Source organism: Borostomias antarcticus (assembly GCF_949987555.1).
Source record: "Borostomias antarcticus genome assembly, chromosome: 13".
Lineage (NCBI taxonomy): Eukaryota > Metazoa > Chordata > Actinopteri > Stomiiformes > Stomiidae > Borostomias > Borostomias antarcticus.
In genome coordinates this window covers 8293662-8548999 of record NC_140246.1, presented here as the reverse complement: position 1 = coordinate 8548999, position 255338 = coordinate 8293662, and the positions used below count along the sequence as shown (strand labels likewise).

General features: G+C 47.7%; 13 protein-coding genes across 20 annotated transcripts in view; 4 read left to right on the top strand and 9 right to left on the bottom strand.

Moving 5' to 3' along the window:
• Positions 1–16175: 16175 nt before the first annotated feature.
• Positions 16176–18124, bottom strand: usp18 (ubiquitin specific peptidase 18; the record flags this gene model as incomplete). Its single annotated transcript, XM_084447735.1, has 9 exons — positions 16176–16257; positions 16380–16423; positions 16541–16672; positions 16781–16945; positions 17043–17138; positions 17243–17380; positions 17513–17592; positions 17710–17855; positions 18030–18124. The coding sequence occupies 9 exons, from the start codon at positions 18122–18124 to the stop codon at positions 16176–16178; spliced, it is 978 nt and encodes a 325-aa protein (XP_084303861.1).
• Positions 18125–19141: 1017 nt separating this feature from the next.
• Positions 19142–22036, bottom strand: pex26 (peroxisomal biogenesis factor 26). Of its 2 annotated transcripts, XM_084448110.1 has the most exons (6): positions 21809–22036; positions 21642–21722; positions 21382–21522; positions 20173–20498; positions 19802–19942; positions 19142–19657 (listed from the first exon to the last, which is right to left on the bottom strand). In XM_084448110.1, the coding sequence occupies exons 1-6, from the start codon at positions 21814–21816 to the stop codon at positions 19545–19547; spliced, it is 810 nt and encodes a 269-aa protein (XP_084304236.1). In that variant the 5' UTR covers positions 21817–22036; the 3' UTR covers positions 19142–19544. The 2 variants fall into 2 exon arrangements, with proteins under 2 accessions (XP_084304236.1, XP_084304235.1); XM_084448109.1 differs by having other exon boundaries at positions 21642–22036.
• Positions 22037–22133: 97 nt separating this feature from the next.
• llph (LLP homolog, long-term synaptic facilitation factor) lies at positions 22134–23986 on the top strand. The gene is made up of 3 exons (XM_084447603.1): positions 22134–22211; positions 22591–22815; positions 22963–23986. Exons 2-3 carry the CDS (start codon positions 22599–22601, stop codon positions 23139–23141), a joined length of 396 nt encoding a protein of 131 aa, XP_084303729.1. The 5' UTR covers positions 22134–22211; positions 22591–22598; the 3' UTR covers positions 23142–23986.
• Positions 23987–24225: 239 nt separating this feature from the next.
• hcls1 (hematopoietic cell-specific Lyn substrate 1) lies at positions 24226–29612 on the bottom strand. The gene is made up of 15 exons (XM_084448138.1): positions 29522–29612; positions 28382–28465; positions 28149–28222; positions 27608–27737; positions 27370–27480; positions 27190–27244; positions 26978–27088; positions 26411–26521; positions 26277–26332; positions 26100–26169; positions 25720–25868; positions 25473–25631; positions 24957–25128; positions 24798–24866; positions 24226–24659 (listed from the first exon to the last, which is right to left on the bottom strand). Exons 2-15 carry the CDS (start codon positions 28463–28465, stop codon positions 24523–24525), a joined length of 1488 nt encoding a protein of 495 aa, XP_084304264.1. The 5' UTR covers positions 29522–29612; the 3' UTR covers positions 24226–24522.
• A 189-nt stretch (positions 29613–29801) lies between these two features.
• On the bottom strand, positions 29802–45888 carry golgb1 (golgin B1). Its single transcript, XM_084447940.1, has 19 exons — positions 45582–45888; positions 44591–44678; positions 44274–44444; positions 44008–44121; positions 43650–43811; positions 43414–43536; positions 43141–43254; positions 42450–42981; positions 42232–42308; positions 41642–41711; positions 35551–40525; positions 34981–35404; positions 34502–34735; positions 32863–33723; positions 32592–32764; positions 32254–32413; positions 32032–32132; positions 31614–31776; positions 29802–31412 (listed from the first exon to the last, which is right to left on the bottom strand). Exons 2-19 carry the CDS (start codon positions 44669–44671, stop codon positions 31275–31277), a joined length of 8673 nt encoding a protein of 2890 aa, XP_084304066.1. The 5' UTR covers positions 44672–44678; positions 45582–45888; the 3' UTR covers positions 29802–31274.
• Positions 45889–53247: 7359 nt separating this feature from the next.
• On the top strand, positions 53248–58330 carry guca1aa (guanylate cyclase activator 1Aa; the record flags this gene model as incomplete). Its single annotated transcript, XM_084447941.1, has 4 exons — positions 53248–53445; positions 55920–56069; positions 57956–58049; positions 58203–58330. 4 exons carry the CDS (start codon positions 53248–53250, stop codon positions 58328–58330), a joined length of 570 nt encoding a protein of 189 aa, XP_084304067.1.
• Positions 58331–60362: 2032 nt separating this feature from the next.
• orc5 (origin recognition complex, subunit 5) lies at positions 60363–71064 on the bottom strand. Of its 3 annotated transcripts, none has more exons than XM_084447828.1 (15): positions 70996–71064; positions 70474–70671; positions 70219–70311; positions 69936–70121; positions 67780–67854; positions 67110–67221; positions 66461–66591; positions 66214–66262; positions 65697–65787; positions 65427–65482; positions 63479–63591; positions 63309–63356; positions 62443–62553; positions 62214–62326; positions 60363–60888 (listed from the first exon to the last, which is right to left on the bottom strand). In XM_084447828.1, exons 2-15 carry the CDS (start codon positions 70582–70584, stop codon positions 60843–60845), a joined length of 1335 nt encoding a protein of 444 aa, XP_084303954.1. In that variant the 5' UTR covers positions 70585–70671; positions 70996–71064; the 3' UTR covers positions 60363–60842. The 3 variants fall into 3 exon arrangements, with proteins under 3 accessions (XP_084303954.1, XP_084303955.1, XP_084303953.1); XM_084447829.1 differs by having other exon boundaries at positions 62204–62326; positions 70922–71051; XM_084447827.1 differs by having other exon boundaries at positions 70922–71051.
• A 10248-nt stretch (positions 71065–81312) lies between these two features.
• lhfpl3 (LHFPL tetraspan subfamily member 3) lies at positions 81313–102211 on the top strand (the record flags this gene model as incomplete). Its single annotated transcript, XM_084447734.1, has 2 exons — positions 81313–81742; positions 101964–102211. The coding sequence occupies 2 exons, from the start codon at positions 81313–81315 to the stop codon at positions 102209–102211; spliced, it is 678 nt and encodes a 225-aa protein (XP_084303860.1).
• Positions 102212–109604: 7393 nt separating this feature from the next.
• Positions 109605–142717, bottom strand: kmt2e (lysine (K)-specific methyltransferase 2E). Of its 4 annotated transcripts, none has more exons than XM_084448124.1 (25): positions 141520–142717; positions 130981–131165; positions 125734–125845; positions 125131–125357; positions 124715–124854; positions 124135–124334; positions 123864–123902; positions 123477–123677; positions 123168–123298; positions 122856–122973; positions 122568–122677; positions 122154–122406; positions 119392–119490; positions 117389–117460; positions 116515–116697; positions 115986–116318; positions 114695–114994; positions 114379–114529; positions 114009–114235; positions 113861–113917; positions 113130–113741; positions 112355–112620; positions 112121–112209; positions 111939–112018; positions 109605–111811 (listed from the first exon to the last, which is right to left on the bottom strand). In XM_084448124.1, exons 2-25 carry the CDS (start codon positions 131049–131051, stop codon positions 110747–110749), a joined length of 5136 nt encoding a protein of 1711 aa, XP_084304250.1. In that variant the 5' UTR covers positions 131052–131165; positions 141520–142717; the 3' UTR covers positions 109605–110746. The 4 variants fall into 4 exon arrangements, with proteins under 4 accessions (XP_084304250.1, XP_084304251.1, XP_084304252.1 ...); XM_084448125.1 differs by having other exon boundaries at positions 114695–114991; XM_084448126.1 differs by having other exon boundaries at positions 124135–124316.
• Positions 142718–147216: 4499 nt separating this feature from the next.
• kdm7aa (lysine (K)-specific demethylase 7Aa) lies at positions 147217–168178 on the bottom strand (the record flags this gene model as incomplete). 2 transcript variants are annotated; one of them, XM_084448131.1, is made up of 18 exons in its annotated part: positions 147217–150092; positions 150218–150603; positions 150955–151136; positions 151261–151355; positions 151462–151646; positions 152161–152285; positions 152523–152777; positions 153061–153147; positions 153698–153789; positions 153894–154000; positions 154155–154242; positions 155508–155670; positions 156350–156536; positions 156781–156922; positions 158813–158973; positions 159288–159405; positions 160297–160382; positions 168066–168178. In XM_084448131.1, 18 exons carry the CDS (start codon positions 168161–168163, stop codon positions 150004–150006), a joined length of 2646 nt encoding a protein of 881 aa, XP_084304257.1. In that variant the 3' UTR covers positions 147217–150003. The 2 variants fall into 2 exon arrangements, with proteins under 2 accessions (XP_084304257.1, XP_084304256.1); XM_084448130.1 differs by having other exon boundaries at positions 150955–151133; positions 168066–168163.
• Positions 168179–169885: 1707 nt separating this feature from the next.
• On the top strand, positions 169886–177357 carry LOC311317117 (endoplasmic reticulum-Golgi intermediate compartment protein 2-like). Its single transcript, XM_084448132.1, has 13 exons — positions 169886–170006; positions 170141–170249; positions 170376–170422; positions 170662–170729; positions 170910–170950; positions 171630–171731; positions 171821–171916; positions 172020–172075; positions 172661–172759; positions 173306–173403; positions 176708–176870; positions 177074–177153; positions 177272–177357. The coding sequence occupies exons 1-13, from the start codon at positions 169901–169903 to the stop codon at positions 177338–177340; spliced, it is 1134 nt and encodes a 377-aa protein (XP_084304258.1). The 5' UTR covers positions 169886–169900; the 3' UTR covers positions 177341–177357.
• Positions 177358–180294: 2937 nt separating this feature from the next.
• Positions 180295–207620, bottom strand: LOC311316799 (fatty acyl-CoA reductase 1; the record flags this gene model as incomplete). The annotated part of the gene is made up of 11 exons (XM_084447733.1): positions 207429–207620; positions 191346–191521; positions 187454–187633; positions 186904–187081; positions 184716–184760; positions 184315–184433; positions 183888–183955; positions 182305–182476; positions 182050–182179; positions 180683–180810; positions 180295–180457 (listed from the first exon to the last, which is right to left on the bottom strand). Exons 1-11 carry the CDS (start codon positions 207615–207617, stop codon positions 180295–180297), a joined length of 1548 nt encoding a protein of 515 aa, XP_084303859.1. The 5' UTR covers positions 207618–207620.
• A 32100-nt stretch (positions 207621–239720) lies between these two features.
• Positions 239721–255338, bottom strand: part of magi2a (membrane associated guanylate kinase, WW and PDZ domain containing 2a) — a gene marked incomplete at both ends in the record, with an annotated part of 152149 nt that continues 136531 nt past the window's right edge. Inside the window, 10 exons of the mRNA XM_084448128.1 lie at positions 239721–240505; positions 243561–243699; positions 246229–246384; positions 246783–247014; positions 249865–250105; positions 250704–250889; positions 251454–251702; positions 253980–254172; positions 254650–254768; positions 255036–255080. Coding sequence (XP_084304254.1) covers positions 239721–240505; positions 243561–243699; positions 246229–246384; positions 246783–247014; positions 249865–250105; positions 250704–250889; positions 251454–251702; positions 253980–254172; positions 254650–254768; positions 255036–255080 — 2345 coding nt within the window. The remainder of the gene's footprint in view (positions 240506–243560; positions 243700–246228; positions 246385–246782; positions 247015–249864; positions 250106–250703; positions 250890–251453; positions 251703–253979; positions 254173–254649; positions 254769–255035; positions 255081–255338) is intronic.

Below are 255338 nucleotides of genomic sequence, written 5' to 3'. Positions count from 1 at the left end.
GGAGGGAGGGAGGGAGAGACTGAAACACAACTGGAAATACAGAGAGGGAGGAAGTGAAAGAGAGGGAAAGGGGGGAGGGATAAGGAGAGAGAGAGAGGGAATATAGAAAGAGAGGAGAGAAAGAGAGAGAGGTCATGGGCGAAGGGGACAAATGTTCAAGATCCTGGAGGTCAACGTTGTCTTGTCTATTTCCTGTGATGGATGCACCCACAAGTCGGGTCTTTCTAGGAAATAAACAGAGTGGAGACTTGTGGATGCCAGTTACAGTCTAAACTTGATTACAGAGGAGAAGAGTGCCCACCAAGAGCTGAGCCGTCTGTTTGGGTTTATTGACAGTAGAGATGAGGACGCTATGATTGGAATGCTGCTGTGTGAACAGTGGTGATCCGCCCACAGTCAGTACTGACTGATAGCTGGAGTGTCTCAGTCATACTGGGCCCTCTGTCACATGATAGTGTACGCTTTCAAATCACCTGATCACTCTAGAATAAACCCAACTTGAGAGTTATGGTCCTCCACCCACGGCCCTTACATTTACAGTATGCACGGACGCACATACACAGACACAATTGCATGGAGACAGTACATATACTACTGTATTTCTGTCATGTTATCAGCATTGCGGACTTTGCAGTACTGTTGCTGTAAAGTGAAATTGTGTTTTTATGCTGTCTGACAGAGATGTGAAAGTTATTACTACCCCACAACTGCTTTCACATGTTTTTTTTACTGAAACCCTGCTCAGGCCCTGAGAATTCAATAACAAATGACTGGGTCACTGACAGGAGACATGCATAACACGGCTCTATGTAGCATTATTATTATGCATGTGGACACTAGACATTTGGGACAAGAAACTCTGCAAATCATCCCTGTAGACAGTTTCATTTCAGTAGTCTGCTGAGTTGCAGCAATGGAAAATTAAAAAACACCAGCGCAGGAAAAAAGGGTGTTTCCCACACTGAGTATGTGGAATGTTTTGGCTAAAATCAAAGCCATCATTCACACCCAAATGCCAACATTTGATAGGACAATGACGGGACAGAAAGCACATCCGGGCCTAGTCTTTGGTCTTGGGTGGTGAACACAGGGGTTTCTTCTCTACTTCTTGGACCGAGGTCAGTGGCTCTGTGTCCCCCCCACCTCTCCCTCCTCCATATACAAGTCTGTCTCCCCACTGACACCCAGCAGCTTGGGTCTCTCAGTCCTAGCAGCGCCTCAGAGAGCATTCCCTATCCTGTTCCATACACTCAGGAGTGAGGAGGGAAGGAGAGAGGGAAGAAGAGATGGAAGGAGAGAGGAAAGAGAGGGAGGCGAGGAGGGGGGGGGGGGCACTAAGCACAAAGGGGAAGCCTGGATTAAGTCATGAGCAGCAAGCGACATAGGTTGGATTTTTAGCGGGTGAGATCACATCCTCCCCTCGGAACAGAGAACAAACTCATCTTCTGACATCCAGAGAGACGCCCTGCGATGAGCTCGGGATGACACTGTGTATGCCTATGTGTATGTGAGTGGGATGTCTGTGTACGTAGGGGTGTGATGTACTTCATGTGAGCGTCTAGCCTGCGAGGGTCTGCGCGTTACATAACGCGTGTTGAAGGGGGCCCCCCTGCGCTGGTCCGTCAGCGAGCTGTAAAGTTCCCTTTCCTCTCCCTTCAGATGGCTCTCCTCACACTCCAGACGTCTCAAGGAGGTGGAGAAGACAGCCGACTGGACAAAAGCCAAAATGGGTTGCCTGTCACGAGAGGATGAGGCTGTGAAGTCCAAGATTAAGGAAGGAAGGACACAAACAAAAATTCCGGTGGAGGAACTCCTGCTAGCAGCTGTGGCCTGAGGCTTTCTGAATGGGAAGGATGCCTGACAGCTGGGCCGATCGGATTGGACACGGACGGAGAGGGGTGGGGGGGGCGTGTCTTCTCGACACCAGCTTCCTCTTTGACGGCCTGAATGACAAGAGTGACAATTCATCATGGACAGGATGTCCAGGGGGGTGACAGACCCTGGGGACAGATAGAGAGTTGCAGCTGGCCACGCAGTGAACCTTTGTACAGTACTTAACAAAAAGGCAGTCCCTCATCTCTGATTGCTCTCTGTGTATGTAGAAAACACACCATTTGTCAGCAGTCATGGGTTGAGCTGCAGTTTCCAGTAAACCATTCCTTATGTTTATTTTAAGGTATCGGGCCTCACTGGTCTACAAATAACACTTCTTCCTTCATCTTCGACTTCCCTGCGACTTACTGCAGCGTTTCCTCCACGGCACACTTCCATTTCCCCCCAGAGAGAGGAAACGGGGGCCCTCATGCTGGCGAGGAGAGGTTTTTGAAAGAGGCTTTAGCAAAGGTAACCCTCCTCCTCCTATAACTCTCCAGCAGGCAGAGGTAGGGAGCTGAGCAGACCACTGGAGCTGGTCTGCGGCTGTAGCCCACCCGCCTCCTGTGCGATGCATGCATGCTACTGCTAACCCTGGGCCTCCCAACTTCTACCAGGCATAAAGAGGCCTCTGTGAGGCTGACTCACATCTTAATTCACCTTATTGGGTCTCATTGCTTGATTAGATTCCGAGGGAAGGTTCATAATGAGCGCTCTCCCCTGTTGCCAGCCTGTTCCGTTCAAAAAAAGAGGATGGAAATCATCATGCTGCCAAATGTGGGACCAGGATTCCAGCCCATTAAGGGCTCCGGTGTACCGCGATTACAGTTACAGACACTACCCTGCCCTCTAGTCTCCCCAAAAGCAGCGTTGCACGCGGCTGGGGTTCAGCAATCCAATAAATCTAGTCTAACTGGAGTTTAGACTGCCATTGTCGGTGAGATAAGCCATCACCGAAAAGGTTCTCTGCCTGATCATGAAACCATGTTTGGAATCTTAACTGGCTGTCAAGGTACAAGTCAGAACAGTCTAGACTGAGAGAAAGAGGGGGTCCACACACGAGATGGCAGCAACCACAGTAACCACAACAGTTGAACAACATTTGAACTACAAATCACAAACCAATCCAGATGGCCTCACAGACACGATAAACAAACAAACAAACAATCTTTGAGGTGTGGTAATCAAATACTTCCCTTTCACAGATTGCATAATCACATATTCCAAATACCTCAAGTAGAACCCAAGGCGGAGACAGGCATACTAGGCACTTATCTGCACGAAATGCCATGATAGGAATTAAAGTGGTGACGATGGTGTGGCCAGAGGTTGTCGGCGTGGCCATTCCCCTGGCGCCCAGCCTGACTTTCATCTTGGCACGACTTGGAAGAGGCAGAGCAGAGGGGCTGACCTGGGTGGGCTGACAGCCTGCTGGTCTCACTGGGACGTGGGACGGGTGCCATCAGGCTGGTAGAAGTCAGGGCTGTGGATACACCACGAGGGCATTCCTCACTCCGACCAAGCCAAGGGATTTCACATGGTGCCAGCCATTACTGAAAATTATCTAATCTCCAACTAAACCGATATGAGACTCATGTTATCGTATGGCCAGTGTAGACAGATTGACTGATCTCCAAATAAACCCAAGTTCCCCTTCCCTCATACTCCACCACCAAAGTATCCAGTTAAGACACAAAAAATATGTCTGTTTATGTTTTTATGTCCTCGTTTGTATGTTATTGTTTTTTTTGTTTTTTTTTACCATTGTTTTTCATTATTTTATGTTTTGTGAAGTACTTTGTGAGCTCTGTTTTGTGAAAGGTGCTATAGAAATAACATTTACTGATTTCCTAAAATATGTTCTTAATTGTTCTTCCTACAATTCCCTATCTAACCTTTAATTCATTAACAAATCATCTAACAAAGTATTTTCTTCTTAAACCCCACTTACACAGTTTTCACAAAGATTCTGGAATTCAATGTTTTCTGTTTTGGGATTTGTTCGTAGGCAAGAATAAAATCTATGGACACTCAAGAGCAGTCATACATACATTTGTGTGGAGACATGTTTGTGACATTGGTTATTGCATTTACTTCAATTCTACAGTTGTATAATATTATAGGATTGAAATACAATAGTATTTGTATCATTTTTACCAAGCTAGAGTGCTGTGTTTCCAATAATAGCCCCGAAGTGCTGGTCCAGCAACTCTTCTCCGGATACAGCGTTCAATGTACAGTAGTAATAGCAACGCATGCATCCTTTTAGTGTTATCTTATATCCAATACTGAAGCTATTAAACATGACAAGGGGAGATATTTGTGAATGAGCCCCATTGTTCACACTGTCTTTTTTCCCATGACACTTCACTTGGGTGCAACCTTTTTTGTGTTTGTTTTTAGCTCAGAGAACTTAAAATCCTGTTGAACAGGCTGAGCCTTCATTTAGACACAAAGAGCAATACGCACTTCCACCACCACCGTCAGAGCCAGTTGAAATCCAAACCTGGAGATTATCCCTCATCAAATAACAACCTGAAGGGACCAGACACTGGGGCATTTATCACTAAATAAGAGGGCCCTCCCCCAAAGCTACGGGAGCTAGATAAGAGCAATCCTGACAGTTTCTATATATGCACACACAGATACACACACACAAACATGTTACCCATGTTTACACCGAATCGTTCCATACTTTTGAGGATCTGGAATATAGGATCTGATTAAAACATTCCCACAGGCATGGTTTAATCGGCTCTGTTGGACCTATTAATACCAGATACCCCCCAGAAGAAACGGTCGCCTCCTCCCCAAGGTCATACAAGAGGAAGTCATCAATTCTTCCCACCGAAACTCTGGGAAGAATAGGACCACCCCTCCACCCCCCCAACCCCTTAACATTATTATTACAATGTCAGCCAGGGCCGGCCCACACCGGTCCACTTGTGTGAGAGGGAAGATAGCGCGGTTCACAGTGCTGCTTCGGGGCCCTGCTAAGATGCTCCGGCAGATCCCGGGCCACCGCTTCCCAGGACCAGGGTCACCTCCCCGGGGAACACTTGTCCAGTTCCGGTCGCTATCACTCTGGATCCTCCTCAGCCTCCAGACTGGGAAACGGTCCAATCAGACTGACCTAGGCTACATAGTGCACCACGTGGATAGGACTCATCTGACACACAGTATCCTGTACTTACAGTAGATTGTCTTTGCCGTGTAATAAAACCCTATTCAGAAAAGAACGATGAATCATGGGATGTTACTGCATATTTAGTTAGATACTGCATCAGCATGTCACACTATAAACAAATAACTAGCTAACCATCAAACTTCCCAGCCTACCATCATCGGTTTGATAACAGTGACACACATGCTTCCATTCCATCATCCGGAGGGTGGGGGTGGGGTGGGGGGTCGGATGCGAAGGTTATAAAATCAACTCCCTCTCAGATGCCATTCTCTTAGAAATACAGAAGGGCCTGCTTCTCTGAAGACCTTGGAAGTCTGTGTTTCCGATCCTTATGTAAGCATCCATAACAGGAAGTAGTGAGGCATATGTTATGGTTGGAGCGATTGGCCGGGGCTCAGGCCCTTGGTCAGCAGGATTCCCACTGTCACTGAGGAAATGAAAGCACACGGAGGCTCTCTTTATGGTTAGCCCATGCAGACATACTGTAAATACTCGCCAGGAGAGGGAAGACTTTTAATAGGAGGACAGAAAAGTGATGACTGGGGATTGCTCAAGACTGACTAGCTGGGGGAGAGAGAGAGAGAGAGAGAGAGAGAGAGAGGGAGAGAGAGAGCATGCGATCCAGACTGCGCAATGTATTTGCCACACAGAGCAAGAGGAGAGACTCGATTCATTCTTCAGATTCATCGCATTTAATGACTTGCAGAAACAGCAAGCACGTCTTGCATCTCTGCAATGTTGCAACGCGGCAGGGGGGTGACCTCACAGAGAGGCCCGTTTCGGTTAAAACAAGGTGCGGCGGCTCCTCACTCCGCCCGCCGCTGTCTAGGCTGTCACTCTGAAGGCTTGCCTGTGGAAGTGTGGAGTTCCAGAGTTCAGCCTGTGCCTCTGGGACATGCAGGCAACCAGGTGTGTGTGTGTGTGTGTGTGTGTGTGTGTGTGTGTGTGTGTGTGTGTGTGTGTGTGTGTGTGTGTGTGTGTGTGTGTGTGTGTGTGTGAAGGTGTGAAAGACACAATGGTGGAGTTCCCACAATCTCTCAGAGCCGTTTCCCCTGTGATATGTTGGTTTGTTATGGAGGTTTACTTCAGAGCCACATGGAACATTAGGATGTCAGGTGTCAACAACCAGTACCATAGATTGACAGAGAGAGGCAAGCAGGTAGGCAGGCAGGCAGGCAGACAGACAGACAGCAGACAGACAGACAGACAGACAGACAGACAGACAGACAGACAGACAGACAGACAGACAGACAGACAGACAGACAGACAAATACACAGTCAAACATACAGATATGCAAACAGACAGATAAACAAGAAAGATAAGCTGACAAACAGGCTGGTAGAGTCCTCCCTTCCTCCCAACCTCTACTGTGGTGAGAGCGAAAGGAACAACTAAGACTCAGCAACAGCTGTGGCCACTTCCTCTGCTGAGTGGTCTGGCTATGGGGAACACGATATAGGCCCTTGTACTGTGTGGTGATGACAACCAACCACAACAACCAACATGACATTTGGTAAACTAAATGTTCCTGATGCACACACATGACCAGAGACACTGACTGACATAACCCCCAGGAAACGCTACTGCAGTCATTTGGTCCGAGCTGTGAAATGTGTTCCCTCGCATCTGGGTCGATAAGGAGCTGAGTGTGTCACACAGAACGGAGGGGTTCTACTGGGGAGTAAAAGTGATAACACATTCCCTCGTGCTACCATCATTTCCTCACCACCGCGCTGCTGCTGCCTCGACGGCCAGCTCGCCAGCCCAGAGTGGGTGTGCAGGGAAAATACGCCTGCGCAAGTGATAAAATTGAATTCAAGATTTTATTGGGGCCCTGTTCTGCACGCATTAAGGTCAACGGGCCATGAAGCGGGAGATCTCACCTGCTTGAGTTGCACTTTCTGTCCCCAGATGAGTTCTCTGGGGAAGTAAGAGGGCCTGGTATTCACAGTTTACAGACTGAAACACACAATAAAAACTTCCTATCACGCAAACACATACACAGCATTCCCCTCCGAGGTTGTCAGCATTTAATGATTCACAATCTCCAATATGGTGCCTGAGGTGGGATTAAGCGACTGAAGTGAGATAATTGGTGGAAGCTAATCAATGGGAGATGAGCAAGTACAGACATGGCCAAATATTATTAAAATATAAAAATGGTGGAGAGCACAGACCTCTGCCCATGAATGCATTCTGTGGCTCTGTGCACGTGTGTGCGAGCAGGACAATATGCCAGTCCAAACCACGTTTCTCTGTGACCTTACCACGTCGAGATATGGCTGTTTTAATCATCCCAAATTGACGATGAATTTTTCACTCTTAAGTCCAAAAAGTGAATGGAGGTGAATGGCCAGCAGCGTTTGGGCGTCTCTGTGGCGCCCCCCTCAGGTGGCAGTCGGCGGGGGGTGGTTCAGTGCACTCCGGGCTTTCACCCGCATACCCCAGTCCAAACCCTGTCTCTAGCGCCCCCACATGGAGAGCTGGCTTCGCTCAAAGTTTTGTTTTAATTTGTGGATCCGCCCCATGATTTGGATCCACTCCAGAATTCAATGGGTTCTAAGTTGTCCCATGCTACACTCCTCCACCGAGTTTCATGAAAATCGGTCTGGTAGTTCAAACATTACCACTCGCCCTGCACTGGCGGAGGTAACAAACAAATCAAATACACAATGGATACATGACTAAGCCATATAGCTGTGAAAGTTATAGAAAGTGATACTGATAGCAGTGAGGAATCTCCCGAGTGCTGACAAGTCTGCCTTTTCTTCAGTATTCTGCAGTATCTGCAGACTCGGCTGTTCGCCCACAGAGCGCCGAGTTGCTTTGGTTCTGATGGGAAGGCTGATGCTCTCACCAGTGTACGGCTCCCTCTCCAGCTCCGACCTCTGTTCACCACCCAGAGAGCACCGCTCGATTCGGGGTGGCTCTCTCAGAAAAAAAAAAACAGGCGGGCGGGCTGTCATGTGCCAACATGCTCAGACCTCTGCCAGCGCCCGTCATACCACACGCGCTTTCCCACAAAGCAAACGTGTCCTCACAACTCCGCTTCAGATAATAAAATAAAAAAACTCGCTGGGGGGGGCGGCGGGCGGGAAGGGGGTGGGTGTTTACGTGACTTCTCCGGATAAGAAGCAAGAAGGTCAGAGAATCCTCACGGCGCCCCTGGGCGCTGCCTACTGTACATCCCCTACCGCATAACGGGAAGAGCGGAGGCATGACCCGGGAGGGAGGCGGCAGGGCTGTGAAAGACAGACAGTGTGCAGGCTTCACGAGGAGAGGTACATCTCCCTCCCTGTGCGGCTGGCCAGGGGGAAGGGGGCGTGCGCTTTCCTCCACAGATCCACTGTAGCCAATTAGGCTCAGCTCGCGTCGCCACATCAAATGGCTGGTTATAAAGCTAATAGGATTAGTTGCTTTTGCGTGTTATTGTCCCGCTGATGCAATTTAGGTCCCAAAGACATACATCTGTCTTTTTGTCCAATTTCATTTCCAGATGTTTAATCTTCCCACCCATTATAGACATGTGCTAGGAATTTCAGTATTTAAGTAAAAGCTTTGTGGAGCTGCTCTGCATCTGTCAAGATCACCAGTAGAAAATGTGCACCGCTCACGTCGCAAGCCACAAGAACCACTTCATAATTCGGAATATTATGGGTTGACCTTAATATCGCACATAATCATTGGCCAGAGTTCTACAGAGCCCCAGAGGTACAGAGGTTCAGCCTAGATCTAATGGAAAACTGTGTGGGAAGGGAACTCACTGACGTCTGATTTTCAAAAAGGTTTTTGTGCAATGTCATAACACCCAGAATAGGAAAAGTCTCTATCCCCTCAGTCTTCTGACTACAGCAGTGGATTGTGAATAGATCAAAAGGGCAGAGCCTGGGGTGCCTAATATCAGATTTCATTTTGGGTTTAGGCCCTTCATTCATTTCTGACATTTACAGTTGGATCAAACCCCCCCCCCCTCACCCAGGCCTTTACTGGCTTTGGATCTAGCTGAGGCCCCAACAGCCACTCTGGAAAAACCCACTGCATCTGACTTGCATTGCCTGGCTCCACTTGTGTGTTCCGTTTGGCCTGCGTCGCGGCAGGAGGAGAGTGGGCCAATTACCAGCCCCTCGCTCTCCGAGACGAGCATGATGTCATCCCCCCGGTCCACCCTAACAGGCTGCAGATGAGCGGGCGAGCTCGGAGAGGGCGGGGTCTCAACCCGATGTGCTTCGCACAGGGAGAGTGGGAACTGAAAAGGAACACTGTGATTGAGACATCTGAAGTAATACTGCTCACGCTCTGTCAATACAACGTGTTCGCTTCAAGACGCAGCCCGACGAGAACGCAAGTTCACACGCTGTTCGTCACTGCAGCAGCTACAACAATGCTGCAATACTGCTCCATTGTCTCAGACAAACACCCGGTTTATAAAGGCGACCCAGGAGAATGGGTGTGGCCCGTTGAATGTGTCGCTTTAATGGCAGTGATGTCATCCTGATGTGTGACAGCAGGATAGGCTCCGAGGAAAGGCACCGGACCTCCATATGTTGCTTCATCTCCCTGGTCAGCCACACCCATAAGGTCACGGCACCCCCCTGTCTAAAGCCAAGAAGCTGCCTGACCGATGTAAATAAGTGTGCCCCTCTGGCTTCTTCCAGGGCCTAGCATGGCACTCCCTCCCTGTGTCCTTCAATATCAAAGGGAAGTTGAACAATGCATCACAGAGAGGCATACACAAACAGAGGGACGCACAGACACGCACTCAATCACCCCCCCCACCTCCCCCTCCGCACACCCACACGCAGCTCTGGTGACTGTTTTTGCTATTATCCCAGGGGGCTTTGCACTCTCTAGGAAATGTGCATAGAAGCCACATCAGAGCCCGTCTCCTCCGGGACCCGGCCTGTGGGCTACAGCAGGGGCCTCCTGTCATTTCCCAATGTAATACATCCAAAACTCTGCCCGACCACACACAACCCACACACAGCATACTAAGAGGCATGGACTACTCACTCCTCTCCACTTAAAGAGCGAGTAGACTCTGTTATTATGTATAGCCTGTGCTGCACATTTTGCATCTAACAGTCGTACATAAATCTACCAATCACCCTGAAGTACAGAGAGGTGACACGACTCCCTATATAACACCTGCATGCCTGCAGGTGAGCCAAGATAAGAAACAAACAGAAAAGCTCACCGCAAAATATGTCAAACACTTGGAAAATTGCAGGGTAATTTATCAAGAAATGGATTGCAATCAGGATGTTTAGCAATGAACTTCCTGGCTCACATCAGGTCAAGTACATTATTATTCCTCAGCCTAGCAGAACTGTGCTTTGTGTGGTAGCTCAGCTAGGAGCATAGGAGCAGACATAGACAGAGAAAATTCTCCATGGGAGTTTTTATCTGCAGAAACATTCAACAGTATGGCTTATAGAGGAGAATATGACAATAAATATAAATAAATTTGACAACAACTGGCCATAGTCCAATTTATTTCACTTCCCCTGACTGAGAATAAATTACCAGGAGCATCTGTTGCTTTCTGCTGTGGGAGAGTGGAGAACTTTGATGGTACATTCCTCCCTTAATCTTCACAAACCCTGGTGCAGCTTTGGCCCGGAGGAGAGCCAAAATACTAGGTGAGGTCACCCACAGACTTTGAATCTCACGTCTTGTATTGTGTTTCTCTATTAATGAAAGAATGATTGACGGGAATAGTGAATGGTTTCACAGATGACACAGCTACAGTGTAGCTGCCATTCTCTCCAAAGACCTCTACCCTGTCACTCCGCAAGGCTGTGTCATAGTAACTGGGTGAGCTATGCCACGGTTCACATTCCTCTGCCATGCTCCTCCTGTCCTGCCTGGACTTTCCCACAGAACTTTAAACCCTGTGAATGAGAGTGGGTCTTTGTTTCAGGCATTTTTCACCAGATCCCAGCAACTTCCCTGTGGCGGAATGCAGCAGGAATGCCAGCACCAGCTACCTGGCCTTAGAGAGTCTTTGTCCGGAAACAAGAGAGGCTGAAGAAGAGAACAGGTCAAAGAGGTTTGACAATGGATACCTTGCTCTGAGGTGCCCAGTCCTACAATCCTGAGTAAATGAACAGCGTGACCCGAGTCAGTCTCGAAGCATGGCGAGATGCATGCACAGAGCAGCAGAACAAAAGTGTTTGCAAAGGCCAGTTTCAGTTTGAGAGCACTCGCTCTCAATGTCACAAGAATTTCCTCTCGTAGAAATCATTAACTTGTCTACTGAGGTTGAAACCGACTGGCATGCATACTCTGGTCTAATGCAATCAAAAATGTGTCTGCAGAAGCAGCAGTTGACAGGCTGCTGTGGCGGGAGCTTATCGCTTGCTCTGCGTTGGAATGACGAGGCAGTCGTTAGCTTCTGGGGGTAATTCCATATGTTCCTGAATGCTGAAATATCGGTGGAGGAGCAAGATCTACACCAAAGGACGCCATTTCTAGCAAACAGTTAAAGGGTTACATTTTCAGCATTCATTTCAGCTCGTTACCTCATACTGTACATGAAGGCAACTCCTCCTAAAAACAATATATCATTTCCTAGAAAAACATTAATTTGTGATGTGTTCCCCTGAACTTCGAGACATGAAGGCACAAGTTCTGTGCTTCTGATAGCAAATGAATACAATCAGATTCAAAAGGCTTCAAGAGGCATGAGTAATGCCTTGGACAACGAAGCAGGAATCTGAAAACATACAGAGGAAGAATCTAAAACATTCATTTGCACAAGAAGCCAACGTGGAGAGAGAGAGAAAAAATCCACTGTAAGCGTGGGAAACGGCAAATGCCACCCTGCATGTCAGAGCAGGAGCATACAGAGGCTTTGCAATGGCATGCACAGACAGAGGCCGTCATTAAAGCCATTTCTTGTGTAACCTGAGTAGGCCTGTCTCTGTGGGACTGGGCTGATGAGTCCTGGATGCTCACTCTGATAAGGCACCTGAGACGCGCTAACAGAGGAGTCAACGACAGCAATGGAAGAGAGGGCGGCAGCATCAGATCATGTCGTCGCCAAGGTGATGACTGTTATGGAGTCTGATCTCATTTCCTGGGAGAACCAACACACCGCCGATCCCGACACACAAACCGGACCAAATCAGAACCACACTTCTTCTCCTCTGTCTTTAGTTACGGTGGCCAGAGCGAAGCGTATGATATCCCCTTTCCTAGAAAACGCAGCAGATGTGCACTTTATTACCCTCAAGCAGCCAAGATTCCTAGGGAGTAGAACTGACTGAGAGGAGAGGTAAACTTCCTGAACATCCAGACCGCCCCTCTCTCCAGAGCAGATATTTTATGAACTCTGTGGACAGAGAGCTGAAGCATATCTCCCTGCAACATGACAGCCCATTCTAGCAGAGGGAATATATGGCCACTGAATCATCCGTCAGCAATCTTAGACAAAGGTCCTTATGAGGAATACTATTGATCCTGACCAAGCAACGCAGAAACAAAAGCAGGCATTCACAGCGAATGCTGGGATGAACACAAGCCATGGGTCACCATCTTGAAAGCTGAGGATGAAATGTCAAGAGGTCACCGATCAAAGTACATCACAAGGACGCGTTCATATTCCAGCATATGTCTATCACACCAGCCTGCACAATTGATGGAGGGGCAACTCTGAGAAATTAGGTGTGTAAGTTTCATGGTGTCTGTATAAGGCTGCAAACGCCACTAAACAAATATTCACCATTGGATCTCATGCAAATCAGACATCCAGAATCAAGCACCTTTCGTTTTAAAGAGCAAAGCAGCGGATCGCTTTCAACGCACTGTGTTCTATTTTATTCGATTTACCAATTGTTTGAATGAGGAAAAATCTATGTCATGCAGCAGACATTTGCCTTCACATCTTGTTTGCTATTTACAATCCGGCTTCACCATGGCCACCAGTATACAGACTCAACATGGAGGCTGAAACAGAATCACTTCCTTTTTAAAAAACCATTACGTAACCACAGAGCAGTCCTATGAGCTCGCCTGGCACCCCCAAAGGGTCCAGAGATTTCATGCTAGATAGGCTGACTAGGATTAAAGTAGATTAGGACCAGTCGTGACGGGGCTTGTGAGTGGATCACACAGGGCAAGGCGGTTTCCACACACAAAGGAACTTCCTCAATTCATCTCAGATCTCATAATTGCGTTGGCAAACATTCAGCTCAAAAATCAAACACAACAGACTACTCTAACCACCACTGACAATCCTGAGAGTGGAGAGAAGGGAACCTGCAAATACAGCACAGTGCCTTGTTCCTTGCTCCATTCCTACAAATTGATGTCTTTGTTTTGTAAAAACCGCAAGCTTTAAATCGATATTTCTTCTGACAAATCCCCTTTGCAGCTGTAAACAGTATACAACACTGGCCTGCAATAATTCAAGAAGACAAAAAAAGACTCCACAGACAATGCCAGTAACATCAAACCTCTCCTTTCCTGTGTTTTAGTGGATTTAAAAGGAGCCGTATTTCAGTAGACATGGAGTCTGCCATCATTGGAAGGGGAGGTGGAACACTGGCAGGGTGGGGGATCTGTCAGGCAGATTCAGAGAGCATTGATCTGAGCTCCTCTCAAATCCAACGCACCCAAGTGGGAAAATTGGAAAATTTAAGAGAGCAGATCTGAAATAGGCCAAATCCTATTTCATCCAAGAATCATCATCGTCATATGTACTCACCTAGTTACTGGTAAACACACATCAACAAAGCCCTAAAAGAATAAAATGAACTCCGATCCTTCTCCAAAGAAAACACAAAGGGCTATTTGAGTGCTGCCACACTGCAATGTCTGTGGAATATCATCTACTGTACCAGTCAATGTGAGCTATTACAGTAGCTCAGGCAGTGCCACCACACTGACACTTGGTAGGGTGCCTCTCACTATCCATACTCTTGGGGCGTTTATCACTGTCACTATAAAGTGACAGTGATGTGGGCAAAGTGATTTAGCACCACTCAACGCATGAAAGCTAACACTAACATTCTCATAACCTTCTGTGTAAAAAAACATACCGAATACACAAATGCTCCATGCTCAGTTCCCTTTTAACCAACACAATAAATCTACTTTCATCATCTCTCAGATGATGACCAGACAATCCCACATAAGCCACCGAGGTAATCACAGTACAGGGACCAGACAACAGGCTGAAGGCCTCAACAATAGGACTGCAGACACCAGGCGTGTGCGCCGTACGCATGAATAGAAACTAATATGTCCCCCTCAGTTGAGTTCTCCGTCTCGGTGTCATGCTGTGTTTCAAACATGGTCGAAAGCGAAGTGTGCCTTCGACAGGTGTTCCCCTGAGTTTTACCTGAGCTACTTGCCAGCCATCATCAGGCGACATTCATGCAACATCTGGTTGGTGTCAGTGTCATTGTAATGGAGTATGAATAATTAATTAAGAACTACAAAAGGAGTATCGTGTGACAGAAGGCTAGAGATTGTTTTTAACTCATTGTCAAATGTTCATTGTCAAAATAACAGTGTCAAAATAACAGTTTTGAATTTCAGATATCAATCCTCAGTGGACAATTACTGTGGGATACCATTGTCTGGGGGAACAAACTTTTCGTTATTTTTCATTCGCAATATGATTCAAAGTTTCAATCTGAATATAAAATATTCAAAACTAAAGATACGCACTTGGGGAACAAAACATTTTGAAATTCTCATCAAACAGAATATGAGAGGTGGCCTAATCATTACCGTATAATGTAAACATTGGTCCCTGATTGCTTAGAGGGCCTCAACCCTGTGCTGACACAACCATAGTCACATAACAGACTGCACGCACGCCCCTTACTGTGGGTGGGTGACGCCTCTGTAGTGAGTGCTGTGCTAGTGCTTAACGGTACAGAGATGACTAAGCATGGGGGCCCACTGCCTGTGGCATTGTGCAGACATGTTCCATTCTGTCAGAGCCAGGCCAGCACACAGGCACTGTTTCACATGCTCCTCCAGCCTCTTGGCTGAGGTAGTGGGAACAGTCTGCTCCAACTATGGGAGAGATTCCCCAGACAGCATCCATACTGTTAGCTGTGTACTGAATGCTTACTGCAGGATGGATGGTGGTGGAATACTCCTATCTTTCCCTCAAACTGACCTGAGTGAGGCGTGCATCCGCTCACTGCGTCGTCTACTGTTCTGATGAGAGAAAATAAAGGAAGCCCAGTAATCCGTACGAACACATCATCTAAAAATATGAGGAACAAATTCTAAGCACGGCATTCATTGTAAACCCATTCTGAGTGTTGTTGGGAGTATGTGAGGCTTTCATAGTCTGGAAAGTACAACGCAGCAGGACGGTGCTGGGAAAGTAGTTTTTTTTATTGCTTTCATTGACAGTAATGAAATCAAAACCGGACAGAACACATAATGCTAATCTGACTGGTCATACACAGACATTTCCCTTCAAGTTCAGGCATAATTATCTCCTGTGTGTCAATGACCTTCTGTAGGTTTTCCCCCTTCAACACTAAATATCTCAACATAGCAGTCTCCTACAACCCTCTCTAATTTAGTAGTTTCAGACTGTGTGTGTGTGTGTGTGTGTGTGTGTGTGTGTGTGTGTGTGTGTGTGTGTGTGTGTGTGTGTGTGTGTGTGTGGTCTCGAGCATCACAAAATGACTGTGTAAACTAACTAATCACTGTTGTGGGTCTTTATTTCCACCTAGTGGTAGACTTTGAGATTATTGTCTGGGGGTCTGCCATCCCGGATGTCTACAATAAAGTTCCTATGATAAGATAATAATAAAACAGCAATCAAAATATACAGCTTTCATATCTCTTATATATTTCCTATATTAATATCTTTATATGTATATATATATTTATATCTATATGAATGTAATACCTAATATTATGTAAAAACGTCTGGAATATTGATTTGTCAAAAATAAAATAATTTACACCTCTCTACTCATAAAAACAAAAAATCTAGTAAAACCACCTATTGCACTCTATGTAATAAACTCATAAATAATAATTCGTTTTATTTATAAAGCACTTTTGACTGTGAGACAATCTCGAAGTGTACAAGAGTAACTTCACTCGGTAGTGCACCTTAGGGTTGGTCCCTGAATATTATTCTGGTCTCGGGGTCTCCATGCCATCAGCCTGTTCCTGTGGGGTCCGCCTATACAGCAGCATGTAGGCAGTTCCCCCTCTGGCAACAACAGGATATCTGGGTTACTGGATATACAGTATTCATGCGGTTTGCATGTTTTATAGAACCTACTGAATGAACGCTAAGGAGTATTAACATTAGTATTAATGTTGATCCATTACCTGCAATCCCCTCCGTACGAGTTCTGCACATCTTCCCAGCTAACCTGTGCATGTGCATGAACCACAGTCAAATTACAACAGTGTTTAACTGTGGAAAGTTTTCCTTAAGTCTAAGTTAAGTCTTGTTGACTGGTAATATTTCTCTATTCATCTGGGATTACCTTTCGCACATTGCTATCATTTGCATAGTACCAGTTCTGGTCTTCCTTATGACGAACGTAGGCAGTGTAGTGTCCAAACATGGCGTCGCCAAAGTGCACGATGACAGCACACAAACTGTACTTGCTGCCATTCTTCAGGAACAAATAGGTAAGAAAGCCACATTGACAGGTTCAATTATGTCCCCTCATCAATTAAGGCTGATAATCAATGTAATATAAAACACTTAAGTGTCCTCTTACATTTACATAGCTTTCTGACAGAGTTTCTTTTTTCAAAATCTCCACAAAGTCGAAGGTTTCGGGGAAGGTGAGTCGGCAGTGCAGTTTCCTGGTGTGACCATGATAACTGCGGAATCTTTTCAGGTGTAGGCACAGAACAGGGGGCAGGGAGAGGAGCTTAAAGCCCTAGACGAGAACGAAGAAGATGGAGAACAAATATGAACTTCACCATTGACACTGTAATGGAAACAGCTCTGCCGCACCAACTTTGGTAAGAACTTGCCTGCTCAGAGGGTTTCTTGTCTGCACACCCTTCACAGTAGCACTTATTACTGCCGCTTAGCTCCTGAAGCTCAAAGAAGGACCTGATACTGGTTTCCTAGAAGAGGAAAGATGTCAGAAAAGATCATAATACTTTTTCTTTTTTTTTTACATATTATTGGCAATTTCACACTGAACCACAAAAAGTCGGGCACCCTTCACCAGAGAGTTGTAGTGGCCCTCCTTTATGTACAGAGGGAGACTGAGCAGGTAGCTGGTCCCAGACTGGATGAATGTGCACTCTGAACACCGAAGGTGCATCTCCACTGAAAGCTTGTACAGAGAGTGGATCTCCTGAGCCTGAAAGGTGAAGCAAACAGAATGACAAACACTCTAATTCTCACACAATGAGACGAAAAAAGGATATTGAATATGGCAGATTTCCATGTCATTTAAAACAGTACTGTATGGGTTTGATGGCGAAATGTCTACCATGGTCTCGTCGTTCATCTGTTGCTGGATTAAGTTCAGAATGGAGAGGAACACCTCAGCTGCATCATGCTGGACATACACTGCAAAACACATTCATAACAAGGTTTTGACTTTGGACAGGACTTTGCGCTGTGAACTGGGTGATATAGAGACATAGCATTACTAATTTTTCTGGTAATTATGGACAGTACACATACAGTGAATGCAATTCTTGTCCAGGCACTGAAGGAAGCCACGATGCAGGTCAGGATGCTGGGATTGGTCACTTTGCATGGCTTTGAGCACTCGCCTTAGCTGATAGGGGACATTACGGTTCTCCTTCTCAGCAACATCTGCCTTCCACCTTGGAAAGTGACATTCCTAGAACTTAGGGTACTCATCTCCTGATCAACACTAGTGAGACAATTTGCAACCATCTCAAAAGGCAGACCAGATGGGAAACATAAACACACAGTAACGATTTGGTTAGGTTGAACTTCGGTTTCAACTAGGTGAGGGACAAAACAATATGGCTCACTTCTCAAGCAGGTCTAGGAGTTCCCAGGTGGCAGAAAAGGACTGCAGCAGAGCATTCACACAGCAGGTCAAGCCCATGTTCCGAAGACCCCTCATGCCTAGTCATCAAATCAGACATTTATTTATCATGACCTAGTCTTCATCTTAATTAATCCAAACATGTTAGTTTTAAACGATTTTACATGATACATGATGCTGAATTTCTCGCCAAAATGTCACTTGATTTTTCAATTTCATCAGGCATTTGCATCCGTACCTTGAGTTCTACTATAGTACTGGTAATCGAACCTTGATATAGTACTTCCTGCCATTCTGCTCCTGTGCGAGATGCAAACGACGAGATTAGCCTATACTCTTAACAGTTTGTCTGTGAATTCTAGTTCAAGTATATTGCGCAAAAACAATTCACCGTGGGAGCAGCATACAATTAAGTATTCAGACTATTTTAACTCACCAACAGGTCTGTATAAATCCACGGCCATACATTGCCTAAATATGCAACTTCTAAAAGGTGCGTCTGTAGAATTACAATAGCCTGGCTATTCAGTATCACTTTCACTTTCCATTCCCCGATCCACTTCAGCTAAACGAAACCTTTGGGTGCATCGACCGTCAATCATATCTAATAAACAGGTTTTACTGTATTAGCCTAAATCATAAGCAGTGTCGAAACACCCTATTATATGTCTGCATATATCAATGAAGACGCACTGAGACCATCAACGTTTGACTCTTTTAGTGAAGGGAATTAATACATCCATGAGGGAAACTCACATTACAGCAACAACGAGCTGCATAACATTACCCACTCCCCCTTGTGGCCATGACCTGAACTACAACCACAGCATAACTACATACATAACACACCCCCTCACACACAACTCTGGAATGGTATATGATGTCGCTAACAGACGTAGGTCGAAATATAAATACTATTTGAAATCCATTCAATTAGCCTACTTTATCGTTTGTTGAGTCTGCCTCCAGCGAGTGTCTGGGTGGGCTGGTTATTGCAAAAGCCCATTGGTCCCATTGTGCCTGGTAAGAACAATCAAGCAAGTGCAATGATTTGAAATAAATGTTTAGTATTTCGACCCACGATGCGGTCAGCAAAACTGTTTGAACCATTTTAATAGGCATTTGACACGCACATGAGTAGTTTTACATTAGATGTAATTTGGTCAGCCATGATAATAAATTGACACAAAAGTATCAAACACATTCTCTGACATAATACATTATTATCTATATACCGCCACTACACGCTGTCCATCCACTCACTCACTCACTCACTCACTCACTCACTCACTCACTCACTCACTCACTCACTCGCACTCATATTGAACCATCATTATCAGGAAAACCTCTGCCTCTCATCTCCACATTCTATCTTGGCAACAACCAGGGCAGACAAAGCTCTCAGCTCGTAGTTACATATTCTAAATCATGGATTATTACACTCCATGAGGAGTTTTATTGCCTGACTGTCCATGAACCCCATTACAATGGGAGTGTTTCAAAGTCCTTTGCTCTGAGCGTTGGTCCGGTAGTATGGAGCAAACATGGCATTCCACATGTGCTTTAGTATTTGTAGCAGCCGTGAGATCCAAGGAAACGAAGGAGGAAGTGCTGTGAAGAGAGCATATTGAGAAAAGAGGTTGCACTTGCAGATACAGGCTGAGTGCATTCAACAATATAAGTATCCAGTGAATGATTTCATATACTTATAAATAATGGTTAGCCAGCCACAACGTTCAGGAATTATCCGTTTACCTGGATCCATCCTGACAAAAAGCATGTAGAGAAGGACCACAGCCAGAAAGACTCTCCGAACAGGGAACACCCCAGCGGTGGCCAGTGACAGCCCTCTACGTAGAAGCCTTAGCATGGCTGCCAGCTTCAGAATCCCAGCTCCTGTGTAACACAAACACAGCCACAGTCAGTTACACTAGCAGCGTTACAAAGCAGCATAAACGTCAGTGTAGCAAACAATTTTATTCAAGGGACCAATGGATTTTTTTTCTTTTTTTGTACAATTGCAAACCCCCACCCCGTGACACCAGACGGACTCAAGCAAGCGCTAAAGTAATTGAAAGGATTGCAAATAGTACTTCAACCCTGGTCTGATGAGAAGTGAGCTTCACCTTGAGGTGTTTCAAATCCAGTAGTCGCCTCTGGACTAGGGCTGTGGCGGGGGCTTGGGACTTGAGGTTGACTTTGACTCTCTTTGGCCTCCACAATATCCAGTGCTGTTCGTCTCTGGTCCTCAGTGAATGCAACACTACCCACCTCTCCGGTAATCATCTCCCTAGCCTCTTCTATGCGGCCTAGAGGCATGAGGACATGCAGCAGGTATAACTCGGCTACTGTCCCAAACCCGGTCTTTTGCCTGTTGGATGGGCAATGCAGCCAACCTCTACCTGCCTCCTGCACCATGACTTGCTCACCCACTTTGGTGTACAGGAGAATGCTTAAAAAGAAAAAGAGATCGTTAGTGACAAAACGAGTGGTGGTGAGTGTGGTGTGTTCTGTAGATTTGGTTTGTCGACAATGGTAGGCTAAACTAGCACAATTTGCAGTATTGTATCATGATGTGTAGATTTAGCCTCGCGAGACTATCCTGATCTCATGAGCTCACATTGTTTCACTCCACTCAACAGTCTGGAAAAGCTCTAGATATCCGTTTTTGCTAGATCAGAAAATGCTGTAGCCAATCAGCGTTCTATGAGGCAGCTACAGGCTTGGTTTAGGTGTGACGACAGCGAGAAGCGATATGTGGGGCCAGTCCCAATGTCCAACCTTATAGACTCACAGACTTTGAGGCGTGTTCCCGCTAAGTGCGTGAGGGCTTAGGGTTGTCCCATTGTCAAGTGCACACGGACTCTCTGACAGACATTTTGAGCCTTTAATGCCCCCTTACCATAAGTCCGTAATTCTGCAGACTTTGCTTAAGGGAATTACCCACAGTTCTTATCGTTGTGACGTGAAACACGGGGTCGGCCAATAAACAAGCACGGATGGATCAACCCTAATGTTGACGTTACAAATATGTTTTTATGTTTTCAGCTGGACTTGCTTATCTGCACATATAAGATAATGTAATTATCTTATGACCACAAAATGAAATGATTTCAGAGCAGAAAGCTGGTTTAATTTATCCTGCGATAAGACGGTGATAGACGGATGGTTCATCCAATCACCTGCCAAGTAGTTTTGAAAGCGCCTGCTCTTTTCCAAACAGTTTCCAACGAAGCCTTCCCAGATGGTTGAGTGGAACAAAACATCTGGTGCGTCAGGTTAGTGCAGCCTAACACTGAGGCTCATTAGTTATTTGTTAATAATCAATTACTTACCACATCTGCATTATCTTGGTAGGTATTTTGTCAGGGCTGTCATATTGCTGGAGGATCCACGGGAGTACTCCAGGCCACTGATTCAGTTCAGCCAAAGCTTGAATCCCCAAAATGCAAAGTGCAGCCTTGAACTCATCATACCTTAAACAAAAATGAAGGTCAATTTAGATTTAAGCAGATTATGACAGTCGTTTTAATCTAGGCTATATGTTAGCTATCGGAATATTGCCTCTTTGGCTGGTGGAGTCGCTGCAACTCACCTGCTGTCCTCTTGATCCATGCGGTTGCTAATGAGACTCCTCAGACCTCTCTCACACGTGTCGAAAGCAGCTCCGAAATCTCTATGGACCATTAATTGTTCAGCAGCTGAATCAAACAAACTGAGTGTAAGTGTTAAATTTGAACTAAGCGGGGGGCTGGGTCGTACCGAGCCATTGCTACGAGTCTGAGTCGGTGAGATCGGGGAGTTGCTCCTCATCTTGTCTTCGTTGCTTGCAAGTTGTTGTAACCGTCCAAACCTACACAGCATTCATGTCTTCTCAGACTTTGCTAGCTATAACCGATTTACGTACTCAACTACTGTCAGGTATTCCAGAATGCCATGGTGGTTAAAGCTCGAAAAGGCCGTTGTGTCTAGTTTATTTACAATCCTCAAGCTTCCTCCATCTTCTGCATTGGTAACCAATTACATGCGCTGATCCTCAGGAAACGACACAGCCAATCAGATCCCTTGTTATTCATATGCGGTCCACATTTTTTCTAAGGAAATAAACACGTGTAAATTGCCTGAACTTCCCGGCCAAGAAGATATACCTAGAGAGCCAGAGAACGTAAGTTGTCTGGATTTGTAAGGTTTACATGATGAAATATCCGTTGGTAATTAAACGAGTGTTTGCTTGAGCTCGTTGTGAGGGATAATTGAGGCAGTCTTGAGATTTATTATGAATCATGTTGAGGGCAAGTCGTTAGCCTGCTAGGTAGCTAACGTTAGCTAGCTTGCTGGCAGGGTAAGTTAGTCTGCACTAAATTATATTTTAAGTACAGCAAAGGGAATCAAAATGAGGATTCGATACAACTGTTATATTCCTCTATCCAATTAGGAATCACATATGCTAGCTAGCCCTGAATCAAAACTCCGTTGTATCAGTGATCAGATGTGTCGTCGTCAGACATGCGTTATGCAAAAAAGTGTTAAACCATGTATTTCAGGATTTAAAATGGCAAAAAGTCTGCGAAGCAAGTGGAAGAGGAAGATGCGTGCGGAGAAGAGGAAAAAGGTTGCCCCCAAGGAACTCGCCAGGCTGAAGCAAGCTTTGGCATTTGATGGAAAAGGAGAGATCTCCATGAATGACATACAAGAGATTGCCACAGTGGTGCCTGTTGAGAAGATAATGGAGAAGCAGATGGATGCAGTGTTGGACGGAGGTGGTGATGGTGAGTACATAGATTAATTCACCATAAACGTTCATTTGTGTAAAGCCTATATTTTGCCTGAGCTATGGATACACTGTTACGTCATAATCAGTAGATTCAGTAAAATGTTACATAAAATCTTTAGATTGACTCATTTTTGTCCTACAGATGGAAAGATGGACATGGACAGCAAGCGCAACAAGGCGACTTTGCTTAACGAGCATGGACAGTACCCTGTATGGATGAGCCAACGACAGGCCAAGAAACTGAAAGGCAAACGCATTGCAATGAAAACAGGAAAGGCCCAGAAGCAGAAAGGCCGGCATGGTAAAAAGCTGGCCTGGTAGAGTAGGCTGCCTGTGAAGCACAGGACCTAACCTGGAGTGATGCGTTTTTCTTGTGGACTCCTGATCAATTTGCCTTGAACCCCATTGCTGCTTGTGAAATGATCCATGATGGGCAGTGGGTGTATAGCTGTGCTGCTCTGTAAGTTGCTTTCTGTTCACCAGCTTATGGCATGTGGGTGTGTGATCAATGTTGTTGATTCTTTAGCTGTATCTTGATACTAAAGGTATATAGGTACCTTTCATATGCCCTCATTTTCAACCTAAAGGAAATATTGTACATGATTCCCTCAGATAATGTCAGTGGATTACAGGGGTTTGCGAAAGAAAATTAGCTAAACTCTTCAGCCAGGTAGGGGAACTAAACAGTGAAGTGCATGGGGGGAGTACATACATGTTTAGTATTTTTACTACCTGAAGCCAGGTTTTACAGTACACCTCTGCGCCTTTGTCCTTTGAATGCCTGGAATCTCCTCTATGGTATATACTCTAAGCCAAGTCAAAGTGTATAATTCACTAGCCATCACCTTTTTTTTTTTTATTAGGAAAATGCATTTATCTGAGCAATGCACAACAGAAACATAAGGTTACCAAATAAGAGAAGCATTTTATGTGTCACAATATTTAAACCAATACAAAGAAACAATGATTTGCATGAATGTAGTTGTCATTGTTCATTAGCCTACTTCCCCTTGGGTCTGAGGGTGCGCCAGATGAAGGCTTTGTGAACGTCATGTGGGGGAAGCATCTGGGATCCATTATAAACTGAGAGGAGAGGACGGTCATCTCTTCTGCATAGTTCCATGCTCTGGAAGAGCTTGGATGTGAAGAAGCTCTGGGACACTAGCCCTCACATTTGAGTGAATAATAAACATTTTCTCTTCAAGTTGTTGGGAAATATTTTATTGATAACATACAGCTGGTTCAAGGTGAAAATGCAGTGGTTCGCAGTGACAACAGTGGCCTCTGAGTAATATGACAGCTGAGTACTGCAACATTGAAATGTCCTCCATTCCATGCATAGTATTTCTGCACAGTTTGTAATGTGTAATATGGCTGGCTACTGAGCAACTCTGAATCCAAAAGACTTGCATTATTAATTGTGCATTCTCACTACACCACTGTGCATGCTGACCTCAAAAAGGAGGCCTAGCTTCCCTCACTGAGCAATACAGAATAGACAAAGTCAGGTTTATTAGTCACATGTCATAGAGGTATAATGTGCAGTGAAATGCAACTGGAAGCTGACAATGGTTCAGACACTATTTGGTCAAAAGCTGTAAAAATTGAAGCCTTTATTCCTCTCCCTGTGTGAGACGGGGTCATGGGACTCAAAAAAGGAACAAATGCAGTACGCATGTTTGCAGGAAAGCCCAACCGTGCCTCACTCCATCATCCGCACAAAGGTGGCAGGGAAGAGGCCAACGCGTCCATGACACTGTCCCTTCCACCAGCCCTCATCCACGATCTCAATGTTTGAGATGATGTCGTCCGGATTGAAGGAGATCTCATCATCGGCCTCTATATTTATAAACGTAAGAGAAAGCATTTATGTATGTTTCAGTTTAGATTTAAAGATGTAGATATGAATAAACAAGACATTAGGATAAATAATTATATCTTTGAGATTGTTAACATGGATTGGGGGGTTTTACGTACCTCCCTGGTAGTCGTATATGGCCATCGCGGTCAGGCCACACGGCAGTTCTTCATACTCATTATCCGAATCTGTAGAGAGGAATGCAGGAAACGGTCAGTGTGGGATTAGACATGCAGCAGGTCCCTCCCTCTGACCGTCTGTGTGTGCTGCGCACAAACCTGCTGGAGGCGCCACCACCCCGATGTCCTCGTAGTCTTGTTCATCCAGCGCATCCTGGGCTTCTGGGTCGGGCACCGTCTGGGCCTGGCAGGGCTCCTCCTCCTCCAGCAGGTCGTCTGAGCGCGGGGGCAGGGATGGGGGCTCCTCATAAGTAGGATCCTCATCTTCCACCTGAGACCGTGCAGGGAACAAACCACAGAGGTAAACAATGGTAAATGGACTGCACTTATATAGCGCTTTTCCACCAAAGCGCTTTACAATGGCCTCTCATTCACCCATTCACACACACATTCACACACCAATGGCAGTAGCTGCCATGCAAGGTGCTAACCCGCTCATTGGGAGCAATTTGGGATTAGGTGTCTTGCTCAAGGACACTTCGGCATGTGGACAGTCGGAGCTGGGATTCGAACTACTGACCCTTCGATCATTGAACCACCCACTCTACCAACTGAGCTACAGCCGCCTGAGCTACAGTAGGACACGTCTGGCACGGGCTCATCACTTGTTGGTACCGTTGGCTCAGGCTCGTCTCTTGGTAACTCAGGTAGTGCTCTTGGCAGCTGGGGTGGGGTGTCCCTGGTTTCTGGTACAGGTGGAGGACGCTGCTCCTCCTGCGCCTGCTCCTTCTCCGCCTGCTCCCGCTCCTCCGCTACCTCCCTGCTGTTCTGTTCCTAAGAGGTACATGGACCGTTGTGTTAACTGTGTGTGTGTGTGGAGGCGGAGGGGGGTTGGGGGGGGGAGTATGTGTGTGTGCTGTACCTGTTGCCTTCTTCGTGCTTCCTCCTGCTCTCTCTTCTCTCTGGTCTGTCTCCTGACTCTCTCATCCTCGGCTCGCTTTTTGTTCTCCTCATCCGACGCCCGGGCCATGTTCTCAAATCGTGCCTTTAGGTTCCCTGCACCCGCACTTGCTATACCACAAACAAACACATACACACACAAGAAGAAGTACTATTGTCTATTACCCGCTTTTAAAAGTTACAGATACACTTCATATAACAGCTGAGTATGAAGCTTTGAAAGCATGTCATTAACAATTTAACACTGACCTCCAGAATAATTAACAGGTCAGCTAAAAGTAGGGAAGTTATTATATTGTGCACACATTGCAAATGTTAAATTGCAACTTTATTGATACTGACAGGCCTCCAACGGTTGTGTCTTCTCATAGGCAGAGGTAGGGGATTCCATGTCTGTGAAGTCCACTGCACTCTGTGGTATGTATCATTGAATAAATGAATATTATGGAGAATAGTGAGAAATAATAATCAACGAATTAGGCCAGGAAATACTACCATCATGACTCTGTCAATACTTGCCTTATCCATGCGGTCTGTCTGGACTCCATAGCGCCCCCCAAAGCCTTTGGAATAGTCTGGACACAGAGGTTCAAAAGTCATCATTTTATACTGTGCATTGTTCACAAGAAAAAAAAAAACAGTGTGTATCTCACCTTTCTGTGACTCATGCATCTCTGTCTCTCCTTTGTAGTCATACCCCAGGGCAGCCTTGTCCACTTTCTCCTTCTCCACACCAAACTTCCCTCCAAATCCTTTTGAATAGTCTGGCGAGACAGGCAGTGAAAGGGAAGGATGAAATGTGAAATGAGACTTAAGTGTCAATGTGCAAAACCATTGGCCTGGTGTCGCCATCCTGATCACGTGAGCTCACATTCTGTTTCACTCCACAGATCTGTCTGGACATCCACCCGTTCAAACTGATTTCCACCCGACCAGATATTGGTCAGGCCAATCACAACCGTTTATCTAATATAGCGGGGGTTTGATACAACCATTGTACCCTCTTGATACGATGATACGATGACTAGCCCGCACTACATTGCTCTGATTGGTCGTAGGTCTATCGAATTGCGTTCAGAGGCATTTTGGTCTGCAACCGTTGTTAACGTCCCTTAGAAATAAACGCAGGAATTCCAGACCCTTCGCATTGTTGCGAACTACAAAACCACTACAGTATTTTCAAAATGGGAAAATACACAAGGAACAGATCCAGGTCTCACCTCGTTGAGACTGGTGCTTCTCTGTCTCCCCTTTGTAGTCGTACCCTAGGGCAGCCTTGTCCACTTTGTCCTTTTCCACCCCGTATTTTCCTCCAAATCCCTTGGAATAATCTAAAAGGTATGAAGCAGGTGACAGATGCTCAGGGTAGCAGAGGAGACTGCTAGTACGCTACCATGCTAGTGTAAGGTGCCTCGCCACAGCTGTACTGTACCTTTTTGAGATGTATGCTGCGCCACCTCTCCCTTGTATTCAAAGCCCATGGCGGACTGGAGGAAATATGGAAATATGGGTTATAACTATTGTTCACCATTGACTACTACTCAGTGTGCATCAACCACTCATTTAACATATTGGAGTTTCACTGAAGTAATAGAAGAGAGGTTTTTCTCACCTTATCCACGCGGTCTTTCTGCACTCCAAATTTCCCTCCAAAGCCCTTCGCTGCATCTTTCTGAGAGGAATGCTGCTCCACCTGTGCAACATAGCTGTGCCCCACTGCTCCCTGGGTAATCAAACACACAGATGTACTGTGTGTACATACACATACTGTACAGAACATGACCCAGGGCTTCTTTGGTTAAGGCCCCAGACGAAAAAAAAAAAGTCAGGGCTGGACTATAGATTCAAACCTTGTCCATGCGGTCTTTCTCCACTCCAAACCTGCCTCCGTAGCCATATGAGGCCTTGGGCGCCTGCGCCCGCTCCTTCTGCTTCACCTGCTCATGCTCATTGGACACCGTCTGCCTGAGCTCCGCAACACTGGAGGAGACACGTGCAAACACACGTGCACACACACACACACACACGCACACACACACACACAGTATACAGAAATCAAATACCTGATGGTACAAGCCTGCAGCGTGATTCTGTGGAATATTACATTATTCATATACCTACAGAACCATATCAAGGTCACATTATTACCAACAGAACTGTCAAAAATCTTATCAAGGCATGGGCACAGTGTATTGTATTAGCAGGATTGACCCAGCCTTTTAGTATACCGGTAGACAGTCACCATCCCATATTAGGCAAGACTCTCTACTTGTTGTCAGCCAACAGTATGCTCTGTTTTTACTTCCTTTTCCTGTTTCTACACAGCTTGAGCACCAGATCGAGCTCTTTCCCCCTCCCACACGCTATAAATATCTTTTGCTCATTCGTTACCTGATGTGTTCTTTACGGCCAGACCCCTCAACGGTCTTGGCTCCCCATCTCTGTTCCTGCTCTGACACATCGTTCTGAAACAGAGTCACATTCCTCACATTAGGCTACCTCACACTTACCCCACCTCGCACTATGATTGCCTTTGAGAGTGGATCAAGTCAACAGGAAAGTATTCCCCGGTGGACAGCTCCAGGAGCCCTGCCTAACACACCTCCTCAAACCCAGGATCTCACCTCAAAGTCAGGGTCCGTCTCCCAGTCGTCCCCCCCAGCAGCCACATTCATGCTAACATCGTGTCCCACTGCAGACCTCCACATCTGGGAGGAGGGGGAGAAAGAAACCCCAATGTATAAGCCCAGTAGGCTTCAGTACTGTATATTAGTAGTACAGTAGCTGTTTACATATTTACAGTTGGTTATCACCAGGAGTGTGGTACATACAGTGGTGGCAAATTAAATTATTTTTGAGGCTCGACTTGTTCACTTCCTGAATAACGAAAGATACATTTAAAAGTTTCTGCTTATTCTGCAAATAAATATTATTTTGCAGAAAGTAAACTTACCTCGCACTGTTGAGTGCAGAGTTTACCCACCTTGTTTCCCCTCTTCGATTAATACAGTTAATCAGAATACAGGTCAGTAAACTCTCAGCCTGTTTTTCAAGAGGTGGGTAAACTGAGTTTACTTGGGTTTACCCTCCTCTACACGACTACACCCCTGGTTATCACAAAGTGTTGTTGGGTGTCTTTTGTGCTTTCTTGATATATTTTGTTCAGCTCACATAAAATGTAAGCATGCAATGTATCATAACTGTAGGCTACCTGCAAAGACTTAGCTAAGTTAATATATTTATTTACTGTTGTTCAATCACAATGGAAACTGTGACCTAACATCACCACAAGTCTCCATCTTACTTGGCTGAGGTCATAAAAAGGAAGTCGAGCTATTTATTAACCACTGACTTGCAGTTTTGCTGCAATGTCTTGAACTTGGGGAAAAACACAAAATGATCATGAATTAAGTGTTGGATAAAACATGAAAGACTTCAAGAGGGTGATCATAGCTTGGAATTCCCATCTCTCCTCGTAGAGTAGGCTATCTTTTAAATAATCTATGCCACTTCATCAGCTGACCACCACAAGGTTTTGGATGACAAAGGGTCTGCCAGTTCGTCATTCAGGTATAAAATATCGCAAGGTTACAAAGGTGTATTGTACAAAGTATGTGAGTTGTTTCTGACAAATTAAATGATTTTCGAGGCTCGACTTGTTCTTGACTTAAGATTCACCCACTTCCTGAATAACGAAAGATAGCCTACATTTAAGTTTCTGCTTATTCTGCAAATAAACATTATTGCGCAGAAAGTAAACTTACCTTTCGGCTGTGGCACAGTTGTCAAAAAAGCCTCCTCAAGGTTACGAATGTAAAATTTTCAAGTGAGTCTTCAAGTGAGTGACAACACGAGGATGGACAGATGCGCAAAATGGGGATGTACAGTATTGCGCGTGCAGAAGCGCTATAGAAATGGGCTACAGTAGCAGTCAGTATCCTGCCGTGCGGTCTCTGTAGTCCGCTCTGTCAGTATAAAAAATACAACGATTCACAGAATGATTCAACAATATTTGAGTATTTAGACAAAGAAAACAGTCGTCTATTGTGTTCCTATAAAGAAACTTTATTTTAAAAATAGCCCAAGAGAACAAACTGCAGGTGTTATACATTGATGATCATACAGAGATTCAACGCTTGGGGCAGGTTTACTAGGCGTTTGCACTCTCAGAGGCGAACACACAATACATCTGAAAAGACGTCCAATTATATTGAGTAACATTACAGTAACATTCCCTCTCATCTCACGTGTTCAGTTCATATAATTCACACACAGCATCATTACCCTCTGAAGCTGGGAGCTGCAAATACTTGTTTAACTCAAAAGGGCTGTGCTTAAAAATGCCTATCACCATGAGCCATCTTCACCAATTCTTTCTTTCCAGCCCTTCTACAGGGTCAATTCATTTACAAGTTAAATTGTATAACAGTGAGGGAAAGATAACAGTTACAGGAAGTGAAGAGGTACAATAACATAAAACCAGGACGTTTAGAGTAGTCATCAGTTCACCAGCAGTTTAGTTATCATACAATGTGCAATGGGCAATGAAAATGGAGGCCATCATTTTAATAGACAGCGGGTGACTACAGGGGATGGCCATGAATTGTAGTGTTATATTAATAAGCAACCACCGGAATGGTCCTCAACTGTGACAGCATTGCACCTGAATGGCAAATTAGCCTGCCATAAAACCAATAGAATAAAATCTATATTTGTGCAACTATGGCAAGGACGGGGACCCTGAATTGGATACACACAAGGCAAACCCACACCCAGTACTCATACATAATAACAATAATTACACTCTATACAAGCACACGAGTCAACTCTGCCATCGCTGCTCGATTCTAAATTATAAGATATAGAGAGGACAAATTAAAGCAAAATCCCACGGTCAAACGGAATGTATCAGTCATGAAAAATTGCACGCGGTTCCGTTTGGTTGCATGTGGACACGGGAGAGTCAGAGACGGAGAGAGTACCCACAGATCCATAACGGCATCACGTGGTCCTTTCATTCCAAATCTAAAGGCACCTGAAACAATGCCATCTGCCTGATGAATGGCCTGGGTCATCTAATATATGGGTACCTCCAGGTATTATTATTTTTAAAGCTGCATATCCATCTCCCTAGAATTAAAACAAACAATGCCTTTGAGGTAGCACACTACACCAAAATGTGACCAACTGACTTGTGATTTTGGACAACATTCAATTCTACACCCTAGACATCCAACTACATGAACTTGAGTAAAATCTGTGATTGCTGTCTGAATCTAACAACGATTGAGTTTGGCTAGAAAGGCTGAGACACATTTTCTGTTTTGCTGTGTGTTGTATAAAAAGTGCATGGTTCTGTACTGTATGTGTGGGCTGAGTTGAGAGTCTACCCAATTACTAAGATATTGAATGTATCATATGAGCTATGTCTGTCAGCGTCGGCCAATCAGTCTGTGTGACATATCTAGTTATCTCTCCATCTCTCCTCTCTATTTCTCTCGGGTGGGGGCTGGTCTCTCAGAGGTAGCCCCCCAGGCACAGCAGCAGCAGGACGTGCACAGTGAGCAAGTAGAGGGTCACCAGGAGGGGGGTGCGCTGACGGGAGCAGAAGGCCACGCGCAGCATTCGCATCAGGCCTGGACCACTACTACGAGACTGGGGTGGGTGGAGAGAGAGAGAGGGGGGGGGAGAGGGAGAGAGAGAGAGAGAGAGAGAGAGAGAGAGAGAAGGAAGTAAGGGGAGGGAGGGAAAGTTAGGAGACATACAGGACACAACAAAAGACATCCATCATAAATTACACTACATACTATTGTCACAGTGTCATTTTCTGGTTAAAGAAGTTAATTAGGCGCTTACCCGAGAGACAGTCTCTCCTGGTGGCTCTATGAGAACGGCGGTATCAGAGAACTGGCCTTCATGACCGGATTGCCATTCACCCTGGGTGAACCGTTTGAGCTGATCCTGGGCAGCCATCAACTGCTCCTCCAAGGCCATCCTCTGCTCTTGCTCCTCGTCGAGCCTGACAGAGCAGGAAAAACCAGGAGAAACTCATTAAAAAAAAATCGGAAGCCGCTTCTATTTGATCTATTTAACTCTCTATTCATACAGGTTGGCCTCAGTAAATAGAAAATCTCTCTTGCAAAAGAGACCTGCCAAGCCTGCAAGAGAGACCTGCCGAGCCTGCAAGAGAGACCTGCCGAGCCTTTACGTGTTCTCAGAAGAGAAAACCTGGGAGTGCTCTTGAGTTTGGAGGTGCTCAGCACTGACGCCGTACCTGCGCTGGAGCTCCTTAAACTCCGCCTTGTGCTCCTTGTCCTCTGTTGAGCCACTGCGCTGCTGTGGTGCCCCGGGAGCACTGTCGACTTCCCCTGTACCCTGGAGGAACCCCCCCCCCCCCACACACACACACACACACACACAAACATACACACAGGAGACTCAGAACCCACACTTACAAATAGTTGATGTACAGTGCTTTTCAGGTGGATGCGCGCACCTCTCTCTGGTAGTGCTCCTCCAGGAGTTTGGGCTGAGGCGAGCGGGCCTCCTCCAGCAAGGCGCTGAGCTGGCGCAGCTGCTGGTCGCGTTCGGACAGCGCGGCGAGGGTCTGCTGCTTCAGGAGCTCCGCCTGATCCTGCCAGTCGACGCGCTCCAGTCTGGTGAGAAAATGACACACATACACACACACTCAGAGTAAGTCACAGACATACAGCTTTGTAACATGTACCTCAAGGGCTGGCCTTTTGTCCCGAAGCGGATTAAGACATTCAGAGGTTCATTTGTACGACCGGACAGAAAGTGACCATCAGCGTATGATGTTGCGCTGCGTCTCACCGGAGTGTTTCCAGTTCCCGGGTCTCCATCTCCAGCAGGTCGTCTTGCTGCCGCATGCGGGCTAGCATCTCCTCTGCCCGCCTCCTCTCGTCATCCAGATCCCGGGCAAGCTTCGCTACATCTCCCCCTCCTAGCCGAGCTAGCTCTGCGTGCTGCTTCTGCAGCTGTTCCAGCTACGGGATAGGCCAGGAAAAACAAAAAGATTTTTCTTTTGATGTACATACAGGTGAATGCGGTTGTGCTAGTGTTGTATATTAATCTGCTAAGTTACCAGTCTCTCCCGGTCGTTCTGCAGAGCCGACAGCGCGTTCTTCAGTCCCCACACCTCCCCACTGGAGGCTCCGGGGCCCGTGGCGGGGGGTTGTTGCTGCCCCCCTGCCTTACTCATCTCCTCCAGTCTGAGGGCCAGCTCCTGGGCCTGGCCGAGGGCCTGGTCTCTGCTATCCTGCAGGGACGCCATCGCGTGCCCGAAGGACTGGTTCTGGGCCTTGAGCTGGGCCGATGACTCCCTCTCCTCCAGCAGCCTCTGCTCCAGCGTCACCAGGTCCCTGGCCAGCTCTGCCACCCGCTCCTGGGCCGTCTCCGACTCCGTGCGCATCACACCTCCCTCCCAACGCAGCTCGTTCAGTTCTTTGGCCTTGGAGGCCTGCTCCTCTCTCTCCTGATGCAGGGTGTCCTCCAGGGCCTCCACGCGGCCCCTGGCTGCCTGCAGCTGCTCTCTCAGCTTCTCCACCTCCGCTCCGGGGGCGTCTTTCTTCTGGCCGCCCTGTCTCTGGCCATCGCCAGCCCGACTGGGGGTCTCTCTCTCCAGCCTGCTTACCCGTGCATCCCCCTCCTCCGCCGCCGTCTCCCGACTCTCCAGGGTCACCCTCAGCTTGGCCTCCAGCTCCTCCCGGTCCCTCTCCAGGGCAGCGATACGCTCCAGCTGGCTGGCAAGGAGCTGCTTGTGTTGGGAGTCCTTCATGCTGAGGACCTGGGTCAGGTCGTCCCTGTAGCCGTGGAGCTGAGATGACAGCTTTGCCCTCTCGGCATGGAGGTCGTCTCTCTGAACCAGCAGGGCTCGGAGCTCCTCCTTCAGACTGTTGTTCTCTCCGGCCGCCTCCTGGATCAGTCCATCCTTCTCCATCATGACCTGAGGAATGACACAGACACACACACACGGTTGAGTTACACAATTAGGGAATAATGATCTACTGTACACTTCTTTAACTTCAGCATTAATACCACATTTATCAATAAATAAGGGAATTTTTGAACTAGGGCCTCATTTTCAACTTACCCATAATGTTGCTGATTGATGGAGATCCTTTTCCATGCTGTCTCTTGTTCGGGCGTTCACGGCTCACTAATACTAGCACAATCCAACCAAAATGGCTAGCATTCAAAGAAAATTCACTTAAACACTCCACAGTGCACCCAAATCAAATATGAGGACAGTCTGTCGGGGGTTCATTTGAGTTTTTAAACCATAATTTTAAGTTCAACTATTGTTGAACCCATTAGTTTCTTTGGACCTATATGGCTGTAATCTGTAAATAGGAGGCGGAGCGATACTTCAAGTTGCCACGTAACTAGCCGGCGCTTGTCTTCACAACAACAACAACCCGACAACAACGAACAGAAGAGCGGACTATTCACAGACAAGTTGCAATGGCTACGTTCGAAAGAGTTATGTCTGGCTTTGATGAGGAGTTAGGTTTATCTGGTGATCCTTACTTGTTTGGAGTGTTTAAGTGAGTAATTTCTTTGAATGCTAGCCAGTTTGGTTCGATTGCGCTAGCATTAGTGAGCCGTGAACGCCCGAATGAGAGACAGCATGGAATCAGCTGAAAATGATCTCCATCAATCAGCAACATTATGGGTCGAAAAAAGTCAAAAATGAGGCCCTAATTCAAAAATTCAACTCTAACCTGCAGGTGTTTCTCCTCCAGTTGTTTGTACATGCCGAGGACCCTGTCTCTGTCGTTCTGCAGGGAGCCCATGGCCTTAGTGAAGGAGTCCAGCCGGGCTTTGCTGTGGCTGCTCTCCTCCTCCGCCTTCCTCAGTCTGTCCTCCAGACCCCGCGCCTCCTCTCTCCTGTCCTCCAGCTCCTTCTCAGCATCCCGTGCTCTGCCGTCAGCCTCCCTCCGGGCCTCGTCTGCCGCCTGGGTGGGGCAAGCATGTCAATGACGAGATGAAGGTAAGACAAAAGACTTAAAAATGCTTAAGATAACATTTTAGTGCACATGGCTGTAATGTTAGACAGTGACTGTGATTGAGTGTTTTTGACACCGTAATTTGATTACCAAAGCGTACTAACGCTAACTTTCACTGATACCCAAATGGCAGAAAAATTATTTAATTGAAAACAGCATAACAATCATGAACAGTACAGACGCAATGCAGATACCTGTGTCACGGCCTGCTCCTTCTCCCCTAGCAGCTCCACCTCTCTCTTCTCCTTCTCACCCAGCTCTGTCTGCAGCGTCTCTGTCAGGGCCTTGGAGGAGCGCAGGTCTGTCTCTAGCTGCTCCACGCTCAGGCCCAACCTCCTCTCCTCCGCCTCCCTCTCCCTCAGCTCTGCCCTGGCCTGGCCGGCCTCTCCCTGCAGCCTCCCCACAGCCTCCTCAAGGGCCTGAACCCTGTGGCGGAGCCCCTCCGCCTCAGTCTCCAGGGAGCCCAGCTGAGCACGCTCCTCCGCCAGGGAGCTCTCGGCCTGGGTCAGAGCCTGCAGCAGGGCCCCTCTCTCCTGCTCCAGAGCTGCTTGACTCTTCCGGAACTTCTTCTCCTCCTCTTCCCACCTCAGAGTCCACTGTTCATCTGCTTTCTGCAGTCTAGATAAAGACCAAACATACTAATGTCATAACAACACAACTGAAACAACTCCAAAACCAAATAAGACAGTCCAGTCCTACTATGACAGAAGGGTATTGTATCACGAGTCTATGCAAACCATGAGTCTAAGCAAATCCATTCTTACCTGTCCACTGCGAGCTGCAGGTCCTTTCTCTGGATGCTCTCCTTTTGCAGCTGTTCCGCCAGTTCCTTGGCCCTTGTCTCAGCCTCCCGCACCTCTGCTTCCTTCCCCTGGAGGGTGCTGTTGAAGCGGCTCTCCCACTGCTTGGCTTCGTCCAGCACGCGGTCCCTGTCGTCCTGCAGGGAGGACATGCAGCGCGAGAAGGCAGCCAGCCGGGCCAGAGACTCGTCCAGGCGGGCCTGCATCTCCTGGGCCTGTCTTTCGGCAGCATCCGCCGCCTGCCTGGCTTCGTGATTGGCCTCCTCCTCTCTCTCCCTCTCTCTGTAGGACTCCTCCAGCCTCAGCTCCGCCTGCTTCAGCTCCGCTCCCAGCCGGAACCGCACCGAGTCCAGAGTCTGTTCGGCCTCGCTTTTCACCTCAGCCTCTCTCCGCAGGGCTGCCTGCTCGCAGGCCACCTTCTCTGCCAGGGCTTGAGAGACCTGTTTCTGGGCCTCACTCAGCTGGGACCTGCAGCTCGACAGCTCAGCCTCGGTGTTGGTCATCTCCCCCAGGGCCCTGGAGGTCTCCAGATGGGCTCGCTCCAGCTCAGCTTGGAGCTCGTCCCGGCCCAGCAGCAGAGCCTTGGCCTCCTTGCCGAGCTCACTGATCCTCTCCTGGTACTGGATGCAGTCCTTCTGCATCTGACGCACCTCCAGCTGCTTCTCCCTCAGCAGCTCCTCGAGTTGGCGCGCACGGCTCTGGCTTCCCTCCCTCACCCTCTGGGCGGACTTCAGCTTCTGCTCCAGCTCCCTCTGCTTCCCTGACTCGGCCTCGGCCTCTGCCCTTTCTCTCTGGGCCTGCCTCTTGTCCTCCTCCAGTCTGGCTGCCCGGTCTCTCTCGTTCTCCACCTGGGCCTCCAGCTCGGCCCGCTCCTTCTCCAGCCTCTCCACCTCCCGCTGGAGGCCCGCCAGGCGCTCCCGGCTGTCTGCCGCCTCCTGCTGGTAGCCGGCGATGCTGCCGTTTAGCTGGGCCAGCTGGTTCATCAGGCGCTCCTCCAGGTCATCCTTCTCTGCCTCCAGGCTGCAGTGGAGCTCTTTGAGCTGGTCTTTCCTCCTGGAGCTCTCCTCCCTTAGGATCTGCTCCTGCTCTTTGCTCTCCTGAAGACGCTGTTCCAGAGAGGCCAGTTCAGCCATGAGTCCGGCCTCGCGATCTTGTCTTGTCTTGATCTGGTCTTTCTCGGCCTGTAGAGCTTCCTCCATCTCCCTAATTTTATCCTCAAACAGAGCCTTCACACTTTCCAACGCTTCCATCTTCATCTTCTCTTCCTCAACATGTGTTTCAGGTGCAGCAAGATCAGGCTCTGTTGCTTTAGTCTGCTGCTCCGCATCCTCAAGCTGACTTTCAGCAACAGGCTTTTGAATAACTTCAGACATGATTGCACTTGACTGCTGTGCAACAATAGCCTTCTCCACAACTGCATCTGGACTGGGGGTTGCATCCGAAGTGAGATTGTTATCTTTTTCTAGTTCTTGAGCTAGCTGTTCCGTCAACCCAGCCATCTGCTCTTCCAATGAGTCTCTCTCTACCGTGGTTGCATCCAAATCGGCTTTCAGAGCCTTGATCTCCTCTTTTAGGCTTTCTAGCTCTGTTTTGAGCCCCCTGTCCTCCCTTCTTGGTCCTTTCTTCTCTTCCAACTCTCTAAGCCTCTCATTCTCCTCCTCTAAATCCATGATCTTCTGCTGCTTGGTCTTAGCAAACTTTCTCATCTTGTCTTTGACCGAGTCAACCTCTTTTTGGGCTTCCTCCGCCTGCCTCTCTGCCTCCTGCCTCGCTGCCTCGTGGCTCCTGACCCTGGCTGCGATCTCCTGCCTCTCCTGCCTGGCGGCCTCCAGCACTCGTCTCACACGTTCGGCCTCATCGCTAACGTTCTCATATGACTTCAGCAGAGTCTCATACTCATCCTTCATTCCCTGCACTTTCTCCTCCAATTCCCGGCATGCTCTGGCAGCCTCCTCTTTGGAAAAGTCAGCCTCTCTTTTACAGGCATCTTTCTCTGTAAGCATACCCTCCATGGCCAGCTTGAGGCTCTCACAAGATGCACCCAGACTCTGGTTCTCTACTAGAGTGCGGTCAACCTCCTCTATCAGTTTATCTCTCTCCATTCTTAGCTTCTCCAGCTCAGCCTCCTTGGCATCCATCTTCTGCTGAAGCTCAGCTATGACTTTCTCTGTAGAAGCTAGCTCCTCTTTCTGGCTCTTGTTTTCTCTAAGCGCCTCTTTGCGGGAGATAAGGGCTGCTTGGAGCTTCCGTTGAAGCTGCTGGATCTTGGCCTCTCTGTTTTTCTCCTCCTGTTTCTGAGGAATCTCCGCTTCTAGTTTCTGGCTCTTCTCCTGCTCGGCCCTCAGGCCATCCTGCAAGGAGGCGATCAGCTGGTCCTTCTCGGACACCGTGCGCTGCATGGACAGCAGGAGGGAGTTCTGCTCACCCAGCTGCTGGCTCAGCTCTGCCATCTCTGCGTTCTTGTTGTCCAGGAATAGCTTGAAGTCCTCCACCTCAGCTTGCAAGAGGGCGATGGAGGACCCAGAGTCTGAAGCAGCCCCCTTGGCTGCCTCCAACTCTGCCTTCAGAGCCTCCGCCTGGGCACACTTGTCCTTCAGAGCTTCGATCTCTTCGGAGAGAGCATCAATCTGCTCCTCCTTCTGCCTCAGGGCTTCTAGCTCTTTGCCCAGCTTGAGGAGCTCACTCTCCTTCATAGACAGGCTGCTCTGGGCCTCCCGCAGCTGCTCCTTTAGCTGTGAACAGGCCATCTCTGAAGCCAGGGCCTGCTCTTTCAGAGCTTGCATAGATGCCTCCACCTCTACTGAGAGTAGTTGGGTGTTCTCCTCAGTGCTGGGAATAGGTTTATTAGATTGTTGTTGTTGTTGCTGTTGTGACTCAGTCTCAGGTGCAGCAAAGTCCACCCAGTCTTCCTGGACCCAGTCTCCTGCTGCTGGTTTCTCTAGCTTCTCTGTCTCAGCCTTTGTCTCTTGGTCTGCCTGCATTTCCTTCTCTGTGCTCACCTCTCTCTGAGCCTGCAGTTTCTCAAGCTCCCCCAGTCTGGCCAGCAGGCCACTTCGCTCTCCCGCCTGCTCGTCGAAACGCTCTAGTAACTCATTGTAGTCATCCTTCTGCTGTTTGAGCTGTTCGCGGTGGTGCCTGTCCTTCTCTTTGGCCTTGCGAATAGTGTCCTTCCGGGCCTCCTGAGCATCCTGAAGTTTCTTCTGCAGTGACTCACACTCCGTCCCCAGAGAGGCCACTTGGGATTGCAGCCCCGTTGTTTCAGCCGCAGCGTTGGTGCTGGCCTGCCGAGTCAGCTCGGCCTCCTCGCTAAGTGTACGGTTGAGAGCGAGCGTCTCGGCCAGAGCCTGATCCTGCTCGCTAATTCTCTGTTCCAGCGTCTCTACGGCCCCTTCTTTGGTTCTCAGGGCTTGCCTGGTCTCTTGTAGCATGGCCTCCATTCTAAGCATCTCCTGCTCGCTGTGTTTTTCTGAATATGATATATCGGCAAGGGCCTCCTCGTCCTGCTCTTTCCCTTGTCCTGCTTCCTTCTCAAACCGTTCAACTTTTTTCATCAGCTCTTTGCGCTGTACCATTGCAGCCTGGAACTTCTTCTTTAGGTTTGCTAGCTGAGTTGCCAGCTCCTCTTTGTCCTTCTGCAAACTAGCCAGCTTGTTATCCACCTCAGCAGTGTGCTCTTCTTTCACTTCCTTTATCTCTTCTCCAGCATTCTCCAACTCAACTATCTGCTCCTTCAGCTTCTGAATCTCACTGTTCATCTGGTACTTCTCCTCTTCTGCCTGGAGTAGTTTAAAAGACATTCCGTCGTTCAGCTCCATTATCTCTTGATCTTTATGAGTGAGACGCTGCTGCAGCTCACTTATCTCGGTGTCCTTCTCAGACAACGCCATGATCTTTGCGTGGGTGACCTCCAGCAGGCTTGCCTCCATCTCCTGGAGCTTCTGCTCCAACTCTGTGGAGGACAGTTCTTTATCCACCAGCTGGGCACCCAGCATCCTGGCCTGGCTATCCTGCTCAAACAGAGAGTGTTGGGCCTCATCCAGGTCTGCCTGCAAGTCTTGGATCCTCTCCTCCTTGGAGCAGGCCTCAGCCAGCAGGTTGGTTAGCTGCTCCTCCAGGAGGTGCACCTCCATACTGTGCTTCTCCATCTCAGAGCTACTGTGCTGGGCCACCTGCTCCATCTGTGATCTAGCCGACCTGAGCTGTTCCTCATAGTTTTGGACCAGAGACTCTGCCTCGTCCTTGGCAGCGGCCAATGACCTGATCTCTATCTCCAGGCCCTGGGCTCTCTCCTCTCCCTCTCTCAGCCTCTGGATCTCAGCCAGTAGCTCACTGTATCTCTTCTGGAGCTCCTCAGCTAGGGCTTGGGCAAACAGCTGGCCGGATGACGAGTCGTAGATGGACGCCCCCTGTTGGCTGAGGTGCACCTGCACCGTTTCACGGATGACGACCGACGAGGACTCCACCTGGACCGTGGAGGTGTCCGGTTCGGTGCTGGTCTCCTCCCAGGACTGCAGCTGCAGCTGCCCAAAGTCCTGCAGTACCGAGGGCCATTCCTGGCCTCCATCTTGGTTGACGGCCTCCAGGAGGGTCCAGCTGCTGTGGGCCACCTCAGAGTCACTACTGGTGACCATCTCATCTGATGAGGCCCCCTTAGATTCCACCGGGGAATCGGACGGCGGCCCGATCAGCTCTGGGCTGCTCTCGTTGTCAGCAGAAACGGACAGGATGGAGCTGTCCTCGGCTACCAGCGTGGTGTCGTCCTCGGTGGTGTCCTCCAGCAGGTCTGGGGCATTGGGGCTCTGGTCTAGAACCTGTTCAGCTCCTCCCTCCAATACATCCCTGGAGGTCTGCCGCTCCTCAGCGACAGCAAGGCGGTCCCGCAGGGCAGCCAACTCCTCTTCTCTCTCCAGCAACTGCTGCTCCAAAGCAGATATTTGAGCTGAGGAAATCAAGAGAGATTAGTTCTAAAAGCACATACTTAAATAATCATAGATCAGCTGTCCTAACAGTACATTTTGCCAGAGGCTGAAATGAAAGATGCCAAATCACCAGGTTTAGCCACAGCCTGTTTGAAAGTCCTGGTGTTTACCCACCGAGCTCTCCACGGACAGACCCCGGCCTACATCTCAGAACTTTTACACCCTCACTCTCTGAGTCGGTCTCTGAGGTCATCCGACCAGGGTCTCCTGGCGGTGCCCCGGACCAGACTAAAAACTCAGGGTGACAGAGCATTTGAGGCGGTGGCGCCAAGACTCTGGAACGCTCTTCCCCAGGCCCTGAGAGAGCCATCCACTGAACTCATGTTCAAAAAACTTCTTAAGACACACATGTTCAGGCAGGCCTTCGGCCATCTATAACGCCTTGCTGCTCGCAATGTTGTTGTTTTATCTGTTCTGTGTCGTTTTAATCTTGTCTCGTGTTGTATTGCCATTTTAATTTATTACTGTAAAGCACTCTGTGCATCCGTGCTGTGAAGAGCGCTATATAAATAAAGCTTACTTACTTACTTACTTACTTACTTTGAGAGATGGGTAGAGCATCAAACCCAAGGAATGCTACCTACTCTACAAAATAGCTTCAATGTGCCTGATCAAGCTCAAGTTGGGTCAGTTGGGCCTTCAACTGCACACAGAGCTGTTAAAGGGGTAGTGTGCTATTTGCCAAACATGTAAAAATATTCGGATTGTGATACATTTCACAGGAGAGCATACTAAGACTGGTAAGACTACTCCCTGTGCTTCCCATCTCGGAAAAGTACATTTATCATATTTTTAACGCATTTACGGGTGCCCCATTGACTTCCATTGTAGCCCAGTGAGAGTCTGCATTAAAACTGCAGCTAGCTCAATATTGGAACGATCAGTGAAATGATGGTCTCTATGTTTCAGGTTCATGGTATACAGACCACAATTTGGTCTAAATGTCCAAAATAGCACACTACCACTTTAAGGCCTGAGCAAACACATCAGGGTGTGTCCATGTGTGTTTGTGTGCTGACAGGATGCCTAACCGGTCAAAGTCCTAGTGGAACAAAAACCAGCACTGGCACTCTCACCTTTCTCATCATTAGATGGCTCCTGCACAGATGGGTCAATCACATGCTGGCCTGACGATCCAGCAGACATCTGGGAGGGGAAGGTATAATAATAACTTTCATTTATGTTGTTGTTGCATTGTATTGACACAGAGGGTTGGCCCCGTTGTTAACATCAGCCACAGTCATAACAGGGGATCAGTGAAGAAGGGATTAACGTGGTTACCCGAGCTGTAAGGCGATCGGACATTCTGTATCATCCAGCACTAACAGCAGCTACTATCTATGTCCCTCTCTGGGGCAGACAGAGGCTGTTGACCCCTGCTCGGCCTTTCAAGGTACAGGCCAGTAAGACTGCCCCACACTCTAAGAACGGCCGGCATTCACCGAGCTGACTCAGTCACAGCCAAGTGAAGTACAGTAGCAGCACACATGAAAAGGTCATATTGTACTCATACTGTGTGAACATGAAACACAAGGGCCTGATGAGTGTAGTTTCAGCTTTTCCGTTTGTCCCTCAGGTTTATACTTGACTCAAAGAAAGCCTCATAACATGCTGACGTCTCTAATAATCCTTAAAAATTTTTTGTGGTTAATTGCTCCCTACTGACCATTTCAATCTGTTGCTCCAGTTGTTGTATCCTGGCAGTGGCCTCCTCCCCTTCTGTCGTGCTTCTATCAAGTTGTTCTGAAGGAGGGGGAAAAACAGCTTATCAAATTTCCATAAAAAGGCTACAGGCAAAAGGTATCATGAATGGATAAATGATCCTGTGACCAGCAGCATGGTTTTATTTTTTATTTTTTTACGGTTTCAGTTTGGTTCCATTACCCTGTAGAGTTTCCATGTTGTGGGTAACCTGGATGCAGCGCTCCTCATTCTCTCTCTGCCCATCCTTCAGGCTCCTAAGCTGAGACTCCAGAAGCTGAAGCGTACCCAGGAAGAGGCCAGGATCAGTGGGGACGGGGCCCTCTTCCTCTGGGCCCTCCAAACCCCCTCCAGCCAGGGAACGTACACCTCTCCACAGCTCAGCCAGGGCTTCTCCAGTCCTTAGGCCCTCGGCCTGCTCCGCCCTCAGGGAAGCCAGCTCCCTCTCCAAACAGGCCACTTGTTCTCTGTCTCTCTCTAGGGCCTCCTGGTTGGCTTGGAGGGCCTCCAGCGCAGCCTCTCTTAGGGAAACCAGCTCCTTCAGCCTAGTCAGTTCTTCTCTCTCCCTCTCCGAGGCCTCTTGGCTGGCACGGAGTGCCGTTAGCTCTGCATCAGCTCTGCTCGCCTGCTGGGCCCACTGCAGCCTCTCCTCCTCCCTCAGCCTGGTCGCCTCCACAAGTTCCTGCTCCATCTGTCGGAACTGGGCTGTGAGGATCTGGAGAGGCAAAGAGAGGTGGGTGTCATGGGTGATGTGGTGAAGTCGTCTATAGCGTTGTGTGGCTGTGCCAATCAACGGACAGATTCATGTTCTGTTTCTAAACAACTGGTGGCGGTGTAGTGTGGAGTAATTTGTACTCTGAATACGTGGGCTTACCTGTTTTTGCTGGTCGGCGCTGTTGAGCTCGTGCTGCAACATCTCCAGGACCTGGGAGCGTGAACGCATGGCCTCCTCCAGCTCCTCACACCGACGCTGGGCAGCACGTAGGGTCTAGGGAGAGACACACACACATTATCATTATCTTGGCAAAAAGGGCAGTGTAAATAGGCTCATATATATATATATATATACACACACGCACACACACACACATATAACACATAGTCATGTACTCAGTGAGAGGTCTGGGGAGGATGTGCTTGCTTCTACCTGCTGCATCTCTGGGTCATTCTGAGTTTGCGCTGTGATCCTCAGAAGCTCCTCCTCATGTTTCTGAATCTGCTCCTGGAAGCGCGCATCCTTCTCGCGCACCACTGCCTGTAGCACTCGGAGCTAAGGGACAACACACACCACTCGGTAAGAACTCTGTAAGACACTCGTACGCGGACGTGTGTCGGCGACCTCCCTCAACAAGGAGGATATCGAATCAACAGAGAAGGGGCCACCTGTTCAGCGTGTGCCTCATCCTTCTTTCCGAGGAGCTGCTCGGCGGTCTCTAGGCGCTCCTGCATGGCCCTGGAAGAGGTCTTCTCCTCGTTCAAGCTCCGCCTCAGCTCCCTGAGCTCCTCCTCCAACACAGGAGCAGCACTGAAGGAGCTGTTGGGAGTCTGCGGGCCACAGAGAACAGGATCTCATATCAGATGCCATATTGCTGACAAAGGTAATGTATTATATTACACTGGTTTAGAGACAAGATAATCCGGCAAGTTTGACCGCTTGGTGCTGGACCGTCTTAATGAGGGCCTACACAGGGGAACAGTGGGAACTGTAGGCGTTGTGGCGTCTGTTGAGGTGTTGACTTACACTGGCTCCCTCTTGGCCCTTCAGCTCAGCGACCTGTTTGCTGAGGGAGGCCATCTTGGCTTTAGCCTGAAGTTTGAGTTTGGTGAACCGTGCCTCAGCTGTTTCCCTTTCATTCTGTTAACCAGACAACAAGAAATGCAGCGCTCAAAATGTTATTTCGAAATAAACACCCAAATGCATAACTCATCTCTCAAGTCCCAAGTATTTCATACTGTAACACACACAAACACGTGTTTACATACACAAGTATACACTTAAGCCTTTACATTGAGCAGAGCCTCCGCGTTGGCCAGCTGAGATTCCTTCTCTTGGTTCTGTTCCTTCAGCTGGACCACCAGCTGTTCCAGGTGAGCCAACCTTTCCAGGATCTCCTCTGCCGTGCCAGACTCTTCCGGGGCCTCAGGCCCAGCATCAGGGAGCTGAGGGACCAACCCATCCTGCCAGAGGGCCAGAGAGAGGTGGTTGAGTGAGATTTTGACTAAAAACTGAAAATAGAGCCTCCCACCACAGATCCAGAGGGCACAAATAACCTAACATCAATCAAAGCTATTATTTTACATTAATGTTGACTATCTGGTCTAACCTGTGGTTCTCCATCGGGGTTCTCCTCTCCAGAGAGCTCACGGAGAACCGTGCTAACCCCCTGGGCCAGCTGGCTGAACATATGGACACTGTTTGGATAAAAACAGAAGTTGGATACTAAAGCCTACACATGGGATTTTGATGAACTACATGGCTAGCTATAAGCTACGCAAAACAGTTTTTGAAATGTAGCTGATGTTTATTAGACATATCTACTTATAAGATGTCACATGATCATTTAAAACAATTAGTCATACTCAATCCAGAATGATCAAAATATCAATCATTTTAAACCACAATTGATCAGGCTAACATAGATCTGACACTAGAGTCCCCATCCATCCAATGTCCATAATCAAACTAAATCCGTAGCACAGCATGTTCACTTTGCATTTAGCTAATGGGAAATGTATCCAAATTCTAGACATACTGTACAAATAGGGAATGTGACCTACCACCCTCTTGATATAGGGCAGAAAGATTAAAACGTTTTGATTTGTCACCTATCAAAAGTAAACATGAACTGTGCCAACACAAGGCCTGCTCGAAAGCACGAAAAAGTAAACATTTATGAATTTGCTCGACTTCCACCGAAAACAACCGAATTGAACCGAACAATGCCTGATATTCGACTGCGGCTGCGTCCACTATATGTAGCTAGCTACAGCAACGATTACTGGAGAGGAAGATGGCTAACTTTCTAAGCAACTGTGTATCCTACTAGTAGATCTATTGCACGCTGAAAATATTGGTAAGAATCATGCATAAAACCTCAGAGATCGTTATCACAGACAGCTATCGAACAACAATTTAGCTATCTCGCTGGCTTTTCTGTTCACGACGTAACCTCGTAAACAAGCAGCTCGCTAACAAGGGTAACGCTAGCTTGGTAGGCTAAAACAATCGCCGTAAATTTTTTGCAGGGCCTGTCAGCTGTTTAAATGAAGCCACTGGAAAAGTTTGGTTTTTAATTGAACGCGCAAGGGACTAACCTGTATGAGTGATTCTCAGAGATACGTGTTTCTGCCTTTTATTTAATATATTTTTTCGGCTGGATCTCTGAACGTAGCCACATCACCAAACATCCCGGAAACAAAACTTGCCGTGCAGTGATTGGACAGTGCGATCTGCGCATCAGTGAGGGGAGTGTCGATAAATTCCTTGACTAGACTGTTGCAGGAGGGTAAGCTACAGTACGAAAGAAGTGCACATGAGCCAAGAAAACCCAATCATTTTTTACAGATAGTTTTTTCCTCACACTTTATTTCTTAACCCATTGTAATTTAGAGGACGATGGGTTAAGAAATGGTCCATTTGATCATCAACCAAGGGAGGCAACTGGGACGGAGCCTCCTGTTGCTGGCTCACTACACAACAGTGTTTGTGGTCTTTGTGGCTCGGTCTGTGGGCTGGCTAACCGAGGCGGTGAGGTGGACCACGATGTTTTCACGCTACACGGCTTCATTCTTTGACTCCATCTACAGACACCTCCAGTGGTGGAATAGAAGGGGTGGCGGTGCTGTGAAGGAGATCTGGCCGGGTCCTGAGAGGTAAATGGACTGCACAATGGCCTCTCATTCACCCATTCACACACACATGCAAGGTGCTAACCTGCTCATTGGGAGCAATTTGGGGTTCAGTGTCTTGCTCAAGGACACTTCGACAGTGGGATTCGAACCACTGACCCTTCGATCACTGAACGACCCGCTCTACCAACTGAGCTACAGCCGCCGAGATAAGTCACCGACTACCCAGGGTTGTTTTGGATCATTTAAACAAAACTAACTAGATTACCAGCCGAAGACCATGAAACCGGATCCACAGTGGATCCCATTTGGAGCTGAAAGTGAAGTTTTGTTGGAAGGATGAAGGATGCACGCTACGAACAGAAACTGAGGAGAGATGGGAGATATGCCTTACAAACTTGCCGTGCAGTGATTGGACGTTGTCTTCAATGTTTTATTTGCTTTTTTACATGTATTATATGTTATCTTACTATATTTTCATTTGTTTTCGTTTGTAGTCATGATTCGATATTTAGTCTTAATCTTACATGCGGTAGGCTATATTTTTATTTGTAGTCAAAAATGTGAAAAGCCAATAGGCCTACTGTATCATGCATATCATAGCCTTTAACTATAACCAGGAAAGCATGTCCAAAAAGCCAAAATGGAAAGAAAGGATGGGTTATTAGACAATGCAATGCTTTTGAGGTCATGACTCAAACAGGCCTAAGTACCACAGTTATCCATTAAGGCAGTGTTTCTCAATCAGGGGTCCATGGACCCACTGTGGTCCCTGACATAATTACAGGGGGTCCTTGGGAAGGTGTTTAAAGTATTTTTAACATGGCATTTTTGTTAAATGTATCAAAAATATGTTTAAATAATGTTATATAAGACCATCATATTTAACAAAAATGAATACTGTTTTAAAACAAACCAATAGGCTAGGCTTACTCGCACACATTCACAACTCTCACTTTAGCAGAGCTAACTCATTCATTCTTGAAACATAAGGATTCACAACTGATTCAAACAGATAGCAAATAAGGGGCCGGTTGCGCAGACATGGATTAAACCTAGTCCTGGACTAAATAGAATTTTCAATGGAGATTGTCCATTGAAAGTACAATTTAGTCCATGACTAGGCTTGGTCCATGTCTGTGCAACCAGCCCTAAGTGTCATATAAGCCATAAAATGTGTAAAAATTTTACTTTCTGTGGTGTGAAAAAAAAGAGGTGGGAAAAGCTTGAAACTGGCCTATGTTAAGATCATTAATGTTAAATATGAATACAATAGAAATGACTGTTATGGCTTCTTATATAGGCCTACTACTCAGGGGGGCATATGAACTGCATGAGGGTATAATTATTATGAAATATTTTTGATAATACAATATGCTATTGTTTTTGTGCAACACTGACATACTAATTATACTGAGCTCTCTTGTTCTCCCTCTGACTGATGGTATGTTGAATTTGTGTTGGTGCAACATATTATACTAATGCCCGGAGAAAACGTTTCTAAGCGTTGAAAAGGAGTTTTCAAACGTTATGGTAGATGTCCTCAAGTAAGGTGTGATGACAGTCAGCAGGCCTGGAGTGCACAGCTCAGCTCAACTTCCAACTCCCAACTGAAATCACACGTGTGGTAACCGCTACATTGGCCTAACTTCCTTTTTCAGTATGGCGGCCGTCAAACAAAAAACATGCCATTGTTTCATGTCTTCATTTATAAGGAATCTAAACTTAGTACATTTTATTTAACAGAAAAATACTATGATAAAAAAAAATAATAATAATAATTAGGGGGGGTATGAATGAAAATCTTACTTGGTTTAGTTTAGATTTCAAGAACATGCAGAGTGGTCGGTCAAGCTGGTTTCAAACAGAGACAATAGGTTTATTCTGATGTTACGTTTTGCAAAGCGGACTCTGAAAACCGGAAGTGTTTCCTTCGATCAGAGTGGTTGGACTGAAGGATCGCGGGACATTTTATAGCATGGTAGAGGAAGTCACATGCACTCAGGGACAAAGGGTAAAGGGAGGTGATGTCACAGAGCAAAGGGTGTTTCTAAACAGACTGATTTCAATGGAAACAGATTAGAAAGAGGTTTCACAGAGGTTGTAAAACAATGAAAAGAGAAGATCAATCAAATAGGAATTCAATCAACTAGGAAGATCAATCACAATAGGAAGATTCAATCACATAGGAACACAAAAAGGGGATAACACATTGATGAGACTGGAATTTCATTAACAGAGGGAGTAGCACTTTTGGAGTGGGCCAGGGACCCTAAGGCCCACCAAGAGCGACGGCCGTGGTGGTGTGGTGATATCAGACAGAATGTCAGCTCGTTACACAACGTTGAAATCTTCAAGAATCAGTCAACTTCGGTGGAGTGGACGTATTTGAAAGTCTGGACCCAGGCTAGGGGTGGGGGATCCTTCAGATTTTTCAAGGGTCCAGAGCTCAAAAAATGTTGAGAACCACTGCATTAAGGTGACTGAATTCCAGGGATACCATAAACCAGTATGATTGTATTTTTCTTTTAATCACTGCACTTATATAGTGCTTTTATACAAAGCACGTGTTGATGGCCTCTCATTAACCCATTCACACACCAATGGTGGCAGCTGCCATGCAAGGTGCAAGCCTGCTCATTGGGAGCAATTTGGGGTTCAGTGTCTTGCCCAAGGACACTTCGACGGGAAGAGCTGGGATTCGAACCGCTGACCCTATAATTATTGGATGACCCCGCTCTACATCCTGAGCCACAGCCGAACTACATTATGTAACAATCATTTTAAGCAGTATTGAGACAAATCTACTTGTATATTCATTTATTGTATGTAGTAGAAGATATATATTTTAAAGCATTTTATCTTTAGAAGTATGATTTTTGAATTTCATGTCATATGACGAAATGAATGAAGGCATTTGGGATCATATCATCACTTAAGTTTGAATACATTGATTTAACCTATCATATAACCCATCATCAAAGGCATTCAAGAACCACTAAATGAAACTGCTGTGATTCCATAACAGTTATAGAATGTAAGTGCTGTTGTCTGGATATGAAACTACATTTGTAGCTGTAATTAATATGATTTATTATTTCACTTGTCTTATGCTTAACCTGGTGCATGCCTGGCAGAACCTGAACTGTAGTCATACAACTGCTTACTACAGTACAGGCCTACTTGGTTTAAGACTATGGTGGCATGATCGCAATAAAGGCAACTACATACTTGTGTTAAATTAAATGTTTAACTGTCATTCATATTCTCCAGACTGGTCCACAACAAGTCTACAGCTAGAACATCCTGGAATTGTTTTCAATGGAGATTGTCCATTGAAAGTACAATTTAGTCCATAGGCTTGATCCATATCTGTGCAACCAGCCCTAAGTGTCATATAAGCCATAAAATGTGCACAAATTTTACTTTCTGGTGCCAAAAAAAAAAAGTAGTGGGAAAAGCTTGAAACTGGCCTGTGTCAAGATCATTAATGTTAAATATGAATACAATTGAAATGACTGTTATGGCTTCTTATATAAGCCTACTAAACAGACCAATCTCTAAGGCTCAGGAGGGAATATGAACTGCATGAGGGTATAATTATTATGAAATATTTTTGATAATACAATATGCTATTGTATTTGTGCAGCACTGACATACTAATTATACTGAGCTCTCTTGTTCTCGCTCTGACTGATAGTATGTTGAATTTGTGTTGGTGCAACAAATTATACTGATGCCCGGAGAAACGTTTCTAAGCGTTGAAAAGGAGTTTTCAAACGTTATGGTAGATGTCCTCAAAGTTACGGCAAGTGTAAGCCTATAAGTAAGGTGTGATGACAGTCAGCAGGCCTGGAGTGCACAGCTCAGCTCAACTTCCAACTCCCAACTGAAATCACACGTGTGGTAACCGCTACATTGGCCTAACTTCCTTTTTCAGTATGGCGGCCGTCAAACAAAAAACATGCCATTGTTTCATGTCTTCATTTATAAGGAATCCGAACTTAGTACTTTTTATTTAACAGAAAAATACTATGATTTCAAAAAAACAAAAAAAAAGTTAATAATAATTCAGCTGTGGGCGCCAGTGGGGGGGAGTAGCACTTTTGGGAGTGGGCCACGGACCCTAAGGCCCACCAATAGCGACGGCCATGCTACTAAATGTTGTGGGGAGGTGGTGTGGTGATATCAGACAGAATGTCAGCTCGTTACACAACGTTGAAATCTTCAAGAATCAGTCAACTTCGGTGGAGTGGATGTATTTGAAAGTCTGGACCCAGGCCTGGGTGGGGGGTCCTTCAGGATTTTTCAAAATATGCCAAGGGTCCAGAGCTCAAAAAATGGTGAGAACCACTGCATTAACGGAGTAGTAAAGGGAGTGAGCTTCTTGTCTTTGAAATCGAGAGTTTAACATGTATTTGAAAGATTTTTCAAGGTGCCCATCCACATCCATTGTAAGACCAAAACGGTGGTAGAGCAATTATCAGACTTTCTCAAAAGTGCTAGTTTTGTCAACGTTTTGATTTGAACCATTATATATGATCATAACCTTAAAACAGGGCTAAACATGCATTTTCCCTTTAAGGTGACTGAATTCCAGGGATACCATAAACCAGTATGATTGTATTTTTCTTTTAATCACTGCACTTATATAGTGCTTTTATACAAAGCACATTGATGGCCTCTCATTAACCCATTCACACACATGTACACACCAATGGTGGTAGCTGCCATGCAAGGTGCAATAGCCTGCTCATTGGGAGCAATTTGGGGTTCAGTGTCTTGCTCAAGGACACTTCGACATGTGGACAGGAGGAGCTGGGATTCGAACCGCTGACCCTATAATTATTGGATGACCCCGCTCTACATCCTGAGCCACAGCCGAACTACATTATGTAACAATAATTTTAAGCAGTATTGAGACAAATCTACTTGTATATTCATTTATTGTATGTAGTAGAACATATATATTTTAAAGCAGTTTATCTTTATAAGTATGATTTTTGAATTTCATGTCATATGACGAAATGAATGAAGGCATTTTTGCATCATATCATCAATTAAGTTTGAGATACATTGATTTAACCTATCATATAATCCATCATCAAAGGCATTCAAGAACTGCTTAATGAAACTGCTGTGATTCCATAACAGTTATAGAATGTAAGTGCTGTTGTCTGGATATGAAACTACATTTGTAGCTGTAATGATATGATATAATATGATTTATTATTTCACTTGTCTTATGCTTAACCTGGTGCATGCCTGGCAGAACCTGAACTGTAGTAGCCTAATGACACAGGCCTACTTGGTTTAAGACTATTGTCATGGTGGCATGATCGCAATAAAGACAACTACATACCTAGGCCTACTTGTGTTAAATTAAATGTTCAACTGTCATTCATATTCTCCAGACTGGTCCACAACAAGTCTACAGCTAGACCATCCCGGAAATGTTTAGAAAAAGATGCATTCACATGACCAATTCTGGGTCAGGTGCATTAAATCAGTTAAGTATGGCCAGGTTGCAGGCATCCCCAGACTGAGAGGATGTGCTATGCTGCTAGTTCTATTCCAGCTTGTGCAACCGGCCCCTGGTGTGAAAGCGAAAGTTATGGAATTAATCAATAAAAAATAACATGTGAAAGCGCCAAACGAGATTCTGGTTCGGACCTTAGTCTAGACCTTTAGGTGTGAAAGCGCCCTTCGTTTACGCTGTGCCAGCGCCTGAGACAGGTCTGGCTGGACATATTACCATTCTGCAATAGGGGGGGAAAACGCAGTATTTCTTTAAACCAATCACAGTCGTCTTGGGCGGAGCCAGTCCCGGACGACAAGACTGTGCTCTTGCAAAATAGTCTGGATCAAATCTGATTGGTGCCGAGAGAATCTCTCGGCCCGAATCAGATTAATTTGCGTCGCCAGACTCGCCACTGATTGGGCAGTGTGACAACGAATGACAAGGTTTATTGCCAAAACCTACATCCATTGAGCCAGACTAGTTGCTATCAGACTGGAGAGGGGATCGTGTGCAGTTCAACGTTCTTTCCTCGACAAAGTTTTGAGAACATATGCCTGTGAGTATTACCTAGCAAGATTTGTTTGGCACATTAGGGATAGATTGTTGACAAAATGTATAATTTCAAATTGTTTCTGTGAAGATTTGAGTATGTTTGACAGCCCTAATTGCCTGCGGCAGCGTTATCCTCCATGGTTGGGAGCTCTACTCAGATGATCTTCTGCACTGCCTTCACCACCCTCTGGATGGCATTCTTGTGGTGGTGAGGCCGTACCAGGCTGCGATGCCTTGAGTCAAGACACTTTCAATGATGCTGCAGTAAAAGTTCACAAGTGTTTGTGTGCTCTTGCCCTATCTCCGCAGGCACCTCAGGTCATCTCCAATGACCTGACCTCCAGATCTGTATTCCTAGGAATTTAAAGTGGCTGACTCTCTACCTCCTCTCCGTTGATGATGATGGGGTGGGGTCCTTCCCCCTTTCCTGAAGTCCACAACCATCTCCTTTGTCTTGCTAAAGTTCAGGGCCCGGTTGTTGTCTTGACACCGTGTTACTAGGTCTGACACCTCCTTGTGGAAGGCTGATTCAAATTAATCATTGGGGGACATCAGACCTATCACAGTGGTGTCGTCCGCAAACCTGATGATTCGATTGCTGCTATGATTGACTGTCATAGGTGTACAGTGAGTAAGTTCAGTAAACTAATATGAGATCCGTTTAAGAACAATTTCACTTTAAAGAACAATTTCACTATATGAAATTGGGTAGGCCAATGTCAGCAGAGTACAAAAAATAAAGTCAGATGAACGTATGTTTCTAAGTTAACAGGACATATTTTACAGTGCATGTGTTGCAGACAGTGTACCTCCAGCAGGGATTGATTAAGCCGTTTATCTGCTGCTGCACCTAGATTTCCACTGGTGATTAGACACGGAAAATACAGAGGCATGGCTTATCCCAGCCCCATACAAAAGCCCCTGCCAGCCACCCTGTCCCTTTCAGGTCCCATTGACACTCGGCTTCACAGTAGGCCGACACAAAGTGCAGAGCCCTCGAGATAGGGCTCCTCCATTCTCCTTCCAGTCATACACACAGATACAGGCAACTCTAAAGGCATGGGCAACGCTGCAGGATGCACGGTGGACGACCTGCAGGCTGTGGAGATGCACATCTGGTACAAGAAGTTCATGACGGAGTGCCCCTCGGGTCAGCTCACACTGCACGAGTTCAAGCAGTTCTTTGGGCTCCGAGGTTTGGACACCGAAGCCAGCTCCTACATCGAGCAGATGTTCCGCACATTTGACATGAACAAGGTAAACAGATGCTGCATTCAAAGTATTTAACAAGGCTTCAACTGGATTAATCCAAGGCTGAATTGTTGCGTTGAAACCATGCTGCTTATGGTAGGCTGTTTTATTAGTGACAGTGTTGAGTGGTAAATGTGGCAGATGTGACTCAGGCCTTCTTCTAAAAGTGGAAAGTCCCCACCTGGTTCACAGAGGTCTGTGAGTGAAAATATAAGTGCAACAAGTGAACAATGAACCTGTTGACTCCCACCTATGATGCATGTCATCAGCATGTACAGTTGGATGTGTGAGTGGGCTTTTCTAGTTTAGATTTATCTACAATACAGAGCCGGCATATAAGCCCATCATATTTTCGGTTAAGTCTAAAATGTAAGCATTTATTAGTAAGCAAATAGTGAATTAATATATCCGTGATTAAAATAGTTAAGATAAAAATAACCTCAAGCGATTTTAACTGTAGGAAAAAAAAAAACTTAATGAAAATGACAAGGCAAAGAAGGCCATCCAAAATGATGTTATGATAATCTACTGTTCATTGTAGTGATACGCTACTGGCCCTTGTGGAACGCAATAATGTTGCTATTAATCTGTGCATTTTAGTTTACAGTTCAATGTTAACACTTTGGACTTCTATTGTGATTTTAAGGTTGCATCTATTTGCCTATGAGGGTTACTATTAACATGTCAGACAATTCCTGCAAATGTGAAAGATACAACTCGTCACAATTTGCAGCTAATGAAAGGATTTTGTGTAGTATGATTATGTAACTTTTGACCATTGTTTTGCATTCACCCTTCTTCTCAGTCATCTGTTTGGAGGACCCGAGGGGGGGGTCTTTATTATGCCACACAGTGACACACATCACATATAGTGAGCAGTGATATGGCACACAGCACACATGCAACTTTCAGAGGCTGCCGGTGAAAATGTTCCCTGCATTTAACCCATCCTGAGCCGTCCTCCTCCAGGGGCAGCCAGGAGCAGTGGGCAGCCATCATTCATGTGCTCAGTCCAGGTCCTGGTCAGGGACAGGACTGCAGAGTATCTGTTCTTCTGCATGTTTTTCGTATTGGGTTATTTTGGGAGCACGGAGAGGCTCAGGAAGAGCTTCTTCACGAAAGCCATTTGGGACATGAAGAACTATCTAGAACATCTTGTGTATATATCTAGTGTACATAACCACATGCAAATGTCAATATACCTCTTTTGACGGTTGGAAAACAGAGCATAGCCATGCTCTATGTCTGAACTATCTAACATGATCAAACTACCTAAATAAGAGTAATCTGATCTATGTTGTGAATATAAGGGCTCTAACTAATGATAATTGTACCCACAATACACCTAACCTTGAAACATTTAGAACGAGCACCAGAGCTACTAAACACCTCAGGCTCTGAACGCTGTGGATTTAGAAAGCAGATGGACTCGTGAGTAGAATATACTATACTTTTACTGAGACACCAAACATAGTTTTTTATGTACAAAGCAAAATGCACCTGGCAACAGGAAAAATGAATTGTGGCGACCCCCCAGGTGGTGGGGTCTGGTATGACATGTGACAAATGAACGAAAGCACGTATGCTACGTACAGGAGTAAATATACTATTACCCCATCAACTTCATCTGGTGACTCCTGGTGAATCATGATTACAAAACTATGAGTTCACATTAACATTAAATAAACATTAGCTACAATGTTACCGAGAGTGGTCCCTGTTGCTCTATGTTTTCCCATGAGTTACATTGATTGGAAAATTATGTTATAAAATATCTTGAACCAGTCAAAAGTTGGTAATCTCTTTAAGAGCAGGAAGTTGTTATATCTGGTTCTCGGAATGCGATCACTGTTGAAGGAGCAATGCAATTCTATATTTAGTAACCCTGTCAGCTTCAATTCCAAAAGGCGTGACTGGATTAACGCATGTTTTAGCCTTGGGATTATCTCTCTGAGACAATACCTTGATGCTGAGGGGGGGGAGGGAGTAACCTGTTTTGTCCAGACCAGAGGACAGAGCTGAGGTCTCTAATGCTGCCATTGTGTTCCAACCTTGACACCGACCTTAAGGGATCATTCATCTCTCATATATTCATAATAATCCCTGTTGATCAGACAGGCTTGTGATTATATAATATGGGGGAGAATATCTCAATAAAATATACACAGTATACTGTATAGCCAACTCCTTATCAACAAGTGCATCCATACCTGCCTACTGAACACCAGGGGGTATTTCACAAAGCTCGCTAACTGAGTAAGCCTGACATAAGCATAAAGTAAAACCCAGAAAGCTATTTTTTACTTCAGTCCATGTTCCAGATTTGAAGAGTTCCCATGTTTTACTCATTGCAAAAGTCAGGCTTACTCAGTTAGCCAGCTTTGAGAAATACCCACAGTTGTCTTACCACTGTTCTGATTATGATAAACACATTTACCACAGGATTGATGCAATGAGCCACACTCTCCTGGCTTTTACAGGACGGCTACATAGACTTCATGGAGTATGTGGCTGCCCTGAGCCTGGTAATGCGCGGGAAGATGGAGCACAAGTTGCGCTGGTACTTCAAGCTGTATGACGTGGACGGCAACGGTTGCATCGACCGACATGAGCTCCTCAGCATCATAAAGGTCAGATCCTTCACTGATGTCATAATATGAGATATGATTTCAGAGATATAGAATACGCACATCAGGCAATGGGTACCGGGTTAAGAATAATTCAGTTTTTAGGTATAAACCCACACCAGCTGTATAATATGAGATATGACCAGTGCTTTTTGCCAGTGTTGTTAAATAGCCACATTGGCTGTGGCTCAGGAGGTAGAGCGGGTCGGCCAACCATCGTAGTATTGGCTTTTGGCGTTCTTCTTCTTCTGTTGCTCTGCGTTGTGTAATTTTTGTATAAGCCTTAATAAAAGTTGCAGCAAATCTAATATGGACCACGCTGTTAATAGCCTTCTTGTTGTGATAGTCATTGATGAAATCACCCAACACGGGATTGGAAGCGGCAAACAATGATTTATTGGACAGAACTTAAACTCACATGTTACAGTCCCTGTCTCTCCCTGTCTATCGGCTGGCTGGAGCTGTGGGCAGAAAACGAGGCCTTAATCTTCTTCCGTACTCCCCCGCTTGATCTAATCGGGGCTGGGTAACCACAGGCTACCGCATCCCAAATCAAGGTCTCAAGGTTGACTCAAGACACTAAATAGTATCCTCTTGCTCCACCCCCACGCCTCCCTTAAGGTCTAGTGTAGTCAGATTGGCTCCCCGGAGGGGCCCTACTGTCACAAGATGCGTATGTCAGGCACAAGTCATGTCAACCTGTCATCCACCATCTGAAGTCTCAATCCCACTGATTGTTTGGCCAGTGGTACTTTTATGACATTCTATGAAAAGCATTGGACACCCTGGGAAGGATGGGACACCCCCCCCCCCCCGTGACGTCCCAGCGTGGCCTCTCGACCCCCGGCCCCAGCACAGCTGTCTCCTTTCATCCCTACCCGACTTTTACCTATATTCTTCAGTAGGGTCGGCAGTTCGAATCCCGGCTCCTCCTGTCCAATGTCGAAGTGTCCTTGGGCAAGGCACTGAACCCCAAATGCCATTCCCAATGCACATTGCATGTCATCTGCCATCATTGGTGTGTTTGAATGGGTGAATGAGAGGCCATTGTAAAGCGCTTTATAAGTGCAGTCTAAATGGAGCACAGTTATTGACCATTTCATGGAATTTCATATTCAAAACACCACCAAAGTTTACTCATTGAAAGGGTCTATATAGTGCTTTACAATGGCCTCTCATTCAGCGATGGTGGCCAGCTGCCATGCAAAGTGCTAGCCAGTGCTATTGGGATACTGGCTGGCTACTGGGGTTCAGCATCTTGCTCAGGGAGACTTTGACACGCTGGCAGCGAAGGCTGGAATCAAACCGGCGACCTTCCTATTCCCAGACGGCTACTGTACCTCCTGAGCTAAGGCTACTGCTGCTGCAGTATCTTGTTGATGGACCTGGATTGAAGTACTGTTTGAAATCCTTTCAATTACTTTTGCCCTAGCTCGAGTCTGCCTAGTGTCAGGTGGGTGGGGTTTTCATTTTTGGAAATGGCTCATTAGTTCCATTGTGCCAGACAAGAACAATCAAGCACAGATAAGTAATTGAAATGATTTAAAATAGTATTTTGACCCAGGCTTGATAAAGAGTGCTGTTTCTCTGTGTTGCTGACCAAACACACCGGGCGGCTGTACTGTAGCTCAGTTGGTAGAGCGGGTCGTTCAGTGATCGAAGGGTCAGTGGTTCGAATCCCAGCTCCAACTGTCCAGATGTCGAAGTGTCCTTGAGCAAGACACTGAACCCCAAATTGCTCCCAATGAGCAAGCTAGCACCTTGCATGGCAGCTACCGTCATTGGTGTGTGAATGGGTGAATGAGGGTAAAGTGCTTTGAGTGCCGCTAAGGTGGAAAAGCACTATATACGTGCAGTCCATTTACCATTTACCATAATTCTCTCTTCAGGCTATCCGTGCAATCAATGGTAGTGAGAACCAGGAGTTAAGTGTAGAAGATTTCACCAACCGGGTGTTTGACAAGATTGATATAAACGGAGATGGTGAGTGCCTTTTACAACTGCCTCAACAATGTCCTCAATACATTAACTATGTAAACACTATCTCGAATCGAAGAGAGGACCGCAAAATGTCATCTGGCTTGTGTCAGAGTCACATTCACCAGCTAATCTAAATGTAATCCTTCCTCTCCACAGGGGAGCTGTCATTGGAAGAGTTTGTAGCAGGGGCTCGCACTGATGACGAGTTCATGGAGGTGATGATGAAGAGTCTGGACCTCAAACACATAGTGACCATGATCCACAACCGGAGAAACGGCATCTAGACGTCCACCCCATCTCCACCTGCATGAGTGTGGGGGGTGCGGGGTCACCTTTGAACTGAGCTATGGGCTCCCTCATGAGATTGAACTCATGATAATGGACATTTATGACTAGGAGCTGTGCTTTGAATTCCTCTTATGTCGTACGACCACACAATGAGTGTGTGCAACTCACAAATTACCCAGTCACCATTTTCCTGGCTGCCTACATGATGAAAATGATGATCTCTCAGTCAACTGAGTCTGAGACTAGAGACACTGGTAGATCATAACTTAAAGGGCAATGCTCGTTTTTGACAACCTGGACCTTATTTACGACATATTATAAGAAGTTTGACTCACCGAGATCACTTTTGTGTAGTTCGGAGGCCTGTAGAAGAAATTTAAAATCCAGCGCGAGCCAGTATATCCATGTAATGACGGTGATCGGGGCACCGAGAATGCAGTTTCTCAAAATCTATTTTCGGCCGCTAAACGGTTGTTTTCATCAATCAGATTGGATGAATCGACAGTTGAGATTCCTCAACGCGAGGCATTGTTGTGGTTTTCAAATACGGGGTCTTTAGCCTCTGTAATATGATCTTTACAAGCCTTTCCCCACTTGCTCCAGCACGCATGCGCACAGGCCAGTGCGCAGACTGGCTATTCTCCGGCTCACATTCTCTGCGCTACGATCGTTGTTGGTGCCGAGAATATTGTCGTCGTCATTCGTCAGCAACAATCCGATCGTAGCGCAGAGAATGTGAGCCGGAGAATAGCCAGTCTGCGCGCTGGCCTGTGCGCATGCGTGCTGGAGCAAGTGGGGAAAGGCGTGTAAAGATCATATTACAGAGGCTAAAGACCCCGTATTTGAAAACCACAACAATGCCTCGCGTTGAGGAATCTCAACTGTCGATTCATCCAATCTGATTGAGGAAAACAACCGTTTAGCGGCCGAAAATAGATTTTGAGAAACTGCATTCTTGGTGCCCCGATCACCGTCATTACATGGATATACTGGCTCGCGCTGGATTTTAAATTTCTTCTACAGGCCTCCGAACTACACAAAAGTGATCTCGGTGAGTCAAACTTCTTATAATATGTCGTAAATAAGGTCCAGGTTGTCAAAAACGAGCATTGCCCTTTAAGAAGGGTGAGTGATGAAGGGGAGTGGTGACTACCTGTACTAACTGTGCTTTCCAAATGAAATGAAAAGAAAAGCCTGTTTCTACGTCTCATGATTGGTTTCCATCCATGTTTTGGACAAAACCTCTGTTGAGCTGCTCCTGTCAAGAGTCATCTATGGGGTCTTTATGTGGAAGTTACCTTTCCTATAGCAAATCCAATATTAGTAAACTCAAATCTGAATCTTAACGTCCGATATATATAGCAGCAGTATCCATTTTAGAATTGGCCAACTTAAGACGAAAAGTATTTTGCCTGAAGCCTACCAAGGGTCAATAGAGCAAGATAATATTTTCAGACCTGTAGCCTCACTCAACCGGTGCCTTCTATAGGACTACAGAGTTTGTATATAAGAAAACTGTTCTTGCTTACAGTTGTAAAATAAAGATTAACGCCGCAATCTTTGATGTTTTTTCAATGCAAACTATTAAGCTTTGAATGTTTACAAACAGCTTGCTATTGATTTAGCAAAAATGTGTTACTAGACTCAATAACCTCTGGGCGAGAAAGAAAATGTTGAGTCACAACACCGGTTACGACAACCATGATGAATTGTAGCCATGGTAATGCACAAATCCGCTAAAAATGCACTGCTGCATACAGTATGATATAAATATATTTAGGGATTGACAGAGCCGCTGAAAGTCTTGTGTAAACATAATCAAATATTCTTAATACAATAGGTCTGACAGTGATCTAATAAAATCGCACAGTAAAACGGTAAATGTAAAGGTCACAGTGAAGGTTAAGACTCATGTTTACCAAATGGCCCCATGACTGCCATAGCCTCACAGGCTTCATTGTGCTGCCCTGCTGGATCCACTGCTGACGAGATGAAACAAAGCTGTATGAAGGCCTGACTTTAATCATCTCCAACATGCTGAAAATAAACACTCTTCACATTGGGAGGTATTGTCATCAGTTAGGGGATTCAATTAGAGATTGACAGGTAAATAGGAGTCAAGTTAATCCATGCAGCTACAGTAATCCATCATAAATCATAAATGATCCATCATTGGTCACCATACATACCACTAAAACGCAGGCCCAGCCACTCTGATAACATCACATCATCATCAAACACCACCATACCCATCTGGATGCAGATGTAGGAGTTGACACGGGTAAGGGCATTCTTCCTACGTGGTCTCAGAAAAAATATGGAGTACTCCAGATAGCCTCCAAAGACAGTGCCTCAAGTCAGACACCAGGTGGCAGTAAAACACAATGCCTCCAGTCCACCCATAATCCTCCATAGCTGCAGAAAGCTGAGAGTCCACATAGTCCAGGCCTCTCCCACCCAGTTGCTCATATTTTTCCACCAGTGTGTCTTCCTCTCGTAGCAGCAAGCTCATAGGAAGTCATAAAGGTACTTGACAATGTCAAAGTTCACTGTCCTGGACAAAGAGATGAGAAGAACACAAAAGTTGGCACAGAGAGGTTGGAACTGAACTAGTCTGACTTAAAGCAATACATAGCGTTTTCTCGGAACTGCGCCCCCACAGGCTCTGCGAGTAAGTGCACTGTCGTACTGTCGTAACATTATCAGATTGTTTTTTTCTTTTTCTGGCTTCCTCTGTGATGTTTCGCTTCGGTTTTCTCACCTCCGCCATGATATCATTGAGCTAAAAAACGCATGATATCCATAGACGCCGGAATAGTTAGCTACTACTGTGTTGTTTAAGCACAACGTTGCGCATGCGCACTTTGACTGAATGCTGCGTCCCGGGGGCACGAGTTTTAAAAGGTAATAAATGTCAATGTATTATCTTTCTGAGTAGACTGTTTGGACGATTCAGCTTACTTTTAGTAAATCTAACTGGATAATTAGCACCAGACATATTTGTAAAAGGTCCAAATATCGCGATGTATTGCTTTAAGGCTTGGCTCCACTGGGTCCATTAGCGTCAGCGTCAACTATCAGACGCGAAATGAATCCTTTCTAATTAATGACAGCGGCGCCACTGCTTACGTTAGAGAATTGCCGAGGTTCATTTCTTGATTTTCGACGCTGACGGTTGACACCAACGCCCGCAGTGGAGGCAAGGGGTCAGGATGGAGGTTTTTGGAATAAGACTATCATTGGCGCCGCTTAATTCCAACGGCGCCAATCAGATTAAATCCCCCAACACTATTTATATATACATACATATACTATAGCATGGTTTAAAGGTGCAGTATGTGGTTTGGCTCAAAGCACTATTTGTCCTATTTTTTGTCATTCTCATTACATCCTGACAACAATCAAGAAATAAAGTGCTCTGAAAACTAAAATTAAATAAATCCATAATCTGTGAAAGTTGCAGGATTGTAATAAGTACGTCCAATCATTTTGAGCTGCTTCAAATGATTGGATGGCTTACCTGCCTGTCATTCTGCCCTGCCTAGAGAGTCTCATTTGTTTTCCACCCGTTTGGTGGAATGGCTTTGGTGGGATCCTGAAGGGAGGGGTGGGGATTTTGTCAGTTGCTTTTTTCTAACTGTTTCTAAGTCTAACAGGAAATCACAAACTGCATACTGCACCTTTAAAGAAATACAGCGTTTTTTCCCCTATTCTAGAATGATAATGGGTTGAAGCCAAACCTTTCTCCAGCGCTGGTACAACGCTAAAACGAAGTGTGGAGGTCCGGCTATGCGAGACAAGAACTGAACCATCTATCAATGCCTTGGGATTATCCCAAAAGTCTATCATGAACAGGTATGTGTTCTCACATACACACACCTGGATATGGCCCGGATGAAGTCCAGAGAGATGGCACATTTATACTTGGGGGCGTCCAGCTGGTCGTCATGGCCGACCAGGGTCAACAGCTGCAAAGTCACCAGCGAGGAGATCTTGGGAGGAGGAAGAGGAGTGAGTACAAATACATAAATGACTGTTCAGATAAACCATTTATTATCATTTGCCTGTCCGGTCAGACAGGCCATGATTACGTTGTTGTGGAGCTGACCTGGGAGAAGATACTGGCGGAGGGAGCCACCCTGCTGTCCACCACGCTGTAGAAGATGGCCAGCAGCCGGTCTAGAGGGAAGGGCTTGGGTCCCAGCAGGTGGTTACTGGTCTGAATGAGAGACAGAGGGAAGGAGACAGAGAGATGTGGAGAGACAAAGAGAGAGGAAAGGAGAGAGAGGAGAGCGTGGCGAGAGAAAGAGAGAGAGAGAGAAGAGCGTGGCGTGGGTCAACTAAAGCCTAATTTATACTGCGTGAGACAACCCGTCAGACAGATTTTTCTCATTGAGGTAATTTAGAACGCCTCACAGGCTGTGAGCCATTTGGCTTGTATCCTCTGAAATTCCTAGCGGCTAACACTGCGTCATTATACTGTATGTTTCACAGCCTTGATTGGCTGACTGGCCTGAGGATACACAATGACAAAACAATTTGCGTACATTGCGAAATTGCCTACTTAAAATGCTGCTCCAGATCTGATCCATTTCTCTCATGTCGCTTACGAGGTTAAACTCCTTGTTCATCTCTTCTGCTGTTTAATAGTCAGACTGACATTCCACCATCTTTCCCGCCTTCCCCCTCCCATTAAACAAGACTGAGGATTACCTCTTTTTCCTCCAGCATTAGTAAATCTATATTAGGCATTGCCATAATTGCATAATTGTGAAAACTGAGGTAAACAAACCAGTATTCATTTGTGTGCACCTTAGTGCAACAGACACAGGAAGCTTTCAGTGTGCTGATCTATTGAGTATAAATGCCCAGAGCTATGTGCCATGAAGCGTCTTATGAAGTATAAACTAGGCTTAAAAATCACTGATGAACTGAACCACAAGAACCTTCTGCTGTATCTTGGCAAATAGTCACCTTTTCATGCTTCTTCAAGAAGTTGGTCTTCTTTATTTTACCATGGTGCTGTTGGGACAAGAGAGATTCACCCTCATGCTTCAACAAACTAGAAACTAAAAGTCCGAAGACGACAGTTGAGGTGGCATCACCGAGATGTATGAAACAGGGTCTGTAATGAAGAAGCCGACCTTGAGGAAGAAGCGTTTGTCGGTACGGGCAGGGTTGTATGATGCCAAATATGCAGCAATTAGCAGGAACTTAGAGTAGTAAGGTAGCTCCACATGACCATGAGCTGACAGCCCTGGGGAAAAGGATAGCAAACATCAATTGTCATAATGTTACTTGGATGTTCTTTCTTTTTAGAATTACTTTGAAATCAGCAAATGGAACACACAAACATGCACTGCAGCGCCATCTACAGGCCTAGTATTGATAGTAAGCGGATCATTAGGGGCCAGGCAGCGTCGCTGCCGGAACCCTATTGTATTTGCCAATATTATTATTATCATTATTATTATTATTATTATTATTATCCATCTTCCACTGAAGTCTGACTTCCCGTGGACAAAACATCACCAAACTTTGCACATAGCTCCAGTCCTATACTCAAAGTCCTCAACCTGCATTGTAGGTCAATAAACCTGAAGGTGGCGCTACAGCAACAGTCTAAAGTTTAAAACTTTAAAAAATCATAAATCAGCCATAGGTGTCATCACTGTAAAACCACCACGTGAATGTAGTCCCAAGTGAGACAAAACTTTCATACGCTCTGACCTTGCAGGAATTATGAAGTCCATCACTCTGATTTTTTCATAAACTGTAAAACCTATATCAAACCTATCTCCTCCCACATTTTTTGTTCAATTGACACCAAAATGTATATACTGTATCTTCAGACTGTCCTTACCAAACTATCCTCACAGATTTTTGAAATATCAAAAATTGAGCCCACAGCGCATGAAAAAGTTTTACTGTTAACAGTTCTGTATACAATTCCTACGAATTCTCGTCAAATCAATGTCTGATCATCCTCATAAAAAGTGACAACATTGGTAACATACAATATCCAAGATGTAGTGTGATTTTCTTTCCAAATTTTATGTCAAAAAATGTTTGTTTTTTTTACAGTATTCTGAATTATCCCCTCAAACGGTCAATAGAAAAGAACATATCTAAACCTAACTCCTCCCAGCTGCTGAAGTTAATGAGCAATCAGCTGCTGAAGTTAATGTTCAATTATGAAGAAAAGCAAACAAAACCTGTAAAAATGAATAAATATATCTCATCCCACATTTTCCAATCAATTTGCTACACTGGATCTTCAGACTGTCATTCACAAACTCATTGACCAGATTGTTGAATTATCAAAATTGATCTTACAATGCATCAAAATGTTTTACAAAACACAGTACTGTCAACAGCTTTCGCTTTCCTTTGTTGTATATTATGAGACTGATCACTTCAGCCACTCATCCACATTTTGAAGGGCATACCATCAATATATGATGCAACTTCTATTCTTATATCCTTTGTTTCAGTGTGTATACTTTAATCAACAAACATATTTTCACGTGGGCTTTTATATATACCACCCGTTCAGTGTTTTATGATGAAACAGATGACCTCTTATCCTGCACCCTGGTGACTGGCTTAGTCAATTTGTGAAGCCAAACGTGAGTTGTTGCTAATTAGCTCAGTGAGATAGAGGATGTTGCTTGGTGTCAGAGATTACAAGTTCAATCCTCAACTGATGCAAAATGAACATTGGAATGTCAACTTTGTTGTTGTCTTCCTATTCTCTCGCTTATTGCTCCTAAACTTGTCTGAAATTGCCTGGCCCCGCCTAATCGCTGCGTAGGAGCTTTAATTTTATTTCCTATTCCCTGTCCACTTATCTAATGAGCAAGCAATTAAATACTAAAAGACAAATCTCCTCTCCCTTAAAACCAGCTCAGGCTGGAGACAATCCTCAATGAATTAAACAGATGGCTGTGAACAGGCCCCAAAACCATGAGTTTGAGCCACGTCTTATTCCCTGTGTGTGTGTATATATATATATGTGTGTGTGTGTGTGTGTGTGTGTGTGTGTGTGTGTGCGTGCGTGTGTGTGCATGTGTGGGCGCGCTCTCTGGGTACCTTTCACGGCTCCAGCCTCCTTCTCCTCCATCTGCTGTTGCTGCTCCCATTGAACACTGAGGGGAGAAGAAACAGAACCCAGTCAGGGGAGAACAGTAACCCAGCTAGGAACACAGAGCTAACGCTACCAAGCCTGGCTAATGGGATCAAAGCCTATGAGAACAAGAATAGTCACGGAGACAAAATCAATGCAGCTTGATCATTCTGTGCAAAGTATTTGTGCCTGAAGCAAAGATGGACGGACAGACAAATGGACAAAGCCAGACAGACCTGGACACTTCCCGAAGGTACACAGTCTGCATGGCTTTTTTCAGATGCGGCTCGATGTTCCTCCACAGCTTGTGAGTTTCGCTCTCTTTCACTTGGGGCAGATGTAAACAGCAGTTAGAGAGGAGGTCCTATAAACCAGCATGTGACAGACAGCAGCAGAGGTCGTGGTTAGATGGGGTACAGCTATGGCCGGTGTAGAAGGAAGGTAAAGGCTAGTTCCCATAAATGCAGAGGTCATTTTGGGTTAAGCTTAGGGTTAAGTTAAGGTTAGGTTTAGGGTTAAGGTTAGGCTTAGGTATAGGGTTGGGTTACGGTTAGATTTAGGTTTAGAGTTTGACAGGTCTCTGCATTTATGGGAACTAGCCTTCTACACAGGCCGTAGCTGTACCCCATCTAGCCACAACCTAGCAGAGAGCTGAGGAAAGAGCTCCCTCTAGAATATCAATGGAGAGACAAAAGAAAGAACACAATAATTGAAATACTAGCAAATTAATATATAGATACATGTATAGCTTACCTCTGCCTTCCTCCAAAGGCTCACAGAACTTGGAGAAATTGAGGGCAGCCTGTTTGAAAGGAGGAATTCCAAGCATATTCATGTGATACCAGACATGTTTATCATTACATTAAAGCAAGCTAGTTTTCAGCAAGAAAAAACCTTACAAGTGCTCACGGTAGACTATACAATAGTTTGATAGACAAAATACATAGCTACTGAATCTCCTAAGTGTATGAGTTACACAAAGTGTGTGTGTGTGTCTGACCAGGTGTCGCAGCTCTCTCAGGTCCCTGCAGACGGAGTAGAAGACCCCCAGTAGGATGTTGATGAAGGCAGAGTAGAGCTCTGGGGAGTAGGAGGGATGGCTGTCCTGGGCCAGGATCGTCTGCAGCTCCACTGGAGGGGGAAGGACACACACGCATGAGCATGCACGCGCACGCACACACACACGCACGCGCACACACACACACACACACACACACACGCACACACGCACGCACACACACGCACACGCACACACACAAATCCTCTCAGAATGCGGTCACACACAGGGACAGAGATTGTAAACACATTGTTTGTTCAGTTACAACACAAAATCAGTCGTTGATCAAAATAAAAGCTTGTTCAAATTTCACTGGACACGGTTTGTTATTGACATCATAGTATTTTATTTAAATGAAAATCAATGATCCAGTCCAAATCACATTGGGTAGCCTGCTTAAGTGTCAGTTTTCTGGGATCTGATCCTTGTACACTCTGTTCTGCCACAGCCACTGTTCCGAGTGCCAAGGGAGAATTACAGGTGCAATGAGTTTTCACAAGAACACAAGTGGCTTTGATTATCATTCAGCGCCAAGGCAAGTATTAATGTGAGACTGAATGAGGTGGCATTTGCCTTGACAGTGTTACTGTACCTTTACTGTAATCAGGGAAGTGTATCAGGAGGGGATCAAAGCAGCCAGTGCTGGGTCGAAACTTGTCCCAAACGATCTCACTGAGCAAGATCACCGTCACGTTGTCTTCAACCTGCCCCCAAAATAGGTTATGGGTTATGGTCACAAAATACAGCTGTAGGACATGTTATAAGCCCAGGTCAAGTGGTCTGTTTCAATATTGTTCTCCTAGAGAATAAATACAATACCAATACAATCAGGGATATGTAGATTAATACATTGGGTAAACACAGAGACAGTTTTATCCAGTCTTGTAACACACACATACATTTTGGTTTAATCATCATTTCAAAAGCCCCGTCTCACAGCACTACTCAAAACTGCTTCCCTCATCCTACACAAGAGACAGCTATCAAGATATAATTAGCCTTCAGCTTAAAAATAAATAAAGATTGTCGGTCTCACACCACCTCTCTATTGATAATTAATATGCAGAGCATCATCTTCCTCATCTGTGGCTCTTTCAAAGCACAATACACAAGTGCCTCCTCCCCACATGCTCATCTTAAGGTAATTTATTACAAAGGCACCTCTTGTAAAAGTTGTTCCACATTATCTGTAACCCACTGCAAAATAAGGAAGCAGTGTACTCGATAGGTGACTATGACGTTAGGGCACAGCCTTGTCTTACCAATTCCTGGAGGCGCAGGAAAGCAGGGAGGAGGTTGATTTCCATGTCTCTGAGAAGCTCCGCCCACTCCAGCACCTGTCCGGACACATACGGCTTCAGCCATTAAACCCCTGGAACTTGTCCAGAAAGCTGCTGCTCGCCTGGTGTTCAACCACCCCAAGTTCTCCCACACAACTTCCCTTCTCCGTTCTCTACACTGGCTCCCTGTAGCAGCTCACATCCAGTTTAAAACTCTGGTACTAGCCTACAGGGCAATGAAAGGAACAACTCCCTCCTATCTCCAGGCCATGGTAGCCTGATAAGATAAGATACTTTATTGATCCCCCCAGCGGGAAATTTGGCATTTCAACAATTACAGCAAGGTTGGAAAGAAAAAGGACACTAGATACAGAGTAATGAAAAAAACACTAGATAAGGGGGAAATAGCATAAAAGAAGAATAACTGGGGCTATATACATCTATATGTACAGTAACTGTGCAGTATAAAATAGAATAAGATATACTCTATATAGTATCAAACCCTACACCCCCTCCCGACCACAACGCTTTGCTACCTCGGGGCGACTGGTTGCCCCATTACTCCCGAGGCCCCTAGCGGTCGATCGATGCGGTCACGGCTCTTCTCTTCTCTGTCCTGGCCCAGCAGTGGTGGAAAGAACTTCCCACTGACGTCAGAACAGCAGAGTCGCTGCCCATCTTTCACCACAAGGCTCAACTCACCTCTTCAAGAAGTACTACCACAATCCTCCCTCTTAAGCACCTATTGCAGGGCTTGCCTGCTGGCCCGGTGCTGTCTTGAACACCTCCGGGCCAGTAAATAACGCATTCTATGGCCTGCTTGGGCCAGTGCAAATATAACTTTGAGATCAAATATATATATTAGATATACAAGCTAACAATTGTCTTCCCATAATAAAACACAAACAAGGCAGAGAGCACAGAGACACAATGATCACAGGTGAGTTCAGCCCCGACAAAATGTTTATGTTTTGCTATGCTTTCCAGGTTGAACAATACATTATCTCTGTTACCCAATCAGCATACTGTTCCAACACACCACTGTTTAACATTTGCTACATTTTGTCGGGGCTGAAGTTCAACTCGCCCCAGCTGTAAGCTTCGCGTGACAAAAAACAAACCTCTGAGCCTTTACTCTGATTGGCCGTGGTAACATGCCAGCGCAAGAACTTGAATGTGAAGACAAGCCAGCCGAATACCTTGTATATAGCCGCTAATCAATAGCCGCTAATAAAATGTTTCTGAAGGCACCTGCTACCGGCCAAAAACCTGACAAAAAAACAACTGAAAGAAAGAAACCACCTTTCACCAGAAGCGCTGCGCGATAATGACAGGGAGTATGAAAAAAAAAAAAACGAAAGAGTTTTTCAGCCTCACTGGCCAGATCGCTGGTTTGTCTAGGATATGATGAGAAGGGAGAAGTATTTTGCAAGCTTTGCCGATCTATGCCAGCATATGCAGACAAGTGAGTGAAAACATTAGACAGCTCTTAAGTGAAATAGCTAGCTAGCTATCTAATATGTTTGAAGGTTTAGTACTTAGTAATTGCTGACTAGATCCCATCATCACAAACATTGACTTTACATGTACTTGTATCACATCATTGTTCTGAGGCATGATGATGATCAACCACTTGTAGAAGCACTCTTCATTCGGTGATAAATCACTGATATCTGATTCTATAAAATGCTTTGCGTTAGCTAAATTTAGCTATATCTTCCAAGCTAGCGATACAACATTGGGGCCAGTGATACAACATTGGGGCCAGTAAGTAAATCCACAGTGACAAATTCAACTGTATGTCAAGCCCAGTATTGTATTTTTAGTTTGCTATTCTTGCACTTTGCTTTTAGCAATAGATGCGCTTAGTCACTTAGTCACAGGAGATGCACTTGTGAGTTCTGGCAAGAAGTACAGTAGTACATTGGCTTTTCCTACATTAAAAGCAATTATTGTAAGTCGCTTTGGACAAAAACGTCAGCTAAATGACTGTATTATGATGTAATATACAACAGAATCCACTCTTTTTGCTCACAGTTCATCACAATGGTAAATGAGGTATTGTAAGGATATGGCAGTGGTTAACAGTGGGCTTAGGAATTAGGACAAGTCTTAGGTTGGAGAAGTGATATACTCACAATGTATCGTGTCTGCTTGCTTGGGGCCTGGACACACAGTTGCCTGTAGACGCGTACAAAGTCAGACAGAGAGGGGCTGCGAGGGAGAAGGGGAGACGAGTCTGCACCAAACAGGGAGAGCAGCACTTGCTCAAACAGCAGTGCCACTGAGACACACTCCACACAGCTCACTGACACATAAGGTAGCTGGAGAGACAAGAGGGACAGAAGACAAAATGGCAGGGTGTTAACACTTCTTAACAGTTACCACTATGTGTCCCTCTGAACGGAGCTCTTCTCTCACCTCGAGCTCCTTCATCAAGGTGTGCATCACATGGCTTTTCCCGGTGGCTCTGTGGCCATAGATGAAGAGAGAAGGGTAGCTGTACTGTTCAGGCTGTGGACAGAGAAGACATTTGTGAGTGAGAAAAATATGGATACAGGTGTGGAGAGGGGTGGAAGAATGATAACTGTGTGTGCCTCCTACTGTATATGTAGCTAGGTCACACACACACACACACACACACACACACACACACACACACACACACACACACACCTCTCCCATTAACGAAAGCAGCATGCGCGCTTGGGCTTCTCTGCAAGGCAGCTTCTCCGAAACACGCAACATTTTCTCATCCGAGTAGCCGGGGTGCTGAAGCGATGACATTTCTTCGCTTGATGCAGCTACTAGCTTGACAGCTAACGTTAGCTAGTTAGACTGTAAATAGTTGCAGGAATGCCATTGGTCTCGTGCCTGTAATATAACACAAATGGCGTTAATTACTAATACTTCTCAAAAGAATAACATTTCTGGTTTCTTAGTGTAGCCTACGTTAACTAACGGTTAACTCTAAGCAGCTATTAACTTAGCGTTAACTTAGTCAGCAATCTAGCTAGCCACCTTAACGTTACAATAATTATCGTGGCAAAATCAAGACTTTTAAAGTCAAGTGAACATTTAGAAAGTGTAGGCTACACGTGAAACCATAAATGCGCGTTTATACCATTGCTGGAGCTTGACGTTTAGACTTGAATATAATCCGGCTTCACGTGACCTTGTAATTTCCAACAATGTTACCTGATTTACTATGTATCTGAAGATCAAAATATCTGTAACAATTTCTCGTGTCCGTCACGTCCAAAGTTTTGCTAAAAAGTTGCACGTTTCGCGCCCTCGCGGAGTTACGTCACAGGTTTGCCTTCTCTCAGAAGCCAATCAAAGCTAGAGAAGGGCCTCTGGGAAATGTAGTCTTGACGTATCGAGGTCTGATCAGGGTTCTCCCATCCCTATCATAGTGGAAAGATTTCAATCACTACCCTTAACTCTGTTTCGAGGGTCGAGGGGCAAAACGAAAGGCACTCGAAAATGAAGGCCAAGGGGTAAAATGAAAAATTAGAAATAGGATTGGGACATTGGAGAGAGGAAGAGTAGAGTGAATGGGAGATGATTAATCAAGTGACTGCGTATTGGAGAATGGTGGTATAGGGTTTGGGAAAATGTAGTCCCAGACACGACCATCTTGTTTCTACACAGGTGTATCTATTTGTCTGCATCGGATCGCAGCACGTCAAGAACCACCTGGTGCCGTCATTTAATTTCATTTTTACATTTATTTATTCTCACCATAAAAAAGAAACAATAAAACAAAATCAAAACAGAACTAAAGCATGTGCCGGAGAGGCTTAACCCAAAGGGTTTATAAAAGTACCTCACCGTGAATAATACAATATATAGTAGGCCTATATGGCATATAGACTATAATACAATATGCAATGTTAAACACAATACAATGGAATCCTTCCCTTGCCTGCCCAGCATGCGCACTCCTACATCTATCTGAGAGATTTCATTGTTCACCCGCAGCCGATGGAGGACGCCACTTCTGAGAACAACTCGTCCCAGTTGGAGGGTGGCTTTGACGATGAGGAGAATGCCAGCGTTCCTGCCAAACAAAAGGCAACGCCAGCTACTGCCGCCTGAGGACGAGGGCTCCTCAGACGCCTTGGAAGCCAGCGGCTCTGTCGCCGGCGGAGGCACCTCAGACGATGCGCCCGGTCCCGGTCCGCTGCCTGTCTCCCCTGCTGGCCTTCGGAGCGACCGGTCCTGTGTAACTATCCCCGTCTTAATCTGCCCAAGTGGCCAGCCAGTTCAGAGTGCCCAGCCTAGTCCGGCACAGCCCGGCATTACTGCTGCCTACTGCCAGGCATGGGGTAAAAAGAAGCACACCTGTTACGGTGCGCCAAGATGCATGACTGTCAGTTTGATCCTTTGTCTGCTAGCTCCCCGCGCCCAGTTAGGGACGACGGTGTGAGCGTCTGTAGTAGGTACAAGCTTAGTAAAGGTTCTTCATTGCCATGTTATACCAGCTGGCACAAGCCCTTTTATGGTGCTTTACAGTCTACATCTCATGTTATGCCTAGTCTAGATAGTGAATGGCAGGGCCATATTGTAGCTAACTTGCATGTTTTGATGGGGGGGGGGGTTAAGTGTATGGTGGGATCCAGCAGTTCGGTGCTGTCCCAACCACAAACCTTAGAAGGTCCCATTAAGAGGTCTCACCCCATGGTACCTCCGACTAGAGCAGCGACTGCACGGCAGATGTGACAACCGCCAGGCTCGCCATTGAGAGAGGGAGGCTTGCCGGTCGCAACGTGCTGGTTTCGGCTGAGACCCGGGCTCCTGCACACGTAGCTACCGCTCTCGGCGATACTTGCGCAACGGTGGGGTCTGCATCTGTCTACACGGCAAGAGAGACGCCCAGCCGTTCCGCCACTAATTCTATGAATTACACCAGCCACTGTAACCGTAGCCCTGCCTGTCCCCCGCTGAGACTGAGGGCCAGGCAAGACTGTCAGAGCTCGAGCACCAACGGTTAGGAGTGTTGCTCTGGCTAGCACAACACAGCCTGCATTTCACGTATGTTTCAGTGTACGGCTAGGTGAGATTAGAGCAGGGCTGGCTTTGGTGAAGCCCGCTGCTCTTAGTTCCTCATCTGTTTCACTGTCACTGGCCTTAACGGCCGCCTTGCCGGTCTCCTCTACGTTTTGCTGGGTGAGGTCTGAGCTCGAACTCTGTCTGTTGACAGCACTGATCTGACTAGCACAGCAATTTTGCGGAGGACGCTGACTCGGCGGGCCCACTTCTTTCAAGTTTGAATAGAGCGGCTCCCAGCTTGAGTGTCGTTCTTGTGAGCGAACAGGCATGTCACAGGGAGTCCTCTGGTGTCCCTCCCCAGCCTTCTAGGGAATGCATCCGTGAAAAATCGTGATGTGTGCCGACGTCCTGCCTATTGGAACGCCGTTCGCAATGATGCGGCAATCTCTCCAATGGCTCAGGTCCGCTGCCAACATCTGCGGCATTATTACAAGGCGCTGTCTGTGTCTCACAGGATCTAAACGGAGCCAAGTGATCCATCTCTGGACACCCCTCAAGTGCAGCATGCCCTGTAGGACCACCACTTAGACCCAGTAGGCGCATCGTCGATAGGACGGAGACCACCACAGAGGGGCAGAAATTGCAGAGGGACTGCTCCAGCATCTCCCTCCTCGGCCACTGTGTCTAGGCTGAGACCTACGTAAATCACCTGACAGGCCGGCCATATGGCACATTTATCACAGTTGATAGCAAACCCCAAGTAAGTAGGAAGTACCGGGAGTAAAACCCCTCATTCTTCAGCCCTGGCGGGACCACAGTCACTGCCCCTTTCGACAGAAGCTCCGAGATCTCTGCTGTGGGAGACGTAGCTTAGTCTTGGGACGACATCACTGTCTGCACAATTCCCCGGAAGGGCGGTGGAGGACAGTGAAACTGAATCAAGTAGCCATCTCTCAGGATGCTCCCTAGCCACTTGGAAAGTGAGCATTTCTCCTGCCAAGCTGCATAGCGGTCAGAGAGCGGCTGTGCGGGTGACCGTGTCATGCAAGCCAGGAATTGCCCGTATTCCTGTTTGGCCCTGACCACCACTGGACATCACACATACTCCGGTGTCTCCCAAGGCGAGCCCTGCTCAAAAGGGACGCATGAAATCACCTGCGCCACGAGCGCATAGCTCTTCTCAGCCTACAGCAAGGTGGTCTTATCCTTGGAGTCTGGCATAGTCAGCTTGCGGGACGAAGCCCAAGGGGCCGCAACAGGCAAGAGGACAGCTGCGAGATAAGGCTCCAAGGGAGGAGAGCACACAAAAATGGCGTCACTCCAACCGATGACCCTGGTCGCTGGGACGAAGGAGCGCAGCGGAGCTTTTATGCCTACAGGATCCCCCCCATCCCATCTCAATGAACATCTCCAAGTTGGGCGTGGCAGGGAGGAGTTGAGGCGGCGGCTTGGAAGAGAAGCCGAAGTGGAAGAAGTTCCACAGTTGCTTGTATGTTTCCTCTTTTTTCAGTGGACGTAGCTAATATGATTGGTTAAGCCAATAAGGGGCGAGCCCTATGGGGCAGAGCTCCACGAAATAGAACTAGAAGGTAGCGTACTTTCACCAGAGACTAGGAACTTCAGGTGGTCTAGGATTAGGCCCTCTGAAACTCTGGACTAATATCGTTTGACAATAACCTTTACAGTCTGCCATGCTGAGGTCATTTAGGATGTCGCCCCAGCTCAATCTCCGATTCCTTCCTTCCCTTTAAGAGGAATTTGTAGGCAGTCAGAATAACAACAAAAATAGCCTAGGCCTATTTAATCCTCATCCTACCAACATAGATGGACATTACCATAGATGGACTACCGATGGGGGTCCATGGGTACCCCAAGAATAAACTAATGGAAGAAACAACTATCATAGCAAAATGTCAACTTTTTCTTCCCAAAACGTTATCTGAGAAAAAAAACATTGTTAAATAAAGTAAAATTTCTGTTAATTTGCAAAATTGTGTAAAATGAAAATATAGGCCTACACTTTTCTTTAAATCTATAGAAACTGCACTGAAACCAATAAACGGCTCATTCCACACACGTCTGTGCCCCTAACCCCCATGATGGTGTGGGACATTTTAAATTAGGACCCATGTCAAACATGAACTAAATTTTTTCCCATCTATTAAAACTACATAGGTGCTTTGCCTGGGGTCCCCAAGGAACCCAAATACATTGGTATTTTTTTAAAAGCACTAATTGAAACAGAAATAGAAAATAATGATATGAAGTCATTAGGAACAAATTGAAAAAGTTGAATGATAGAATGAAGCACATGTGATATATGACTGATAAAAAGTATAGCCTCTGACATAGGCGATTTTACCCTCTGAGAGTAGGGGGGGCAACATTTTGACGTGAGAAAAAAAAAAAACTGTTCTGCCGTCTCGTCCCATCTATTTACAAAGAATACCAGTTGTGAACAGTAGGCTATGCTAATGAGAAATCCGTATGACAATTCAATATGTACAACGCATCAAACTTCATCTAGACACCACGAGCATGTCAATATGACTTTATGACCGAGCACTAGGCCATACCCAACATCACAACATCAAACTGCAACTGCCTGCTGGTGCTAACTTCCTCGCCAATGGTGATGTTGCTAGTGCTAGTGCTAGCTTCAATAGCCTCTGGAGCACTTCTGCATTCGATTGCACCTGCTGCGCTGTCATTTCGAGTGGTAGCTTCTTCATTAGCATTGCCAGATTTTATTTTATGAAGAAGTGGTAAATTGTTTTTATAGCTCTTTTTGCCATTATGAGCAGGTTGGCTAGTTGTAGCTTGTTGAGCACTGAGCAGTACAGTCAGATCTCATTTTTTTTGACGGACGAGTTGTGCCATTAGTGGATTATGAATATATATATATTTTTAAAGGTAGCCTAGTTTAAGTAATAAATACACTTTTAAAATTAATGATGATCTAACACAAACTGGTACAAACCACAATTATGTATTTAATAATTAGGTGGGCTAGCTTGCAGAAGCTAGCCCAACTTGTGATATTCCCACTATTTCTTTCTTTCTTTATTATTATTCTCCCCACTTTTTTGAACCTTAACTAGTTCTTCATACTTTGTGCTAGAAACTTCATTACAACTTTAAAATGTTCATGACGTTCAGCTCTTGAACGGATCAATTCAGATTTTTGATATTTTTTATAGTTTTTTAGAAATTTAACTTTTAAAACTATTTTTTGTCCCATTGAAACTACTTGAAACTGCTTTTGGAATGTTCAGAAACTTTGTTTTTAGAGTGGTGGCAGCAGTTGCTTTGAAAATATTCACACATTTTGTAAACTGCTGACACTCCTACAGTTTTGAAAGCTCACACACATATTATACATCAAAATGTTCACACAACTGTGCTGATTCGTACAATGTAAGTATCTAAGCAGTGTGACTTATACTTTTCGCTGTATGATGATTTGTTCGGCAACTGCGCTCCTCATTGAAACGTATGGCAACGCACTCTAGCTATTGAGCTGCTAATTTTGCATTTTTACTCTTTTTCTAACTTGTCGCTATGCCTACAGTTTTAACAGCTAATACACATATTATATATCGAAACGTTCCCATAACTGTGCTGATTCGTACAATGTAAGTATCTAAGCCGTGTGACTTATAGTTTTCGCTGTATGACAATTTGTTCGGCAACTGCGCTCTCCATTGAATTGTATGGGCCCACACTACCTTGTGAGATGCTAATTTTGCATTTTTACCCTTTTTCTAACTCGTCGCCATGCCTACAGTTTTTAAGCTACACGGACATATCATAGCCTAAAATGTTCAGCATTTTCTCAGGATTGCTACGGTGTCAATATCTAGGCTGTTACCTTTATACTTTTTGAGAGAGAGCTGTCTGAAGCCAACATGCCTTTCCATTGAAGTGAATGAGAGGATGCTCACAGTGTCAGTTGGGATTTGAATTTGGGGACACGTGCAGGCTCTCTGTACAGGCACCCTTTTATGACTACTCTGGTAGCATTCATATTCATTCCTCCCTTCCATCTTTCCTTCCTTCCTTCCTTCCTTCCTTCCTTCCTTCCTTCCTTCCTTCCTTCCTTCCTTCCTTCCTTCCTTCCTTCCTTTCTTCCTTTCCTTCCTTCCTTCCTTCCTTCCTTCTTCCTTCCATCCATCCATCCTTATTTCCTTCCTTCCTTCATTCCTTCCTTTCCTTCCTTTCCTTCCTTCCTTCCATCCATCCATCCATCCATCCATCCATCCATCCATCCATCCATCCATCCATCCTTCCATCCTTCCTTCCATCCTTCCTTCCTTCCTTCCTTCCTTCCTTCCTTCCTTCCTTCCTTCCTTCCTTCCTTCTTTCCTTCCTTCCTTCCTTCCTTCCTTCCTTCCTTCCTCCTTCCTTACTTACTTACTTCCATCCTTCCTTCCTTCCTTCCATCCTTCCTTCCTTCTTTTCTTCCTTCCTTCCATCCTTCTTTCTTTCTTTCATCCATCCTTCTTTCCTTCTTTCTTTCATCCATCCATCCTTTCTTTCTTTCATCCATCCATCCATCCATCCATCTTTCTTTCTTTCATCCATCCATCCCTCTTCTTTCTTTCTTTCTTTCTTTCTTTCTTTCTTTCTTTCTTTCTTTCTTTCTTTCTTTCTTTCTTTCATCCATCCATCCATCCATCCTTCCATCCTTCCTTCCTTCCTTCCTTCCTTCCATCCATCCATCCATCCATCCATCCTTCCTTCCTTTCCTTCCTTCCCTCCCTTCCCTTCCTTCCTTTCATCCTGCTTTCCTTCCTTCCTTCCTTCCTTCCTTCCTTTCCTTTACTTCCTTCCTTCCATCCTCCCTTCCATCCTTCCTTCCTTCTTTCTTTCTTTCATCCATCCATCCATCCATCCCTCTTTCTTTCTTTCTTTCTTTCATCCATCCATCCATCCTTCCTTCCTTCCTTCCATCCTTCCTTTCCTTCCTTCCTTCCATCCTTCCTTCCTTCCTTCCTTCCTTCCTTCCATCCATCCTTCTTTCCTTCCTTCCTTCCTTCCATCCTTCCTTCCACCCTTCCTTCCTTCTTTCCTTCCTTCCTTCCATCATCCTTCCATCCTTCCTTCTTTCTTTCATCCATCCATCCATCCCTCTTTCTTTCTTTCTTTCTTTCTTTCTTTCTTTCTTTCTTTCTTTCATCCATCCTTCCTTCTATCCTTCATTCCTTCCTTCCTTCCTTCCATCCATCCATCCTGCCTTTCCTTCCTTCCTTCCTTCCTTCCTTCCATCCTTCTTTCCTTCCTTCCTTCCTTTCCTTCCTTCCTTCCATCCTTCCTTCCTTCCTTCCTTCCTTCCTTCCTTCCTTCCTTCCTTCCTTCCATCCTTCTTTCCTTCCTTCCTTCCTTCCTTCCTTCCTTTCCTTCCTTCCTTCCATCCATCCTTCCATCCTTCTTTCTTTCTTTCTTTCTTTCATCCATCCTTTCTTTCTTTCTTTCATCCATCCATCCTTCTTTCTTTCTTTCTTTCTTTCTTTCTTTCTTTCTTTCTTTCTTTCTTTCATCCATCCATCCATCCTTTCTTTCATCCATCCTTCTTTCTTTCTTTCTTTCATCCATCCATCCTTCTTTCTTTCATCCATCCATCCTTTCTTTCTTTCTTTCTTTCTTTCATCCATCCATCCATCCATCCATCCATCCATCCTTTCTTTCTTTCTTTCTTTCTTTCATCCATCCATCCTTTCTTTCTTTCTTTCTTTCTTTCTTTCTTTCTTCCATCTTTCTTTCTTTCTTTCTTTCTTTCTTTCTTTCTTTCTTTCTTTCTTCCATCCTTCTTTCTTTCATCCATCCATCCATCCATCCATCCATCCTTTTTTTCTTTTTCTTTCATCCATCCATCCATCCATCTTTCTTTCTTTCTTTCCTTCCTTATCTTAAAAGAAATATTCAGAATGACACTCTTTTTCAGGCTGCAAACTCATTAATATCTTTTCTCCTCTTTCAGCTATTGAACTCAATAAAACTATGAGTTATGATGAGTGGTCTAATCTATTTTTGAGTGTAGTACTAGCAGTACTTATAACAAACACCTACTGCTTTTCACTGCTACTGCTTCTAACCTCAACTTCCATACAACACCTCCACAGCTACTGCTCCGCCCGGAGTGGGCTATAGACACATGGTCTCCAATGAGGGGTGCATGGGGATGGCCTGGCAATCACTGATGTGCCCCCCACAACCTCTGACCTGAGTGGGCGGAGTCTCGCCACCATGCCACTATCCACACCACCGTCCCCACATCTCAGACCCTGAGTTGGCTAAAGACACAGTTTTCACGGTTGTGTGCATGTGGGTGGTCAGGGGAGCAGTACACTGTCCTAGACCGGCTCAGCCCCTGAGTTAGCTACAGACACACGGTCTTCACTGTTGGATGCATGGAGATTTCCCGGATGTCAGTGCACTGCCCCCGACCTGCTCTGACCGTAGACGGTGGAGTCTCGCCATCATGCCACTATCCACGCCACGGACCTCACAACACAGCCTCTGAGTTGGCTAGAGACACACAGTCTTCACTGGTGAAGGCAGGTGGGTAGCTCGGCATGGCCTACACTGTCCACGACCGGCTCTGACCCAAGGGGGCGGAGTCTCACCCTCATGCCACTATCCACGCCACGGCCCCACAACTCAGCCCATGAGTGGGCTAGAGACACATGGTCTTCACCGGTGCGGGCGGGTAGGTGGCCCGGAGAGGGGTACACTGTCCTCGACCAGCTCTGACCTGAGGGGGCGGAGTCTCACCACCATGCCACGCCACAGACCCCACAACTCAGCCCCTGCCTGGTCCGTAGTAGTTCTAGCAGTAGCTGTTACATACAGCTGCAGCAACTAGCCCACCTCACATTTTCTCCAGGAAATGTACTTTCTAGTTGTGTTAATTATTTAAAAAAAAGAAAAAAAAAAGTGTTGTTTTGTTTTGTTTTTTTCAAGAATCTGAGCAGAGTTGGGCTGTCCAATCAGGGGGGGCACTTGCCCCCCCTGCCCCCCCTATAAAATCGCCAATGGCCTCTGAGGTCTGCGAGGATCCCAGTCGATAGGATGAGGGATTAAAAATAGGATACATGGATTTTTCTTTTACATGGCATCCGTTTGTCGAGGGTGAAGGCTCGAGGCTAATCTCTGATTAAGAATAGCCTTCACTTTCTACAGTTAATTAATTAATTAATTAATTGTTGAATTCATCCACTCATTAATGAGACAGATTACCATGAGGAAAGAGGAGCCATTTCAAACCCATGGTCATTGAGCACAGTAGCCTCGCACTGTTAGTTCTTATTAGGCGATGAGATTTTAATATTGGCAAGTCACAGTTTGAGAAACCATTATTATATCTGAATTTAAAAGACAGCTAACATGAGTTTATCAGCAATTAGTTATCATCGCCAGAAACATGGAGGTATTTGCCTCCACGTGAATGCATAGCCTATTCCTGTATGTTGGGCACTAGGATGCGCTCTAGTCGCTGTTGGCTATCCTCTAGTTGTTGTTTCTCTCTCTCTCTCTCTCTCTCTCTCTTCATTCCACATGTGGAATGTTCCATAGGCTATACTGTATATATAATTTATTAATATTAAGTCACACAATGGAAAAGTCACAGCTATTAAACATGGCAACATTGTAGCATACATTGTCAGAGTTTCTATAGCCTATTTTTTGTAGGCTATTAAATAGCCTACTAGTTTTAAAATCCTCTAGCCTATATAAAATCAAATTTCCCGCAATGGACGCGCTGATACTCGACAGTGAGAATGAGATTAGAGGATGTTGGTTGGTTGATGGATGATTTCCTAAACAACATCGTGAGAAGGGCGTTGAAGCATTTGGTGGTGAGAGTCGGTCTGGTTTGAGAACAGTGTTTCTGTCAAACAGTCGCTTAGTCTATTGACCGAGAGCCTATAGGTTACCGATAACTAGGCTATAGCCGGGACGAGCGCGTTCTACCGCGTTGATTCAGCTGCCTCGAAATTGAGATTAGTCTTGTATCACGGCGGATGGTTTTGGTCAAATCAGGTGGGGACATTTTTCGTTTTGATTTGTAGCCCCACTAGGCCTACATGTTTTTTTTAGCGCTCAATATGGAGCTTAGGCTTATTGGTTGAGCATCTGCTCATTAGCCCACTGGCCATTGAGTAAGGAATGGGAATGCGGAATGAATATCCTACAATCGATTGCAGTGGTCATTCGTGAGATTCATTCACCGGTGCAATAGGCTATTCGGTCATAACTAGGCGACATAGAAACATTTGTTGTGGCACTAAGGACCGCGATAGAAGTTGGACAACACGTCCACTAGCCTACCTTAATCAGAGCAAGCTGGACTTTTATCAACAACGCAATTAAGGAGCTGTTCTAGTGTGTCGTGTCATAATGTGATGGGACGTTTGGACAATAGGGTACGCTGTTGACTGAAGGTTCAATGTGATATAGCCCATTGTCAGAACAATCGCGTCTCAAGATCTGGACAATATTCTGTAGAAAGTAGGCTAAATGATGGTGCCCGGTGCCCCTGCAACAATGCTCCCTGCATCGGAGGCTGCTAAGATCTACCAGACCAATTACGTTAGGAACTCCCGCGCCATCGGGGTTCTTTGGGCGATATTCACCATCCTCTTCGCTATTGTCAACGTGGTGTGTTTCATACAGCCCTACTGGATCGGAGACGGCGTGGACACGCCGCAGGCCGGCTACTTCGGTCTGTTCCACTACTGTATAGGGAACGGGCTGTCCCGGGACCTGACATGTCAAGGCAGCTTCACCGAGTTCAGCACCATCCCCTCGGGCGCGTTCAAAGCTGCGTCGTTCTTCATCGGGATGTCCATGATGCTGGTCCTCTCCTGCATCGGCTGCTTCGCGCTCTTTTTCTTCTGCAGCACTGCCACAGTATACAAGATCTGCGGCTGGATGCAGCTGGCCGCCGGTAAGTGCATTTTTGATGCTCTCGAGTTCGGACTTCAGAGGTCTGACTGTGACAGAGCAGAGGCATCTCTTTCATGACCATGTGCAGTCAGAACTAGGCGTTTACAGGGTCCAGGGTGTGTGCATGAGCCTCATGCCATGAGGCATTGAAATTACCACAATTGCTTATAGTGATGGATAAGGGTCTGCAATTAATTTCCTATCAAATAAGCCAAAATTCTCTGGATTTCACAAAGTTTATTTATTTCAGGTGTCATGACTCAAAAAGAAAAAAAAACCATCAAAGTCATTCTCTCACAGCACTGCTGTTTTATGAATGTTAAAGATATGCAGATGTTGTCCTCAACAGAGGCATATCAGTGAAAGCAATTTAGCTTCCCCACAGATTATAAGGATGGCTGGAGAATTTGCCTACTGTGGTTCTCTCTCAACAACAGTAAGCTGCTCAACAAAATATTTACATGAGAGCCAACAACACAATCTGCAATTACAAATTACAGAGGATGTACAGTAACACAATAGAATGAACAGCCAGTGATGAAGCTTGTCTGTAAACTGATGCTCCTTCAGCTTTCTATGCCTATCCCCTGAAAAAAGGGGGTGGTAACACCATTTGTCAGAAGTAGGTCTGCATATAATTACTGGCACCCCAGCGAAAACTCATGGCAATTTACACAAACAACAGGAGCTCTGAGTTTAAAATCCGGAGTAAAATCCACAGTAGCACTGCATCATCGTGGGCAGAATTAAAACATAAGCCTGTCTAATGAGCACAGCGATGGCGTTTGTTTCTCTTTGCACAGCAGATGAAAGCCTCTCTCTCTCTCTTTCTCTCCCTCTCTCTCCCCCCCCCCCCCCCCTCTCTCTCTCTCTGAGTCAGTGTCAGGTTTGTTTGTTTTCTTTCCTCTGGAGGAGAAATGGATTTAATAATATACCAACTGTGCTTGTGAAAAATATGATTTATAAATGCACCTGTTCATATTTCTATGCCCATGAATTAAGAGTATGCAGCCTATTGTGGTTGCTGAGAGGGAGAGAGAGAGGAGAGAGAGAGAGATCATGTTTAGTTCTGCGGTGTGAGAAGCAGTCTTACATGGGTGAGGACAGTCGGAGCTCTGGGCTTGTTAGCTGCTCGCTGTTCCTCGTCTCATATTGATCCAGCACCGCTCCTTCGCTCATGGGCGTGCATGCATGGCACACACCAGTCCGCCCAGCATTCACCACCATACAGTCTCGGTTTTATTCCACTCACTCACTGTTGTCTCTCCTCATCGCTCCCCCTCTGCCATTCTGTCAGAAATGTCGTCATGTGGCCACAGTGAAATTGTCTATTGTGAAGTTCCCAGTAATTGCCAATATTAGGATCTGTTTTCTTCTATGTGCGTCCAGAAATCCTGGTTTTATTGTCGAAAACCCCTGGATCTAGGTGATCAGATGTAATTTCATGAGGGATTGACCACAGTGATGCGTTTTTCTAAGACTGCACATGGCCCAGAGGCACGTGTCATCGAAAGAACACCGTGGCTTTGAATGTTTGATAGGTGTTCACCTGAACATTACAGAAGAGTCTGCTTCTGCAGGCCTAGATCCAAGGAAATACCGTATAAATAATATAATAATTATAGGACTCGAGATCTCCTGTTGTACTATTGTTGCCATTATTTTAGTTATGTCAGACTGCCTTGCCATAACAGTACCTAGTTCTTGCTCAGGTCCACTACTGTCCCTCACCTCCAGTGCCTGCTGCTCTGTCCTCTTATCTCTGACTGTCCCTGGCGCTACATTGCCTCCACTCACACATAGCTGCTCCTCTCAAAGTGGAGCTGCTGGACTCTCTCTCATCCTCCTAGACCACCCTGTTGCCGTATACCTAACCTATTAACTCCCAAATCTAGACTGACAGGCACCCTCCCCCCCACCCTCCCTGGCAAAGGGACTACAAGGTCAATGGCAAATACGCGTATCCTGTGACATTCATACAGGCAGCCTGGGGGTGTGCAGTGGTAGCAGGCGGTCCGCCAGGGCCAGAGAGGCGGCAGCAGATTGGTGCTTGACAAACCTGGCCAGCATTCACACCCAGGCTCAGACGGCCACTCCCCCGTATCTCAGACTGGAAATGGCTTCTGTAGCTAACAGAAGATGGAGCCTAAGGGTGGGCACTTGAGTGCTTTAGAAGCATTTGGATGATCTTTTTCCGGGTTCTGGCTGTCTGAGCACTAAGCTGTCTGTGTGGCAAATTATTTTGCAAAGATCCACACTCAGTACCCACTCAATGGGTCTCCTGAGGAGGAAGTTTTGCATTAGCAGATTACAATAAAAAGTCAATTTGGGTTGCTAGTGGCTTGTTGATCCAGGGGTTTTCTTTATCAGAAGAGCACAAAGCTGCGCTCAAGCAGCTGCGGCCACTGTCAGGCTCCTCTTCTAACAGGCTGCATTGTTTTATCGAGGTGTGTGTGTGTGTGTGTGTGTTTGTATTGAATGACTCTTGATGCACAAATGCAGTATTAGGGCAATCGGAGGTAATGTTGAGTTGACTATGGATATTTCCACTCTGCCTCTCTAAACTGATTATGAAGCTCGGTTAACCTCACTCTCCATACAGTAACTTAAGGAGCGCAGTGTACAAAGTTCAAGGTTATTCAGATAGATGCCTCACTAAAGCCAGCAACCAGCTAATGACATCAACCAGGTCTTATCCTTCCTGAGGCATCATGACAGACAGGCGGAGTCTGAAAGGATTACTGGGATGATGCAACATGACCAAACACACACACACACACACACACACACACACACACACACACACTGAGGCCCTAGCCGGAGCTTTAGAGGACATTGGGAGCCGGTCATCTTGGGGAGTTGTGAATGGGTTAGATGAAAGCCGGATCGCTGTCCATCACTGTGAGAACCCCATTTGAATTTCCAACTGTTCAGCAGCACATGCCAAAGCCTAGAAAGAGAAAACACCCCTGAGAACATCTAGAGAGAGAGAGAGAGAACCCTCCGGCTGTCCCTCTCTTTTTCGCATCTGACTCCCCATTCGGCGAAGCGCCCGCAGCTGGCAGCTAAATCCCATCGAATAGAACTCAGGGATCAGGGCTACATTACATGCCTGGGAAGGAGAAAGACTGAGGGACGATGGCTGTGTCTTTGGAGAGATTACAGCAGAGGCCAGTACCTTTTTTGGGGCTGACACTGTGGACATACTGCCGTCATGTCCAGGGGGTGTACTTGTACATCAAGCTGCCTCACGCTAAGGAGATAGGCTCCTGCCCTGTGGGCCACTAGGCTCGAGAGCCATCAGTTCTCAAGGCCACTTACTTACCCCACTGTGGAGCAGTATGAATCACAGGACTGAGAGATCAACTGCAGAGACATTCAGCGGGTGCAGTAGGGTGAGACTTGAAAGCAATTAGAGCCACATTCCAATTCTATTGAGCTTTGCTTGGATGACATTGTCTCTACATCGTAATGGCTGATAGGCATGTGTCATCATAGCCATGAAACCGAGAGGGAAACTACCCGGGACGCACAGATTAATGGACCCTCCAAACGTAAGAGAGATGTTAGCCTCAGAGATATCCTGCGATGCACATCATGTCATAACGCGTGCTCTCGAATCCCCGCTCCCAAAATATTCGGCATGTCGCTTAATAGAGCTGTCACCTTGTGAATCACGCAGAGCACACATGCGTGTCAGGAGGCGTAAACGTGTCTGGGCGGGGGGTGGTTTATATCCGTGTCCCTGTGGAGGTGGTCATGGGAGATCCAGCGCCAGGCTCCGCATGCAACGGTCACACCACACACAGAGGTGCTGCTGCCTGTGTACTACCTGCCAATCAATCAGATGTGCTGGAGACATGGCCGTGCATTTGCATAGGGTAAATGCCATTACAGGACAAATGTGTGCTTCGGTAAAAATAAAAAAAAAAGACGAGAAATCGTTATATCCTGGTTTACTTTCATTCTTGTTATTAGATTTGAATAAAGATGGTTTTAGAGGACATTGGTATTCTCAATCAAGTATTCGTGAAGCTGTTGAGAGAGGGTCAGAGGTGGCTTATTAGCCCTAAGCAGCTCTATGTTTGTCAGCTTTGCATTACGTTAAAGTGTGTGGCCTTTTTAACTTAAATTATGATTGGCAGGTAAAATGGGGGATCTGATTGGCAGATCTTACTAGACCTGTTTGAGCTAAAGTGAAAGTGGCATATCTGATTGAGGAATCGTATGGACTTAAGTGTGACTGACAGTTTTGATCAGAGAGCAGTTGGGAACGTAAATTAAGAGAGAGATGAAGAGATGTGCACTGAAGCAGAGAGGTAGGAGAGACTGTCAAAGTTCATCTGGCAGTGACAAAACGATCATCAATAGGTAGAGATACTTTAATGATCCCCCTAGGGGGGAATTTGGCAATTCAGCAGTGAAAAAAAAATTACAACAAGTTTGGAAAAATACACTAGATACAGAGTAGAAAACAAAAAAGAGGAAGAAAAGAGACTATACATACATATGTACAGCATGTGTACAGTATAGAATAAAAAAATATGTACATATATACATCAAGTCTGTATAAATAGATGTCTAGGAGTACACATACATACATACATACATACATACATATACATGCACCCCATCTGCCACAGCTTGTCATAGAGCTGGGTCATTAAAATGCTGTAAGAGTTCAAGTCAGTTCCTGATGCTCAGTGCATATCTGTTTAATTCATTAGAACTGCACCACTAATTAAACCATTGATTTGCAGGAGGAGGAGGTTTTTCTTACTGTTCCTCCAGTTTCCTAAAGAGCAGAAACGAGGTCTCTACGGGCCGTAGCAAGCTTTTTTCTGTAGTGATACCCTTGCAGTGTTTCATACATGTTTTATGAGACTGATGTGCCTGCTTTGCTCACGCGATGCGGATGGTGGTTGGTAGTATGGCTAGTTCCACGGGGCTCTGTTAGCGTTTTGCCTCAGCTCATGCCCTTTCAGTCAGAGGGGAAATGATGTAATTAGGCCTGGTGGCATGACTGGACGGCCGGAGCTGCTGACCGAGGAGATAATGAGGCCTTAGCTGGAGTCTCACTCTAGGATCCAGAGGTGTCAGCCTGGGCCGTACTTGATGCTGGCCACAGCGCACTATCACGATAAGCCAAGCTGATCACAGAGCAATGGGGGACCCAGCGACAGGGGCTCATGGATGCTGATAAGTGAGGGACATGGAGAACGAATAGGCCATCCTGTCTTTGCACTGTCCCGTCTTGTCCTTGCACCCTGTCTAATGATGTATACCCATCAGTTTTATGCACCAACTGACAAGAACAAATTCATAGTTTGTGTAAAAATTACTTATCAATAAAACTGATTCTGAGATTGGGGTCTCATAGTTAGGCATTCACGGTATGGTAGTCTGGAGGCCATAAAGCTGTTTATTTTGTGTCTGTGTGTTTGTGTGTGTAATTGTGAAAGCCTGAGTAGAGTGGATGTTATGAATGCGCACAGCCATTGATGGAACGCTCTCCTCTGCACTAGAAATCTGTCACAGTCTGCCGTCTAAGTTATCTGTTCCCTAGGGAGCGTCACTAAATAGTTTCACTGGTCCCCACAGCACAAGGGACCAGTGACAAATCGTCCAGCCGGGGAAAGTGATAATTTCAAAGAGCGTAAACTCGTCATCCCAGAAGGGAGCAGAATACACCCCGGCTTTCCTACTTTCAGTTCACTCCTGAGGGAAAGTCGACTCTCCGTGATCGTGGAACTCACTCACTCATTCACATCAGATGGGTTTATATGCTCCGTGAGGTCATGTGTAGGAGAGCATCTTCCACAAGCGGATAAAAATAATAATGGCGGCTTGTTTTCAGAGTAGATCCACTTGTATTGTAATGTGTATCCCATTGAGTGATACAAACAACATTTATTGTACTGCTGCTGTGCACAAACCTCCTTGTTAAAGGTTAAGAGGACTGTGGAGGCATGTCGGATCCAGCGACACTGCTGGTGGGTGGTGTGTGCACTGTGCATGCTAAGTGTCAGGTGAAGGTTTTCTACGCCTAGGACTTGATTGCCCTGGCTCTCTAGTAGTTAATATAATTAGTGGGAAGGAGGTGGAGGTGGGTGCGACTGCTCTGTCCCTGCACAGCTCATCCTCACAGCTTAAGAGACCTGCATATCAACAAGTTAATCCTCTGCAGGAGTGTCCCGATCGCTGCCAACAAACAACCTCAAACAGCCACAGCAGGAACCTCTCGCAAGAGTACACCAGTATATATAAAGAGCTGATCGCATGTGTGTCCAAGTTTGTTGATTAAAAGGCATTTTCAGACTTCGGTGCTTGAATGCAAGAATCATGATATCAAACAAAACATGATGTCCAACAACAAAATAGGAAAACTAGGAAAACCAGGCCAGGTCCAGCCTGGCTTATGTGCGTGGTTGGCTTGTTTCTGTTCAGGACTGGTAGGACGGAAGCTAGTCACGCCACTGAAATAGCTGTGAATTGAAATGACATGAAATAATGTCTGATAAATTAAGATAGGTCTTGTCGCCTGGACACATCAGTTCCAATGCTTCCAATGCTAATCCAGCACAATAAGAGTGAGATAGCCAGTTAGCTCATGAGCTCACAACCACTAGCAGCAGCTTCCATAACATTAATGGTAGCGGTCAGTGGCTAAAGCAGTTACACTGATGATTCCTGTAACGTTAGCAATTTTGCTGCAATTCTATTGTACAAAGGTAAGGATTAAACCCAGATAACACAAGGCTAGCGGACCTACAGCAGGTCCCCGATGGATGCTCCACCACCATTCCACCGGTAGTTTATTGTCAATATCCTAGGACCATTGGCCGTGGGGTCCATGGCATGGTGGCGAGACTCTGTCCCCTCGTGTCCTATTGGGTCGGGGGCTGTGGAGCCCTCTCCGGGCTACCCACCTGCCCCCACCGGTGAAGACCGTGTTTCTCTAGCCCTCTCAGGGGCTGATTTGTGGGGTCCGTGGCATGGACAGTGGCGTGGTGGCACGACTCCGCCCCCTCATGTCATATTGGGACGGGGGCTGTGGACCCCTCTCTGGGCTACCCACCTGCCCCCACCGGTGAAGACAAGTGTGTCTCTAGCCCTCTCAGGGGCTGAGTTGTGGGGTGCATGGCGTGGTGGCGAGACTCCACCCCCTTGGGTCAGAGCGGTTCGGGTGTAGTGCAGTTACTTCTGGGCAATCTCCATACACCCAATGGTGAAAACCGTGTGTCTCTAGCCCGCTCAGGGGCTGAGTTGTGGAGTTCATGGCATGGATAGTGGTGTGATGGTGAGACTCCGCCCCCTCGGGTCAGAGCTGGTCGTGGACAGTGTACCTCTCTCCGGGCCACCCACCTGCCCCCACCAGTGAAGACCCTGTGTCTCTAGCCCACTCAAGGACTGAGTTGTGGGGTCCGTGGCGTGGTGGCGAGACTCCGCCCCCTCACGTCATATTGGGTCGGGGGCAGTGGAGCCTTCTCCGGGCTACCCACCTGCCCCCACCAGTGAAGACAAGTGTGTCTCTAGCCCACTCAGGGGCTGAGTTGTGGGATCCGTGGCGTGGAGGCAAGACTCCGCCCCCTCGCGTCATATTGGGTCTATACCACGGGTCTGCAACCTGCGGCTCTTTAGCCCCTCTACAGTGGCTCACTGGCTTTGACAAACATTGTATGGAAATGAATAACTAAATAAATATATTACTATTAAATACTATATTATATACTAATATTTATTTATTACTAAATAGCAGCTAGCCTCGTGAGACCATCCTGATTTTGTGAGCTCACATTCTTGTTTCTTTCGCAAATCAGTCTGGATACTCTCCATAAAGATCCGTTTGTGCCAGATCACAAACGATCTCGCCAATCAGCGTTGTTTGTGAGGAATTTGAAATACAAACAGGCAGGGTGGGTTTAAGTGTGACGACAGTGATGAGCGGTTGAAGTTAGCGCATGATAGTGATACACAAATGGTTCATCCAATCACCTGCCAAGAAATCTTTAAAGTGTCTTTCATATTAATGTATGTGCATAACATTGGTTTGTGAGTTATTGCCCCATCAAGTGTGAATAAAGCCTTTGAAGCCATTTTGTATTTCAAGCCATTTCTCTGGGTGCACTTTGACATGAGATGCAATCATACACCTTTAAAGTAGTTATTTTGAGTGGAGTTAGCGGAGAGCAGTCTATAAATATCCGTATAACTAATATGACTCTGGATGTGTCCTCAAACCAGCCAGACAACTGATTTGATCACAGAGTAAAGCATGACTGCAAGCTTATTCCAGGAAACTGCAGCCAACTTACTCAACTGCAGGAAAGGTGGAGAGGGACTACAGACTTAAGTCTCTCTTTCTCAGTATCAAATAAGCACTTTAGTCCATCACTTCATAATTAAGAAGAAAAACAGTTAAACTCCAGTTAATTAGGACTAGAAATAGAAGGCAAAACCTTAGAAATCATCCACACAATCTCAGTTCAAGCCAATGAGATTGTGCCCTGCTTCACTCACCAATATCAAATACCAATAAATTCAATTTCTTCCTAAAAACGTTTCTAAAGAAAGCTCCCGTCTGATTCACGAAGTGTTCGTAACCGCTGGGTGATTTCGTACTTGCCTTCTCATAGTGATGAATCCCATGGTTTCGCAAATTGAAGCCGCGTGGCCGAATTAACATAGGTAAACTCCCTACAAGCCCCATATAAGGACATGCAACTACAAGGTCATGCACAGATGTCACTTCTCTGAATGAATACTGGTCATCCATGTCCTCGACTCGCCAACTTTTCAATAGCATAATGGTTAAGGTGGGGTTGTGTCAGGGGAGTTGGAAAGTCAGAGGACTGCAGGTCGAATCCATCCATCCGATTTTAATTCAGCCAAGTAGGCTTCCTACTACGAGGACCTTAGCGCATAATAGAGAGACAGTGCAAAATGGCAAAGTGATAGAATACAACAGGCCCATACAATAGCCTACAGTCTACAAAAATGTAGGCTATAAAATACAAAGCTGTCATTGCGGCATGCCCAACGAAAATCTAAAGACTGGACTCCACCTGTCATATTTAGCAGCTTCAATGCATTGGATGATATTAGCCTACTTGTTCAGTGAACGCTGTATCCGGAAGGGCACACAGTTGGACCAGGCGCACCCGGGATATTAAGCTATTGGAAAGACAGCACTCTCACTTTATAAAATAAATGCTTTATATTATAAATGATACAAATATTATAGTATTGCAATCATATAATGTTATACAACTGTAGATTTGAAGTAAACTCAATCACAAATCATTTTAAATGAACATGTACTGTATTTCGCACAAATAGTCAGTAGCCAACTTAAAGGAGTAGTAAAGGGAAAATGCATGTTTAGCCCTGTTTTAAGGTTACTTATGATCATATACAATGGTTCAGATCAAAACGTTAACAAAACTAGCACTTTTGAGAAAGTCTGATAATCCCTATGAACTGTTTGCCTGTTGGCTGTAATATTGCTGTTCTGTATTTTTTGATATGGTGAATTCTGTGGAGGCTTGTGAGGTGGATACACATTTGCATAGTATTGAGACATTCACCAGAGAGTTAGGAATTCAGAATGAGAACTAACAGATAGTTCAAATGTAGACAAATGTCATATGTGTTTAGCTCATGCGTTGGATACTTTCTGGGTTGCTAGGCTACGAGAGAGGAGACATTAGTGGTTACATTGTTTATACTTGCTACTTTGTTGTAGCACTGTAACTTTTGTTGTTTTTTATGTGAGAGTAAATAGCTAGACTCGACTCGCCTTACGTCTACCGTCTCCCCGTTATTGTACTCCCACAATGCCATCAATCTTAACCAGTGCCCCTGGACCTCTGGAATTAAAATAGCCCCAAATCATCACTGACCCACCACCGTATTTCACCGTGGGTATGAGGTGCCTCTCCTTGTATGCATCTCTGTTTCGACGCCAAACATGCTGTATCTGACCAAAACGCAGTCAGCGTTTGATCCATCAGAGTAGACTAGCCAAAGTTTTTTTTTTTTGTGTGTGTATGGCTGTGGCAGGCCATAGCTTCTGTTCCCCTCTGCTCCAGGCAGCCATGCCGTGTCTGAGAGTCGTGAGGAGGGGTTAGCTTTATAGATTTCCCATCTGGGTTCATCTTTTTGATCACCAGGCTGAAGCAATGCAGACAGCCAGCTGATTTATCGGTTCTCCTGAGGGGGGGGGGGGGGGGGGGGGAGGGGTGGCAAGGGCATGGTGACCCATTAAAAAACGCAACCAAGACTGCAGTTGATGCTAGTCAATGTGCGTGCGTGCGTCCGTGCTTGATATCAGTGTTGGTGATTGTGTGTGCGTGTGCTGGGTGAGTGAAGATGTGTGTGTGTGTGTGTGTGTGTGTGTTTCTCAGTTTGTGTGTGTGTTCAGAGACTGACGCACAGTGTCTCTTTTTGTCATCCATCATTCTCACTCCAGCAGCGGGCCAAGGCATGACACCTGGCTGTCGCTGTTAAGGAATGAATTATGCTTTTTTCAGTGATTTATGGTGATTGAACGCCAACGAAGGTTGCGATGCCTGCGCAATTTCCTCCAGTCTTGTGAAACAACCGGTCACTAGGCTTCGGCACCTGTAAAATGGAATGTACGCTATTCATCCTAGCGAACCATTGAGAGACGCTGTGTTTGAGACTCCATCCGACTGAGGAATCCATCCGCCGACCGCAGCGCTCCATTCTTCTGTCTCCCCCCCTAGGCATTAATTTCAGGTTTCCACAGAAATCAAAGGAACACATGGTGCCTTTCCTTTGATGTGCCTGTCGACCCCGGGAGCGATCCGTGTTCTGGAAACGAGACGTGTGTGCGAGAATTCAGCCTATGATCAAAAGTGTCTGTGGGATGTATTCGCTCATAGGTGGTCTCACTCTCTGTCCTGGAGAATAAGTCTGGGAAGATGTAAGCGTACTGTAAGTGGTTGACCCCCCAGAGTGCAGGGAAACATGGCCGTCATTGGCGGCATGTCAAACAGCCCCAGGACCCTAGTGGAGGAGGATAAGAAGGGTAAAACCCTAAAGGCGGTATACTACCTGTAACTGTTCAAAAGATGGCTAGTACCACACATCTCCTGTGTCCCTTTGGAGCGTTAGCTGTGCTGGTCCTCAGAAATGAACGCGCAAAATACACGTCCGCACCGTTAAATCATTCAGCTACACACAAAGTACGCAGGAAGAAGTATGTGAACAACGCCGCTCACAACGCAGCCGCTTGTCTACACGAACACGTTGTTAAACAGCAAGTATATCAAACACTTCACCCATATGTCTAATGATAGTGATGTTTTCCTCAAAGCCCTGTCATGCATAAAGTGGAAATAAACATAATTTGGCGTTCCTGCCCTCACTGAATTACCGCTAATTCTAGGCTACTTAGCCTGGAGTCGCCATCCTGATCACGTGAGCTCATTCTATTTCACTCCCTAGATCAGTCTGGTCATCCAACCGTTCAAACTGAGTCCCACTCGACCAAATATTGGTTGGGCCAATCACAACCGTTTATCTACTATAGGGCGGGTTTGATACAATGACTGTACCCACTTGTTGTTATGATGATACAATGACTAACCCACGGTTAGGTGCTCTGATTGGTTGTACATGTAGGTCTAACCAATTGTGTCGCGAGGCATTTGGTCTGCGACCATTGATAACTTCCCTTGGAAATTGAAAATAAATGCAGAATTTCCAGCCCCTTCGCATTTTAGGTTAGCTAGATTATACCTGAGTTACACCTGAACTGTATCTAGTGAATGTGGCATCAATTTGTAAGGCAGCACCCTCCAAAATCAAATAATTCAAATGAATTAATTGGCAGTCTATGATTCCAAAGTAACAGAGTTTGTATTGAGGTGCAAATAAGAGAGTGTGTGCCTGTCTGTGTGAAGAGAACACAACTAATGATGTTGACAGAGAATCTTAACAAGACGGCTGCCAAGACTGGGGCAGAAATAGAATACAAATGAGGTCTGAGCTGGAGGACATCAAACGTCTGCAGTCGTCATCTATCCGTCAGTGCTGCAGAGGTAGGTCTTTGATGAACTTGTGGAGTGTGTGTGTGTGTGGGTGGGTCGGTGGGGGATCCCATTGGATTAGATTGATACTCAGGGGAGTCTCGAAGAAGGACCTTGAAAAGTCCTCTGTGCGATCAGAAGCAGCTCCTTTGGGCTCAAATTTGTTGTCGACTGTGTTCGCTGTTGTTGGTTTGCTGTGGCCCAGGTTGTTTACAGTCAGAGGAGCGGACGATGCGAGCCGGTTCATCCCCGTGCTTGTGGGACAATGTTCTCCCTGAGCTCAGTCGCTCGCCGGCTGGGGTTGCCATGGAAACGGCACTGCCAGTGTCGTCCTGCTTCTCTCCTCTCCTCCGCTGGGCGATCGTCGGGGGCTCTGGTCGGACGTGGCGAGGACAGCGCCGCCGCTGTGGTCGGAGGGGCGCGATCTGAGAATAGAGTTCAAGGTGTCTCCATGGCAACCAGCTTGAAACAAGCACCTTTTCGCCTCTCCGTGGTGCCTGGCCTCGTCCCCCAGGGCATTCTGTTGGTCCGCATCACCTGTCAATCGAATACTGGGGCATCACCGATTTTAAACTTAACAAATCTCTTATACTTTGACTTAAAGGACTAGTTTGTTATTTAGCATCATAAGCCCTGTTATAAGGTTATTTACGATTATATACCATTTAACAGGGCTTAAGATGCTAAATACCAAACTAGTCCTAAAGGCGCTGCTTATGGTTCCTTTCTTTTTCAAAGAAAGCACTCCTGGTATAGTCTCAACACCAGACCCATGAGAGCTACTTACTCTGATACACTACGGTCCTGCAGGCTGCAGATCTCTATGGGTCTGGGACACTTCATGCTAAAAACTGGTTTTCAAATCCTGGCCATTGATTGGTACTGCCAAAATCCTGGCGGCACCAATCAGTACGACTTTTGCGATCAGGCGCCCCGCCCATCTAACCTGGGCTAGCGTCTCTCTCTGCTGCAAGACTCAATAAACATTAGGTTGAATCGCTGCACTCCGCATAATAACGTTACTACATGTAGGCCTGTATTGAAACTTTAACATTAACTTATGTTACATCATGCAAGTGGAAGATGATATGTTGGACTGCACTGCTAGAAGTTTTCAATTTGCATTCTGTTGACGAACTGAAAGATCTCCAGAATCTGTGTTTGAAATACTTGGTTCTCATTGCAGCTATGACCTGTCACTCTTTCAATATTGACCCCATGACCCGACATCAGAAAACCACCTGGGGTGGCACAGACGCAGAGCGCAGCGATTCAACATAACATTAGAGTCTGGAGAGACTACTCCTGGTATAATTCACTTTGGGGACTTCATTGAATATGCACATCCCTCTCTCCATAGAGTTATAGCCACCATACCGCTACATCTTACCTTCATCTCTCCCTCGTCACTGTGCCTCTGGTTCCTCGGCTGTTGTCCCTCTGGTACTTCCTTTTTCATGTCAGGTGGACGTCCTCTGTGGGATTGGTTTGCAGCTGTGACAGTTGGTACCCTGCTTCCTCTCTATCTCTTCTCTCAGTCCCTCATTCTCAGAACGAGAGGGGGGGGGGTATTGCATCAGCCCATATCAGAGTAATAATAGAACAATCCCATGACCCAACTTCAAACACAGTAGCATACAAAAACAAACAAAACATCTGTAAAACTTTCAGGGGAACTTCATATGTCATCTCCCACTTCAAAGAGCACTGTTGGGGGTAGTCAAAGTGGCAATTTGGCACAGAAATCTGTAAGTATGAGGGGTACAGATTTAAATCGGCAAGTGTATGATGAGAACAGACTTCTCCCGATCCGAGTCGGAGCATATCAAACATGTTTGATATTTTTGAGCAGATTCTGGACGCAATCGTGTAGTGTAAACTCGTCACCACCCAGTCCAGTTGTTAAATGTGCGATACCCAGTTTTTCAGTTGTCATACAAAAATCAGCAGAAGCCAGTCGTCTAGTGTATACTCCCAGTCATTTCATAATCTGTTAAGATTGTGAAAGTCTTCTAGTGTATCCGAGGCTTAAGGGGGTGCAGTGTAACGGAAGCTTTTCGTTTCCCCAGCAGAGAAGAGGAAATGGCTTCGTCTCGGCGCACCAGCCTGGTTGGGAGCCGTTCAAGTAGGCTCACTATGACAGTAGTGAGCTTATTAAGCACACGAAAGCCAGTCCAAAACATTAGGGTGGATTTTTACTCAGCTTCTATCGGTGAGTGAACACAAGGCTTAACACGCGTCCCTTTTCCTCCGTGCGGCTACTTTGCCTGTTGCCATGGGTCCTCCCTGGCAGCTGCTTGTTACTCTGCAGCAATTAATTGGAACACCTGTTCCCAATCACCTCTTCTGTTCCCTCCGCCCTAGAGGTTCATGGGAAACAGTGTTTTCTTCGGAGCACCACGGCTCCTGTGGGCATGGCAAAGGGCTCCGGTCACGTCCCAGAGTAGGGCCGAGCTCGAGGGAGAGATGAGACGTGGCGGACCTTGCACATACCATGTCATGAGAGAGAAAGGGGGAGAGAGAGAGAGAGAGAGGGACAGAGAGAGCATGAGAGATGGGAGAGACTCCGGTGACTCACGTCAGGGGTGCATGTTGAGTACATGCTCACACAGGGGGGTGGACGGCACTGGGATTCACAGTCATCCAACCGCTCCTCACTCACATCACATACATCACAGGAGTGACAGCAGGCAGCCAGTCGCAACATCTGTTTCAACCTAGCCTCCCCGATAGGAGGAGCAACAGAACAAGATGCCAGCTGTGCTGGGCCTGGTTGGTGGAACGGCCGGTCTCTTGTGATTCGTGGGACACGTTCAGATGATCCAAGCTGAGATTGCCTTCAATCACGGATCTAAAATCAGATTAGTTAACCCTCAACCCGCCTCTAACAAGGCTGAGCCAATAGTATGGTAGACGTACCACACGGTATGTTGGGAGGCAGCGGGAGTGATCAGGAGTACTAAAACTATCGGCTCACAAGTCGTTAGAGATTTTTTGTTATTTTTATGATTATTCTACATCGAAATGTTGACTATTTCACCTTTAAGGAGGCCATACATAAGGACAATCAAACACACACCTGACCCTGAATCAGATGTTAGATTCATGTTATCGCTATACTCCCTCTGAAACATTCTGTGACAGCATTACTCCCACTATAGTGGTCATTGTTCTTGATGATGAGAGGGATTTAAAGCAGGAAACGATACTTCCTTTCATGAAGATTAGCATTGTGATTTATGCAGATCGTGTGATTAACTATCTACAGTAACAATTGGTTGAACGGTACCTTTTTCAGCATCAACTTTCAGCTCAAGAACTTTCAGCTCAAGATAACCTATATTAAGCTGCCTTGACAGTTAATGTTGGCTAGCAGCTACTGTAGCTGACAGTGAAACCAAGTTGAATTTATTATCCTTGGATGCCATGGCTGTCACAAGCACACAGTGTGTGCACCATATATCCTACCTTAGGTGCCTATTCATGAATATAACCTAAACGTACAACCAAATATATATCCAAATATAATCCGAAAAACTATTTGGGAAGAAGAGAGAGAGAGAGAGGGAGGTTTGTTCTCCCTTGTTACACTTTTGGTTGGAGTGAAGCAGGAGTGACCTTGCTCTGCGGTCACCTGTTTGTTTCTGGCGCGGACATGATGAAGAGGTAATAACGCTGTAATAAGTCCAGTGATTCAGCGCACCGAATGCCTGATAGAGACCAAGGCTGCTTGTTCCTGGGAATTATTGGGTTGTAAAATTTGATTCTCAATCCAAATTTTTATAGCGTGCCCTCAAGGGAGTGTCCACAAACTACCCGACAGAATAAAACAAAATGACAGAAACAAGCTGTTTTTGTGGACTACTGAAACAATATATGTATAGGCCTATATTAGGCTATATATATATTTTTTTTTATTTTTTAAATTTAAACAACATATGTTTTTTTTACATCACAGTGTTAATGACAGTGTCGATTACAGTGCTACACCAGCCTCTCTTGTCTGTGGCTCTTTGTCTTTGGAAGTGCGTCTTCCCACAGTGCCGGTCTCTGATGGCCCAGCCCTGTCTAGCGCTGCATTTTTTTAACGCTCCCTTCCTGTCAGATGAGGTGCATTGGGATTCCAGCCTTGTAACACTTGTCCCTGCTTGTACTCAGTATGCCCTCCCTCTCCTCTCCCCTGCTCCACAAGAAAACGACCCTCATTCTCTCCTGGCTGGCTCTCGTCAGATGCTCTCATCAGTGTACACATTCCTGACGTTGCCGTCTTTCATAGCCGTTGTCAGAATGTTTGCGTCGATACGAACTGTTCATCCCTCTCTCCTCTTGGCCCCACCTGCGCAGTAAACAGGCGCCGTCCACAACAGACTGTAATGAGCGCCAGCCTTAGAGACGCACTACTCTGATCCTCGTCCATTTCCTTTCTCTTTTTTTCCTCTCCCTCTCTCGTTCTTTTATCTCTCCTCAAGTCCTTTCCGTTATCTCTGCGCCTCTCTTTCCCCGTCTGTAGAATCCTTATCAGCCCCAATGACAAGTGAGACAAGGTGTTGTGGAGGTAGGAAGAGAGAGGAGCATGCAAATGGATTTGTGCGTGTGTATGTGTGTGTATGTGTGTGCGTGTGTGTTGGCTTGCATACAGAGGATGTGGGTAAACCATTGAGCTGAATGCAGCGGCTCTCCAGTCGGGGTTTCAGCACCTCACATATGAACAGCCGCCCCCATGACGAACACGGTAGGGAGGGGGATCTGATCTCAGAGCTGAGATACGGGGGGCGGGTGCAAGTCTTGAAAAGGTATGTTCACATGCATGGTCTCTAATCACGTCCTCCCTGCCTTCCTCCATCAGTTATGTATTCATTTGTTGGCTCATTAATCCACGCCTCCGGTCGGCTGCAGGTGCAGATCTGGGTTCTGGGCCGAGCGGAGAGGAGCTAATCTGCCGGAGCGTATGCAGGGGAGGGCGGCGCGGAGTCACACATCCTGGCCTCGCTACGCTCATCCATAAACACACGCCTCCCCAGGCCAGAGGAACGGGGGGGGGGGGGGCAGAAGGGATACTTTTTTTGTACCTGGAATTTTCTTCCCCAATTAACTCGCTCGTTTATATAATTTGCCATGAGCCACACACACACACACACACGTCGTCTTCAAAGCCGCACACGCATATACACGGATGCACACACACACAAACCCGGGGAGACACGTACGCCCGTCTGCACGCGACATTTGAGCGGCCACGTAGCGACGGAGCAGAGGGCTCAGCCTTTGCGATGCTGCATGATTAAGGAGGCGCCTGTGTGTGTCGCTATGTGTGTGTGTGTGTTTAACTTAGAGGTCCAGGTTCTGCCTCCTCCACTGCTGATTCACCTAGACCTCTGCCAGCCAGCCCTGCCAACAGCTGTCATCTGGGAAGCCTCTGGGAGAGAGAGAGACAGGAGAGAGAGAGAGAGAGAGAGAGAGAGAGAGAGATGGAGGGAGAGATCAAGGATGCACAAAGGCAATGGAGGAAGAGGGGCTGAGAGATCTCGAAGCTGATGGATAAAAAATGTAGTGTGCCTCATATTATAAGTGTAGTACTCTCGTATCCTCGCTCTGATCTCTAATTAGCAGCAGTCTATGGAGATGCCCCCCCCCCTTCCCCCCCCGGTGAGCAGAAGCTGGGAGAGCTGGGATTTTTAGTCCTCCTTGATCCTCTCCTCAGCCCCCATTCCCCTAGACCTGTCATCTGACTGGCAAGACATGCGAGAAAGGCAAGGCTCAGTGTGAAACTCACATACAGGTGCACACACGCACGCACATGCATTCACACACAACCCACAACAGGCTGACATTTAGGGCGTCCTGTGCATGTAACCATTGTACCCTCACTATTGGACATAATCTTGACTAATGTATGGACGTGAAATGGATTATGTATTAGTGAGTGGACTTGAGAGCGGCGAAAACACTAATGTGCACGTTCTTGAGATTGCAAGGTCAGCTCATCTTTAAGAGTCAAGCGCATTTGTTATTTCTGACAAATGCGCTTGACTCTTAAAGATGAGCTGACCTTGCAATCTCAAACACACTGATGCACACACGCGCACACACCCACAAATCATTATCGTCTACTGCACATTCTGGTTCATTCATCTTATCTTCAAAGTCACCTCCTCTGTAATTGATTTCAACAGGAACAACCGGTGAATAGAATTGTGTTTTTCCTCTGCTGGCTTCAGTGGTGAAAATTGGCCCAAACTAGGAACTCAGTGGGAGCAAAGTCCACTCAAAACCCTCCATGACCACACGGCGCTTCGTTAATTGACCTTCTGGATGCCTGAAAAGGTCCGCTCTGGGAAGCCTGTTTCTCTCTCTCTGTTACTCTCTCCTCCCTCTGATACTCTCCTCTATCTGTTACTCTCTCCTCCCTCTGTTACTCTCCTCCCTCTGTTACTCTCTCCTCCCTCTGTTACTCTCTCCTCCCTCTGTTACTCTCTCCTCCCTGTTACTCTCCTCCCTCTGTTAATCTCTCCTCTCTTCTCCCTCTGTTACTCTCTCCTCCCTCATACTCTCTCCTCCCGCTGATACTCTCCTCTCTCTCCACTTCCTCTGTTACTCTCTCTCAGTCTCTCTCCTCTTTCTCAGTTACTCTCAACATTGGACAGGGTCCAGGGACAAGACAGGACAGTGCAAAGAGCAAGTACAAAATGCTAGTACAAAAAAGGATAAGCTAAGAAAAAGAGCAATATAGAAAAAGTAGTGCAGTCAGTGTACTGTATATAGCCTACGGTGAGTATGCAGTGTCATGTGTGTGTGTGTGTGAGAGTGTGTATATGGTGTGTGCGGCGAGAACACTATAAATTAAAGAAAAAACAAGACAACACAGCGCACCATAGTAGGCATACACAGCGCCATGTTGTCATGATCATGAGGGCTGAGTTAAGTGTCCAGGCCTCTCCTTTGCTTTCCCAGTCCAGTTGTTGCCGGAGCACCTCAGACGAGAGAGAGAGAGAAAGTTAAGATGAGATTTAAGATATAAAATGACCACTGGACCAGAGAGATGAAGAGATTTACCTGTACAGGCTAGGCTTACTATAGCCTCATTACCTGAGTGATTCTGTGTCGAGCTTTAACATCACTCTGTATGCAGGAACACAGAGGGGCTAGCAGCCAGTCTATCTCTGGTAACTGCCAATCGCATTAATGGACCATCGGAGAAATTTACATAATGGATACTCAAATGTATGAGGGATTTTTTAGGTTGGAGTAGTCAATAATACATTTACAGGTTGTCAGGAGACTGGGGGGCGAGATATGGATTAGCGTTCCTGAACGCTACTATTATTACAGTGACCATCATTATCGCCACCATCACATATCGCATCCTCCAGAGACTGGAGAGAGCTCTTCTCCACTCTTCCTCACATTACCCACTCCATCTCTCCTCTCCTCCCCTGCTTAGGGTTCCTCCACAGTATCTTCTCCCTGTCTCCTGTGTGACAGCGATTACCGTGATTGGGAGGGAGAGAAAGAGGGAGGGGGGCAGGGGGCGGGAGACAGCTTTGCTCTGTCATTTCCTGAGATTACCCGTCTTTTAATCCCTTGGCAGCCCCAATCTATGTCTCTGCTGTCCATCTCCTGGCTGCCACCTCTCCTCAACTTCAGCCCTATAGCATCTCTGACAGCACTAGCTAGCTCAACACTCCCAGGCCTAAGAACACACACCGTCTGGCACCTCTCACTCTGCGACTGATACTGTTGTGTGTGATTAGATATGCCCTGACAACACTGTTATTGCTCTGCACTAATGCCTGTTATTGCCAGACACTCCACAGAATTCAATCACTGCGTGTGTGTGTGCATGCGTGTTTGTGAGCATGTCTAGTATATAGACAGGACTAATGGAGAGTGTCAATTAGTGTAGCATAGGTATGGTCTAACTTGTGATAAGTCTTATTCTCTCTCCCTCTTTCCACCTTCCCTCCCTCTCTCTCTACCCCTCCACCTCTTCTCTCCCTCTACCCCTCCACCTCCTTTCTCCCTCTCTCTACCCCTCCTCTCTCCCTCTACCCCTCCACCTCCTCTCTCCCTCTGTCTCTACCCCTTCTCCTCCCTCCCTGTTTCCTGTCTCTGTCCTTCTATACCCCTCCACCTCCTTCTCTCTCCTCCACCTCCTCCCTCTGCCAGGTACGTGTCTGATCCTGGGGTGTATGATCTACCCGGACGGCTGGGACTCTGACGAGGTGAAGCGGATGTGCGGAGAGCAGACGGACAAGTACACCCTGGGCGCCTGCTCGGTGCGCTGGGCCTACATCCTGGCCATCATGGGCATCATGGACGCCCTGATCCTGTCCTTCCTGGCCTTCGTGCTGGGCAACCGGCAGGACGGGCTCATGGCGGAGGAGCTGCTGGGCGACAGTGAGTTTATCGGTTGATTGGTTTATACGTGGGGACGGGGTCCTTCCAAAACGGGATTTAACAGATTTTTGGCAACGTAAACAAGCCTTACTTATTTACGTTGCAAAAAAAAACAACTCCTTTAACCAGAAAGCAACACTGCCGGGTCAGGGTGTGTAGCAAAGCTAACTACTGCACCCCGCTGTCCGAACCCCACATCTCACACAACAGCGCGCCCAGGAGGGACGGCGCTGGCAGAAATTCAAAATGTCCCCACTTTTTCAGCATATGGAGCATCATTTCACACGCATACGAGTAAGCAATTTGCATATAGATGCATGTGACATAGCACCTGCTTGCCGCTATTACCAATGGGCTCTGTGATTGGCGAGCAGCATAGTTAGAGAGGAGGAGGGGTAGGACGATGAATAAAAAACTAAACAGAATCCGGTCCAAAAAGAGGATTGGATCAAACTTTAGAGGATGCTACTAAAAAGATTACAAGAAACCGAGAAGAAAATGAGAAAAGGCCTACGGAAGCCAGGAAGGAGGGGATTTTTTAGCGGGAGCTGGGGGTTAATTGAAGCCTGCAGCTGATGGACAGAGTCATGAATTACTAATGGTTGTTTACACAGCTTGTCGTCTAGCCTGTCCAAATGAATCACAGGAGCACTGTCAGCCAGGGCTGCCTGTTAGTGCATGTAGGCAAACTCCGGGGAGGGAGGAGGATATTACCATGAGGACAGGAGAGAGAGGGAGAGGGAGAAAGAAAGGTGTGGTGGTGGAAGAAAGAGAGAGAGAGAGAGAGACGTCCATAAATGCTCAGCCCCGTGCAGTATGTGTAGCCTATTTACTGCACGGCATAGTCTCTTGTCTGTTGCAAGGAATTATAATAGAGAATGATTATGGCTCAAATTCCAAGCCAGACTATTTAAGAGGCTCTGCTCCCACAATTCGACATCACTGAATCATCAGTATTCCAGAGCGCCGTGGCGTCTGTCATCCCACGCCCGCAGGTGGCTCTATGATTCACTGGCTCCTCACAGTGATATATGAGCCAGTCAACTGATTTACTGTTGGTAAATGAGGTATATGAGCCTCTTAACTAATGCCATACAAACGACAATGGTGACTTTTCCCTCAATTGTGACTACTACGCTGCCACCCTCTGGTAGTCACTCGAACTGCAACTTCAGAAACCCAAATTCCCTTATATTCCTGTATGATGTGATGCCTCTGCATCATCTTGTTTCTCTCCCTACAGAGAGTGGTAATGCCTAACAAAGTAACACAGGTAAGAGGCCTTCCTGTGAAATCAAATAGCATCTATGATTGGATCTGAAATGTAATTGACCCCCTTGCGCTCTTTGTAATCTGTGCGTGCAATCGTCCTCTCAGAGCAGGTTTAATCCTCTGGTGTTTTTTCCTCCGCAGGTGATGGTGCCTATGGGAGGTTATGATGTCACGTCCCGTTCCAGCCTCATACCCATCATCCCTCAGGGAGGCTGGGGGGCTGTCGCTGTGTTGGGAAAGAACAGAATGAGGACAGCAGGAACGAAAGAAAAAGGCACATGGTGTCAAGGAGGAAACTCTTCATCCACTTTGAAAAGTGAAGCCCATCACCCCCCCCCCAAAAAAAGAATCTTTACAAAAACAGAAAAAATCTAGACCTAATCCCTCTCATCAAATAACTAACAGATGGAAGGAAGTCCTGTTGCTGAAGCACTGCATTTCATATCATCTGTGATGTCCGTGATTTTGGATTGAACCGGTCTTTGTGTAATTTTGTTCTACCAGTATTCTTCTTATCGGTGAACTGTGCAATCTCTCTGGGATACTCTATGGACGTGTATTCAAAACTGTAGCCTTCGTCTTGGCTGATCGTCATCATCTTCAGCACAGCAGTGAAGACTCTGTTGGCTCGGTTTGGCCCTTTAGAGCCACCGTACCATGGCACGACTGCCAGAAAGCAGCATCTAGTGTGGGGAATGGCACTTGAATGGAAAACAGATTGGGACTTGAAAGAAACAAGATGTTGAATGTTCACTGTAAAAATTAAAAACTAAAATAAAAGTTGTGATTTGTTGTGATCAGAAAGTAGAGAGTAGGTCAGAATCCCTCGAGGAGAATCTATTAAATGTATCAGATATATACTGTATATATTGTGTGTATATATTGTGTGTATACATATTGAATAATGTCTGTGTTTTGTCTCAACTTTGATCTTTACAATGCAGTATTTGAAAGCTATGTCTATTTTAATGTGTGCCATACCCAGTTATCAGACAGTATTGTAAACATGGGGGGTTATCAAACACCCAGATGGGTATATGGACTCTGGTTATCATCCATCACCTGTGGTTAGTTAGAAAACAGAGATCATTTTCTCAAGATTAAACAACAACAAAAAGTACAGAATGGAATGGCTGTTTGAACCGGCACATCCAGTGACAGGCTGCCTCATACTGTAGGACTGGTGCACCAGTGTGTCCTGTAGGACTGGTACACCAGCGTGTCCTCCTAGTCAATGTGCCTACAACTCTTCTGTGAGAGGGATTCTGGGCAGAAATGGTTCATTCCATGTATGGACTTTTCCCTCTGATCTGTTATGAACCATTGCACCTCCATTGTATCCAGTATGTTGACTGTGTGTGTGACTATTCAACAGGCTAGTAAGCACTCTTAGTTTGGAGTGGATTTTTCCTGATCACACTTGCACAGACACACATTGGAATTGTTCATGTTAAATAGGACACTGAACCATAACATGATGAACAACGTGATAAAACAGTTGAATCTTGCCTAGTCTGACCATTCGTATAAATAAACGAAAAAGACACATTAAGGATATACTCAATGTCGAGGGTGAAAACAGGAGATTAAAACGGCGTTTAAACCTGACTTGCTTGATGTTGTTTCGAATGAGTATTGCATTTTATTGTTTCTTACCCATCTGGAACAGAATAAAACTAAAGGGCAAACCTTATCGAGGAAAGCCACTCCAGACATAAAATCAGTACTTGAGACTTTATCTGTCTCATTTAGTTATGCACAACAGGAACAAGAGAGTACTTTGCGACCGTGAAGAGTCCGACTTAATCATTGTGGTGTTCATTAGGATGCAAGCGTCATCTTTGATGTGCAGACAGCATGCTGGATCAAACACAGAGTACGAGACCATCTGCTCATCTGAGTGCTGAACGAGAACGCCCGGATCGGTGCACGCGCTGATGAGCCTACTCCACTGAAGTGCCTCAGTCGCAGTGCCTCGGTCGAACACTGAATATTCAACCAATACGTTCATCTATATAAAATGTGACCAGATAGCCTATTCTTACCAAATGCAGAGGACGTTTGAAGTTCCTGGTGGGTGTCATGGTAACTTGAGGAGCTTAAACTATTTCCACGTCTCCAGTAGGGCCTAATGGTTGTCTTTTGATGGTGTAACAGTGCAATTCCCCCCCGGGATTTAATAAAGTACAATTACTTAATTCAGTCCTACATTCTATTCTATCAGGAGTCAGCAGCTTCTAAAGGGCCGTTTCAAGATCGGAAACATCTTTAAAGGGGTCCTATTATGCCAATTTTCAACTATTTAATTTAAATCTTTGGGGTCCCCAAAAGATGTCTTTGAGTATTTTTGCTGTTCTAGCATGCCTCTAAAACCCCTCCGTTGACCACGAAATCAGATTGAGCGCTTTTTCCAAGCCCCCAGGATTCGAAATCTAAAGTGAAGCCCTATTGAACCGCGCCATCTTGGCTAGATTTGTAGTCATTTTGCTATTTCCGGTGACTTTTGTACTTGCGCAGTTGAGCTTTTCTGTCCGACGCGCGTCCCCGCACGTTCCCGGCTCTCCCCGCTTTGATTTAGCAATGAAAACCGGCTTGCATATTAACCTGTTTTTGTAAAATATATCCATTGGAGAAATTATTTTTTCATCCAGGCATCTTAGTTTTAACAGGTTAAATATAACTGAACATATTTTGTTTGCTAGTAGATGGTATTCATTCCGTTCGCGATAACGTTATTGCAGCCAGGCTAAATTCCTCCAGGGAGCCAGTGACCGGCGAGTTGAAGAGCTTCACTCCCCGCCAGCAGGAGCTTTGGCTGCTGCTACCGCATCTCGGATAACCCGCTGAGTTCGTGGCTGCTATTTCACATTCGCCCTTGATCAATCCCAATACCGATCCATGGTAATAATGAATCAATCGTTCAGATCGGCAGTGCTGCATGCATGTTACAACATCATTGTTAGCTTTATTAACATAACCATAGCCTACATTTATCTATCTAACGTTAGGCTATCCATCTTACACCAGTCGGCCATTCGATAGCTAGAAGCGGTGCCAACGTTGACCGTGGACGTGGACGCGCGTAGGACAGAAGTACAACTGCGCAAGTACAAAAGTCACCGGAAGGCCAGAAAAGCACAACTGCGCAAGTACAAAAGTCACCGGAAATGGTCAAATGACTACAAATTTGCCAAGATGGCGCGGTTCAATAGGGCTTCATTGTTGATAGCGGTTAGTGAATGGAGTGGCTGTATCCAGTTCTATTAATACATCCATGGCTTTTTCATATGCAAATGCGCTCAGCTAAAAGCAAGTCGGCAGGCTAGAGAACGAGGGCTGTTGACGGCGCTATAGGGAGGGAAAGTAATCTCATCGCCCCCTAGCGGTAGTGTTCCTAATGCCGAGAGAATGAATGGGATTTCTCATAGCACATTTTCTGAAAAATTATATCTCGGTCTACATCAAAAAATTAGTAGAATGCATTAAATATGATATACTTGGAGACAAACTTTATTGATTCTGGTGATCATAGTTAATTTTCAATCACAATCCGAATTATGTATATATTTTTTGTAACAAGGTGGTAAAGAACTACATACGGCATGCATGATGTCATTTTGTGCGCCTCTGCCAGCTTGCCGACTCTACCAGCTTACATCTAACACAATACAACCAAATTACAAATCAGTACACCTACGAAAATGCCGATATGCATTGCATGGCTGGCAGAATACTTCAGCAATAACAAGAAGTGCATCCCACGTGCTGACAATCATTTTAGATCTGGCCATGTAGAAAAATGACTCTATTCGCAGGGGGAGCTGTTAAGTGTCGTCAAGGCTAGCATGAAGGACCGGTCATATCATGTTAAGGTGAGTTAGCATCATAAGTGAGCCTATTATGGTTAGGTGTTAAGGTTAGGGTTACGGACCAGTAAGAATAGCCAGGCGCACCTGTGGATCAGACCAGCTAAGACCAGTCTAACCAGCTAATACCATCCTAACCAAGTAAGACCAACTTGATCAGACCATACTGACCAGCTAAGACCATGCTGACCAGCTAGGTTGACTAGCTAAAACCAGCCTGAGGTTGACCAGCTCTTTGGGATCTCTTAGAAATAAGTAGAATTTGCAGCCATTCGTCTCATGGGAGCAATCTGGCACAAAGCACAGCATTCTTCATGAGTGACATAGGCCTACATAACTGCACCCGGCTTTGTAGTCCATTTATGAAACTAATGGAGCAATTTCAAAAATTTGAAAGGCGGCGAAATACAGTTTGAAATTCTCAGTTAGTAGGTTATTACTGTAAAGACACTCACAAATTTTTGTTTTGATAACTTCACCGAAATGGCTTCGTAGTGTGAAAGGTATTTTTGATTAAGTGCTATTATAGTTGTTTAATACAAGGCCTGCCTTTTTAGGGCTAGTTAAGCTTCAATACTGCTGTACACTCTGTACTTTTCCAGAATACAGTACGCATGAAAAGTTATTATCTATGTTCCAGTAGCAGATAAGTTGACTGCCAAGGACACCTCACAATGAAAAGCCTGTCTGTGTTGCAGTAAATGAAACTTAACAGAGAACACCTTATCCACATCGGCCGAATGGAAAACGAAAGTAGTTAGCTCATAGGACAAGCATTAGATAAAGTTTCAACCAATCAGGTACTCACACATGTAGTCACGCGCCAATGTATTGTGTGGAATAGTATATACAGAACGTTCCGACTTGAGTCGGCGCGCTTGCACAGATACCCCTTGTGTCTCTGTGTAACCGTCCCTTTGCTGCATTGTAAGGTAATAAAGTATGTTTCTTTTTACTCTATTCTGTTGTATTTCGTGTCCTCATTTGACATGGTTGTGTGATTGTGTTGGTCCTTGGGAGGAGAACCCTGTGGTAGGCTACTGGTGAATTCAATCTGAAGTGTTATAATAGTACTTTGTGAGTGTCCAAATGTCATAGGTCAACCGAGTCCAGCCACCACAGTAGTAATTATTAGAAAATCCGGTCTATGGGAGTTTACATCGAAACTCCTCTCCGATAGGAACAAATCCGCTAGGGTCACGTTTTCACTTTCCCTCCCTATGCTACCCCAAATATGGCTGGCTGGACCACCCACACTCGAGGCCAATGTGACAAATTTCACTGTCCTCTTCCCTGACTACACGATAGTGCCCATGTCATCTCCACAGTTGCATGCTTTTGCCTCAACCGGGATGCTCGTCTCATCATGTTAGAGTAACATTAGTGGAACTAAATTAGTAGACGTCTAGTTCATCGAGCGGTCATTAAAAATGATCAAATGTTAATAAGTGGACATCATTGGATTCCCCTCGGCCTACAGAATTTAGCCTTTGTTTGTAGTCGAATGGTGTCATATAGCCTGGTGGTGTCTAGCTAGAGAATGTAGCTCGAGGTAACGGCATCAAAGGGGAGTTTGTTAGTGTTAGCTAGCTAGCGTTAGTAGGCTACTATATGCAAACAAACACACAGCATAATTACTCACAGTTTCTGCAGTTTCCATGGACAGTTGGTATTGCTTGATCATTCAGAAAGAGTTTATCTGAAAATCCTGCATTGTATTGACCCAGGTTGGAAAAGCAATCAGGCAAAAAATGGCTAGCACACACTGCCAGTGTTTTGCCAATTTCAGCGGGAACGTTTCCATCAAAAATAAAATGAATACACTCGGCTCTGCTGTCCTTTGAGCTTGGGAGACGATGTAGCGAACAGCGATCTGTGCTGCTTAGTACATACAACAGAGCATTTTCCATGCTAAGACATTATGCTAGCTAGCGGGGTCTCTGAACGTGACGTAGAGTGACACAGGAGATTTGAACGGCTTGCAGGGACTGACTTGTTTTAAATTCGGCTGACCACAACAAAATGACTGGGTTGTTTCACTTCATACTTTGTGTGTTAGTAGGCCCATCAGAGACTCAAATGTACATGCAAAAACAATGAAAGTTTGTTTCGCAAACGTGGACCCCTTCAACCAGTATGACAGTGATGACCCCCCCCCCCCCCATCACCACAAGACAGAGACAAACGACACCCCCAGTGGTATAAAACTGTCATTACAGTGATTTATTATAATGAACCATGAAAATAGCCAACCAGTGCAGTGTCTGTGAGTATCTCTCCTCAACACAAACATACACTCACACACACAAACAAATAATAAAAAAGACAAAGTTGAATAGTCCAGAGAGGGGAAAAAATAGTGCTACCATCACAGAAACATTCAGCTTTGCCAAGAGAGCACTCGTATTTACAACCATATTCCAAAACGGGATGGGTGCGAATTGTACAAGCATAGAAAAGAAAAGAAGCAAATATTTACAAATCTTGTTTCTGGTGAAAGCTGGGGTAACCACCTATACATTAAATTACACTTTCTACAAATAACCATTGATATTCAAAAATAAACCGCTAACGTCCTACCTACAGGCGGGACCTCCCTGTGGCCACCTCAGAAGACTACAGCACTCGTTGCCTAGCGCGTCGGTCGCTCTCTCCCCGTCACAACCTCAAAACGGGACGAACATTCGAGACGGTCGCGAGCGACCTGCCTTTCTCACTCTCACACACGCACACGCAGAACGGCGTACACGTGGGTATGAGCGCAGCCTCCCGGGGCAGTGAAGCAGACTCCCAGAGGGGTCTTTTCTGGATCTCTGCAGCGGTGCACAGATATTTGTTACACAGAGGAATAAAAAAAATAATAATTCTGTACTTTTTTTCTCTATACAAAAAGCTTTATTTTCTCTATAATGAGCCACTAGATAAAACAAATAAATGGTGTAGAGCAAGACAATAGACAGCTGGAATGTCCATTGATACAGAAAGTGCGGGGTCTTACAATAGGAGTCCAAACAACACAAAAAAGAGAGAGAGAGAGGGAGGGAGGGGGGGGCAGAGTGCTCCTGTATCTGTCAGAGGAAGGAGCTAAGAAAAAGAAAAAGGGTGGAGAGTGGGAGAGGGCAGAGAGAGAAGGGGTTGAGCACCGGAGGATCGTCCGTCTTCATTTTACACTCTCTTTTAGGATTGTTTCACGGTCCTTCCTTTTTTTTCTTCTTTTTTTCTCTCCATATTGTCTTTTTTTCTCAAAAAGTACCCTTTTATCCCACATCCTGCTGTTTTTCCATTGGCCATGTGTTCAGTTACATAGAAAATATATATACAGCTTATGTTACACCCGCCGCGTCTGTCGGAAGCCCCTCTCGGAGTGAGTTCACAGGAGCGTCAGGCCTGCCGTGGGGTGGGTGGTGGAGGTGGTCAGTGCCACCCTGTGCCCAGGTACCCAGCGCTGTGGAAGGGGGCGGAGGAGGCAGGGGCCCCACGAGTCCCGCTGGGCATCTGGGCGGCCGTCGAGGGCTGTGTCTGTGCCGGCTGTGTCTGTTGGGGAGGCGGAGGGGGCGGGGGGGGCAGTCCCGTCTGCTGGTGGGGCGGGGGGTAGGCGGCGGGGGCCGCGGAGGGGTTGGCGGGGGCGCCGGGGTGCAGCAGCGGGGCCTGGAAGCCGCCGAGGTTCTGGAAGTGGTGGGGGGCCTGCTGCAAGGGCGTGCTGGTGGACAGGGCGGGGGGTGGCGGCGGTGGGGGAGGGGGCGGAGCCAGGGACAGCAGGGCGCCGCCGCTGGGCTGCTGCTGAGGCTGGGGGGTCTGGCCCTGGGGGGGCGGGGGCGGGGGGACGTGGGGACTCTGGGGCGCGCCGGGCAGCAGCAGCTGGTGCTGCTGGATGGGGGGCGGCTGCAGGTTGACATGCAGCAGGGGCGGGCCGGGCGGCTGGGGGTGCGGAGGGGGAGGCGGCGGGGGAGGGGGTGCGGCGGAGCTCTGGTAGTGCAGGGTGTGGGGGTGAGTCTGCAGGAGGGGCTGGGACCCGGGGGGGAAGGGCGACGTGACGGCAGGCTTGAACCCAGGGAAGGGCCCGGTGACTGGGGCCGCCGGGCCCGGGAAGAAGGCCGTGGAGGCCAGGGGGGCCGGGGGAGGAGGCGGGGGCGGCGGCGGGGCGCTCTGGGGGCTGTACTGGGAGAAGGTGGTGGGCCCCGATTGAGGCTGGGGCTGGGCCGAGAGGAAGGCCCTCTGGCCGCGGTAGGGGGAGCCCTGGGGCTGGGGCTTGGGGGAGTGGAGGACCGGGGGGCCGGGGTAGTGGCCGGGCGGGGACGGGAGGGGGGCGGCGGCGGTATGCAGCTTGGTGGGGGTCAGCGGGGCTGTCGTCTTGGGGCCTGAGGGCTTGGCGGGGGCCTGGGTGGTCTGGGAGGGCGTGCGGGGCTGGCCGTCACTCTCCTCCTCCTTGGTTGGTCGGCTCGCAGGCTGGGAGGGGCCGCTAGGGCCCGGGGAACAAGGCTGGAGGGGGAGGGGGAGAGAGAGTAAGTCTCCTACAATAGAACCCCTACTCATCAGCGGCAGTGTGTAATCAGACAGACGAGAGTGATAGAGGGGGCGCAGGTGTGTGTGTGTGTGTGTGTCTCACCGTGTGTGTTGGGGTCTTCTGCGGACTAGGGGACGGACAGTCCCTCACGGCTGGAGCTTCGCCGCCTTCAGTTTCTCCGTCTGTAACAACGCACATCAGCGCATGTTATCGTAATGAAACCGACCTTGGTGTGTGTGATGCCGTGTGTGGTTGTGTGTGTGTGCCAGAGTCACGACTCCCACCTGTGTCTTTGTCCTTGCGGTGGTCACTCAGAAGCAGGGCTCTGTGGTAGCCTCGTTCTCGAGCCTGCTCCACGGACGTAGACGACGTCCTGAGAGAGACAGAGAGAGAGAGAGACATTAGGCTTCCCCTCACCAAACCCCCGCTCACCAAAACAGCATCGTGGATTAAACCGGACAGGGTGAAGCTTCAATGGAAAGGCTCTAGTTAGCATGTGACGGAAGGAGAGCGCGTACCACTGTCCCTCTCCCCCCTCCTTCTCCTTCTCCTCCCCCTGGGCGGAGGGGGTCTCCGGCTCCTCGCTGGGCTGGGGGATCTTGGGGGCGGGGCCGACGGGGGCCGGAGCCGGGGGCGGCGGTGGCGGCTCCGGGGCGGTCTCCGTGGCGCCGGGGAACATGTCGATGGTCAGCGGCGCCACCGTGGAGACGGGAGAGCCGCACTCCGTCTTGGAGCCGCTCCGGCGTGCCTCGCGCTGCCGCTTCCTGTACTCCAGCAGAGACACCTGGGAAAAGAGGCGACATCACCGCCGGAACGTTAGGACCGAGGCCGACTTTTACTTTAAAGTCGCCGTGGAAACAAAAATGCTTCTTTTTTTTCATTTTGTATCACGTCCTTGGTCATAGTGTGCACCTATTAAACAATATATGCCCCAAAAATTCTGTTTCATTGTAATCTTATCAAATCCTATGATTTTTTTCTTCCTGTAAAACAAAATCTCCCGAGTGCTTACGTCAGCAATGCCAGAAAGGTCAACCAATTATCTCACGACATCCACCCATCAATCAACGCAGTCTATCACATCAGTCTAAAGTTGTAATAACCCGCCCACTTGTCATTGTTCCAATCAGATTCCTCTTAACGCTAGGTCCCACCCCTATAGCCTGTTTGAATCGGAAATACGTCAAACTACAGAAGTTAGATCTCAAATGTCCGTTTCAGATCCCACAGCCTCCTCGCTGGTTAGACCTGCGGCCTCGGAAGGGCCCAATCCGAGACGGTGGTGGCGCTCACCTTCTTCTTCTGCGGGGGGTTCTGCGACGACCCCCCTCCCTCTCCGGCGCTGTCCCCGCTCAGCGAGCGCGAGAAGCCCAGGGCGCCGCCAGCCTCCTCGGAGCAGGGGTAGAACAGCTGCCCCGCCTCACTGAAGGGCGGCGCCACGACAGCCGCCCCGGCCCCGACGCCAACGCCAACGACGGCAACTGCTACCGCCACGGCCGCGGCCCCGGCCTCGGGCCTGAAGGGCAGAATGGGCTCCAGGGTGTGCGAGGGGGTGAGGTCCCTCAGGTTAGAGTTGATGGGGGAGAAGGAGAGGCCCGTCGGGACTGGCCCCGGCCCCCTCTCTGGGCTTTTCATCCAGGGGGGGTAGGCGGCGGCGGAGGAGGAGGAGGAGGAAGAGGAGGCTGGGTCCGTGGAGGAGGAGGAGGCCTCGCCGCTGCCCTCGGCCGCCCCCGCCACCACTCCGTCTGCTACCCCCTCCTCTCCCCCACAGTCCTGGGACTCGGCGGTGGCGGGGGGCTGGGGGCTCGCTGGGGCCGGGGACGCCTTCGCCAGCTCCTGGGGGGGGGCGTCTAAAGTGGGACCCCTGACGCAGGGGGAGGAGAGCAGCGAGGGGGGGCGCTCGGCCTGGGGGGAGAGGACAGAGAAGAGGAGCAATAAGATTCAGGCCTTGTTGTGCGTTAACATACAAAATGTTCTGTTGCTACATGTGTCCGGTTCCGCGGTGTGACAAGATGGCCGCTCACCTCCTGGGTGCTGGGTCTGCGACTGCCCTCTGGAGAGCTGTCCAGGGAAGACTCGCTCTGTAGCAGGGACAGGTAGATGTCAGTACACACCATTCACATCCCACCTGAGAGTGTGTGTGTGTGTGTGTGTGTGTGTGTGTAGCCCTACCTCCTGCGGCATGCTAGGCGTGTGCGTCGGCGTGCCGGGCGGAGGCTCGGCGCCAGGCTCCTCTGCGCGCGGGCGGGGCGGGGTGGCCAGCAGGAGAGGCGTGCCCGGCGTCTCGGGTTGGTCGGCCCTGGTGGGCGTGGCACATGGGGAACCGTAGGGGGTGGAGCTCTCGGACATGCACGGGTCCAGCGAACACAGGCGCCGCTTCTTCAGAGGGGTGGGCAACTCTGAGGCACGCACACGCACACACACCATGGGTTACTTAAATGCACTTAAAAACAGAGACAAGGTGGACTTTACTTTTTAATGACTATTAAATACCCCCCACCACACACACACACACACACACACACGGGGTCCGGGGCCTCACCTGGTAGAGAGCAGCCGTTGTAGGGGAGTGGGCTGTCAGAGTCCCCGTTGATGGGGGGGCTCAGGGGCCCCTCACTGGGCATGAGGAGGGCCGGGCGGCTGCTGGCCGGGCTGGTGGAGCCCTCCTCCTCTAAAGCCTGCTTCAACCAGCGCTGCAGAGCACAAGGGCAGGAGGAGGGGAGAGGAAGTCAGCCGCTGCGGACGACAACACTTCAGCAACCGACTACACGATCGCTTTGTTGAAATTAAGGGCGAGCACAAGTATTTTAGTTAGGTACAGTCGATCCTGTATGGGGGGGGGGGGGGGGTCCCGGTACCTTCTTGCAGGAGCCGGTGGCCGGCGGCGTCTCGGGCAGCTCCCGGGAGCGCCGCCGGCCAGTGGGCACGCCGGGTGTGGTGGGGCTGCGGTTGGCCAGGAAGGGCGAGGAGAAGCGGACGTAGTGTTTAGGCGTGCTGTAGACGTGCGGGCTGCACACCATGCCTGGCAGGGCGTTGAGCTGGGTGGCCAGCACCTCGGGGTCGCTGCTGATGCGCAGGGGCCTCTCCGGGACCGGCTCCGGGGTCAGCACCGCACGCTCCGGCTTGTCGCCCACCCACTCGCTCACAAAGTGCTGCTGCTGGGGGGAGAGAGGGGGAGGAGGAGAGAGAGAGAGTTCAAGTCTGGGTTTAGCCGTGCATGCGCGCGCGCACACACACACACACACACACACACACTAGGGTGGGAATTCCACGACGGCAATGGCTGTCGATGCCCCTCCCTCTGGCTGTGATGCCCCGAAAATAATTTGACTGCGGCCACCGTGGCTTCTGTGCTCCTGCTACCATCTAAATCTCGAGGTTGGTTTAAAAGCATCAGTGGTCTCCTGTCGTTTTCTTGACATTCCGAAATCAATTCAATTGAGGCTACATTGATATCAATAAAACGTTACACCGGTAGTATGCAATTGTGCCCTGCTAGTGGCTTTGATGAGATGTGGAACTGGCACACGCAACCAGCTGCAAAGACTGTTGCTGGGTTGTGGTTCGTTGAGAGCGAAAGCAAGCAAACAAGTTTTGAATTACATATATCGATAGCTAATAAATTATGACACGGAACTAAATACCTTAGCTATCTAGCCATTGCCCAACTATTCTTCTTTTTCTACAAAATAATTTCCATAGCAGAGAAAGTCTCTCTTTGTGCCGGGTGATGGCTAGCTAGCTAACTCCACAGACCACAGGCACAGCTTCAATTAGCTAGCTAACGTTAACTAATGTTACATAGAGAACAGTTATTGTATATTATTTGGAAGGTAATTCAGTAGACCAGTCAGGGATCACTGAACTACTTGCTTTAAAGTCATTTATTCGTAGGCTCCCAATCCTCTTATTTAATTCAATGGCCTTTGTGCCTTGGCATGTGGCCTTTGTGCCCTAAGAAATTGAGTGACACCGAAGGCCAAATGGCCTTGGCCCTAAAATGACAAAATTCCTACCCTGACACACACGCAGGTATGAGACCTTGTTTGCTCTAGTTGACCACATTTGTAAAGTAGTCGGTCACGGCGTGGAGATATTTCACCCGGGAGAGAGGGGGTTAGACGTGTTTAAAGGACAAGCGGGTGACACCTTTTTAGTTTTGAAGTTCTTCTGCCCGGAGCGGTTCCTGTCGGGGGCAGGGGAGCCGCTGTGTGGGGGGCTGGCGTCCGAGGCGTGGGCGGACAGGGCCTCGGGTTCGGGGGCGCTGGGGGCCTCCCCCTCGACGGGGGGTCCCTCGCTGGCCAGGGGCTCCGGGGACTCCCCCGGGGAGCAGGGGGGCAGGTCGGAGCACGTGCTGATGGTGCGCGCCCGCCGCCTCTGTTGGCCGATGTGCGTGCGGTTCCTGGAGAAACTCTTCCTCTGGCGGGAACCTTTGACCTTGGCCGGCTTCAGGCCCGGCTCCTCCTTCACCTCCAGGAAAGGCTGAGACAGAATTAAAATGTCATTTAATTAGTTCTATGCTTTGGCAACATTTACGTACTGTGTATTTCCTGCCAATAAAGCTTGTTGAATTGAATTGAATTAAAAGAGAGAAAAGGAGAGAAAGGGAGAGAGACCGAGAGAGAGCGTGTGTGTGTGTATGAGTGTGTCTATGTGCCTTCTTATGTAGACGCCTCACCTGCATGGCGGCGGGGGACTCGGCCTCGGGCGTGGCGGGGGGCTCCTCCTTGATGTCGCTGCGGCCGCCCACCATGTCCGACTTGGTGCCTATCCTCTCCAGGGCCTGCTCCCGGCGCTTCTCCCTCTTCTCCATGCGGGCGAAGGCCTGCAAGATGGCCTCCATCTTCCTCTCCTCACGGGTCTGCAGAGACGGGACAGGGGGGGGGCGGGGGGGGTTGGGGAGGGGGACAGAGCAGGAGCGTTAGCCAAGTGGCTCTACCTGCTCTCTGGGCCCCAGGGACACAGCTTGTCACACCCACACACACACACACACACACACACACACACACACACAGGGCGCTCACAGCACAGGCAAGAGGCAGTCTTAGCTGGCAGAGAGGATAGCAGAGCAGCAGAGACAGAGGAAGGAACTGCTGACTCCCTTCCAGTAGGGGGGGATAAAAGGGAAGAGGCCCCAAAACATAAATCCTGTTGTGAGGATGTCAGACAAACAGGAAGTCACTGGAAGTAACGTTAGCTTTAAACCCTTTTTACAAACCTTTCGTGGGGCTGTGTTTGTATATATGTATGTGTGTGTGTGTGTGTGTACGAGCCAAGGTTGTGGTTGGGTCCCTGCACGACCGGGGCCACAGCTCCCCCCCCCCCGCCCCACCAACGCCAAACAAAGGTCACTACCGCAAATAAGTGTCAACACAACCCCCCCCCTCTTCCAAATCTGTCATGGCGCAGGTGAGTGTATACAGGTGTGGGGGTGGAGGGTCAGTTAGCACATCTGTAAGTCAGTAGGGCCCCCCCTAAGGCGGCGGGGAGGTCGGACGTGGTTTGAGAGAGGTGTGTATGGGGTGGGCGGGGGGCAAGTGGGTCAGGTTTACCTCCTTGTTTCTGGAGCCCATCCAGCTGGAGGCCCCCACGCCGGGCTGATGGGACTCCTCCGCTGGGCTGGCCTGGATGGTTTACAGAGAGACAGCCTGGTTTAGAAGACAAGAGGTCGCCCCCCCAGCACGCACACACACACTAATACACTCACGCGTGCACATGCACACTGGGGCGGCCTGGCAGGCCCTCTTCAGGGGTCAGGGGTGAGGTGGCCCCACCCCGTGTGTGTGACTGTGTACAGGGACCCCCCCGGGAACCTGTACGGAGGGGAGGGGGGAGTCCTGTGGTGGGAGGTAGCTGCAGGGGGGGAGGGGGCCTAGGAATTATAGTGTGTATAGGAGCCGATAGTGACCTCATAGTAGAGCCTAAAGATATGTGTGATTATGTGCCTGCCTGCCTTCTGTCTTGAGGGCCCCAGGTTTAATACTCTGGGTGGCTGAGGGAGTATCGAAAACCACGTGTGAGCATATAGCTAAGGCCCCCGTTCTCCTAGAGAGCTGCTTCTCCTCGTCATGTATCCTCATCAGTCTACTGTCCTCCCCAGACTGTCAGAATCCCATCATTAGAGAACACACACACAGTATCTACAGTACATATTGAAACAGCCATCACCCAATCCATCAAGACACCTGTGACTTGAACCCAATCACCAACTTTCACCACACAGCTTGAAGACGAGCAACTCCATAGCACCTCCAAACCAAACCTTAGAAGTGTGACCTCAGACATGAGAGAAACTGCAGTTGGGGGTTGTGGGGGCCGACCATGCTATGTCAGTGTCCCGACCCTTACATCACCCTGAGGGGCTGAGTGTGAGTGCATACCATGCCTGAAACACTAGTTACCTGCGTTATGAGCCCATCTGGCCGGGGAAGTGGATGTGTTGGGGTTAGAAACAGCACACACACACACACATGGGACTGCGACTTGTCCAGAGAGGACGGTGTGCGGGCGGAGGGCTTGCCTCCGCCATGGCGGGATTCTCCCGGCCATCGTATCTGCACCCCCGAGTCAATATGGCCCTGGCAACAAAGTCCACCCCCCCCCCCCCTCCTCTCGCTCCGGGGCCCATTAGCCCGGCTACAGCCTGTCCGCCGGCCAGAGATGAGTCATCACTTTACACCTTGGCCTCCTCGTGTGAAAGGGAGCTGACAGTAGGGTAATTTCCAGAAGGAGAGTGCTCGCGTGCGTGCGCGTGTGTGTGTGTGGAGGGAGAGCGTGCCAGTGTGTGTCTGTGTGTGTGCGCGTGACCCCATCTCTCTGGGACACTGGGCTCTTTGGCAGCGGGGCCGGGAGAGAGAGGGAGGTTGGCAACAGTAATTGGCAATTTCAGATTTGATGTGGCCAAACACTACGTGAGAGTCATACTCATACAGGAGGGGGGGGGGGGGGGGGGGACCGTGGGGCCCGAAGGCCACCGCTTGTTCGTTTTGTCAGCTAACAGGCGGGAGGCGAGAGAGGAACCGTGGCGGTGGCCCGTAATGGTCCCATGTCTCTCGCGGGGTGCTTAGAAAAATGAAAGAGACTCCATAAGGGGGGGGGGGGGTAAACAACCAATGAGAGATGATGAGAGGGCCTCGACGGTAAGAGGGCCCCACCAGAAGAACAAACAGTCTCCAGGAGAGAGAGAGAGAAAGAGAGAGGGAGCGTGAGGATGGCCCCCGGGGGCTAGGCTGCACAGCAACAGGGGCGGCGACGGCAGCAGCGGCGTTGCTAGCAGAGCGGGATGAGGAGGGGGAGGGGGTTGGTGGGGGAGGTCCGCAGGGGAGGGGGGAGGAGGAGAGAGATGATTCAGCTGTCCACCCCCTCCCCCCAACCGCCACCGCCAACACCCCTAAACCCCACCACCTCCCTCCCCCACCAGCCAACACCACAGCACAATCGGGCGGAGGGAGGGGGAGGGGAGGGGGGGGGCAGCACACCCACACCAGCAGGGGACAGCGGTTTTGCCGTTTCGCCCACGATTCCGGGGTCCTGCGGCCGCCCGGCGCACACTTACCATCTTCCTTCTCCTCTCTGCACTCTGCTCCTCTGACTCCATCTCTACTTCATTGCTAATGGAGGTTTTGTCTTCTAGATCCTCAATTAACTCAGGATCCTGCAAGGGGGGAAGAGCGAGGTGGGGCTTTATCACGGCTCTGCTGTCGAGTCTGGCTACAGGCTGGGGAGGGAGGGTGGGGGGGGTTAGTCTGGGGGACAGGAAGAGAGGGGTGGAGGGGGTGGGGGAGGGGGGTAGCTGAACCGGGCACTGGCAAGGTGGTTGTGGGTAGTGGGTTTGTCTGTCACACACACACACACACACACGCACACGCGCGCACGCACACCTGCTCAGAGCTCGCGTACCGCGGTACTGAAGGAGAATGCGCGCGATCAGGGACGCCATCTTGCTCTTTTTCGCAAGAAGACGGAGACAATTCACTCGCACCTCTGGCAAAAAAAAAACAACGCGCTTTTTTCCAAAACCGCCGACGCTGACCGGAATGCAATCTATCCTGCCCCTGTCTGCGGTTCCCTTCCGCACGGTGACCGATGTAGACAGCCGCCCGAGTCCGTGGGCGCTCTCGGATGCGATTGCAGAGAGTGTGTGTGTGTGGATGTGTCAGAGTGTATGAAAGCCAAAGTGTGTCTCGCGTCATCTCCATTGTCTAGGCGTCTGTCCTCGGAGTTCTTCATTTGAGCTCAGACGCCCGTGGCGTCTACTGTGACTGGACACTCTGGCAGGAACCGCTCCATCAGCAGGGAGCCTCACCTTGGACACACACACCTCAGATACACACACACCTCAGATACACACACACACCTCAGATACACACACACACCTCAGAGATATACACACACACACACACACACACACACACAAACACACCTTAGATACACACACACAAACCTCAGATACACACACACACACACACACACACACACACACACACAAACCTCAGATACACACACACACACACACACACACACACCTCAGATACAGACACACACACCTCAGATACACACACACAGGGCTGAAAATTAACACCCGCCACCCGGGTAAAATTTCCATTTGGCGACTAAATTTGGGAGGCTATCCGCCACGCTGGCGGGTAAAAGGTTTGTACCAATAGAGTCATGTAATAAATGATGCGTGCGATGTCGCCACATCCATGCCATAGACCGGCGTTCTGTTTGTTGTGCGTTGCACTTAAATAGCTCCCCCGCTGCACCAAATAAAGTTCAGTCACATGACTGTTGCGGAGCCTCGCGCACTAGGAGAGACTGGTGACGTGAGGCTACTCGCGCACAGAAAATCGTTCCCATTTACCTCAGAGGACACACGCTACTACAGTCGTCGACCTGTGGAGAAGGCGAAGTCAACAATTTTAAATTTTACTTTGGCCTCTTCCTTAAGCATGTATTCAAAATAATACTATTATCTGAATGAAAAGTACTGAAACAGATGTATAATGTGATAAAAAAGGCAATTTATTATTTTGGCCGGTAAAAAATATACTTGGCCGGTGGATTTTTTAATCTACCAGTCCCCTTGGCAGGAGAGCCAAAAAGTTAATTTTCAGCCCTGCACACACACCTCAGATACACACACAAACACACCTTAGATACACACACCTCAGATACATACACACACACCACAGATACAGGTAGGTTGCATTCCGAATCGTATACTTCAACTTTTCTTCTACAGCTGCATTGAGAAAGTATGTTATTTGCACGCAGTACACATCCAATTGGGACATACTACCTTGTCATAACATTCCGCCTTGAAAATTAACCACATCCGTCGCAGTCCATAAAGCGACATTCGTTCACAGCTGGGATTCATCATAACGCCTCCTCTGTCACCGTCGTGACTTGCGTGTGATGTAATTTCCGCTGCGTCAGAATAGCCAGAAACATCTGCTGGCTTGTGTACTGCAAAATACGACAGGATGTAGTTCAGGTATTTTTGCCATACTGCATGTGGCATACTATGTATTGGGACATACTACATCCCTTTTTGGCATACTATATAGTATGGCAGTATGCGATTCGGAACGCAGCCACACACCTCAGATACACACACACACACACACACACACACACCCTTAGATACACACACACCTCAGATCAAAACACCCTCTCCTGTTTCTCCCACTGCAGCAAGTTCTCTGACCTGTCTATGACACCTAGATTATCACAGACTCTCTCTCTCAGAGGTACTTGGGCACTGTGATGCCGCGTGTCTCCTGGCACGCCGGAGGGCCGAACGCCGGGGGACTCGTCGCCGTGACAGAACCAGGAAGGAGGAGGAGGCTGACGGTGGAGGGGAGTGATGCAGGGTGCAGGAGGATTGGGGGTGGGCGTGGGCCAGGGAAAGGGGGAGGTGGGGAACCAAGATGGGAACACAGTTTACAGGGGAGGGTACACGTGTCTAGCAACAGAGAGATTACATGCAGGGTAGGTGGGTGGGTGACAGAACACACAAACGTGACACGTGCTCGGACACTGAAAGCGACCGCGAGCCGAACGGAAAAGAGGCAAACGCACGATGACACGCGGTCTATGACGTGGTGAGTTTCAACCACGGCTCAGAATGAGAACGGAGGGGAACGGAACAGACTAGAATGGGGTGGGGGGTGGCGGGGGGTACGACATAAGACAGTGATGATGGAGTGAGTGTGTCAGGTGGGAAGAAGAGAGAGGGAGGGAGGGAGGGAGGGAGGGAGGGAGGGAGGGAGGGAGGGAGGGAGGGAGGGAGGGAGAGAGAGAGAGACCCACCTGGTTGTTGGAGATGGACAGGCGCAGGGGTGACAGTTTCCTCTGCTTGCCGTCGGCCATGCCCTTGCCCTTGGCCTCGCAGTCCAGGCCCAGGTTCTGGTTCTGGCCGCCCTCGTCGCCCCGGGCCGGCTCCTTGTCCTTGCGGCCCCGGCGGCGGCTGCCTGCGCCCAGGTTCTCCGTGGGCTCCAGGTTGTGCTTGAGCACCGGGCAATCCTGGTTCCCCTTCAGACAGGCACAGTCCACCTTGTATTTACTGTGAGGAGGGAGTGAGGGAGAGAGAGAGAGAGAGAGAGAGGGGGGGGAGAAGCAGAAAGAAAGACAAAAAGACACGTGAGATACGGTCGATCGTTGCTCTGAGGTGGCGGCGTGTTCATATGCAGTCCTGAGTGGCCCCGCCCCCCCGCGGCTGCTCACCAGCTGCCGTAGTCGTAGTCGAAGCCTATGGTGATCTCACAGCCCTTGGCGATGGGCCGCAACGAGTAGATGTACAAGTGCAGCATGCCGTCCTCGATCACGTGTCGCACCTGAGGGAGGGAGGGAGAGAGAGAGAGAGGGGGAGAGAGAGAGGGAGAGACAGACAGAGAAGAGAGAGGAAAAACGAGGGAGGGGAGTCAGTCAAGTTACGCTCAGACGGGATGGGGTGGGGGTGTGGTCGAGAGGTGTCTAGCCCTGGCGACGGCGGTCCCTGATTGGCCGGCTCACCTCGGAGTTGGGGGTGCAGGAGCGGCGGATGAAGCGGGCCTCGTTGCCGAAGCTGCGGGCGTCCACGCACATCTCCAGCCCGTCAAACTTGGAGTAAAACAACACGAAGGGGTACGGCCTGACCCACGGACGGACGGAGGGAGGGAGGGAGAGAGAGAGGAGCGGAGAAGAGGTGAATGACCGGGACACGCTTCCAGGTTGGAGCGAGCGAGAAAAGCCTGGGGTTGCCCAGGGGTAGAGAGCCAAGAGCGAACGATTCCCCAAACACTCCCGTTGCGATGTAGACGGCTGCCCTGTTTTGAGCGCGCTCACCTCTTGAAGAAGTAGCCGTTGGCTTCAAACTGTTGCCTGAGCATGAACTTGCCCCTGTACTCGATGATGAGGGAGTCTGGGGCCAGGTCCCTCACCGCCTTCAAGATCTTCTTATTCTTCTGCACCTGGCTCTGGGTAGAGCAGGGGGGAGACAACGGGCTGTGAGCACACACTGTCGAGTGATACCTCAGGTCGAGGTGATAAGAGGACACGAGTGTGTGTGTGTGTGTGTGTGTGTATGCATGACCGTGTACCCTTGAGAAATATGAATATACTGTATATGAACAGGTGTGTGTGTGTGTGTGTTACCTCCACAGGCGGTTTGAAGGTGGCCGGGTTGGTGTTGTAGGCCAGGGTCTTCCCGTCGCCCGCCTCCTTGACGCGCAGCAGCACCTGCACGTCCTCGCTGTACTGGTTGCTGCTGGCCTCCTCGTAACGCTCCATCCACGCCTTGATCTTGTTCTCCCACAGGGACGGGTGCTCCGACGGCTCCAGGTCCGGGGCCGAGCCCTGGGGGGAGGGGGAGGAGGAGGGGGGAGGGGGTTCAATTCAATTTCCAATTCTAACCTTTATTAAGCCATTTATTTATTTAACCTTTATTTAATTCAACTACAGTCCCTTTTCTTAAACTCGTATGTAACAGAAAGATTAGAATGAACATGGGGGGGGGGGGGTTGTGTGTTGGGGGGGACCTACCTTCACTCTGGAGGACTTTCTGGACCCCTCACGGAATGCCTGTCGAGACAGAAGAGCAACACACAAGCATAGGGCCAAGTTAACCTCAAATGATTGAGCCCTATAGCACATATCTGCAGTATATATATATATATATATATATATATATATATATATATATATACACACACGGTCCTTTTGGTTGTACACTTCAAAAAGATTTCATATACGGGTTGAGCAAAGGGGTGAGGCGCGCCTGTGACTGGATGTGCTTTTGGCGGAGGCGGCGGACCTTCTTGGCTCGAGCCGTGGCGGCGGGGTGCTCCTTGTCGCCGCTCCGCTTGCGTTTCTTGTCGGCCTGCTTGCTGGCCAGGCGGCCGGTGGTCAGCGTGATGCTGCTGGCCGTGTGCTGGAAGGCGGAGTACAGCTCCAGCGGCACCTCGTCCCCGCTCTCGGTGGCGCTGGTGTCCCCGTCTGCACAAACACACAGACCTTCATCATAATGAGAGGCGCACGGCGAGAGTCAGTCACCCACTGCTCCGGACAGCACAACAAAATATATACAAGGCTGTATTCTAATGGAATGTTCCCATCTAATAAAAATAATACAGGATCCTCCATTAAGCCTGCTTATGCCGACTGGCTGGTCAGAGTTTGGGGCTGCAGTTCTTTGCCTTGCCAGCAGGTGTCAGCGTGATCTGGCTTGAAACCTGCCGGTCGGCTGTGGCCTAAACAGCTCCCGACTGCCTGGCTACATCCTGCCCATCTACCCCAGAGACGATTCACCGCAGAACAGAGACGACACAGCTGTCTTATGGACTCGGGTAGCGCTCTTATCTCTCTCCATCTCTGAATTCTCTCTCTCCACTCACCAGACATGTTCTCCCTCTTCCTGGTCTGCAGCAGGACGGCCCGTTCTCGGTCCAGGTTGCGCGGCTGGCAGCGCTCGCACAGGTACGTCTCAGGAATGTGCAGCCTGTCGATGGCCATGCAGTCTATGTGCTGCCACACGCTGGGCACAAGAGAGAGGAGAGGATGGTCAGAGACATACACACACACACACACACACGCGCACATGCATGCGCACACCACACACACACGCACACACACGCACACCACACCACACCACACACACATGCACACACACGATCAACGCAGCGGTGGAGGGGGTGGCGGAGTCCCGGGATGGTGGGGACTCCCTAAAACACCCCGACGCCATCTCCGTGCGTGTGCGGTGGACGGACAGCGTTTCGCTCCGAGCTCCGCCCCCTAACCCCTCCTTTCCTACCTGCATTTGTCGCAGCAGATCATGTAGCCGTCGTCGTGGGTGAAGCCGCAGATGCAGCGGGTGATGTCGGCCCCGTAGCTGCCGTCCTCCGAGGTGCTGAGCGTGGTGCCCCGGGACGCCTCGTCCTGGCCGCCTGGCACAAACAGCCCCTCGCCAGGCCGGATCAGCATGGAGGGGGGAGGGGATGCCGGGGGCGTGGGCGGGGGGCGAGCCCCATAGTTGTGGTCCTGGATTGGGAGGGGGGCAGCGGGGTTCACAAGTTAACAACAACAACAACTTTCAGCCAAGTCAGGAAGTTCGTCGGCGGTTATGTAACGAACAGGAACGGGGCATATTCAGCGCTTTGAACCTGGATTTTTTCCTCTCTCTTTTCTATTCAATCAGTTCTCCGCTGACCCGGAAACCTGATTCTCACACGCCGGTGGCCTCCCACTCCAGGTGAGCGTTCCACATTAGCCTGCAGCCGCGCTGCTCTGCTGCTGATCATTAACCGAGAGAGGGAGAGCGAGCTCAGGTATGTAGGTCAGGTAGGGAGGGAGGGGCCGAGGGGGGGGTGCAGCCCTGCTCTGCTCTACTCCTGTACTCTACTACTCCTGTACTCACCGCGTAAGGCAGGCCGATGTAGCTGTGGGAGTGGTGCGAGCTACTGCTGTAGATCTGGTGCGGGTAGCTGGACTTCTCCACCACCACAGGACTAGCCTCCACTGATTCTGGTCTGCTGGACCGACGGAGAGAAAGGGAGGGAGAGAGAGAGGCAGAGGGGGGGGAGGGGGGAGAGAAAGGGAGGGAGAGAGAGAGGCAGAGGGGGGGGAGGGGGGAGAGAAAGGGAGGGAGAGAGAGGGGCAGAGGGGGGGGAGGGGGGAGAGAAAGGGAGGGAGAGAGAGGGGCAGAGGGGGGAGAGAAATACACATAGTTCAAGTAATTTTTTAAACAGTAACAGAGCACAGACAAGTTACTAAGCGAGAAATGGGAGTAGTTATGTAGTAGTAGATGAACAGTACATCTAGGGCAGCAGACATTGTGTTGTAACAGAGGGGGGTTGTGTTTGTGTGTGTGTGTGTGTGTGTGTTATGGAAGAAAGACTCTTGCAGCAGGCCTGAAGAGGTCTCTACACAGTCTTTGTTGCCCAGCCTGGTCTGTCAGCCTGGCCAGACTGCACTGGGCTGATAGCGAGCTACAACAGAACGGGGCCCCCTAATCTCCCCACAATAAAGACTGTTTAAACCTGAGCCCTATATCTGGAGGGGACACTCTCTCTCTCTCTCTCTCTCACACACACCCAGTCTCAGTCTCTCTCTCTCACACACACACACACACACAGTCTCACACACACACACCCATCCACACACTCTCGCACACACCCACCCATCCACACACACCCATCTACACACACACACTCTCACACACACACATTCTCACACTCTCTCACACACACTCTCTCTCTCACTCTCACACTCTCACACTCTCACACTCTCTCACTCTCTCACTCTCTCACTCTCTCACTCTCACACTCTCTCACACACACACACACACACACACACACACACACACACACACACACACACACACACACACACACACACACACACACACACAATACAGGAGTCCAATGCACACACACAACATTCACAAACGGTAACAATAACAAGCTGCCATTCAGTTCCCTGAACATATTTATACGACCGAACCGGTAAATCCACTTTCCTTGGGTGACAGGGCAGAGAGGACAGAGAGAGAAAGCCTGTTTGGCCATCCCAAGCAGCCAACCCTTATTGTGAAATGATTCATGCGTGCATCAGAGATGGGTGGAGGGGGGTTGACAAAACAGGAAGTAGGTCCGGGAGACGGAGAGAAGACAGGAGTGCAGCAGGAGGCACGTTTGGGAACATCAAGGAGTGAGGCGTCAGGTGAATTTCCAGAGCGGGAGCGGACTCGGTGCAGATAGGAGGTCCAAGCCAGTCACGGACGTGACCTAAAGACGTGCGTACGTACACACGCATGGCAGCGTGCAGGTTGGTCACGTGGAAACGACACCAAATCCTCCTCCCATCTAACATCTATTCCAGACAACTGTTTCAAGGTCAATGAGAGCGTAGCCCCCAGGGTGTGTGTGTGCGCGTGGTGCTGGCTGGGCTCGTTCCCAGACTGGCTCGCGAGGCAGCGGCTGAGACAGAAATCCGTTAACGAGAGGCCAACGGCTCCGCTGACAACTGGCGTGAACGAGGCGGACTACAAGCCCACTAATCACGCCAGACGGCCTCGCAGGTACAGTCCAAACACCGCGGATCCCTAAGAAAACAGGGGGTGCTCTAAAAACAGGCTGCGTTAGCATTTCTGTACAGCTCAACACATTACTCCAGAGTGTAGGCGAGAGAGGGAACACATGGAAATCCATACAGATTCTTCAGTACAAACAAAAAGCTCATGGCAAGATATCCCGTCAGATACGTGGCGAGGTAGCCCAAGCAGGGAAAGTAGCTAGCGCGGGAGCAGGAACAAACCTACAAATGGACGTGCCACGTGTGTCTGCATGTTAAGTACAAATGCACACCGCTCCAAAACTCTCTCTCTCTCTCTCCCTCTCTCTCTCTCCCTCCAGTCCCTTGTTAACTTTGTTGATCTAGTCAGCCCCACCAAGGTAAAGCAGTTACAGTACCTGCATGAACGTTATCCCACTCTCTCCCTCGTGCTCCGCGCCCCCCAAGAGCGCTGTGTGCCTGGGTGTGTGTGTGTGTGTGTGTGCGCAACACTTCCTGTTCAGTATTGGCGCTCAAGTGTTCAGTGTCAAACTGAGAACGTAAGTGCATGTAGGGAGGGGAGGGAGGGGGGGGGGGGGGCGGGCCCCGGGGAAGGTGTGAGTGTGTGCGCGCATACGAGCAGGAACATACACACCCACACAAACAAGAGACTCGCCACACTGCCTCCAGGGCAAAGAACCCAACCCAATTCCAAAGAGGGGGAGAGTTTCTTAACTAGGCTAGACAAGACACAGTACCTGTTCTCTGATGAATGATCTACCACAGAAAACGGTATACTATATAATCTGGGATTTTGGAGCTGGAGTGGGCAAGTATCATTCAGAGGCACGACGGGATATTTTTCTTCCCTTCATGTATCAAAATACAGCATAGCAATAAGGACGAGAAAGTGATTCAGCTAGGATTAATAGTGTTTCTGAGGGGAGGAGAGACAGAGAATGTGTGTGTGAGAGATAGCGAGAGAGAGAGAGAGAGAGAGAGAGAGAGAGAGTGATGAACGAGAGTGTGTGTGTGTGTGTGTGTGTGTGTGTGTGTGTGTGTGTGTGTGTGAGACGGATGAGAGGGGAGGGGGGGCTGCATTGTTCATGGCTCTGCTCTGGGGGAGCAGGAACAGAGAGGGCGACCGCCGTGCGCGGAACATGCCGGGTGATTTGGGTTCCATGATCTATCACAACCGCGTGTCGAACGTGTACGCACACACACACACACACACACCACACACACATTCATGGGGCCTTTCTAATCCTGAGAGAGGTGAGAGACAGACGTCAAGAAAGCTGGTGCCGAGGTTTCAATTAGACCGACGGCTAGGACCGACAGCTAATCATAGCTCGCAGATCAAGACTGCCGAACACAGGCATCATTCACACACATATACACACACCTGCAGAGGGATGAGAGGTGGCATAGAGGGATGAGGGTGGAGGATGGAGAGAGAGAAAGAAAGAGAGGGATACATATAGAGAAAAGGGGAGATATATATATCCCTCTCTAGAGAAAAAGGTAGAGAGAGAGGTAGAGAGAGAGATAAGGGATATAGAGAGAAAGAAAGGGATATATATAGAGAGAGAGAGGGAGAGAGAGAGAGGGGATATAGAGAGAAAGAAAGGGATATATATAGAGAGAGGGGGAGAGAGAGAGAGGGGATATAGAGAGAAAGAAAGGGATATATATAGAGAGAGAGAGGGAGAGAGAGAGAGAGAGGGGATATAGAGAGAAAGAAAGGGATATATATAGAGAGAGGGGGAGAGAGAGAGGGGATATAGAGAGAAAGAAAGGGATATATATAGAGAGAGGGGGAGCCAGAGGCAACGCCTTCACTCCAAAAGCGCTCCCACTCACTGCCATGGCAACGCAACATGCCCATCAACGCGCGCGCACACACACACACACACACACACACACAATACGCCATGTGTGTTGGCGCGTAGACGCACACACTCTCACAAGGCGGACGCCCGCAGCACGACACCACACACGCGCGCGAGCACGCACACGCACGCACGCCACACACGCATGCACGCACACACACCACACGCACACACAGACTGCAGCCACTGCGCATGTTGCCACCACAGTACTGCGGGCTTCACAGGGACGTCGTGGAGCGGACATGACTCTGGTGAGTAGCCCTGTCGCTAGGTTATCTGTGGACCACCAACAGCCGGGCACGGTGTGTGTGTGTGTGTGTGTGTGTGAGGCCGGTCCATCTCTCTCTCGGCTGTTCACGAGACCTATGCAACAGTAGGTGGGAGGCCCGTTTCAAGCTTGTTAACTTGTTTCGGCTAAATCTGCAGCAGGCCGGTGGCTGACAGACACCAGCAGACGCCGCGCAGACAGAGAGCGGGCGAGAGAGAGGGCTTAGTCCCGCCCTGCGAGCACAAGGGCCCGAGGGATGCTGTGCAAGCCTAAAAAAGCTCCCCGTCGGAGGGGGGGGGGGGGGGGGGTCGTGGAGCCAGCGCACTGGGACCATTTAAGACGCCTTAGCGGCATTGAGGGCCACCTGTCACTCAGCCCCGGTGGTCATGGCAACGGCCCCTGCGCAGTGCGGAAGGGAGGTAGGGACGTGGATGGGTGCCATGGCAACACAAGCCGTGGCTGCAACAGCTCTGAGGCAGAGGACCCTCCCCCTTTTAAAGAGACAGGAGCCCCTCTAAAGGCAGATGTGTGTATTGTTTGTCAGCCGAGGTAGCTTCCCTCCTAGACCTGCCTGAAACCTCTTCTCCTTGAGAAGAGGACAGATATGAGGTGGTGGTGAGCGGCTAGCTGGCCAGCGTGTTGCTATGGCTCCATTCTCTCTGGCTTTACTAAAGAGAGTGAGTAAACGTGCACGCGCTCGCGCACGCTCATCTTAGGTACGTCATTATCGGTTGGAAATTCTCCCATCATCATCATCATCATCCCTGAAACACCCGGTCCAACGTATTACAGATAACTGATAAGATCACTGATCCGGACCATTCAGAATGCAAGCAGGCTGCGTGCGTCTATATATAACACTCAGCCTATTGTCAGCTCTGCGCGGGCAGATGTAGCTAAGAGCAGCAGGTTCTGAGAGCGTGCGTGTATGACAGGACGGTGCTTATGCGCGCGCCACCGGGGATCGACTGCCGCTGCCCATAAGGGCGCGCGGCGGTGTGACGCGCCTCCGCATATCGGCCCCGATCTCCATCCACATTAACAGCCATCAGCCAGAAGTGGAGGGCATCAGCAGAGCAGAGAGAGAAAGATGGAGAGAGAGGTAAAAGGGTGTGAGTGAAAGAGAGAGACACTCAGGGCTAATATAAAAAAAAAAAAAAAAAGGGGGGGAGGAAAGTGGTTGATAGACAGAGGAAGGTGACAGGAACAATTACAGCCAGTGAGATTTCGGGGTGGGGGGGGCTGACATGTAACGGAATGTGTGTGCGTGCGCATTGCAGCAAGAGTGACTGAAAAAGAGAGGATGACAACCTACCCAAAAGTAGAGTTGACGTGAGTGACGATGACAAGGAGAAAGTGAGAGGAAGAGAGGGGGGGGGGGGGGTTGAGGAAGGGTGGAGATAACGGAAGGAAAGAGTGAGTGAAAAAGCAGATAGGGTGGGGGTGTACTCACTCTGAACCTGCAGCCATGTCCAGATATGAGGTGTCTGCTGTGTCCACCCCTACTGGGATGACTATGCTCATGACGTTCTCTGCTGGTCAGTTCTTGTCCTACTGAGTCCAAAGCATGGGAGTCCAAAACCCTGAGGCATGCCAGCCACAGCACTCATTGCAGACATCTAAGTGCATCCACAAGGCCTAGGAGAGAGAGAGAGAGAGAGAGAGAGAGAGAAATAAAAAAAAACAGGTGTTGTTAGCGTGTTGCCAGATCTGCTGGGGGGATGATGGGTTAACCATGTGTCAGCCGTTCATTCATACTGAGAAAACAGAGCAGAGCCTAACCTGAAACTATAACACTCAGCCCGAAAATGGGCTATTTCCTGCTGGCGACGTGATTCAGAATCTCAGCCCTGTGACGTGTCAATAGGTCAAGCCACAGAGAAAAGTAACGACTGTAGGTTTTCATTCCAGGAGATTCCGCTTCAGCCTTGGCCAACCATTGATTTGATGAAAGGGGAAGGAATTGTTGTAAGGTGAAGCCGGGCTTTTGTAAACTGCGCAAAAGCGACCTCTACCCACTAACAGTCAGGAATGCAGGGTGCTGCAGTGACAATGAACGGTCACATGGGGGCGCAAGAGCACATACGGTCAGGGGCAGCCATGAATGGCGGAAGGAGACAGAAAAACGCAACACCACAAGAGGCCATTTTTTTCCACAGAGGAGGATCGTTCTATTGATTCCACACTCTCTCTCGCTCTCTCCTTCTCTCTGTGAAAGACACACAAACACAATCCAAAATCCTTTAACAGTGTAATTAGAGCCATCTCGTGAGGGCCCGGACAGTGTCTGGATGTGAGAGCTGGAGTGTTAGAGCCATCTTGTCCCCTTCTGTCTCCCGCCGGGCAGCACTGCGGGTGTACAAGATGCATCGAAAGATGAAAAGATTTCAATAATTAACTGCATTTAGGTGTGAGACGGGGTGAGGCTGGGCCTCTGTATGGAGACTAGAGGAGGCGGGGGGCAGGCGAGTGAGGCCAGGGTGACAGCATTGCAAAGCTAGGCTAACTATTCCTGTCAATAAAAAACAACACTGCATAAAAATACTTAATACGTCACAGTGAAACACAAACACGGGAGCCGCTTGTCTTCGGTACATTAAGATGTATGTTTGTGGCAGACAGCAGCATGTGTCACTGTGTGTGTGTGTGCCCCTGCTACCGAGAGCTCTGTTGATAAGTGGGATTAGTGGGAGGGACAGATGCCTAGACAAAATAGGCTGTAGGTCACACCTCCATTGGGCGTGCACAGCGGGCCAAACAAAGGCTCCCCTCACGGCTTAGGACGCCAGGTCTGGGGATGGGGGGGGGGGTGGACTACGGGGTAAGAGAGAGCTGGCCAACGTCTACGCAGCTAAACATTTAATTCACGCCTTCAGCCCGCGGTACACACAATCACGCGCGGATGGGTCTGTACACGCCTATTAAATATCAACCCAGGCGGCCCGAGCATGCCCCTCTCTATTCACACAAACCTCAGTCTCTCTCTAGAAAGCTGTATTCCATCACCAAAGTGAACTGTTGCCCGCACTTGCCCGCCTATCAGGGGAACTCCTGTGCAGAGCTTCAAACAGGCCCATATATACTCCGCGCCGGCTATATTGGGCTGGTGCGTTTTTCGGGACGTGTAGATGTTTGGACGTTGTTGTGAGTACGACCTGGATCCCGGGCCGGTCTACAGAAAGCCAGCGGGACCAGCGGCTCACAGAGATGACAGCTGTCAGCTCTAGTCCTAATTAATAGGAGCGCGAGTACCCCAGAGTGTGCGAGTGTGTGTGTCTGCGCGTACATGCATCTGTTTTGGGTTGTTGGGAGTAGCAGGCTACACTGCAGTCCTCATCTCTACTTTGGGCATACCATTAAGACCATTAAGACAATTATTTAACAAGACTGCAAGAAGCATTTACACCCCCTTTTAAACAGCAGGGCTCTATCAGAACAAGGCTCTCATGGCTATTGAACAAAGGAATCCAATTGTTGGTAGAACACTTTCCCTAAACAACGGTGCAGTGGGACAGAACATTGAAGTGACATCAACCGCTTTGTATCATCTCAAAGGCTCAGTTTGTTTCGCTGCAATAAAAATCGTGTCCTTCGGAAACAGCCTGTCCGTTTCCACATACGCGCTGTTCTCTCCCCCAGCCAGTGAATCCTGCTGTCAGTGCTCAGGAATGCGCGCGCGCGCACACACACACACACACACACACACACACACACACACACACACACACACACACACACACACACACACACACACACACACACACACACACACACACACACACACACACACACACACACACACACACACACACACACACACACACACACACACACACACACACACCCTCCCCCAACCTTAGACATTCTTTTACGAGGAGGCTCTCGCGGGCGAGCGCATACAGGGCGCTGCGGCCAGACACATTCAAGACCCACAAAAGAGGGGCAGGAAAAGGGAAACAAGTACAGTACGGCATTCCTGACTGAATGTGAGCGCTGTGACGGGCTGGCTCCGCCCACTTCCTTCGGCGGGGCTGTCAGTCACGCCGGAGAGAAACGCTGCCGAGAGAAAAGAGGGGGAGAGAGAGAAAGAGAGGAGAGAGGGGGAAAAAAAATAAAAATACGGAAAAAAGAAAAAACGATCCCTCCTCCTCCTCTCTGTTTCTCTCCGCCTCCCTCTCTGCCCCCCACCCCCGTCCTGCGCCCAGTCACCCCGCCCCTCCCACCCAGCCGGATTTCTCTCCCTCCTCTCTGCACTTCCTAAATAAACCTCGGAGTGCGGCGGGGAAGGGGAGTGCCGCAGACATGGCTCCTAATTACAAGGAGGCCGGGAGAAGCCATTTAAAGCCACCTTCAGCCAGATCCACTGCCGTTATGGAAACGGAGAGAGAGAGGGGGGGGGGGGGATAGCGAGCGAGGGCGAAAGAAAGAGACGCAGCGGGGGGGAAAAAAGAGAGAGAGAGAAACGATCGCGGCTTGTTCGGGGTGGGGGGGGGGGGGGGGTGGGGGTGGAGCTCAGGGGCCTGCCCTCCTCTCCCTCGCCGCCGTCGTCTTTCCTCAGAGATTTCCCGGCGCTGCGGGGAGCCGGACAAACCATCCATCTCCCCTCTCGGAGGAAAACTCCGGTGTCTGAAAACTCCTGCGCTCGGCGGCGGTGGGGGGGGGGGTCTACGTCCTCCAGCCCCCGCCGCCGCCTCGGATCTCCGACTCTGGGTGGCGGAGTGGAGCAGAAAAAATACGTCCAGTCCACCCCCACCCCCCCCCGCCTCCTCCTTCCCCTCCTCTCAGAGAGCAGTCGGACACAGTCATGTCATTGTGTGTGGAATAGCTCTCCTTTTAAGACAGACTACACACTGAACTCAGCAGGGGTAGAAAAAAAAAAACCTGCACACACACACACAAGGCTCCGTTCGCTGGGAGCCGCCGTACGTCAGAGCTTGCTTGTTTTCATTGTGTTTTCGGGGGCCAAGTCCCGTTTTTTTCCGTCGGGGACAGGGATGGAAACGGGGAAGGGATTTCCAACTGAAGCGCTGCCCTGCCTCCCCACCCGGCCGCTGTCGGGCTGACGTGACTTCACGTCGTCCTCGCGGGCTGAGTCATCGCAGCAGCCAGGCAGGAGAGCATGCACGCTTTAACTCACGCACACAAAACACACACAGACACTCGTATATACACCGGATGGGAACGCGGGCCTAGCCCTCCCTCTCACCGAGGCTTCTGTAGTGGGACACGGTGCATCTGCCCTGTCCTTCATAAATCACTGTGTGCCCAGGCTGCCAGCCCAGCACTGGCGCTCCATGCTGGATCCCTGAAGGAGAGGCCATACATCAATACAGCAGCAGACAGGGCTGTGCAGTGTGTGTGTGTGTGTGTGTGTGTGGAGACGAGAGATCGGGCGCTGCTAGCGGCCGCAGAAAGGATAGCGTTTTTACTCCTCACTGTGATGTCACCATGACTGTAATGTTACCATGGCGGCGACCGTGGCCTTAACGCTGAGAAGCAGATTGCTCTGCAAACTGTGTAGGTCCCTCAGAAAAGACACGCTATCGCAGTGGCCGTCACATCCGCGCTCCGCAGACCGCCCCAACCAGAAGCAGGCCAGGCGGCAGACAATGGTGGCCTGAGGCCAGTTCCACCAGCTGACAGGGAGGGCAGAGAGTCTCCCCTTAAGGCTGTACTACCCTGATTACCTTTACGCAAAACCGAGCGGGTATGCCTCCTGTCACTCAAACACACAGACAACACACACCCGTTTTATAAAAACGACAATGGACTTCAAATCGTGCTCGTTGCGTCTCTCATCCCAGGTCCGCTATCCGGGGACTTGACGGATGGTCTGGGGCAGCCCTTTCCCTGCTCTGAGTAATACCCGCTCCGAGGAACCCCCAGGAACACACAACGCTCCCGACGCACGCGTGCGCACGCGCGGACGCACACACAGGCTCCCTAGTCTGCTAGGTCAGCCTGGCAATGGCAGAGGCAGCTTCACTTGGCATTCTTAAATTAGACAGGGATGACTGACGACAAACAAAATCATTGATTCACATCCAGCAAACCTGCCTGTTTGTATGGGACTCAGCCAAGTGTAGGGCATGTAATGCTGACTTACACGTAGAGACCTACCCTGGACACGAAAGTGGAAGGCAGGCGCAAATGCCGCCGGATGTTAATTCCTGCGTTTGGAGACCCATCGGACAGCGATGAGTGTGGGCTAGTGAACCGTAGCCCTGCGAGTAAGTTTGTGTGTAATGTAGGCCTATGTGTGTGTGTGTGTGTGTGTGTGTGTCTGAAGAGAAGCGGGAGGGGTCAGCCATCATCCACCGCAGGCCAAAAGAACAGTCAGATCCACTCAAGCCCCATTATAGCTGTGCTCCATGATCGATTTCACGCCTGACTCGCACTGGCGTTACGTCACCGCCGCCGCTACATACCCTCCTCTGAGCCTGCCCAGCTCCCAGCCTGCCTAGCGGTACCATGCAGTGCAGCACCGGACAGGAAGTGGTCATATACCGGGTGAGTGGTGGGGTAGGTGGAGGCCAGGAGGCACTGCAGCTGCGGCAGAGTCAGCCCCGGGCCGGGCCACCTGTCGTGAAGGTAGCTACCTAAAGGCCCTTTAAAAAGGGATCAGTTACAGCCCGAGCAGCACAAAAACAGGTTACCTGAGCCCGGGCCTCACCCCACCTTGAGCTCGGCCCACGTGACTGTGGAGCGCCTCCCCCCGCGCCGGCCGGCCTCCCCTGCGGGGTTGCGCTACACAGCGAGTAGGGGCACTGTGAGCTAGCCACTAGAGGCTAGGCATGGCTAGCGCAGCCCAACAGAGTGAAGCGAGTCCCAGGCTGACACTGCTGGGTGGATGCGCCCACAGAAGTTACAGTTACAGGAGGCGCACACAAAAACGAAGTGGTGGAGGGGAAGAGCAGAGAGTGTCTAGATTTCTCACTGGCCCCTGTTAAGCTACGGCCCACATTAGGGCCCTTGCCCGTACAACATCCTGCGTATTGACACAGTCCTCTCTGGTTATTGACGAGCTATTGCCTCCTTTGGCTCGTGCGAGCCGCCCTCGTGCAAGTGTGTGTGGGTGCCTTGGGTTGAGTTGAAAGGCAAGGTAAGTCACCTGAGACAGCAGCGGGGCTCTCTGCCACCTGCCATACGCTTTTCTGTCCCACCGGGGTGAAAGTAGCAGCTCACCCCCCCCCCAATCATCTCTGTCAACACACCGAGTAAACACACCCTCCACACAGCTCACCGGCGCTGCCAGGCACACACACGGACCATCAGGTATTTAGAGCTGGGACATGACTAACCCCGCAGGGAGAGGGGTTCCACCAGAGGGAGAGAGAGGAGAGAAGGGGGACAGCCAGCCACAACAGGGCAGGGTAGGGGTGCTGCTGTCAGGAGAAGCCATGCTATCAGGCGGGAGGTTATAACAGAGCAAAAGACAAAAGACAATCAACAAAGAGCGTTACATTGTATCTCGACCAGAGGGCACTGCTCCTTTAAGAGGAAGAGGTAGGTGGCTGGGGATTTTGTGTAAATGTATCAGCCTCTGATTAGGCACAGTAGGTCCCTCTCTCTCTCTCTCTCTCTCTCATCTAGAATTCATAACCCGTCAATGCAAAATGGAGACCTTTCACTGAATCCAGAGAATACAGGGTGTTTAACCGAGTTATGTCCAGGAACACACGCCCCATTTCTAGTCACAAGATTTGGACACAAGACCTATTCTGAACATTCATTAACATTAGGCTACTTGGTTCTACTTGCTGAGAGGAGCCCAAGCCTCAAAGCCCCCCTTTTACATCTCTACTGCATGAGTGATGTCCCGGATGTGGGAAACTATCTCAAATGAATCACACAGCAACGACCATGAATGTGGCCGGTGACTCCCCCTGATTCCGGAACATGCTAGGAAAGAGGGAGGCGTAGTCGGGGCCCTGTACCGACTGTTGACAGATGCACGGTAAAACATGCACCTGTGTGAGTATCAGACCCACAATCAAATGCGTGCATGAATCTGAGAGTGGCAGTCATCTGTGGCGGTGATGATAAGACTTCCTCCCTTACTGGGCTGCACTACAGAGGTTGAGAGACAAGCGGATGAGAGAGAGAACAGTTGCATAGTTTCATTGGAAGCACTGCGTTTCCTCAAAGCCGTTAATGATGATGAGCCTAGAAATCTATCTCATCATATGGCCTGGCGCGGGATTCTTTTCTCTGAAACACGAGACAGGAGCAAAAACGTAGGCAACTTGGCAACTGTCTCAAACCAGCAGAGACTGCCAAAGCTTGCGCCACAGATCAGTCGCCAGCTTCAGCTCGTCTCACAGGCCAGAGAGGGTAGGAGGGAGCAGAGCTTCCTCACACAATCACAGCGCTGAGGCCAGGACACTGTACAACACTGAGATAGGGGGCTGAGGCTTATAGAAAAACATTACAGCTCTTGAAGATAAGCACAGTGCCCAGTCCAGTTTTATGTACGGTAGAGCCTATCAAAATACAAGCATCTACTACTGTCCAGGTTCTAATTCCAGTATGGACTTGGCAATAATTCCAGCTGTATGAGACATAATCACATCCTTTCCGGGCAAGAAGGTAGTATAAAACAAATAGAGAAGAACTATTTACTTTGTGGTCAGATTTTTGTCTGGTGGTTTGTTGACAGGCATCTGCTCCTCTGAACTGGTGAGGAGCTGAGGGGGAGGGGCCCTAGCAGGGCAGGGGGTCTTTGTCAAAGTCAAAGGGGAATAACAGAGTCACAGCTGTTGTTTCACAAAACTGACCGTACCAACCCCAAGCCCCCAACCCCCCAAAATTAGAGCCAAGGACACCAGTAAGGCCTTTAGAAAAGCTACCATAGTTTGCAATACATGAATCTAATGTGATTTCACTAGACTGACTAGGAAAGATAATTCGCTATTCGGCTGTAATCCTCGTCTCTAATGAGAGTCATACAGCCATATGAAAAGAGCCTGTATGCTGATGGGTATTGTGACCTTTTTACTTCACTCACATCTACAACAACAACAAGCACCTTTCTCTCCTCACTCAAGCTGACCTTTCAAGAGAATCACTCTCTACTTATTAACCATCATGCTCACCCCATAGAGGTTCCCTGCAGTTTCAGAAACCTATGTGGCATTTTACTACAGATTCCCTGGGTGTTTGTGTTCCCTGGACCTCCTCCTGTAATACAAAAGCCCCATGGCTGGACCCAAAACTACATTCCATTCAAACTGTAAATGTTTGGTTTGTTCTGGTCAAGAGTCATGGATTGTATTGATAGACAAAACGTTATTGGGCTAAAATTAGAGTTAGGGGTGCAATAAGTCCCCTTTTATTCTTAGTCTCTACAAAGTGCTGCATTTCTGTCCTTTATGGAACACAATGTGACAATCTGCGTTCAATTCAGCAAGCTAGAAAGAATGACCTGTTGTACTGGTAGTAGTACTTTAATTCATTAGCAACGAAGCTATTTATTCACAATGCCTAAATGAAGCACAAGTGTGATGAACGGTATGTAGCAGATCGGGCTAATGTGACGCATGTAAGAAGACTGCTAGACAGCATTAATAATAAGGGTTATAACGTTAATGGGCGGCCGAGATTACAGGAGTGCTTGCTTGCGGCTTTACGTTACGATCTGGATAAACGTTAACGCTTCGTATCGTCCATGTCTTTCTCTAATCGTCTACCCTAAGTGCATGGAAGAAAAGTAGACTAGCATACTAGAAATGTAGGCTAGCATTGTGCAGTTGCTTGCCAGTAAGTATGTCGGCGCTGCAGTCAGCTCGGCCGATAGGGGTGTGGAGGGCTCAACACTGCTATTGAATTACCACAACATCCAAACCCAGTCGCCATTTTCCTAGACCTTTTTCTAAGGACAACGAGAAAATCGTGTAACCGGGGGACCCTCGCCACACGGAGAAAATCCCCAAGAATGCTATCAATCGTCTGTTTCACACATTCTTACTTAAGTATCAATCTGTCGATACCGTCTCTGTGTTGTTATTATGATCAATATTATACACGCTCGTCGACAGTCAAGTCAGTAAGCTAACGCGCTAACTTGCAGTCAAGGCTAGCTAGCTGCAGCAATGATGATGGCCTCGAAAGCTTCCTCTGGAACAGAGCAGTACAGGTAGCTAGCCAGATAGCTTGTAATGACGGCATCATTCATATTTTTTTTAACCTTGTGGGCAGCAAGCTAACGTTAGACAACTAAATATTGTCTGAAACTGTACTTCGTTAGACCTTAGGTGTTATAGCGCGCTAGAGATCATGACGTGTGGATACTTGAAGCGCTAGCCAACAACAATGCCAACCTTGAACGCGTTAGCTGCTAACGGCAAGTTCTCGTTGGTTAGCTGGCTAAAGCATTAGCTAACGTTAGCGAGCTAGCTAGATGTCGACGGTGTGATTTTCACACAGCCTCGTTGTACTAGCAATAATTTCGGATTAACGGTTGACGACAAATATTGAGACTAAGTACAGTAAAGTGGTTGTTAAATTGGCGTATTGCTCGACCATACAGGGGCATGACGTTATTCGCTGCAATTGCAAGGTACAATATAGCTATCAATAATGGCGAGAGATATTCCCAAACCGAGTCTGTCCCCTCCCCCACGTTTGCAGCAGTTGAACCACATACCCTCTGAATCTAAATTAAGAAATGAAATGCATTTTGTCAGTTTAACTTGTTAAAATACTGATTGGGGATTCACCGCCTTGTCTGTTGTTGGTCTATGAATTTAGATACCCTGTGGCCTAACCAGCTAGTCAGATATTTAACAGACTTTATTATAACGTAAGTCACATACGATTTAGCCTACATCTAACCTACCCCTAGCGTTTTATATGCATATTTCTGTAATGATCCGATCTATCCCTATGTTGTATATCTTATCGATCCAGCTAAGTGCAGAATATACATTTACTTAACCAATTTATGAATGGCCAAAATAGCTATATTGTTACATTCAGCACATCTATTCTTTTGTATCTATAAATCTACCTCTACGTAGACTCCCAAGTTAGAGCGCACTTGGATGAGGTAACGTTAGTGCTAACATTAGCCAGCTAAGTGCGTAACATAACATAAGAGCTCGAGTGTAGAGATTCTCATCGTGTTTAGTCACCGTTAACGTCAAGATGCTACGAGATAAGGGCTCTAGTTAGCCAGTATAGCACGTTTCGGGAACTGTTTATTTGTTTCATGCAGTTTCCCAGCCAGCTAACGCACTTGTTTTCTCTAGCTTTAGTCTGCCAACCTTTGAGGACTGTCTGGAATAAAGCGGTTATCCAGCAGCATCTAAGCTAGCTAACATTGGCTAACGTTGCCTTCATTTTGAGCAATATTAGCTCACTAACGTTACCGGAAAGCAACAACACGCAATTGCCATCCTGCAATGTAGTAAGCCACTGCAAATGCAATGTGATCTAATATAACGTTACAGATAAAACAGACAGATGTGAGAATAAACGTTTGCTTCCTCCTTGCTTCGTTGCTAACCATACTATAAGATTATGGGAAGCTTTATATTTAGCTAACAACGTAAGCTCAGCCAATCTAAACTTTAAAATTCAAATGCGCTAGCTAGCCACGTTAGTTAACGCTAGCTGCTGTTGAACGAGGAGGGTAACTTGGCCAGCTTGGTTTTTGGCTAGCTATAAAGCTAGCTAGCTTCCTGACTAACAGACCATGCAATACCAACGATACTTAGCTAGCTAGCTATGATCGATCTCAGGCGAAGTCATGCCAACTACTTGCAAATACCTCACACGAGTTATAATTTACTATTCGAATGATGTTCCTAAGCATCCACTAGTAAATAGCCGGGGTTAGTTGGCTATCTTAGCTAGCCAGCATCTAGCCATGATCTGACTGAGAAACCAACTCAGTAGCTAAGCAGCCTCACTGTAATTTGACGAGCTCCCCTCTTGAAACGTTAAGACTTAATTCCAATGTTTTCAAGGCAGTTTAAAGTGTTTTACTCACCGTCACTGTCCACTGTAGATACCCTGAATAAAGAAACCGGGGACTTGGGTGAGACCCCCGTCGCTTGCCTTGTTAGCTTCCAGTTCCACACAACCAAAACAATACTTCTGTTCACACTGCGGATCTATAACAAAGCTTTCCAAATGTTTACATTTATATCTGTCTACTTCAGAAACCCTTTCTGTGTATATTACTTTTCTTCCGTGTTTCTTAGGACCCAATACAGACTTTGGGTCAGTTCAGAACCGTTAAAATTATGCCCTACCTACGCCGACTGTTGGAAATTAGATCTCCTCTACCAGTCTCTTTTCCCTTTGCAAAAATGGCGGCCCTGGCAGGACTGCCGTGACTCCGCCTCCTCCACGAGCCCCCCCGTGCCTCCCCCCCAACCCCTAGCTTGAGCCCCGCCCCTACGTCCTGCGGGGTCTACACGCCCGCGATAACAGGGGCGCTGTGAGAAGTTCATTGAGACATGCGCGTCCACGAGTAACCTTGTTTTGTAGTTTTGTAGTCCAGTCCTTGTGAATTGGTCCCCTATCTCTGCAACAAGCTTAGGCCTACTCATAATAATATCAATAGATTAATGAATTAGTAATCAGTCAGTAGCCTACAAAAGATGAGTTGGATCTGTAGCCATCAGATTGTTTTGTTTTTGTACGAAATGTTATGCATTTCGTTCATTGGCCTAAAATGCTACAGCCAATGTCATGCTTATGTATACATGTATTTTATAGTTTGTAAAATATTGCACTTCTGGTGAGTTGTGGTGACACTTGACTACCTACATTGAATGCCCTTGTTGTAAGTCATTTGGATTGATAAATGTGTCTGCTAAATGACTAATGTAATGTAAAATAGGATGTGGGAAGAAAACAAAGTATTTGTTGGACTCAAAATAGACATTCAAGGATGTTTATGTGTCATATAAGAAGTACCATGTAGCCTACTATTAAATGCTACATTGATAGGCCTACATGTCCCATGTACAACTAGAAAGGTAGTTTACATTTTCTAAAGAAAATATGCGAGTGTCATAATAGTTTAAAATATAGCTTTAATAGTAGGCTACAATGAAAAACATGGAATGTAACCGCACACTACTGTATTTTTAAATCATGTATTCTGCTGTATTCATAAAATGTCAATAAACCAAACGTTTTTAATAAGAAATGGACGTGGTCAACATGTCAACAGAGTTGATATTGCCAGTGAAACGTCTCTCCACAGCACAGGACAAAGTCCTGCTCCACGAATACCTCCGGTGGAGGAAGTTGTTGAATTGTCAGTCCTTTCCCTCCTTTGTTTTCCTCTTTTTGGCCCCACTTTCCTCACGAGAGCAGAACATAGGCTACGATCTAGTTCTTTTTAAAACAAATTGACCGTGCACTCAGCCCGTAGCCTAATACTTGACTTGATACGTTATTATAGAAATGTAATTTCAAGTGAATTAGAGGAAGGATTGATTAGCTGAAGTCGTTTCCTCTCAGGCCACATTCTTGTACCAAGGCTCAAAATGAGCACCTAAATCCGTTACATGGCAGTAGGAGGCAACAAATCCCTTATGTAACCCTTACACAAGAGCACTGTTTTCTTGATGAACCGAGGGTGAGGAACAGGCAACTGCCTGCACCAAACCACAAACACAGTTGATGAAAGTTCGGACATAATAAGCAAAGTCATTTAATATAGAATTGAATAGGCTATAGCTCAAGACTTAACTAGGCTATATGAAGGTATGTGTAGAGACTGCACTCTCTCAACAAAAAGCGGGAAGCAAATTGTTCGCTGTGTAGCCTAAATATGAGAATGATGTTAAATCCGCAAGGAGTAAGAAAAAAGATTGTCTCCGAGCTATTCGTTAAATTAAGCAGGGATGCATCCAGTTAGCAGTCTAGAAATCCGTTGGACATCAGCTACGTCTTTGCTCTGTAGGTTGAATTTAGAACGAGTAGGCTACTACTATGGTTCCTATTCACATCCCTTGGCTCCACTACCATCCCCCATTCAGACATTGATCTGGCTAACCGCAGCCCTTCGCGCACGCGCACTAGAAATATTTTAGCTCTTTTTCTTTATTTTTTCCCACATCCAAAGCGCCAGCTTTATAATAGCGCATCACTAAAATTATGTTTGTGGATCTTTACACAGGATATATGTGACAGACGGCTGCTGGTGCTTTATGCGCACATTCTTTGGAGTAACCAGATTGGAGCATTGTTTATTGTATCTTTAGTCACTTTACTATACCTTTAAACGGGCAGGCAATTGTAGGCTATACGTTGGTAATTGGGTAGGTTAGGATGGCAAAGTGATACTGACAAATAAATTAAAGGTGGCAAAATGGATAGATCTTGTTTGACGTTATTTCAAGGATTGATATTGCTTTCAGCCAATGATGTACGAATGGGTCTGTTTTTGCAGAAATGGTTGGCTTCTGATGACATCATTCTAATATAATTTGTAGGCGGGCTTTGAGCTGCGAGGGGAGAGTGGCGCAACCGGAGAACCTGCGGAGCTAGACGCCATTAGAGGGAGGTTAAAAGCATGCTTTGAAAACGGATGAGTAATCTTAGAATGTGATTTTATTACTAAGGCCGCTTGGCAAATACTAATTTGGATGAAATAATTTGAATTGTGATTTAATCGTGCAAGCCTAGCCTAATAGATGTCTTCACTCTTTTCGAATTTGCTACAATGTTACCAGTGGTGGAGAAGATGGCGTCGGTGTTGGACGCACATGCACAAAGCGCGCATTCATGGGCGGCGGCGCTGCGCGCATTCCCGAGGGACAGCCAGATCTTTCTTTTCGGAGAATGTACTTCCTGTTTTGGTATTGGCTTAAATTGACAGACGTTATTGTATCATTCTCATGAATGTAGAATGAAAACCGAATCGTCCTAGGCTGGAGCAGTTGCAAAGCCTACGAAAATATTGTGACAACGACGAGATGATCAACAATGGCATACGAATATGAGGAATCTATTCACTTAGGCTAATCTAGCCTGATATTTTCGACAGTGGGGCCTTGTAGCTCCCTACGATGCCTAAATTAATCTGCGAATCGAGTAGGCCTACGTTTGGCTAATTTGAGAACTAGGCCTCTTTAGCAACAACGGTATCCAACCATGTAACTGTTAGTGGTAATTGATAAAGCATTGAGGATTACCTGCTTTATATTCCCCACATGTCCACCTCTGGCGTGTCACAATATTGCTTATTGATTGCAATTGAATTGAATCGCAGACTAAATGTTGGCTATCTATGTGTGACATTGCTCAGTCAGAGGAAAAGTTATTTATGTAAATTATTATCTGTTCACTGTCGGTCTCCTTCGTCTGGGGAACAGATGAGAGCCATGCATCTACATTAATTAATGGACTCACACACGGAACTTGTAAATATATTGTCACGTGTTGGAGTCTATAGTCATGTTATGTATTATTAACTTGCATATGTATTTAATCTCAAATGATGTTAAATTGTAAATAAAGGTATTTATCTAAGGTGCTACAAGTGTAATCTAAAATGTCCTTATGAACCCATGAGACGTTGGGTCTGACGGCACAATCAAAAGCCTTGGGCCCCATCTAGTGGATTAGGAATAAAACTGCACATCCATATGCAAGTATTTTCTGTAAAGATAATTCTTCACATGGCCAGGCCAAATGGAAATGCGGAGCGACCAGCAAATTGAAAAATGTATATATATATATAAATATTTATATCTTGGGGGTCGTCGTTTCTAAACGAATCAACGGTTTCTCGTTTTGGACTAGGCAATATCGCTGTTATTTGACCCGACCAGCCGCCCACCGCCGTGATACCGAGCAAACAAGTGCCAACATGGTGCACCGCGGAGCGGCCCTGTGTACAAAACGATCGTACCTTCAGTATTTTAAGCCAATCATAGTTTTCGTTGTTGCGAAGTCGCCCACTGCTGACGGAGGAAGGTGACATTTGCCGTCGATAGCTGGAACAACGCTGTATTCATATAGTTAACTATACTACCAACCATGTCGTCTTTAGGAAGGGCCGTGGGAGTCCTTCGAGCTGGAACACAGCTTCTAAAACGTGGACCCCAAAGAATAATAACCAGAAAGTATGTTATCTCTTGTTTTTTTACGCGGTATCTCACTTGCTAGCTAGTGTGCTAGCGGAGCGCTGTAAACATGGTCAGCTTGCTAACGTTAGCTAGCTAAGTTAGATGGTACCATAAATGGATAAATAGCTTTTGATCTAACTAGCAACGTATCAAGTATTTTTCTTGTAAGACCCCTGTTTATTGCATGCGCGATAGCCATTATTATCTAGCTCGTTTAGCTTGCCAGATAGCTACAGTCACCTAGTAGAGCTAACGTAGCTAACCAAAGTCTCAACTGTCCCCATCCATATAATAATATAAGCCAACGTTGGCTAGCTATGTGCTCTGTTGTGGATGTCATTTCCATCAAACTTTGATCAAAGGGCATGCGGCTGCAGGTTAACATTTGTAGTCATTATTACAACGTAAGCGATTCAATCTAGTGTAATAACAGGTAGCTAAATAGCAACCTTGTTTCTCTATGCGCAGCTACAGTAGATAACAGCTGCAAATAGAAAAAACGATGTATGCATATGCCCAGTTGTACAGCTACTCCAGAAGCTGGAGAATAATGTTATATTTATAACCTTCAATAGGCGCCTTGTGCAATTCAAGCTTGAAAAGCGCTATACAATATTATTATTATTATTATTTTATGTATTTATTTTGTTGCAGAGCTGGAGGTGGGGTTCACATAGAGCCCCAATACAGGCAAGCTCCCCAGATCACCAAGAACCAGAATTTTCAAGCAGACCTCCTCAGTGGTGCAATGTGGTTCTGGATCCTCTGGCACTGCTGGCATGACCCAGATGCAGTGCTGGTGAGTCCAACGTCTGATGTCAACTGCAGCTTCAAATGAGATGTTTCTTCTCATGTTGTCAACTATTTCTTGCTCCCATCTTCTCTCTGGCTCTCTCCCCTAGGGCCACTTCCCATGGCCTGATGCCTCTGCGTGGACTGACGAGGAACTTGGGATCCCACCAGATGATGAGGAATGATTTGCCATCTCCTTGAAGAATATGACCTCAGGTGCAGGCTCACCTGCACCACTCACATCCTAAAATGTATAGCTGTCCATTACTTAAATAATGTCTTATCTCTTGCCAAAGGCTTTACTTTGTTAAATGCACTCCCATGCATACCACCACACACATGTGCATGGGCTGTAGTCATCTTAAAAGTCATTAAGTGGTTAAAAAAAAGTTAATGCTTTATTCCATATAAATGTCATATCACATGAGAAGCCATGGATGGATGCAAGTAACATGTTGCCATTGCTGATGGTCTATATTTGTTCTGTCTCTAGATCAACCCTTGTCGGTGTCCCAGGCTGTCCCTAATCTCTTGTCAGATGTGCCGAAAGACATTGTTGTATATAAATCAATAAACCAATTCACATATATTCTGAAAAGTCCTGGAATATGTTTTCATTATGTACTGTACTTTGGCTGTCATTTTATTATAAACCATTTGTATGGTGAGAGTCGTTATCTAGTGAGGAAAAAGACGAAGACAATTCAGGTAAAATTATTCTTCGGTTCATTTATTTACAGCAAATTATGAAATGCAGGAACATATGCAATGAATTGAGTAACAGTGCCAAAGTAAGCCAGTGTTTGTAGGGGTTAAACCATATGCTAGCAATCACATCGTTTGAAGAGGCAATACACACATGGGAACACAAAATGCAAACTGATCTGCATATAAAGCTACAGTGAATGAATCCTGTACAATGACTGCTCAAAACAAACCCTGCCTGCAGGCTAGATCTTTTGACTACACAGATGATTTAACATGCAAATAGTTCAGAGATGAAAGTGTAGTGTTATAAGTTGAGGAAATCTGTCTGGCAATGTCGTAAACACTTGTTTGAATTCAGTGTGAGGGCATTCAGGGCAACACGTCAAAGTAGGGTCTTTGTGCCAGCAGGATTATGAAATACCCCATTAACACTGAGCAAAAAACCACAATCACTCACAGGTTATGTGCACCACAAGTCAACCTGAGCACAGCTTTCAAATTCAGATGCTGTTCAAGGGGTCTTAAAGCTACTTGGCAATAGTAAACTTGGATGTCATTTACTGTCGTAAAAGTATGTTAGTCTTTAGACTCACTTAAGAAAGGGTGTTAAAGGATTTAGCCAAGCACTGAGCTCTACATTGTGTGGAGAGGCGGGATGGGGGGGGGGGGGGGGTGGCAGATGCATGTCGGAAGCTAAAGATACTGGAGTTGTAATGTTAAGAGACTGAGTTACATAATTAAGTTACATAAACAAAAGGATCATTTCTTTATCTTGGTCAATTTCACTAATCGCTCAGCAACTGTAAAACGAGAAAAGGAAGTATGCGCAGTGAGGTGAGTATGGAAGAACATGCTGTAAATGATGTAGCTGGTGGTTTGTCAGAGCTCATATCCATGGCATCATTCCCTGAGAGCGAAGAACTGCAAACTCCAATCAAAACGCACATCAGCTCACTTAAGCACCATATCATTAGAATCACTTAGAAAAAAAATCTCCAACCACACTGAAATTCTCCAAAATGTACATATCAAATTAAAGGACTACTTGAAACAGACCGCAGTGGCTCAGAAAAATATTGTGCTTAAAAAAAAGTGTCACTTGATGAAACAACTCAGGTGAAGGTATGATAGGTAACACTTTAGTCTCAAAACCCAGGATTCACAAACTAAAAACGTTCTTTTCGCACAAACTAGCCCTCTGGTGTACAATGTGAGAGGCAACCAGAACAGTCATGATATAAACACAGAGGTTTAAATAAAGTTTCAAGAAAGCCTATTCGACTGGCAAGGGTGGGTGTTTCCACATCAACAGAGAATAGAAGGTAAGAAAAGATCTGTAGGCAAACTGCTACACAATCGATCATGATAAGATGTCTAAAATGTATCCACATTTACAATAAGCATGAGAATAGAGAAAAACAAGACTTAAGAAAACCCTTTAGAAGAAAATCCCCAGAATAGCTGAGGTTTTAGGGCCAAAATATAATAAAATCATTATTCACCTCTTTCAATTAATAAATACACCGTTCAGAATCCATCAAAAATAACACATTAGAAACCAACATCACAGATAAAACAAGAAATAAATTAAGCAGGATAACATGAGTCGTTTCTCACTATCAATATTTAGACCAAGTAAACAAACTCTTATATTCCTATTTGAAACATTTCATAGAGAGGCAGCACTTTCACAGTGGTAGTCTTCCTTTGGACAGCAGGGGGCAGCAATACAGCCCTTTCCAAAATGAAAGAAGAATTGAGTATGGCTTTCATATTGAACCTGATTGAGGCATTTAACTTGCCTGGGTCCAGACCTTTGAATCCACCCACTCCACCGAGTTGACTGAAGATGGAAATGGAGTGTAATGAGTTTACAATTCTGTCTGATATCAGGCCAGCATTTGAAAGTCATACTAACACTGGAAAAACAAAAACTGAACTAGGAGATTTCTATGTTATTCCATTGATAATTGATATAAATAACTGGACATAGTGTGGCAGGGAAGACTATGGCTGCAGGAGAGTGCTACCTCTCACAAAGCTCCTCTCTTCTCAAAGTCATTATTGCTGGTGTGATTGAGATAAGGGTAATTTGGGGGGAGCATGGAGGACATACGTACAAAAACAATAAGCACCATTTCGAAATTTCAAATAATCTCCATAGCACCCTTCTTTTCACTGGGCCGGACAGAGACCCTGCTAGAGAGAGCGTGCGTGCGTGCATGCCCAGACACAAAGCCAGGTGCATCAATAATACCAGTGTCTCAACCAATAGGAAGCCTACCCCCCCCCCCCCCCAACTCCACTTACTCTCCAATCCAATTCATTGTGATGCAGATATGGAGGGTAGCTGAGGCAGGCAGAAACGCTTAAAGATGTAAAAATAGACCTATAAACAAGATGCGGATGTTTTGGCATCAAAGCAGTTGTTCTTGTACACGCTTCCGATATCACTGGCTAAGCAAACGCATGTCAAGTTGACTTACAATTTCTCGAAAAAATATATATGGAGAGAATAGAATTTCCTTGGCCCATTTGAATGCCCACTGGGGTTCTCTCTTTGAAAGTTTCCCTGCAGCTGAAGAGCTGAATTTTTTTTCGGTTTCTCTCCCTTCTCTTTTTAGTGTGCTTGTAGTGAAAGCCGTGCACTTGCTTACGTGAATCCAATACCCTGTCTCCTGAGCATGCACAGTCTGGTGAGCGTGGTGTTCTTTTTTTATTTTCTTTCTTTTTTTGCATGTTCCAGAGTCCGGTGGGCCGTTTCCAGGCAGTGGACCTCTACAGCACAAAGGTGTCTCAACGAAATGTACAGATAAAAGTCCCAATGTGAGGTCCGGTAGTGGAGGTGCCGGAGGGGGGGGGGGGGGGGCGACGTAGCGATGTTACACAAAGACATGACTGTGCCTGCTGAGCTTCAGGATCTTCCCGAGCCTCTGCTTGGCGGTAGCCATACCTTTCTTGGGACGCTTGCCTGAAAAACAACCAGAGAGTCCCGTTATGAACAGCTGATGGAGACGAAGATAAAGAGTAGAGGCGAAACGACGAGAACAAACAAACGTCACATGCGATGGAATAAGAGGCGGCCTGGCCACCGACCTTTCGTGGCCTGATTGCTGATGGGAGTCGGGTTGGAGGCGTGCCTCTTGGAGGGGTGCAGGGGCGGAGACATGGCGGGGTCACAGTACTGGTAGTCCGTCCCCGGGCTGGCGGCGTTGCCCAGCGGGCTGGGGGCCCCCATGGAGAGCCCCTGATTGTCCCATGCCTCGCTGCTGCTGTTGCCCTGGCTGTCCATGGGGCTCTTGTCCCCGGGGACCCTCCTCTGGTGCTGCCCCCTCTGCTCTGGGGAGCGCCGGCCGGAGCCGCCAGACCACCAGGGCTCCTGGGAGTTGCTGCCCTCTTCAGGTTTGGAGGGGCACAGCAGGCCAGCCATGGACAGCATCCCCTGAATGGCCTCTTCTGTGCTGGGTGAGGTAGGACGTTCTCTGCAAGGGGACGCATACAGACGCGCTTATTCAACTGCCGCCAGCTTAGCAGGCTCCACAAGAGCCGTCTGTGTACACCTTTGTCACTCATCGGGAGAGTTCTGAATGGAATCGTTGTCATAACATGCACTGGGGCTTAAAATTGTCATAACATGCACTGGGGCCTAAAAATTCAATCACATGTGGATTACATGTGATTTGCTGAACCGATAGCATTATCAATGGTGGATATTCACCATTCACCACGTGTCACCAATATAACATCACATAACTGACATAGCTGGATTTCCTCATGGTCAATTCTTGGTTTCAATCGACTCGCAGTAAGCAGTTGGGGCGGGGATCTCTCACCTTTTGAGTGGTTTGTGTTTGTGCCTGAGTGTCTGGTCGCTCTGGGTCAGCTCTATGGTGTGTCCAGAGCTCCTCTCCCTCTCTTCATCATCATCATCCTGGGAGCTCCCTGAATCTTCCGAGGAGGAGGAGGAGGAGGAGGAAGACGAGGAGGAAGACGAGGAGGAGGAGGAGGCTTTCTGCTATGTTCATAAAAACGATAAGAGAGGAAGAGGTGAGAGAGAGAAACGACACCTGAATTATTACTGAGAGCCAGTGGGGCGGCGCTATCGAGTGGCAGAGACAGGGGTTGATGTGAGCAGTTACCTCTGCGGTGGAATCGCTGTCGGAGTCCGAGTCCGAGTCACTGGAGTGTCCCGAGGCTTCGTCCCTGAGTTCGACCTTCACCCTCTCCAGAGGCCCTGGGGAAACGAGAGAACTGCACTCAGCAACCGGTGGCAACTTCGTAGCCTGGAGCTTCACCACACGTAGTGGATGACGGCGGTGGCCGTGACCGCGGTGACTTACTGAGGTGGCTGGGTTTCCCCTCCCTTCCCATGGTGCCATGCTGCTCCGGGCACGCTGCCGCCGCCGTCGTCTCCGTCCGCTCTGTCTTGATCTCAGCCCGGCTTGTCGGCTGTCCTCCCGATGACCACTTCTCAGCCTCCACCTTCACTGGGCTGTTCTTCCCTGAGCCTGGTCTCCTTACGTCTCTATACACACACGCGCACACACACACGCGCACACACACACACACCACACACACACATGGATCAGCATCACTGGTAGCCACTGTTTTCCTAATACTGGGTTGTTGTTGAACTTGTTTCATACAATTAGACAAAAGTTACAAAAGTTTATACCACTCAGAGAATTCCCCCATCTGTCTGTCTCTGTCTGTCTCTCTCTGTCTGTCTCTCTCTCTGTCTGTCTGTGTCTGTCTGTCTGTCTGTCTGTGTGTGTCTGTCTGTCTGTCTGTGTGTGTCTTTCTGTCTGTCTGTCTGTCTGTCTGTCTGTCTGTCTGTCTGTCTGTCTCTGTCTCTCTGTCTCTCTGTCTCTCTGTCTCTCTGTCTCTCTGTCTCTCTGTCTATACTGGACTGTACGAGGAAACTGGGTCATCATGACTAGCAACAGTGCTCTCCTTTCTACATCGGGTCGCACAAACCCTCGCACAGTAGGAACGTCACTCCGGCACCACGAATGGACCAGCTGGACCGGAACTCTCACCGGATGATTCTGCCGTTGACCAGCGTGAGGCGCAGGTGGTTGCTGTCCAGGCTCTCGACCGCGGCGGCGGACGCCGTGGAAGCCTTGTTGAACTTGCCGTGGACGGGTGCGCAGAACGACGGATCCTGGGGAGGGGGGAGAAGGGGGGGGGACGCACGGAGGGCAGCAGGGGGAAAGAAACGCACGGGAGAAGTCAGGACATCTTCAACACCCCCCAGGATCTAATGGTACATTCCATCGCGTGGATTTGTATCGATGGATACAGTGCGTCGCACTGCATCGGTGAGGAAACTGTGTGAATGTGGTCATTCACTGAGATGACCTAGCGGTGTGTGTGTGTGTGTGTGGCTGTATGCTCTCACCTCCTCCAGGGGTCCCACCTCCAGCCTCTTCAGCACCTCCCTGGTGTGCAGCTCCAGGATGTCCAGGTTGGAGGGCACCTTGGGCGCCTGCCGCTGCTGCTCCCGGAGGCGCCGGGCCGCCCGCCGCGCCCGCCTGGCCTGGCACAGCCTCTCCAGTGTGGAGCGCGTGGCCAGGCACCCCGCCTGTCCTCCCAGCCCCGCCCCCAACCCGCTTCCCTGAGATTTGGCCGGACGGGCGCCGCTGCCTGGATCCTCCTGTGCACAGAGAAGGACACACACAAGGACACACACACACACGCGCAACCACACGTTTATGAGACATTTTCAAAAAAGCGGTAAATATTACGAGTCACCCGTTGTGCTTTGTGGTGGTCTTAGAATGTTCAGGCACAGATCAAAATGTAATTTTAGGGCGAGTGAACCACTGGGCTATGTGTGCAGCTGGCGTTCTCTAGGCAGATTGGATCTATACCTGCCACCCCCCCCCCCCCCCCCCATCCCAGCGCCCTGTGACCCCCGACTCCCAGCTCATCCTTACCTCCAGGTAGCGTATTTCCTTAGTGAGCTCTTTAATCAGATGGTTGGGCCTGATATGGTCCGGAACCTCACTGCTGGGCTCGGTCACCTGTGGGAGACGAGAGGTCCCACCGACGTTAGTCAGTGTGGGGGGTTTGGTTTGAAACAGAAAGCCTCTGTCCCCCCCCCCCCCCCCCGCAGGGCCAGCGAGGGGAAAGCACAGTGACCCTATCAGACCCCAGCTGGGAGACGAGCGCTCTGGCTGTCAGGGCGTCAGGTGGTAGGGTAATGGAGCAGGTGAACTGGCTCCGTGCCCAGTCAGTCCAGTCCAGTGAGTCAGTCAGTCAGTGAGTCAGTCAGTCAGTCAGTGAGTCAGTCAGTCAGTGAGTCAGTCAGTCAGTCAGTCAGTCAGTCAGTGAGTCAGTCAGTCAGTGAGTCAGTGAGTCAGTGAGTCAGTCAGTGAGTCAGTCAGTCAGTGAGTCAGTCAGTCAGTGAGTCAGTCAGTCAGTCAGTCAGTGAGTCAGTCAGTCAGTCAGTCAGTCAGTCAGTCAGTCAGTCAGTCAGTCAGTCAGTCAGTCAGTCAGTCAAGTCAGTCAGTCAGTCAGTCCAGTCAGTCAGTCAGTCAGTCAGTCAGCACCACCACCCCCCCTCCTCCTCACCTCTCTCTTCAGCCAGTTCTTCAGTGCGGTGATTAAACCCTTGACTCCCTCCATTAGGTAGCTCGGCGGTGGACAGTTGTCCTCTCGCAACTCTGACGGGGAGAGAACAGAGCGGTTGGTGCGAAGGCTGAACTCCACTCCGATTCCGGTCTCGGTACTTGGGGACCTCTCTCTGCCCTCTCTCTGCCGTGCTCACCTTTGAGGGACTCCAGCAGGTTCTTCGCCACGTACCAGCAGATGGCCTCGAAGTAGGGGAATTTGAAGAGGTCTGGGGTTTTCAGGCGACGCTCCATTTCATAACACCTGGAGAAAAGGGGCACACAAAAAGCGAAAGGAAAGTCAGGAAAGGCTAGCTAGAGAGAGAGAGCAGAAGTAGGATATTTTTTGATTAAAATAACACAGGACATGAGGCGACGGCTACGCTCGCACATATATTTACTTTCGAGGGGACGCTCACCTGAGCTGCATGTCAATATTGAGGTTGTGGAGGAAGTTTCCTCCAAATGCCATGCAGTCCTGAGAGGTGAGAACAGCATGGATCCATCCTGTAGGGGGCAGCGCAGCATACAAACTCAGCATCTGACCCACTGACAGGGTGAATACACATGGCCTGAAACACGCGCACGCACAATCTCCTCCCTTTTGTCAGACCAGCCTTAAGATAAGGTTGTTTAACAAAACAGCCATTGCTCTGGATAAGAATGGATCAGATAAAACAGTGCCCTTTCCACCAGCAAGCGTGAGAGAAAGCAAGAGGTGACACAGGCCTGATGTACTGCAGCCCCCGGCAGGGAGTCGTGCTTGACTGAGCTACAGTACCCTGCCCTCTGACCCCCAAATCACCACCTCTCCACACCCCCTCGAATCACCCCCCCCCCCCTGAGGAGGACTCAGCTGGAGCCCTGACTAAGCCAACCCCCGACGGCCCCACAATAGAAAAACCTCAGCCCATGGACGCCTGTATGGTCAACAGGAGAGCTAAATGGCTTCCTATGTTTGTTTACTGAAGGCAACGCTGGGCTGCCCGAGGAAGGCTGCGGCCGCGTGTGTGAGGTGATGCGAGTTTAGCCGGAGCCAACCGCTGACGAAGCTCCCGCCGTGCTGCCTTTACCTCAGGGCGAAAGAAAGCAAACAGGTTTTTATCTATGGGGCTTTGCCGACTCGAAACTTGTTTTGTCTTTCGCGACACGAGGGGAAGGAATGTGAGACTTGAATTAGAAGTCACATGCTGCAGCAGGAAAGCTGGTTCCCAGTAATGTGGTTAATTACCTTGACTTTCTGTGTTTTTTCCATTGTGTTATGAACCTAAAGATTGTTGTGTTTAGCCTGTTGCCAGGCAAAGATTCATTTTCCATGAGTTCTTGGCAAAGAGAGGGAGTGAGATTGTAAAAAAAAAAAAAAAAAAAAAAGTATAATTTTCCTGGCAGGCACTCTGGGGAACTTTTATTTTGACATCAACTTTCATGATGTTGAGTCTTTCTATGGGAGAGAACTAGGCTACTCACTACTGTAGCAGAGGTCAGCTGAGGCAGTGAGTGTAGCACAGCCAAGCACCCATTACTATGATATAATATTACCAACATAGCAGATAAGAATGTGTTTGTGTGTGCAGGCGTAGGCCTAAGAACCACAGAGTGGGCTGTGATCCAAAGCTAGGTCCTCTGGGGACTAAAGCCCATAAAAGTACTCTGCGTCACAGTAACACACACTCACAGGGGCCAGCATTAGAGAACCATGCTCATTGCCTTCAGCCCACCTATCCTCCCTCCCTCCCTCCCTCCCTCCCTCCCTCCCTCCCTCCCTCACTCACCTGTAGGGACTAGTAATGTGGTTCCTTTGGGCACCACACACTGGTAGCACTTGTCCACCTTGTCCCCGAAGAACACCTCGCTCTGATTGGGCGAGGAGCTCCAGGCCTCGTACAGTGCAAGGTTGGCCTGGGTGGGCTTGATCAAGTAGAATATCTTCTCACCCTGGGGATAGCGAGGGAGGGGGGCAGAATTAGCCTATGCTGCTGCCAGGGCAGTGATGTCACACTAGGTACACACAGAGTACATGCGAGTGCCTGCGCACGCACAAACACATGCCAGGCACACACACACACACACGCGCACACACACGCGCACACACACGCGCACACACACGCGCACACACACGCGCACACACACACACACACACACGCACCACACACACGCACCACACACACACACGCACACACGCACCACACACACACACGTTCTGATTAGCAGCAGCCTGCTTGTGGCCATCTGAGGGGTCATTTATCACCATGGGGACAAGAGTTGCCACCGGAGTCTTGCCTACAGAGAAATTTATTGGCAAGGTGACCTTCCAAGCAAGAGTAACCAATCAGCCTAGATTGCCCTAAATAGCCCCGCATGTACAAACACACTTGATTAAATGTCAGGGAGCATTGCACAGTAAGTGATGTGTAGGAGAGCCAGGGGCCGGGGCCGGGGCCAGGCCCGTTGATTTACACTCGCACAATATGGCGCCGGTCGGCGGCGGATGGGGTTTATCGACTTGCCTTGCTGCTGCGATTTGCCTGTGTGGACGCGCGCGTGGGACTTTATTACATACACGCAAACACACACACACACACACACACACACACACACACACAGTCCCGCTTACCCAGAGCACATGGTACCACACAGAGGTGCCCCCGAAGTCTATGTGGAAGTCGGTGTAGCAGCCCTTCACTCCCATGAGGCAGTACTTCTGGACGAAGGGCTTGGGGAAGAAGGAGTCGTCAGGCCAGTAGTTCTCCACCCAGGACATCTTCTGGGCCACGTCCGGGACCACCACCAGGTCCGCCATCCTAGGGAGGAGGAGGGGTGCAGCGCCGGTTTAAACCTGAGTCACCAGTCCCAACGTGGACCGTTACCTAGTCAGAGAGGTACACCTGGTTCTGAGGGCGCCAGTGAGCACGGTTAATACGTCGTCATAGGCCGTAACGATAACTGGCAAACCGTTTTCCGACGATAAAGAGTTTGGGTGACGGTAACACTGACATTCGCCGCGAACGGCCCACCAGGGAGAATCTTAACGGCGGCGGAACTTACTTGGTGTCCGAGAACTCCAGGCTGATGAGGTTGAGCACCTTGGGCCGATGGGACTTGTAGTAATACTTGATGAACTCGCTGAGCTTCATCTTGCTGTCCGCCTGCCTGGCCACGTCTATGACATCAATGACTTTGTCACCGCCTGCAGAGGGGGAGGGGGGTGGGGGGGGAGAGAGAGCAGACCGTTGACGGCGGACGTTATTCTCCAGAGAGAGACTACAGTTCGGCACAATACGCCACGGGAGGAAGGACAATCGCAGGCTGAGGTGCTTCAGTTTCCTCCAGTCTGCAGTCTTTAATTGGGAGGCAGTGGGCGAGGGCCATGTCTGAGGCCCGCTGGCAGGACAGCCCCTATGGGACAGACTGACATCGTGTGAGGGATGGGGAGGGAGGCCGGACTGGGGGCCAGACAATCTGTCCAGACCACGAGTCCCATGGGAGGAGAGGGGGGAATTTGGGGGTGTAGAACACTGCCTATGGTGTGTGTGTGTGTGTGTGTGTGTGTGTGTGTGTGCGTGTGGGTGAGGGAGAGAGAAGGGGAAAGGCCACCGGCTCGCAGCTGGGAGGCAGCAAATCACGAGCGCGCCAAAGGCCGCGGGCCGGAAACGGAGGCCTGTGACGACGGTGTGGAGGCACGACAGCTGGCAGTTGGTGTGATCCCGCCCCCCTCCCACACACACACGCACACCTTTTCACATTACCCAGCCCCCGCAGCCTCCACCCACACACACACAAACACCCACATACACACCCACACACACACACACACACAGACACACAGACACACAGACACACAGACACACAGACACACACACACACCCACCCCCTGGGCCCAGCTGGCCAGCGTCTGATGACAGGGAACAGCTGGAGTGGGGCTAGCAGCCACGCAGAGAAGCAGCATGGAGAAGCGCGCTTACAACCTCAGGCCTAAAATTGGAAGACGGCAGCGGTAGACGAACCGCGGCTCCGTCCGCAGCGCCGCCCCGGCGGTCTCGCTGCTTTGAGTGCGTCACCGGCTACGCGGGCTCCCTTTCTGTCAAACTCGCGTGGGGTTTTACTCTAGGATGACTAATTGAGGCCGGGCCGGCGGAGGGACACGATAGGGGCGCGGCGGCGTTGCGCTCCCGCTCCCATTGTCCGGCCCAATGGTGAGGAGGTAACCCGATCCCCGGCCTCCCAGTCACGACACCTGTGCCTGCTCAGGCCAGCAGCTTAACGCCCAACAGGGCGCGGGGGGAGGAGGGAGAGAGAGGCAGAGAGAAGGGGAGGGGGAGAGAGGGAGGGAGAGAGACAGAGAAAAGGGGAGAGAGAGGGAGAAAGAGTGAGGGAGAGAGGGGGAGAAAGAGTGAGGGAGAGAGGGGGAGGGAGAGGCAGAGAGAGGGGCGAGAAGGAGAAAGAGTGAAGGAAGAGGGAGAGGTGGGGTAGAGAGAGAGAGAGGGAGAGAATGAGAGAGAGAGTGAAAGAGAGATGTAATCTGAACTTAATGACAGAAACACCAGTGGGTTTGGGCATGGGCTGCAGCTCTGTGTCTGGTAATGGGCTTGTAACAGGAGCCCGGAGGTAGCCGTTCGTCAACAGAGGAGGCTGCTGGTCACAGAGAGGCCACTGAAAACCTAGACGACCCCCATTTAAAACGTATTCAGAGGTCGGCTGATGGGTTGATAAGCGGGTTAAAAACCCAGTGAACCTGGCAACCCGTTCATTTGACACACAGATGGCACCCGTCGCCCACTCAGTGATAGACAGTGACAGTCTTCAGAAGAATTCATTCATTAGCTTTTTATATATATAAAAGCTATCCAGTCACTCAGAAGATAAAAGGTGGGTTAGTAGTAGGCTACTTAGTCATCCGAGTTTGTTGCTCTAGATACTAGGCTAAATGTCTAACCCACTACCCCACTTATTAAGACTCAGGGGGGAGTTTTTGCAAGCGAGGCGCGCACAATCCAGCTCAGGTTACTTGAACACACACACAGTCACGGGAACACACACACACAATCGCGGGAACACACACACCCCTCTGTGTCCTTACCGACATACTGCTCCACATCTCTCGGGGAGAAGGTGGGTGGCGGTAGTTTGAGGCCCAGCCCTTCCATCTGTGCCACAGCGATGGGGTACCGGAAGCCATGTTTCTCCAGGTACCTCGGGGTCACCTGCTCCCCTGGCATCCGCACCAGGATCTCATCCCCACTGGAACACACACGCGCACGCACACACACAGAAATGTTGATTGTATACTGTCAAACATCCTGAGTGGGACAGCCCAATAAGTAAACAACTGAGAAGTTGGAAGCATCTAGAATGTGAAGTATGAATGCAAATGACAGATAGATAGATAGATCGATAGATCGATCGATCATAGGTAGGAAACAGTGGTCTGTTAAGCAGGTGTGACAGCAGGTATGGAATGACTTGGCATGGCATGGCATGAAACAATGTCACAGGTGGTCAGTGGTTTTTGTTAGTGTAAGTGTGTGTGTGTGTGTGTTATGCTTGGCACGTACCTAGCAAAGGTTCTGTTCTGCAGCTCCTTGATGAACACGGAGGTGCCAGCCTGCACTGGCTTGGTGCCATCGTCTGGCTCAGTGTAATCGTGCCGGTGCCAGTTGTTACGCTGTTTCACTGCAGGGGGGGCGGACAGAACCCAACCAACATCAGCACGGCGCGTCACAGCTCAGCGTCTTTTTATTTGTATTTTTTTTAATTTAACCTTTATTTTAACCAGGAAATCCCATTCAGATGCGAGAACTCTTTTTCAAGGGAGACCTGGCCAAGACAACAGCAGCAATAAAATATACAGTTCATCACATGAAAACACGAACACAGAGCAGCCGATACGATAGGAAAAGTGTATACGGTACAATATACAGCACATCACACAGAAACACAAAAAGAACAGCGTACATGATATTACCTACATGGTAATAAAAGTACATGACTGAGGGTGGTACAGTCTTTTTTCAATGGGGGCCCATTCTACAGAAAACAACAACAGTCTTCCTGCAAGGAGTCCTACAAGCGTACCTCAGGCTACCTCCTAGCCTAAATATGGAGTCGTTTAATTACTTTTGTTTTTTCTAACCGTAAAATAGTGAGTGAGATTTGCGGGACGTGACAACACCGCTAGTCATGTTGATATGTGTGTAATTTGTAAATTTGTAACTTGTGAATTTGTAATTTGTAAATTGTAAATTGAGTATTGAAGTTTATCTGTATTGAGCATAATCTTGGCGCCGGCAGCAACATTTCACTGTAACTGTACACGTACATTACACAAGACAAATAAAAGAAATCTTGAATCTTGAATGTGTTCCCTGTTCAGCCCCTGTCTGGCCGCGGCCAATGGGAGACTGGGGATTGAAACGGCATTCAATTAGTCCATTCATGTCTGCCCCGCGGCCACTCAGGGCAGGGTTAACCCCCACTAAATCAGAGCGAGGGGCCCCCCTCCCTATGCCCCTGGGACCATTCCCTGCACGTACGCACGCACGCACACACACACACGGTACTCACTCAGGGAGGGTCCGTGTAGGAAATCACAGTTGGGACAGTGGTACACATCAATGTCCACTGCGTGGTGCTCCTCCACTTGGACACAGCTGGAAGGAGAGAGGGAGAGATGCGCCCAGTTGATCACTGTTGGTCTTTGTTATGTGTAGCTGGCTACATAACCTCTGCTAAGCCGCTGTGAGGCGTACGGCACGTTTAATGGATCAACAGACAGGATATCTCAGGATCCTCTGGACACCAGCGAAGCTGTTATGAAAACAGGAAGGCGCCTACATGATAGCCCCAAAGCTTAACATTGTCCATTTTGTTGACAGTGATTAAAGACTAGTCCTTTCTCTAAATAAGAGTCAGTGTTGGCCAAGCCCTAGTTTAGGAAAAGGAGGTCACCTAGTTCTGTCTCAGTGGGTCACTCTTTAGGTCAGGAGAGACAGAAATATCACATCCTTGCTAAATTGACATCCTGTCTGTGTGTGCATGCATGCATTTGTGTGTGTGTGTGTGTGTGCGTGCGTGTGTGTGTGTGTGTGCATGGGTGGAGGTGACAGGGAGGTTCAAGGTAAACATTGAGCCAGGAACACTTAAATACAGCGTGCAGAGGACGACCTCTCACTACCTTTGAACCCTTTCTCTGCTTTTAACAGAGGTACGAAAAGTCAAGCCACCTTGAGGTTGATAAGAAGTCGGGACTCTCCTAGGCTGCGTGGACAGCAGCAGCATGCCGGTGCGGGTAGTAGCATTGGCATCGTTCGCCCTAACCTTCGTCCTACGCGTCCTGCTACGTCTGCAGTCCGTACTCTACGGGAGAGCTTCTCTGCTTGTTATTGACTGAGCCCGGCCGTCACAGCTCAACGTCCTTCGCCTACGCATCTACGACAGTCGGCGTCACTAGAAACCCACGCCGCCACCCTGCCACAGCCAACCACAGGCTGCAGCAACAAACGCACACATTCACACTACAGGCATGCACGCAGACGGACGCGGTCACACACATTCCTCTGTTGCATAACTGAAGAGGCCCGTTTCAGAACAGCAAGGGCTAGCTAGCCGAGCAGAGCATGCATCGAGTGTTACCATTGTGTGTGTGTGTGTGTGTGTGTGTGTGTGTGTGTGTGTGTGTGTGTGTGTGTGTGTGTGTGAATAGTACCGATACATGTGGGGGTTGAGAGGAGCTGCAGGGCTGCATTGTTGTGTCACTGGGGTATGTGAGCCATCCAGCTAGCACCTTTAAAGACCCTCCTCAAATTAACACAGACAAAACCCTTTGAGGGGGAACTTGACAGCTGACAGCTAATAGTATTAGGCTAATATCTTCCGAATGCAAACTCATAGCCCATTCGCCTAAAGGACATTATGAAAACTCACCAGCCTGTTTGTCTACAAGGAAATCCTGCTGTTAGCAGTCTATTTCAGAAGCGACACAAGCTCCCTCAATTTAATGCAAAACATCACAGGACTCGACCCGCGATGCAAAACATGGAAAACGACCTTGTTTGACTTTCCCCGTCACAGTTATAATCCCCTCAGGTCATCAAAACAGCTTGAGAGCCCTCCCCTACCTTCTTCAGTGTCCACTAGTTAGCCTAAGGGTGCGGTATATATTGGGGAGGGGGGGGGCTGTAAAGGTCTCAACAGCCCCAGATATGGCCTCCCTAGAGGAGGGACAGGGGGAGCTTCGCTGAGCCACTATCTGCTTTGATCTGAGTGGAATTGCAGGAAACAGTCAAGACAAAGGCGAGCCATTAAGCCAACAGGAAGCGGCGCGCTCGCTTGCTACTCTGCGCTGGTGCTCGTCGGCAGGATGCGGACGACACACTCTCTTTCGCTTTAGCGTACAGTAACTAGGCCTACTGTCGCCCCGGGGCTAAGAGGAGGGGGCTGACGGAAGCCGCAAAAGAGCATAAAGTGCAGCCGCCCCTCGTTAGCGGGCCGGTGCCGCGGAGCAGCGGCGCTACTGTTGGTATTACCGCGGCGTTGACAGGCTCCGAGACTCCGCTACGCGAGCGGTGGACGAAAATACAGTACAGTGCCTCTGCTTCGCCGGGCCTGGGCTGGCTGGAATCCTGGCTCCAGCGGTTAGTGCTGGAATCTTGGCCCGAGTGTGTGTGTGTGTGTGTGTGTGTGTGTGTGTGTCACCCCAGCTATTATGTCATGTCAGCCTGCCAGAGAGAGAGAGAGAGGGCTGGGTTCCTGTACACCGGGGTGGGGGCGTGTGCGAGGGAGGCGGTAGTGCGAGATCCCTGCCGGTGTCCTCGTATGACACGGGCGGAAAGGAGGGCACCGCGCCGCGGGCACGCCGACTCGGCTAAATGTGTCACCCGGCGTCACTGATTAGCGGCTCAGCCGGGGCGCCAATAAGCATGGGAAAGAGCGAGGGATGGAAGAAAAGAGAGAGAGTGGGAGGGAGAAAGGGAAGGAAGGGAGAGATAGCAAGGGGGGAGTTAATCTGTGGGAGGACTACATATTTCTTCTCTTGCGCAGGCATGACGGATTGCGTCACTTTGAGAGCGGCGGGCTGGGCGTGCGACCTCATGTCTAGCTCGCGCCTCTCTGCCTCTCACTAATCTCTGAGGAAAGTACAGACAATGGCAGGGACAACAAACAGAGATGGCAGAAACTAAACAAAACAAATTGGCCTCGTTCGTCATCTAACCCGATAAGGAGGAGAGAAGCGGCGGAGCATGGAAAGTAACTCGCAAGCTACGGGACAAGACTTAAAATTGGCTTTACCACAACGTGTCTAGGATAAGACGGGCTATGTGAAACAGTAGTAGCCTAAAGGCTTATTTGACGCCATGCATCACTGCACCGCAGACCGATGACAGCTCCCGAGGGAACGAAGAAAATCAACGGAGCGCCCCAAGCCAAACATCCTGCCCTAAAACAGCACAGAGCCATCTCCTATCCCACCAACAACATCACCACCACCGCTGTCCCTCCTCTCCCTGCACTTCCTCTGTCTCTCTCTCTCTCTCTCCCTCCCTCTCTCCCTTCCTTCCTGTGTGAGTGTGTGGGGATATTCATTAGTCCATGCACTGTGAGGGGTTCATTGTGCTCAATGATCAGCAGGGGAACACAAAAGCCGGAGGCGTGTACAGCCATTATTTTAAGCTCTAAATAACCCCCCCAGCATGGGCCGATGACACGCCCACATTAGAGAGCTGGCAGATTCCTAATGGATAGCGGCTGAGTAGGGGAGGGGCTGGGCGGGGGGGTCAGTTAGCAAAAACACACCTGGCTTTCTTTAGCCCCCAGGCACCTGACTCTCTGGCACGGCCCTTCCTAGTTCACTCAGTCAAAGGGTTCAATTTGTCATCCACCGCAAACACCACTTGACTGAGTAGACAGCAGACGTAGCAATTGAACCCTGAGAGACGGAAGTGAGACCTGTCATCTATGGGCAAACTACACGGGACAGGTCCTGGGTCAGACAGGCAGTCCTCGCTTGGTACACCACCTCTTCAACAACAACATCATCATCATCAACATCAACGCCAAGCCTCTTGAATGCTCACACGCAGCTTGTAGCCGACTACAGTAGAGACGACTTCTCTTTACTCAGCTCAGCTGGAGAACTACAAAGGAGGATTGCTTTGTTGTTTATGGAGCGTAGCCGGGCCCCGGCCCAAGGGATTTTAACTACTTAATTGTTTACGGTGCAGGTTGCAGTGCTTTGAGGCTCCACGCACCGAGGCTGGGGTAGAGGGGTGGGCTCGATCTTCTTCACACGCACCCTCGACATGCCAGGTTCAGGCGCTCTAGGTCTAGTCTCGCTGCCTTGACTAGTTAGCACCTCCAGAAGAACCAGGAGAGCTTTGTCACGCGGCTGCGGTGGCGATTTCTGTATTTAAAGGAGTAGTAAAGGGAAAATGCATGTTTAGCCCTGTTTTAAGGTTACTTATGATCATAGTTGATATGTAGATCAATCCGCAGAGGGGAATCAGGAAGCGGAACTACTTACAGTAGCTATTGTTATTGTTTATGTTGCTAGGCTACCTAGTTTGCAGAATTTTACACATGTATGTGCTGCGACAAAATAGTTCTATGCTAAATATTTAAAAAAAGCCTTTCCAGATTAACTAGAATCTTACTTTATGGCAAATTGTGTGTCAGAACGCCAACTAACATCTCGGTGAGTTTCTTGTCTTTGGAATTGAGAGTTTAACATGTTTTTTGAATGATTTTTCATGGTGCTCACCCACATCCATTGTATGACCAAAACGGTGGTAGAGCAATTATCAGACTTTCTCAAAATTGCTAGTTTTGTCAACGTTTTGATCTGAACCATTGTATATGATCATAAGTAACCTTAAAACAGGGCTAAACATGCATTTTCCCTTTACTACTCCTTTAATAATTTTTCCTCATTCTAGTCTGAATCGAATGGTTTCGCCATCATACACAGATTTGTAATCGTCCCCTGGTCATACCCTGACTCTGACCAACTGGAAATCAATACATGACGCTGTTGACCACCTAATCAGCATTGATCAATCTAAAAGTAATGTAATTGACTCCTCAAGAGACAGCATCTGTAATGAAGCAAGACAACACTAGCTGCTCTGATGCCTGCGTGTAGGGGGGGGGGGCACGCTTGGCATGGGACTCCAAGACAAGTGTGTACAAACAGAGACAAGGGCAACAGTGATTCCTGGGGGGGGGGGGGGGGGCTCACAAAAAACAGCAAACGAGGACTAGTATCCACCCGTCTGGTTCCTTTAAGCACTTAGAACCAGCGGAGCGCATCCATCTCTCTTCAGCGCTCTCTCACTCGAGGAACGTTGACGAATGGGGCATTGAACTTGGCTCGGCGGAGCTCCCAATCAATCATGTCCCAGTCCAGCCCCCCCCCCCCCACCCCACCACACCCTCAGACATGATCATCCAGGCATGCCAGGGCTAGGTTGTGCTCGGTGTCTCTCTCACACCGGAGCAGAAGAGAGAGAAGGGGGATGAGACCAGCCTGTACTAGGGGCGAGAATCTCTAGGCGCCTCACGATTCGATTCCGATTCAGAGGGCAAAGATGCAACTATAAAACGATTATTGATTACAAAACGATTATCGATGCATCTCTATGCGTCAACATTTTTTATTGGCGTCTCATGTTTGTTGTGTTCCCGAAGTATTTTGTTTTAGCTCGACATGACTTGCATACCATGACGCTCCTGTCCAGGTATTTTTTCCCTTCAACTTCACAGAAGCCAAAGTGCTTCCATGCTGTACATTCGCTTTTAACGCAGTGGGAGCCAGTCGGATTTCTTTCTCATGCTCAGCCATCTTAACCAAAACTCAAAACGTAAACACGACGCATGTTTGTTTTACGTCCGTTGCGTAACTTACGATTCACCAACAACAACAAAAAAAATCACCATCAAGCCACAAGGAATGTATGCTTACAACAGAGGCCTTTAAAAAAAAATAAAACAAATAATTCCAATGAGTTTTCCACAGCATCGTTCAAGAGAGAATCGCGATGCATCCAAGAACCAATTTCCCCCCACCCCTAACCTGCACACAGGAGGGGAGATGAGTTGACTGACTTGACAGCACAAGGTTCACTTCTGCTAACATTAACAGTATATGAACTATTTAGAACGTTAAGCTATAAACCAGCTAGAGTGAGGCCTAGTCAACTGCAGTGGTTAGCAGTCCTATTGAAAACTTGAGCTCTCTAGTTCCTAGTGTGATAAACACAGAGACCACAGACTGCCTAGCCAGGCTACCAGTAACATTCTGGTGTGGCAGGCTGTATTGTATCTTGAGGTGATAGAAAACAGACACTCTCTCCCAGACAGAAACACACACTAATACACAAACACACACAAGGCTCTGCCGACAAGTGGGCACCAGAATTCCGGCGTAGTTCCTTTGCTTTCCACTCTATTGAGGTAGTGAAAGAATATCTCTTTCCTTCTGGCAGGGCCTCATGGGAAATATTGGAGGTACACCCTCTGAATTTTGAGTATGGTGTTTGTGTAATTGTGTTTCTTAGTCATCAATGGGGGAAGCTCCAACATTTGTTCCTCTTCTTTTGGCACATGAGGCAGAGAATCTTCCCTGGCTTAGACAACCCACGGTTCTGGGCTCTTGAGATCTTGGCAGTTCAGATAGTTTGGTTACGCAATGACTTCCGTCATTTCGACACAGGCAAAACTGCTAACGTATTCATTAAAAAGTTGCCTTTAGAGATTACGCATCCATAGTCGGATTTTGTGAATATATGGCCTATGGACTGCGCTCTAGTGAGCATGAGTACATTGCTGACCTCACAAAAGTGGCCCTGTTATATTAACATCAACCAGTTTCATGGTTTGTCACCAATATGAATGCTATATCAAAATGTTATCACCCATGATTTAGAGAAAGTAACACATATTGACAAAATAAAGGTAACAGCCAGGTATGTGGCCTTCAAAGATGGACTGGAGCTATTGATGGGTAGATCTATTTCAATCTCAACTTGTCCTACACAGACAGTGGAAATAATTCACAGAAATGATTGCCTAGAATACCCACAACAGACACGCACGCATGCTACAGGGTATGCACATTCCTTCCCAGTGGGGAAAAAATAGGACAAGCTTTCCAGGCACACGTGCAGAATACCTTTAAATTGCAGTTCCCCTGCCTTCCACTAGGTGTGTCTGACCATGTGCCTTTTTAGGCTGAAAGGAGGATTTAAATGTCTCCAGCTGTAAATCAACAGCCCAACAATAACAACATCTTATCAACTACAGTAGACTACTTTCTTCAAATGATTTAGGTCACAAACACTATTGTTTCTAAACGCACATAACTAGGTATTATTAGACAAGGGCAATTTTGCTCAATAATATACAGGCTATATAATTTCTAAAGGAAAAACTAAAAAACTCACTGAATAGTATAACTATCACTCTTCCAATGGCAGTTACCCTTGAATGAAAATGAATCGTTGAATTAGTCTGGCAAATTCCATAGTTTTTACCTTCAATAAACTCAGCATCATATCCAATGTTTTGTAACATTGTAGCCTTGGTGCTCTCAGAGACTGTCGTGTTGAAACATGTTACATATTATTGCCTACTCTTTTAGACATAATGTCAAACAAACTAGTTAACACTTGGCTAAATCTGTTTTAGGTTACACGATGCCTGTTGTATTCATACTGACAGACAGGATTCAGGCTCTGTCACACACTATATACGAGAAAAACACAAACCAAGGAAGGATAAAAACTACATTGAAATCTATATTACCAGCGTCCAATCGATAACCAAACAAGACCAAAAGGCGAGTTTGCGCTAATCTGTTTTAGATAACTGTTAGTCTAGCAAAAGGCTTTTCTAAACCGACCAAATGTTTGTAGCTAGTGCTACTGTTAGTTAGCAACACTACCCTTCGCTGGCTAACACTAATCTTAGCTAAGTAACGTTAGCTAGCTAGCCATGTTAAAGAAAGCGCAGGCTTTGATCACTGACTAGTCTGAGATTGACAGCTCGTCACACAATCTAGCTATCTAGCAAACTAATTCCTTACAAGTTGTGTTGTGGTGGGCAGGGATTGCGTTCAAGCAACCACAATACAATAAGAGTATTTAGTTGAATACGTATTTGCGAAACGTTTCGCTACAAACTATTGAGAAAGCCATCGGGTCGTGTCAATAGAGACGCACGAAGACCCCGTTAGCTACCCACAGCAGTCGCATGACAACCCTCGCTTATTTACAAACAAATAAAATTAATTTTGTCACCGAAATTGACTGTACATTTGAAGGAATGTGTAATCTACATACCTGCCATGAAACCAGTCTTTACAAATGTCGCATTCGATCATAAACCGGCTCACATCATAGGGCTGCCGGCAGACACAGTACAGCGGGGCCGCCGCCATCTTCCTACTGTCCCCAAACAACGCAGGAATGAAGTGGGGCGGGGATTGGTTTCCCCGGACGGAAACAACCGAGGGAAATCACGACTGCACACGAAACAGGGACGCCACAGCCGATCTGACGTCAATTTCCAAATTATTCCTTTCCATTCAACCTGGTTGAAACAACCAGACAATAGACTCAAACGTGTTTATTGGTGTGAGAATTAAGCCTCTATTAGAACAGATCACCAGATGCTTTTATCACATTTTGAAAATGGGGGAAATGCATAAATAATCAGACATGGCAAATGAACAGTGATGGCAGAATGATTGTAAACTGGAAGTTCAAGACCATGTTGTTGTATCTGGGGTGTCAAATTTCACAGTTGAGCATTACTTTAGTACATTCGATTTTGTCAATGGCAAGTGATCGTTGACCTACAAACAAATATAACATGATACGATGAATGTGATACACATTGGGCCATAGGCGAATTCACTATTGGATTGGTTATTTTGAGTGATTCAAATGTGAACTTGCTCTCTTTCTAGTTATTTCATCATCTAGTTGGTCACCGGTCACATGAGTGTCTTTGGCCAGTCAAATGACCGTGCTGTGGGCCGGGCCAGACCAGATTCCCCTTCTGTTAGGTCTAAGGAGGTTATAACAGGTTATTTCCCAATTAATAAAGACCATGTCTTACGTGCCTTACGTGCTTGTGCAGCGAATAGAAATGGGACTGCCGACCCAGCCGAGTTGACAGCGCCCATCCCCCCACGCACCCATCTGTGCTGCTCTGCATAGTCAAGCAGGCCTGTAATACATGCAGCAAGAACACATCATGAAGTTCATTAAACATACCTCTGCATATGTTGTTTATACGTTTTAATAAGGGGAAAACAATATCTTAATGTTTTGACGGGACGATGTTATTCTGTATTCATTATTCATGTTATCACAAAGGTTGCAAGCAACTTTTAGATGAAAGTCTGGTTAAAATTATATGCTACCATTTGATTTCATGTCGTGATAAAACGCCATTGTATTAGTAGTTAGTATTTAGTCTTTATGGTCTGGAGGTTGGGGAGACTAAAGGTTTAAGACAGCACCGTGACCAATGCTTTGTAAGCTGCAGGCATCAGAGCATTTTCAGGTTTTCATGGATTCGTGCACCACCTGGTGTACAAAGATTGCAATTTCATTCAGCGTTTGCCCCAAACTGGCGCAGGCGCAGTAAAGAATAGCTGTCAAAATAAGGAAGAGGAACGTCATTCTGTTCACATTCCAACGGGGTGTCGCCTTATGTAGAATATTGCATATTTAGCTGATGTTATGAAACGTTATGAACACTCTGATATGAAGTTAAATTATTTGCCATTTATCGGATTTCTGAACGTTTGAACCCAGGTGAGAAAAATCCATTCATGTTGCTCTGAATGTGGTGATGAAGACTGGACTGGGGATGATGAGCATCTGTTTCTACTGTTTTCAAGTTTTCCTGTATTGCTATTATGCTTTTCATTTGGAGACTTCCTCGTGTCATGGCACCCGAGTGTGCAGTGCAGATGTTTTTTACGATTCCCCACAACCGGTCTAGCTCGAGTAGGCTATAGATAGACTATCATTTCTGATACAACGTGCTGATGTCACCTAGGCTATTTTGAAAGTGAACACATTGTGATAGATGGACTGGCGCTGAATGTCTTCCAGGTAACCTAGGCTATGACTGAAGGAGAAGGTGGAGAGTTGGCGTGAAGATGAGGCGTCTGACCAAGAAGAAGGCCCTGAGCCTTGTGAAGGAGCTGGATGCCTTCCCCAAGGTCCCAGAGAGCTATGTGGAGACTACTGCAACTGGGGGGACAGGTGTGCTTTGTCTGTGTAGTTATCACTCCAATGTAGGCTCCACTGTTATTGACCTGCACTAGTCAAGCACCATACATACCATTCATCAGTATCCTACTCTGAATGCTGACTATTATTCTCCCTAACTCTTGCAGTGTCTTTGATAGCGTTCTCTGCCATAGCACTGCTGACCTTCTTTGAGTTCTTTGTGTACCGAGACACCTGGATGAAGTATGAATACGAAGTGGATAAGGATTTTTCCAGGTTTGTCCAAAGGCCCTATTGTACCGGTCTTTTCCTTGTAGTGTATAAAGCCGTCACTACACAGTTCGCATTTGGTTACCTTTTGATTGTGAAGTCTGACACAACCCTTCAATCTTATCTTTACAGCAAAATGAGAATAAACATAGACATTTCCGTTGCCATGAAATGTCAGCGTAAGTGCACTATTGACACAGTCTTGAAACGAATTTCTTTGAAATATAAGATACACATGTTTAATTAAGGTTAGCAACTGAATAAAGCAGTCTACAAATACTGTATGTGGTTTTCACAGAGGACCTAATTTACTGATCCCTCTCGATTTATCATGGCAATAAAGGGATATTTTGATGCATGAAATTTGACACATTGGAACTTAAGACTTAAAAGGCTTAAATGTGATGTAATATTTCAGATGTGGGTGCAGACATTCTGGACCTGGCAGAGACCATGATAACATCCAAGGGTCTTCAGTATGAGCCTGTGAGTTGGCCAAACCTATAATCACTGAACCAACATATCAAAACAGTGTGCCGTATAGAAACATACTTCAAATTAAAGTGACTTTCAATAAGTGCTGTCTAATGATGATTAGGCTCTGCATACACATATAGGACAGTACCTTATAGTAAATCCTTTATTCATTATTTGGGACATTTTTAGGTGATTTTTGAGCTGTCCCCACAGCAAAGAGTGTGGCACAGGTAAGACATTCTTTTCTGTAGCCTATAAAAAATGATATAAAAATACAAATCAATGTTAATTTTGTCAGCAAAAACTAAGATGAAAATTATTTGTCAATTACCTTTATTTAGTTATGGTCACGATAACTAAATAAAAACACATTTATGATGCAATCTATTGGCATTTTCGTCAATAAATAAAAACTAGATGAAAATGTTAGGGAGGGACGATTTGGGAAGAGATCCAATCAGAATGCTGAGATTTCCGTGAAAGTAGTGGCTCACGCTGAAAAAACTCGAACACAGGCAATGAGAGTGCATAGAAATGTAATTCAGTAGCTTTGTCCCTTAGTCTTAATAGATGCTTCCTGCAGGAGTATAGTAGTTCCTATATGAGTTTGGAAATTCTAGAGAAAAGGTTAAATAATGCATTACACTTTAACTAAACCCATTAGATTTGAGTCAACTAAATCTACTGTAGATTTAGTCCACTAAAATCTTAATGCTATTTAGTCAAATAAAAATAGACTAAAACTAAAACAATCAGACAACTAAAATATGACTAAAACTAATATAATTTCAGTCAAAAGACTGACTAAAACTAAATCAGAATTTGCTGTCAAAATTAACACTGATACAAATACAGATACAGTCCCTGTACCGTTCTCAGTCGGTCGACGCATCCCTCCCTTGTCCCCAGGACACTGCTGCTGATTCAGAACAGGCTGAGGGAGGAGCACACCCTCCAGGAGGTCCTCTTCAAGAGTGTTCTGAAGGGAATCCCTACTGCCTTGCCCCCTCGGTCAGTCTGTGTGTCGTGACGTACACGGTTGTATGTAAATGTGTTGCAAACGTGCATGTTGTAATAACTAGTTGTGTGTGTGTTTACAGAGGGGATACCATCTCTGAGCCCCTCAGTGCCTGTAGGATCCATGGACATGTCTATGTCAACAAAGTGGCAGGGAACTTCCACATCACAGTGGGAAAGTAAGACACCCTTACAGGTTGATCGTGGACGTGGTTATGCGGTATTCTGGAACTACACATGGTTGCTGTTCTCCTCATCCTCCTGATCTGTTGTCTCTGTCAGACCCATCCATCATCCTCGTGGACATGCCCACATAGCAGCTTTTGTGAGCCATGAAAGTAAGTTCACTTATTTCTACATGAATCAGGGATGGTTCCATGGAACTATTTATGGTGGATCTCTGAAATTCCAGAAGCCTGAAGTCATGAATTGTATACATTACATTACATTACAGTCATTTAGCAATAGCTAGTTTTTATCCAAAATGACACAATAATTGCATTTAACGTATGTGGGTAGTCAGTGTACTACTGTACTACTCGGCAGAACTCACAAGTGCATCAACTTTCCAAACAAGGGACTAAGAGCACAATCTAGTGCTAAAGCCAAAGTGCAAGAGTAGCAAAATATATAAATACAGTAGGCAGGGGCCTCAGAGTAACGGGGCAAACACTTGCCCCGAAGTAGCAGAGCGAGGTGATCGGGGAGGGGGGGGGGGTTGGGTGTAGGGCTTGACCATGGCCTGGAGGTAAGAGGGAGTATACAGAATTGTAGGCTATATTTGGTTTGTTGCATTGAACTTGCTGCTCTAAATATCTAGGCTTATTTCTCGGTACAATGCAAAGTTTCTCAGTAAAGTAGAGAGTTCCAGTGTTTATTTCCTCTTGATTTAATCATATTTCTCTTTCACCATTGGAATGCAGCATACAACTTCTCCCACCGGATAGACCATCTGTCTTTTGGTGAGGAGATTCCTGGCATCATCAATCCTCTGGACGGCACAGAGAAAATCACCAATAACAGTAAGTTACTGCTCCTCCCAAAGACCCGATCAACAACTTGATGGAGTGTGTGGCCTTATCAAGCTGTATCCAGCTGTTATTCAGTCCTGTTCTGCGGGCAATGGAAATACAGTGGGACAGGAGAGTAGATCAGTTCCAATTGTAATGTTCTCTGCATAGCTTAACACCATGACTCATGAGTTTGTAGAATTAGGAGCAGCTTGTGCTATTTGTACCAATTTCACTTGCATTACTGGCAGGCCTTGGTTTATTATAGTAGACATCAAAGCCTATTCGTTTCCCCTGGGAAAAGACGTCCCAATTTCACCATTTCTATATATGTGTACTCGCGCTGCGCTGCACAGATTATAGAAGGAATATTCAGCTGAGGTAGATATTTGTTGAAATGAACAAATGAGGCACTCTAATACCTTACAAATGAGGCACTCTAATACCTTACTTTCTATGAAATCCTGCGACTTATTGGAATGGAACTTTCAGGCTGAAGGATAGATCAGTCTTTATTTTGTGAGTATGTATTTAAGTCTGTTTATGTTTTGATTCCAGATAACCAGATGTTCCAGTACTTCATCACAGTGGTGCCCACTAAGCTACACACATCAAAGGTGTCCGCAGACACACACCAGTTCTCTGTGACTGAACGGGTTAGTCCTGCCACACTTCACTGTTACTACCTCAGTTGCCCTTAGGTACAGTATGTACCTAGAATCCACTGCTCCTATTCAAACCCTCTAGAGGGCGCTGTCAGGATCTCTTTCTCTGTGCCTATGAGTCAGGAGATGTTCACAAAACTACAAAATGAGTAGTTTGTAAAGATAACACTAATAAAAGTAAGAATGTTTTAATTATCAGAATATAAAATATAAAGTTAGGCTACAGAATAAGGAGGTCTGATACAGTACGAATCTGGTTCAGAGCTCAACATCAGTCTGGTCGATCAAGTCAGAAGACGTGAGGCTTGCAAAGCAAGTTGACACTCATATCAAAGTAGTATCAAGGCTTTAAGCCAATCAGAACCATAGTAAGGCAAGGTAAGGCAAGTTTATTTGTATAGCACATTTTGGCAACAAGGCAATCCAAAGTGCTTTACATGAGACATTAAAAGCATCAAGACAAAGTGCAAGAAACACATAAAAGGTCATATAAAACTAAATGCCAAAAAGGACATTTAAAACTAAATGCAGGAAAAATAAAATACAGGAATAAAAGTTACAGTGCAGTTTATGAATGAATAATTATTTGATTTAATAAAAAGCAGCGGCAAAAAGAAGTCTTCAGTCTTGATTTAAAAGAACTGAGAGTTGCAGCAGACCTGCAGTTTTCTGGAAGTTTGTTCCAGATATGTGGAGCATAAAAACTGAACGCTGCTTCTCCATGTTTTGTTTTAACTCTGGGGACAGAAAGCAGGCCTGTGCCAGACGACCTGAGAGGTCTGGATGGTTCATAACGTAGCAGCAGATCAGAAATATATTTTGGCCCTAAACCATTCAGTGCTTCATAAACCAACAGTAATATTTTAAAGTCAATTCTTTGACAAACGGGAAGCCAGTGTAAGGACCTCAGAACTAGAGTGATGTGATCCACTTTCTTAGTCTTAGTGAGGACTTGAGCAGCAGCATTCTGAATCAGCTGCAGCTGTCTGATTTTTTAGAGAGACCTGTAAACACACCGTTAACAGTAGTCAAGTGAACTGAAGATAATGGCATGGGCAAGTTTTTCCAGATCCTGCTGAGACATAAATCTGTTGGCTTTTGAGGTTTTCTTCTTCTGTTGCTCTGCGTTTTTTTTTTTTTTTGTAAGCCTTGATAAGAGTTGCAGCACGATCTAATTATGAACCACGATTTAATAGCCTTCTTGTTGTCATAGTCATTGATGAAATCACCCAACACGGGATTGGAAGTGGCGACAGATGATAGATTTATTGTACAAAGATACAATCACATGGAACACTGGGATGTTTCCCTAGTCTCTCTCTCTCCCTGCTTCTCTGCTGGCGCGGCTGTGGCGCGAAGCTGTGGCCTTAGACTTCCCTCCCCACATGGTGTTATCAGCGTGCCTGCCTGCTGGGAGCAGCGAATTTGTCCGGCCGAGTTGCCTACCGTTTCCAAATCAAAGTCTCAAGGTTTGGTTGAGACGTTAAATAGTGTTCTCTCGGCCCACCCCCCCACGCCTAGGCCTGCCCGTTTAGGACCTAGTGAAGCTAGATTGGCGGAGGAGTGACCATACAGATGTGTTGCCTGTCACCCTAACATGATGTCTTAATCACCATTGGTTGTCAGTCTGGGTTGTGTCTGTTTATAGTGGCCCATAGAGACGTGTCATTAATACCCCAGAGGAGAGCCCCCCCCTGTGGTCTTAATGTGACTGTTGAAACTCAGGTCTGAGTCCATGACTACACCAAGATTTCTGGCTTTGTTTGTGGTTCTTAGCATTAGTGATTGGCGCTGACTTTTAATCGTTCTTCTTTGGCTCCAAAGACAATTACTTCAGTTTTATTTATGTTTAGTTGAAGAAAGTTCTGGCACATCCAATGATTGATTTGTTCAATGCACTTACTCAGCACTTGTATGGGATTATAGTCCCCTGGTGATATGGTGATATAAATTTGTGTGTCGTCTGCGTAGCTATGGTAACATATTTTGTCGTTTTCCATAATTTGAGCTAGTGGGAGCATGTAAATGTTGAACAGAAGAGGCCCCAGAATGGAGCCTTGGGGAACTCCACAGGTCATTTTTGCCCACTCAGATTTTTATTGCCTATAGACACAAAGTAGTCCCTGTTCTTCAAGTAGGATTCAAACCAGTCTAGCAATGTGCCAGAAATTCCCAGCCAGTTTTCCAGTCGGCCAAGTAATATGTTGTGGTCAACCGTGTTGAATGCAGGGCTGAGATCCAGTAATACTAAGAGGAAAACATTTTAAACCAATACCTCTTTAAGTCATAGAGTTGTTCAGGTTGCTGGGGAGAAAACAATGTCAGCAATACATCTTCAAGTCAAAGTTTGAACTATTGTATTTTCAACCTTTTGAAAGATGCTGTCATAACCGTCTCCAACCACAACCTTACTACTAAATCTACGGTTCTAAGAAGTGTCTGTCAGTATACTTCAATACGTAGATCAACAGGTGGATCCAACCTCAGTGCATGAGTGCCTGCAAAACGAGTGCCTGCAAAACAATATAGCATTCTACAGTATGTCGCAGTATAACAGCCATGTCTCTTTAACTGAAACAAGGTTAACAACATGTACAACGTTATAACTAAATTACCTTTTATCAGCTCTATTCCAATACAAGCAGACTATAACTTATGACCTTTGCTCCTCTTGGGTGCCTAGGCCATTGATGAATGTCCTCCATTTCAAGCAGACTATACAGCAAAAATATCCTTTATCAGACAAATATCATTTAATAGATTGCAGTAGGAAAACACATCTAGTACTTAAAATGTATCAGCAGCTAAGTTACACCTGGGTGTGTAGAGAACTTGGAGGATATTGAGGTTAGGCCGCTTTTATGAGCTCCACTCACACACGCACGCACGCACGCACTCACTCACTCACTCACTCACTCACTCACTCACTCACTCACTCACTCACTCACTCACTCACTCACTCACTCACTCACTCACTCACTCACTCACTCACTCACTCACTCACTCACTCACTCACACACACAACACAAGATATTCGCATACGTTGGTATAATGCAATATCGACCTCTGACATTCTGTGTTGTTGTACGTGGGCTCGGGAATACTTAACTATTTACAGAATGATGACATGGGTGGTGGTATTACGTCTACTCAGACAATGATATCTCAACAGCGCTCCACTGGGTGTTTGTCAGTGTTACCTTTGCATCAGGACCAGAGCGTCCTCACGTTAGTTAGTTGAGACTGATGTGTGTGTGTGTGTGTGTGTGTGCACGCGCACGTGCGTGTTCCTCAGGAGCGGGTGATAAACCACGCGGCGGGGAGCCACGGGGTGTCCGGCATCTTCGTCAAGTATGACACCAGCTCTCTGATGGTGACGGTCAGCGAGCAGCACATGCCTCTCTGGCAGTTCCTGGTGCGTCTGTGCGGCATCGTCGGGGGCATCTTCTCCACCACAGGTACAGCACGGCGCCACCTGCTGGTCTGCCCTCAATATCCACCCGTGTCATGCTGGTTTCACTTCGTACTGGTATAAAAGGGTTAGGGATGACCAAGGCCAGATACACCTACTACAATGGTGTGTATTTAGACTGTGCAACTTGAATGTAGGAAGTGAAAGATAAAAGGTCTCAGTTAGTGGCTCTGTATTGCTTTTCCACAGGAATGCTCCACGGTCTGGTCGGCTTCTTCTTTGACATCGTCTGCTGCCGCTTCAAACTGGGTGCTTACAGGCCCAGGGAGGTAGGTCTCCAGCAGTCCCACCAAACAGTGCCAGATGATTATGTTACATGCCCTTGACAATCGTTGCTTCTCTGTCGGTGATGCATTCAGACGGTGTTGTACGTACCTCTGTTTCCAGGCTGTTCAGCCAGGCAGCCAGATGAATAACCACGTCCCTCTGCTAACGGACGACCCCACGCAGGAGTAGCATCTCCCACTGGCCGGGACCAAGACCCCATACGCTGAACTGTTGTATTTCCTGTCTCTGGATCATCAAGAGTTTTTGTGAAGTGGTGGTGTACAGGACAAAACATGAAGTTCTGTGAGGATGTATTTTTTAGACTTGAAGGGGCAAAGCTGTCAACTTGCCTACTGTAAGTTTTCAACTGACCGGGTGGATAATGGAATGCTGTTTACTGGCTTTATTTTACACCTACTTTACATTAACTTGACTTTATTACCTAGTGGTGTAATTCACTTGTCTATCATCTTGGTGCTGTAGATTTGATTGTGTTCTATGACATGACAATATTAAAGCATTGTAACAGTGCACTGTCCTTGAAATAAGCTGCCTGAAAATGTGACACAAAATTTTTGTTTGCCCTTTGACAGCATTCCATGTACATGCCATACATGCAGTGTTTTGCAGCATTTGTTTCACATTTATATTTTGTCAAGAAAGATATTTATCAATACTCAAATAAAAATGTGCTCCTTTTGCATGGTGTTGGCTTGTTCAGGGGGGTACCGTGTAATGGTATTTTAATAGATTCATTTAACTTCCAGTCAGATATTGAAGTGAATTCATCCATAAAAACTAGATGCCAGTCCACAGGATATGTTTTCTGTTTATTTTGTCAGAAACTGTTTTCACGAGAAGATACAGCAAAATGTACAGTATGTATGCTCCCTCTGACTGAAACTGTTAATTTAGATCAACCAGAATAGACAAGCTAATGATGAAGAGCATGAGGATGATATTAAGACCGATGACTTTTGTTTTTGTATAAATCAGTTCCATAAATTTAGAACTATTGTGTTCTCTGATAAGTTAAATCTGTAGAGTATTCATTTGTCACAAGGAATGTATGTGTCCCTTTATGGAAAGTTTTGTAGGGCAGGTCTCACAAAAACTCCCAAGACTGTAATAGTAAATTCAGATTCCTTGATAATAATTAAGACAATAAGGTTCAGAAACATTTACCCTCATCCGGTATGTCATTGTATATATATAATGGATTAATTTCTGGTGTATCGCTGCTGGTTCTCGCTTTGTAAATCATCTGTGTTCAAAAGCAGTCATTTGCCCCCAGTTCATGTATGTTCTTGAACAGATTCAAGAAACAATTTATGGAAATCTATGATGAGGCAACAGAAAATAACAAAGTATTATGGATAGCATACGGGCATACTTGTTCTCTTTCATTTATTTAAAGTTTTGCCAAGCAGACACAGTATTTTCAGAGCAAGGACAGAGTGCTGGACATTTTGCAAATTACTTACAAAAAATAAGACAACATCATAGCACTGAGTCGTAAGTTTTTCAGTTCAGCATCACATAGGTAGCTTCAGCCTACCTCGTTACCTCATGCCTTCAGTACGCATCAAAGACACCACTGTCGTCAACAGGACAGACACACAAGAGCAAACTCCACTTACAGTACAAGCAGCAAGACGTTACGTTGACTCCCTTTCTGATGCTACTTCATGGTACATATCCCTATCCTGATCACTGAATTAGACGTGTTGGCTCATAGCCCCTTCCTGAATTCAAGAAAGAGCAGTCACCAGGGTTGCACCCCAAAAAATAGTTTTACATACAAACATTCTTTTCAGAGGCTGGATTTAGGATACATGTCCTCCCCTTTTATCTCACTTTGAAGGCTTTCCCTTCTAGATATCCATGATTCTGTTCAGAGTCAAGACTTCTAACACATACACTGTACATCATCTCCTTTATAAAAACTGGACAGCAGTCACATGGAACACTTGTGGTAGATTTAGTGTGAATCTCTGTGTTAGAGATCAGGCTCCTGTGAATACAGCAGCGCCTACCCTGCAACATCCATCCCTAGGAACAACACACTTCCTCTTTTTGGTAGTCTATATAAGAATAATATATATAGCTTAAAATATTTACAGATCTCTTCCAAACTGTTTTATTCTTATTTATATATGATAAACACTATTGCCATCTACCACCTACATACGACTAGTCTTAGTTTGGCGCAATCATTTAAAAAGATGAAAAAGTAGTAAACTTAGCCTCAGTATAAACTGCTGTACAAACAGGCAAAAGTGGATGAACATCAAAAGAAATGAGGAGTCCAATGCTGTATGTTAAAACATACTGATATATCAATAGTGATAGTATCTCATAATAACAGTGTTACCACAAGAAAAGTAGTAACTCCAACATGGTCAGGTCTTTGTAGTAATACAGCAGCTCCTGTGGTTTTACATGATAATAACTCTTCACTCTTCTGTCTTCAACGGGCAGTGACTACCTGGCAGATTAAACATATTAGTCTATATCAACCGTGTTTAGAAAAGAGAGGCAATGGATATCTCAAAATTTCACCGCTTCAAGATTCATATACAGAGTGCCCCACATTGGAGCCTGAAAAAACCTGGATTGGAGTCGACGGGAACCATGAGCAAAACAACATGGGGGGGTGAAAAGTACACAACGAAGATAATTGTTGCATATATAATCAGTAGCTTTAAGGAAAGCAGAGTAGTTATAAAAAGAATAACACTTTGACATGGAGACGTTCTGCTGTATGACTTACAAGGGTGGTGGTGGTGAATGATCTCTGAACTAAATGAATACATTTCATGGCTAATAACACAACTATTTCCCTTCTCATACTGCAAATTCTTTCCCAGATAGAAAGCGGATCTGGGCCATATACAGGCCAGATCTGGCTCTTGGGGCTTAGTTCCGGCCCATATATGGCCCAGAATTATTACACATCCGCTTGCTATCTGGGTTCCCACCCCGAGAATAAATCCCTCATCTTTCTTCTCCTCATCACCCAAGCTCAGGAGGGGAGGGCCACAGGTAGGCTCAGCTGGACGTGGAGTGACATCGTGTGCTGCTGAGAGACAGAGAGCGACGGGGGAGGCATGGCTTTCGCGTTTGATGACGCGAGCGGCCATTTAGCTGGCAAGGGTGCTGGAGGCTCGGAAGTAGGAGAGGAACTTGAAGCAGAGGCTGACCACAAAGTACCAGATGTTCCTGGCCATCTGGGAGCGAGCGATGAACACCCTCCAGATGAACACCAGCAGCAGAGTGTTGAAGGTGTAGCGGATATTCCTCAGCCTGAGAGAGAGAGACAGAGAGAGAGAGAGAGAGAGAGAGAGAGATGGAGGAAGACTGAGTAGGGTAGGAGTTGTACACAAGCTGCCACACATGGTATTGATTCCGTGAAAATATACCCTTTCCATGCAAGACCATCATATCATAAAATGGTCTCTTATTTACTGTTCTGAACTCATATGCATAAGTATGCAACTGGTACAGGTGGTCCATCTGTGACTGACTTACTTCCTCAGGTGTTGTCTGGCAGCAGGGATGTCTGACATGTCTTCATTCAGGACGTACTTCTTGGTGCCGATACAATAGTTGTCTATGTACTCTGGCCAGTTCAGCTGGCGGACATCAAAGTTGAATGTCTGCAAGACAAGAGACCATTCATAGAAAGAGCTGTGTAATTTGCCACTACTACTGTAAAGGTGAGATGAATCAACACACAGAATACACAAGTTAGGCCCAGTTTAGTTCTTTAATACTTAATATAAAACACACTTGCTAGGTGTAGAATGCCTCTCTGAACATAGAGTACAGCATTTATAAATCATAAAGAGGAACACTGCCTGTACCTGTTTCATAAGCCTATCTCACTCCATCACATGTCTGAGAATCCTAATCCTCGGTTTGAACTTTGTCAAGACAAGTCTCAAAACAATTAAGGAGAGGTCAAGTTCAAACAGGCCCCTCTGGAGAGGTCTAGACTCTTCTACAACACAAAAACATGACGCCACACCTAGACACTCAGCCTTCAGGTGTTCAGTTCAGTTCTTGCACTTCTTCTGCGGTCACAACTAACCTCTGACTGACCTTTAATATCAGTTCTCCACGCCACAGTAGTTTTCCACTGAGGCCGTATCTGTCTTTGCACTCACACACATACTGTACCTCGATTGTAAGCAGTTTTCTAGTTTGCACACAATATAGTTGCAGTGCATCCAGACTCACACCTCTTCACTTTTTCCACATTTTGTTATGTTACAGCCTTATTCCAAAATAGATTAAATTCATTCTCCCCATCTACACACAATACTCCATAATGAAAAAGTGAAAAAAAAAATAATAATAATAAAAAAAATGAAATATCACATTTTACATACATAAGTATTCAGACCCTTTACTCAGTACTTTGTTTAGGCAACTTTGGCAGTGATTATAGCCTCAAGTCTTCTTGGGTATGACACTACAAGCTTGTAGTACAGCCTGTATTTGGGGTGTTTCTCCCATTCTTCTCTGCAGATCCTCTCAATCTCTGTCAGGTTAGGTTCCTCAACGGAGGTTTTACATACTATGATTGATTGATGAATAACTTGCATAAACAAGATCTACCAGTCCCCCTCCCAAACTGTAGGAGAAGCTATACTTTTTTTTGCAGTTTGATTAAAGCTTATTTCACCTTTATATATACAGGTGAGTCTCATTGAGGTAACTTTTTAAATCTCTTTTGCAACAGAGACCTGTTCAGGATACCAGCGTGCCACACCGTTACACCAAAAGCCCATTGTGACGATGGGTACCGGTACCCGTGTCGCCCCAAAACAGTGGCATGATGACCATTACCGCGAGGGTCCTTAAAAGTGAGTACCCAATCCACCAGGGCTTACCTTCCTGTCCTCTGGGCTCAGACGGTTTATCAACATGCTCACGTTCTCCGAGTTCCACTCCCAGTCCTGACTGCTGAAGTACTCCAGCAGGCTGATGGCCTTGTGTAGCCTGTTGAAGATACGCATCATCCTGCACAAAGAGGTAAAGAAGAGACATGGAGGGTTAATACTCCAGATCTCTCAAATGATGTTCAAGGACACAATTATGTTCTGTCGTCATGCTGCTGGGGTCCGACGCCAGCGTGTCGTTCTTACTGGGGTTTCTGCCCCGACAGGCGCAGGAACAGGTCGTAGATGAGGGCAGGGAACTTGTGGCTGACCAGGATCCAGTACTGGTTCATCAGGTAGTTGGAGGTGATGTTTGCGTTGGGCCTGCGGAAGGCCTGCTCCAGTGGGTTCCTCTTGAAGGAGGACATCACATGGTGCTCTGGGGTGGGGTACAGTACCAGACAGAAGAAAGATGGATCTGACGATGAAAAACGTTTGGTTCCTTTTGATGTGAAAAGAGTACAGAAAATAATGCCAGCGGGTAAGTAGGCCTAATGTTGTTCTGTTCTATCTCAATGTTGCCCATCCAACTACAGAGCCTAGCGATGGATCAAATGCTTGTAAAGTCAACTTAAACCTTGACAGATCGAAGAGCTACTCTAGATCCGTAGAGATTGTGCCTTCGAAGAACCACAGAGGAAGAAAATTAACCTTTAGCTGCTGTTCCCCAAAGAATAACCCACATTCAGACATACAGTACACCACTAGACAGCACCGCCAGACCCTCCTCCAGCAGAACGCGGTCAAGAGTATCCTGAGATTTGTGTGACCTCGTGTATTACATCATCACCTGTGATCCTGTCCATTTCCACAGCAAACCCCCCAACCAGTGATCAGATCCAAGGTGACGGATCGGATCGCGCCCTGGCTACTGTAGTTCCGCATTGCGCGGTCAGTCACGGCCTACCGTAGGCAGGCGAGCAGGAACGCCGCCGCCAGCCGCTAACCTTCAGCCCTGACACCCTAGAGACGGTTCCCATGGAGACGGCAGCGGACTACAGCCGAAACGCACCGCTACTGCGCCACCCACAATGCCTTGCGTGTGACCGCGTTGGAAGCTGCCGGGCGTTAACCGCTGCGCCACAGCAATGGCCTTGGATGATAAACGCCTGTGATTACATACAGAAGGGAATTAACCCCCACCCAACCTAAACATTCATCTTTCTCTTTGACCTCCGTTGCCTCCCCCCTCTCAGCCTTCGTGATTAGCTTGATTCCTAGCTCTTATGTGGGCCAGTGAGATTAGCGAGCACTATCCCTCTTTCATAACAGCCAGCAGGGAGCAGTGGGGCCTAATCATGCAGCCGGCCATCTGGTGGCAATTTCCAGGGTGAAAGGAGCAGATTTGCTAATCTGAGAGAGAGGGCTCTCGTCACCCCTGCAGCGTTTACTCTGAGCCTGCCTGACGCCTCCCTCTCTCTAATCCAGGCCCCCCAATGGTGACCGCTGTGGTACTGAGGACAGGACAAACAGTAGCACCCGCTGGTTGTTGGAAGGCATGATGATATAGACTCATATCCATTCTCTCTTCATGAAATGCACATTCATGATTCAAACATCAGTACACTACTGCTTATGTGAATATTCATGGTTATCTTTTTTCAACATAACTTTAATGGATATGCTTAAAGCAGTCAAATGCATCCGACACACAAGGAGGCATTAACATAACAATTGCCCCGTGCTAATAGTGACCTTATAGACATTCGATTCTAATAGAAACTGTCCTGTTGTGGCTCTTTACGCGCGTGCTCCCGGCTGCCAGCAGAGGGCAGACTAAGAGTACCTACCGATCTCCCCCCAGTGGAATGGGTTGATGCCTCCCGTCGTACAGTTGTAGACCAGAATTGACTTGGGTCTGCAGGATATCAGAGAGAGATGAAGTCAGAGGGTCAAGAGAGGTCAAATGAAAGGTCACAAGGAGACCATAAAGCTTTCCATGGCATTGTGGCATCACTATGCGCACGGTACATAGCCTTCTATAGCCGTCAATTCAATCACTGGGAGCTGAAAAACTATAACTAGTGTGTGAGACTAAGAACACCAAAAAACTATTATTAACTAACTAGTGTGTGAGGCTAAGCTAACCAACTGCATTGTGGGAGGTTTCCCTAGTAGTTTGTGGTGGTTCTGAGAGGGATGTGGCTGTTTGTTTGTTTGTTTGTTTGTGGTTGTTTGTGTGGGTTATATCGTAGTCCGCCTGAAGGTATTGTTAACCTGTGTACTGCCGTGTACCAGCCGGCAGCCAGGGTCATGTTGACGACTACGTCCACGGGGATGAGGTCGGCTACGGCGTCGTTGCTGGCTCTTATGGTGCGCAGGATGCCTTTCCCCGCCTGAGCAAGACAGAAGGTCAAGGGGTCAGAGCCCACACGACAGGTACAATCTGGTGTCTTTTTCTAGATCAGATCTTCATTCTAACAGGTTTCAGACGTCTTCAGTAACGGACGAATCATGACGAAGCTAGATATTCACCACACTAAGTTTGTCGTCATGAGAAAAGGCAGGGAGTGACTAAGGCTCTCATCTCATAACCATATCTCACTGCGGTTCTGAAAATGTGTCTACTACCAAGCATACTAAGACTATAACATGATGATGATTATAGATTGACTCACTGCAATGAAGACTCCACTTGGTCCGTTGAAGTTGTCGATCCAACCCTGAGGAAGAGGAACAGTGAGGAACAGTCAGATGAACAGAATGACGGGAAATGAAAGAGATAAGTTCCCAAGTGACCCCTTAAGCGCTCTCATGGTGTTGCAGTGACAGCAAGTTATAGACCGCCTCCTAACTCCATTCCAGAGGTGTGCTAGCCAGGTGTGCTTCCAGATAGGCAGGGAGGGCAACGCAGTGTCGACATCACTTAGACTTAAAAATGTATGAGGCTGTTTTCTGGGGTTAGGGTCTGTGGCTCAGGCTAACGCAGCGGTCAGATAGTGGTCAGACAACCATACAGACGTTGGACAGAGCAGTGGTGCCATCTTTAGTGCCATGTTCCACTGCCGGCTCCAGGACCGCTGCCCGACAAAACCTTTGACAGGGAATTTGCAAGAGACATTGTAGCACTTGGTTGACTTTTAAGGACATCGAGATTGAGGTAAATCTCTCTCTCTCTCTCTCTCTCTCTCTCTCTCTCACACACACACACACACCATTAGCCAGGACTGCCAGGATGATAAAGTGGCGAAGTATCCCTGCCAGCCAGACGACCCAATCCTAGACCCCCAGTGTACGTCAACCCCAAAGAATAAAATGTTATGGAATAAATAAACTGTTTGTTTTGTTATGTAACTCTCATTGTGTTATATTTCTTATTCTTTGTGATAGTTCTAAATGTCTGTTGCTCAACCAGGCCAAAAGATCAACAGCGAACTTGAGCTTAAAAAGGACAGCAACCTTGGTTGAATGTCATCTATAAAATGTTGAATACCAGAAATCCCACTCTTACCCTTGATCTTACTACATGTTCAACACTAAGTGATACTATGCATGAATAAAACATTGTTTATGTTTTAACAGTTCCCACTGCAGCTATGCCAAGTAATGGAGTCCTAATTCTGAGATGTTTGGGAGCCTGCAGCGGATGGGCAAAAAAGATGCTTAGTCATGAAAGCATCAACCACCTAGCCTCATCAACTCACATTCTGTTCCTCTCGCGAATCAGTCTGGACAGTCTCCATAGAGACCCGTTTGTGCCCGATCAGAAAACAATCTACAGTAGCCGATCAGGGTTCTATGAGGAAATACTAACAGCTACGCTGGGCAGGTTTAGGTGTGATGACAGTGAGGGGCGGTTGAAGTTAGCGTGTGACAGACGGTGATAGATAGATGATTCATCCAATCACCTGCCAAGTATTTTTGAAAGCGCAAACCATCTGGCGGCGCGTCAGGTTTCCAATCACCACTGCCCCCGCGGAACTTTTACAGTACATTAGCGAATGTCTGAATCCCCAGTAACTTCTCACTGACCTTAAATGGGGATTCTCATGGATTCTCAAGTTTCGGCAGTACCCCCCCCCATCCCTCCACTCTCCCCTCAACCCCGCTGCTGGGGTCAGGTCTGTTCCAGAAGTCCAGAACCATCCGGATCAGAAGAACACCCAGAAATAGTGCAGTTCTGGATCAGAAGAATCCAGAAATAATGCGGACTCTGCACTTCTTTTGCATTGCTATAGCCTGACCACTTAGTGGACAGGTGGGGAATATCGACCAGCCTGGTATCACAGGGATCGAAAGTTCACTTGCCTCCGTTTTCCATTACAGCAGGATATGTGAACTGACGTGAGAACTGTCAATCCTGAACTGGCCACTCTAACTCTGGATTTGAGGTGTTTATGGTTGCTACCCCTTGTGGATTTAAAGAAACGGGACGCCTTTTTTTTTTACAGTTGCAACGCCATCACCCACAAATCACATTCATGAAAACATTACCTACCACATCACATTTGAAAATATTCGGAGGGTGTGTGTATGTGTGTGTTTGTGTGTGTGTGTGTGTACGTATTTTTTTAAATCAGATTGAGGATGATGAAATAGATCGAAACGCTATTTATTTAATAAACTATTGGAAACAGTCTATTTTTCATATGCTCCAGGGTGCGGACTCTACTCCTTTTCTCATTCGCACTCCGGTTTATCGTGCACCTGGTCTGCATAGTGGATGTTTTTTTCTTTTCAATTATGCATTTTTTAAACGCTGAACTCCTTAGTGTAAGAGTACACATGGGAATCACTAGGTTGACAGGCGACTGTTGTGTCCTGACCCGTACCCCCCGGCATTTCCCGCTTCCCGGTAAGACTCACAGGGAAAGGCTCCTGCCAGCTCGCTCCCACTATGGACGGCCTGATGATGGCGATGTTGAGCTGGCCGCTCTCCTGCTGGACAACGCACTCAGCCAGGGCTTTGGTGTAGGTGTAGGTGTTGGGACGGTCGGCGATCAAGCGCGGCGTGATGTCGCGGACGATGCTGTCCTCCATCCACCTGGAGTCACGGGAAGGGGGGGAAGGAGGGGGGCAGACAGTCGTTACAGGGAGACAGACAGTGGATGACGCTAACCCTTTTATATTAGAAACAGCAGTGGCGTTAGCAACCCTCTGATTGGCTGTGATTCCTCAGTTTAAGATGAAGCTGATGAAAACTAGCCTTTGGGCTAACTCATACACAGCTTGACTGTTGACTGGTGTGCACAGTCCCTGATAAATAAACCAATAAATGAGATAAATGATCAGCCGGCAGAAACTCCTTGCCCGCGACATTGCTGGGTCGTGACGGTCAATCCGTTTTCCTGGATCCCTCGTCTCACAAATCCTCATCTCAATTCCATTCCCTGCGGCAGATTAGGGCTGTACTCACTCCAGGGAGTCGATGAGCTTCTTGGGCTCGACGGGTGGCGGGTAGATGACCTCATCGATGTGCCTGCGGTTGCAGTTGGCGTAGGCGGTGGAGATGTGGACGAAGGCCTCCAGGCGGCGCATGCGACGGGCCAGGCAGAGGAGCTGCTGCGTGGCCATCACGTTCAGCTGCAGGGCGTGCCTGTGGCGCAGTGATGTATGTGTGTGAGAGAGAGAAAGGTTGTGTGTGTATATATGTATGCGTGTATGTGTGTTTGTTTGTGTGTGTGTGTGTGTATGTTTGTATGCCTATTTCATATAGAGAATTCGCTGAATAGGCCTTCAAGTGATCATCACGCCACAGGAAACATAGTGAGAGATCAGATACAAGCTTGCACAAAGAGCCAGACAGAGAGAGAGAGAGAGAGAGAGGGAGAGAGAGAGAGAGAGAGAGAGGGAGAGAGAGAGAGAGAGAGAGAGAGAGAGAGAGAGAGAAAACAAGCTCTACTACTCACGGGGTATTTGCATTGTATTTCAGTGCAACACTTACGCCCTCAAGTCCACAATAGTCATTGTATGATGCAAGCGTTTGCTTAGTCGACTGACACCGAGCAAAGCGCACCTACACCTACAGCCGGTCCATCTTCCCGCTATCCCCTCCAAATAGTATGCTGTTTCAGACAGTATCAACACCCCTGGTGGGGGACTGTGTGACAACTCTGGCACCCACAGTGAATAATAGGAGAAGAATGTTGCCTAATGGATAAAACAAGACTTACTCTGGATCTCACCCAGACTACAGACTGTGTGGGCGGTGTGGTGCTTGTGTGTGTGTGTGTGTGTGTGTGTGTGTGTGTGTGTGTGTGTGTGTGTGTGTGTGTGCGTGTGTGTGCGTGGTGGCTGATGAGTCCATTGGTGTGAATCAGCTCTGGTTTTGGCAGCATCGACCCGTCAAGGACGGCCAATGGAAGAAGAGACAGACGGTGCTGTGTCACAGGGGGAGACGGAGGCCGGTCTGGGGAAGGCCCACCTCATCCACCCCCCTCTGGGTGTACGTATGGTTCTAGTCTGACAGGCCAGCCAGCACTAGACAAACACAGCTGTGAGACCGTGGTACCCACTGCTTGTGTCATTTCCTGTCTGGGTCCTTTCCTGTCTGTTCCAGAGTCCTCTGATTCACAAACAAACTGCTTTGATACCCTCTTTGTTTGGGTGATAGATGCTAGCTAGCGTCTAGCATGACTAATGTTGCAGCTATCACTGCTTCAGTGCTAGCATTGCTGGTCTGGATAGTCATCGCAGGGCACAGCTGAGGTGTGCCATAGGCTGTCTGAAGAGATCTGGTCTCTCTGTGGTCTAACAGGAACAGTGTTATCGGATATACTGTATACTCCTGCATTTCCCTGCTTCCTGGCACACTGATTAATGTGTGTGAGATGAGAAGGAGAGTGAGAGAGAAAGCGGGAATGGGAGAGACAGAGAAAGGGGGAGAGCTGATGAGAGAGACAGGGAGAGATACAGAAAGAGAGAGAGAGCGAGAGAGAGAGAGAGAGATGTGGAGTAATGAAAAGTGCCTGAAAAATGAAGACAGAGAACAGGATGTTCTAGATCGATACTGGGCGGTTCCGAGTACAGTATAACCACCTCAACGAGCTGTCACTCAAGGCTAATGTGAGCCCCGCCTCCTCACGGCCGGCTGAAGCTCCTCCCTGAGGCCTGCCTGTCCAGCCCCTGCTCTGGCCCAAACGCCTCTCTCTCTCTCTCTCTCTCTCTCTCTCCCTCTCTCCAGCACAGAGACAGAGACACACCTCACCACACACAGTGCTGTACCAGCCGAATCCCACTGAACCCTGTCACACTGGAGGAGAGAGGGCAGACAAGTCACTATCCCCCCTGCAGGCCCTGCCGGAGGGAGAGGTGTCTTAAAGCCCCTTTCCCACTAGAGAAAAACAACAACACTAACACTCACTAACATCTGGCTTTTGTCTTCCGTGGGAAAGGTTATAATCGGCATTCATTCCCGGGACAAATGTAACAGGTATTTATCGGCTCCGGCTCCGATTGGCAGCGATGGAAACGTGACACCCATAGTTTTCGCCCCTTTTCTGGATGTGCATTGAAGTTCTGGATGTTGACTGCGATATACAACAACATATCGAAAATATGTCAATATCCCAATCACACCGGGAACATGACACCCGGGCAGGCGAGCTAATATTTGCCCTTTTTCCGGCGTTCGTGACGTTGAAAGTGACACCCCAAGAAAAAACAAAACAGAAAAGCATACTTGGCTACTGGCAATGGAAATGGAGTCTTTCCCACACAGGGTTTCCCACGTTTAACCGCCCCACCCGCATATACTCGCTAGTTTTGGCGGGAAAAGTCTCAACTACTAACTCACTGTTCACCTGTCTTAACAAATCATCTGTGGACCAGTTGCAGCTGGTCCAAAATTCTGCTGCCAGGTTGCACATCAGGTCAAAGAAGTCATGCCACATCACCCCCAACCTTGCTTCCCTACATTGCCTCACAGTGCACCTCAGGATCCAGTTCAAGGTCCCGGTGATCACCCACAGAGCCCTCCAAGGTCAAGGTCAAGCCTATATCTGCGACCTCATCCACTTACCCTCGTCCAGCCTGTCCCTAAGGTCGTCCGATCAGGGGCTCCTGGTGGTGTGACCAGACCAAGGACTGACTGAGCTTTTGGGGCAGTGGTTCCTAGGAATCTGGAATGCACTTCCCCAGGACTTGAGAGCCTCGACATCTGAGAACTCTTTTAAAGACTCACCTTTTCAGGCAGGCATTTGGCGATCTGTAGCTCCACTACTGATTTTTTCTCTGTTGTTGTGGTTTATGTTATAGTTGGAGCTGCCTGTATTTTATGTGTATTTATATTTTATATCTGTATTTTGTATGCGTGATTTGTATTGTTATCTCCACTTGTGAAGCACTCTGTGCACTCGTGCTGTGAAGAGCGCTATAGAAATAAAGTTTTACTTAGTTACACTCTAATCTCACTCTTCCTCTCCCTCCTCTCTCTCCCCTCTCTCTGTCTGCTACAATAGCGAGACTACTACGTTGCACTCCACTTTATTCCAATCCCACCTCACTCCAATCTATAACTGAATACCTTTACTATCTCTCCACGGAAACCAAGAGATTGTCTCTGAGCACATTCAGCTAGTCTATACGGCCGAGCAGAGGTGCAGCACACCAGTCACAGTAATGGCCTTATTCTTCTACCCCCGTAGATCCACTACAAAACGTCATTATGCGTCGCCACCAAACACATCAACAGACCGCTGCCTTCAGCAGGATTCAATTACGGCGGCGTGGCAGCCGCCAGCAGCGGAGATAGCGCTGATGGACGCCGTCTCAGTCTGCTGATATCGTAGAGGCTTTATTGATAGGCTGTCCTTGTAATGACACTGCACGGAGTACTGATGCTTTACAATTTTGACCAATTGAATTCCCTGTTATTCTTGCATTTCTGTATTCCTCCCATAAAGGCGCTTTGCGTGAGCTCTCATCAGTTCATTTAGGAAAACTGTATACTGTACCGTTTGACAGATATACAGAGGAAATATAGTCTACTGTCATGGAATATGTGTGCTCTCTCAACATCTTCCCTCCATTGGACATGATTAGATTCGTATGATTTTACACCCGAGCAAAACCGAACCAAACACGAAAATAGCACATCCTCTAGAGGAACCTGCACAATAAGCACTTCCTGCCACAGGGGACAATATCCAAGCAGTTAGAGTGGGAAATTACAGACTAGGGCCATTATACTGCATCATGGCTTCCATGCAGACTGCCTTCTCCTGAATCACAGTCTTTACTTATCAGGGGACATAGAGTGTGAGTGTGTGTTTCTGTGTGTGTGTGTGTGTGTGTCTCTGTTTCCTCACTTGAGGGGCTCGTCGAAGCGTATGGTGGCGGCGCAGTGGAAGACGACGTTGACGCAGGTGGCGAGCTTCTCCTCGTCCTCCGTGGCGATGGCCAGACCGGGCTGCGTCAGCTCACTGCTGACAGCAATGATCTTCTGGTGGAAGTCAGGGTTGTCCTCCCGCACACGATCAAAGAGCTGCAGGAGACATCACACACACACATAAGTACACACACACACACACACACACACACACACATTATACATCAGCTCGCTGACGTCAACCCATTGATTTACAATGATTTTCACTTAGGCACCAAGTCAATGTTACATGTAATGCCGGAGCCATGTGCAGTCGCCTAGATTTCTGATATGATTATATGCATAGGAGTGTTTGTCTGTTGGGCCCATTCCTCTAAGTGCTTCTCAGTGAAACAATAACAGCATCAGTGCAAAAGGAGAACACACATGGGCCTACTTCCAAGAATTCTTTCAGTAAATACAATAATATGGTAGCTTAGGTCATGTTGCTTGAAGTAACTGATGTATCACTCTATTCAAATAAGGAGCCAGTGGGTGCCAACATTTGTCTTTTCCCACAATGCCACGTGGGTCTAGGGGAGCAGCCATGTGCTCCTGCTGGGGTCACGGGGATCACATGTGCTCCTCATTCCCTGAATGACTCAGACCAGGCTAGGATGGGAGGGAGCTGCTTACTGGACAGGACACAATGAACAACAGGCTCAGCCCAAGGGGAAAAAAAACATCCCTTCATTACAACAGGCAAAACAACATCATCGCTGCCTCCACTGGAAACATGAACTCTGAGGATGTGGTGAATATAGCCCATGCTTGTTATCTTTAATACATGAGCAGGGCATAGATAGAAGGGAGAGACCCCCCCCAGCCCAGCTCGGCTTGCAGTATTATTCCACCTGTTCTCCCTGCAGGATGGCAGCCTGCATTCACAGGGGATCTGGTGCACCGCCGTCTGGATTTAGGCCCCCCATAACGCCCCCCACCCTCCCTCCAGCCCTCACTTCCACACACAGTTGGAGGTCTGTGGAGGGGGGGTGGGGGGGGTCCGATGTCCTATGCCACCCCACCCTCTGTGCGCCGAGGCTGGGTAGTCCTGTCCGGCGGTGAGGGAGAATCCCTGGTTCTGTGCCGTACGGTACGAGGGACAGCGCGGGTCGTGGCGCATACAGGCCGGCGTGTTGAGCGGATCTGAGAGGAAGCAGAGGCGGGCGGGACAGAGGAGGCCAGATACTCTCTCTGCTGCCCAACCGAGGAGGATGTTAGCGTAGCAGCCATCGCCTCCGGCTGGATCCCGTGGGAGAGCATTAAACGTCCCTACAGCGAGAACGAATTGGGGAAACGTTGCTTTTCGCATTGCAGGCCCTAAACTCTGGAACACCTTTCAGAAACAAAACAAGCCCCTGTCCTTTATTCCCCGGCACACACTTAAAGAATTATTAGCTGACAATTATGGGACTGTCGTTTGTAAATGCCACTGACGCTAGTCATTTCTTTACTGTACTTTAATAATTATTTTACTCTGTACCCCTGTATGTTGTCACTACCTTTGTATTCCTTGCACTCTGCTATTACTGTATACTTTGTTTGTAGATTTGTACAGTCATTGTTGTCTGCATGCTGTCACTGTTCTTGTATTGTTCTGTACTCTGCTACTGAATTACTGTATATGTTGTTTGTAAGCAGGGCACATCTGTAAAAGAGACCTGGTCTCAGTATGTTCTTCCCTGTCTAAATAAAGGCTTCTATCTCTCTATCTCAGATTGCTAGTGACGGCACGAGAGGGAGAGAGAGGGGTGGGGGTGAAGGTGATGAGATTGGGCTTGCATGCTAGCGTATGCTCTGTGAGTTATGAAATTGTCTCTATGTACTGTATGTGTGTATGTGTGTGTGTGTGTGTAGGCTGTCCCGTTAATGCAGAGCACTAACTCAGAGTGGGTGAAGAAGGGGACAGATGTTTTGTACAGTGACGCCTCCAACAGCTGTTCAGATCCCTGTTCTCTCCATCTCTCTTTCTATGGCTTGTGTTAACTCTGTGTATGAAATGCGCTATATAAATAAAGTTGGATTTGATTCTATCTCTCCCTCCATCTCTTTTCTGGCTCTGGGGAGACGAGAGTCCAGACTGATGGGGTCGTGTCGTGTTCTGCTAAGAGCATTTTGCTGCTCTCTGGGACCTCTCACACTTCTGTGTCTAGGTCTATATCACTATAGCACTCCCACAACAGCTGCCTAGGAGTAGCACCTGCTCTAGTAGACTCACTAAGGTACTATTGTATGTCGTATGTCTGTGTGAGTGTGTGTGTGTGTCATTGCAAGCTGTGATCCCTTCCAATCCACAGAATGGCTCCCAGTGCACCATGATCGTTTTATGTCACACACACACACACTCTCTCTCTCTCTCTATCACACACATACACACACACACACACACACACACACCATTGCAAGCTATGATGCCTTCCAATGCACCTCATCCGTTTTAGGCTGTAAGAAACCCTGTTCAAAAACAGATCTCAGATATAGTTCTTTATGTGCAGAGTACGACAACCGTGCTTCTGTTTCCTTAGAAAGAACTGATGACCTCAGCCAAAACGTCCTCTTGAGGTTTGGTATCTAAGCGACAAAACACAACACGCCTCCTTGAGTCATGGCAGGCGCCTCTTACCCACAAACCCTTCTGTTTGCGCTGAAAAAGCACAGCACTCTGAAGAAGCTGGCCCTGTCAGCAAAGCAGCAAAGAGAGTTACAGTTCCAGGCCAGTATCCCGTCTTCACAGCTGGTCCTGCTCAGTGCTGCAGCAGAGAGGTTAAGGACACTGGAAACGCTGAAGGACGTTTCGGTTACTCATATGATTAGTTGGTGTTTGAAGCCAAATGGGAATGGGTAGATGTATCCTCTATGTGTCTAAGCTGTGGTTGGCCTGGGGGGGGGGGGGGGGGTTACGTCCACTCAGGGTAGCCGTAGGGCTGTAGAGGAGGTCAGAGACGGAGAGAGCAGATACCAGTTCTCAGATTCACTGTGGCAGGGGACAGAGAGAGAGAGAGAGATAGAGAGAGAGAGAACGCGCAAGAGAGAAATAAAGTAATCCCTGGAGAAGAATTGCTTTGAACGAGAGACAGAGAGAGGAAAAGAGACAGAGGTCACAGAGAAAGAGAGAGAGAGAGAGAGAAAGAAAGAAAGAGAGAAAGGGAGAGAGAGAGAGAGAGAGTGTAGGAGGAGAACCTGTGTATCAGTGTCAGCCGGCTGCTCACTTCAGTCTTGTCTAGCCGGTGACAGGCCCCCCCCCCCACACACCCCCCAGGCCTGGCCTGCTGTACAGCACTTACAGCATTACTGTGGCCTGTGGCAAACAATCACACACAAGGCCATATAAGCTATGACCTCAGTCAACAGAATCAGAGACCCCAAACAAGCAGAGAGGGAGAGGGAGAGACAGACACTGGAGAGAGAGAGAGAGAGAGAGAGAGAGAGAGATGTCACAGCCTAAGAGAACCAGTACAACAACAATTTATCTATTAGTTTACTATTGTTTTCTCATGTCATTATTCAATTGTATTATCATTGATATTGTAATATTGTTCAACTGACATGCATGCCAATAAAGCATATTGAATTTAATTTAATTTAATTGAGTTGAGAGAGAGAGAGAGAGAGAGAGAGAGAGAGAGAGGGATAGGGAGAGAGAGGGATAGGGAGAGAGAGATGGATAGAGAGAGACAGAGAGAAAGGGATAGGGAGAGACAGAGAGAGAGAGAGGGATAGGGAGACAGTGAGAGAGGGATGGGGAGAGACAGAGACGGAGAGAGAGAGGGATAGGGAGAGACAGAGAGAGAGAGAGGGACAGGGAGAGACAAAAAAGAAAAGAGGGTGAAAAAGATGGAACATGGAGGATGAAGACAGAGAGCACACTGGGGTCAGCCGGGGTGAGTGAGGACGGAGATTGTGGGCTTCTGTGCGGCCTTTGTTCAGTGACAAGGAAAGAAGAGCATTGTGGGATCTTGGTGTTCCTTTTGTTAGTGGCTGTTTGGACCGGCAGTCTCCCTGTGCCAGCCTACCACTGCTCTCTTATACCAGCATCAACCCCCTCCGGCCTCGGATGTGTTTGTGTGTGAGCGAGCGTGTGTGTGTGTGAGAAAGGGTTTGTGTGTAGGTATGTGTTTGTGAGTGAGTATGTGGATGCGCTTATGTAGAGTGTGTGTGTGTGTGTGTGTGTGTCAAAGTGTTTGTGAGCTGTAGATGGAGACAATACCCTCATAGTTCGCAACATTTCCTCGCCCCAGAAAAATACTTCCCCAACCTGCCACTTACTCAACAGTGGTCTGGCAACGGGGCCAGGACCAATACTGGGTTTTACGAGGCATCTGCCAGCATTTCCCACTACCTCACAGGCAGCCCAGACTCAGACAGACAGAAGATCGATGTCTTAACTCTAAACCAGAGAGCCAAGATGTTTTCTTGCGAACACAGGTCTTATTCACCACGAGCCACTCCAAAAGCGATCTATAAAATCTGTTTCGCTGACTGACTGCTGGTTGTGGTTCACAGCCTGTGTGTGCGGTTGCCAGTTGTTGTCTTTATCCCCCTCCCCGTGTGAAGGAGCCCGGAGGTTGTAAATCTCAAAGTCCTCCTGCTCAGAGCGGCCACTCTGTGGACTTTCACAGAAACTCAACACTAATGGCAGTTTCCTTTCTGCCGGCAACCCGAGCTGCCATTTAAGCAAGCGTTCCTAGCTGTCCCTTAAATACGGACAGTCTTTCACGGCCCCTTAGAGACGCGAGTCAGAGAGGGCTGTACCCCCGGAGCAAAGAGATGCCAGAGAGAGAGTGAAAGAGGAAGAAATAGGAGGAGAAAAGGAGAAGAGAGAGAATGAAGAGAGGTTTTTGCGTTCGCCTTGGCACTGGGAGGGCTGCAACAGTGCAGCATCTTGACACTGTGTTCCTCTGGCTCTCTCATGGGGCAGCGGTCTGAGGTGATGCTGAGTGGAGCTTAGGAGATAGGAGATTGGCCATAAGAGATAGGAGATTGACCATAGGACTGGACTGAAAGCAGAGAGGAGTCTGGACTGGTTCTCTCCTCTACACCCTGCTGGCCGGGCCATTCAAATGGATGACGGTAGCAACGCCTGGCCTTGCGCCGAAGTGTCCTTGAGCAAGACTCTGAACCCCAAAATCACTCACGGGTGGCACGGTGGCGTAGTACCTGGCACTGTCACCTCACAGCAAGAAGGTCTCCGGGCCGTTCTGTGCAGAGTTTGCATGTTCTCGCCGTGTTTGCAAGAGTTTCCTCCCAATGAACCCAATACAAAACACATGCAGAAGAACAGTTCGCTAACGCGAAGAGCATGAGAGAAGCACTTGGTCGGTCCCCGTGATACGTCCCATGAATGCTGCCTGTCTGCTCCCGGTTGCCTTGTGCGTGTGTGTTGGTATGTACTGCTGTGTGACTTCTTCTTCACACACATAAGAATGTAAAGAATGAAACTGAGCCGAGCTATACAGTAGAATGCTGCTCTTGGTGAATACCTTGAAGAAGCTGGATATCAAATGCTCTTGGATTAAAACGACAACAGAGTGCCCCTGGTGGAGCATCCGTTTGTAGTGTGCTGCTGGGTTATTGGGTCTGCTCTGCGGTTGGCCACTCGCTGCTAAGTCAGCGCACCCCAACCAATCAGAGAGCGGCTGCCCGAGAAATGTACAGTACAGTCGCTAGGTAAAGTCTGCTCTCTGTGTCCCCTCCTCCTGGCAGAAGCAACAAACCATCTTTAGATCTGACCCCCTAACAGTCTTACTACACAGCCCAATTACAGTGAGAAACGTGAGGGTGTGGAGGTACTGTTCACAAATAAGAATGGTTATTTATAGCTGGATACCGCAATGGTAAACTTGCACTAGTCACTTGTTCAGAAAGGAGATGCAGTTCTTGAGAGTAGTAGTACACTGACTACCTACGTTAAGTGCAATTATTGTAAGTTGCTTTGGATAAAAGCATCTGCTAAATGACTGTAATGTAATGCAACATAACGTACAGCTACCCAGTAGGTTGGCAGAGTGGACATTAGTGCTGTCATTCTGGCTTCGGCACTCAAAGCTCCCTCCTACTCCCTGGGGAGACGTGAGGGTGGTGGCGTGTGTGTGTGTGTGTGTGTGTGTGTGTGGGGGGGGGGCATGGAGCTGACGGCTGACAGGGTGACGACACTATGCTAAGCGCGGGGAGGAGAGCGAGCGCGAGGGATGCTGGGCCGCCCTGGGGGGAGGGGCGGGAGGACAGGTCTGCCCCTGAGACCTAACCAACACCCCTCCTCTCTTCTCCTCCATCCCTCCCTCCCGCCGGCGTTCCGATATGGAGATGATCGGGTTGCGGCGCGCCGAGCTTCCACAATCTTTACCACTGATTAGCCAGAATGCTGCATGGTGACTCTGCTCTTTAAATAGAAACTAGATTGATTATAGCTTCCAATCCAACCTGCTGTTTCACATTCCTGAGCTTCACATTCCTGCTTAGATACCATTGAATACTTTCAATGTACAATCTACAGTACAATGTTTTGACTCTCTACAGTACATCATGGACAAATTAAATTGTCAGAACAAAGAATTCTGTGTGTGTGTGTACTCGTGTCTTGGTCGCCTTTTATTTGATCTATTTTATATATAAATATATTTATATATAATATATTATATAATTATATACATATTACAGTCCTAATATATACATATATATATATATATATATATATATATATATATATATATATATATATATTATTTTCTTTCTTTCTGTTGTTCTCGCCCTGAGGTCGGCTCTCAGTGGGGACTGGGGAGTCTGGGACGGATCCTCCAGAGAGTATGTTTGCGGGCCTCTCCTGGATCTCATCCAACGTCCCTGCCCTCATCCACAAGCGCCTGCCAGGGTCTCAGAGGAGGCCGCAGGGTCGCAGGCCAAGGCACGCCTCATTATGGCGCACCCCGGAGAGCTTTCCGATGCCAGACCCTGAGCTGCCACTGTACTCCCGGGTCAATACGGAACGGTCGATATCAGCAGAGTAATACGATTTATGGAGACAGAGATCGTAGGATTCCATGGCCGGCCGGGGCAGGGCAGTCAGCGTGCCGATGGCGTTGAATTTGGTTTCAGCGACGGTGACATCACGCCAAGCTGGGGGGTAGGGTGGGGGTGGGGGGGTGAGTTATTATCCCACAGTTAACAGCCCGTTTTAACAAAAGGCTGCGTTCGTAATGGGGAGACAGAGCGTGTTCGTATGGAAGCCCAGCTGACAGACCCACCTCTGTGCTGTGCTATTCAGGCGCCTGTTAACGCAGGAGCAAAGCGCTTCCCCTCAGTGGTCACAGTGGGTTAGCGGAGGTGGTAAGTAAGGTAAAGACTCAGGCCCCTCTATGTGTGTGTGTGTGTGTGTGTGTGTGTGTGTGTGTGTGTGTGTGTGTGTGTGTGTGTGTGTGTGTGTGTGTCGCCGGGAAACCCGGGTCAGAGTCATGCTGCCGTCAGCCCAGCGATTATGAAGGAAACCAAGCAGAAAGTAAATTCCTCACACTACAGTGAGCAGACAGAGAAACACAGCATCGAAGAGGACGGCAAAGAAAAACACACACGCACGTGCACACACACGCGCACACACACAGACATTCACACACACACACACACAGACATTCACACACACACACACACACACACACACACACACACACACACACACACACACACACACACACACACACACACCAAGGTTATAATAGTTTTGCTTTTTTCATTAGTTTTTATTTTTATATCATTTTAACGTTTGGTTTTCAATTTCAGTTTAGTTTTGATTAGTTTTAAAGCAGGTTTGCTAGTTTAGTTTCATTTTTATTTTTTGAAAATGCTTAGTTTTAGTTTAGTTTTTATTAGTTTCAGTATTAGTTTAACTTTTTTCTTCTTCTGCGCTAGCCTCATGTCTCTCGTTTTTTTGTAAAGCCTAGTTTTTATTTTTATTTCAGTTAACTAAAATGTTTTTTCATACCTAGTTTTCGTTTTTAGTTAGTTTTCGCTAACTATAATAACATTGATTCACACACACACACACACACACACACACACACACACACACACACACACACACACACACACACACAAAAAAACAATACTTGAGAAATGTGAAAGATTCAGCAATCTCTTCTTGGCATTAGAACCATGTTCAATCCCTTGTGCCTGAAAGGCGACACTGCTGGTGTGAGCTGGGATGATGCAGGCTTCAGTTGATAAATCTTTATTGTCTCTGAGGGGCAATTCAGTTGCAAGCAGTACCAACATACACACCACACAAAATACGAAAAAGAAACAAAGACACAAATACAAATACATGTGGTCCTAACATACAATGTCTTGATGAACAGTATCCCTTCTGACGCAAGTTGTCATCTGTTCTGCCACCGAAGCCTGGAGCTTCCTCCAACCTTTGTTCTCCCAGAGGAGACCGAGCAGACCCCCTTTTTCATCTAAGAGAGGATCAATAACACCCATATAAACACACACAGCCAGGGGGCTAAATAATCTCAGTCATCACACATAAACAAGCCAACTCAAGTCCCCTCAAGGATTCCATATCTTCATATTTCATAGCTACACTCTCTCTACCTAATTTGCCTGCAGCTTCTGGAGGCTATGCCCCATCTATCAAACAGAAGTCTTAAACTACAGTAGATTGTAAAAAAGTGTAAAAAAAAGTGAAAGAATATTGCTCCAAGTTCAGAAAGATGTAATAGAGTTTAGGACCGGGCAAACTTTCTATCCAGTTCAGTCATTTTATATAGTTAGCCAAGGCATCTGCGTTTTGCAACAACCACTAGTTAGCTTATAGCATCCTAATGCTGATAATCAAGTCACAAAAATACAACAGCGACATGCTAATCCTCACAGAGAGAAATACAAGGTCACAGTGTAGAGAAGTCATCTGATCAGCCCAATGATCGACCGACCGCCTCTCCCAAACTGTCAGGCGGTCATCTGGGTGGTGGACAGAGCGATGGGGGCCATTGGGTCAGGCTCTTGGCAGCCTCCTCGTACCCTGGGCCTGGTCGCTATGGTCCCCCAGTAGGACATCGCCCTCACTGGGCATGTGCGAGAGTGCGACCCGTCAGGCCTGCCTCGATGAGTCCGCCAGCGATGTTTAATGTACTAATTTGTTTCACAAACTCAAGTTAATTTGCGCCCTAATTCCATGTGAAGCCTGAATCCCCCCCCCCCCTTACCCCCTCTCTCTCTCCTTCTCTCCCAGGGGAATTGTAGCCACATGGAGTGGCTGCTTGCCACCTGCCTCTCTGTCTGCCTGCCGCTCTCCCTCTCATGTCGCACGCCTACCTGCCCCTGAAGTGGAGCAGCACACTGGTGGCACTGCCAAAACCTCCTGCCAAAGCCTCCCGTCTCCTCTCTCTCTCTCTCTCTTTGATCCCGAACATCTCTCTGTCTGGACAGGGCTCCATATGCCTGGTGCCCACGCTTCCACACACACAAAAAAGACCTATGACTGGAGGGCACGGTTATTGGGTCCGGCTCAGGAATGCACAGCGGTATGGAGCACACAATTTATGACCTGACGCTAGCTACAAGTGGCGCAGGAACAATACTAGCATCTGTTAAGAACGCAATCGATAATCCTGAATATTTATGGGAGATCTGGGGCGATCATGACTCTCTGGGCGCTAACAAGAGAAAATCGATATACTGCTACTATGCAAGTAGTCATGGTGGACCAGTATGGTATAGCCCTGCAAACTACAACCCACAGATGAGCAGATTGTTGTACACACAGATAAGGCTAAGTTCTCGAATACAAACACGCCATCGTTATGCTAGCCTCCCAACAACATCCAGCACCTAAACTCGGATATTCTACAGTGTTTAATGAGGCGGGCGGGGTTGAGAGGATCCCTCGGTCTTCCTCCGGGTCCTCCCTCGGCGTGTAGGCTAGCGAGAGGCTTGTTAATCCAGTCGATACGTCTCACTTTGCTTTGCACTGCTCTCGCCGTCCCACAGGCGCATCAATAATTCATGGCTACAATAGAAGTCCGCCACTGTCACTGTCAAGAGCCAAGAAATGGGTGTGTTTTGGTCAAATGCATTCCCCATACCAAGTGGCAGATCTTTCTGAATTCACTGGTGGATGAATGCAGTCTAAAGTAAACAGTTTTGTTCCCACTTATTTTGGCAAATATGTTACTGACACTGAATTGAATTCAGTCAAGCAGAAAAGCTATAAAAATAGTAATTGTCACAGTAGGTTACTGTAAAAGTGTGCTAGATACATTATCTGGGTGCTGTAGCCTAAGATGAAAATCTTTAATATAGGCCTGATGCCAGCTGAGATTTGTGGGCTTTGTGATTTTGGCCTACATGCGCTGATTAAAATGCATTTTTCATCTACACTTCTTGGAAAGACTTCTAATTAACCTGCAGCGTTAGCTAGTAAAAACATCTGGCCGAATCAAAGGTATGTGGGTATGTGGCCTACTTCCTTTGAATCAATTGTTTGGTTCTGGTTGCCAGGGCACGGCACACAAAGCTTCCCATGTGCTGTCGAAATGCGCCTGGCAACGACAAGCCGTTAGCACCACATGCTAGCCGCGGTGACTCAGCCGGCCGTGCCCTCCCCTCTCAGCCCTGTGGCCCGCGGCCTGGCCTCCCCCTGCGGTGTGCAAACTCCAGCCGTGTCCCTAAGGATGACCCGCATGCAGCGCTCTGACTCATCCCAAGTACACGGTGTACCGTCGCTTTGTTGTCAAAGAGATGCTAATCGCTGTGGTTTTGGTTTTGACGAGGCAGGCAAACCGTGGGCTCGAGCAGGACACCTTTTCTTTCCCGCGGGTGAGTGTGACACCTGTGGTATCGAGTGTCTTTCTAAGAAGAAGCCATCTAATTACAGTAGGTTAGTGTTCACATGTCCAGAGTTGGATAAACACAAACATTATACTCACTCTCTCTTTACTCCTTTCTCTCTCTTTCTCTCTCCCTCTCTCTCTCTTTCTGTACCTCTCTCTTTCTCTCTCTCTCTCTCTCTCTCTCTCTCTCTCTCTCTCTCTCACACACACACACAAACTCAAAGCCTCAGTCATTGTGCCTTTCCTTCACAACTCTGCCTCACACACAATGTTCCCCTTTATTTGTGGCGAGGGAGAGAAAGAAGACAAGAGGAGGACAAAGGGAGAGAACGATGACTCGTCTTTGCCAAAGACAAGAACAACACAGGGACTGTTCAAAGAAGCCTTGGTTCACCAACCTCCTCCTCCCCGACCTCCTCCTCCTCCTCCTCAGCCCCCTCTGAAAAATCTTTCACATGTTCCAGCAAATAATGTGAGCAAACGATCGGCTACACATCCAAACTGGCGGGGATGACAGTACACGGGTGAAACGTTGCAGTAGTTTTCCATGGTTTGACGAGGGACCGGAGACAAACAGAACACACAGACATACACTGAAGTACTGTGCCGTGACAGATAAGGTGTGTTGGCAGCCTAGTGGGTGGAGGGGCGGGGGGGGGGGGGGTCCTGGGATCAAGTACACTGGGCAGGGAAGACACAAGGCACTCACTCACACACGCAAACAGTTCCTCTATCAGTCAGTAGATATTATTAAGTTTTATAGACCTGCTTCATGCTTAGCATAGTTTGGTCCAGCATCTGGAGAAGGGTGTAGACCGGTGTGGGAGTGGTGTAGAATGCTGGAATGCTAGAGGAGTGGGGAGAAGGGAGCTCTCCTGGATTTTTGGCTGGCTGTGTTGGATTGCAAGTAGGCTGTGACCTGGTCAGTTTGTGAATGGCTGTATTGATTTATTTGTTTTTAGAGAGTGTAGGCCGGTGGAATGCGACTGATGAATTCATGTTGGGAGGCTTCGAGGAGTCATGTCACGGTGCTACTGTATAACCATGATGGTGGCATTTTGCCAGTGTTTGAATATGAATTGAATCCGAAATGGATTGAAAGGCGTCAAACTAAATTTGATTTAGGCAGTCCATCTGCTAAACTATCCATGCAACATCTATCAATCATTTCTCCTGCATTGTTTTCAGAATACGAAACCCCAAAACTCATTACAACACATCTACTCTTGTAGATTCCTGCACTACAGCATGCCTTCAGCACTACATTATGCTCTTAGTCACTTGTTCTAGAAAAGAGATGCACTTGTGAGTTCTGGCAAGTAGTTATTGTAAGTTGCTTTGGATAGAAGTGTCTGCTAAATGACTGTTATGTAATGTAACATCAGGTGTATTCACCATTTCCTCACTGACAAACGGCACAGGTGCTCATCCAGGGTCTTGTCATCTCCCACCTGGACTACTGCAACTTCCTCCTTGCTGGGGCCCCAGGCCCTTTCTTTCTTCCTTCTAGTACAGGGGTGGCCAACCAGTCAGAGACTAAGAGCCACAAAAATTACTGTGGTACCACCCAGAGCCACACCATATATACCAGCGTTTCTCAACCTTTTTTTCAGTCACCGCACCCTTCATAAGTACTTAAAATCCCAAGGCACCCCAGTCTAAAATAAGAAGAAAAACATTATTGTCCATTAAATATACATTTAAAGTTAATTTATTTAAAATGAATACATACAAGATATTTTCTGACATATTTTGGACTGGGCTGGGTTAGGCTGGGCTGGGTTAGGCTGGGCTGGACTGGGTTAGACTGGGCTGGGTTAGACTGGGCTGGGTTAGGCTGGGCTGGACTGGGTTAGGCTGGACTGGACTGGGCTGGGTTGCGTTGGGCTGGACTGGACTGGGCTGAGATTTGAGGCTTTGAAATGTCCCAATGATGTCTGGCATATCAGACAGAATGGCTTACCATTACGTTCTATGAAGAAAAAATTACTCTCCCCACTCGGGTAAAAAATGTCCTGTGTTCGTCTTCATATTTTCTTTTAGCTGCGCATTTCTTTCCAGCCATTCTTTGGTTGTGTACAGTAGCCTAGGCTACGTTAGCTTCTGTCGTAAAAGAGAATGACCCACGCAAAGCAAATTATTTTGTTTACAATAGGTGCGTTTACATGACAAATATTTTTCAATCTGGTTGATTTCAAGCTGATTTCAGCTTGAGCGTATACATGGGATACAAAGTAAACTGGTTGGATGTTTACATGCGACAACGAAACAAATGTTTAGAACGCGCACGCAGCCGTGAGTGATTGCGTTACGATGGTTACAAACAGCTGACTACGGAACTGTGGAGCGTGCCTTGATTAGTCAAGTCTTGAACATGCGCAAAATGAACGCAGAACGCAGCATCAATCCGTTTCAAGGTAGTATACATGACGGACCAAACGGTTACGAAAAGGTTTAAACTACCTCCTTGAAAGCGATTGGAATTTCAATCGGGTTGGGGCATTTCAGTCGGATTGAGGTGTTTATATGACATTTTCAATCGGTTTGGTCTTCCAAACCTATTTGAAACCGATTCAAACTGTCCATGTAAACGCACCTAATAGTTTTGTTACCAAGGTGATTTGCTACCCTATATGATTGGTTTGAAGTGGTTCTCACGCGACTTCCTCACTAGCGAAACGAATCATGATTTTATGACAAATCTGCAATAAACTAAAATGGGCGGGAAGAAATGCACAGCGAAACTAGAGAGAGAGAAACGTTCTTATGGAATGAATGGATTTATTTTTTAATGAAAGGATGGAAGAGCCGCAAGCCAACTTTTGGGGGGGATGGATGGAGGAGCCGCACATTGACGGGCAAAGAGCCGCATGCGGCTCGCGAGCCGCGGGTTGGCCACCCCTGTTCTAGTAGTTCTCCCCAGTTTTTGTCTCCTTAAAGGAGTATAAAGGGAAAAATCATGTTTAGCCCTGTTTTAAAGGAGAATGCTCGTTTTTGACAACCTGGACCTTATGTACGGCATATTATAAGACGTTTGACTCACCGAGATAACTTTGGTGTAATTCGGAGGCCTGTAAAAGAAATTTAAAATCCAGCGCGAGCCAAGTAGATCCATGTAATGGTGGCGGACGTGGCACTGAGAATGCAGCTTCTAAAAAATCTATTTTCTGCTGCGAAACGGATTTTCATCAATCTGTCTTTATGAATCGCTAGTTGTGCTTACATAGAGCGAGGGCTTGTTGTGGTTTTTCACATGCCTCTGTAATATGATCTTTAGAAACGTCTTTAGAAACGAAATAGCTTCCCCACTTGCTCCAGCACGCATGCGCACAGCGCATTGATAATTGCTCTACCACCATTTAGGTCATACAATGGATGTGGGTGGGCACCTTGAAAAATCATTCAAAAACATGTTAAACTCTCGATCACTATCCATGCCACGGGCCCCACAACTCAGCCCCTGCGTGGGCTAGAGACACACGGTCTTGGCCGGTGGGTGCATGGAGATTGCCTGGAGGTCAAGGCACTGCCCCAACAAGCTCTGATCTGAGGGGGCAGAGTCTCACCACCACGCCACTATCCAAGCCACGGGCCCCACAACTCAGCCCCTGAGTGGGATAGAGACACATGGTCTTCGCCGGTGGGTGCATGGAGATGCAGCAGCTAGCCCACCTCACATTTTCTCCAGGAAATGTACTTTCTAGTTTATATTTTGCTACTCATGCACTTTGGCTTAGCACTAGATTATGCTCTTAGTCACTTGTTTAGAAAGGAGCTGCAGCTCTGGTGAGCTGCATATTAACTCAACATATATCTCTATAATCTGGCTGTCTTATCCCAGGTCAGCCTGTAACCTGGCTCAGGATGGCATGATGGTAGGCTACCACTGATGGCAAGGGCGGTCAGTCCATCAGTGGTAACCTAGCAACAGGTGTTCCGATGGACACCTAAAAGGTAAGAGGGACAAAACCAGATCCTGCAGAAATGGGACGGGAAACATTCTCCCTCTCTCCCAAAATACCCACCTGCCTACAAATGGAATAATTTGAACCGATACAGTGACATGAATAACAATTAGAGCCAGGGATGACGCCAAAATGCATTGTGGGAAAGAACAGCCTAATGCATTCTTTTGAACACAGCAACTACGACCTCTGATGCCTGTCCTCCTCGCCTGCTCAGCCGCAGTCTTGTGAGCCGCCTCGTCGGGCGCAGAAACATTTTCAAAGCCACTGAGAAGCGACGGAGCACTTCACAGGCATTTTAATTAAAAATCAGATCAGGTGGTCCATCAGATGGTCCCCAGCGCCCGCCCCCTCTCCCAACTCCATCACCAGGGCACCACAGAGTGGAAACTGCATTGCCATTAACTGGCCTGCGCCTCTGTTGTTGACAGAGAGGGCTGATTAAGTGCAGGGATATGCGCACTGTAATGAGGAGCTGGTGAAAAGGAATGCTGTGCTGGGATGAACACCCAGTTAAACAGGGGGCCATTTTAAAATCTTTTGCAGGAATAGCTTCTATGTACCCAAATGACACAGGTGTCTTCAGGTTTTCAAAGCGAGGTAATTGGAGGTAAAAGTAGATAGTGAAGGAGGGAACGTGTCAACAGTTTTCAGTGCAACAGCGACAGAGAAGTAGACAGAAACACAGTGCTTGCATCTGTAAAATCGGTACGCCCCCAATATATCTGTCTTTCAGAGCTCATTAGGCCCAACGCAGTCAGCGCGTTTTATCGAGCCATGCTTTGCTGTGCCGCTTGTTAGGGCTGAAGCCATTCATTGATCTGTCACTCATCCTTCTAACTAACTCCACATTCTCTCTCTCTCCCTCTCTCGTCCCTCATCCCTCCATCTCGTTCTCTGTAGGTGGACAAACCTCAGAACATTCATGTGGAAATTTTCATTTTCTCCCTCTGTTTGATATCTATGTAATATATTTAGAATAATAACCAGCATATCACACAGACACAACTACAATACAGGACAGCTTAGTAAAACCAGCACAAAACAGATCGGCCACAATGTTTGCTTAATGCTTATGAATTGAGAGGAAACTGTCGGTCTACAGAGAAGGACCACCAGGAATACTGATATCTACCGTTGGCGCAGTGTGCTTAAAAAGACTGAGTGCCTCCTCAAAAGCCTGGACGCGCACCCCGGAGTGCTAAACCTTTACCGACGCGGCGGCCCCTTTACCTTGCACTTCATCATGTCGCTGACCCGCTTCTGCATGGACTGGCCGGCCTTGGGCCTGACCAAGATGTAGAGGGCCTGGACCTCCGGGCACGAGCGCAGCAGCTTCTCCACCAGCACCTTGCCCATGAAGCCCGTGGCGCCCGTGATCAGCACGCACTTGCCGGCGTAGTAGTCCGCTATGGACGCCATCCTGCCGCCGCCGTCTCGGTCTGCTGCTGCTGCTGTCTGCATGGGTCGTCCTGGTCCCGGCCTCCACCACACTGCTGAGGGGGACGAAGAGAGGGAGGGAGGAAGGTTAAAGAGAGACAGAGAGAGAGAGAGAGAGAGTAGACCTATTGTAGGGACCATACTAAATACAGTTTTCAGAGAGAGGAGAGAGAAAGAGAGAGAGATAGTGTGTGTGTGTGCGTGTGTGTGTGTGTGTGTGTGTGTGTGTATGAGCAAGTGCTCATTACAACTTTACATAACTTGGCTGAGTGGGTGTTTATGTTAAGTAAAGGTGACGGCGGCTGGTCATGTGGGGGGGTTCATCTGGGACTGTCCTGTGAGTCACAACGGCATAATGACAGACACATACACCACACACACACACACACACACACAGGAATGCAAATCCAGATTTTTACTCCACTGAGTGCCGTCTATCCTCCGACCTTCGTCTGAGGTACCAGGGCAAATCAGTGCCAGGCATTCTAATGAGATGAATATTCACAATGCAGGACAAGTTCACGGCCCATCAGGATAAGAGTGGGGTTTGGCTGGCCGAGAGGCTTCCAGGGTCCTCTACAGGACAGAGGGGGAGGACGGGGGGGGAATAGGGACCTACGTTTTTGTGTTTGCTGAATTAGTTCTTGTTTGTGGTTTGTTGTTTTGTTGATGCAACAGACATGTCAATGTCATAAGTATTGGTGTTAATAAAGATTTAAGTGGAAAAAAAGAAATAGGGACCTAAGGGTGAGGAGGAAGGGGGCGGGGTGAGGGTGGGACTCCGACAGGCGTTAAAACACCCATACAGAGAGGGGGGGGGGGGCGCCCTTGTGGTTTAACCTCCTTACCGACATACTGTATAACCTCCCTGCTTCGCCAGCATGGGACGACAAGAATGCACAGTAGGTCCACTGTGATACCTGTGAGCTAGGGGCTGACTGGTGTGTGTTTGTGTAAGGTGGATATGGTTTGAGTGTCCTGCCAAGCAGGGGAGACACACACACATGCATGCACACACCCACAGTAAACACACACACACACACACACACACACACACACACACAGCAAATACAAACACTCCGGTGACGTGACCATGGAGTGACCTGACTTGCTTCCTGCTACTCACACACCCCGCCTCGCCCCCCCTCAACCCACACCCCCGGAGGCTGAAGGAGCGCTGTCTGGTCCTGGGTCCACCACTGTCCTTCGTGGGACAAAACATGGCTATGGCTTGTTTGCGGGACAGCTCATCACAGTGTCCTTTTACCTTACGGTTTGAGTGATCTGCTGTTACCCGACAAGACGTCACAGCAAGGCGTGAGGCCACCTCCGGCCAACCAAACGGTTCTGTTTGCGCAACAAATTCCACATTATGACCTGCCGTGACGCACAATGGGCCTGTCTAGCGACGCCCAGCTCACGCCGGCGTCTCTTCCCACTCGGGAAACAAAGACCGAACGAACGGCGGGATCGATGGCAACGTGCGGCTCCTCCCATCCTTGCAGGGCAAACTGAATTAATCCATCTGCTAACCGCAGCTGTGTAATGGCCTGTGCCCGCTTATTTGGGTCTACTCGATTATTCAGCTTGCGCCTGCGGCATGCGGGTGACATGAGACCAGGCCTATTAATAGTGGAGGTCCTTGATACCACTCCTGATAGAGAGAGGAAAGGCTGGATACCGAGGGAGGGGGGGGGGCATCAATTGGCGGCACTCCGTGGTCTATTGGTTTGCTACCTGGGAGGGGCGGCCAGTGAACCGTGCTGGGTCAACACATTTCCCTTCATTCATTGTAGCACTTTCCTCACTCTCAGGTTACAAGTGGCTGCCCACAATGAGCGTTTATCTTGGACACGGAAAGACTATGGGCGAAAATGGGTGTTCATATTGATGTGTAATGAAATTACATGTAAGCTAATGGATATGAATCTGTGTGCCTGTTAGTGTATGAAAGTGTGATAGCGTGTATGTGCGTGTAGGCCCTACTGTATGTGTGCTTGGGGCGTTCAGAGAGTAGTCAATCATTTAAAGTGTCTCAGATGGCCCTTAATCTGCCTCTCTGTCGTCGTTCGCAAAGTCTGCACTAACGATGCGATGACCTCATGGTGAGTCATCATCAGACTGAGAGAGGTATGTGAGAGTGCTTCAGTGCATTGTGGGAAGGGGAGTAGGAGGAAGAGTGGCTCTTCAAACCATGCTGAGAGAGAAATTCCACGGTCCGCCTTCTATGGACCATCTATGAGTGTTAGGGTTTGGTTAGGGACCCAGGCGCAACAGGAAAGGAGGAGGCAAGGAACGGTAAAGCCCGGAGGGGCGATTTAATAAGATCACAAAGGGGGATGTGGTAGTCGTACAGCCGATGGTCAGGCAGGAGCGTGGTAGTCGTACAGGCGATGGTCAGGCAGGAGCGGGGTTGTCGTACAGGCGATGGTAAGGCAGGAGCGGGGTTGTCGTACAGGCGATGGTCAGGCAGGAGCGGGGTTGTCGTACAGGCGATGGTCAGGCAGGAGCGGGGTTGTCGTACAGGCGATGGTCAGGCAGGAGCGGGGTTGTCGTACAGGCGATGGTCAGGCAGGAGCGGGGTAATCGTACAGGCGTGGGTCAGGCAGGAACTGGAGAGATGAGGAGGGGAGGCAGGGTGAGTGAGAGTAATCACAAACGGGGAACGGGAAAAAACACTACAAAATACGGGTAAGGAGATTGTAGGCTAGGCTATACTTTACCACATGAGTTTATGGTAAGATCTGGCGATGAGTGGAGTGTAGACCAGGTTCTTGTAGAGGTTGAAGGTGATTGCAGAACGAGGGACAGGTGTGGTGATGATAATTGGAAACCGGTGAGTAGAGCCGCGCCCGCGTCATCGTCGGAGACGAGCGCGCCGTTCTTGTCTTTGCGCACGGGCCGATGTGCTGGGCATGTCGGGATCCGACTCTTCGTCACCGGAGAGGGAGGAGACTGCCGAGTCCGCGGAGCTGGCCGGAGACGGGGAACGCCCGGCAGTGGGGGGAAACTCCGGAGAGTCAGAGCGTTGTATGCCCGGGCCGATGCGACGTGCGGTAGAGCGCGTAGGACGCCCCGAGCGCGCAGCGGGCCCAGAGGGGAGAGAGGGAGGCGGTTGTGGAGGCGAGGGCATGCGAGCCGTAACAATGAGGAACTTTGGGAACGTTGGGAACTTTGATAATTTTAAAAGGTCACAGTTACATGACAGTTACATCCCCTCCCGACCACTACGCTCTGCTACCTCAGGGCGACTGGTTGCCCCGTCACTCCGAGGCTCCTGCGGTCGATCGACACGGTCACGGCTCTTCTCTGTCCTGGCCCCGCAGTGGTGGAATGAGCTGCCCACTGATGTCAGGACAGCAGAGTCGCTGCCCATCTTTCGTCGCAGGCTCAAAACTCATCTCTTCAAGAAGTACTACAACAATCCTCCCACCTAAGCACTTATTATATTATATTGCACTGTACTTTAGATTGTGATTCTTGCACTTTGCCTTCAGCACTAGATTATGCTCTTAGTCACTTGTTTGTTTTAGAAAGAAGATGCACTTGTGAGTTCTAGCAAATAGTAGTACATTGGCTCTTCCTACGTTAAATGCAATTATTGTTAGTCGCTTTGGATAAAAGCGTCTGCTAAATGACTGTAATGTAATGTAATGTAATGTAAATTATTATTTTTTATTTTTTTAAGAAAACCATTCTGAGAGCCAGCTACAGTACCTGACTCTCAAGCCCTTGACGGTGACTCTGACACCAGATGGGGACGCTGTAGAGTGACGGGCCCATGCACCGAAATTAAACTAACCACCCTTGGGAGTGGCGGTATGCTGCTTCCCTGTGGGATCCATATTTGGATCAGGGCGCGAACCCCAGTCTCGAGTGGGAAGCTGCACCGGAATCTGATGCTTAGACTGCTACACCACCGTGGACCCCCACAGTTAAGTGTTAAGAAAAAAACTCCAAGCCAGCCTCATTCTTGTTTCACAGACTCTGAAGTGTCTCAGGGTTTACGTGTGCAGAGCTCTGTGAAGTGGCAGAATGATGGCAGAATCGTGTGGACTAGTCCTTTTTGGACTCATTTTCATGTCCCACCTCACTTGATGCGTGGATTACGTAGGGATTTGGAAGCGTGCTAAGCTAAGATACAGAATGACTTTAGCACAGCTTCCCTGTGGCTCTGAGTTAGCCTAACAGCTGCTCGCTTCCTGCCTGGTCCGGGCACGCAAGAGACAAGCATGCCACCCGGCCGGCCAGGCGCCTGGCCACCACAGTGACAAAGCACAAACATATCACAGGCCTCTTCAAAGCAGATGACAACTTGTCAGGGAAACGAGACTGAATGACGCCATGGCCTTTTTCTTCTCTGGTGTGGCTACTGCCAGCAGTTCAAATTGAAGGCGACGGCTTGTCAGCTATGCAATCAGCCAATGTCTTCCCGTATTAGAGGCGGAACTTGACTATTTGGTCAATATACTGGCCGGATGGCCCAGTGAATCAGGACTCTGTAGCCTTCTCCTGTCTCCTCCTCTCTGCTCCTTCTCCTGTCTCCTCCTCTCTGCTCCTTCTCCCGTCTCCTCCTCTCTGCTCCTTCTCCCGTCTCCTCCTCTCTGCTCCTTCTCCCGTCTCCTCCTCTCTGCTCCTTCTCCTGTCTCCTTCTCCTGTCTCCTTCTCCTGTCTCCTCCTCTCTGCTCCTTCTCCTGTCTCCTCCTCTCTGCTCCTTCTCCTGTCTCCTCCTCTCTGCTCCTTCTCCTGTCGTCTCCTCTCTGCTCCTTCTCCTGTCGTCTCCTCTCTGCTCCTTCTCCTGTCGTCTCCTCTCTGCTCCTTCTCCTGTCTCCTCCTCTCTGCTCCTTCTCCTGTCTCCTCCTCTCTGCTCCGCCCCTGGTCCACAGCATCTTACCACTGTCTGCTGAAGGACACAAGACTGGAGCAATGTCCCCCAGAGCCACGACTGACCTAAATAACAGAGACAACGCACACAAAACCTTGCTCTCTCTCTCTTTTCCTGTCCCTTTCTCGACAACCCCCCACCCCCACCCCACGCCTTACGCACGCACGCACACACACACATACACATGCACACATGCAGCTGTCGTTCTGATCTAAAATGCATTGACAGATGTGACCAATGAGACAGCTGTTCGGTAAAGCCCGTCAACTTGCCTATTCTGCCCAAGACCCGCATCAATGGTTGTCCTCCAAATTATGTTTGATTCAACCTTTACAACTCAGTGATAAAACCCCTCTCCCCTTTCCCACAGTAAGCTTAGCCCCTCCAACTGCTACCCCCCCAAAACAAACCCTGGAAATAGGCCATAGTAAAGCCTCCCATAGAACCCTAGGATTCCAGCACAATATTCTGTTATGTCAGAGAGAGTCCTATGGGACAAAAGGACACAGGGGGTAAGGGCTGGAAGTCACTATGGATTAGCCCCGACAATGGGCATGTTCCTGTAACTGGAGTGATGCAGGATTGGACTCACTAGTCCCGCGCAATGCGTAAACACACATGCACCGACACCCACACCCACAAGTACTCACACAAACAAGCAAGCACTAACACACACACATCCTAACAGTCCTCTCCCCTATGACTGGGCTGATGGCAGAGAGAGAGAGCGGAGACACAGAGAGAAGGGCAGCACTCGCTAATACTCACTGGTGGGCTAGCATGGACGCCCTCAGCTCTCAGAGGCCCTTAGCTCAGTCCGTAGCCGTCTGCTCACCATGATTGCCTAATACCGTGGGTCCATCACGGACAAATTCGCTCTGGGCCTAAATGTCAGCTGGGACGAGCCCTGCCACCTGCTGCAACAGAATCCCCATTGTAACACATGGGCACCAGGGGTGGTGGCGTCAGAGGGGGTGGAGGGGGGTACAGGGGTGCTGCCGATCACGGGCAGGGCTGGAGCTGATGGCTCAGGATCTATCCCCCGATCATTCACCTGGTCAATCATGCAGTATCTGTATCTTATTATCACTACAGTGTATCTTCTTCAACCGAGGCTCTCTCTGCTTCAGAAGGATTGAGCGGGATCAAGCTCACTGAGTCGCCACTCTGTATGCAATGCATAAGGCTGCAAGTGTGGAGTACCAGTCTGCTCCACAGCCTCTGCTTTTGTCAGCCCCAGGCAGGAGCCCTCTCAGCTAACGCTGCGTTCCATTGGTCTTGGAATCGGTGAGGTGGGAGGTGGGAGAGACGGAGAATGGCGTCACCCACAAGGTCACCGCGGTACAGTAGACACAACAGCTCGGAACAAAGATGGACGTTAGCTAGCTTTGTTTGCCAAACCAGTAGATAACAACGCGCTACGTGAGATTTTGAGCATACCGTACAAACGAGGTTGCGAACATGTCCTCAGATAACAGTTGGGGAATACTGTGTGTATGACTGATTTAATGAGACACACATGCTAATAGTTACACAGGGGGCTCCCATCTTGTTCACGACTTGCAGAGCTAGCTGGCGGCAAGGAAAAGTGGTACGAGTTCACGAGTTGAGAAAACAAGTTTGTTTACGCACGTTTGCTTGTTTACGCAGCATGAGACCCAGGCACCTTGTGAGGGGGTTTTTGGTTTCCTGTGGCGCTTTCGCCTGCAGCTCTTCTCCATCCCAGGGGGCCGTGCTGTCTGAAGTGAGGTGCCAGGTGAGTCGTTTGAACTGCTACTCTTCTGAATCTGAGGAGTCAGAAGAGTAGCTCTGGACGGAACCACAGACCCAAACAATGGACGTTTTGTTCGCCCAATCAGTTGAGGAATCTAAATGGACAAAAGCCAGGCCAGAAGAGGGAAAAAAGCTGTGCAACGGCCAATAATTAAGACAACATTAGTCAACTTAAATGAGCAGTGCCCACCGACATTAAAGAGGAGTCAACCCTCTTTCACAAAAACACAGCTAGGTCCACCTGGGAACGGAGTGGCACAGTGAAGTCTGGTACCACAGCGGGCACACCCCCATGCCAGCCTGGAGGCCTTTCAAACGGACACCGCACTAAAACAGTAAACACAGCCCGCCACAGCGGCTTCCAAGGTCTCTATCCCGTCCAAATAACCTGGCACCGGGCACTCACAGGAGCTCGGGAGTCCTGTCTTATATTTACTGAGCAGGGATTATTCAACGGCAGCAGACACAACGTCTACGCAGTGACTAATGGGCCAAAAGACAGAGCACTGCTGCTCAGATTGACGATGTCAAAGACGAATGGCGATTAAGAGGACATGAACTCCACTGGGGGGAAGTAGTGTCTGGGTAAACAGTCTGCTGTGGAAGTCAGAACGATATGGATGGGACATGTTTGTCGCTCTAGGCTGCCTACCGCTTATTTCGCAGCCTCTTTCTCTCGGGCAACACTCAGGAGGCATATTTTGGTCCCCAAGGCCTCAGTGAGAGATGTCAACCAGCACAGGATATGGAGCTACAAAGGAAATGAGTTTTCCGCTGTCTTTTCTATACAGAACTCTTCAGCTCAAGCGGCGTGGAGGGTGGGACACTGGACAGCTCATTGAATTAGTAGACTCATTATCAGCAAATCACGGCCTAGAGGATAATTAAGCAATTGACCATTCAAGGCAGTGGGTTACACAGGATTTATCGTGGAGGGCCTAACATCCCCCTGAGCTGTTGTAAAATCCCGTGTAACCCACTACCTCGAATGGTCAATTGCTTTTCTACAACGGTTACTACATATATATTCACAAAAAACACACAGTAGTAACATTCAATCATTTATTTACCGATCATTCTTATCATTTTAGTACTTACTCTTCCGCGATAGGCTATAGTTCTGAATTAAATGGTTTCCAGGCAACATGGGCCATCTCGCCTATTTGGGTAGGCCTTGTTCACAAGCCTATATAGCCATAATTCGGGTGGTTCACATTTATTTGAACATTCCCATCTATGGTGCAGTTATTAAAACAGACAGAAAACAGAAAACTCCAGAGCACTCGTTTTTGCTGGTAGGGGTGTGGAAGTGTTGGAGTCGGACTGATGAGTGCGTTTTTGTAATAGGATACGAAAAAGGCGAGTTTGCTGCAAGTTGTTGCTACGCAAAGCATAGTAGCCTACTGCTTGATCTTATCAATGGCCTCGTCAATGAGATTGACGGTGCATTAATACTAATTGTTATGTGGTCGCAGCCGTGGGTTACAGAGTATTTTACAATGTCTGCTAGCCAATCACAATCAAGTATCCAAACTCTCTGTTGTAAAATTCTACGTTATGAATTACAGCAGACAAAACAGCTACAGATCCCCCCGGCAATGCATAATTCCACTGCCAGCTGATACATACTGTACATACACACACAGACCCATACACACAGGAAACACAATCCCTCCACGATTGTAACTGTATGCCTCAACACTATACAGTAGTAAGACCATAACTGTGACTGTACTGAGCTTCTGGCTCACCTCAACAGCTACTGCACTGTGGTGTACTGTATGTTGGTCATAGAATACAAACAACTAATTATCTCTGAGGTCATAATGCTAAAAATCACTTGCTCTGTCAAGGGCTCTAGCGCGATACTGCCTTAGATATGCCCCAGAAAAAATAAGACTCAGTCTCTTGGAGGCCTGTGGAGGAGAGGCTTGCTTTTACACCATAGGCTGCAAGACTTGGTTCATGCAGCTGTACCACTTAAACGCTCCAAGCCACGATTAGGGTCCATTGTATTTTATCTTATCACTGTGTGATGTGCAGCAGAGAAAATTCTTAAATCATCCCCAAAATGGCATTGGAATAGTTAAATTTTCGATCTACTCAGTAGTTCAAAATTGGGCTATTCAAATGCCATAACTCACTTCTCACTGGAAATGTACCTTTTTCTTTTCCTGCCTGGAGTGACGAGGCATACATGTCAACAAAATAACAACAAAATATATTTTTGATAATGGTCTTCGCACCTTTGATGACTTACGTACTACTGTACATATATTGTAATCTGCCTGAGTTCTCTTTCTTTTTAGATCTCCAGTTAAGGTCTTCTATGATGGCTTTCTATATGGTGTCCCCTGGAACACACAACTCATCCCTCACACTTTGCATATTATCTTATACAAAGAGGATCAAGCCAAGAACTTCTGTTGTTGAATCTGTGTTGTATTCTCTGTTCTCAAATCCCTACAAGTACAAAAAGTGTGGTCTAGGGATCTGGGTCTACCCACTGATGATGGATCTGACAGGCCACCCATTCACCTCCATTTATTTGGACTTGGCTTCAGGAGCCAAAATGTCTGTTCAGTCGAGATCACTTTAGTCAAAATTGACCCATTTATTGTGTATGCAGCAATACAGCATATTAATTTTTGGCGGTGTGCTCTGTTCGGGGGGCCTCCTGCCTTCCACAGCATGTGGAAAGCGCGATAGTAGGGGGAGGCGAAATCTAGATGTTACCCCTCAAGGCCAGCTTGGCCCAGAGTGCTGGAAGAGGGAACAGCATCGATTTAGCCCCCTGCCTCTATGACGATCAGACTGGGCCACGATCGGGAAGTCGCTCGGAGGTAACTCAGCCCACTAAGACCGTCAAAGAGAGCCACAGGGGGACTGCTGTACATTATAGTACCCGGCCTCCACGGGCAGACGCTTCTTGGAGTTCCGAGGGAGTACAGCCTAGAGCCTCTGCCTCCATGGTGACTGGAGGGACCGCTGGATGTCCCTTCGGAGATGTTTTGGCCCACGATCACCACGGAGAGCCACAGAGACTAAGCAAGTGAAGTTCCTAAGCAAGTGAAAACTAGGTTTGGACACAGCTGACAGCAATTCGGCTACACCGAACGGCTAACGCCAGCTGCGTGGTGGCACTCACAGATCATGGGTGCTATCGAGTAGAGCAGCAGTTCTGCTGGATTCCTCGGGCTGCAACATCATTGAAACGTGAGAATCGTTCAGCTAGTATTAGCAAACTAAATATAACGATACCTCTTATGTGCAATATAAGAAACCTTGACGAACGTTAGCTAGCTATCAAGCGAGCAGTATAGCCTGTCATGTAGCTAGCACCAGCCAGCTAGCAAACTCAAGGGGGTATTTTGATAAACCGATTACATTTCGAGAATCCACGTAGTTACGTTCTCGCCTGAACTGTTAACATTTCAATAGTAACTGAACAACAACGCAACCACAATCAAAATATGTAACGGTGTTACAGAGGGACGTGCTCCTCGGCCTCGGAATCCGGCCGCTCCACGACGCCACTAAACGGACCCCCCAAACCACGGACCGGAGAGGACATCATGGGCAGCAGGTAGCAAAACGCACCAAAACACAAACCTAAGCACGAAACGCAAGAGCAGAGAACGTGGAAGCATACCGTAACAAGATCTCTTCTTATCAGAGAGATTCTGTAATTACAGCAGCTGTGTCCGCATGACGAAGGCTGCTGGGCAGCGTGGTGTAAGATTCCCTGCTTGTCCGAACCCAGGGCCACTGTGTTTGTGGTCAGGCACTGACACCACACAGTCAAGAGTCAGGCGCCCATACAGGACCTGGCACTGGTCCCAGGTCCCTACACTGGGTGACATCTACGTAGGCTACCACATCGGACTCATTCGCTTCTGGCGTCATGACACGAGAAAGCTGCGGCCGGTCAAAAGCAAACCCTCACATGCATGTTTTTTTTTCACTGTCTCTCCCTATGGCGTATGAGGAAACACAACATTTGAGGCCCCATCCACGCGTACATGGATATTTATGAAAACATGCTTTTTTCTCTGCGTTTTGGCCTCCCGTACACACGTACACAGAGTTTTTGGTCACTGAAAACGGATCTCTTTGAGGATGCCTTCCAAGGTGGAGATCTGTAAAAACTCTGGTTTAAGTGGATTTGTGGGGAAGGGTAAAACTGAGCTTCTGGGTCTCCTTTGCACGCCATTCTCTATTGCGCATGCGGCAGGAACAGTCTGAGCAGAACAATGACGGCTATATAGGCTTACAGGACTCTTTATATTTGGTCCATGCTGCTAGGCTTGATTAATGCATTAGAAATCAACATAGCTTTACTCCACCACTACACCGCCGGGAGGAGGCGAATAAATATAATATAGCCTACTGCGGCAAATAGTTTTTATTCAACCTCTCCGTAATGTTGCGAGGTCCAAAGTAGGAGTAGGTTACGGCGCAAACGTTGCTTCTGGACCGGCCTGGCAGATGCAAGCCTTAAAGCCTTTTTATCTCCGTCCTTGTCCTTTTTGTGTGGACGGTGATATTTTCCAAAAATCGGTTGGTGTGGACGCAATTTTTATTTTTTACCGGGGGGGGGGGGGTTTAGAAATATCCGTATTCGTGTGGATGTGGCCTTAAGAAACAGTAAAGATACGCCACGCGATCCTACAGTACTGTACTGTATGTGAACACGTCACAGGTGACATAAAAAAAAAAAAACACAGATTTTACACACATGACATTATGAACCAAGCCACAGCAAAGCCGTAAACAGACGCTGGATATGAAGGCTCTCCAATGAGCTCGGCACCACGGGGTCCTTAAACCAGTTAGTCACTCATTACCACTGTGTCTGCCCACCCCTGTCACCAGCCTGTCACACATGCACCCACACACAAGGTACAGATGAGAACAAACGTTAATTGGGGCTGCTGTTTAAAGCTCCCCCATCTCCACTGTGCCAGTGGGCCCGTGCACGCCTGTCATTCACCCCCACAGCTCATTCCCCTAATGTGGAAGGAACACGAGGAGTGGAGATCGCTTCTCGAGCCGCCGCCACCTCGACACTTCCTGCATGCACTCCAGAAAATATGTGGAACTCTTGGATCTGGGGTGACTACTCAATAATGGATGCCGCGTAGCTCTGTATCTTCACCTGTACTTACAGTAATCGTTCCTGTCAGGCTGTCCAGGCTTACAGTACAGCAGGAGAGGGCAGGGGTGCAGCCAGGAATCTCGGGTGTAGCAGTAGACTGACGTATGTTGTTGAGCCACACACCGCTAGGGTAACATGCAACCCTATCATTTGTAGCACAGGCCAACGAGCTGGCAACTAGCAGCCCAGCTTCTCGCATAACGTATTGATTTGTTTATTCAAGCAGCTATTGAGTGGAGAGATAGATTACAGCGAACAGGAAAGACTTAAGTAATCTGCTACTTCTCACACATACTTAATGATGAAGAGTGAGTCTATAATTAATGACAAGAAGGTTTGGCATCATTGGCAAGCTGTCTGGGTGTACCAGTCCATCTACCTACTGCAGTGAGATTCGGACTAGGCTATCAACTTGATTGGGTGTTCCAACGTTCCAACATGTAGCACACACAGTCTCACACCATCTCATTATTATAGTGTAATGATCTTGGAGGTGAGGTCTTTAAACACACACCAGCGTCCAGGGAGGAAAGTCTCTTTAATGAGGTACGATCAGACAGAAGGATAAAGGCCTGGGTGGGACAAGAGACTATTGGCTTGATTTCTTTTCAGGGGGAAAAAGGATGCAATTAGCTTCGGTCTGTCTGCTGGCGACAGGGCCAGTCGGAGAGATTCTGTGTGCTGGGGAGTGGGGACAAGTCCAGTCGGCGAGATTACAGAAAACTCTGCCGTTCTCCTTCCTGGGAGCACTGCCCAACAGTGGTCTCTGAGGGTCCACCACGGTAAACACCACCACCACCAACAACCACAGCAACAACAACAACAGCATCTCTTATGTGTAGCCTAGATACTTCCTATATGTGTAGCCTAGATTTAGAAGGTCAGAAAGACTGGGGTAAACTGTGTTCATTTGGGGGTATTAGGGGCAATGGATGTTGTGAATAAGACCTGACAGGCATAGATACATAGGATCCCGGGCAGACGGAGCCCGGCTGGCAGGTTGGGAAACCCTGCCGCTGGTGTCCCTAGTGTAGTGCCCCTAGTGGTCTGAAGGGGAACATCACTAGACATTAGCCTAGCTGGCCTGCCGGAGCTTCTGGATTCCCCTCTCTGGGACACATTGCACAAAATGGATGTAGTCTGAAGGGTTTAGAAAATTAGAAATGCATTTCTTATTTGTATATGGAAAACAATAATGGAGGTATGAATACAGAGATTATCAGCAGGGGGTATTCGGGGCAGGATCCCACACACACACACACACATACATGCCGTGATGGACACAGGCTCATTCAGTGAAAAAGTGACAGAGTGGACTTGTATCCAGCGTATCCAACGTATCCAGCTGTGCCCTATTTAAGGGGGTACAAGTTAAGGGGGTACATATTGAATATTGCACATATTGAATATGCCATCTTTTCTTGTAATCCCTCCACACCTACTGAGTGTACATGATCCCCTAGACGTGACAGACAGTGACACTTCCTGCAGCCTAAAATAGTCCTCCATATCAGTGACTGCAGAGATTTGACACTGCATTGTAGTGACAGATGATTACCAGCCACATTCGCGTGTGCACACACACAGCGTGCGCGCACACACACACACACACTCTCCCCACCTGCACATCAGGTGAAGAGAGTGATGTCGCAACATCTAGTCAGCTGCTTATCATATCTCTTCCTAGACACCACCCAACAGGCTGCTGTTGACTGACAGGGAGGAAGGGCCCACTCTAGCCTGGTACGACCATCCCGTTCTCGAGAGCTCACATTCTGTTTCACTAACACAGAACGCTCTGCGCCTTCGCCTCCTCCAGAGCGATTATGCCAAAATCCAGACCATACCGGGCCAATCAGGGACTGCGTTTTAACTGCTGTCCAACCCCACAGTGGAAAGCAGCCCCTGATTGGTTTGTGTCCCTGCCGCTCGCTAAACAAACATGGCGGCTCTGTTAACGTTAGAAGAATAAACACAGCTATAAGTGCAGTTATTGCAGAAATAGACTTAATCACAACACTTAAACAAGAACAAGAGTATGCACTAGCAGAGTTTTTCAGTGGAAAAGACGTTTTTGCCGTTCTTCCAACTGGATTTGGCAAAAGTTTGCTGAACACTGATTGGCTGAAGGTGTTTGTCTGTCAAGAAAAGTACCCCAGCCCACATAATCGCTCTCTATGGGGCGAAGGCCAGACCGATATTGCGGAGCGAAGCAGTGAGCTCGCTAGATCGGGATGATCATACCAGGCTAGGCCCACTCTGCCCATGTTTCTAAAAGAAGGAAGAAGAAACTTTCTCAGAAATTCTGCACCCGAGTTTCTCAACAGAGTCTCAATTAGGCTACCATTCTTAAATTAGGATTATGCTACCTTTCCTTGAAGAGATGCCTGTATTTTGAGATAAAGTAAATATTTAAAACTCTTGCACTTCAGCACTAGATTACGCTCGTCACTTTTTAGGGGGGAGATGCATTTGTCAGTTCTGGCAAGTAATAGAACACTAAATCCTTATGTTAAATGCAGTTATTGCAAGTCCCTTTGAATAGAAGTGTCTGCTAAATTACTGTAATGTAATGTAAAAAGCTGCAGTCCCTTTATGGATGGAACAGATGGGAGATACAAGATCTGTCTGTTTGTCTTTCAGCCCTCCAGATTCCAAACTCACAACAATTCTCCAAAAAATGTTAGAGCTTCGAACTTGATTTCAGAAATACTGTACTGGCAGAACACGCTGGAGAGATTGTAGACTGTGTGTCATGTGTGTGTGTGTGTGCTGGCTACTGTAGGGCTAGTGACATTCCGACAACAACGATGCAGAATCTGGCCTGATAAAAATGAAAGATTAAACCCCCCAAGGTCAGTTAGAATGGTGTGCGTGTCATTGAGAGACATTTAATCTCACTTCAACACAGGGTATTAAACTGTGTCTATAATGTATGCTATAGACTATGTCTATAATGTCTAGGTATAGACTAAAAGATTAAAGCTAAAACTGATGCGTTCCCTTTGCTGAAGTTAAATGTAATTCTTTGTGCATGTCATGTGCACATATATTGTAGGCTAGCGTTCTTTATGTGCTGCTGGTGCACTATCACTACATAAGATAGTGTGTGTGTGTGTGTGTGTGTGTTCTTGACTTATTGGCTCCAGCCAGTTCATTGCTACTCTCTTCCCAGACTAGGGAAGCAAGGCAACAACGCCTCTAAATCTTCTGATTGGCCATGTCCTTGTGTCGCTCAGACAATGTCAACCCCCCCCCCCCACACACACACATACATACAGTTAACACACGTATATATACAGCGTATATGGCCCTTCCCTTATCCACAACCAAAAGGCCAATGAGATCCACCCTTTAGAAAGAGGTGGCCCAGTGTGTAGTAGTAGGGTTGTTGATTTACAAACCAGCCTCAATTTGTTTCCCAGTTTAGGGAGTAAACATTCCATCATGTCCTCCTATTATAACAGTGAGCTGGATTGAAGAGCCCCCCCCCCTCCATCTCCATCTCCTCATCCGGGGATCATCCATCGACCCCCCGTGCCACTGCACCCCTCTCCCTCCAGCTCATTAATACCGGTCACTACGGCACTGAGTGCTGAGGCAGAGCTTTCTGGGTGCTCCCGTGAGGAATGGCTTGCAGGTGCAAGGAGCCTTCCTGCTCCTCCACTCCCCCAGCAGCCCCCACAGTTGTTCCCTTGTAGAGCCACATCATCCTTCTGCAAAGAAATAACTTCTGCTTGGGACTGCATTGTTGTGGATCTTTCATCGCAGCGTTTTTTCATACGCCCTACGTCTGTGCTTTTTTTTATTACGCAATTTCCTCTTTTGTTCTTTCTCTTTTCTCAATCAAATCTCTCTATTTTTAAATGTTTCATGTAGCCGATTTCTTTGTCAGATGAGTCATGTGTTGCGCTCAGTGATTCAAACATGAGTGTCTTCCAGTTAGCTCTGCCAACTCCCTCACTTGTGTAACCGGTATTTGCACTGGGAGTGGGAGCACATATAAGCACATCAGACATACTGGTACCTGTAGAACTGGCCTGTTGAACCAACTAATAGACACATTATGGGTTTCTGAACCAGTCTCTTGAGTACTGTATGCATGATACGATAAGCCTAGCATACTGTAGATAACTTTGAAACATCTAACCTAATTTGGAGGAATAATAAGCATAAAATTCACGTAGTCATAAACTAATAAAATCACTTTCAGGTAAATGTTTTTGTTTTACAGTCGTTATAGCGACATGGACAAGCTCATCACCAGGAGTGCTCTCTTTACTACCAAATTGTCTGGGATGGGACCCATCTAGCCTAGTGTGAGGTCTGGGGATGACCTCTTCCACCAATCACAGGAAGCGCATTACAGTAGCCTCCTTTTTCCTTATTTCCATGGGTTTGCATTACTTATTCATTCAGTTACACTAATGGCAGCTCTAAGGACTAGACAGCCTGGTGCTGCATTATCGAGCAGCTAGACTAGGACTTCTTTGACATTTATCTCCACACACATCTTCCATTACCTGAAGTTTCACAGAGACTAGGGATGGGATGATACCTTTTTTTCAGACCGAGTATGAGTACTGTATGAGCACTCACTTTTGTGTACTTGCCGATACCGAGTACTGATACTTAATAATACTCCAATTTTCAATTACCACAATCAGGCTCGGAATATCAATAGTAGCTACAAACCAGCCAATTAATGTAATATAAGATTATAACTATGCTAGCTAGCAAGCTAGTAGCTAGGTTAGGGCTGTCAACTTACACAGGTTTGATTCAGTAAAGCACTCAAAGCTATAACGATGCTGGCTGTCAGTAGGCTAATGTTGTAACGTAAGCTAATGTTAGCTGGGTAGCTATCTTAATTAATGCTATATAAACGTTATCTTGCACCGTTTATCTCTCCAGCTCCTTTTTCTAAATTGCAATAAGGTTAAGATATTCATCTAAGTAATAAAAAACTTTAATACCGAAGATATTCATCTAAGAAGCATTTTCGTTCCTAATTATCAGAAGAGATGTCTGTCTCTCTCACGCGCTACTAGCCTATTATATGCAAATGGGGTGGAGGTGCAACAGCCTGCCCCCCTACACACACACACACACACACACACACCATGAGACCCGCTCTGAGAGAGAGTGAGACAGTCTTTTGCATGAGGGGAGAAACACAATCAATCTTTTCAATCATGCTGATTCCATTGCTGAAATCCGCATTCAATTGCGCTTTTGCGAGTCACTCAGTGTAACATTATGACAATGTTAGTATCAGATTGGGGTATCAGGACATTCTCACGAGTACAAGTACATGAGCGCAGTATTGGCCCCATACCGATACCAGTCTCGGTGCACCCCTAACAGAGATGTGTTTTCCCATGGACTATTATTATTCACCCAGGTAGTTTTATTGTGGTGTCACAATGACGATGCCATTCCTGAGATTCCTCCTAACAGTAGCTCACTCTCTCATCTGATTGAAGGGCATGCACCTGTAGCATCATGTCACCATCACATACTGTAACACTAAATTACCTTGTAGCCCAACCACTCATCATGTTACAGTGCACCTAAATGAAACTGAAATTGAAATGAAAGTGTGAATTCGCTTGTGGGGGGCAGAAATAGGTAGGTCTACCTCCTGCAGTTACCTCAGTTGGTACATGGAACCTTGCACATTTGGACACTTTTCAGAACTGTACTTTTGGTCTATCATCTACTACAGTATGCATTTTGTCTGCATTGGCCGAAATGAGCCGTCATGTGTGCGTGCGTTTAATGGCTCACTCAAATCCAGTCCAGTTGGTAAACAGGCTGCTGCAGTGCACTTTCACATCTTGGAAGAACTACTTTCACATCCATTGCATTTAGTCTATGAAGAATAAAGTAGCATACAAACTGTATAAACGTCCGAGTCAGCTGGATTGATTATAACATATTAACAGAATCCTCTCTCCTACTTTTAGAAGGAAGCTGTCCATTTACAGATGATGCCATTCCTGAGATTACTAACAGTACAGTGACTCACTTTCTCGTCTGACTGGTGGAAGTGCATGCACCTGTAGTGACCTCAGGTGGAATGTCGCCTGAGCCTTGATTACAGGAATAGGAATCCAGGCAGACCTGTAACCTAAAAGGCTGGTAAAAAAAAAAAATATACAAAAGACACGCACCATCCACTGCACCTGTCAGGCTGGGTGCTGGGAAACCCAACCTCTTGTAGACAAGGAAAAATACAGTTCCGCATACCAGATAGCTCCCATAGCTACAAGGTCATTTAGTGTTACTGTATGTTATGGTGACATGATAGCCTTTTGGGTTACAAGGAAAAATAGAGTTCAGCACACCAGATGGCAAAATAGCCAAAATAACCGACCTCAAGGAGACTGTACGGCAACATGGCCGCGTAATTTCTGCACGTGGAGCGGATGAATCGTCACCTATAGTGGCCGTATGTAGAACGTTTGCGCAACCTGCGTGTGTTAATAGGGAAGGCTCTTCCTCAGACTTCATCTGTTAAAGTTGAGGTGTTAAAGTTAAGTAAAATACAAATTCACACATTCCACCAGCCAGTTCGTCTAGACAGCCACAGCTCAGATCCTCAAAGGTTTACACTCGTGCAATGGCAGCGCCACAAGTTCAGAAGGTTACAGAGGGGCCTTTGCGGACGTTGCAATATGACCCACCTGATACAACAGTGCCAAACACTGGCTACACGGACCTGCCCTCTGAGTTCCGAGGGAGACAAGGCAGACAATTTGAGAGGGACAGCGAAAAGTCTGGGGAGCAGACGCCGGTGCCCACAGCTACAGCCGAACGTGGGGCTGCTGTGCCAGCGTGCTTCTGTGTGTGCGTCCTCCATGCTGCTCTGTGGGACAGGGAGGTCTGGAAGTGTGGGGAGGAGAGCATCGGCGGGAGCAAAAACACATTCACTCAACGCTAAAAGATTCATGACGCTCTGCATTAGAGCATAGAGAGAGAATGTACAGAGGATGTGCAGAAGGGACAGGCAGAGAGAGAGAGAGAGAGGGAGGGAGAGAGAGAAAGGAGGAGTAGAATCGAATTAAAAGAGTAAAGCAAAATGACAGAGGGAGGGGATGAGGACAGAAATGAGCAAGACAAGGAAGCAAGAGTATACAGAGAGAGAGAGAGAGAGAGAGAGAGAGGAGGGGGGGGATTAGCTGACAGTGAGACTCTGCTTCACTCTGTCATTGAGAAGAACAGAAGTAGGAGAGACAGGGCACAGACATAGAGAGAGACCGCTCAGCCCAGAGAGCCAAGGAGTGGGTAAGAGGTTGAGTGAGCTGTGAGTGTGTAAATTGTCTGATTAAAGATACTTGCAAATTATTGATGAACAGTCAGGCTAGATTGGAAAACAGCAGAACAACAGCACACACACACACAATCACTGAGGTCCCCTGTCATATCCAAAGCTAAATATATGCTAGGTCAGCCCCTGCTGACATTAAGATTTAGAAACTACCAGAAGGCATTATCTTATATTCCTTATCATTTTAAACTGATGACGTCTGTAACAAGCTACTTTAACACACCACACACCTCCCTCCAGGGGATGTGGCTGTTCAAACAGTGTAGCCTACCATCCGGTGAATTTTGGCTCTGTGGTGAGACTTGAGAGGGAGGCAAGTGCATTTGGCTGACTCTCCGTCAGGCGTTTATTCCGCTTCTTACAAAACTAGCAGGAATTAAGAAATAGGAAGGGCGAAGCCCTTAAAAGAAAAGCAGCAGCCGCCGCCATCGACATTGCCCCACCCCAAGGAAGGGTTCCGGGGTGAATTACCCTACTGTATGCCTCTATAGTGTCGACCGCACCTCACTTTTTAGTGTGCCTTATTTATTTTTCACGTGGTCTTTTTCTCACGCGTCCAAAGGTTAGGAGTGCAACTAAAGTTCAGGATCCTTCAGCCAGCTCAAATGAGTAGGCTACCCTGTTTAACTCTGTAATGGAGATTTTGGACTTTGACAAAGGTCCAGCAGTAGCCTTTGGGACCAGTGAGAGCCTGCACTCGCTGGTATAAGTTTTACTTCAGGGGTCAGCAAATTTGTTAAATTGCCATTACTTTACGCTTAACGTGTCATACAGTAGCAAACGCGTCAATGTAAAGTTCACTTCTCATGCATAACGCTCTGATTTATTTCCAGTTCAAGAACCAAAGTGAAGAAGAGCGCGTGCCGGATGATTGGTCCGATAGCGCGCGGCGCAAATACCACATCGCCGAGCACTTTGTTATTCAATTAATTCTGTGAGCGCTATAACCGAATGATTCCACATGATAAATCACTATAGTCTAACCGGTTGAATTCAGCCGTCTGTCCCAGTAAATTGGAAACAGTAAAGCTTACAACGAACAGACGCGCTTCACCTTCGTTCGAGCGGGTTAAACTTGCAGCTGAGGTCGCTAGCGCGACTATAGCCGCTGCTTTCATCTCGAGTAGCTAGCTTTGCTAGCCAGCTCTCCGGCTATGCGTGCACCGCCAAGCACATATTCAATTAACATAAAACACATTATATAATATTCACAGCAAGCAAGTGTCTGTGTTGGTAAACATCACTGAATACTCGCTGGTTGCATTCGCCAGCCACATCTTCCATCTTCTTCGGGTCTTCCCGACTCCGGCGCAACCCTTTACAACCGTTATCAAAATAAACCTGCACATAATTTACAAATTTCAACAAACAAGTATCACTAGCCTTTACCTTTATCATGGGTAGAAATACTCCTTGGTTCTAGTTTGGCCTGTGGCGTTAGGACCCCGAGCCGAAAAACGTGCGCCTGTCGATTGAGGACTGCAGGGACCCTTGCCGCTCCCTCCCCACGTCTCGTCTCTTCGCCGAGGAATACTTTCACTGTCCTAGCCAGCGCCAACTGGCCGCTCGCCTTCCTCTCTCGCCAGAGTAGGCTACGAGGGGATAGCCAACGTGGTGCTGATGATATGTAATGAGAGGAGGCGGGAGGGCGAGTTCCGCCTTGGACGGCACACCTTTACGCACAGCACTAGACGACTTTTTCTATGTTCAGTAAGTTGCCCACCAGTAAATACCACGAGTAGCAATTAATGACTTTTAAACGGCGTATGGTTTAATGGGGGGGAAGTGTTTCACTCATGATTCCACACCTATTTCTCTACTGGTGCGTCTTCCTTCACTGTGTCACAAATATATTTATTGTGTAGCCTGCACGAGGAGGCTTATGGACGTTGGGTATTATTTACTGTAATACTGTAGCTATGTTAAATATCTATCTATCTATCTATCTATCTATCTATCTATCTATCTATCTATCTATCTATCTATCTATCTATCTGGTCTCATTTAGATTACCAAGGTTTATGAAGGCTCAGAAGTTTAGTATTATTAGTAGGCTTGGAGTCATTATATTTAGTATAAATAGATAGGGGGAAATTGGGTGTTTCAGCAGTGAAAAAGCACAGCACCAGTGGGGAAAAAAGTACAGCAGAAAATAGAATTATGCATAGAGAATATAGATTAAATTAAATTACAATAAATATATACATACAGTATGCATATATCTAGAATATATACAACATACATACATACAGTCTGTACAAATACTGTATGTATACTAATACTCAATACATACATGCACACATCCACAACACTCAGGAACACATGTTATACAGTCTGATGGCCGCTGGCACAAAGGAGCGCCCGAACCGCTCAGTTTTAGCACCTAGGTGGGATGAGCCTGAGGCTGAAGGTACTCCCCATCTGCCACAGCTCATCATAGAGGGGTTGAGAGGGATTTGTCCCTCATCCTCCTCTCCACCACAGCCACCAGGCTGTCCAGTTGTTTCCCACAACAGAGCTGGCCTTCCTCACCAGCTTGTTCAGTTTGTTTGTCTCCCCAGACCTGGTGCTGACACCACTGCAGCAGGCCCGGCGGAAGGCGATTGGCCGCCCTAGGCGCCCCCGACAAGTTGTTAAGCTGGGGGTGGGGGGGGTGGGGGGGATTTTCAAGAATTGTCAGATTCTTTAGAGAGACCTGTAAACACACTGTTACAGTAGTCGAGTCTACTGAAGATAAATGCATGGACACGTTTTTCCAGATCCTGCTGAGACATAAATCCTTGTTGGCCATAAATAAACGAGCATGGGTCATATTTGTTAATTATAGACCCTTTTACAGCCTACCTCAGCACAAGTATGCGCGCGCATTCTTGAAACAGTAGCAGAGGAAGACAGACGAATTCGCCTGTGGTTACAAGCCATTACGGACTGGACTGAGGACATCATCAGTTTCAGACTGTTTTACTGTTGGTAAACAAATAAGTGTGCGCCCGCATTTTGGCAACAAAAGAAGCGATGCGTGCGCAATGTCGAAACAGGATGATGACGTTGCACAGAAAAGTTCCAGAACTGTTCCTTGTTCAGTTTCAGCAATTCAATGAGTATTTGAGTTAGGCTATTTAGTTTATTTCTGTAAGTATTTCTGTTAGTTGTCATTATATTTCTTTATTATTTCAGAGACCACACACTCACTGTCTGTTTATGTAAGTGAAGAGAATTGAAAGGTCAAATAGTTTCTTGATTCCTAGGACAATGAAGAACGATCAACACTACAAACGAATCCTGAAGATTTTTTCCAGATGTAGTCTTCAAAACAACACTGTCTATATGTATATACCTGTTTCTTGTGTTGTTGTTTTTTTTAAAACTTCAATGCACATTTACATGTGCATTACATGCCTCTCTTCTTTACAAAGATGGTCACAACCACAACATGTCCTAAGAGCACATGCAAAATAACAACTTATGGCTACTTTTAATGTGTACGTTTGTATGTTTAATAAAACATTTAAGAAAAGTTTATCAGCTAACATTAATGTTATGGAAGCTGCTGCTAGTTGTTGTGAGCCCATGAGCTAACTGGCTCTCCCACTCTCATTGTGCTGGATTAGCATTGGGACCATTGGAACTGATGTGTCCAGGTGACAAGACCCATCTTTATTTATCAGGCATTACCGTCCTACCAGTCCTGCACAGAAACAAGCCAGCCAACGCACATAAGCCAGGCTGGACCTGGCCTGGTTTTTAGTTTAAAACTTTAGACGGTTGCTGTAGCGCCACCATCAGGACTATTGGCCCCCAATGCCAGTCTGTAGGGCTGGACCTATGTGCAAAATGTGATTTTTCATGCATGGGAAGTCAGACTTCCTTGGAGTAGGAAGAAGAAGAAGAAGAAGAAGAAATACTGTACAAGATCAGCTCCTAATTACAATGAGAAAAGAACAAAGAATTATCAAACCAATACGAAAGAGGGCGGAGGCGTATCTAATCCAAGATTAGGTTTAGGGTTAGACGTTCACTTATTGTGCTAGCAAAGAGTAGGCTACGTAATTTGGCAAACAGTGACTTGGACTCATCTTCGGAGAGACAGCATTGGGACCGTCTTGTGGATTTCTTACAAAAGAGAACGGAATCACACATGCAGGGCCTATTTAAATGAATTAGCATATTTAAATGGAGACGTGGACAAGGAGGAGTCTGGTCCTTCCACATGTGCGCTCAATTCCATGTTGATTGGGATGTACAAAGTAAATGTACTTGGATTCATGCCTACGCACAGTTTCATTCATCTGGATTTTTTTGTGCGTATGTTTTCTGGATTTGAGCGTACGTAATTTTTCAGTAGGACGCCCCAGGGCTGACGTTGTCCACTGTAGAGGCAAATCCAGCAAGATATAAAATAAGAGGGCACAAACTCCCGCTCCACCACAACTTCTCCCTGCTACTGGAGAAATTGAGTGACTGTCAATCCCAAAATGTCTTAATCTCAGGCCCCATTCCAACTCTTGGGAGAGGAAGCAGATCTTTCAGCAGACTCCACGACCTGAATACATGACTGACATCGGCATGTCTCAACCATGGGATAAAGTTTATTGACAATTTTGATATCAGGAACAGAATTAGGAACAGAATGCTGTTCCTAAACAAGATAGGCGTGAAGGTCAGCGTACACAGGGAAACAGCCTTCAGTCTTGATGTAAAAGAACTGAGAGTTGCAGCAGACCTGCAGTTTTCTGGACGTTTGTTCCAGACATGTGGTGCATAAAAACTGAATGCTGCTTCTCCATGTTTTGTTTTAACTCTGGCGACAGAAAGCAGGCCTGTGCCAGATGACCTGAGAGGTCTGGATGGTTCATAACGTAGCAGCAGATCATAAATATATTTGGGCCCTAAACCATTCAGTGATTTATAAACCAACTGCAGTATTTTAAAGTCAATTCTTTGACAGACAGGAAGCCAGTGTAAAGATCTCAGAACTGGAATGATACGATCCACTTTCTTAGTCTTAGTGAGGACTCGGGCAGCAGCGTTCTGAATCAGCTGTAGCTGTCTCATCGATTCTTTAGAGAGACCTGTAAACACACTGTTACAGTAGTCGAGTCTACTGAAGATAAATGCATGGACACATTTTTCCAGATCCTGCTGAGACATAAATCCTTGTTGGCCATAAATAAACGAGCATGGGTCATATTTGTTAATTATAGACCCTTTTACAGCCTACCTCAGCACAAGTATGCGCGCGCATTCTTGAAACAGTAGCAGAGGAAGACAGACGAATTCACCTGTGGTTACAAGCCATTACGGACTGGACTGAGGACATCATCAGTTTCAGACCGTTTTACTGTTGGTAAACAAATAAGTGTGCGCCCGCATTTTGGCAACAAAAGAAGCGATGCGTGCGCAATGTCGAAACAGGATGATGACGTTGCACAGAAAAGTTCCAGAACTGTTCCTTGTTCAGTTTCAGCAATTCAATGAGTATTTGAGTTAGGCTATTTAGTTTATTTCTGTAAGTATTTCTGTTAGTTGTCATTATATTTCTTTATTATTTCAGAGACCACACACTCACTGTCTGTTTATGTAAGTGAAGAGAATTGAAAGGTCAAATAGTATCTTGATTCCTAGGACAATGAAGAACGATCAACACTACAAACGAATCCTGAAGATTTTTTCCAGATGTAGTCTTCAAAACAACACTGTCTGTATGTATATACCTGTTTCTTGTGTTGTTGTTGTTTTTTTAAACTTCAATGCACATTTACATGTGCATTACATGCCTCTCTTCTTTACAAAGATGGTCACAACCACAACATGTCCTGAGAGCACATGCAAAATAACAACTTATGGCTACTTTTAATGTGTATGTTTGTATGTTTAATAAAACATTTAAGAAAAGTTTATCAGCTACCATTAATGTTATGGAAGCTGCTGCTAGTTGTTGTGAGCCCATGAGCTAACTGGCTCTCCCACTCATTGTGCTGGATTAGCATTGGGACCATTGGAACTGATGTGTCCAGGTGACAAGACCCATCTTTATTTATCAGGCATTACCGTCCTACAGTACCAGTCCTGCACAGAAACAAGCCAGCCAACGCACATAAGCCAGGCTGGGCCTGGCCTGGTTTTTAGTTTAAAACTTTAGACGGTTGCTGTAGCGCCACCACCAGGACTATTGGCCCCCAATGCCAGTCTGTAGGGCTGGACCTATGTGCAAAATGTGATTTTTCATGCATGGGAAGTCAGACTTCATTGGAGGAGGAAGAAGAAGAAGAAATACTGTACAAGAGCAGCTTAATTACAATGAGAAAAGAACAAAGAATTATCAAACCAATACGAAAGAGGGCGGAGGCGTATCTAATCCAAGATTAGGTTTAGGGTTAGACGTTCACTTATTGTGCTAGCAAAGACGTAAATTGGCAAACAGTGACTTGGACTTATCTTCGGAGAGACAGCATTGGGACCGTCTTGTGGATTTCTTACAAAAGGAGCATTCCACGTGACCGTCTTTGCTCAAGAAGGAGATCACATCCTTCCGTTGTCGAGACGGAGCGGCGCACAGCACATCAGCCATCATCAAACTGTCATCGCTCCTGCTTTTGGACTTTCCACACACTAAAGTCTGATACCATAGCAATTTAGTTAGGGCGGGCGGGCGGTTCCTGATGACATGTTGTCGAAGCGTCCTTGGGGAAGCCACTGAACCCAAATTGCTCCCAATGAGCAGGCTAGCACCTTGCACGGCAGCTGCAAGGTGTGTGTGAATGGGTGAATGAGAGGCCTTCATTGTAAAGCGCTTTGGATAAAAGCGCTATTTAAGTGCAGTACATTTACCATTATCAGCATGCATAAGACATTTCTATGGCTTTTTATGATTTTATGATTAACTTTAATCAAACATTCACATTTGCCAAATAGCACTCTCTTTCTTTCCGGCCGACAATCTGTGATGAACACATATTTGACTGTATGCCCGTAACAACTGGGTGTATTCCCAAACTATGAGGAAGATATGAACAAACACTGTGACAGATTAGAAGAACAGATTTAACAAACAAGCCTTGGCACTCTAAACATGTTCATGTGATACTCAAGACATCTAAACCAAAAATGAACTTGGCAACTCCTCCAATCATTATGTCAACATACCAGAGTCCTGTTCGTTGTTCTCCGGAAAACAGACCAGAAAATATGAATCCTCTACCACTATACTGCTCTCTATCTAGACCCACAGTAGTAAAACCAAACCAAAAAACACACTTGGAACTCTAATCTGTCTGAAGGTTTATAGCCTACTTGTAACAAGTGAAAAAATTTACTTTTATGCATTTTGGTTTCCAACAACAGAAACACATAATTCATGTAATGAATGCACATCAATACAATTACTGTAGGTAATGTGTTGTGTGACACTGTATGGGTGGTTGATTCTGCTGGAGTGGTCTGTCTACTGTGGTATGTTACTCCCACACATGACTACCTCTGCAACATTCACTGTGCCACTACAGGCCTTCCACAGAGGCAATGAGAGATAGTGGCACACACAAGTCAGTATTAATCTAGGATGTACCCTTACAGATGGCTCATTTTCACTCCAACTCTACTACCTGATTCAACATCTCATCTAATAATATAAGGAAAGGAATTCATGATTAAGACTAAGTTCAGTAAACTAATTTGAAATGCGTTTAAGAACAAAAAGTAGAAAACATTCAGTCTAAATGGGTAATGTCAACAGAGCATCAAAAATTAAGTCAGATGGAAGAACAGAAGTTAACAGGCATATTTTACAGTGAGGTCATATGCCCATTGAGATCAATTGTGTAGTTAGTTGTGACCTGAGCAATGAGCACTGATATCTTGAGTGCACAGTCTGTCAACATTTTTATATGGACTGTTGAATATGAATGTAAATAACCGTACAACAGGGCTTATGATGCTTATTTTCAAACTACTCCTTTAAACGTGCACTGTGGGAGGTGTTGAGGTCACAGAGGTGTCCACTCAGGAGGTGGTATAGTACAGTACGTTTCTCATGTAAACCTGCTCATCTCCTCCACCTTCAGCATTTCTGATTCATCACAAAAACTTGAGCTATTGTTGGGGTTACTGTAAGTACCTTGCTTAGGGGCACAATGGTAGGCATTGATTGTTAAGGTGAGTGTTCCGGCCAAGTCTTGAACCAGGGGCCTTTCGGGCGCTAATTAGATCCTCTAACTACTAGGCTACCTACCGCCCAGATAACACCTTCTGATTCAAAGACAAAATATGAAATCATATTTCAATATCAAATGATTACCAGCATTGTCTTTTTGTATTAAAAAGGTATATAGCACCAGATAGTCCTCTGTGTTTAAAATTATTATCGAATGACAAGACACACATCACAGCTTTTAAAGTCTCCTATCTTTGTTTACTTTAAATAAATTGTAAGGGAATGGTCTGAACTCAGAGACCCTAACAGAGAGGATAAGGTCAAGGCCCTCCATCAAATCACTTCACAGTTACAGCGAGAGACATCACATACACAGGTGGTTGTATGTAATGTCTCTCGGTTAATTTCATTGTCTCAGGGGAAACACTTGCACGGTCCGGGATTGATTTCTATCCATAGCAGGCAACAGCAGCCCCATCCAACCTCTCTCTCTCCAGCCTCTGTCTCAGCCTCTACCTCTGTCTCAGCCCCAGCCTCTACTTGTCTCAGTCTCTACCTGTCTCAGCCTCTACCTCTGTCTCAGCCCCAGCCTCTACCTGTCTCAGCCTCTACCTCTGTCTCAGCCCCAGCTTCTACCTGTCTCAGCCTCTACCTCTGTCTCAGCCCCAGCCTCTACTTGTCTCAGTCTCTACCTGTCTCAGCCTCTACCTCTGTCTCAGCCCCAGCCTCTCAGTCAAAGTCTTTTAATGGTCAAATATGCAGTGACATCTGGACTCTACATCTGTCTCAGCAGGAGAGTCAGTCTGGATCCTGTGGTGCTGTCTGTCCGTGTCTCTCTCTCCAGGCCTCTGTTATCTCCTCATCTCCCCATCTGTCTGTCTGACACACAGACTCCTGTGCATACTGATGCCTCATTGAAGCCCCACAACAGGTTGGAGACGGGGAGAGGGCTGCCTGACATCACTGCATGGCTTCTTCTGGGGGGCGAACAATCCCTGGATGTTGCCTCATAAGTTTATCTTGCAACAGTCTATAATAATCAACTCCAATCAGACTAGCACCACAGTGTAAGACAACTGTATACACATAATGGCAATAAACAGCTACTACCATGTTCATATCCTAATGATATACTTTATATCCTATTCAGTATTCCCCGTACAACAGTCATCACATAAAAAAACACGTTTGAATAAGAGAAATACCATGGCAGTGAATTAGTGTAAGAAAAAAACTCTTACGAAACAATGCAGAGCACAAACATGAGTCTACACTGCACTCTAGTGGACACAATGAGAATCACATATTCAAAAGCCTTTTAGTGGACTACAGCATCAGTAAACGTCGGTAAAATATTTTTTTTGTAATGCCAGCGTCATCAATAATTACATTGGTTTCAAATCATCACATACATATTATGAGGACAAATAGCCTACCCAAGGTTTTGCCTGCAGTCCTTTGCAGTTTTTTTTTGTACCGTTTTGCACTGTCATGTTTGCACGGTCCTGTCCTGCGCCCTGTCCTGTGTCGTCTGCAACAGCGTATGCCTTAACCCTAGTCAAAAGTACTGTATGTGTGAACCATACATAGCTAATAGATATTGAATCCTGAATGAGACAGGTGCAGTGGTTTTCCTAGAGACAGCAGTGCCATCCGGTGGCTATAAGGAGGCATGTCAGGAGGAACAGACTTGAGGTCATTAAATGGTGATTTTAAAATTGCCTTTGGTCAAGCTTATGATCTGCTGGAAGGGGCAAGAACACAGTTAGACTTAAACAAACATATCTCCATTGAATTTGTTACATCGTGTCAAGATTTTATTTGACATCATTTCAGAATATCATACAGTAAACAAGATTTCTGCAAAAGTTGATATATCCGTAGTGTTGCATTTCATAAAAATAGTTGCTCACTTACAGTCTTTGTGACTATCAATAATACATTGAGTCATATTTATAGAGATACAGCTGTACACGGTCAACACAGCGCTAACACAACACAGTGGTACCCAGCTGCTGGGGGGGGGGGGGGTTGTGTATTGTACGGTACGTACGGTCTTCAACACACTCTTCTTGCAGATATATATCTATCTCTTTTATTTCCATAGAAAATGAATTCATGGGTTGGCTCAATGTAGGTAGCTCAGGCGAAGAAAGCAGTGAACTGGGCAAAGAGGAGCCAAGGGACACACCTCTCTCTCTCTCTCTCTGTAATGACAGTGATGAGGCAGGGCAGTCCAGAGTTTGAGGGCACAGTAAGTTTGAGTTATGACACAGTTGGACACCTATGGCCATAAAGTAAAAGTCTCTGAACCATAGAGGCTTATAGCTGCTCAGTAGGTGTAAATCTCCCAGGGTAAAAATGTGTATGAATGGCCAATCCTCGGTATGAGTTTGTGCTTTAAACATCATTCAGATTATTCCGTAGGCCTGTGTAATTAGGGATTACAATGGCTCTCAGGATTATTCACCTCCCTCATACTTAAGACTTTCTTAAAATTTCTTCTACCACAGAGAGAGAGTGGGGGGGGGGGAGAAAGACAGAGAGAGAGAGGGGAGGGGGAGAGAGATAGAGAGAAAGACAGAGGCAGAGAAAGAGTCTTAGGGAGAGAGCTCCTGCTAATTTCGTTCATTGTGTTTGATTGTTAATGGGATGTGAGGGGAAACGACCGCTCAGAATTGGATGGCCGCGCAAAAAAAGAAAAGCCGACAATTCTGATTGCTCCTCAATTCATCTTCTTTATCGGAGAGAGTGATTTCTGAACCTCACGACGGCCACATCGCCGTCTCTCCTCGTCTCCATGTACAACAGCTATCAGAGAGCGACAGATCAATTAGCCCCGGGCTCTGTCATCACACAGACGTCACTCAGAGGGCCGTGTGTGTTGACGGTAGGGAGAGCAGATGAGGCCTTGATGGAGACCAACTGTCAAGTTAATTCGGAAACAGTCTGGGAGAGAGACAAATACAAATGACCGCCACCGACTAATGTGCCAGGCCGAGCCTCGACAAAGGCAGATTAATGATTTTCCAGACCGGCGGATCCGGTATAATCTATGCATATGTGTGTTTTGGGAGATTAAAGTATGTAAGTATTTCATATCTCTTGTGTGAACTGAGCGAATTATGTAAAGTCAAGGATTGGCAGGGAGATGTGCACAATGAATGAGCATGTAGCAATGAGCTTCCATTATAATGACAGCCCCACCAGAATTACTAATGTCATTTCCTGCATTTACATTCATTAACTTTGAAGCGTAAAATTCAGCAGAGACCTATAATCACACCGTCCCCTCTGACATACACTGCCAAAATATTTCCATTTCAGACATAGTTGGGAAATCTGCAACAAACAACAATTATTGTGATTGCCTTTGCTCTGTCTAAAATTGCACAACATTTTGAATAAATATCGTGGCACCAACCGGCGGGGTTTGAAAATACGATGCACTCATTTCAGCAGTGAAAAACAGAACATAAATGTGCTCGTGGCACCACTGCACTGGGCTGTTGGGATGTGGAAGGTGATCAGATAGCAGCCTGTATTATCCGACCCTCTCAAGTCAGAGGCTGACCTCTGACCGCTTGGTCATAAGGCACGCTCTGCCCCCGATATCCCTAGAGCCTCCGCTCCCCCCGGTGGCCACTCGACAAACCTCCACTAATTGCTCTGTTTGTGAAGCACAGTGGGCGGGGAAACGCATGGCCTGTCACATGGCCACTGAACTCTGATAGCTGAAGCTAAAATGGAGCGTCCAGTCCACTCACAAAGTGGTTCCGCACACACGCACGTGCACACATACACACACACGCACACAGGAGACTGGACAGGAGAGAGGAGAAAGGGGATAACCTGTGTTGTGTTTCTTAGCTCATCTAGCTAGCACACAGACGTCGCAGAACTACCATTGGCCCTACTAGGTATGTTAAAGACATGATCTTATTTACATTATGTCCCACATATTCATACTCATATAATATATCTATTTCTATATCTTCCGACAGGATCTTCAAGATAGCTTCAGTTGTCATAGTCTTGTTTTAAGGCAAAGTTCCACTGATGCACAATACTCCTCTTTAGTCTTGTTCGTTGTTTCAATCTCTCTCTCTTCGAATTCACAAAAACAGGCAAACTCTCTTCCTCGTCCGTTTTCATCAAAATAAACTCAGTTGTATATATATATACTGTACTGTAATATAAAAATTGCAGTGGCAACTGACCGTGTTTTAACCGTCAGTGGTTAGATTTGCATCTATGTCTCCCAGTTTGTGCGCGTGCTGGGGTGGGGTGTGTGTGTGTGTGTGGGGTGGGGTGTGTGTGGGGGGTAGGGTGTGTGTGTGTGTGTGTGTGGGGGGTGGGGGGCTGCGGTCTGGGGGGTGAGGTTCAGTGCTTACAAAAGAAGTTTCTGTGTTTGGAACCCCTTCCGCCCCCCAATCACTTCCAGAATCTTCTCTTCGGGCTACACACATTCTGCTTGGTTTTTCTTTGTCTTTTTTTATTCTTTTTTTACCCTCTTGATTTTTCAAAAGTGGACCCTCTTCCAGTTCTTAAGGTGGTGGGTGTAAAACATCTCTCAAAATAATTTAGAGTACGACAATATAAATAAAAAATGGATCTTTAGAAACACATGGAGAGGCCGCCCCCTCCCCCCCCACTGCTCCTGAAGGGGGGGGGGTGGCGGGGGGGGGACAGGGAGGGGCAGAAGGAACGGGAGGCCTAGTCCAGATAGGTGTGACCGTGCCCAGCCTGGTCTGGCCAGCGGTGGGGGGGGGTCAGCTACGGTGTTATCTGCTCACCGTGGACGTGCCGGAGCGCAGCGTGCTGGGCAGCTTGTCGGACCCGGGGATCTTCCAGGGCCCAGGAGAGACGGTGGCCTTCCTCCCCGCTCCGCCGCCGCCCCCGCTAGAGGCACTCTTGCCAGGGCGGCAGGGGCGGCTCTCTCCCGGGCCCGGCCTGGCCGTCCCCTGGGCCGGCTCCCCCTGCTGCCCGCCGCCGCTCTGGGCGCCGCCGCCGCCACCACCACCGCCGCCGTTCCCGTTAGTGTTTGTGTGCGAGGGCTTGGAGCCTTTTGGAGAGCGTGTGGGCTCTCTCTTCCCACTAGGGTGGCCGCTGTCCCCTGCCTTCCTCTCCTGGGACCTCCCCCTGGCGCTCTTAGAGAGTCTGGGTTCCCCGGGGTGCTGCTCCTCCCCCCTCTCCCCCGGGACCCCCCCCTCGGAGACAGGCTGCCCCCTCGGCCCGCTGCCTCGGCGGGTGGACCTGCCACCCTCCTTCTGCTTGGCTCGGCCACTCCCACTGGGCGGGGCCGCCGCCGCCGCTCTCCTCCCCTGACTGGTGTGGTCTGGATGAAGCGACTCGGCCTTGCGGGGGCTCTGGGAGCGTTCCGCCCCTCCCTCTGGCATCACCGGCGGCGCCGGCTCCCGCGGGACCTCCGGGGGCGGCTGGTGAACCGGGTCAGGGGGCAGGGTCAGATGAGATGATGACGATGGCATGGACAGGCTGTCGAGGGGCGGGGCTACTTCCGACAGGCTTGGGGAGGCTGTAGGCCGAGCATCCCAGGGGGCGGGACTGTCTGCTGGGACCAACAGACACACAGTTAGTTGTTGGGAACAGTTTTTCAACCAATCAACACAAACCACGCCCAAAAAAATGATACGTCCATCTTCTAATCCAGTCTACTTTGCAAGCCACAACAAACACAGCTGCCCATCAAGGTAAGGACTGCGGATGAGAAACCAAAGTCCGCAATTCCACTCATCCTTACACATCCTACACAAAGTTCTTTAATGCTCTCTTAAAGCCCAGCCCTACAAGACCCCGACAGAAAATCGAAAACAGGTTTAATGGAATGGTTGATGTGTCACATAAGGAGGGGTTTCAGCCGAGCGGGAAACCTGCAGGTCCGAGCGTTTCTCTCACACTGAGGGGCTTCGGGAACAAACTTGACCCTGGTGGCGGCTCCAGAGAGAGCCGTGCTGACCAGGCCAGTTAACCTCTCTCTGCTCTGCTGACCTCCACTCCCTGGGCTATCATTCCTGATCAATAGTGTAGGTGTGTGTGTGTGTGTGTGTGTGTGGGGGGGGGGGGCAGCAGAGAGAGAGGCTAGGCTAGCGAGGCTAACTAGCACATGTGGCTTCGTTTACGGGGAGAGATTCTGAAGGGTCTGCCTTTTCAGTGCCCCGCCGTAGCTGACGGTCACAGAGGACACCTGGCGCTTTTCCCAGGCCCGGGGATATCACATCAGCTCGTCCTCGCCACCCCTCAGCCCTCGCTCGCCGCACTGAACCGACATCCTGCCCCCTGAGGCTGCTACAGCGCGCGCGCGTGTGTGTGTGAATCTCTGAGCGTACTGTATGTGTGTATCAAACTGTGTTGTGTGAATGGGGTTGGGGGCCTGCGATTGTCGATGCCGAGTTCATGCTCCCTGTCATATCCCTTGTACCATCGGGTTTCCAAGCTCATTAATGCTCTGAGGAAGGCCTCTGGCCGAAACGTTAGCATGTTCCATTGACGCCAAAAATAAACCGGTGAAATAGAGGATCTGTCCATGTATCTTTTATTGGTGAGTGCTACCATGCATCTTTGATGTCCTTTTTGATGTTCACAATTTTGGTTTAGCACCACAACAAAGTCTATTTTTTGAGGAAGGCGCATCCATCTCTATTGCAACATATCTTCTGAGGGCTCTGCTGCATAGATAAGGGCTTATACAGTACTAGCGCGCACACAATAATCTCACAGTGTGCATAGATGCTTGTACATACTTACAGTACAGTAGTATTATTTAGTTGAATTATTTAACTTGACTTGATTATTGTTGTTACGGATGCCGTTTTAACAAGTATTATTGCAAAGCACACAGTTCATAATATAAACACTTCTTACAGCGGAAACATTAGCACGCTAAATGGTCTACTGAATACTGGTTGCTATCGTATTGTGCATCTGCATCCTCCCAGTAATGCAAATAAAGCTTTATTGTCCAATTAAAGTTAAAGGAGGTAAAGAAAATCACAGAGAACATCCAGGTTACAGGAGCTATTCCAGCTTGATGACACTGTGCTGGCCAAAAACCCCCACGAGCCTGATGGGAAAAGTGATGTGCAGTGATTTACGTACAGTAACATGATGTCCTCTGGCCGACCGTGTAATAGTCCCTGTTTGTGTATATCACAGTTATGAACCTATCCTCAGGGCAGGATATACAGTAGGAGGGAGAGAGAGAGAGAGAGAGAGAGAGAGGGAGAGAGAGAGAGAGAGAGAGAGAGAGAGAGAGAGAGAGGGAGAGAGAGAGAGAGGGAGTGAATGAGAGAGAATGAGGGAAATAAAGAGATTAAACCATGCCGTAGAGAGGGAGAGGGAGAGAGAAAGAATGAGAAAGAGAGAGAAAGAGAGAGAGGGGGAGGAATCAAGGAACAGCAGTGTTGTGATGGTGTCGAATGCGGCGCACGTTACATCCCGTGTGTGAAGACTGTGTGCTGTGCCAGAGCGCGGCCCATTATGACGGTATCTCACTGGCAGGGGGGGGTTCAGCGCTGGAATGCTGGCCTCAGCACCCCCCGCCCCTCCCTTCGCAGAGCACAGGGGGCACAAAAGTGTGTGCGTGTGTATGGCCTCACGGCATTATTACTGGGCTGTTATCCCCCAAGGTGAAATGGAGAGAAATAAATAATCCCTCAGGCTCAGCTGGCTCAGTACGTAACCTGCTGTCACATTTCTAACTGATCTTCACTGGAGACCGACACCAGAGGTGCATGTACAGCTGTTTTCTGCGTGCGGGTCCGTGTGGCTGGTAGTATAGTCACTTAACTGTCTGTACATCTTTCAGAGTGCATTGAAGATTCGTAATTGGGCTCCTGTTATTGGGACTTCATAAATCATCTACATGTGAAATACAGATGGGGGTGTTGGTGCATTTTGGGTGGGGAGAGGGGGGTTCTGATCAGGAAATCACACGTTACCACACTGCACAACACAACACCGCAACACACTGCACGCCACAGACCGGCACACGCACCCAGAACGAGTTAGAACTGTAGAGATATGGTAGAGAAAAACACATGCGGAGACTTCACAAACCGTGTCTTTAGAGTGGCCCATTAGGAAGAAATAGGGGGAGCCATGTTTGTCACTTTTCATGCACATGGAGAGACTGGAAGGTACCATTCCTATAGGAGGGGAAGTGACAACCTGCAGCAATTAGGGTTAAACAGAGGCATTGGAATGTTGAGTTACACTACTGTTAGTCAAGAAATACAAAAAAGTATCTAAAAGTAACTACATGTTACATTAACTACAGATAGATGGTAAATAGACAGAGATGGAGAGAAGTTTTAACATGAACAGAGAAACATGCCAGAGTTTTAAAAGCAGAATTCTGAGAGGAAAGACTAAGAGTACACATTGCTGGGGGACTCATCAGATCGAGAAGAGGAGAAGTTACTGATATCAGGTTAGAGTGAGAGCTGTAGAAGTTACTGATATCAGGTTAGAGTGAGAGCTGTAGAAGTTACTGATATCAGGTTAGAGTGAGAGCTGTAGAAGTTACATGAGCAGTGTGGTGCAACCTGGGGGTTCGGGAGGGAGAGAGAGAGAGGGAGTTGCGGGGGGGGTCAGCAGATACCCACCGTACTCTGGAACCTGCCCTGTGCCCCTCTTCAGGAGCAGACGAACACGCCGGCCTCCAGACTTGATCAGCTCGATGGCCCGGGCGTGAGTCATGTCCCTGGTGGTCTCGCCATTGATCTCGATGATCTGGTCCCCAACCTACACACAAAGGGAGAGGTGTGTTTGAGTGCAGTCTCAACGCCAGACCCATGACAGTTTGTTCGCTGATACACTACGTAAGCTATGCTAACTACGTTACTGCATGCTGCAGAACCCTCTATAGGTCTGGGACACTTCATGCAAAAATCTGGTGTTCAAATCCTGGCAATTAATTGCTTTTGCAGGAATCCCTGCAACACCAATCAGTAACGACTTTCGCAATCAGGCATTGCCACCCATAGATATGCCCCGCCCATCTAACCTGAGCTAGCGTCTCTCAGTTGCTGCTACGACCTATTAATCTTTCAATTTTGAAACAGACTCTATTATTAACTTGGCACAGACTCTATTATGTAGTATGTGGAGCGCAGCGATTCAATGTAATATTTGAGTCTGGAGAGAGAGTGTGTGTGTGTGTGTGTGTGTGTGTGTGTGTGTGTGCACAAGACATAGGAGATAGTGAGAGATCATATTTGCGATCTTGGCATTCTGTGCACTGATCATATTGACATCATGACGACTGTGAGAGCCAGTAATTGAGTCACCCTGGAGTGCCACCCTATCACTCAAACACGCACAACACAATCACCAGCACGCAAATAGACGAGCAAATTATTCAGGTCCTCGCACCCCAAGAAACATGAGGCAATTATTTCTCTGCAGGCTAAGAGAAAGACGCACATACACACGCATACACCACAAATTAAGCACAGAATATTAATAAGTCTAATTTATTGAGGTGATTTGTTGGGATCAATGGGATATGTAATTGATGCTGCTTCCGTGAGCCAGTGTACAGCGCTAATCAGAACTACCACCCGTGAGTGGGGTGTCAGTTGTGATTAATCCGACTGGCAATTTAATTCCCATGGAATTACAGCAGATGCTTCTCTGCAGGGGGCCTGAGACTCGACAGCCTCCTGAATGCCAATGCTATGCCCATTCGCACTGCAGTGCCGATTTCAACAGGCTAAGCGCCCTAAACGCCAGCTAGCGTTACTCACCCGACTAACTGCACTACAGTTTCCATTAAGGCACAACAAGGGAAAGAGGCTGTGACCTCAAGGACAACACGACCGAGGTCAATCTCCACCCTATAGTCTCCACCTCTGGCGCAGCCCCAGTCTATTATTATGGGATAGGTCCAACGCGGCGTTCGTTCCAGTTCATTCCAGATACTAGGAAAAGGGTAAACGTATCTAATTCTTTACTGTGCACCTGTAGCATTCCTAGCGGTGTCACTCCGGACGCTAACGCGGTTTGAAAACCCTCTCCCCGGCCGGCAGCTTGGCCCAGTTTGCACAGTCTCTCATGTTTCACCATGGTGATCTATAGAGATTACTGCAGCTTCAGGCTGTTAAACAGCTGTGGCAGCCGGCTCGCTGCGAGCCAAGCCTTAGTTCATTCCAGCGTTGCCGTTTGATTATTCTGCCTTGTACCTCCGTCTAACCATTCATCTCCCGGGGATCAGGGTTCAAACTGGCCTGTGTGCTCAGTTGGAGTGCGGCTCTGCAGTCTGTGATTAGGAACGGTATAAATCAAAGTGCCGGCTCTGAGAGGAGAGAAAGAGACAAAGAGAGGAACACAGAGAGAGAGAGAGAGAGAGAGAGCGAGAGATGCAGAGACAGAGAGAGAGATAGTGAGGGGGAGAGAGAAAGAGAGAGAGGGGGTGAAGGGGAGAGAGAGAGAGGAGGGAGAGAGAAAGAGAGAGGGGAAAGAGAGAGAGAGAGAGGGGGGGGGGGGGAGAGAGGGAGAGAGAAAGAAGGAGTGGGGTGTATATCCATCCCTCCTCCTCACTCATCTGAACTCGGGTACAAGCCTGCAGAGCTGCACCCACCTGCCTGCGGAGCCGGGGAGTGTAACAGCCCCCTGGGAGGAGCTACACACATTATCTGTGACAGGTTCATTACAGATAAGAAATGTACATCAGGACCCCACTACCTGGGCCATGACGGGGGTTTGGGAGAGAGAGAGAGAGGAGGGGAGATGATCTAGATTATATCAAGATACGGAGACAGGATGACAGAGCGGGCCTGTAATCTAGTTCGCGCTATTGAAGAGGCCGAGTGAGAACTCCACACTGTTTTTCGGCCAGTAATGCGGTCAGGTGAGTCACACTCGGGGGCCTGGTTTGTAAAAGAAACGGCTTATTAACCAACGGACGATGGGCGCATAGTAGGATCTGTCCCTGGAGAGTGTGTGATGTACAGTAGCTGACAAACACGAAAACAATAACAGCTGGTTAAAGCAAACGTCTGTACAACATCACAGAGTCTCGTGTTTAATTGAGTTTTCAGCAGCCACCAACTCAGCAGGAGTCCAAACATGCCAAACCCTTCCGAGACTCAGGGGACGGCTCTCTCCCAGTCATTTTACACCAGGCAGATTAGCCTGATAGACGGGCCTCGCGCCGTAATTGCATCCGAGATAATCATCGGCGACAATTAAAGGGAAAGAATCCCGACGCAAATTGAGAAGTCGAGCGCGGAGATAAGTGGATCTGGATGTCGAGCCTGTAATCGGGCTTACCCTCATTCGCCCGTTGCGTATGGCGGGGCCGTCGTCGGCCAGCCGCAGGACGAACAGGTCCATCTTGTACTCGCGCCCCCCGCGGATGCTGAAGCCGAAGCCCTTCATGCTCTTCTCCAGCTCCACGGTGAAGAAGTCGAAGTCCTGGAGCACCGACTGTCAGACAAAGCAGTCGGCATAGAACAGTGTCCAGGGGGGGGATTCCAGAAAGCGGGTTTAGTGAAAACTCAAGTTTGCAAACCCTGAGGTTCATTTCCATTTAATCTCAGGGTTAGCAAACTCAAGAGTTTTCACTAAACCCGCTTTCTGGATTTCCCCCCAGGCTGAAACTCTGAGAATCATACAGCGTACATCACCACAAACAAGTCCTAAAACATACACATGGCTCCGCGCAATCTCTATTTCCACCGTGCCACACTGTAGGTTTTACAGTTGTCCACCGTGGAATTGAAGTGACTCTCCATCAGCCGTGCATGCATGACACACACGGCCCTCAGTTTATCTTGGTGAAGCGTAGCTGGGAACAGACCACGTCTATAAGAGACAGGACTGACCTGTAGCTGTATCTGTGGCTGTCTGTAGTCAGGCAAGGGAAACTGCCTGGGGTCCGTGGACAGCTGTCGGTAGTCCAGCAGGGGAGGGTGTCGGTAGTCCAACGTGGGCGGCTGCCGGTAGTCGGACACCGGTGGGTGCCTGTAATCTACCGGGGGCTGCCGGTAGTCGGTGAACGGAGGCTGCCGTATGTCTGGTTTCACGTCCTGCCTGGCTTTAACCTCCGACCTGTAACTGTCCAGATCAATCAGATTGAAGGAGAAAGCAGTTAAGCTTTCATCCAAGTTGTTAGCTTGTCACATGAAAACATTCCCCTCAGGGTTCTGCTGATTCTGCAGATGGTGAAGGTTATGTTATTATTATATTATTATGTTATTATTATCCAAGCTGGCAGTGTCAAATCTCTCCCACTTGCCGTTGCTGACTTGTTTGTAGCAGTTAAGCGGCATTCATACAGGGCCCTAGTGACAAATAAAACACTTTATTTTCTCTCCACATGAACAGTTGATAGAGGACCACACAGGATTTACCCTCCGATTTACCCTCTAAAAAGAACAAATAACACTGTACATCTGCCCCCGTAGAGCTCAGTGAAATATTCAGCAGGAATCTATAAAGAAGCTATTTAGCTTAATAATTCAGCGACCCATAAGAGTAAAATATGTTATACAACAAACTGGTGAGGAGAAAGAGAAAGAGAGAGCGACAAGGCCAGAAGAGAGAGAGAGAGAGAGACATGCTGCAGAGAGGTAGAGACAGCCAAGAGGAAGAGAGAGAGAAAGAGAGTGTGACTCACTCTCACCTCAGTAATCTCTAAGGACCAGAAAACAGTGCTGTAGCCCAGTGATAAAGGGCTTCTCTATAAAAGGCTCTACCTTGGTATAAAAGCGTACAGCAGATGACTTGAACTGTATGGGCTTATTGGGTCGGTTGCATTCTCACTGGAGCGATTGCAAGCGTGCCGAGACTAACCTCTCTAAGTGCTCTCTCTAGACTACCCTCTCTAGACCACCCTCTCTAGACCACCCTCTCTAGACTACCCTCTCTAGACCACCCTCTCTAGACTACCCTCTCTAGACTACCCTCTCTAGACCACCCTCTCTAGACTACCCTCTCTAGACTACCCTCTCTAGACTACCCTCTCTAGACTACCCTCTCTAGACCACCCTCTCTAGACTACCCTCTCTAGACCACCCTCTCTAGACTACCCTCTCTAGACGCTCTCTCTAGACTACCCTCTCTAGACTACCCTCTCTAGACCACCCTCTCTAGACTACCCTCTCTAGACCACCCTCTCTAGACTACCCTCTCTAGACCACCCTCTCTAGACCACCCTCTCTATACCACCCTCTCTAGACTACCCTCTCTAGACCACCCTCTCTAGACCACCCTCTCTAGACTACCCTTTCTAAACCACCCTCTCTAGACCACCCTCTCTAGGCCACCCTCTCTAGACTACCCTCTCTAGACTACCCTCTCTAGACCACCCTCTCTAGACCACCCTCTCTAGACCACCCTCTCTAGACCACCCTCTCTAGACCACCCTCTCTAGACCACCCTCTCTAGACTACCCTCTCTAGACGCTCTCTCTAGACTACCCTCTCTAGACCACCCTCTCTAGACCACCCTCTCTAGGCCAACCTCTCTAGACTACCCTCTCTAGACTACCCTCTCTAGACCACCCTCTCTAGACTACCCTCTCTAGACCACCCTCTCTAGACCACCCTCTCTAGACCACCCTCTCTAGACCACCCTCTCTAGACCACCCTCTCTAGACCACCCTCTCTAGACTACCCTCTCTAGACCACCCTCTCTAGACCACCCTCTCTAGACTACCCTCTCTAGACGCTCTCTCTAGACTACCCTCTCTAGACCACCCTCTCTAGACCACCCTCTCTAGGCCAACCTCTCTAGACTACCCTCTCTAGACTACCCTCTCTAGACCACCCTCTCTAGACTACCCTCTCTAGACTACCCTCTCTAGACCACCCTCTCTAGACCACCCTCTCTAGACCACCCTCTCTAGACCACCCTCTCTAGGGCCACCCTCTCTAGACTACCCTTTCTAAACCACCCTCTCTAGACCACCCTCTCTAGGCCACCCTCTCTAGACCACCCTCTCTAGACCACCCTCTCTAGACCACCCTCTCTAGACCACCCTCTCTAGACCACCCTCTCTAGACTACCCTCTCTAGACCACCCTCTCTAGACCACCCTCTCTAGGGCCACCCTCTCTAGACTACCCTTTCTAAACCACCCTCTCTAGACCACCCTCTCTAGGCCACCCTCTCTAGACCACCCTCTCTAGACCACCCTCTCTAGACCACCCTCTCTAGACTACCCTCTCTAGACCACCCTCTCTAGACTACCCTCTCTAGACTACCCTCTCTAGACTACCCTCTCTAGACTACCCTCTCTAGACCACCCTCTCTAGACCACCCTCTCTAGACTACCCTCTCTAGACCACCCTCTCTAGACTACCGTCTCTAGACCACCCTCTCTAGACTACCCTCTCTAGACTACCCTCTCTAGACGCTCTCTCTAGACTACCCTTTCTAAACCACCCTCTCTAGACCAACCTCTCTAGACTACCCTCTCTAGACGCTCTCTCTAGACTACCCTCTCTAGACCACCCTCTCTAGACTACCCTCTCTAGACTACTCTCTCTAGACTACCCTCTCTAGACCACCCTCTCTAGGCACTCTCTCTAGACCACCCTCTCTAGGCAGTGTCTCTAGACCACCCTCTCTAGGTGGTCTCTCTAGACCAACCTCTCTAGGTGGTCTCTCTAGATCACCCTCTCCCAAGTGGTCTCTCTAGATCACCCTCTCTAGGTGGTCTCTCTAGATCACCCTCTCTAGGTGGTCTCTCTAGACGCTCTCACTCGACCACCCTCGCTAGACCACCCTCTCTAGGAGGTCTTGGTCCAGTTGATGCGGTCCAGAACCGAGTGTGACTGCTGTGTTTACACATTTCCAATCATGCAAATATGATGAAAAAAAAGAATAAAAACACATTTGAAAGTGGTTGTGGCGAGTGTCGCGTACAGGTCGGTGGCGTGTGTGTGGAGTCATCGCGACCTACCTGCTGTCGTGGGTGTAAATTTGGGGTGGGGGCGCCGGGGGCTGGGTGGTGGCGGTGACGGGGCTCTGGTGGGTCAGGAGGCCGGGCGGGGGGGCCATGGTCGGGGGCTGGACGAGCGGCGGGCTGGGCTGGGGAGGGGCGGGGCCGGGCTGGGGAGGGGCGGGGCCAGGCTGGGGGCTGTGCTGTTGGGCCATGGGGCTCTGCTTCTCCGAGCTAGGGGCCGATGGGGGACTGCTCACGTCTGAGAAACACACAGACACACACACACACACACACAGACACACACACAGACACACACACACACACACACACACACACACATACACACACACACACACACACACAGACAGACAACAGACAGGCACACACACACACGCACACACACACACACAGACAGACACACACACAGACAGACAGACAGACAGACAGACACGCACGTATGCATACACACACACAGACAGGCATGGAGAGAGAGAGAGAGAGTGTCAAACAGACACACACACACACACAAATACACGCTAGATAAGAGCACACACACACACTCTCTGTTCAAACTGTCATTTCTCAGTCCCCTTGTACTGCACAGCCTGCAAGACGAACTGAGAAAACCCAATCATACAAGACACAACGACCTCAATATATTGTCAATACTGTGAGTCTGCTCTGTAAGTTCTACAGTATATAGCCAACCAGATACTCCTACAGCAGTGTGCATCCGGAACCAATTCATGCAAGCTTCACTGTACTACGTTTGAAGAGTTTCCTGCGACGACGGATCTAAGAGTTCTCCCGGTGTTCCGCGCGTCATTGTAGGTGTTCCGCGCGTCACTGCGTCTCACCTTCCTGCGGTATGATCTTCAGGGTGACGCTGAGGCCCGCGTCCTTGATCAGCTTGACGATGTCGGCGTGCGGCATGTTGACAATGGACTGGTTGTTGACCGCCAGGATCCGGTCGCCCACCTTCAGCCGAGCGCAACGGTCGGCCGGGCTGCCCTCGATGATGCGGCCGATCTTGTGGGGCACGGCTGGGAGTGGACGCACACGCACACACACACACACGTGTTAAGATAGCTCTAAAACATCAACCCACAGACATGCACACACACACACACACACACATACTCTAACAGACGCAATGAACAGGAGAATACAGCAAGTCTGAGATCTGACAATACTGACTGGCTGCTTTCCCTCCCCCCCCCCCCCCCCCCCCCCCCCCCCTCTCTCTCTCTTCGTGGCGAACCCCGGCTTGCGTACACCTCCGACTAAGACCATTCATAATTGAGGCGGAGAAGCGCACGCTAAAAAGAGACGGCGTTGCATTTTTCAGCAAGTCCTGACCTCCTCCTCCCGGCCGATCTGAGACAAAATGCTGCCTCTTAAGCACACTTAAGCGCTATTAAAAGATATCTGCAGGAGTTTCAATTTCACGCATGGCTCAGCCGGAGCCCTGGCCCTTTCACGCTGGGCCTGGGCCTCCACTCTCCGTCTCTGCTACAATGTACGGGGAGGAAGACATTTTCGTGATGCATAGCGACACAAACAACTTCCAGTGGACGGGGACAGGAGGAGGGGGGGGGGACACTCACTGATGGAGGACGGCGCCTCGGGCCGGTTCAGCGAGCTGATGATAACGAATCCGAAGCCCTCACTCTCCTTGCGGTGGATGACGACGTCGCCGGGGGCAGCGGCGGCGCCCTCCGAGGGGGCGGCAGCGGCAGGCGGGGCGGGGCCCGCGCCGTTGTTGGAGTAGGTCCCGGAGGCGAAGTCGCTGCGCGGGGAGCTGTGCTGGGTGGAGAGGGAGCCGGGGCTGCGTCCGTTCTCCGGGCAGGGCTCGCCTGCGGGGGGCGACGGAGAGCCTGGTCAGGCCTGCGCTGCTCTGGCGCTCACTGCAGCACCGCTCCGATCAATAGACAAAGCCTGGCCCTGTCTGAAGGGGCTGTTACACAGCTCTGTGCTGTCGCCCTGCTGAGAAATTAACATCGCTTCTGATCACGCTGACAAGAAAAAGGTGACTTTTTTTTTTACTTTAACCTGCGTCTGTTCTAAAGCTAAAACTCGAGGAGCTGAAAAGCTGTCTTTCAGATTTAAATAGCACTTAATCCCTGACAAGAACCAGCACTAACATGCTGATTAAGGGTTATAGAGTCCAGACGTCCTACAGCGAGCAGATTCTTCTTCGTTCTCTGCCTACGTGAGATCAAGGCTGGACTGCGCTGACAGAGCAAAGCAGAGCAGAGAGAGAGAGAAAGAGAGAGAGAGAAAGAGAGAGGAAGAGAGAGAGGTAGAGAGAGAGAGGTAGAGGTAGAGAGAGAGAGGAAGAGAGAGAGGTAGAGGTAGAGAGAGAAAGAGAGAGAGGTAGAGGTAGAGAGAGAAAGAGAGAGAGGTGGAGAGAGAGGAAGAGAGCTCTGGGGGGAAGGCAGGGTCTGACGCTTTCTAAAGTGTTCCTGTGAATGAAGGCAAGGCCACGGAACGCTAGGGATGAGTCAGACAGCATCCGCCTTTCATGACAGGAGAGATGGGAAGAGAGGGAGGGAGGGAGGGAGGGAGAGATGAAGGGAGGGAGGGAGGGAAAGATGAAGGAATGGAGGGAGGGAGGGAAGGAGGAAGCACTGTGGGACTTCTGCTCCTCCACCAAGGTTCTAAGGCAGGCAAGTCACACGCTGACGTTAGTGTGTGTAGGGTAGCCACATCCCTCATTACAGAGAAAGCTTAAGTCCACAATTCAGTGACACACCAAATCACAGAGCAGCCAGGCAGGCTAGGAACCAGAGACTGGAGGATGAGAGAGAGGGAGGATGAGAGAGGGGGAGGAGGGGAGAGAGGGAGGATGGAAGGATGGCAGGATGGATGGAGGTGAAGATGGAGGGAGGCGAGAGATAAAGAGAAACAGGCCCAGTCCCAATGTCCCCCCTAAACCCTCAAGCCCTGAGCCCTCATAGACTTATTGACGTCACCTGGTAAAGTGGTTGAGTGCGAGAGGCTGCAAGGGCTCAAATTGGTATACAAAGAATGGGACATCACTTGCGACATCACATTACGTTGACGTGAAAACATATTTCTTGCTATTGTGGGTGTGGGGCTTTTTATCAATTTTTCAATTTTACATGTTTTTCATGTAAATTAATTTTGTCAAATCCCCTTTATATTATCCGAACTCTCTGTGTTACCCTCAAAACATGTCTGTTCAACTTGTTGAAATCATTTCATTTTATGGTCATATGCGAACTACATTACTGCCTGTGATTCTTGTTTGTGATGAATCCAAAAGTATTTACTTAAGAATGATAATACAAATTTCTGCACCTCACAACTCTTTCCATATTCATGTTGGAAATCTCAATTCAAAGAACACTGCACCGAAATGGGTGATAAATGTCATACTGCATTTAACTGGGAAATCATATGATTTAGAGCAACAGAAATCGATGTAATTTATAACCATAGCCTACATATTATTAAACAAATCACATTATACAAACCCACCCATACTTAAAAATAATGAAACCAAAATAATTATAAGGCTTCTTGTGCAGATAAGCAAGTCCAGCTGAAAACATGAAAACATATTTTGTTTAATAGCGTGAACGTTAGGGTTGGTTGATCTGTCCGTGCTTGTTTATTGGCTGTTCTTCAGGTAACCCCGTGTTTCACGTCACAACGATATGAACTGTGGGTAATTCCCTTAGGCAAAGTCTGCAGAAGTGAAGAAGACTTACGGTAAGGGGGCATAAAGGGCTCAAAATGTCTGCCAGAGAGCCCTCATGCACTTGCCGATTTGACATTGGGACACCCCTAAGCCCTCGTGGACTTCGCGGGAGCGCGCCCCTAAGTCTGTGAGTCTGCAAGGGTGGACATTGGGACTGGGCCATAGAGTAGAGGAAAGACAACAGCACTGAGTGCACTTGAATAAACACACACACACACACACACGCGCGCACACGCACACACACACACACACACACACACACACACACACACACACACACACACACACACACACACAAATACACACGCACATAAGTACACACACACACACACACACACACACACACACACACACAGACAAACACACACATGTACACACACACACGCACCCACACGCGCGCGCTCACCGGGCCCCTGCAGCCTCCTGCGGACGGTGAGGTTGACCTGGCCGTTGCGTGCCGCCCCGTGCATCAGGTCGATGACGTAGCGGTGGGGCTTCCCCGCCACGGGGATGCCGTCCACCAACACCAGCTCATCGCCGGGCCTCAGGCGCCCGTCTCGGTCCGCTGGGCTCTTCTCGATGATCGCCCCGATCAGGATCTGTCCGTCGGGAGAGGCGAGCGAGGTCAGTACACGGTCGGGCAGGAAGCCAGGGGGTTAAAAAGCGCATTGTGTTGCCTCTGGGTATGAAATATGCTATACAAATAAAGCTTCGATTGATTGATTGATTGATTGAAAAAGGTTACGGACTACGGCGAGTGGGGGGGGGGGGGGGGGGGGTTGCTGGTCCGGATTCCAGATCCAGAGGGCGTTTGTGAGAGTGTCAGACACCGTTAGCAACATGCAGATAAGTGTACGGCATGTGAAGTTATGAATCGCACTTTTGAAGCGACGGTGGGTTTACTGTAGGATTGCAGGTTTATGCGCCGTTGTTTACTGGACGGAGAGACCAGCCAGGGACGCCACTCTCTCAGGTAGGGGAGGTTGGGGGGGGAGGGTTAGTGTGAGTGTGTGTAGTAGTAGTAGTAGGTTAGAGAGGTAAGAAATGACAGGGTTTCACGCCTATCCCATACGAGCCTTCTCACGCGCGTCCGGACTCACAGGCTGGCCCGCCTCGTCCCCGCCCAGGATACGGAAGCCGAAGCCGGACTTCTGCCGGCGCAGTTGCACCTCCACCTCCTGGTACTCTCCTGCGCCTGGACACACACACACACATATATGCAGACACACGCGCACACACACACAGACACACACACACACAGCCTGTGAGGGTGTGCCTTTAAGTCCAATGGAGCGGCATACGGTATCTGACCAAGGCGCGCCCTCTCATGTTCCGCTACAGTGCGCTTATTTTCGTTGTAATCTGTTCTGTTTTTGTTGTTATCTGTTCTGTTCTGCTCTCCGCTATGCTACGGTCAAATACTGAATCCATAATAGCTGGTCCTGGGGGATGCTGCACTGACCTGAGGGGTCCCCTGGGAAGGCTATCCGTGGTGGTTGGCCAGGCTCTGCATAAGAGGGGAGAACACACACCCATAAACAATAATACTAATCCTCTCGCACACACTGGCATTCATGCACACACATGCACACACACACACAGACTGACAGACAGACAAACCCACATTAAGTATCCCGCTAGTGAGCGACACAAAACCTCCTGACTCAGCACAATGTCTATGTAGAGTTCCAACGCCATCCATTATAGAGGCCAGAAGTGCTTACATTGTGTATTACACCCATCCTTTTATTTACAATGCATGCGC

What these genes read in the sequence shown, in the direction of transcription:
- pex26 (XM_084448109.1), bottom strand. Translation starts at nt 21,910, where the DNA reads ATGCTGTGTAGGTTTGGACGGTTACAACAACTTGCAAGCAACGAAGAC. An exon ending in ACCAAGATAATGCAGATGTG is followed by an intron (nt 20,499 to 21,381) that starts GTAAGTAATTGA and finishes TTTCTTTTTAAG; the next exon opens with CATTCTCCTGTACACCAAAG. An exon ending in TTTTGTCAGGATGGATCCAG is followed by an intron (nt 19,658 to 19,801) that starts GTAAACGGATAA and finishes CTCTCTTCACAG; the next exon opens with CACTTCCTCCTTCGTTTCCT.
- llph (XM_084447603.1), top strand. Translation starts at nt 22,599, where the DNA reads ATGGCAAAAAGTCTGCGAAGCAAGTGGAAGAGGAAGATGCGTGCGGAG. An exon ending in GTTGGACGGAGGTGGTGATG is followed by an intron (nt 22,816 to 22,962) that starts GTGAGTACATAG and finishes TTTGTCCTACAG; the next exon opens with ATGGAAAGATGGACATGGAC.
- hcls1 (XM_084448138.1), bottom strand. Translation starts at nt 28,465, where the DNA reads ATGTGGAGGTCTGCAGTGGGACACGATGTTAGCATGAATGTGGCTGCT. An exon ending in GGTGGTGGCGCCTCCAGCAG is followed by an intron (nt 24,867 to 24,956) that starts GTTTGTGCGCAG and finishes TCCTCTCTACAG; the next exon opens with ATTCGGATAATGAGTATGAA. An exon ending in CATATACGACTACCAGGGAG is followed by an intron (nt 24,660 to 24,797) that starts GTACGTAAAACC and finishes TTATAAATATAG; the next exon opens with AGGCCGATGATGAGATCTCC.
- golgb1 (XM_084447940.1), bottom strand. Translation starts at nt 44,671, where the DNA reads ATGTTCAGCCAGCTGGCCCAGGGGGTTAGCACGGTTCTCCGTGAGCTC. An exon ending in ATGACCCAGAGATGCAGCAG is followed by an intron (nt 43,255 to 43,413) that starts GTAGAAGCAAGC and finishes GTCTCTCCCTAG; the next exon opens with ACCCTACGTGCTGCCCAGCG. An exon ending in AGGAGCACTACCAGAGAGAG is followed by an intron (nt 32,133 to 32,253) that starts GTGCGCGCATCC and finishes GGGTTCCTCCAG; the next exon opens with GGTACAGGGGAAGTCGACAG.
- orc5 (XM_084447828.1), bottom strand. Translation starts at nt 70,584, where the DNA reads ATGTCATCGCTTCAGCACCCCGGCTACTCGGATGAGAAAATGTTGCGT. An exon ending in TCTTGAAGAAGCATGAAAAG is followed by an intron (nt 62,554 to 63,308) that starts GTGACTATTTGC and finishes TCTCTCATTCAG; the next exon opens with ACCAGTAACCACCTGCTGGG. An exon ending in TTCATCCGGGCCATATCCAG is followed by an intron (nt 60,889 to 62,213) that starts GTGTGTGTATGT and finishes CTCTTTGTCCAG; the next exon opens with GACAGTGAACTTTGACATTG.
- kmt2e (XM_084448124.1), bottom strand. Translation starts at nt 131,051, where the DNA reads ATGAGCATAGTCATCCCAGTAGGGGTGGACACAGCAGACACCTCATAT. An exon ending in ATCTGCTGCGACAAATGCAG is followed by an intron (nt 124,855 to 125,130) that starts GTAGGAAAGGAG and finishes TCTTGTGCCCAG; the next exon opens with CGTGTGGCAGCACATAGACT. An exon ending in CGCCTAGCATGCCGCAGGAG is followed by an intron (nt 113,918 to 114,008) that starts GTAGGGCTACAC and finishes TCCCTGCTACAG; the next exon opens with AGCGAGTCTTCCCTGGACAG.
- LOC311317117 (XM_084448132.1), top strand. Translation starts at nt 169,901, where the DNA reads ATGAGGCGTCTGACCAAGAAGAAGGCCCTGAGCCTTGTGAAGGAGCTG. An exon ending in CAGCAAAGAGTGTGGCACAG is followed by an intron (nt 170,951 to 171,629) that starts GTAAGACATTCT and finishes CCTTGTCCCCAG; the next exon opens with GACACTGCTGCTGATTCAGA. An exon ending in GTGCTTACAGGCCCAGGGAG is followed by an intron (nt 177,154 to 177,271) that starts GTAGGTCTCCAG and finishes CTCTGTTTCCAG; the next exon opens with GCTGTTCAGCCAGGCAGCCA.